Here is a 288,358-nt window from a genome sequence, read left to right on the forward strand (position 1 = left end):
CGTAAACTTTGGGCGGCGTAGTAATATTGCAGTTAGCACAATGTGAACGCCAAGCAGAGTTCATTTCCTGCTGCTGTATGTAAGGAGTTTGTACCTTCGCCCTGTAACTGAAGGGGTTTGCTGCAGGTGCTCTGCTTTCCTCCCGTATTCCAAAGATGTTCAAACTTCGAAGTTCAAAGCACATTTATTATCAATGTATGTATACCTTATACAACCTTGTAGACAGTCACAAAACAAGACACCCAAAAGAACTTATTTAAAAAAAAGACTAATCCCCTAATGTACAGAGAGAGAAAAAAAGTTGTGCAAACAGCAAAAGTAAGTAAATAGCATTTAGAAGGAAAGTGAGCCCTCAGACATGAAGCTTGGAGTAGCTGGAGCAGGCCCACAACCTCATCCTCGAAGAGCAGAGTAAACATCGCAGAACAGTGAGGAGAACCGGACTGACACACATTTCTGGTCCCGACATCCTGTCTCTCTAATCCAAATGTCAGGTTATACCTCATTTAAAGACCCAGGCCCTGTTGCATCAATATGCTCTGGGCCTGAACCCCACAGCCGCGATTTGGCTCATGCTCCACCTTTCCAAGTTAGCCCAGCGCATAGGTTGATCAAGCCTCACTCTCAGTTTAGGTAGACAGGCCCCAAATCTGTCTTCCCTGCTTTTCTTCACTCCGTTCACCCCAAATCCATCTCGAACATGCCTTGACCTCACTCTGACTTCGCCTCGCACCCACACACTTTGACCCTCAATTCAGCCTTGCCCTCGTTCAGCTCTTCATTGTTTGCGGTGATCATTTACTATAATTTTTTTACGGTTGTAGGGTTAGCGAGTTGCCGTATGCTGTGTTGGTGCCAGAAGCATGATAACATTTGAGGTCTGTTTTGATGCACATGTGACAATTAAAACAAATCTTTAATCTTTAAAGTATTTCTCGAGCCTTTGACCATTCCTTAGCATTGGTGTTTCAATACCAAGCTGTGGTGTAACCATTTAGGACACTCTCCACTGCACATCTATAGTTTGAAAAAATATTTGGAGGTTTGTCAAATATTTGTCAAAGTATTTGGAGATATGCCAAAACTAATCAAGCTTTTAAGAAAGTGACACACTGTTGTGCCATCTTTGTGATTACACCTATATGCACATATTCCTCAATAGCTGGCAAGTCAAAGTCTTGTGCTCATCAATGTGCAAAGTTATGTGGTGACATTTAAAAGAAGCTAAAAGCCAAATTTACTGTGCCACACTCGATGGCACACACAGATTATCTCCTCTGTAATTTTCAGCAGAAATCAATCACATATATATAGGACACAAATAGTGAGCGGGTATCAAGAATACTATCTATCAACTACTTCTTGGCTCAACTTATCTGAGCACTGGGAAGTGAAAAAACTGATCACAACGTTGAATTCACAGTATCAACCTAACTATTCAGTAGTTACATTGTTGGTATGCTTAGCAGCAAAAATCCATTATTTTTCTTACACTCATCAAAATGTTCTTCAGAACTCCAACAGTATGAACTAAGCATTGTCATCAATACATTAAGGAACCCAGATATATCATGTAACCCTTGTTTGACTTGCTGTAGCTGCTGAGACTCCTGCAGCAGAATAAATATATTGATCTGTTTTCTTGATTGTTGCTTCAGATCTTGACAGGGAAGGCAGGCTGTCAACAAATACTTTCAGCAGTTTGTTGAAAACATCCTGTGATAGAGGATATCAAATAAGCAGCGACCTTGGTTGCCATAGGCAATAATACATGGCTTTTGAAGGTCAGTAAATTGAATTCACTTTTTAATTCTACACATAAATGTGTCAAATGCCTGTATATTATTTGATTTATTTTTGGGTGCTAGTCCATTTCTACTCTTGGCCAATATAAGATTAAACAGAATATAGGATAGCCTGTTGCTTGCAGGATAGTGGAAATTGGCCATGCTCCACAACAACTATTCAAGTAAATATCAAAACCATGATTTTTAACAATGTCCAGGGTACACAAGCCAAGATAATACCACCAGGCCTTCCTCTCTTGAAGAACAGAATTTAATCTTTGGCTACCAAGAGCAAACAGACAATATTATCAACAGCTACAGCTGCACCCGATTTCCAGTGATGTGATGGAACTTATACCTTACTGTGGGTTTTCATGCCAAAAGTCAAGACTAAATTACAGTTCCAATATATTTCCCACCAAGTGACTAGCAAAGGAAAGAGCTTGTCTTCAAACCTTCATTTAGAGTTCACAAAGTACAGTCAATTTGTATATTGATTAGAATGATGTACCTGTTAGAGTTCTGAATTTCACTTCTGTAATTTGGTACCAAATTCCTAAAAGGCATACAATGCAAAAAGCCAAAAAGATTTTAAGTCAAACTTTAACTTACTTACTGTTTCACAAAAAAAGATGATATTCAAGCAGTCAGATTCATTCCAGTTCTCAGCCACACAATACCATCAAACTTATTTTCCTCTTGTTTCCTTGTTGTTATTCTCTCAGACTTGTCTATCCACTCAACATTTTGCCAGAAACACACACTAAGAGGTAATGTAGAGTAGGAAGTTTACCTAGCCACACATTTTTGGGATGTGCAAGGAAACTGGACCACCCAAGGAAACCGCTACCACCAGACAGCATTAACGATGCAGACCACCACCAGACGTGTGGATCAAACCCCACTACTGATCTCAGCCCTAAATGATTGATTTCTTAACCTGAGGCTTTCCTCTTCTTCACAAATCCTGCCTCAGCTGTTAAGTATTTCAAGCATTTCCAGTTTAACTTCTGAACTTCAATGAGAAAGCCAAATGCATCACTTTCCAAGATTCATATCATTGTAAAAAAAAATCTCATCAGAATAATCCCAGAACTCAACAAAGAATAATGTTCTTTTATTGTCACTGCCATCAGGAAGGAGGTACAGGATCTTCAGCTCTGGTTCAGAGACAGTTATTACCCCTCAAACCAGTGTGGATGACTTCAATTCTGAACTGATTCCACAACCAATAGACTCACTTTCAAGAACTCTGCAACTCATGTTTTCAGTATTATTTATTCACTTATTTCTTTGTTTTTTCTCAACTTCAGCTGGTCAAACCTGAGGTATGGGCATAGCCAAACACACTCATTTCTCAATTGCTCTAAAACTGGATCAGGCTAGTATTTGTAGTAAGGAATGGAGTCTTTTATGAGTTTGTATTTTTAAAGCAAGATCTTGGTGAATGATTTTGCCACTTGATTGTGTCTGTGTAAGTGATCAGATTGAGTTAAACTGCTAAAGGATCCTGTAATATGTTGGATTGCTTCTGGTTTCTCTTGGCATTTTCTACATTTATCATCTTGAATTTGTTGGACTTTTATTATGTATTTTGATAATGATGATATAATAATATTATTTATATTTGCACAGTTTGTCTTCTTTTGTACATTTGTTTTTTGTCAGTCTTTGTGTGTACTTTTTCATTGATTCTGTTGTACTTCTTGTTCTATTGTGAATGCTTGCAAGAAAATGAATCTCAGGCTACTGTACGATGACATACATGTACTTTGATAATAAATATACTTTGAACTTTTGAACTTGCGAAGAGGAGGTCTAAGAAGGTGAAACTAAGAAGGTTATTAAGGAGAGAAAGATTAACAATGGAAGGAAGCTAGCAAATAATATCAAAGAGGATACTAAAAGCTTTTTCAAGTATATAAAGAGTAAAAGACAGGTGAGAGTAGATATAGGACCGATAGAAAATGATGCTGGAGAAATTGTAATGGGAGATAAGGAGATGGTGGAGGAACTGAATGAGTATTTTGCATCAGTCTTCACTGAGGAAGACATCAGCAGTATACTGGACACTCAAGGGTGGCAGGGAAGAGAAGAGTACGCAGTCACAATTACAACAGAGAAAGTACTCAGGAGGCTGAATAGTCTAAAGGTAGATAAATCTCCTGGACCAGATGGAATGCACCCGCGTGTTCTGAAGGAAGTAGCTGTGGAGATTGTGGAGGCATTAGCAATGATCTTTCAAAAGTCGATAGATCCTGGCATGGTTCCGGAGGACTGGAAGATTGCAAATGTCACTCCACTATTTAAGAAGGGGGCAAGGAAGCAAAAAGGAAATTATAGACCTGTTAGCTTGACATCGGTGGTAGGGAAGTTGTTGGAGTCGATTGTGAAGGATGAGGTTACAGAGTACCTGGAGGCATATGACAAGATAGGCAGAACTCAGCATGGATTCCTTAAAGGAAAATCCTACCTGACAAGCCTATTACAATTTTTTGAGGAAATTACCAGTAGGCTAGACAACGGAGATGCAGTGGATGTTGTATATTTGGATTTTCAGAAGGCCTTTGACAAGATGCCACACATGAGGCTACTTAACAAGATAAGAGCCCATGGAATTATGGGAAAGTTACATACGTGGATAGAGCGTTGGCTGATTGGCAGGAAACAGAGCGTGGGAATAAAGGGATCCTATTCTGGTTGGCTGCCGGTTACCAGTAGTGTTCCACAGGGGTCCGTGTTGGGGCCGCTTCATTTTACATTGTACATCAACGATGTGGATTATGGAATAGATGGCTTTGTGGCTAAGTTTGCTGATGATACGAAAATAGGTGGAGGGGCTGGTAGTGCTGAGGAAACAGAGAGTCTGCAGAGAGACTTGGCTAGATTGGAAGAATGGGCACAGAAGTGGCAAATGAAATACAATGTTGGAAAGTGTATGGTTATGCACTTTGGCAGAAGAAGTAAACGAGCGGACTATTATTTAAATGGGGAGAGAATTTAAAGTTCTGAGATGCAACGGGACTTGGGAGTCCTTGTACAGGATACCCTTAAAGTTAACCTCCAGGTTGAGTCGGGTTGAAGAAGGCGAATGCAATGTTGGCATTCATTTCTAGAGGAAAAGAGTATAGGAGCAGGGATGTGATGTTGAGGCTCTATAAGGCACTGGTAAGACCTCACTTGGAGTACCGTGGGCAGTTTTGGTCTCCTTATTTAAGAAAGGATGTGCTGACATTGGAAAGGGTACAGAGAAGATTCACTAGAATGATTCCGGGAATGAGAGGGTTAACATATGAGGAACGTTTGTCCGCTCTTGGATTGTATTCCTTGGAGTTTAGAAGAATGAAGGGAGACCTCATAGAAACATTTTGAATGTTGACAGGCATGGACAGAGTGGATGTAGCAAAGTTGTTTCCCATGATGGGGGAGCCTAGTACGAGAGGGCATGACTTAAGGATTGAAGGGCGCCCATTCAGAACAGAGATGCGAAGAAATTTTTTTAGCCAGAGGGTGGTGAATCTATGGAATTTGTTGCCACGGGCGGCAGTGGAGGCCAAGTCAATAGATGTACTTAAGGCAGAAATTGATAAGTATCGGAGTAGCCAGGGCATCAAAGGTTATGGTGAGAAGGCGGGGTGTGGGACTAAATAGGAGAATGGATCAGCTGATGATAAAATGTCGGAGCAGACTCGATGGGCTGAATGGCCAACTTCTGCTCCTTTGTCTTATGGTCTTATGGTCTTAACTCATAATCTCCAACTTTCAAATCCCTTACTCACTCTTCCTTCAGTTAGTCCTGACGAAGGGTCTCGGCCTGAAACGTCGACTGCACCTCTTCCTAGAGATGCTGCCTGGCCTGCTGCGTTCACCAGCAACTTTGATGTGTGTTGCTTGAATTTCCAGCATCTGCAGAATTCCTGTTGTCTGCTACTTTGAATGTTTGCACTTACATGGTCGTGACTGAATCATTTCATCTCCATTCTCATATCTCTTTCTCGCATGTTGGCATTGAAAACAAACCCTTCCACCACTCCCTCCATTTTGTGTGATTTCAAGTCTTGTTAGAGAGGTTAAATTTTGAAATCACGACAAGGAAGAGATAACTTCTTTGAAGAGGAAAGGGAAGTATAGATTACCATTTGCGAGGAGTCACCAATGTATTTTTTTCTGAGGAAAAGTATCGGTGCCAATATTTCTCTTGCTAAGATAATGAGAATTGGTGAAAGAAATTAACAGAAAGATACTTCATAAAACAAAGGAAAAAGGTTCATATGAGGTGGGGCATCATTGCTGTGGTTTATTTCCACATAATTCTGCCTAGTTCTACCTTGAAAAAAGAGTTGTAATAACAGACAGCTAGTTACATTTTTACATTTCTTAAAGGGATAAGCATCAAACAATTTCTGGATGGTGGTACAGTGGCATCAACACCAGACTTTGAGGTAAATGATATCGGTTTTGAACCCAGCCAGTCCCTTTCATGCTTTCCATCTGTGCTAGGTTTAAGTGTCAAGCTAACAATTTAACCTCATAGAAAAACAGACAAATGCTAAGAAAACAGTAAAAAGTGGCACCCATTGCGCTGTAAGAAGCGAAAAGAAACAACAACAAATGTTTTAAAAAACAAGTCGATTTAGAAGGATAGGCTATAGGCAGGGGAAAGTGAATTGCTTACATCAGCTAACATGACAACTCTAAGTTGCTGGTGGTCAGACATTTATTATGAAATCAGCCAAGTTAGCACGGAGTTGGCTTAATTGACTTTGAACTTGATGAGACCATGGGGAGACATAAAGAAAAACTGGACAGAGATGCACATTGAGGGCTAGGTCAGCAGAAAGATCTTGCAAAGGGCAGCTCACATTTAGCAAAGTAATTCCAATTATACAGATCATCCAAAAATATACAGGTTTCCTGGTTTTGGCTGAAACAGATGTAGAGCTTATCAATCAAAATTTAAGAAAACCTTATAGTTAAGCTATCCTAGAGTTGATATCTGGGCTAATAGTTTAAAATCAACACCATAGTGAAATTACAAATTGGTAAGCTTCTAATAAACTTTATCTTTGGTAATGAACATGTAACTTGTAGCACTGAACTTCAGAAGCTCTAGGTAAGAATATTTGATTTCATCATTTGTTATTTAATCACTATCGGTGGAGAGGTGGAGATACGTCTCTACCAATGGACGTGTAAGGCACTCCTTCCCTTTACTAGCCTGCAGGTCACCCGTATGCAAGGTGTAGCACCTGCTTAACCCCTAATCAGGGTCACGTGAAGCCAAGGGAGCAGGTGGTGGATGGTCGTATGAGCAGCTGGTGCATATCACAAGTCCTGGGTTATGTGATCACTGATGCCAGACAATCTCTTAAGAGTAGTGATAATGGCTGGGGTCACCTGCCTTGCAAAGGCACGGTCCAGAAGAAGGCAAGGGCAAACCAGTTCTGTAGAAAAATTTGACAAAAATAATCATGGCCATGGAAAGACTATCATTGCCCATGTCATACAACATGGCACATATCAGAAGAACAAATTATTTGTCAGGTGTTTTGGGAGATTAAAAAAAAATGTAATTTGAGTAGCCACACCTGAGTACTCCTTCCAAATTTTGTGCTGTGAGATGTTTCTACACTATCTCACTAGGAAAGCAAGAGTAGAAAGAAGATTGAAAATGGCTTTCAAGTCAAAAGTCTCTTTTATTCATCAAATACTGATTAATTTTCATCTACACACCTGGTGCAAGTATTCTTGAACTTAACATCATTTGCTTTATTGTTTGAAATTTATTGTCCCAAATATCAACTTATAAATACTTTATCTGCTTTATAATTTTGCTGATTTCACAGTTTTCTCCATGGAGTTAGCATATTAGAAAAAAATGGGTTAAGTTTCCATTAGAATAGCAGCTGAAAATAGACTGTTTACATATTGAAGTATAAAGAATAATTTGTAAATCAGTTCCATCATATTTATAAGGCTATGGATTTCAAATAAACTTGTCCATGATTCACAATAAATAAAAGTAATTGATAAAAAATGCATTGCTGAGATGACCGAATCTGAATAGCTTCTGGTGTCAATAGATTGCAAAGACTCAGAAGTTCTTCAACTGGTGAAAGCATGTTACAAGGATGTTTCATGACCAAACCCATACTGATTGTTTATGAACTAACAAGGAGCTGTTATTCTCATGCGACTTTATTCCAAAGCATCATAATAGTTTTGAGTAAGAAATTTCAGAGCTTGCACATGCATTCAATTACAATCTGTATGGAAGCCCTTGTCTCTGTAGGGGAGGGATAAAGATTGTGGGGGGGAGGGGGAATAGACAGATGAGAATATTTGGGGAGAGGGAGAAGAGTAAGCAGAGGATTGAGATTCAAAGAGGGAAGTGGGTGATTAAGGGAAAGGTTACGGAAAAGAAGTAAAAGATATAAGGAGGAGAGCATTGAGCAATGAGCAAGAAGGTTATGGTGGGTGAAGCAAGTAATAGTGGGAATGAGGTTGGTGGAAAATATTGCGGGAGAATTTATGTTGGGAAAAGTTGGGACCCAGGGAAAAGACTGGTGGGGGCATCAGGAGAAGTGATTGAGAAATAGGGTGTATGTAAGAAAAGAGGGAAGAATTATTTTCGTGGGAGGACAGAGATGATTATTGAGTGGAAAGCAATCACAAGGTCAATGATCTTCATGCAGTAGTCCAGCTAGTATTGAGCCTATGATACTGTACAATTAATGAAAACACTTTCAAACTTGCTGCCTCCATTTACTTATGTCAGAGGATATGCCAGTCCAGCACATCTATAGTAGTGTGCTTCCCGGGATTCAGGACATATACAAGACAGGTGTGTAAAAAAGGCCCGCAGAATCATTGGGGACCCAGCCACAATCTACTTCAGCTGCTACCATCCGGGAAGTGGTACCAGAGCATAAAAGCCAGGACGAACAGGCTCCGAGACAGCTTCTTCCACCAGGCTATCAGACTGATGAACTCAGGCTGACTTGACTGTTCTATTTATTATAAATTATTATAAATTACTATGACTGCACATGGCACATTTAGATGGAGATGTAACATAAAGATTTTTACTCCTCATGTATGTGAAGGATGTAATAAATGAAGTCAATTCAATTCAATTCAGAAGTGAAGGGAAAGGAAGTTGGGAGTGATATGATGAATGAGGGAAGAGACTGAAACCAAAGAACAAATTGAAAATGCAGCCTGACTAAAGGTCAGAATAAAATGGAACAAAATAGAGTATCAATAGAGTTTGCAGAGAAACAAAATAACAACAGCATGTTAAAATATGCAGTCAATAAAGAAAGAAACATAATGAGAATGGATTAAAATAGAATGAAATCAGAAATAAAACAGATATGTAGGTTACAGACAAAGAAACAACAAATAATAATTTTATCTCACAACAAATGTGTGTTTATAACAAATATTAGTATACATTAATTTCTCTTAAGAATTTTCAGTGCTTTCTCTCGTACTGTAAATACATTAATAATGGAATAATAATTACATAATAATAATGGAATAATAGTAATAATAACAAGCAAATAATAATTGTGGAAAATGTCAGATTATTAATGACACACTTGTAGGTCTTAAACTAATGCTCCAGGTCAATATAAAGTTCCACATAATGACATGTAAAAATTAGAATTAATTAGGTATGGTACTTCTTGTGCTTTGATTCTCAAAATAAGATGTATAATCAAAAGGCATAGGAGTAGAATTAGGCCATTCAGCCTATTGAGTCTGCTCTGCTATTTAATAATGGATTATTTAATTTCTCACACAAACACATGTTCCTGCCTTCTCCCTGTAACCTTTGATGCCCTTATTAATCAAGAACCTCACAACCGCCATTTTAAATATGCACATGAATTAGCCTCTACAGTGATTTCTGGTAATAAGTTCACTGCTTTACCACACTCTGGTGAAAGAAATTCCTTCTCATCCCTCTTTTAAAGGAATGTCCTTCTATTCTGAGGGTAGTCCTAGGCTCTGCCATTCATGGAAACATCCTTTTCATGTACACTCTATATAAGCATTTCAATATTTGACAAGTTTCAATGAGGTCCCATCTCATTCTTCTAAACTCTAGAGAGTACAGACCCAGTGCCATAAAATGCTCATCATATGTTAACACTTTCATTCCTGGGATCATTTTTCTATGTGGATTCTTTGGATACCACTGTGCTGGAAGCAGTAGATTTCACTATTTAATCTGTGGATACTGCAGAAGTGATGGACATTATGAACTAATTGTATTGGGAGGATAGGCTTCCAGTATTCCTCAACCAAGGCAGAAATTCCTTTGAGCTCAAAATATTTAGTCTATCTTTGATAAATATAGTCAGTGCTGAAATTATTTAATTTTTAAATTTGACCTTTTTCTGCTTTTTTGGCTAAATGGGATAGTTTCAGATACTAAACAAATTTCATTTAAGACAGGCATCACTGACTCTTCTCCACAAAATATAACAGAATTGTTGTATTGTGAACAAAGTCATTGGAGAGACACTGAAGCTAGTGGATATAAAAGTATTTCATTCAACAAAGCTGCGCAGCAGGCATTAAATGGTCCAATGGTTCAATGGTTCAGTGGTTCCATTTAATATCAGAGAATGTACACAGACACAACCTGAAATTCTTACTCTTCCCTGACATCCCCAGGAAATGAATCCTAAAGCCGCCCCTCCTCCCTCCCACGCACAAACAGCAGCAAAGCATCAACCTTTCTCCCTCTGCCTTCTCCCACATGTTTCAGCAGGAAGCATCAGCTCCCAACTCCCACCAAGCAAACAATAGCAAAGTCCCCAAAGAGACCATGATCTACATCCATCAAAAACTACAATCCATAACCCAGCACTTCGACATATCGCAGGCTCTTCCCCTCTCGCTGTCACTAACAAGGGAGAGAGAGGTGTCTTGCTTTCCACAGCAAGAGGGGAGACCAACTACTTACTGTTTTGATGTTACGGTCTGGAGCGATGCTTTTACGAGCTCACCCAACTTGAGAACCAGTAGACTCAACCCTCACCCTTCAACAGCAAAACCAATCGCCTGAGTGTAGAGCATTCTGACAGCTGCACCCACTGCCTCGACGTACTGATCACCTGCAACTTTTCTGCTGGCGACACAGGTGAAAAACAGTCGTCCATTGGGGCACGCAAGACCACACTCCAAAGACGCATGTCTTCCAGGCCACTTCTGGTGATATCCAAAATGGCCGACCGGTGAGCTCCTGGAGCAGGAACTCACTGTCATGAAGAACCACAGTTTGAGCGCAGCTGTAAATCACAGACTCAGCCAGAACCCCAACCCCAGGGGAAAAGAAATCATTAAAGTGAAGAATTGAAGCTATTATGCAGATGAGCTTAATGAAGTTGCTTTCTGGCGCCCTCTAAGCTCCTACCCCCTTAGTTTCTCCCGATCCAATGCCACAAGACATTTTTATATGCTAAAGATCAAAAGTAACAACAGGGTAATTATACAGTTGCAATGTACGTATATACAATGCTTCCTTTGATCATTTTCAGACACCTCCTTCTTTGCACGCTCACTTCAGACACCCAAAATGAATGTTAATCAGCATTTTTCTTGTTTGCAATCAACTCTAGTCTACAGCTCCAGGAAGATTATTGTTCAGGGATGCATTTTAAATTCAATCTACGATCCACGTTCATGGCTGAAGATTGGTTGCTGGTGAAGTTGATATTTGCTATTTTGCCTGATTTCAGAATATGCCCTAACAAGAATCATAATTGGTAATCTTGACAACGTAAACAAATCTATTCCTGCACATATGTTGATTAACCCACTGAGTTCCTCCAATGGATTGTGTGATGCTTCAGTTTCCAGTATCTGCAGTCTTTCTTTTCTCTGTGTATCAGAATGTCTCTCTGCCTGCTAGTTAAAGAGAGTCTTTGCAGACAAAATAGTCAAGTAATTATTTGTTCATGTAATGCCATCCCCTATTAGTATATTCAAAGTGTAAACACGTCTCAGCCAATCACTGGTGGATATTTAAGCCAAGTCTACTTGAAGACTTTATAGTGATCAGATAAAATTAATTAAGTACGTGTTGAGGGATTCCATTAGCTGTTGACAATGAAGATAATACTCTGTTAAGTGATATAACAAGCTTACATAAGAAAGATTTTGTTTTACATTTTTGACCCTAAGATTATTGATGTGATGAAATAACTATGAAATTAACTTCCAGTGAAACATCAAAATCAGATATGTGAGTTAATGAATTGATATTGCTGCTCTGAATTCTGTCTCCAAAAATATTCTGCATCAATTATGTTACCTTGACTGATTTTCTATATATAATGTGTAGATAGGCATATGAAAGTACAAAACTATGCTTTACATTAAATTAACTTCAGCTCTGATCAGAAAGCAATTTCTTATTATAACAATATTGTAGAATTATACAATAGATTGAAAATCATTTGAATGGGCAGAGGAGAAAAATTGTTCCTCAGTGTGCATTCTTATCAGCCTTAAGTTGTCAGAGCATTCAGATATGGCCCAAGTGCAGAGAGAAAGATACTGTAGCAGGTCGTCAGTTCACTGACTTTAATGAGATCTGTTGCAGAATTTAAAGAAAAAGAAAACAATAAATGTAAGGCCAATAGGGCCATTAACTAAAACTCTCAAACTGAAAGTTAAATGCCAACACTGCGGCTGGAGCCTGTAACCAAATACTAAACGAATACCGCTCCTTTACAGAATCAGTCAAAATATTAGTCCTTTTTCCCAGACGAGGATGAGGATAATCCCGGAGCATAAATATTGCTGTGCTTTGGGTCTAGTCTTCACAAGAACAGAATGAAAAGAAGGGAGTTAAATGCCACCATAATGAAACAGCAATTAGCTGGAACGTGCATACTCAGGAGCACAATTACTAAAGCTGTTATGCAGCCCGTCTGCAGGGGCATGCAGCCACGCAAGCAGAGTCTGTTGTTGCTTTTGGTCTCTTAGCTCACAGTGGAGCATAGGCCATCGATGACCTCCTGCCCCCATTGCCCTTTGAAGTCGATGGAATGGTTAGAGTTCATCAAAACTTCTGCGATCCATTGCATCTACTGTACAGGGACTATTCAGCTTCAACAGACCCTGCTGGCCAGCCTTACCCATCTCCCCCCATCGCAATAGGGTTGGACTTTGAGAGGCAGCAGAGTCTGTGGCTGTGACATAAATAGCCCTCAAGAAGAATGCATTTGTCACACAAATGTTCAGTTTCATATCAAATATTATTCTTAATCATAAGAACTTAAGGGTGTCACTTAAAGAACAAAGAAATATAGCCTGTGGTATCTTTGTTTCCTGAACCTCTCATAAAAGGTAAAAGCATTTTTGGAAAGGTTGGTACTTGTCGATTGAAAAAAATCAAATCTTAAATATATCACAAGTAAGTGGATACAATGGTAGATAAAAGGTCCTGATAAAGGGTCCTAACCCGAACTGTAAACTGTCCATTTTTTCCCTTTGCTGCTGCTTGTCCCATTAAATTCTAAACAAGAAGAAATCTGCAGATGCAAAAAATCAAAGATCCTCTTCCTCCAGCCCCTTCTCTCTTTCACCAATCGACTCCCTTCTCCTGTTTTCACCAATCACCTACAACAGTGTACTTCTTCTCCCCTCCCAACCACCTTCTTACTCTGACTTCTCATCCATTTTTTCCTTTTCTGATGAAAAGTCTCGGCCCAAAAAATTGACTGTTTACTCTTTTCCATAGATGCTGCCTGGCCTATTGATTTCCTTCAGTATTTGGTGTGTATTCTGCTGATCTTTTTTTTTCAGCTTTTTGTGTGCTGGTCAAATTAGCAGTTGTGATTCTTCGATTCCAAAATAATATTACTGTTGAAAAATCTTCATCCTGAAGCATTAACTTCATCTTTGTTCCTCCTCTAATGCTGTCTGACGCAGACACCCAGTGGCCATTTTATTAGGTACCTCCTGTATCTAATAAAGTGGCCACTGAATGTATGTTCATGATCTGTTGCTGCTGAGGAACACCCTCATCAAGTTCAACATGTTGCGCATTCAGAGATGCTCTTCTGCACACTACCGTTGTAACGTATGGTTATTTCAGTTTAGTCACTTTCCTGTCTGTTGAATCTGTTTGGCCTTTCTCCTCTGACATTTCTTATTGCAAAGCACTTCCACCCACTGAACTGCTGCTGACTGGATTCTTTTTTTGCTTTTCACACCATTCCCTGCAAATTCTAGAGACTGTTGTGTTTAAAAGTTCCAGTGTATGAGCAGTTTCTGAGATGCTCAAACTATTCTGTTGAGCACCAACCATCATTCCACAGTCAAAGTCACTTTGATCACATTTCTTCCCTGTTATGATGTTTGGTCTGAACAACAACTGAACTTCGTGATGAAATCTGCTGCCACTTCACCGTTCAGTGCAATTCACCGCTGAGGAAACCAGTGATCCCCAGGTCTGCGAGTCCCAAGTTGGAGGTCTGTATGGGGGAGAGTGTCGAGAACTTGTGACCTCCCAGATCATTTGAGTCAGAAGTCCTTGTAAGTCTGGAAGTTGAAACCTGAAAGTCAAACCCTTGTTTGGTGAATCTTGGAGTTGAGGTTCGTATCAATCCCATGACCAGTGAGTCCTCAGGTCAATAACCAGAGGTCAGAGAAGATTAGATAGAATAGTGAAAGGTCAAAGTACAGAGTTCAGAGAACCTGGAGGTAGAAACCTGGAAGATTGAAGGCAGAAATTGGCAAGTCCAGGGGTATAAGCCCCAAATTCAAGTTAGTGTCCAGGCCATGGATGTGAGGTTAGAGATCTGATGTCTCTTAGTCTGAGTGTGTGGGGCCAAGGACTGGATGCCCACAAGTGGGGCTGTCATTAGGTTGGAGGCCTGTCTGTGTGCTTGAGGGAATGGCTGGGTGGGAAGCAGGCTTGCCTTGCTGTTGTTGTCTTGTTTTTCTCTGCTGTTGTAGTTGTTTGCTGTTCTGCTGAACATTGTGGGCATGCTATGTAGGTGCTGGAATGTGCAATGACACTTCAGGATGTGTTTGATCTTTGGATGTGTTTGATCTTTGGATGTGTTGATGTTAACAGAATTATGGAAGAAAATTGTGAATATAGGGCTGAAAGAGCTGTGTCTATTGCTAAAGCTTTTTGTCCTTGAGAACACCATGTGTGTTTTTTATTCCAATTAAAGTTCTAGTTTGCATAACTAAGATTTATAATTCTGGTCAAAATCCTTATTTAAAGTGATAACACAGCTGCACAAATGAGATGAATATGAACAGAAAAAAATCATTATGAAATAATTCCTTCATTCAGCTAAGCTCACACACACTTGCTATTAGATATAAAGATAAGTTTTTCCCTAGTAGTTCAGAGTTCCACTTGTGAACTCTCTATGAAATCATGCTAAAATAAACGATTCACCACTCAAATTCAGATATCGAGCTTTATTTTAAAAATTCTCCAACAAATTTGTGCAGTCGGCAGGATCCCTACAAGATGCAATTGAATGATGAATTAAGTGAGGGTTACAATGGCAACTTTAATTTAGTACGCACATTGCATGATCCACTCTGAGTCTCCTTGATTCTGGCCCATAATCAGGTAGGAAAGGTGGGACAAGCAAGATCAAGTAAGGAAGACTGCAGCATCGAGTAATTTTTTAAAAAATTCCCGACAAAAATGACACATTTCACTATATGTTTCGATGTACATGTGATAAATAAATCTGAAAACTGAAATTTGAAGTCTGATATCTGAATTCTGATCTTTCCACCTAACATTTCAGCAAAGAAGTCTGGAACTTGCTGAAGATCAGAGGCTGTCTCATTTGTCCTTCTTTGCTGCTGAACATTTCACTAAATCCATAGACAAATCTCAATTACAGTGAGATTGAAGCTCTAATGTACTATACGTCAGATATGGGCTTCACATCATGCCTTCATTGTTTCTGTCCTGTTCATGAGAAAACATTATTAAGACTTGTTCTTCTAAGGTTGATAACACAGTTCCCGGTGACATCTTAAACCTTACTGCATGTTGGAACTGAGAAAGGAAAGATCTCTAGAGCTGTTTAAACTGGAGCACCAGGTTTGTTTTGAAAAATACATTTCACATTAAGGTAACTTACCCAGTTCTGCAAATTACAGAACAAGAAATTCATCCTATATTTAGTACAATATATAGACTTAGGTATAGATTATGGTTTTCCAGAAGATTTATGCAAAAGCCGTCTAAAATCAGTAGGTCAAAGATTTTGTGCAATGTAACCTCTTTTTCCTTGAAGTGTGAAAAGAGAATCTATGAAGGCAGTTTAATATAAATCATAATCTTGGGGAAATCATATTGAAATCCGATGTTAAGACAGGAAAATGAGGGGGAAAGATAATGGAATGCCTACATGAGAAATATGTATCCTGTGGCATCACACAATTTTCAGTCTTATTCTTAAAGCAAAGATGTACTTGAACTAATTTAAGATTCTTGCAAACTGTCATTCCAATAGTCAATTTAACCAAGATAAGAATATTATATTTAAATATGTTTGACAATGTATGAACTATGTAACTTGAAATTATTTCTCAAAGAGAAGACTTGGTTAGAAATATGTTGTGTGAATTCTTAAAAAAATTTATAACTGTCAATTTGTGTTGAATACAAATATTAAGGCAGATGAAGGAAGAAGGAGCCTTTGATCAAAGTAGGGTTACCACAAATCAAGACAAAAGATAGGACATTGATTGAGTCATGCATTTTCCATATGTCGTGGAAATGAAAATTCAGATCTATTAGGTTAAGCACTGGGATAGTTCTAACGAGCAGAAATCACATGACTAATATTCAAAGACAAAGGTGAAGAATAATTAGAGCTATATATTGAGAGTTTTAAGATAAAGTAGTCAAATAGTAGTTTGTTTCACTGCTAACAAAACATTAATAATTCTAGATAAAAGACAAAATTATGTTAACAAAATGGCCTTATAGAATTTTTTTTTGCTTCAACCGTTGGCACCTGAAAGTTGTGTTAATAGCATCTTTTACAATCCGACTTATGGATGTAATGAGGGAGAAGAGTTAATTTAATTTAATTTCAGAAATGTTCAAACAAAAAGAAAATATTTTTACGGCAATGGCCTTGTAATCGTAGTAGACATGCAGCAGACAATTCATTAATTCAGGATAAGGTTAAAAGAGGAAATGGTTAATGTAGTGCAATTTTTTGGGTCAAGCAAACATCAACGTGGAAATAGAAATTAAAAATAATAACTTCCAAAGTGCAGTGTGGTTAGAAGCAGAAGCAAATAGCCTCTGAAATTTATGGTTTGCTGCACCATTTTCTGGCAAATTTCAAGCTGTTTATTGTGGGTTAAGTCTACATTTCCTTTTTCTTATAGAAGATATAGCAAAATAGCACAAGGCAGAGTGGGAATGAAGGAGGTCTTCTCTGATTTGCTGTTGTGACTAGTGGTGTTCCACCAGGAGTCGATGTTAGGACCTCTTCTTTTCACGTAATTTATCAATGATCAGGAAGATGGAAAGGCTGTGGATGTCATTTCCTTGGATTTTCAGAAGGCATTTGATAAGGTGACACACATGAGGCTGCTTAACAAGATAAAATCGCATGGCATTACAGGAAAGATACTGGCAGGGACAGAGGAATGACTAACAGGCAGGAGGCAGTGAGTGGGAATAAAGGAAGCCTTTTCTTGTTGGCGGTCAGTGACTAGTGGCGTTTCTTGAGGGTCAGTATTGGGATTGGTACTACTTGCATAGTTTTTCAATGATGGTTTTGTGGCAAAGTTTACGGATGATACCAAGATAGGTGGAGAACATGGTAGTACTGAGGAAGCAATATGATTGCAGCAGGACTTAGACAAATTGGAAGAATGAGCAAAAAAAAGGCAGAGGGAAATATATGATAATGCACTTTGGTAAAAAGGACAATAGTGTGGGCTATTAGCTAAATGGGGAGAAAGTTCAAAAATCAGAGTTTCAGAAAGACCTAGGAGTACTTGTGCAAGACTCCCAGAAGGTTAATTTACAGGTTGACTCTGTGGTAAAGAAGGAAAATGCAATGTTGGCATTTATTACAAGGCGAATAGAATATAAAAGCAAGAGGATAATGTTGAGGTTTTATAAGACACTGGTCAGGCAGCACTTGGAGTATTGTCAACAGCTTTGGGCCCCACATCTCAGAAAGGATCTGTCATTGGACAGGTTCTAGAGGAGATTCACAAGGATGATTCCGAGAATGAAGGGGTTAACATATGAGGAGCGTTTGGCAGTTTTAGGCCTGTACTCACTGGGATTTAGAGGAAAGGATGCACGGAGATTTCATTGAAACCTATCGAATGTTGAAAGGACCAGATAGGGTGAATGTGGAGAGGATGTTTCAGATGCAAGGGAAGTACCCAGAACTAAAGAGTACAGCCTCAAAATCAAGGGGTAGCCTTTTAGAATGAAGGTAAGGTGGAATTTTTTTAGCTAGAGAGTAGTGAATCTGTGGAATGCTCTGCCATGGACTGTGGTGGAGGCCAAGTCCAAGGGTATATTTAAGGTGGTAGCTATAGTTTTCTGATCGGTCAGGACATCCAAGGATATGGCGAGAAGGCAGTGTGTGGTGTTGAGTGGGATCTGGGATCAGCCACCTTACACCGAATGTATGAACATTTAAATACAGCACCTTCGGACCTGCATTCTTCACCCTTTTCAATTTTGCCTCTCTGGTATAATCTAACTCCTTGCTCTGTCTGCATTTGCACACAATCATTGGATTGTCCTTCCTTACGTTCATGCTACTTCCATCATCTATTTGTAATCCTGCTGGTTTACCTTTAGCTCTATCATATTGGTTTCCATCCCTCTGCCTTATCAGTTTAACCGCTTCCAACAGCTCTAGTATACCTGCCTGTAAGAACATTGACCCCCCCCACCCCGGATTCAAGTGCAAACCTTCCCTTTTGTACAGGTCACACCTGCCCCAGAAGAGGTGTCAATGATCCAGAAATCTGAATCCCTGCCTCTTGCTGCAATTCTTCAGCCATGCATTTATCCACCACCTCACATACTCAATATCTCGTGTCACAGGCAGCAATCCTGAAATTACTACCCTTGAGGTCCTGCTTTGTAATTTCCTTCCTAACTCACTGTATTTTGTTTTCAGCACCTCTTCTCTTTTTCTATGTACGTTGTTGTTTCCAATATGTACCACAACTTCTGGCTGCTCAACCTTCCTTTTCAGGATATTGTGGACGCGTTCAGGAACATCGCAGACTCAGTCACTAGGGAGGCAAAATATCATCTGTGTTTCTCTTTCACATCCACCTATCTGTCCCCCTGTTTATAGAGTCCCCTATTACTACTGCCATCCTCTTCAGTTTTCTACACTTCTGAGCCACAGGGCCAGACTCAGCGCCAGAGGCAGGGCCACTGTTGCTTCCCCAAGGTAGGTCTCCCCCACAAACAGTACTCAAAATGGAGTTCTTGGTGTTGAGGGGGTTGACCACAGGGATGCTCTCCACTATCTGATGTTCTACCTTCCATCTCCTGACAGTCACCCATTTATCTGTCTCCTGTAGCTTTGGGGTGATTACCTCCCTATAGCTCCTGTCCCTCAATTTTTCACTTTCCCTAAAGAGCTGAAGGTCATCGAGTTGCAGCTCCAGTTCCTTAACACGGTCTCTAAGGAGCTGCATCTTGATGCACCTGGTGCAGATGTGGCCATTGGGTTGGGGAAGGCTTGTAGTTTCCTGGAAATCTCACATCTGACACCCAGAACAGTCCACACAAGCAGCCATTAGACGACATGTCATTTTTTTCAAATGAGTATGACAAGTGACTACCTTGTTTACCCAGAGAACTAGAGGGAATATGGTAGGGGTGTTGGAGAGAGTGTTCAATGGAGAGCAGATGCAGGCACTAATCTTCCAAGCTGCAACATAATCTACACCGGTTTGATGCTCTATTATTATGGAATTAGAGCTAGATTTAGGCCTTCACGAGGAAATCTGCTGATGCTGGAATTTCAAGCAACACACATAAAAATTGCTGGTGAATGCAGCAGGCCAGGCAGCATCTATAAGAAGAGATACAGTCGACGTTTCGGACCGAGACCCTTTTTTCCTCTCTTTCCTTTTTCTTCCTCTGTCCCTCTCACTATAATCCTTGCCCATTCTTTGGGCTTCCCCCTCCCCCTTTCTTTCTCCCTAGGCCTCCCGTCCCATGATCCTCTCATATCTCCTTTGTCAATCAACCTTCCAGCTCTTAGCTCCATCGCTTCCCCCTCCTGTCTTCTCCTATTATTTCGGATCTCCCCCTCCCACTTTCAAATCTTTTACTATCTCTTCTTTCAGTTAGTCCTGACAAAGGGTCTCGGCCCAAAACGTCGACTGTACCTCTTCCTATAGATGCTGCCTGGTCTGCTGCATTCACCAGCAATTTTTATGTGTGTTGCTAGATTTAGGTCTTTAATGTTTTGTTCTAAAGTTATCATGTTTGTTTAAGGCTTCATTTTATTAATTGCTAGTTTTGTTTTTTTTCAGGCAGGATACTTATGTAAATTGCTCTAGCTATAGGAGAAGAAATGTATCCTATTACTCTGAAGAAACAGTTTATATAGAAGCTTCAGATTACAGGCTGACTGTCTCCCTGATACCTACCTTGAGATATACAGGTTTAAGAACCCACCTCTTGGTCTTTCACAAGTGTTTGAAGGTTGTATTCCACTAATGAAATTTTGCAGGGTCAGAACTATAATGGAGAACATTCTGATTGGTAATTTTGTTTTTGCAAAGCAGCAAATTTCACATCATATAAAGAAATGATTTTAAATCTAATTCTGATTTATCAACATCAATATCAATGTAAGCAAAAAACACATGAATCTCAATGATAGAGGCATCGGTTCAGTATTGGAAGTCAGAGGCATAAAATCAGGTAAAAAAAACATCATTTTTATCAGCAAACAGAAATTCTGCAGATGCTGGAAATTCAAGCAACACACATCAAAGTTGCTGGTGAACGCAGCAGGCCAGGCAGCATCTCTAGGAAGAGGTGCAGTCGACGTTTCAGGCCGAGACCCTTCGTCAGGACTAACTGAAGGAAGACTGAGTAAGGGGTTTGAAAGTTGGAGGGGGAGGGGGAGATCCAAAATGATAGGAGAAGACAGGAGGGGGAGGGATAGAGCCAAGAGCTGGACAGGTGATAGGCAAAAGGGGATACGAGAGGATCATGGGACAGGAGGTCCGGGAGAAAGACAAGGAGGGGGGGACCCAGAGGATGGGCAAGGGGTATATTCAGAGGGACAGAGGGAGAAAAAGGAGAGTGAGAGAAAGAATGTGTGCATAAAAATGAGTAACAGATGGGGTACGAGGGGGAGGTGGGACCTTAGCGGAAGTTAGAGAAGTCAATGTTCATGCCATCAGGTTGGAGGCTACCCAGACGGAATATAAGGTGTTGTTCCTCCAACCTGAGTGTGGCTTCATCTTTACAGTAGAGGAGGCCGTGGATAGACATGTCAGAATGGGAATGGGATGTGGAATTAAAATGTGTGGCCACTGGGAGATCCTGCTTTCTCTGGCGGACAGAGCGTAGATGTTCAGCAAAGCGGTCTCCCAGTCTGCGCTGGGTCTTGCCAATATATAAAAGGCCACATCGGGAGCACCGGACGCAGTATATCACCCCAGTCGACTCACAGGTGAAGTGTTGCCTCACCTGGAAGGACTGTTTGGGGCCCTGAATGGTGGTAAGGGAGGAAGTGTAAGGGCATGTGTAGCACTTGTTCTGCTTACACGGATAAGTGCCAGGAGGGAGATCAGTGGGGAGGGATGGGGGGGACGAATGGACGAGGGAGTTGCGTAGGGAGCGATCCCTGTGGAATTCAGAGAGAGGAGGGGAGGGAAAGATGTGCTTAGTGGTGGGATCCCATTGGAGGTGGCAGAAGTTACGGAGAATAATATGTTGGACTCGGAGGCTGGTGGGGTGGTAGGTGAGGACCAGGGGAACCCTATACCTAGTGGGGTGGCGAGAGGATGGAGTGAGAGCCGATGTACGTGAAATGAGGGAGATGCATTTAAGAGCAGAGTTGATAGTGGAGGAAGGGAAGCCCCTTTCTTTAAAAAAGGAAGACATCTCCCTCGTCCTAGAATGAAAATCCTCATCCTGAGAGCAGATGCGGTGAAGACGGAGGAATTGCAAGAAGGGGATGGCGTTTTTGCAAGAGGCAGGGTGAGAAGAGGAATAGTCCAGATAGCTGTGAGAGTCAGTAGGCTTATAGTAGACATCAGTGGATAAGCTGTCTCCAGAGACAGAGACAGAAAGATCTAGAAAGGGGAGGGAGGTGTCGGAAATGGACCAGGTAAACTTGAGGGCAGGGTGAAAGTTGGAGGCAAAGTTAATAAAGTCAGTGAGTTCTGCATGCGTGCAGGAAACAGCGCCAATGCAGTCGTCGATGTAGCGAAGGAAAAGTGAGGGACAGATACCAGGATAGGCACGGAACATAGATTGTTCTACAAACCCAACAAAAAGGCAGGCATAGCTAGGACGCATACGGGTGCCCATAGCTACACCTTAGTTTGGATGAAGTGGGAGGAGCCAAAGGAGAAATTATTAAGAGTAAGGACTAATTCTGCTAGACGGAGCAGAGTGGTGGTAGAAGGGAACTGATTAGGTCTGGAATCCAAAAAGAAGTGTAGGGCTTTGAGACCTTCCTGATGGGGGATGGAAGTATATAAGGACTGGACATCCATGGTGAAAATAAAGCGTTGGGGGCCAGGGAACTTAAAATCATCGAAAAGTTTAAGAGCGTGAGGAGTGTCATGAACATAGGTAGGAAGGGATTGAACAAGGGGTGATAAAACTGTGTCGAGGTATGCAGAAACAAGTTCAGTGGGGCAGGAGCAAGCTGAGACAATAGGTCGGCCAGGACAGGCAGGTTTGTGGATCTTGGGTAGGAGGTAGAAACGGGAAGTGCGGGGTGTGGGAACTATAAGGTTGGTAGCAGTGGGTGGGAGATCCCCTGAGCGGATAAAGTCGGTGATGGTGTGGGAGACAATGGCCTGGTGCTCCTTAGTGGGGTCACAATCGAGGGGTAAATAAGTGGAGGTATTGGCGAGTTGTCGCTGTGCCTCGGCAAGGTAGAGGTCAGTATGCCAGACTACAACAGCACCCCCCTTATCGGCGGGTTTAATAATAAGGTTAGGATTAGTGCGGAGGGAGTGGAGAGCAGAGCGTTCCGAAGGAGTGAGATTGGAATGGGGACAAGGTGCGGTGAAGTCGAGACGGTTGATGTCCCGTCGGCAATTAGCGATAAAGAGATCCTGAGCAGGCAGAAGACCAGAGCGGGGTGTCCATGAAGAAGAGGAGGGTTGAAGACGGGAGAAGGAGTCATCGGTGGGGGTGGAAGAGTCCTTGCCGAAGAAGTTGGCTCGGAGACGGAGACGGCGGAAGAAAAGTTCCGCATCATGGCGAACACGGAACTCGCTGAGGTGTGGGCAAAGGGGGACAAATATGAGGCACTTACTGAGAACAAAGCGTTCTGCCTCCGACAGTTGAAGACCTGGCTCGGATGAGAGCTGGGATCAGAGGGGGGAGGGGGGAGGCTGGGGGTGTCAGTGGAGAGGGGAGGGTTTGGGTGAGAGGAAGGTGGAGCCTCTGAGGGCCCAGGAGTTGACGGTGGGATCTGAGGAAGACAGAGCTGCGGAGTAGTGGTGGGGGAAGGGGAGACGGGAGTCACAACAGCAGCACATAAAGACCCGGCCTGGAGTTCAAGGCTGGAATCTTGAGAGCTGGGATCAGAGGGGGGAGGGAGGAGGCTGGGGGTGTCAATGGAGAGGGGAGGGTTGGGGTGAGAGGAAGATGGAGCCTCTGAGGACCCAGGAGCTGACGATGGGATCTGAAGGAGACGGGATTGCAGAGTGGTGGTGGGGGCAGGGGAGACGGGAGTCACAACAGCAGCACATAAAGACCTGGCCTGGAGTTCAAGGCTGGAGTCGCAGTTGGTGGTTGCGCAATCGCTGTGAAGGTGTCCATGGTCGTTGCTGGAGTCCGGGTTTTGTCATTTTTATCAGAACAGCTCAACATAGGGGTAGGTCCCAAAGTTTCAGGACTCGCACCACCAGGTTCAAGAACTACCCCTCAACCCTCAGGCTCTTGAATTAAAGGGGATAACTACACTCACTTACCCCATCATTGAAATGTCCTCACAACCCAATGATCTCACTCTTTATCTCACTATCTCATGTCTGCATTATTTATTGCTGTTTATTCATATTTGCATTTGTACAGTTTGTTGTCGTCTGCACACTGGTAGATCTTTCATTGATCCTGTTGTAGTTACTATTCCATAGATTTGCTGAGTATGCCCACAAGAAAATGAACCTCAGGGTTGTATATGGTGACATGTATGTACTTTGATGAAATTTATTTTGAATGTTGAACTTTGAACAAGTGATTGTGATTCATTCCATACATCATTATCCGGCTCTATTTGTATTTGGATTTCCAATCCTTAGTTGGACAGCAATGCTCTTGTCATTTTTAGCTCTGCTGAGCAGAGTCAAGTCTGCAGATGGAAGATCACCTGGGAATACCATTTGCAATAGGCTTGCTCTCTCAGGAAACAGATAATTGAAACTAGCTAACTGAATTCAGCGATCATATCAGCCACAAGGGACATCGTGCATCACAGAATGCTTGAATGTGCATTGAGCTATTCCGATATGTGAATACGAATACAATCCAATTGTAGTGGTTATTCTAACCAACCAATCCCACTACTGGCAGCATATACTTGTACGGCATGCCCTCCAATCACATCAGTAATGATGTTCCATGAGGTAAAGAAATGTGTTTGATCATTTATTAGCAACTCGTAAAACATATTATCTTGAAGAGATGAAACTTAAGCGTAGCAAAGCAGTCAACAAAAAATATGATATCTGTCAGCTCCTAGGACAAAGTGTGAATACTTAATTTATTCCCGTCACTTGTACCACATCCTGACTCACATGAACAGTTACCATATACACATAATAAATGCACAGCACAGAATACAATACGGATAGAAAACAGATGCACGGCTCCTTCACTAGTTCAGTTATTTTTCAATGGCTTACAGGTACTGAATGGAACAAAAGATTCTTGCTGGTCTTGAGATAGTATTTGCTTCCCAGTCTACAAAGCCCTAAACTCAAGAGAAGACTTGAAGTCCTATCCAATACAGATATCTACCTGTACATTCACTATAGTGAAGTTTAACTGTAAACATCTACTCTTCAAAGGCTAACTTACTTCTCTGTCTGGCCTCTGTGGCAAGGGTTAGCTGCCTATAAACATTGCATGGAAAGTGAGCCCACCCTCCCTATTGAGGAGGAGATACTTCAAGTGTGGCTGTAGAAAAGCACGGTAAACACTCTTTATCTTCATGTAACAGTGGTCCAGTGTGTTGTTTCCTCTGGTACTAGAAGTGATTTGCTGCTGATAATTATTTAATGACTTTGTCAAGCTGGCCTGGTTAAAATCCCCCAGAATGATGGTGAAGGCATGAGGGTGTACTGTTTTATGCATGTTGATCACATCGCTCAGAACACCTAAAGCCTGTTTGGTACTGGCCTGAAGTGGGAGGTACACCACTACCAAAGGCAAGTAAGGTGGACGGCACTTAATTGCAGGATAGTCCAGGTCACAAGATCACAAGATGAAGGATCAGAAGTAGGCCATTCGGCCCATTGAGTCTGCTCCGCAGCTCCCCCATGAGCTAAACTATTCACCTATCTATTTCCAATTTCCAGCTTTTTCCCCATATCCCTTGTCTAATTAGATACCTGTCACTCTCCTCCTTAAACACCCTCAATGATCGGGCCTCCACAGCTGTATGTGGCAACGAATTCCACAAATCCACGACCCTCTGGCTAAAAAAATTTCTCCTCATCTCTGTTTTAACTGGGTACACTCTAATTCTAAGACTATGGCCTCTTGTCCTGGACTCACCCACCAAGGGAAACAATCTTTCCACATCTACTCTGTCCAATCCTTTCAACATTTGAAACGTTTCTATGAGATCCCCTCTCATTCTTCTATACTCTTAATGAATACAATCCAAGAGCCGACAGACGCTCCTCATATGTTAGCCCCTGCATTCCAGGAATCATCCTCGTAAATCTTCTCTGAACTCTCTCCAACATCAGTACATCCTTTCTAAGATAGGGGGCCCAAAACTGCACACAGTATTCCAAATATTGTCTCAATAATGCCCCATAGAGCCTCATCAACACCTCCTTACTCTTATACACTATTCCTCTGGAATATACACTATTCCAGGTCTGTTGAGCAAAATTAGCATGTCACCGTCACATTAATATACCACAAGGAATTGATCATGAAGCATACAGCACCACCTCTGCTTTTGAGAGACTCAACAGTCCGATCTTGACGGCGTAGAGTGAACCTGTCAATCTGAATCGCGGTGTCCAGTATGAAGGGGGTTAACCAGGATTCCATGAAGCAGAGGGCACATGCTGTCCTCATGTCCCTCTGATAAAGCACCTTTGCTCTAAGTTCATAAATTTTATTTACCAGAGATTGTGTGTTTGCCTCAAGATAGTCAGTATTGGCAGTCAAAAACCCCGATTTTTAAAAATGCACTTGTTTGCTCATGTGACAGCCATATTTCTGATGAGGAGTCCTTCTAGCGAGGATTTTAAGGTCACAGAAGAGAGATTGCTCAATCACAATAAAACATCTTAATAAACTGTACAGACCATGGGTGTAATTGTGATTCTCAGCTGTAGCAGGCTGAAATGGAAATACTTAATCATATCCATTGAGCTGAGCCGCCACAGGTTTGCCCTTTTGAAAGCCTCCTGGAAGCTATAAGCCGCTTGGGTCCTGGAAACTGAATATCCATCACTGTCTTGTGATAACATCACATGAGACCACCAAAGAGTCACAGGATAAGAAGTGAACAAAGCATTTGGAGATTTTATGGGCAACTGTGACATTTGAGTAAGTCCAAATAAATTCTACAATATGAATCCAATTCTGTTTTGTGAATTTTGATATCATGTAATATTTTTAATTTCTTTCAAGAGTTATAACTTTGAAGAGCTCATATCATCCTTTTCTGATTCAGATTATTGATGATAAGGGGAGAAATGAAGAACGCATTGACTTAATCCCTTAAAAAATCAACAGTATACTCTTTTGTTTCTTTCAGATACGGATCTTTGTGATTTTCAGTCACATTTCCAACAGAATGTTCAAGAGCTGCATATTAACTCAGAGGAATATCTTGAGATAAGTGGAAGAGAGTCACTCAAGTACTTGCAGCTGACATTTTTCAATCTGTTTTGCAATAAGCTCAATTCTTCTGGATCTTAATGGAAGGTATGACAGTGGATTCTGCAACTATGTGCACATAGTTCTACAATGGAGGATGATGCTGGCACTGTTAATGCTGTGAAATTGGCCATAAAAAATATGAAGTGTCTGATGTAACAATGGCTGCTTGGCATCTGAAAGGGAGATTCATTATGCCTTCATGACTGAACGTAGTTTTATTACTTTGAAACCTTAACTCTTCAAAGATCTGCCTCATATCACCGTCCTGTCATTTCTTAAAATTTGGAACTGTCCCATTCTAATGGTCACCACCACAGTATGGATTTAACTTAAAACTCCAATCAATCCTTATGTCATGGTCCAGTCCATGAAGTCCATATTCTGGTTCACGGTCCGGTCCATCGATTCCTTATTCCAAGTTTTCCTGTTTTCCCTTGTTCCATTGGGTGCCTTAATTGAGGCACCTGATTCTCATTTTGGGCTGGCACAAAAATACCTCTCAAACCAAACTTTTCCTGCTGGACTGTTCCCTTCCTCTTCCTTCTGAATCCTTGCCTGCAATCTCGCCTGCCTCTTTGTCAGAATTCCCAGTCAAGTTAACAAGCGGGAGAGAGACTGTCGTGTCAAGATAAGGAACAATCTATCTTTGACTTTGGAGCTGTCTCTTTGTGTTCTCATGTTTAGTGTTCTGTGTCTAGAAGAGTCTTAGCCCTATGTCCTGTTCCCAAGGAGGGGTCCTGGCTCGGTGTTCCATGTATGAGTCCTGGCCCTATGTTCTGTTCCCAAGGATGGGTCCTGGCTCTGTGTTCTGTGTTCCTGTGTTCCAAGTTCCAGGCACTGTGTTCCAGTCCTATCCAAGTCAAGGCTTCGTGTTCTCGTCCCGTGCTGGATCGTCCCCATCCGAATACCCGGCAGTTTACCTCGGCAGTCATCCTGGCCCTGCATCCTAGAAAACACCTCGGTCTTGCATCCAAGAAAGGGTCCCGCCCCTGCAAAAGCATCCCGGCCCTGCATCCTAGAAAGGGTCCCAGCCCTGCACTCCAAAGAGGAGTCCCAGCCCCGTACCGAAGAGCCTAACCAAGCTGAGTCCAAGGGCTGGGCCAAACCTAGTCCAAGAGCCACGTCCTGTGCTGGTCTACTTCGCCTAGCCCAGGAGTACCTCGCCTAGCCTGCTGCTGGAGGTTCCCTCGTCCTGTGCTGGAGCTTCCCCTCGTCCTGTGCTGGAGTTCCCTTGTCCTGTCCAGGAGTACCTCGTCTATTCCAAGCCACGTCCAAGAACCTCGTCTATTCCAAGCCACGTCCAAGAACCTCGTCCTGTCTAAGTCAAGGATTTGTGTTCTCATCCTGTCCATGTGCCTCGTCCTCTGCAGGAGTTCCACATCCAGTCCTGTAGTCATGTCTTGTCCTCGCCTAGATCCAGGGTCCGAGCCTGAGTCAAGATCCAGATTTCGGGTCTCTGTCCATTCTCTGGCTGGGAGTCCTTGCCCATGCTCCTAGTTCCAAGTTTCTAGTCCTCATCCCGCTTTCCTAGTCTTAGTCCTGGCCCAGGCCCAGTGTCCTTGTCTCGTCCAGGGCCTATGTCCATGTCCAGCGTCATTTCTTCCTGAATCCCTTTGCTTTCTTGATAAACTTTGTCCTGTTCCTAATAATTCAATGTCTGTGTCTTGCATTTGGGTCCGCTCCCAACGCACCCCCTTATAACACCTTAAAATAAATATTATATTTAATTTTTCTAGTTGCCTAAATAAAATAATTTTGTTCTACTTTGTATAATTCATATGACTGTGTGAACTTTTCTTGCCTTTTACTAAAACTTACTCGGAGTCGCAGGTCTCAGATGTACATAGATAAATTATCAACACAAGTAACCTTTTGGAACTCTGTATGGAGACCTATAACTGGTCTGGAAATTAATGGACAAAGATGCAGTATATCATGTACCCATAATGTGTAAACCACCCGGATTCAGGTGGCAAGGGAGCAATACATGGTGAATTGTGAATTGTCAGAGGTTATTGGACAAAGGTGTTGTTTCACTATTTGGCTTAGAGCACCATGTATTTCAAGAAATTGCTGCATTTGCAATGTTGTTTGCAGAAAATGTTAGGTATTACATTTAAAGATCCTTTTGCTGTCAAGATACATGTTCTTCCAAATGTCAAAAGCCCAGAAGTTAAAATGGGAGTATCTCACACCTGGAAGTAATATAGTGTACATCAAGTTTTCTTTTAGATGCACTTCCAACAACACCAGAAGAGAAGAGGGTTGTAAATGCTGAAAGGATTCCACCAGGATCAGAATAGCACAGTGACTTCGTGCCTTTTCCTCAGATTCTGGAATATAATCAATGGTTCACACTGATAACAAGTGTTTTCATTAAATAAAGGAAATGTTTACAAAGGGGAGTAGTCATAATCAGGAAAATGAACACAACACTATTTCTTAAGTGCAGAGAGACCCAAACGTTGTGTTGTCTGCCTGGTGTCCAGGTTCAAAATATATAATGTATATGCCACAATATACTACCCTGAGATTTATTTTCTTGCAGTCATTCACAGTATATACAAAGAAGCACAATAGAATCAATGAAAAGCCGTAGACAACAATGACAGGCAAGCCAATGGGCTAAAGAGAACAAACTGTGCAAAAACAAAAAAAAGAATAAAAAGTAATAAAAAAATGAATAATAAATACCAAGAACATGAGTCGTAGAATCCTTAAAAGTAAGCTCATAGGCTGTGGGATCAGTTCAGTGTTCGGGTAAGTGAAATTATCACCTCTCGTTAAAGAGCCTTTTTGTTGAGGGGTAATAACTGTTGCTGAATATGGTGATGTGGGACTTCAGGCTCCTGTACTTCCTTCCTGCTTTCAGCAGCGAGAAGAGAGCATGGCCTGGATGGTGGGGGTGGGGGGGGGGGGTGCCTGATGATGGATGCTTCTTCCCTGTGGCAGCACTGCTTGTAAATGTGCTCAGTGATGGAGAAGGCTTTATCTGCGATGGACTGACCTGTATCCACACCTCCTGTCGTCTTTTGCATTCAAGCGTGTTGATGTTCCCTCATTAGGTTGTGATGCAAACAATTAGTATACTCTCTACCAGGTGCCTCCAAAGGTTTGTCAAAGCTTTAGACAACATGCCCAATCTGCACCAACTTCTAAGAAAGTCGAGGGACTACCATGCGTTTTTTGTAATTACACTTAACATGCTGAGCCCAGGACACATCCTCTGAAACGATTATGCTAAGGAATTTAAAGCTGCTGATCCACTACACCTCTAATCCCCTGATGAGGACTGGCTCATGGATCCCCAGTTTCCTCCTCCTCTGGTCAATAATCAGCTCTTTGGTTTTGCTGATTTTGAGTGAGAGGTTCTTGTTGTGGCACCATTCAGCCAGAATTTCAACCTCCCTTCTACATAATGATTTGTCACCACCTTTGATTCGACCAGAAATGCTGTCAGCAGACTTAAATATGATACTGGAGCTGTGCTTAGTCATAAATATAAAGTGAGTTCAGTGGGGGGGGCTAAGCACATATCCTTATGGTGTACCTGCACTGATGGCAATGACGGAGGCTTTACTGTTGTCAATCAGGATTAACTGGAGCCTGCATGTGAGGAAATCAAGGATCTCGTTGCACAAGGAGGAATTGAGGTTTAGGTCTTGGAGCTTATTGATTAGTTTTGAGGGGATGATAGTAGTGAAGACAGATCTGTAATCAATAAAGAGCATAAGCTTTTGCCTGAGATATTATGATGTCATAACTTTCCCCTTAATTGATCGCAATGCTTAAGGTTGGACTTAACAATAGGCAATTGATCGTGATTGTTAGTCCATAACAACAATGGTAGAAGCAGACCAAATGAAAAATAGGTGCAGGCAGTATATTCCTGAATATCTGAAGTATGGATTAGTACCAAGCAGCCAATGTGTCCGTTGTGGAAAAACCTTTTTTTTTTCAAATGAGGAAATGAAATCGTCCAGGCTTCTTGAACATTTGAAGAGAATGCTCTCTGATAAAGCAAACAAGATCTTACCTTATTTTCAGTCACTTTATGATAAAGTTCAGAATTAGGAAAACACTTCAAATTGAATTTTTTTGCTGTTGGACTCCAGCCTTATTATTTGCCAAGGGAGATCTCGCATGAAATTGTGGTTGTTGTGTACATCCCTCCCTCTGCCAACCCGACATCAGTGTGTAACATCATTTACATCGTGATAGCCAGATTACAAACCCAGCACCTGAGTGCCCTCATTACCATCTCGGGTGACTTCAACCGGGTTACTATGGCTAGAACACTGCCCAACTTCACGCAGTATGTGAGCTGTACAACCAGATGGGAGAGGACTCTGGATTTGATGTACGCTAGCGTTAAGGATGCATACAGCTCCTCTCCCCTCCCCCCACTGGGAAGGTCAGAATACAACCTGGTGCATCTAAAACCCTGCTACGTGACTCTGGTGAAGAGTAAACCTGCAACCTCGAGGACAGTGAGGAAATGGTCGGAGGAGGCTTATGAGGTGCTCCAGGGTTGCTTTGAGGTGACAGACTGGCAGGCACTCTGTGAGCCACATGGAGAGGATATTGATGGGCTCACAGAGTGCATCACTGATTACATTAACCTCTGTGTGGACTGCAATGTTCCAACAAGAACTGTCATTTGTTATTCAAATAACAAGCCATGGGTGACAAAGGATATTAAGGACATCCTGAATGCTAAAAAGAGGTCATTTAGAGATGGAAATAGGGAGGGGCTGAGAGCAATACAGAGGGACCTGAAAGCCAGGATCAGGGAGGCTAAAGACAGGTACAGGAGGAAGCTTGAGTGGAAACTCCAGCAGAACAACATGAGAGAGGTCTGGAGGGGGATGAGGACCATCACTGTGTTTCGGCAAACTAGAAACAGAGGAGCTGAAGGCAGAGTGGACAGGGCCAACGAACTTAACCTGTTCTTTAACAGATTTGACATTGTGACCGCTGCCCCTCCCCACATGAGCCATCTGTTGTCGGACCCCAACCAACACATATTCCACTCTCCCCTCCTACCCCTCCTCACAGTCCCCCACCCTGCTCTCATGACTATACCCCTCCCCCACACGAAACCACCATGGTGGGTTTCACAGCTGAACAGGTGAGAAGACAGCTGAAACGTCTCAACCCAAGCAAGGTTGCAGGACCAGATGGTGTCAGTACCAGGGTGCTCAAAGCCTGTGCCCCTCAGCTATGTGGAGTACTTCGCCATGTATTCAACATGAGCCTGAGGCTCCAGAGGGTTTCTGTACTGTGGAAGACGCCCTGCCTCGTCCCTGTGCTGAAGACGCCGCACCCCAGCAGCCTCAGTGACTACAGACCGGTGGCATTGACCTCCCACATCATGAAGACCCTGGAGAGACTTGTTCTGGAGCTGCTTCGGCCAATGGTCAGGCCACACTTAGATCCCCTCCAGTTCACCTACCAGCCCCGACTAGGAGTTGAGGATGCCATCGTCTACCTGCTGAACTGTGTCTACGCCCACCTGGACAAGCCAGCGAGCACTGTGAAGGTCATGTTTTTTGACTTCTCCAGTGCGTTCAACACCATCCACCCTGCTCTGCTGGGGGAGAAGCTGACAGCGATGCAGGTGGATGCTTCCCTGGTATCATGGATTCTTGATTAGCTGACTGGCAGACCACAGTACGTGTGCTTGCAACACTGTGTGTCCGACAGAGTGATCAGCAGCACTGGGGCTCCACAGGGGACTGTCTTGTCTCCCCTTCTCTTCACCATTTACACCTCGGACTTCAACTACTGCACAGAGTCTTGTCATCTTCAGAAGTTTTCGGATGACTCTACCATAGTTGGATGCATCAGCAAGGGAGATGAGGTTGAGTACAGGGCTACGGTAGGAAACTTTGTCACATGGTGTGAGCAGAATTATCTGCAGCTTAATGTGAAAAAGACTAAGGAGCTGGTGGTAGACCTGAGGAGAGCTAAGGTACCGGTGACCCCTGTTTCCATCCAGGGGGCCAGTGTGGACATGGTGGAGGATTACAAATACCTGAGGATACGAATTGACAATAAATGGGACTGGTCTAAGAACACTGAGGCTGTCTACAAGAAGAGTCAGAGCCACCTCTATTTCCTGAGGAGACTGAGGTCCTTTAACATCTGCTGGAAGATGCTGAGGATGTTCTACGAGTCTGTGGTGGCCAGTGCTATCATGTTTGCTGTTGTGTGCTGGGGCAGCAGGTTGAGGGTAGTAGAATGTCTCCCATCCACTACATAATGTACTGGGTGGGCACAGGAGTACATTCAGCCAGAGACTCATTCCACCGAGATGCAGCACAGAGTGTCATAGGAAGTCATTCCTGCCTGTGGCCATCAAACTTTACAACTCCTCCCTTGGAGGGTTAGACACCCTGAGCCGATAGGCTGGACCTGGACTTATTTCATAATTTACTGGCATAATTTACATATTACTATTTAACTATTTATGGTTCTATTACTATTTATTATTTATGATGCAACTGTGACGAAAACCAGTTTCCCCCGGGATCAATAAAGTATGACTATGACTATGACTATCACTATGACTAAATCATGTTTGCCAGCACTTCACAACAAAACAGAGATAGTTTGCATGTTTCATGCAACACTTCATTGCTCATTGCTAAATCTGGCCACCCCATGCAACTGGAGAAGATCTAGTTCTGCTAGCAGTGAGGAAAGTTCAGAGTTTGGATTTTTACAAGCCTCCAGACCAAATAATTAAACAGATTGTGCTCAGTGACAACTGTGTTCAAAGACAAAGAGAGGAAATGTCTGATAATGTGGAAGACACATTGTGCAATGTACACATGACAACAGAATTTGCTCTGCAGTTGGATGAGTCAAATTTGCCAAGAAATGAATCTCTGCTTCTTGGTTATGTTCACTTATAGAAGATGAAAGCATTGCTTGAGAGTTGTTATTTGGAAGGGGACTATAAATAGATGTGAAGGAACTGTTATGTATTTAATATTTTAGTAGTAATTGAGACTCCTCAATATGCTTCATAAGGGGTCTTTGCCTGAATCATTGACTGTTCATTTCCCTCCATAGATGCTACCTGACCTGAAGAGTTCTTCCAGCATTTTGTGTGTGTTACTCTGCATCTAGGACAAGATGCCTGTGCAAAGGAAAACAGTGATATTCCAATCTGGCTGAAATACGGCAAGTAATGAACTTTGAAAATAAGCCTTCAATCTCAAAGCAGTATGCTTATTATCAATAAATTGTGCCCTATCAATGGACAATAAAAATAATCCAAATTCTGTTGAAAAATATTGTAACATGTGAGTATTTGAGTTGTGCTCGCATTCCCATCAGCTTGTGACCACAACTCAAAAATACTTTGATGGTTTATTTCCTCCGTGGATGCTACCTGGCCTATAGAGTTCCTTTAGCATTTTGCATGTGATGATCAAAATTTCCAGCATCTGCAGAATCTCTTGTGCTTGACCTAAGTCTAGCTAGCAGGTGATATTTCTATTGACCCGACCTCTGCCACCAGCTTTTCTGTTTGGAACCCTATCTCTGTCCCTGAATGATCCATCTCATCCATTCATATTTGCAGAAAATTCATTCCAATCCAGAATTAGCATTCTTTGTCTAGCTCTTAATAGGTTCTTTATCATCACATTCTGCTATGTCATCAGGAACAAAAGGAATAAATTGCCTTGTCATTAACAAAAAGAATGTACCTCCTTTCAAAAAGGGCGGCTGTTCAAATTATACAAAGCACAGGAAAGGACAGGTAACCACCTAGATAAGGTATGAGCAGGAGTAAGTAAATACGTTTGCTTATTTTAATAGGTAAATTTCATTCATTCAATCAGACCACTAGCCTGAGGATAATAGGGGACATGGAAGTCCCACCATACACCATTAGAGACAGCCCACTCTTGTACCCTAGAACCCAAAAAGTGTGAACCACTATCAGATTAAATTTCAAGGGGATCACCATATGCAGAAACAAGATTTTCTAATCTCTGAAGGGTACCATCCTGATTAGCTTCAACAGCAGGGATTGTCATCAAAAGAGCAGAACAAGTGTCCACTGTAGTGAGGAGGTAGTGGAATCACTTTTATAAAGCAAAGGGACCAACATAATCTATTTGTCGAATCTGAACAGTAGCATGACCCATGATGATTGGAAGCCAAGTTTCATTTTAAAAGCTGTCCGTCCCTAATTTCTAAACTGAGCCCACAATTCTAGGGATAAGGAGACACATCCCAATCAAAAAGGGCAGGGCACTGAGCACGGGCAGCTTGTATGACCACTGCCCACAGGGAGTGTTCTGCTTCATCTGCTTGGCCAGCCCGCAAATTCAGCCAGGACCCATGGATCCATTGTTAACTACCCTAAATGAATTAGCTCATGCACATTAATAAACAGTCGGGAGGCTCCTAAATCCCATAATTAGTTGGGCAAGAATTTATCTGGCTGATGACATAGCCTTTGGGTTAAGTCCTGTAACTCAGTGGTAGTGTAATTATGGATTGTGGTCTCAGTGGTGATAGAGACAGCCGCTAGTGCTTAATTTTGTTCATCAGCTGTATGTTCCAGTTTAACTTTTATATGACAGAGGGAGCAAGCTCAATTACATTGTTTTCATTCCCATGTGAATCATCATACCAGATGTCCCCATCAGCCACAGCAGTCTGCTCAATCTCAGATTGCTTCGTGCACTCTGGTTCCTCTCGCACTATGTCACTTAAAACAGCACTCTGAGAACTCAAAGGGGCCAACTCATGCTGCAGTGTCTTGTGTTTCTCAAAATGTTCAGCTGCTTTGATACTCAATTGCCACAATGCAGTCATAAAAATCCACCTTATTGAGGCAGAGTATCCTGCTCAGAGGGAAAAGCTACAGTATCTTTGCAAAATTGGCTACAAAGCCATCAATTCCATCAACCATATTATTGACATACAACATGAAAAGAAGTGGTCCCAAACCAAACTCTGCAGAACACCACTAGTCACTGCCAGCCAACTAGAAAAAGCCTCCTTTATTCCCACTCTTTGCCTCATGCCTGCTAGCCGATCTCAGATCCATCCTACTATCCCCCCTGTAGTACAATGGTCCCTATCTCCTGATGGTCCTTCGCTCTCAGTATCTGAAGCTGACACACAAGCTGCCTTCAGGAGGGTGAATCTAAAGAAAGCACCTGGACCGAATGGGGTACCTGGCCATGTACTGAAGGTACCAACTGGCTGGCATGTTCACAGATATCTCTAACCTCTCACTTCTGCAGTATCTGGTATCCAACTGCTTCAAGCTAGCTTCAATTATACCGGTGCCCAAGAAATGCATGATAAGCTGCTTCAAAGACTATCACCCAATTTCACTTACATCCACAGTGATGCACTGTTTTGAGAGGCTGGTGATGAAACATATCAGCTCCTGCCCTAGAGGAAACTTGAATCTGCTCCAATTTGCCTCCCGGAACAATACTCCACAGCAGACACCATCTCATTGGCTCTTCACACCACCCTGGATATCTGGGGATACATCAGGATGTTTTTTATTGATTATAGCTCAGCATTTAATATCATCATTCCCTCAAAACTAATCAATAATCTCCAAGACCGTGGCCTTGATACATCCTTCTCAATTGGATCCTGGATTTCAACACTTCTAGACCCGAGTCTACAACATCTCTACAATCTCCTTCAGCACAGGTGCATTAGCTTCCTGCTCTGCTTGCTTTACACCTATGACTGCATGGTTAAGCACAGTTCCAACACCATATTAAAGCTTGCTGATGACACCACTATCATGGGCTGTATCAAAGGTGGTGATGAATCAGCCTACAGGAGGGAGATTGAAAACTTGGCTGAGTGGAGTCATAAGAATAACCTCTCACTCAATGCTAGCAAGTTAGCAAGGAACTGATTGTAGACTTCAGGAGAGGGAAACCAGTGGCCCATGAGCCAGTCCTCATCGGAGGATCAGAGATAGAGAGGGTTAGCAACTTTAAATTCCTGGGTGTTACTATTTCAGAGGATCTGTCCTAGACCCTGCATGTAAATGCAATTGCAAAAAAAGTCAACAGTGTTCTACTTCTTTAGCAGAGATTTGGCATGTTATCAAAACCTTTGATGTACTTCTATAGATGTGTAGTCGAGATGTGTAGATTGACTGGCTGCATTAAAGCCTGGTTTGGAAACACCAATGCCTTTGAATGGAAAATCTTACAAAAGGTAGTGCACTTGACCGAGTACACAACAGGTAGTGCCTTTCCAGCCGTTGAACACGTCTATATGAAGTACTGTCGTAGGAAAGCAGCATCCATCATCAGAATTCCTCACCACCCAGTCATGCTTTTTTCTTACTGCTGTAGCCAGGTAGAAGGTACAAAGGCCTAAGGAATCACAGCACCAGGTTCAAGAATAGTTACTACCCCTCAAGCATCAGGCTCCTCAACAAAAGGGTATAACTACACTCCATCCATTGCCCATCCATTAAGTTGTTTACACTACCAATGATCTCACTTTAAGGACTCTTTATCTAGTTATTTCAGTTGTCATTTATTACTATTTATTTATATTTGCATTTGCACAGTTTGTTGTCATCTGGTTGATCTTCTATTGGTCCTGTTACAGTAAATATTCTGCAGAATTGCTGAATATGCCTGCAGAAAAATAAATCTTAGGGTTGTATGTGGTGACATATATGTACTCTGAAAATAAATTTACTTTGAACTTTGAACATTTATCTTGTTTAGCAGCCTCATGTGTGGCATTTTGTCAAAGGCCTTCTGAAAATCCAAGTAAATAACATCCATTGGCTCTCCATTGTCTACCCTGCCTTTTATTTCTTCAAAAATTTCAACAGATTTGTCTGGCAAAATGTCCCCTCAAGGAAACTATAACCTTTGGTCTCCTCTTTAACATAATTAGCTAGCTTACCTTTACATTCCATTTTTCCCTTCCTTTTGACTTTTTAGTTGCCTTCTGTTGGTTTTTAAAAGATACCCAATCCTCTAACTTCACAATAATTTTTGTTCTATTGTATGTCATCACTTATGTTCTTATGGTATTGAACCATGCTGACTTCAGCCTACTTTATCATGTGCCTCTAAGTACCACAACATCTCATCCATCATAATATACTCCAACAACTTCCCAACTACTGAAATCAGGCTAATTTCATGTATTTTGCCTCCCTTCCTTATTATAAATTGGAGCTACATGTGCAATTTTCCAGCTATCTGGAGTGTATGCCTGCATACATTCTTCAAGATTTAACATTGTCAGTTGCTACACTGTTCCTTAGACTGGACAGTTCACTTAGATAAATAATCCATTCTGTGACGAATCTGTGGAACTGCATTTCTGTTATTCAATTCTGCATTCAGAGAATACTGAAGGATTATCCCTGTTCCTGTTCACAAGAAAGATAACAGTCAATAGTTTCATTTCTTGGCAGGTTGCGATGTCATTTTCAGGCTTCTGGCACATTCCTTAGGATCTCACTTGAGGAATATCTGGTATGATGTACAGTGCCTTGACAAAGTATTCAGCCCCCAACCCTTTGTTCACACAAATGAGTATTACAAGCAAGGATTTTGGTTAATTTAACTGAGAAACTTTATTTCTGAATTATATGATGCTTTTCATTCACAGTAGAGCCCAAAAAAACTGTTAAAATTGTTAAGCATGAAAAACTAAAAATTGGAAAACTGAAAATTCAGCTGTGCAAAAGTATTCATCCCCCTTTCCTCAGTTCTTCGTTGAACCACAAAGGATTTGTCAGCATTTTGGGTCAATATCCTCCATCAGGACCCAGTCCACATAGAAAAACATTTTTCTCTTCACTCTATCTATTCAATTGACAGGTTATCAGGCTGGAAGCCAAGCAGGCAGGACGATTTTATTTACTGCATCATGCATTGATTTCATGTGACTTATACTGCCTTGGGTTTCTTTGAGCACATCCATGCATTATCGCAATTGGGAGGGATCCCATCTGACTTTCAACATTTGGATTCAAGCTCAGCACCTAAATGTTTCATTACCCAACAGTTCTAACTCCGTGGATCAGTTTATTTCTGAGGTTATTGGAAAATAATCAGTGATTCAGTGATTCAAGGGCACTTCATGCAACAAGAGCAGCCAGCATTCTTGCTGTGCTTTGCTTCTTCACAGGTCAATTGTTCTGTCTAATTTTACCTTGAATCACTTGTAGCAACAGCAAAGAGATCTGTTGGCCATGTGGTGCAATTTTTATTTAACATTATATAAACCATACGTGTTGCAACCGGTCAAGAGGAAAGCAAGAAAAGCTGCAAACTAATGAAGAGGTGTTGGGAATGTTAGAGCATATTCTGGATTTAGAGTGTATAGCAAAACATTAACTTCAGGAGCAAAGTTCAGCTACCAATCTTCAGATCTGAATATGGGTTGTAGATTAAATTTAAAATGCAGCTCTGGGTAATGGGTTTCAAAGAGCTATGAACCACTGTTAACTGGAAGACTAGAGAATGCTGATTTAACATTTATTTGTGTGTCTGTCGGGTAGGAGTGAAGAAGAAGGTGTGAAACATATAAGTAATTCAAAGTAAGGTTTGTTTAAATATAGAATTGTCCTTTGATCTTTAGCATATAAAAAGCCATGTGATGTTGAGTTGAATGGGCCTCTTCCTCCAAAATGGTCTCAATATGATGCCTGATGTATCTTTTCTGACAAATTAAAGTCTACTCCATATCTACTAGCTACATCTCTCCAGTGAGTTTGTTGTGTTACAACAGGGAGTGCTGGGGGTTGGGTACAAGCAAGAAAATCTGCACAATTTAAACGGTTTTAAATAGGAAACAAACCAGAAAGCAGATGAAACAAGTGGATAGAAAGATTGGAAGTAATTATTAGAATGCAGTTAAATATATAAAAAGTGAGAACACACCAATTAAAAACACAGCTGTTTTTACAGCCACAAACTCAAGGTCATTAATTAACAAGGAAATTTATTGCAAGGAGCTCTGTACAGGTAGCGCTGCAGAATATATCAAGACTGGGAACAAATATGTAAAAGTTTTATCTACAAAAAATGAGGGGGGAATAAGAGATGGTATGCTGTATTTAATAGTAGTAATACAAGTATAATAAAGTTACCATTTATGTAGGTAGTGTTAAGGGATAATTGTTTAAACATTTAGTCATTAATTAGAAGTGTTAAATTCTGCAGGAAATGTACTGGAAGAGTACTGCTTGGAGGATGGCTCTGTGGGAGTATTTGAATTGAAATTGAAATTGTAATTGGAATTAACTTATTATTGACTCATGTACAAAGGAGCAATGAAAAGCCTATCCTGCCTAATGTTCATACAGATCAATTTGTTACATACTGTATTGAGGTAGCACAAGATAACACAGTAACAGAATGTAGAATAAAGTGTAACAGATCAGCAAATCTGCACATGATGAGGTTCAAGATCTATGTTCCCTCTAAACTGTGCGCGTGTGTGCGTGCACACGTTTTTCAACCAGCGCGCAAAGGAAATTAATGTGCCCACAAAAGGTTAATTACCTAAAATAATGTATAATTAATAATTATACTTATTGAAAATAATCTTTTAGCTAAATGTTTCTGTTAACTAGTTAGTCATTTTTTCAAATACCACAATGCACGTCACTAATTTACATCACCTCACCTTTCCTGTTCCGATTTGTACAGCTGCATCACGGCAGCAGCCATCTTTGGCAGATGGTGTTCATATCGTAAAGTTTACAAAGATCTGTTTCAAATCCTGTAGATGGCTTACTAAGTTTTTATTGAAAAAGATCAGTCAAATGAACCTGTGGCTAAATACTGTCACAAGAAATTGATAAACATCACATACAAAGTAGCTTCACAGGTTTTAAGTGATGTCTTTGATGAACTGGCTGCACTGTGCAAGATTCTGCAAAAGAGTGGCCTGACACCGATTGATTCACTTCATTTTACGTGAAGCAAAATTAACAAGATAAGAAAGCAGTATCTGGGAGTCAATGTTTCGTGGAGTGACAAAGTTAAAGTTTTATTAAGCCAACAATGTGAAAAAAACGTCACAGTAGAAACAAGTTCGCTGTTGACTTTTATAAATAGTCTTTGTGTTCATTTAGAAGAAAGGTTTCCTGAAGATGAGGTACAAGAATGGTCAGCTTTTGATTTCCCCGCAATTGCAGATTGTGACTTCACATTTGGCGATGGACAAGTTAATGCCTTATTTCTAAAGTATCATGATTTTCTAGCTGAAAATACTGTAATAGTTAGACAGTTTAATGATTTCAAATTTTCTGTGCAAGAAAAAATTAAATCCAAACTGATTTCAAACCTCACTCAAATGGTAGCATTTGTACTTCAAAATGAACAGTTTTGTGACCTTGCTGGATATTGAGGGAACCTTTCTTGAGTCTAGAGCGGACTGTGAGCGAGGTCTTAGCCTAATGAATCAACTCAAAAACAAGCTGAGAAACCGTTTAGGTGAATGTCATTTGGATATGTTAATGAGAATCAAAAGCTATCAAGTGGGTGGAAGTTCTATTGGTCTAGATAGAGCTTGCAAAGAATGGGTAGATGCCAAAGACAGGAGAGAGAAAAAAAATAACTGAGTGACTTAAATATGTATGTTATTTTGTTTTTATTCTGTGCAGTTTTATGTCAAATATTTTGTAAACCTACGTAAACTGTGCCATGTGTGCTTTCAGTGCGCACAAACTTTCATCACAGAAAAAAAATTTGCACAACATAAGATTTTTGCGCACACTGACTACTAAAAATTAGAGGGAACGTTGTTCAAGATCAAAATGAAGTCAAGAGTCCATCTTATCATTCTATGAAATCATTCAAAATAATCTTGTTACAACAGGGTAGAAGTCACCCTTAACTCTTGCGATAAATGCTTCAAGCTTATTTTTATCTTCCACCCAATGGGAAAGGAAGAGGTGTGAGAATATCATAATGGCCGGGGTCTTTGATAATCTTAGCTTCTGTAGTGAGGCAGCCAGAAACATAAACAAAATCCACAGATGGGAGGCTGTTATCCATGCTGTGCTCAGGTAAAGTATGGTCAGAATTCTCTGCAGTTTCTTATGACATGGGCAGAGCAGTTGACAAGCTGTAATCTATCCATGATAGGATGCTTTTTATGGTGCACCGATAAGAATTGATCAAGGTCAATGAGAACATGACAAATTTTTTAGCCTTCTGAGGAAGTAAAGATATTGGCAAGCTTTCCTGTCCATGGTGTCTACATTGTTAGACCAGTACGTGCTATTGGGGATGTTCATTCCTAGGGAGATGAAGCTGTCAACCGTCTCAACCTCAGCACCATTAATGTGGACAGGAGCATGTGCACCAGCTCCCACCTCACCCACCTCCGCAGCCCCACCTTTTTGGAAGTCAACAATCAGCACTTTTGTTTCCTTACATCAAGGGAAAGATTGTTGTCATGACATCATACTCTCTAAGCTCCCTATTTCCTTTTGGTAATCTGACTCATTAACATGACACTTAATGACAATGACTCTGGTATCATTATTTGTGATAATAAATTTGTGATATGGTAATATCGTCTGCAACCTTGTAGATGGGCTTAGTGCAGAATTTGGCCAGACTCTCATAAGTGTATAAGGAGTAGAGTAGGGGGCTGAGGATGTAACCTTGTGAATTAGTGTTGAGGATAGTCATGGTGGAGGTGTTGCTGCCTATCCCTACTGATTGCGGTCTGTTAGTCAGGATATCGGGTTGGTGGCTCCCAGGACTTGGAGTTTGGTGATGCGTTTGCATGGAATAATAGTGCTTGAAATAGAGCTGTAGTCAATCAATGATAGCCCAACCTAGGTATTTTTACTGGCCAGGTGCTCCAGTAATGAGTGCAGGACCAAAGAAATGGTATTCACTGTGTGTCCGACAGAGTGATCAGCAGCACTGGCGCTCCACAGGGGACTGTCTTGTTTCCCTTTCTCTTCACCATTTACACCTCGGACTTCAACTACTGCACAGAGTCTTGTCATCTTCAGACGTCTTCTGGTGATTCTGCCATAGTTGGATGCATCAGCAAGGGAGATGAGGCTGAGTACAGGGCTATGGTAAGAAACCTTGTCACATGGTGTGAGCAGAATTATCTGCAGCTTAATGTGAAAAAGACTAAGAAGCTGGTGTTAGACCTGAGGAGAGCTAAGGCACCGGTGACCCCTGTTTCCATCCAGGGGTTCATTGTGGACATGGTGGAGGATTACAAATACCTGGGGATATACGAATTGCCAATAAACTGGACTGGTCAAAGAACACTGAGGCTGTCTACAAGAAGGGTCAGAGCCATCTCTATTTCCTGAGGAGACTGAGGTCCTTTAACATCTGTCGGACGATGCTGAGGATGTTCTGTGAGTCTGTGGTGGCCAGTGTGATCATGTTTGCTGTTGTGTGCTGGGGCAGCAGGCTGAGGGTAGCAGACACCAACAGAATCAACAAACTCATTCATAAGGCCAGTGATGTTGTGGGGATGGAACTGGACTCTCTGACGGTGGTGTCTGAAAAGAGGATGCTGTCCAAGTTGCACGCCATCTTGGACAATTACTCCCACCCACTACATTATGTACTGGGTGGGCACAGGAGTACATTCAGCCAGAGACTCATTCCACCGAGATGCAGCACAGAGCATCATAGGAAGTCATTCCTGCCTGTGGCCATCAAACTTTACAACTCCTCCCTTGGAGGGTCAGACATCCTGAGCCAATAGGCTGGTCCTGGACTTATTTCCTGGCATAATTTACATATTACTATTTAATTATTTATGGTGCAACTGTAACGAAAACCAATTTCCCCCGGGATCGATAAAGTATGACTATGACTATGACTCTGACTATTCGCTGCAGACTTGTTTCAGCAGTAGGCAACTTACAGTAGGCTGAGGTTGTCTGGGGCGCTAGAGTTAACGTGTGCCATTACCAACCTGTGGAAGTACTGAGTGAAGTGCCACACTGTGCAGGAAGTGCACTATGAGAGTAAAACAATCTTCCAAATGGCTCAGAAGAGAGGAAGGATGGACCTCATATCCCACTATCACTGTTCGGCTTGCAGTAACTTACAGGAGGGCTGTGAGGATGCTGCCTGCAGTGTGGTTACAAAAAGAAGGCACAAGCACAGCAGGCAGTGAGTGAAAGGCATAGGCATAAATCAGCGCAATCTACCCCCAGAATTATTATGGATGCAACACTGAATTTACCATCCCTTAGTGAAGAATATTATATAAGTTAAGTCATTATTCCTTGGAATGTAGATTGAGGGGAGAAATAATAGAGCTATATAAAATTATGAGGGATATAGATAGGGTAAATGCAAGCAACATTGCGTGGGACTACAACAAGAGGTCACGGGTTAAGGATGAAAGGTGAAACATTTCAGGAGAACATGAGGGAAACTTGTTTCTCTCAGAGGGTCTTGAGAGGGTGGAATGAGACGCCAGTATAAGTGGTGCACGCCAGCTCAGTTTCAATGTTTAAGAGAAGTCTGAACAGGTGCATGGATGGCAGGGGTATGGAGGGCTATTGTCCCAGTACAGGTTGATGGGAGTAGGCAGTTTAAATAGCTCAGCATGGCCTAGATAGGCCGTATGGTCTGTTTCTGTGCTGTAATTGTCTATGACTCTAACATGAGAGCATTTCTCTTGCCCAGAATGCAAGTTTACATTGGAAGCATTTGTTCTTCAGTGTATCAAAGAAAATAAGAGAAGTAAATTGGAGGTACAGTATACCTTGATAATAATGATGTGCTCTTTATGGCTGAAAAACGGTCATAGTTGGGAGTTTAATATCAAAGGATATACTTTGTATCAAAAGGACAGGCAGAAAGGCATATGCAGTGGTGTGGCTCCATTAGTAAGAGGTGGAATCCATTAGTAAGAGGTGGAATTACATCTTAAGAAAGAGGTAACATAGGGTCAGAGAATGTCAAATCTCTGTGGGTGGAGTTAAGGAACTGCAAAAAACCATTATGCGAGTCATATATAGGCTTCCAAATAGTAGCCAAGATGTGGAGTTGAGATTGCAAAGGGAGCTAGAAAGGGCATGTAATAAAGGTAATGTCACAATTGTAATGGGGGACTTCAATATGCAAGGGGATTGGGAAAATCAGGTTGGTGTCAGATCGCAAAAGAAGGAATTTGATGAATGCCTGTTAGATGGCTTTTTAGAGCGGCTTGTGCTTGAGCCTACTCAGTGTAAGGCTATCTTAGACTGGGTGTTGAGTAATAATCCAGATTTTATTAGGGAGCTTAATGTAAAGGAACCTTTAGGAGGTAGTGATCATAATATAATTGAATTCATTCTGCAATTTGAGAGGGAGAAGCATAAGACACATGTATCAGTATCACAATGGAATAAAGAAAATTACAGAGGTATGAGAGAGGAGTTCAGTGTGTGGGAATTTGGATATTGGGAAGTTTATAAGAAGGGAAAGGACAAACCTTGAGGGGAGGCAAGCTAATAATATAAAGCAGGATACTAAAAGTTTTTTTCAATTATATAAAGAATAAAAGGGAGGTGAGAGTTAATATTGGACCACTGGAAAATGATGCTGGTGAGATAGTAATGGGGGACAAAGAAATGACATATGTATTTATTAAGTGCTTTGCTTCAGTCTTTAATGTGGAAGATCCTGGCTACATGCCAAAGGTCCGTGAGTGTTAGGGAGCAATAGTGAGTGCCATTGCTATTATAAAGGAAAAAGTGCAAAGCAAACTGAAAGCTCTTAAGGTGGATAAGTCACTTGGACCAGATGGACTGCTCATGATCTTTCAAGAATTACTTGATTCTGGCGTGGTCCCAGAGGACTGGAAATTGGAAATGTCACTTCACGCTTTAAGAAGGGAGGAAGACAAAACAGAGGAAATTATAGGCCAGATAACGAAACTTCAGTGGTTGGGAATGTGTGGAGTCCCTTATTAAGGACAAGGCTTCAGGGTACTTGGAGACTAATGACAAAATAAGTTAAGATCAGCATGATTTCTGTAAAGGGAAATCTGGCCTGACAAACCTAGTAGAAAAATAACAAATAGGGTGGACAAAGGAGAGCCAGTAGATGCTATTTACTTGCATTTTCAGAAGGCATTTGATAAGGCTGCTTAACAAGATAAGCTCCTATTGCGTTACAGGAAAGATACTGGCATGGATAGAGGAATGGCTGAAAGGGAGGAGGTAGCAAGATGGAATAAATGGGGTCTTTTCTAGTTGGCTGCAAGTGTCTAGTGGTTTTCCTCAGGGGTCAGTATTGGGAACGCTACTTTTCACATTGTTTGTCAATGATTTGGATAATGGAATTGCTGGCTTTTTGGCAAAGTTTGTGGATGATACAAAGATAGGTGGATGGGCAGGTAGTTCTGAGAAAGCAATTGGATTGCAGCAGATCTTAGACAAGTTGGAAGAATGGGCAAAAAAGTGGCATATGGGAAACGCTGGGAAATGTATGATGATGCATTTTGTTAAATGGGGCAATAGTGCAGACTATTATCTAAATGGGGAGAAAATTCAAACATCAGGGGTGAAGAGGGACTTAGAAGTCCTCGTGCAAGAATCATGTGTTGATTCAAAGGTTGAGTCTATGGTGAAGAAGGCAAATGTCATGTTTGCATTTATTTCAAAGGGAATAGAATATAAAATCAAGTAAATTGAAGCTTTATAAGACACAAATCAGGCCATACTTGGAGTATTCTCAACTGTCTTGGACCCCTTATCTCAAAAAGGATGTATTGTTATTGGGGAGTCACTAGGAGGTTCATGAGCATGATTCCAGGAATGAAGGGGTTATCGTATGAGGAGCAATTCGTAGCTTTGGGCCTGTACTCACTGCAATTTATAAGAAATCATGGGGATCCCATTGAAACATTCTGAATGTTGGAGGGACTAGAAAAGGAGGTACTTCCTCTGATGGGGTATCCAGAACTAAAGGGCACAGCCTCAAGATTGAGGGGCTATCTTTTAGAACAGAAGTAAGGAGGGATTTTTTTTTAGCCAAAGAGTGGTGAATATGTGGAATATTTTGCCACGGACTGTGGTGGAGGTCAAATCTATAGGTATATTTAAAGCAGAAGTTGATAGGTTCCTGATTGTTTTGGGCATCAACCGATTGATGAAAGGGCAGGTGTATGGAGTTGAATGGGATCTGGAATTGGCTATGATGAAATGGCAGAGTGAACTCAATGGGCTGAATGGCTTAATTTTGCTGCAATGTCTTATGGTCTCTTTCATATTAATGGATAAAAACTGAAAAAATAATACCAGTGAAACACAGCAGTTCAACAGCATCTGGAGGGAAAATGAATGGTGGATATTCAGGAGTTTCATCTGGACTGAAAGAGAGAGGACTGTTAGATAGTATCATGTGGTGAGGGAAGGGATGTGCTAGAGCCGGTAGGCAATAGATGGATCCAGATGAAATACGGTGATAGGCAGATAGAGGAGGAAAGAAATAGCAATGGATGCTGGGAGGTGATAGCTGGAGGTAAAAAAGAATGGCTGCATCATGGGCATGAGCTTCCTTAGTATCCAGGACACTTTCAAAGAGTGATGTCTCAGAAAGGCGGTGTCCATCACTAAGAGTTCAGGTCATGCCTTGTTCTCATTGTTATCATCAGGAAGGAGGTACGGAAGCCAGGAGGTACGGAAGCCTGAAGGCACACACTCAGTGATTCAGGAACAGCATCCTCCCCTCAGCCATCTGATTTTTGAATGGATATTGAACCCATGAATATTACTTCGCTACTTTTTAATTTCTATTTTGGCACTACTTATTTAATTTAACTATTTATATATATATATATATATATATATATACACACACACATATACATACTGTAATTCACAGGTGTTTTTCTATTTTTATGCATTGCATTGTACTGCTACCACAAAGACAATAAATTTTGTGACATATGCTGGTGACATTAAACCTGATTCTGACTCTGTTTCTGAGAATCTGATGTAGGAAAAAGGTGGACCACAGGACCAAACAAGTGACGTGCATTGAGGCGGACGAGAGTGGTGGGTTAAGGGAAACCAATGGGAGGTAGATGGGGTGGGTGGATGAGGGAAAGGAATGGATGATAGGTGTTTGGGGTTGGATAAGAAGAAGAGCAGTAAGGGACAGAGTGGTAGCAGGTTGCCAGAAACGTGATCCAGCAGCTGTTTTTTGGCTCCAGGTTGTAACATCTGGGGTCTCTAGTGTCAATGTGATAAAGGGTAGACTGCCGGAGTTTTAAAAAATCCATTTTAAGAGGATCAGAATATGAACTGGAGATATAAAATGGACAAAAATGTAGAAATGCTGAAGACCTGTAGGAAATAGAACTCATCAAAAACAGTGAGACAAGAAATATGTAAATATTATTGAAGTGCAGAGTTGAATAAAGACCACGGAAAATGGTAAGGTTAAAAGTGATGATTCAATACTACATGAACAATAAAGGGACTAAAATAGATTACCTCAGATTCTGAAGCTACAATGAATTGCAAAGCAGAACTATATTAAATTATTACAGAATATAAAGCAGCATAGGAAATATTCTACAGACACATCAATACAACAGAAGTCTGTGGGAGGAGGGGATGAGAAGAGAGTAATATGGTTTCAAAAGCATGGGTATAACTAGTGTAAAAAAGCTGAAACATTAAACTTATTACCATGGAAACAGATCATATAGAAATTACTATGAGAGGGATTAAGCAGAATTTATCTACACTTAAAACGTAAAGAGAAAAATTATCAAATAAGCGGATTAAACTCAGAGGATAAATAGCTCATTTGAAATGGATTTTTTTTTATTGTTTGTAGAGCTCTTGTGCTCAGCCACAGCTGCCATTGTGGAAGGGCTGAGGGAATTGTGACAGACGTCAAGGTGGCTGCAAGATGTACAGTAGATTGACAGCGTTCCAATCTGCTGAACACTATTTAGTGCTGAATTGTTGGCAGATAGCAATGACATTTGGCCAGGTGGGCTATCAGTATTGCAATTCTTCATCAGGGAAATTATCATTTCCAAAATGTGAACTATGAACTATAAAATAAAATTTATCAAATAACCACAAATAAGTAATGAAAACAACAAAAAAAACACAAACATTATTTGTTGAAAATAACGAAGTGCTCCCGAGACAAAATTTCATCTTTTGGTCTGAAAACAATTCTTGTACTTTCTTCCCATATGCTTCCAAGGAAAAGCACCTTGTTTTATATAATAAGACAACTCAGTTCTTTCAGAGGAGCACTTTTAACTGATATTTAACAATGAGCACAGAAAGCGGCTCAGACAGATGACCAAATCCAAAGAGCAATTTGGAAGAATATCCTGAAGGAAGGAACAGAGATAAAGGGGCATTATGAACTTCAGTAGCTTGAGCTAAAACATCTGAAGTTGTTTTTAAAGAAGTAATTAAAACTGAGAATGTTCTACTTCATACAATTGAAGACGTTATTGATAACAGTTACTGGAATGAAGATTGAGAGAAATCCAGGATGAATTTGGAAAAGTAAGATATCGAGAATCTATAATTGGATATTTTCAATCTATATTCTTGTGTGCAAAACAATTCATAGTCATAGTCATAGTCATAGTCATAGTGCAGAGGAAAAAATTAGACTTATTGCAAATTATACTTTCAGATCTTGCGTGCTTCTAATGCTACAGCATGGAGCCTGAACATGTGCAGTGGTGCCCAATGACATTCAATGGATTATTGGATGCATCTGTCCTGATTTTGAATCACAATTGTGGAACTTATAGAGGCAGGCCTTCACAAGACTTGAGAGACATGTTGGAGACGGTGAAAAGAAATTTTCCTCAGCCTACACTCATTTATGGAGTCTGATGTTAGGAATCCACGTCAGATACATCCTTCTTAAATAAAAAGCTTACAATGGCTTTTCCTTGCTCTCCCAGCCCAGCTTGTGATGCCTCACCTGCAATCTTCAGATCTTTCATGCAGATCCATCACAATGTCCTCTTAGTGTTCTGCCATGTGACCTCTTTATTATTGACCAAGACCAACTACTGACAACCCCTAACTTCACAACAACTGAACAGCCCCCCCCCCCCCCACCCCATCCACCTAAGGTCTTTGGTAGCAGAAGCCCATACCTACAATCTGACTGAAGTTCCTTACTGCCCTTCTGAAATCTTGCTCCTCAATACCTTGATTAATTTTAGTCCTGGCCACAGAGTTGACTGGACTTGACAATTCTGCCCAGCAAAATCATCTCTGCTTCTCATCCCACACTCTTTCCCAATCTTTGCGCCTCTTATTTCCATATCATTCCCACACACCACTGCGTATATTAGACTCAGATTTCCTGATTCTCCCTAATCTCATCTAACAGATACTTACCCTAAAATTTGTACATGTACACCCACTCATTAATGTGAATATCTAATCAACCAATCATGTAGCAGCAACTCAATGTATAAAAGCATACAGACATAGTCTAGATGTTCAGCTGTTGATCTAAATCCTTACCTGTCTGTGCTAATGAATTTTTGGGTCATCTATCATGTATAGATGGTTTAATGAATCAATTTAAGCATTTCTTATTTATAGAACCGAAATACCACCCAGACAACATCTTGGGTCAGGAACAAACTTAATTCATTGATGCTATATGGCAACAGCATTATTGCTTTATCTGTGTGCCATCCAGATGGATAGACAAAAATCTTTGTTCTGTTAGGTGCGGAAAAATCTAAATTATTCATTTTTGTAGTTATGTTTAGTTTGGCACGAATGACCGAAATACCTTTTTTAAAATGTGAAACAGCAGAACAGCACTTTCTTGTTATTGCTAGGTTAATGAAAGGTTTACACCCAAGATGTCAACAATTCTTTTTTGCAAAAGGATATCACTCAATTCATTGTGTTCTTCCGTTTGTGGTTCCAGATTGCAGCATCTGAAGTCTTTAATGTCTTTGTCAACAACAATTTGTATGTTGTTTCACATCACTCCTGAAATGTCAGTATCAAACAAGTGATTCTGTCTGCTGCAGAATATTATTCTTAATGAATTGTCATGGAAATTAGACCAGCATTATCATACAAAACATAATTATCTCTGGGTGGCCATTCTGCAGGAAGCTGCTGATGACAACCTCCTTGCAGGTGAAATTGCCTCCAACTTAATTGCAATGCAGAAGTCTGGGGCAATCTGCAATTAGCCTGTTTTGTTCTACATATCATAAAATGTGTTGACCTTGGAAGGGCGACAGCCCAGATCTACAATTAGTGGCCATTTTATTAGCTACACCTGTATACCTGCTTGTTAATGCAAATATCTGATCAGCCAAACATGTGGTAGCAACTCAATGCATAAAAGCATATAGAGGTAGTCAAAAGTTTCAGTCTTTGTTCAGACCAAACATTAGAAAGGGGAAGAAATGTGATCTAAGTGATTTTGCAGAATAATTATTGGTGCCAGACGGGGTGGTTTGAGTATCTCCTGGGATTTTCACACACAACTAAGATTTACAAAGGATGGTGCAATAAACAAAAAAAAAAAAATCCAGTGCGTGGCAGTTCTGTCAGAGAGAAAAAAAACTTATTAATGAGAGAGGTCAGAGGAGAATGGCTAAGCTGTGTCAAGCTGATAGGAAGAAAACAGTAACACAAAAAAAAACACGCATAGCACCAATGGTGTGCAGAAGAGCATCTCTGAATGCACAACATATCAAATCTTGAAGCTGATGGGCTGGAGCAGCAGAAGTCCACAAGCATACACTTTGTGGCCATGTTATTACGAAAAGGAGGTATCTAATAAAATGGCCACTGAGTATAGTTGTGATTATTCCAATGCACACCAGAACAGGTAACATAATCTTAGATGGTATTGTTAGAAGATAAGATAAACTTTTTACAGCTACACATGGCACTACCAAAAAATAATAATATTCTCCTTGGTGGAAAATTTGAAATATGAAACTAACCTTTTCAGCCCAAAATCCAAAGCTGTCTCCTCAAAAGAACACAGACATTTCAAGATAGTGGTCTGTTGATTTTCATTGGCTGAATGAATCAAGAGAAAAAGAACAAGGGTAAATTGATGGTTTGGCTTATTCACAGTCTAGATGACAGAACGACTTCAAAGAGTAGAATCACAAATCTTACCATTAGATCTCTCCAAAAAAAATAAGGATTAGTCATATAAAGCAAAGTGAATAAGAAAACAGATGACATAAATGATATGACATGAGCTGAACATTGTAATAAACTGGAGACTCTTGAAGTGCACATCAGAATCACAATCAGGTTTAATATTGCTGGCATATGTCATGAAATTTGTTGTTATGCATGAACAGTACATTGCAATATACAAGAGTAAAAACTATAAATTACAGTAATTACTCTCTTTTTAAATACGTTTTCAATACATTTAAATGTAATGAAAATAAAGGAAAGTAGTTGTTCCCAAATCATTGAACTTTATACAAAGTATAAAGGCATTTGTTAACAACACACGTCAAAGTTGCTGGTGAACGCAGCAGACCAGGCAGCATCTCTAGGAAGAGCTACAGTCGACGTTTCAGGCTGAGACTCTTCGTCAGGACTAACTGCCCTTCATGGACACCCCGCTCTGGTCTTCTGCCTGCTCTGGATCTCTTTATCACTAACTGCCAACGGGACATCAACCGTCTCCACTTCACCGCACCTTGTTCCCATTCCAACCTCACTCCTTTGGAACGCTCTGCTGTCCACTCCCTTCGCACTAATCCTAACCTGTTGTAGTCTGGCGTACTGACCTCTACCTTGCCGAGGCACAGCGACAACTCGCGGATACCACCTCTTATTTACCCCTCGATCGTGACCCCACTAAGGAGCACCAGGCCATTGTCTCTCCAATCATCACCGACTTTATCCGCTCAGGGGATCTCCCATCCACTGCTACAAACCTCATATTTCCCACACCTCGCACTTCCGGTTTCTACCTCCTACCCAAGATCCACGAACCCGCCTGTCCTGGCAGACCTATTGTCTCAGCTTGCTCCTGCCCCACCAAACTCGTTTCTGTTCTGTTAGTCCTGACGAAGGGTCTCGGCCTGAAACGTCGACTGTACCTCTTCCTAGAGATGCTGCCTGGCCTGCTGTGTTCAACAGCAACTTTGATGTGTGTTGCTTGAATTTCCAGCATCTGCAGAATTCCTGTTGTAAGGCATTTGTTAAGTTTAGATCCTATTGTTTGCAAAGCTTCAGGAATATTCATTTTCAACATTATCATTCATTATTAAATGGAATATTTTGCTCATTCACCATATACAGGATATATCATGCCTAATGGATAGGTCTGAATTTTCTCAGTCGTCTGGGAAGAAGTGCTCATTGTGGGAAGCTGAGAAGCCTATTAATACAGTTACTCCTATGCTATAACCTCTTGGTCTCAATCAGTTCAATGTACTTATTTTATTAAGAAATACAGGAGATTTGCTTTGCTCCCAGGAGTTTTCCAGTCCCAATGCAATTTAACGCTTTACTTTAATGTAGTGGCTTATCATTGATTTTGTGTCCTTGAAGCCCACATGACTAAACATTCTGATACCCAGTAGAATATCTGACTACCAAACGAATGAAATTTAGCTCCGCACCAAGAAAGCAAGGCAATGGAGTTATTTTTTATTGTTGTGGAACGTAGGCGTTACACAACAAATAAAAGGTTATTTGAACTCTATACATCTTGCTGAGTCCATCAGTTTTTGAAGTCAGAAAGCTGACTGAATGATAGATGATAGGGAGAGAGGAGCTTCACTTCTTTCATGCTTATTAAAAAACAATCTCCATGAAAAATGTTGAATTTCGACCTTTAGGGTAGGTCAACAAAAACTTGAAAAATTCTGTCTCTATATATCTGTATCAGTATTCATCATTTAAGAACATTGGTAAAACTTTTGGTTTTAGTGTTCTACATTGCTTTGTTGCAGCTTACTGATTGACTGTGCATTAAGAGCAACGATAGGAAACATTTTTCATCTTACTCCTTTACTTTTGATTGGCACTTCCACTAGGTCAGACATTCACATCCAATACCATCAAAACAAAACATTCATTATGAAGAAGTTAGCTTGTGGCAAATAGAAGGAAATCTTTTTCACTTTTTCTTAGAAAAATAGAGGGCTATGGGTAACCCGGGGTAATTTCTAAAGTAAGTACATATTCGGCACAGCTTTGTGGGCCGAAAAGCCTGTATTGTGCTGCAGGTTTTCTATGTTTCTACATTTTCACTCCGTTCTTAAAAGAAGCGGTAAGTTCTTTCAACTGTTTAATTTGTGCTGTAGTGTATAAAGATATAAACTTCACACAACGTTTAACCGTTGTTTCTCTCCGCCCCTTGTGGCGCATCAGCCAACAACCTTGTCATTTCTTTAGCATTTGTCTGTTTTTTTTATATAAGGCAGGGCTGCTAGTCTGATGCTCAATGCAGCACGGATGGAAAGCATGCAAGGAGCTGGCTAGTTTCAAACCCCAGACCTCTCGCCTAAGCATCCGATGTGGATGCCATTACACCACCGGCTGGATACACAACATGTAAAGCAAGCTGAAAATACGATTGTCACCACTGGTCAAAGCAAGGAAATTCACATTAAAGGAATCAATCACTATTAACACACATGGACAAACTACAGAGGTCTGGACAATGTGTAAGAGGTCAGAAATAGAGTCAGAAGTAGAAATAAAGAGGGAGTATTGGAAATACTCAATAGCAAGACACTTTACAGTGTTCTTAAGCAGAGGTCATAAGACTATAAGATATAGGAGCAGAAGTAAATCATTCTGCCCATGGAGTCTGCTCCACTATTCAACCATGGGCTGATCCAATTCTTCCAGTCATCCCCACTCCCCTGCTTTTACCCCATACCCTTTGATGTCCTGGCTAATCAGGAACCTATCTATCTCTGCCTTAAATACACCCAATGACTTGTCCTCCACAGCCGCCCGTGGCAACAAATTCCACAGATTTACCACCCTCTGACTAAAGTAATTTCTCCACACCTCAGTTCAAAGAGGATGTCCTTCAATCCTGAAGTCGAGCCCTCTTGTCCTGCAATCCCCGACCATGGGAAACAACTTTGCCATATTTAATCTGTTCAGGCCTTTTAACATTTAGGATGTTTCTATGAGATCCCCCCTCATTCTCCTGAACTCCAGGGAATACAGCCCAAGAGCTACCAGACAATCCTCATATGATAACCCTTTCATTCCTGAAATCATTCTCGTAAATCTTCCTGAACCCCCTCCAATGTCAACATATCCTTTCTAAAATAAGGAGCCAAAAACTGCACACAACACTCCAAGTGTGGCCTCACGAGTACCTTATAGAGCCTCAACATCACATCCCTGCTCTTATATTATATACCTCTAGAAATGAATGTCAACATTGCATTCATCTTCTTCACAACCAACTCAACCTGAAGGTTAACCTTTAGGGTTTCTTACACAAGGCTCCCAAGTCCCTTTGCATCTCTGCATTTTGAATTTTCTCTGCACCTAAATAATAGTCTGCCCATTTATTTCTTTCACCAAAGTGCATGACCATGCACTTTCCAGCATTGTATTTCATTTGTCACTTCTTTGCCCATTCCCCTAAACTATCTAAGTCTTTCTGCAGGCTCTCTGTTTCCTCAACACTACCTGCTCCTCCACCAATCTTTGTATCATCGGTAAATTTAGCCACAAATCAATTAATACTGTAGTCCAAATCATTGACATACATTGTAAAAAGCAGCAGTCCTAACACTGACGCCTGTGGAACTCCACTAGTAACCAGCAGCCAGCCAGAATAGGATCTCTTTATTTCCACTCTCTGTTTTCTGCCAACGCTCCACTTAGGCTAGTAACTTCCCTGTAACTCCATGGGCTCTTATCTTGTTAAGCAGCCTCATGTGCGGCACCTTGTCAAAGGTCTTCTGAAAATCCAAGTACACCACTTCCACTCACCTCCTTTGACTGCCCTGCTTGTAATTTCCTCAAAGAACTGCAGTAGTCAGGTAGGATTTTCAGGTAAGATTTTCCTTTCAGGAAACCATGCTAGCTTTGGCCTATCTTGCCATGTGCCTCCAAGTACTCCGTAATATCATCTCTAACAATCGATTCCAATAACTTCTCAACCACTGATGTCAGCCTACAGGTCTATAGTTTCCTTTCTGCTGCCTCCTACCCTTCTTAAAAGGCACAGTAGCATTTGCAAATTTCCAGTCTTCCAGTAAAATGCCAGAATCTATCGATTCTTGAAAGATCATCGTTAATGCCTCCACAATCTCTCCAGCTACTTCCTTCAGAACTCGAGGGTGCATTTAATCAGATCCAGGAGATTTATCCACCCTCAGACCATCAGGCTTCCTGAGCATGTTCTCAGTCGTAATTTTCACTGCACAAACTTCACTTCCTCAAGGCTCTTGAATGTCTGGTATACTGCAGACGTCTTCCACTGTGAAGAGTAATGCAAATACGCATTCCGTTCCTCTGCCATCTCTGCATCTCTCATTACAATACCTCCAGCATCATTTAGTATTAGTCCTACATCTACCCTCAACTCCCTTTTACCCTTTCTATATTTAAAAATGCTTTTAGTATCTTTTTAGATATTAGTTGCCAGCTTCATCTCATAATTCATCTTTTCCTTCTGAATGACCTTTTTAGTTTCCTTCTGCAAGTTTTTAAAAGCTCTATCTTCCCACTAGCTCTGGCTTCCTTGTATACTCTTTTGGGATCCAATTTCATTGCTCCTTGAAAGTGGCTACACAGGCTGATAGAAGGCCTTTGGAATGCTTGCTTTTATAAGTTGAAACATTATGTCAAAAGTTTATGTAGCAACTTTATAGAACTCTGGTTCAGCCACATCTGAAGCATTGCATATAGTTCTAGTCTCCCCAGTCTAGGAAGGATGTGGAGGCTTTGGAGAATTTGCAGAAGAATCTTACGAGGATGCTGCCTGGGTTAGAAGGTATGTGCTATCATGAGAGGTTGGACAAACCTGAGTTATTTTCTGTGGAGTGGCAGAAGCTGAGGGGAGACCTGATGGAGGTTTACAAATTTATGAGAGGTACAGATAGAGTAGACGGGGAGTCTCTTTTTCCCAGATTAGAAATGTCTAATACCAGAGGATATCGCATTGAAGGTGAGACAGGGTATGTTCAAAGGGGATGTGAGTGGTATTTTTTTTTACTCTGAGTGGTGGATTCCTGGAATGTGCTGTATGGTGGTAGAGGCAAATACATTAGAGGCTTTAAAGAGATGTTTATATAGGCACATGAATATGAGGAAGATGAAGGGATGTAGACATTGTGTAGGTAGGAGGGATTAATTTTTGGGGCTTTTTTGATTTACTTTTTAGCTGGTTCAGCACAGTATTGTGGGCCAAAGGGCCTGATTCTGTGCTGTACTGTTCCATGCCTATGTCTCGTAACACTTAGAGAGTAACTGTAAAAAGAAAAACATGGTTAAAAATTCAGGTCCAGGAAACCCAATTAGAATTGGAAAGCAAGAAAACATGGCTTTCAGTTGCGGAGAAGTGAAGAAGGGATAGGATATGCATTTCCTTCAGTCTAGTGTACTGTATTCACTATTCACTATTCAATAGGGGTCTCAATGCTGGGTCTCAAACTCGGATAGAACCATAGAACCATAGAAACTACAGCACAGAAACAGGCCCTTTGGCCCTTCTTGGCTGTGCCGAACCATTTTCTGCCTAGTCCCACGGACCATAACCCTCCATACACCTCCCATCCATGTATCTGTCCAATTTATTCTTAAATGTTAAAAAAGAACCCGCATTTACCACCTCGTCTGGCAGCTTATTCCATACTCCCACCACTCTCTGTGTGAAGAAACCCCCCCCTAATGTTCCCTTTAAACTATTCCCCCTCATCCTTAACCCATGTCCTCTGGTTTTTTTTCTCCCCTTGCCTCAGTGGAAAAAGCCTGCTTGCATTCACTCTATCCGTACCCATCATAATTTTATATACCTCTATCAAATCTCCCCTCATTCTTCTACACTCCAGGGAATAAAGTCCTAACCTATTCAACCTTTCTCTGTAACTGAGTTTCTCAAGTCCCGGCAACATCCTTGTAAACCTTCTCTGCACTCTTTCAACCTTATTTATATCCTTCCTGTACTTTGGTGACCAAAACTGAACACAATACTCCAGATTCGGCCTCACCAATGCCTTATACAACCTCATCATAACATTCCAGCTCTTATACTCAATACTTTGATTAATAAAGGCCAATGTACCAAAAGCTCTCTTTACGACCCTATCTACCTGTGACGACACTTTTAGGGAATTTTGTGTCTGTATTCCCAGATCCCTCTGTTCCACTGCACTCCTCAGTGCCTTACCATTAACCCTGTATGTTCTACGTTGGTTTGTCCTTCCAACGTGCAATACCTCACACTTGTCAGTATTAAACTCCATCTGCCATTTTTCAGCCCATTTTTCCAGCTGGTCCAAGTCCCTCTGCAGGCTCTGAAAACCTTCCTCACTGTCTACTACACCTCCAATCTTTGTATCATCAGCAAACTTGCTGATCCAATTTACCACATTATCATCCAGATCATTGATATAGATGACAAATAACAATGGACCCAGCACTGATCCCTGTGGCACACCACTAGTCACAGGCCTCCACTCAGAGAAGCAATTTTCTACCACCACTCTCTGGCTTCTTCCCTTGAGCCAATGTCCAATCCAATTTACCACCTCTCCATGTATACCTAGCGACTGAATTTTCCTAACTAACCTCCCATGCGGGACCTTGTCAAAGGCCTTACTGAAGTCCATGTAGACACTATCCACTGCCTTCCCTTCATCCACTTTCCTGGTAACCTCCTCGAAAAACAACAGATTGGTCAAACATGACCTACCACGCACAAAGCCATGTTGACTCTCCCTAATAAGCCCCTGTCTATCCAAATGTTTATAGATTCTGTCTCTTAGTACTCCCTCCAATAACTTACCTACTACTGACGTTAAACTCACCGGCCTATAATTTCCCAGATTACTTTTCGATCCTTTTTAAAACAACGGAACAACATGAGCCACTCTCCAATCCTCCGGCACTTCACCCGTAGACAGCGACATTTTAAATATTTCTGCCAGGGCCCCCGCAATTTCAACACTAGTCTCCTTCAAGGTCCGAGGGAACACCCTGTCAGGTCCCGGGGATTTATCCACTTTAATTTTCCTCAAGACAGCAAGCACCTCCTCCTTTTCAATCTGTAGTTTCCATGATCTCACTACTTGATTCCCTCAATTCCATAGATTTCATGCCAGCTTCCTTAGTAAATACAGACGCAAAAAACCTATTTAAGATCTCCCCCATTTTCTTTGGTTCCGCACAAAGCCGACCACTCTGATCTTCAAGAGGATCAATTTTATCCCTTACAATCCTTTTGCTCTTAATATACTTGTAAAAGCTCTTTGGATTATCCTTCACTTTGACTGCCAAGGCAACCTCATGTCTTCTTTTTGCCCTCCTGATTTCTTTCTTAAGTATATTCTTGCACTTCTTATACTCCTCAAGCACCTGATTTACCCCCTGTTTCCTATACATTTCATGCAACTCCCTCTTCTTCTTTATCAGAGTTGCAATATCCCTTGAGAACCAAGGTTCCTTATTCCTATTCAATTTGCCTTTAATCCTGACAGGAACATACAAACTCTGCACTCTTAAAATTTCCCCTTTGAAGGCTTCCCATCTACCAATCACATCTTTGCCAGAGAGCAACCTGCCCCAATCCATGCTTTTTAGATCCTTTCTCATTTCTTCAAATTTGGCCTTTGGATGGAGTGTTTAATTTGCAGAGCACCTATACTCAATCCGCAAGAGAGATCCTGAGCTTCTGATTATCTACTGTATTACTTCAGTTCTCCATCCTACTCCCACTCAGACCTATCTGTCTGTTGAATCCTGCACTGCTACATTGAGGCTGGACTGCTCCCTGGACTTCTGCAATTTGCTGTAGAAAGTTGATTTTCTAGTTTTCTCAAGCACCAGTATTTACAAACTGTAATCTTAAGCACAGCCATTAAGGCCTTTTGCCTTTGGTTTAATCTTGTCAAGTTAATTGTGAATGGCATGTGTTCCCTGTATTCTATGATTATTTAAAGGGGTCTCTAGTTAGCTCTTTAGCGGAGTCCTACTGTGTTATAGAGAATGATTTGTCTCACAGAATCGCTCAGACATCCCTCCAAGGTGTCTATTGGTATTCCTATGCCAAACCTTTTGTTTCCAGCTCTTCATGGGTATTCCGCCGTTCCTCCACTCCTGGGACAAGTCGTGAGCCTGTCATCCACTGCTCCTGGGTTGAGTTGCTGCCTGCGACTTAATGTGACAGAGAGAATCTGCCATTCCTCCACACTTGGGTCCAGTCCTGCAAGCACGCACTATGACAGAGGCTTAATGTACACCTAGAGAATGACTCATCATCTTCTCTTAAGGCATGTGTTACAACTGGGCTGGTCTCAATATCATATTGTCCAACTTTAGGCAACACACTCTTTCTTTATGTATTAGAGTTGGCTGTTTAAGGTATCTGTGATTTTGTCTCACACATTTCCTCTATCAGTACTGCTGAACATGCTGGCTATATCACATATGCTCCTGCTAGTCAGATGTAATATGGACTAAGAAGCACATTGACATGTTAACAAATTTGGAATCACTCTATCAGAAGTATTTGCTTTGTTCTACCAATTCCTTCTGTTCTGAAATATCTGTTCACATGCTTATAACAGTTTTTCAAAGGTGTAGCTATAATACAAGATAAAACAGTCTCCGTGAAGATGTTTTTTCCTTTAAAAAACATTCAATACAATACTCATTTTAAGGTTGTTATACTGAAATGTGGGGGGACTAATATCAAAATATTAAATTCATTTGTCATGGGTAGGACATAAAGTCAGGTGCACCTCAACAACCAAATGGAAATTAAATAGCTTAGAAATATATCAAAGTTCAATGCTCAAAGTAAATTTATTACCAAACTACATGTCACCATATACAACCCTGAGATTCATTTTCTTGCATTCATACTCAGTAAATTCAAGAAACACATAGAACCAATGAAAGACCTCACCCAACAGGATGGGCAATCAACTAGTGTGCAAAAGACAATAAACTGTGCAAATACAAAATTAAAAAAAACAATAAATATCAGGAAGATGACATGAAGACTGCCGAAAGTAGGTCCTTAGGTTGTAGAAACAGTTCAGTGATGGGGCAAATGAAATTATCCCCACTGATTCAAGGGCCTGATGGATGAGGGTTAATTATTGTTCCTGAACCTGGTGGTGTGGGACCTGAGACTTCTGTACGTTCTCCCTGATGGTAACAGCGTAACAGTGATAAGAGAGCATGGCTTGCGTGGTGGAGATCCTTGATAATGGATGCTTCCTCTTGTGATAGCACTCCAGAAATTAAGATCATGCAAATTAAGACCATTATTAATATAAATAATTTATTGCTCTGCATTTCATGTGTGAAGTGCTGATGCAGATTATCAGGCCGTTGATTCATTTGTGTCGTGGTCCCAGCCGTCCCTTCTTTTTATTCCTCATGTTCTCCTAGTTCCCTTTTCCCCGTGTTCCTCCTGCTCTCCTGTGTGTGTGTGTGTGTGTGTGTGTGTGTGTGTGTTGGCTTGGTGGGCATGGCATTCCTTTTGTTCTCCTGGGCTTCCTGATTGTGGCGCACCTGAATCTCATCTAACCTGCAACATAAATACCCCAGCTTTCCGCCCACTCATCGCCAGATCACTGCTTCAGCTCGTGTGGTAGTTCACGTCCTAGCCGCTTAGAATTGTGCTTCCACGCTGTTGTTTGCCGGTGTTAACTCTGTCTCACCATGTCAGTGTCCTGCGTTTGGACTCCCCCGTTCGTCTCCACAATTTGTTACTCTTGTCAAGTTTCTTGACAATTTTAAACTCAGATTTGCATCGTTTTGTGGCGTTTGATTTATATTTTCATTATGGATTAATTTACAAATATACTCCTAGTACACATCTGCAATAACTAAACAATTAGTAGGAGAACCACACAACCTATTTTTATAGCTAGATCAATTCCATCTCTCTTTGACGGAGAGAGGGTTTCTGTTTATGCATCAAATGTGTTCCTTCCTCCCATTTGCCATTATTTCCATGTGTCTTTTCAGATTTCACTCTCTTCGTGTTCACACATACACATCATGATACATGAGGCCATTCAGTCCATTGAGTCCATACCTGTCCTCGAAGGACAATCCCACCAGTTAAATTCCCTCTCGTCTTTATGCTCTCTGACCTGCAACTGATTCTTTCATTCTTCCTCCCCAGCTTCCCTGCTTTATTCTCTTGATCTTAACCTACTTACTAGGACCAGTGTGCCTTTGTGATGTGAACCAACAAAGCATTCCTGGAGCAATCCCACACAACCATAGGAGTAACAGAGGAAGTTCTCAAGGGAGAATCCAAGATCAGAGTTAAACATGTCTCCCTGGATGGTGAGATGGGAACACTGCTTTACCACAATAAATGCAGCTGTGTTGCAACATCAATGAAAGGAAGAAAAATAATGATTTGCATCTCACTTTGGACATTTTGTGAAAAAATAGGCTTGTATTCATGCACCACCTCACACAACTGAACAATGTCTCAAATGAATCACCATCCTAAAATAAAATGAACACACAGAGAAAGAGAATAGGATGTTGTAAGGTCTAAAATACATGTAGAAAATGAGTAAAAGAATCATAACCTACAATCTCAGCATATTTTCTTCATTAATATAACCTCTGAATACAAGCATCAATAAAGGAAAGATTTAATGTGTCTTCATGGAGCAAGGAAAATTAGTTGGGAAAATAAAATCAGAAGATTCACATTATCAAGATCTGTTTGCAACATTGTTCTCCTTAGTGATTTTATCACACATACCGGAAAGAAAAATGGAGAATATGTCCCATGATTTAAATTTGAAGCTTCATCTAGGTTAATTTATTACAGGTCATGACAATTGTAGAGTTCACAATTGTTAATGAGACAGTAGAATATTAAATTCATGTTGGTGGAAGAAAATACTGAGGAAAATGTAGCTGAGAACACAAGATTCGCCATACTGATTGTGGTGTTAAAATTCAATATGAAAGAAACAATTACAGCTCAGTTGCTGCAAGGATGTGCATCAGTTACTTTGTGAATATCTTAATATCTTGGAATAACTTCAATCAAACAATTAGACATCACTTGAGCAAATATATCCATTAATAAGCCTATTGAGTAATGAATTGAACCAGCTTAATACGCAGAATAATTGGAAATCAAAGCTAAATTCAGTCGTCTGTCGCGTTGTTGAAAATTGCATATAACTCAATTGCTCTTGAAATATCCAAGAAGTAAGAATTCTCATCCTTGATTCTAAGTCTCTCCTTGACTTCATATCTCTCATTTAACTCTAATTTCCTATAACTCCAAAATACGTGGTCTTCCATTTTTTTTTTGCGTTAATGAATTTATGAATTTAGTCACTCCACTCGTCGTGGCTCTGCCTTCGACTGCCAAACCCAGAGCTTCATAAAGCTTGTGTTAATTCTTATCTGACCTCTTCTCTTTTATCACTTTAAGATACTCAAAACCTAACTCCTTTACCCAAATGTTTGGTCATCTATTCTTATATCTCTCATGTAGTTCACCAACAAATTGTATTCAGCAGCACTCCTATGAAGAGCAATGGGCAGTTTATTAAAGATGACAGATGAATGCATTTTTTTGTTGGATTATAAGGCATTGGTAAAACTGAAAATCTATCAGTTTATTATGATTAATGAAGGCATAGCTTCCCCCATCAACCAATCACATCAATAGCTTATCAAAAAGAGAACCTAACAGATTGAGAAGGGGGTATCCATTGGTGATATGAAGTGCTATTCTTCACTGCCACGTTATTGGATGAGTTGGAAAAAAAAAACAACAGTAGCCTTAAAAGAGATGGTAGAAAATTGAAAAAAGGGGGAAGTGGAAGAATAACTCAACGCCAATATATTTTTTGACTTCATATGCTGATAGTTCACAGCTCAGCATGTGCAATTAATCGCTCCATTTAATGACTATATATTAACATTTTGAGATGGGACCTCATGCCATTCAGGGATATGAGTTTCTGTTCCCTTTCAAAGCCAGGGTATAGAATAGACAATTTCTGATATTTATACATGGATCACTTACTTCGACTGATTCCTTTAAGGCTAGGAACATGTGTTATCAAATGCAATAGACTTCATGAGGTGCAAAAAACTATACTTAATTTGGAGATCATCTTCCAAAGATCTGCAGGTAAATCACTTACTAAAATATAGAGGGACAAACAATGCCTTGAATTACAATTAACATTATGTTGATCAAGTACAACATTTACCAGTGCCTAGTTTATATTGAAATGTATTAGTTGATAAAACCAATAAAAATGTAAACAATAAATTGATAGTAAGCTAATGAAGAAAAGGGTTTGGACCTATTCCTATACTCAGAGGATTGTTAGAACATAAAGGAAATGAAAATAGACTTGTGACCATCGATTAACACAAAATCAATACTTTACATCATAGGTTTAGCCACCTGTATCCTACATCCAAAGAAAACATTTGTTACGCATCCTTTCATAGATATAACAGGCACAAGACAGAACTAATAGATTTTCCAATTTCCTTACTGAAAGTGGATCCTTATCACTCACAACCCTTGAGCAATTATAGTCAGTAGAAGTTGGAATACATTCTCCACAGCAATGGTTTTCAAATATGGGCCATGATATTAAAGTTGTGAGATGTTAACAAAAAGGTGTCACTGTCTCCACTTCTTGAAATTAATGAAACGAATTGGTGTACCAAGAGAAAAGTTGTCATTACCACTGGATCCTATGGGTTAAACAATTGGATAAATTAGGTGATCTGAAAACCGAGTTGAACGTGACTGTTTTACAACACACTGCATTGTAACCATTTCACCAGTTCCAACACCCATGAATCTATTGATCTCTCACTGATGCTCAACCAAAATACTTTCTCTCCCTTCGAGGCACTCCCATGAAATTGACAGTTGCTTGTTAGCACATCAGCACCTTAGCTGACCTTGAGGACAATATGACAGATTCAGACAGGAGGAGCCTGATGGACAGATGTACGTAGTTGGTGGTACACTACTTCCACCATTTAAACTTCGCTTCTTTGTGTTACTCATACTTGCTGCTTCTTTACTTTCGGTAGCTAAGGATTCCAAGAAGGAGGGATGTGATTAATTTAGAGAGGATGGAGAAAAGATTCATAGCAATATTATTTGGACTAAAGGGGTTGAGTTACAAGGAAAGATTGAGTTGCCTAGAGTGGAGAAGGCTTAGGATGAAGTGTATAAAATTATGAAGAGCATAAGATAAGGTAGTTGGTCACAGTTTATTTTTTCCATGGGTAAGGAAATCTAAGAACCCTCTGTTCCATCTGGATGGAATTCAATTTGCGGAAGCGCGGTGCCGAGGCTGCGGAGGCCCCACCTATACTTGGCCTCAGGCCACGGATGTCTCTATGTGTCAGGGCTGGGCTTCGGCTCCCTCTGGGCTGGGAAGTGGCCTCTCCAGTGTCCGGGTCTCCAAAAAGTAGTGGGACAGCACCATCAATGACTTCAGTGTTCACCGGGCCGACCCAGAAGAGCTGAAACAGCACTGCAAAGCTGGGGTATCTTCCTACATTATCCTCATTGACGAAGTTTTATTTGCTGTCATTTTAATTTTTAATTTTAAATTTTTAGTTTTTCGTATTTGTATCAAGTAAACCCGTGTAGCAGGGCCTTAAGTTGGCCTAAGGATGTGGTCGACCCTTCCCTTGCGATTCGCCCCAGGTCCAGCCGACCCAGCTGGTAGCACCTGGTAAGGGTCCCTTGCTCGGGGTTACGAGCGGTGGACAACGGCGGACCCAGGAGGAGACTGATGGGGAAGGCAGAAGAACTACGACCTTGGAGGACAATGGTTGCTTTGCAAGCAGATGATCTACCAAGAAGAGAGGTGGTGATCTCTTTAAACTCACTGAGCAGAAGGCAAAGGCAAACCACTGCTGCAACCTGCCAAGTACGATTTCCCAATATGTCAGTCTCGATAAAGGATCAAAATAACGACATTAATGGAGCCATGAATAACAGTAGTGGAGTCACGTCCAGCAACAGTAGGAATGAGGCTACTAGGGTCGTCATCAAGCGAAAACCTCATGTCAGGATAGCTACATGGAATATTAGATCTCTTCTCACACGAGGTAATCTAGAAAATGTGGTTATGGAATTGAAAAGACTGAAGATAAACATACTCGGACTATGTGAAATGAGATTGTCAGAGGAGGGATGATGGATACCAACTGATATATTCAGGAGGAAGTGACCGTAAGCACGGAGTTGGAATTTTGGTAGACAAAGAAACAGCGAGAACTATCAAAGGCAGTGTATCCATTAATGAAAGAGTGATGATGATTAAAATCTGGGTTAAAACATTTGACATTAACGTCATACAGGTCTATACGCCAACCACAGACTAAGACGATGATGAAGTCAATGTGGTCTACGGAGAAGTTGAAAAGCTAATGAAAAAGACTAAAAACAATGAAGTAACTGTGATTCTTGGTGATTTTAATGCCAAAGTTGGCCGCGCAAGAGACGTTTTGACTGTAGGACCCTTCGGGCTTGGGGAAAGAAATGACTGTGGAGAAAGACTGGTTGAATTTGTAAAAACTAACAAACTAATGATTGCAAACACCTGGTACAGTCTGCCAAAACGGAGACTGTACACGTAGACCAGTCCTGATGGTTCAGTAGAAAACCAAATTGACTATATTTTAGTATCCAATTGGTTCAGGAATGGAATGAAGCAGGTGAAAATGTACCCTGGTGCTGACTGTTATACAGATTACAACCTTGTGATATTGGACATGAGAAGATGAGAAAGGCTAAACCATCAAATGAAATAGACATTGATTTACTCATTATGGATGAAGTAAAAAGATTGAATATTTGGTCGAAACAGAGAATAGAATTTCAGTCTTAGATGATGAGGGTAGCAACATGGCAGTGGAGAACATCTGAGAAGAATTTAAATCAACAGTGATAGAAGTTGTGGAAAAGACTTTGGATTTTCGGAAAAAGAGCAAAAGACATAACCCTTGGTTCACCAATGAATTGAGAAAGTTACTAAAGAAAGAAGAAAGGTAAAACATCAGAATATTGAACGATATAAAGCCCTACACCGCTTGATTCAAAGAAAATACAAGGAAGCGAAAGAGAATTGGATGAATGAACAGTGCGAAGAAATTGAGCAGTATGAGCGAAGTTATGACTATAGAGGCCTTCACCAAAAGGTAAAGGATATGATGAAACTAAAGAGGACAGTGCCATCAACTGATTGTATTGAAGATGGTAGTGATAATCCATGCTATGAAAAAGAAGAGATCATGGACAGGTGGGTTGAGTACACCTCGGAATTATTTGAAGATAGCAGGGTTGAGGATTTACCAGAATTAAATCAAATGACTAATCAACCTAAAATATTGATGTCAGAGATGGAAAGTGCAATTTGGAGTTTAAAAGTCAGAAAGGCGTCCGGTGAAGATAAGATTTCCACTGAAATTCTAAAATCACTTGGTCCGAAGGGAAAAACGGACCTTTCAGTGATATTAAACAACAGTTACATGACAGGAAATCTTCCAGGGGACTTTCTCAAATCGGTATATATCACCTTACCAAAATAGCCAAGGACGATAAAATGTAACAAACACAGGACGATATGCATAATGTCTCATTGCGTCAATCTACTGTTGAAAATAGTGTTCAGCAGAATGAAAGGTACAATCAGTGATGAAATTGGAGAAACGCAGTCTGGTTTTCATAAAGGCTCAGGAAAAAGGGAAGGAATATTTGCGATGAGTAACATCATGGAGAGATGCATTGAGGCATAAAAGACCATTTACTTATGCTTTATTGACTATGAAAAGACTTTTGATAAAGTAAGACATGAGAAAGTAATAGAGGTGCTGAACAAGTACGATCTGGGATGGGAGAATGTGTAGATAATAAGGAACTTGTATTGGAAACATAAAGTGGTTGTCAGGGTAGAAAACGAGCTATCACCATGGGCATATATTAAACGAGGCGTAAGGCAAGGCTGCGTTGGATTGCCAGATTTGTTCAACCTCTGAGGAGAATGGATTTTTCGGGAATGCGACCATCAGGAGACAGGTATTCCAATCAGTGGCCGGAAGTTGAATAATTTCGGGTATGCGGATGACATCGCGTTGTTAGCTGACAGAGAATGCGAACTGCAAATTATGCTGAATAAAGTGAATAAGAAAAGCCTTGACTACAGACTTAAAATCAACCTTAAGAAAACAAAATTGATAGTGGTAAGCAAAACGAACTCTAAAGACTCATTCATGATGGTATCATGTTAAGTGAATGGACAAGACGTTGAACAGATGCGGAAGTTTGAATATATTGGCAGTTGTCTGACAGATGACGGGAGATGTAAAGTTGAGATCAGAAGGAGAATAGGTATGGCTAAGACCCAGTTCATGAAGCTAAAATATCTACTACGCAATCGGAAGGTAGACATCCAAAGTAGAACCCACTTCCTCGAGTGTTATGTATGGTCATTACTGAGGTATGGATCAGAAACATGGAACCTGAAGAAGGATGACATTAAACAAATTAATGCTTTTGCAATGTGGTGCTATTGACAAATGTTGAAGATCAACTGGGTAGAGAAAGTTTCAAATGAGAAGGTTTTGTCTGAAGTTGATAGATCACGGATATTGATGGAGAAGATTATGAAGTTAAAAGTGGACACGTTACGCGGAGGGATAACATCTTGTCGGACTTGCTATATGGAAAGATGGAGGGAAAGAAAGGAAAAGGAAGGCAAAAAACAACATGGCTGGATAACATCAAGGATTGGACCAAGCTGGAAAAGACTAGGGTTGTTCTGGACAAGTGTCGGGACAGAGCAGCGTGGAAGGAAATCGTGCGCCAACTGGGAATTCCAATGCGACCTAACAAGGATGATGAGGGAAATCTAAACCTGGAAAGCATCGGTTTAAGGTGAGAGTGGAAAGACCTAAATAGGATCTGAGGGGCTAGTTTTTCACAGAAATGATGAAAGACATGTGGACTGAATTTGCACATATGATTGAAACATTTCAACGTTTAGAAAACATATGGATAGATATATGGATGAGAAAGTTTTGGAGGGATATGTCCAAATAAAGAAAAATAAGACTAGTACATTTAGGCATCTTTGTTAGCATGAATGAGTTGGGCTGAGGGAACTGTTTTTATGTTGTACAACTCTATGAATGTCAATCAATCGATTAGTCAATGAGAACGGTCTATTTTTTAAGAAAGCTTTGACAAAATCCTTGAACTTTTATCCCTGCCTGAGTGGTAGACCTATGAAAAGTGTGTTTGCTTTCAGATGTTAGTGTCAGACATACGGACAATATGGCCTGCTCAACTGAATACAATTAAGCTCTCAGTGTCAGGGTATTAGCCAGATGCACATGAGAGTGCAGAGTCTAGAACTTGGAGCAGTAAATAATCTGCTGGAGGAACTCCGTAGGTCACGTAGCATGTGTGGAAGAAAAGTCATTGTCAACATTTCAGGTTGAAACTTTGCAGAAGGACACTGACACTTCTTTGCCTATCCTTTCAGTGGATGTAGAAGATTTGGTTAAGGCAACATTGGTGATTTCTTTTCCAGTACCTTGAGGTATCTGATTTTGGTAGCACAAGAATCACAGGCATATAGTGGCAACAAAGGTCACTGTTGCCTAGTAGATTATGAGATTTGCAACAGGTTTGAGGTCTTGACTTGAAAAATGCTTTTCCTTAGCTGTCTAAAGCTGTGTTGGTAACCGAAGACAACAGTGAATGTCATCATCTATGGTAACACATAACATACTGAAATGAAAAGAGGGAGGCACCAAAGCTCCTGACACTGATAATATTGAAATACTAGTTTCAGGCCTTCTAGTTGAAAAGGCTGAGATATATTTCCAGCTGAAAAAACAGGAAGTGTTTACTCTGAAAAAAAAACAATTGATTGTGAAAACTCCATGAAGAAGAGAAACTTATTTTAATAATTAATAATAGTAAATGTTTACAAAAACAAAGGAGACCAACCCTGACACCATGCGCCAGACAAAGAATAGCCGACTGTCTGGTGCAACACACTAAAAAAACCACAATCTGGTTGACTGAATTTAAGAGGAGAAAGTCTATCATCAATAAGGATTTGGCCATGATCCACCCATCTAATTTAATCTTTGTCGACGTCGAACGTCAACTCAGACTATGAGAGGCCTGCATCGGGCATTTTCATGTCTTATAAGGTGCAGATTGGAAGTCTGTGTGGGACGCCACTCCTCGCACAGATTAGGGCAATGTGTGATTAAGTGCCTTGCTCAAAGGCACAAACACGCTGCCACAGCTGAGGCTCAAATTAGCGACCTTGAGATAACTAGATGAATGCCTTAACCACTTGGTCACGTGCCCAACACGTGAATTTAATCTTCAATGCCTTTCAAAAATAGTCATTCAAAAGAAGCGGCATAGAAGATTGTAACATCTAAGCAGCTAGCTGCTGGTCTCCCTCTCTCTTTGTTGCAGGAGTGATCTCTCTTTCTCCATTTCTAGTGAGACAGAGCCTGTTTGACATATGGAAATGCTGGCATATGGATTGTAGTTTTTGGTGGACTCCTGATCAAGGTCTGTTTGGAGTTTTTTGCTACTGCTTGTATGGTGGGGTGGTCAGTGTTTCTGGGGGTGTAGTGGAGTGCAGGTGAGGGCCAAAGGAGCGAGAGGGTCAACACTTTTTTCTACTGCTTGTGTGTGGGGTCTTTGGGGTTCTGATATTACCATCATTCATCCTTTTTCTTTTCATGGTTGCCTGTGAAAAGTAAGAATTTCATAATGTATTCTGTATACATTCTCTGAAGTTAAATTGAAACACTTGAATCATTTGAATGCCTTCCAAAATGACTTGGCAAGCCAATTTGTATTTCAATATCTGGACTGCAGCTACAGATTTCAGAGCAATTAGGCATAGGCAATAAAAACTGGTCTTGTCAGTGATGTCCAGATCCCGGAAAAATTAATTAGTCAGGATCGTCATCATTAATTTCTTTAGATTGACCATATGAGCTTTTAGAGATGTGTGCTATAAGACAGGTGCTATCTCGTGAGGAAAGCAATTTGGTGAAGTAAGAATATGGATTTTGTCCAAACCTTCAACAACAGTCACATTTAGCAACTACCTACTGGCTAGTTGTTAATGTTGATATTGCATCTGGTGCAGGAGAAAATGGTCACATCCAACACTAGTTACTTAAAGCCTTGATAGATTGGGCATATAGAGGATGCTTTCTTTGATATGTAAGTCTAAGATCTGAGGGCACAGCCTCAGAATAAAGGAACAGTGCTCTAGACCTGAAATGAGGGATAATTTCTTCAGCAAGTGGATGATGAACTTCTGGAATTTGTTGCAAGAATGGGCTGTGTAAATCAAGTCATTGGGTGCATTCAAAGCAGAGAGTAATGGGTTCGTCATTGGTAAGGGGCTGAATGAATATGGGGAAAAGATGAAAGTGGGGTTGAAAAGAAAGTCAGATGTAGTTGAATCAGGAGCAAAGTCGATGTGCTTAATTGCCTAATTCTGCCCTGATATTTTATGGTCTTATAGTTAGACTGTACATAGAGTAATATGTGCATTCTGGTCGTCACAGACAGGAAGGATGTGGTAACAGTAACAAAGGTACAGAAAGGAATTATGAAGATACTGCCTGGAAGGACAACTATCATCAAGAGATTAGACAGGCTAGGTTTATTCACACTGGAATGTAGCAGGGCAAACTTTTAGAGGTTTACAATACTATGAAGGGTATGGAAAGGATAAGTCATCAGAATCTTTCTTCCAGAGCAGGGTAATCTAGAAACACAGGGCACAGGTTCAAGGTGAAAGAACAGAAATTCAAAGGAGACGTGATAGATAGGTTTTTCACTAAGAGATAAATATTTAGAACGAGAAGCTAAAGGAGGCAGATACAACAAAAACATTAAAAAAGGTATTCTGTCACCTTTCCTCTTCCTTTCCAGTCCTGAAGAAGGGTCTCAGCCCATAGAGTGGACTGTTTATTCATATCCATAGATGCTGCCTGAATTGCTGAGTTCCTCCAGCATTTTACATGTGTTGCTTTGGATTTCCAGCATCTGCAGACTTTCTCGTGTTTATGATTTGCACAGTTACTTAGATTGGAAAGAAGAATGGACATATGAACCTAATGCAAGCAAATGTTTTTTTTTGTAGACAGGTAACTACCTGCAGATGAGCTGAGTCATAAGAAACCATGTCTGGTTGGTACATCCATGTGATTCCATGACTGCAGGAAACTGTAATTATGCAGAGAATGGATGGGAAAGAACTTGGCCAGGTGGCCTAGAATACCCTTATTACAATTTCCTGAGAAGCAGTGTGTGGGAGATGCAAGTTTACGAAGAAGGCTGTCACCTGCTCCTCTACCAACAAAACTGCAACACCAAGTTCCATCTATTCTTGTTTGCAGCTATCAAAGCAAGTAAATCCATGAGCCTCTCCCTCTACCCATTCTTCAGGAGGGGATATCTGCCAATTAGATTATATGGATCTGAAAGGGGCGGCAGGAGCAATATGCATTTTGCTGATGACTGTGACATCATCTTGAAAATTAAACAAATTAACAGAAGTCTGTCATGCAGAATTAAAGCTGTTGGCTGTATTTAATAAATACGCTATCAGCTGTGTAGGAACTGAGCTAACAGAGATTTTCACCGAGAGAGAGGTCTATGGCAGTTCAGCTAAAGACTGATACTAGGGTTTGGATTATTTATATAAAGGAAAGCCTCTTTAGCAAGCACCTCAAATGTGGGAATTTTCCCCAAGGAAATTGATATGTGTTTCTATGTGAACAACAGATTTAATCACTTTTTCCTTTCAGCAGTCAATTACTCGTGCATTTAATATTTCAGAAATATTTGAGTAATATTGTATATGTATTATTTGATTAAATATTTTTGTTCATTTAAATAATTCATTATGGGTTATATGTAAAAAAATAAGTGAATTTCATTCGTCATGACGCTATCACGTAATATGTGAGCGCCCCGGTTGAAGTAAAAACAAAGGTTGTTATTATTACACCACTCAGCCAAATTTTCAATCTCCCTCCTGTATGCTGATTGATCACTCCCTTTGATGTGGCCCACAACAGTGGTGTTGTCAGCAAACACATATGTGGTGTTGGAGCTGTACTGTGCCATACAGTCATAGGCGTAAAGTGAGTAGAGCAGGGAGCTAAGTACACATCCCTGTCGTGCTCCTGTGCTGATGGAGATTGTGGAGGAGATGTCTTTGCCAACCTGAACTGATTGGGGTTGACAATTGAGGAAATCCAGGATCCAGTTGCACAGGGGGGTATTGAGGCTCAGGTCTTGGAGTTTACTGATTAGTTTTGAGGGGATGATGGTGTTAAGTGCCAAGCTGTAATTAATAAAGAAGTTAGGCATGCCTTATAAGCTCTCAGTGTTTTCTCTTCAGTTAATTTTATGGTTTGGAGTTACAAAACATAACAGAAATGAAATGCCATAGATGTATGTAAATAATTGGTTGTTCATTAACAAACCAGATGACAACAGAAATCTACTGAAAATTGCCTATAACTAATAAAACACACAACCAACAAAAATAGAAGTCCTTTTAGTTCCATCTCAAATTAAACTATAAATTCTGTTTAAATGATAATGATGCAGATAGAATGGTACTGTACAAGGAAATCACTCAACTTATCAACTTGTCCCAGCTTTTTGTCAAAACTTTCCTACATCCCAACATTTTCCCTTAAAATCCTATGAGTTAGTCCTTTCTGAGTTCAAATCTAGCTCCTGTTAAAAGGTGATAAACAATCTGATTCCATCACTCTTGCAGCTATTTTCTGTGTGCTTGTATTAACCTTCTGAATGAACAGGTGATTAAAAAGAAGAAATATAGATCAGATTAAGTTTTTGTCTCCTATTCCAGTTACTTATCTTAATCTATAAGCTCTGGTTTCTCCCCAAAGACACAAGGGATTCAGCACATGTTGGAAATCTTGAGCAACACACACAAATGCTGGAGGAACTCAACAGGTCAGGCAGCGTCTGTGGAGAGAAATAAACAGTCAACATTTTGCACTGAGATCCTTCATCAGAGCAGCCCTGAAGAAGGGTTTTAGCCCAAAACGTAGACTGTTTATTTCCTTCCACAATTGCTGCCTGACTGCTGATTTTCTTCAGCATTTTGTGTGTGTTGCTCAAGGTTTCTCCCACTTTCTTTAATTCTGAATATCTACTGGCTTCATTTACTGTCTTTGCATGAATACAATTAGAATGAGAATCAGAATCAGAGTGATATCACTAACTGATAACTGATATTATCATTTAGAGAAAACGTGAGCAATGTGAGTTATGTGTGAGAACTGAGATTCTTATCTTTATGCAACCTTTTCCTCAATGAAAGTCTGTGCTGGGTATTGAACGTGATGATGACTTTCATTATTGATGCCTGCCTTCCTTGACATCATCTATGAGAAGTAGTCCACGTTTTCCTGGGTCTCCCTCTGGATCATTATAGCCAGGATAACAGATTTGAGCTCTCTAGACTACCTAAAGTAGGTACCAATTGCACCAGCACAGAGTGTAAATTCCTATAAATTCACTGGAAAGGCAAGCAGACAAATATCAGAGTCCTCTTCCATGTCAACATTCCAGGTTGATCGCTTTCAGCCAGTTCTGTTGGGCCCATAACCTGATTCCAGGCTCCAGAAGCATTCATTCTATTCTAAGCTCTGACATGACAGAGATTACTGGAAACACAAGGAAAAGATTCAAAGTTTTGCCTTAAGTTTCCATTGAAAAATGCAAAGCATCATTAACCCATTAGAATTTCTGACCCATAGCCTGCTAAAGGCGGTGAAAGAGCAAGCGTCTGTCATGCATTTCTTCTGTCCATGCATTTTCTGTTCACACACAGATTTTGCAGCTTCAGGGCTGTGTGCAAGATATGGCTATAAACAGCACTGGGGCTCCATAGGGGACTGTATTGGCTCCCTTCCTGTTTATTCTGTATACCTCGGACTTTAGATACCACACTGAGTCATGTCACCTGCAGAAATTCTCTAATGACTCAGCAATAGTTGGGTGTATAAAGGGAGGACAGAAGGATGAATACAGGACCCTGATGGAGGACTTTATCAAATGGTGCAAAGTGAATCTGCAGCTCAGCATCAGTAAGACAAAGGAGATAGTGATGGGCTTTAGGAAAACTTAGCCTCCACTGCTCCCTGTTACTACTGATGGCAGGGACGTGGATGTGCTGAGGACCTACGAGTATTTGGGGGTGCACTTGGCTGACAGGCTTGAGTGGAGCACCATCACAGAGGCCCTGTACAAGAAGTATCAGAGTCACTTCTACTTCCTGAGGAGACTGAGGTCTTTTGGAGTATGCAGGCCTCTCCTTCACATGTTCTACCAGTCTGTTGTTTTGCCAATGCGATCTTCTATGCAGTGGTGTGCTGGGGTGATGCCAACAGGCTGGCTCTGTTACAGGAGTCAAAGTGGACACACAGGAGGCTGTGGTAGAACAAAGGACTCTACAGAAAATCCTGGCAATTCTGAATTATTTCTCACCCTCTGTATGCCACCTTGGCTGAACAGCGGACCACTTCAATAATAGACTACGCCAACTGCACTGCTCCAAAGAGCACTAAATGAGGTCATTCTTATCCTTGGCCATTAGGCTCTATAATGAGTCAACATATAGCTGGGGAAGTGATGACCCCTCCTATCAGACTATTGGATGTAACTTAAATTTTTTATTCTTTCTTACTTCTCTTCTAATATTTTTATATTTGCATATCTGTGCACTTGTAATGCTGCTGTGACATTGGAAGTTCCTTTGGGATCAATAAGGTATCTATCTTTTAGAAGAAAAAGAATGGAGAAGTGTTGCATAAAAAGTAAATGGAACTCCCCATCTCATGAAACACTTATGTATCCTCCTCATCAGGCATATCGTCACCCATCGATGGCAGAGCCTCAGATTCCTACATTGTCCTCATTGGTCACATCATTACTATAAACCACAATGGAAGCATGTCATCCTCAATTCTCAATTGTCACAAAATAATATTGGCACAGTGTCTGAGATATATGGCCTGAAGATTGACAGTGTGAAGTGCATATTTATTTAATCTAATGTTACTGGCATTATTATAATAGAACAAGCATTTGTATAAATATGTAAAGCAGCAGAAATAAAGGATGAAAGTGAAAAGGTCAGTATGAGGGTGCGTCAGTGAGTTCTGGTGTGGGGTGGGTGGCAGGGTATTCAGACAAGGTGTACAGGTGTGCTGGGTGACATTAGAGTGTTAAAGAAGTCTAACAGCCTGGGGGAAGATGCTATTACACAGTCTGACAGTTCTGGTTCCTAAGTTAGTAAACCCTCTGTCTAACGGAAGGAGGTCAAAGAGCTTGTGAAAGGATGGGAGGTTTTTTTGACAATGCTTGAGGCTCTGTGAATGCAGTGCTTCTTTCTTTCTTTCTTTTTAAATCTTTTTATTGAATAAGTATACAAAAAGGTAAGCCATATAGGCACTAATACACTGTTAGAATATAATAAAATTACAGGAAGTATCAATACATACAAAATGATACAAACAATGTAATTTAAACATAACATACTAAGGTAACATAATAGTATACTAATTTTTATATATATATATATCAATAAAGAAAAGGAAAAAAAACCCCAAAAAAACCACTGTGCAACTAACTAAAAGCAAAGCAAAGCAATGGGCTAACTTGGAACCAAGCAGAGTTAAAAAACTTAAAATCACGTCCTCAATCCCAACCTCCATTAAAACAGTAAAAAAAAACAAGAAGGGCCTATAAATATGGAGCAAAAAAAGAGGAGAAAAAAAATTACATTAAATGAAAATATTGAATAAAAGATCTCCAGGTCTGTTCAAATTTAAGTGAGGAATCATAAAGATTGCTTCTAATTTTCTCCAAATTCAAGCATAATATCGTCTGAGAAAACCAAAAAAAAGGTAGTTGGAGCATTAAGCTCTTTCCAATGTTGTAAGATACATCTTTTCGCCATTAAAGTAAGAAATGCAATCATTCTACGGGCTGAAGGAGAAAGATTACTGGAAATTTTAGGTAGTCCAAAGATAGCAGTAATAGGGTGAGGAGAGATAACTATATTCAATACCCTTATGAGAATAAAAGCGAGCTAATTTATCTTTGGACGTATGTGCTCTATGAACAACTTTAAATTGAATTAGGGAATGTTTAGCACAGATAGAGGAAGTATTGACTAATTGTAAAATCTGCCCCCAGTCATCCACGGAAATGATAGACCCCAATTCCTGTTCCCAATCTACCCTAATTTTATCAAATGGAGCTTTCCTAAGTTTCATAATAATATTATAAATCATAGCCGATGCACCTTTCTGACATGGATTAAGGTTAATTATAGTATCTAAAATGTATGTAGGAGGAAGCATTGGAAAAGAAGAAAGTATAGTACTTAGGAAATTTCTAACTTGTAGATATCTAAAAAAAATGTATTCTTGATAAATTATATTTATTAGATAATTGTTCAAAAGACATAAGGGAACCATCTAAAAATAAATCCAAAAACCGTGAAATACCCTTAGTCTTCCAAATTTGAAAAGCACGATCCATAAAAGAGGGAGGAAAAACATATGTTACCTAAGATAGGAATCGCTAGCCCAAATTGGTTAAGATCAAAAAATTTTCTGAATTGAAACCAAATACGTAAGGTATATTTAACTATCGGGTTAGATACCTGTTTGAGGCGTTTCAAATCAAAAGGAAGAGAGGAACCTAAAATAGAGCCAAGTGTATAGCCCTGAACAGATTGTAATTCCAATGCTACCCATTTAAGAATGGATAACAGTGCTTCTGATGTACAATAAGTATGTCCTAAATGGAAGGGGGAGAGTCCCCGATAATGGTTTCACCATTCCTTGTCATCTGTTGCATGGTCTTGCAATCTGATGTATTGCAGTTCCCACATCAGATGCTGATACGGCTGTCTGAATACTCTTGATGGTGCTCCTGTAGAATGTAGTGAGAATGGGTGGAAATGGGTAGGGAGCCTCGCCTGCCTCAGTTTCTTCAGGAAGTGGAGGCAATGCCATGCTCTCTTGATTAAAAAAGGTGATGTTGAGGGACCAGATAAGATTGTCAGTAATGCGCATGCTGAGAAACTTGATACCCTGACTTGGAGAAGCTGTTGATGTACAACAGGGAGAGGTAAACCAGCACCTTCCTGATATCCACAATCATCTCCTTAGTCTTGTCCGCATTGAGACTCAGGTTGTGTTTACACCAGTCAACAAGTTGCTCTACCTTCTCCCTGTATGCTGTTTCATCATTGTTGCTGATGAGGCCAACCACTGCAGTGTCGTCAGTAAAGTTAACAATGTGGGAAGAACTGGATTTGACAGTTCAATGTTTCACTACATTCTTACCTACGTACATTGAATTCCATCTGCCATATTATTTCCCAGTACTGATGAAAAATTTAGGATTTTTCTTTGGAGGTTTAGATAGAAGTTAATCCAGTTTCAAGTGCATTGTATCAGTAGCTTGGAGAGTATTTGCAAGGTTAGAGCATTGATAAAATTTTACAGAAGAAAGCTTCTCTTCAAAGGATAGGCTTAGTTATGCTTGAGTGTTACTTTTTTGATCCTCCTTTCAACATTTGCTTTTTTTTAAGCTCTTCAATTTCAAGCATGTTGTTGTCTTGTATTTTGCATATCTCAGCTGATGATCTAAAGCTTCAATCAGGTGCTTCCAGTATGTGAAACCCACAGGGATAAAGTATCACATAGTGATTTACTGCCTTCAGCTCTATGTCAGCTACATGGAACATAGAACACTACAGCATGGGAATACGCTCTTCAACCCATGATACAATACTGAACTAACTGAACTAGTAATTAAAAGCCAAACAAAACTAGCCCCCTTCCACCTGCACTGGTCCTTATCCTTCCATTCTCTGCATATCCATGTGCTATCAAGAGCCTCTTAAATGCTTCTATTATTATTGCTTCCTCCACCATCTCCAGCAGCTCGATCCAGGCACTCACGGCTCTCTGTGTAAAACACTTCCACCGTACGTCTCCTTTAAACTTGCGTCCTCTCATCTTAATGGCATGCCCGCTACACATAAGAAATATCGATTCCGGGAATGCACATCATAATCTTATAAACTTCTATCAGATTTCTCTTCCACCTCTACCAGTCCAGAGAAAACAGGATAACTTTGCCCTGCCTCTTCTCCAGCATATACAGAAAGCATCCCAGTAGGCATCTTCTGCACCTTTGTCAAAACTTCCACATCCTTCTTATATGGGGGAAACAAAATTCAATGCAATACTCCAAATGCAAACAAAGCAGAATCTTATAAAGTTGGATCTTACTTCCTGACAATTGAATTAAATGCCTTAGATAATAAAATTCAAGTTCAAATTTATTTCCATTTAACCATATACATATATAATGACTTTCCTCTGGACAAGGTGTGCATACACAACACATTAAATAATATTACCACAAACAACTTAACAATAATAAGGACTATTTATGACACAAGTTAAAAAGTAAACATTATACAGTACTGATGCTTCATTTGTGACAGCAGGTGGTGGTGGCAGGGAGTTCAGTGGTCTCACGGCCTGGGAGAAGCTGTTTCCCGTACTAACAGTCCTTGTCCTGATGCTATCTGATGATAAGGGCTTAAAGAGATTGTTGAACAGATGGAAGGGATCATTGACAATGCTAAAAGCCCTACATACACAGTGCTCCTGATAAATAACTTGGATGGGTGGAAGAGTATCTGATGATCCTCTCAATACATTGAAGGACTTGCAATTCCTGTACCAGATGGTGATGCAGCTGTACAGGATCTCCTGATGAGCTTCATCACATGCTGCTGTAAGGCAAGCATATGATACACCTTCTTTAATACCATTTATGTCCTTTTACTTTCAGGGAGCAATGAGCTTGGACTCCAAGATTCCCCTGTGCATCAACCCTGTCCTGCCATTCACTTCACTCACATATTTTATATATGTGACATATTTCACATATTCAACCATATATTTTGGAAGACTCTTTATGGTGCCATGGTGTGTTTAGTTAAACACCTAAAGTGTGATGGTAACAATGCATTGTGAAAGTCTATGACATTGCTTCACTAGCCCTGAATTAGTGGCTGTGCCTTGTTGAATTAATGTGAAATTTGTCACTGAAACATGCAAAGTAAATTTTAAGGTCTGAAGATGCTGAAAGTCCAAAACAACATACAAAAAATGCTAACAACAGGAATTCTGCAGATGCTGGAAATTCAAGCAACACACATAAAAGTTGCTGGTGAACGCAGCAGGCTAGGCAGCATCTCTAGGAAGAGGTACAGTCGACGTTTCAGGCGGAGACCCTTCGTCAGGACTAACTGAAGGAAGAGTGAGTAAGAGATTTGAAAGCTGGAGGGGGAGGGGGAGATTTAAAATGATAGGAGAAGACAGGAGGGGGAGGGATGGAGCCAAGAGCTGGACAGGTGATTGGCAAAAGGGGATACGAGAGGATAATGGGACAGGAGGTCTGGGAAGAAAGACAAGTGGGGGGGATCCCAGAGGATGGGCAAGGGGTATATTCAGAGGGACAGAGGGAGAAAAAGAAGAGTGAGAGAAAGAACTTGTGTATAAAAATAAGTAACAGATGGGGTACAAGGGGGAGGTGGGACACGAGCAGAAGTTAGAGAAGTCGATGTTCATGCCATCAGGTTGGAGGCTACCCAGATGGAATATAAGGTGTTGTTCCTCCATCCTGAGTGTGGCTTCATCTTTACAGTAGAGGAGGCCATGGATAGACATGTCAGAATGGGAATGGGATGTGGAATTAAAATGTGTGGCCACTGGGAGATCCTGCTTTCTCTGGCAGGCAGAGCGTAGATGTTCAGCAAAGCGGTCTCCCAGTCTGCATCGGGTCTCGCCAATATATAAAAGGCCACATCGGGAGCACCGGACGCAGTATATCACCCCAGCCGACTCACAGGTGAAGTGTCGCCTCACCTGGAAGGACTGTCTGGGGCCCTGAATGGTGGTAAGGGAGGAAGTGTAAGGGCATGTGTAGCACTTGTTCCGCTTACACGGCTAAGTGCCAGGAGGGAGATCAGTGGGGAGGGATGGGGGGGACAAATGGACAAGGGAGTCGCGTAGCGGAATTAGTCCTTACTCTTAATAATTTCTCCTTTGGCTCCTCCCACTTCCTCCAAACTAAAGGTGTAGCTATGGGCACCCGTATGGGTCCTAGCTATGCCTGCCTTTTTGTTGGCTTTGTGGAACAATCTATGTTCCGTGCCTATTCTGGTATCTGTCCACTACTTTTCCTTCGCTACATCGACGACTGCATTGGCACTGTATTACCTGCACACATGCAGAACTCGTTGACTTAATTAACTTTCCCTCCAACTTTCACCCTGCCCTCAAGTTTACCTGGTCCATTTCCGACACCTCTCTCCCCTTTCTAGATCTTTCTGTCTCTGTCTCTGGAGACAGCTTATCCACTTATGTCTACTATAAGCCTACTGACTCTCACAGCTATCTGGACTATTCCTCTTCTCACCCTGTCTCTTGCAAAAATGCTATCCCCTTCTTGCAATTCCTCCGTCTCCGCCACATCTGCTCTCAGGATGAGGCTTTTCATTCTAGGATGAGGGAGATGTCTTCCTTTTTTAAAGAAAGGGACTTCCCTTCCTCCACTATCAACACTGCTCTTAAACGCATCTCCCCCATTTCACGTACATCTGCTCTCACTCCATCCTCCCGCCACCCCACTAGGAATAGGGTTCCCCTGGTCCTCACCTACCACCCCACCAGCCTCCGAATGCAACATATTATTCTCCGTAACTTCCGCCACCTCCAACGGGATCCACCACTAAGCACATCTTCCCCCCCCCCCGCTTTCAGCAGGGATCGCTCGCTACGCGTCTCCCTTGTCCAGTCGTCCCCCCCATCCCTCCCCACTGATCTCCCTCCTGGCACTTATCCGTGTAAGCGGAACAAGTGCTACACATGCCCTTACACTTCCTCCCTTGCCACCATTTAGGGCCCCAAACAGTCCTTCCAGGTGAGGCGACACTTCACCTGTGATTCGGCTGGGGTGATATACTGCATCCGGTGCTCCCGATGTGGCCTTTTATATATTGGCGAGACCCGGCGCAGACTGGGAGACCGCTTTGCTGAACATCTACGCTCTTTCCGCCAGAGAAAGCAGGATCTCCCAGTGGCCACACATTTTAATTCCACATCCCATTCCCATTCTGACATGTCTATCCATGGCCTCCTCTACTGTAAAGATGAAGCCACACTCAGGATGGAGGAACAACACCTTATATTCCGTCTGGGTAGCCTCCAACCTGATGGCATGAACATCGACTTCTCTAACTTCTGCTAATGCCCCACCTCCCCCTCGTACCCCATCTGTTACTTATTTTTATACACACATTCTTTCTCTCACTCTCCTTTTTCTCCCACTGTCCCTCTGAATATACCCCTTGCCCATCCTCTGGGTCCCCCCCCCCCGTCTTTCTTCCCGGACCTCCTGTTCCATGATCCTCTCGTATCCCTTTTGCCTATCACCTGTTCAGCTCTTGGCTCCATCCCTCCCCCTCCTGTCTTCTCCTATCATTTTGGATCTCCCCCTCCCCCTCCAACTTTCAAATTTCTTACTCACTCTTCCTTCAGTTAGTCCTGACGAAGGGTCTCGGCCTGAAACGTCGACTGTACCTCTTCCTAGAGATGCTGCCTGGCCTGCTGCGTTCACCAGCAACTTTGATGTGTTATACAAAAAATGCTGGAGGAATTCAGCAGGCCAGGCAGCATCTGTGGAAACGAATATGCAGGCGATATTTCAGGCTGATACCATTCTTCAGGATCGAGAAGGAAGGGGGAAGAACATAGGACATAGAACATAGAAAACCTACAGCACAATACAAGCCCTTCGGCCCACAATGCTGTGCCAAACATGTACTTACTTTAGAAATTACCTAGGGTTACCTATAGCCCTCTATTTTTCCAAGCTCAATGTACCTATCCAGGAGTCTCTTAAAAGACCCCATCGTATCCGCCTCCACCACCGTAGCTCATTCCACGTACTCACCACTCTCTGGGTAAAAAACTTACCCCGACATCTCCCCTGTACCTACTTCCAAGCACCTTAACACTATGCCCTCTCATGCTAGCCATTTCAGCCCTGGGAAAAAGCCCTGATTATCCACACAATACCAGACCAAACAGGTAGGGGGAGAAGGATCCAAGGTGAAGCCAGGTGAGTGGGAAAGGTTAAGGGCTGGAGAAGAAGAAATTTGATCAGAGAGGTGCATCATAAGAGAAAAGGAAGGAGGAGGGGACACAGGGAGAAGTGATAGGCAGGTGAAAAGAGATGATAGGTCAGAATGGGGAATAGAGGAAGGGGGAGGGAGTTGGAATTTTTTTACCAGAAGGAGAAATCGATTTTGATGCCATCAGTTTGGAGGCTACTAAGATGGAATATAAAGTGTTGTTCCTCCACCTTGAAGGTGGCCTCATCTTGACACAAGAGGAGGCCATGGACCAACATGTTAGAATGGGAATGAAACATGCTAAGCAAATTGACTTGAAGGCAAAATCAAAAATATAATATGGCTGCCTGAATGAATCTGGAGTGAAACAAGGGGGAATGTTGGAGAGAGCAAAAGAGAAGTTTGTAATGGGATACCAAAGGAACTAATCCCTCCACAGTTCTCTGGACAGCTGTTCCACTTGCATTGATACTCGATCCCCTTCTCATGGCTCCTCAAATGCAACCAAAGAAACCATTGACAAGGGAGTCAAATGCCTTTCAGGCAAAGAAACAGGTTACACACATTTCTTCTAATTTGGTATTTGATGCTGACAATCTAGTCTCCTCTACACTTTCTACACTGGAGAAACCAAATGCAGATTGGAGACCAATTTGCCAAATCCCTTGATTCAGTCCATGAGCCTCCAATTGCTTATCATTTTAATTGTTCATCCATTCTCACTTTAACCTCTCTGTCTCCCACCTTCCACAACTTTCTCTGCCAACCCCTGCCCCACCCCTACCCCTATACCATTCCAGTTCAATCTTAAGAAATAAATTTCTTTTTATTCATTTTAGCACATTTCACACTTCAGGACTTCACAGTGAATTCAGTCGTTTTGGAAAGCCAGCTATTTTAATCTTATATCTCACATCTTCAGCATATGTTCTCTTTTCTCCTCTCTTAGTATATCTTTCTTATTCATCCCTCCTGCATTAGATAGTACCTTCTGTTACAGATGGCACCATTGGCATTTGCATCATTCAATCTCTTCTGGTCTCCAGCCGATCAGAGATCTTCCTTTTTATCCTCTCTCCCTTCGCAACTAAACTCGCTTCACTTCTAATTTTTCCACTGATGCAAAATGCTAACCCTGTTCCAACCCCCATAGGTGCTGTGTGACCTGTTGTGTATTAACAGTTTCTGTTCTGTTTCAGCTTTACAGTATCTGCTGTTGATTTCCTTCAACTAAATTTCAGCATTAGAACATTTTCATCAATACAGTAGGAAAGGAGATTTACCATGTCAGTATTATAGCCCAGACATTAGATTGCATTAGTATTAATTGTGCAAAATTGCATTTACTCTGATTAGCTTGCATTAGCACAATTATCTAGATGAAATCACCTTGATCACAATTTGGACTGGACATTTTTACAATCAATATCTACTAAAACTTCTGTCATTTTTCTGGCATCAAGCAAGTACTCAATGCTATCATTCATCATGTGTTGCCCACTTCCACCTATATCGACATATTGGAATTTAAAGCTCTGCACCGTCACCATTTTCAGTGGGATGAGGAAATCTCATACTAATGTGATGCTTTTTTTGTTATTTGGAAGAAAACTCAGCTAACATCTGAATGGCTTTGACTAATGGCAGCCAGTTCAAATACCTTGCAAGATCCATAGATTGAACTCAGACTGACAGGAATTTTTTCCTCCAGCATGTCGTTGCCTAGATATTCATGCAACAGGAGCCGCAGTGGTGATACCATTGCCAATTCTTCAGACTGGAGACCTTATCAAAGCCTTGGTTGGCCTATCTGTGTATTTTTGGAATCTCGGAAAGCCACACCCATAAGCAAATAAAACTACTCCCAATTTGTCTACAGGAACACCGCATCATATATAGACATAAACCTCTTTGATGAGCAACATATTTGCATATTCAGGTTTTCTAAAACCAAGGACTTTGAGGCATCTGATATTCCATGAGAATATACAAACTAGTGAGGCATTTTAGCCCAGATTGTCATACCGACCTTTAAACCTACTTCACAATCAATCGAAACTTTCCCTTCTGCATAGCCCATAATTCTCCATTTTTCTCTCATCATGTATCTATCGAAGTATCTCTTAACTGTCCCTATTGTATCATGTTCTACCACTAACCCTGGCAGTGTATTGCAGTACTTACCTCTCTCCATGTAAAAAAAGCGCTATCGCTGTCAACTCCCCAAAATTTCAGCTGTAGTCTTGTTCCTGGACTGCTCTCTTCATGCCAAGGTCATGTTGACTCTCAGTTTTATCACCAGAGGAACTTCCTAAGTGGCAGATCTCTGTAGCCTCTTCCAGTCAGTAGCTCACTCCTGGATCACAGGCATTATCCCACTACAGTAACTACCTGCAGCCGAGAGCCCTGTGCAAATGTATTAGTCATCAGAAATGAAAGGTTCCCCGCTTTGTGTCATGGTCTGTATCAGGGTCCCTTTAAATTTAGCTTGTTTATGTTACGATCCGGACCGTTGATTCCCTATTTTCCCGTGTCCCTCGACTTTAGTGATTAGATGCAATTAACACTCGGCTGAACCGGTAGTTTATAGTCTCTGGCTTTCAACCGTTCAGTGCCGGAGTGTCTGCAAGGTCTGCAAAGTCACGGCATGCCAATGTCATCTGGCCGGAGCAAGCCTTGTCTCCACCCGAAGCGAGTGCCGGAATTCGCCTTTCCTCACCGGAGAAATCCTGTCAAGTTACCTAGCCAAAGCAAGCCTGCAGAATTTCCTTACCGAGGTGAATCCGTCATTTAAACCGCCTGAGGGAATCAAGATCCGCTGTCAACTGTTCCCGGGCCGAGTCGAGAGCTCGCCAATACCCGGAGGCTCCAAGTCAAGTCCAGGCTCCGGTGGCATCCAAGCACCACATCCACGTCCTGGCCCCGGCGGCATTTCAAGTACCATGTCAAGTCCTGGCCCTGGCTGTGTTCAAGTACCATGTCAAGTCATGGCCCTGGCGGCTTCCAGTTCTGAGTCAAGTCCTGGCCCTGGCGGTCTGTGATTCTTGTCCTACCCCCTTGTCTCTAACCCTTCTCTGCCCCTCTCACCTCTAGCCCTCGTCTGCAGCCCCCGCCTGCACTTCGGTCTAGTTCCATCACCGGAGCTAGATAGGTACTGTCTGGTGTTCATTCGTGTTGGTCTTGTCGTATCTTGTCCTTGCCTCCGTGGGGTAAGTCAGGCCATCTTGCCGTTGCCCCGCGGAGGATCATGAGTCCTGGCCCAATGTCCTGTACTCAAGGAGGCGTCCCGGCTCTCTGTTCTGTGTGCAAGTCCCGGCCCTATGTCCTCTACCCAAAAAGGGGTCCCGGCTCTCTGCTCTGTGTGTGAGTCCCAGCCCTATGTCCTGTACCAAAGGAGGGGTCCTGAATCTGTGTTCTATGTATGTGTCCGTGGTTCCGAGTACCTGCTCACCCGAGACCAAGGCTCTGTTTTCCATGTTCCTCCTCTCCCTAGCCCATGTCATGTCCATGCCTGGTTCTGGGATCCAAGCCCAAGGCAAGACCCAGGTACTGGGTCCTTGCCCAGTCTTGGGCTCGGAGTCCATACCCTAGCCTCTTCATGTCTCCTCTAGTTCTGGGAGCCAATTCCGAGTCCAAGCCTAGACCCTTGGTCCCAGCCTAGTCGTAGTCCTGAGTCCTTATCCTGTTCGCTATTCCTGCTTCTGTCTTGCTCTCCTGGTATTGAACAATAAACTAAACCTAAGTAACCTCACAAGATGTATCTTGCATTTGGATCCACCCTTGCTCCCAATGCCCTGCCATTGTGACAGAACGCTCTCGCCAAACATGGACCCAGCAGACACAAACTGTTTTTCCAAACTCTTGTCAGCCTGAAAGTCAAGGTGTTGTTCTGTTTTGCCTGCCGGCCAAATGCCCTCCACCCACCCGGGTCATCGATAATACAGGCAAATCTGTTGGTCGCCTGGAGGGTCCCATTGGGAGGGGGGTACTGTCATGATCCGGATCGGGGTCCCTTTAAATTTACCTTGTTTATGTTATGATCCGATCTGTTGATTTCCTGTTTTCCCGTGTCCCTCGACTTTGGTGATTAGAGGGAATTAACACTCGGCTGAACCGGTAGTTTATAGTCTCTGGCTTTCAGCCATTCGGTGCGGGAGCGTCTGCAAGGTCTACAAAGTCATGGCGTGCCAATGTCATCTGGCCAGAGCAAGCCTTGTCTCCACCCAAAGCGAGTGCCAGTAATTCGCCTTTCCTCACCGGAGCAACCTTGTCAAGTTACCTCGCCAAAGTGAGCCTGCAAAGTTTCCTTATCGAGGTGGGTCCGTCATTTAAACTGCCTGAGGGAATCAAGAACCGCTGTCTACTGTTCCCCAGCCGAGTCGCGAGCTCGCCAATACCCGGAGGCTCCAAGTCAAGTCCTGGCTCCAGTGGCATCCAAGCACCACGTCCACGTCCTGGCCCTGGCGGAGTTGCAAGTACCATGTCAAGACCTGGCCCTGGCGGTGTTCAAGTACCATGTCCAGTCCTGGCCCTGGCGGCGGTCAAGTACCACGTTAAGTCCTGGCCCTGGCAGCGTTCAAGTACCATGTCAAGCCCTGGTCCTGCTGGCTTCCAGTTCTGAGTCAAGTCCTGGCCCTGGTGGTCTGTGATTCCTGTCCTACCCCCTTGTCTGAATCCCTTATCTGTCCCTCTCGCCTCTAGCCCTTGTCTGCAGCCCCTGCCTGCACTTCGGTCTAGTTCCATCACTGGAGCTAGATAGGGACTGTCTGGTGTTCATTCGTGTTGGTCTTGTTTTGTCTTGTCCTCACCTCTGTGGGGTAAGTCTGACCGTCTTGCCGTTGCCCCGCGGGGAGTCATGTCTTGTCCTGTCCTCGCCTCCGTGAGGTAAGTCAGGCCGTCTTGCCATTGCCCCGCGGAGGGTCAGGAGGCCCGGCCCTATGTCCTGTACCCAAGGAGGGGTCCCGGCTCTCTGTTCTATGTATATGTCCATGGTTCCATGTACCTGCTCTCCCGAGACCGAGGCTCTGTTTTTCCATGTTCCTCCTCTCCCTAGCCCATGTCATGTCCATGCCTGGTTCTGGGGTCCGAGCCCGAGGCAAGACCCAGGTACTGGGTCCTTGCCCAGTCTCGGGCTCGGAGTCCATACCCTAGCCTCTTCATGTCTCCTCTAGTTCTGGGAGCCGATTCCGAGTCCAAGCCCAGACCCTTGGTCCCAGCCTAATCGTAGTCCTGAGTCCTTATCCTGTTTGCTATTCCTTCTTCTGTCTTGCTCTCCTGGTATCGTACAATAAACTAAATCTAACTTCACAAGATGTGTCTTGCATTTGGGTCCACCCTTGCACCGAAAGCCCCCGCCACTGTGACACTTTGCCTGTAGAAAAAAAATCTTGCCCTTCAATGCCACATTGCAGAAATATATGACAAATATCAAGAGAGACTGTAGCAAGGATCTTGAGGCAGATTTCTGAGTGACGGCGATCCTGTGGAGAGATCTGAATTTGTTTGCTCCTTGAGGTCTGTTCTGCTCTCAATGTCAGAGTCTGGGTCACCTCCCTTTGAGGAACTTTGCCTCTGGATCCTCCCACATACATGCCACAAAGAACAGCATGCAATTCACTGATACAGATCAAGGGAAAACTCTTCCATCGAGTTTGTAACTCTTTATTAATAAATGTGACTTTTTCATTCACAGTAGGTGGGAACACATATCCCCAAGCAGGATTCCAAAATGTGCAAAATGCCATAGTTGTCATTGGTGCCAAGTATGTTGTAAAATGTGATAGCTTACCTTGTCTTGACTTGTGCTTTAAATGCCTGCGCTATACTTTCAGTAATATTAAGATGAGCATTTATAATCATTGTAACACTAATCATCAGCAGCAGATGCCTCAGGCCAATGACAACAACTTGTACCCACCAGCAGAAATAACACAGCTAGACATCTTGAGAGTTGTGGCCAGCTCAGGAGATTGGAAAATAAAATGCCAGATACCCAAAACAAGATCAGGTTATTGCAGAAAATGTCTGCAGTCATTAGAAGCTTCCTCTTAACAACAGGGTTTGTCAGCACTGGTGCAGCAGTCATACCTGAGGATATGTGACTGGGATGACTTACAAACCTTGATGGGAAGGATCAGCGTGAGCACTGGAGGAATTGAAGAGCTATTTGCAGAAGCAAGAGAAAAATAAGCAGCCTGGAAGGAACTAAATCACCTTTCTGTCCAGGTCGTTGTGTTAAGAGCTGATATGCTGAAATGGGGCTACAATGCAGAGGACTGGGGTGGCGATGATAAGTGAACCATGCAACATGTTTTGGTCTGCTCATTACTCAAGAATGTTTTGGGGATCCTGCAGATATCATCTTGCAAGTTTTACATTGTATTGGATGAGGGGGCTCAGGAAAACAAATGTCTGGACCTTGACTGTTTGTGATTAGGGCACATGGAGACCGAGAGTCAGATAGACTTCAGTTATTCCAGTTGGACAACACTGGGTGCTGCTGGGAAATAAGTAGGAAGATTGTTTGTCATGGAAGTACTGTTGTGGTTGGAGAAAGGGATGGCAGAGCAGCTTGGGTTTGGAGTTGTGGTAAAAAGTATGGTGAGGTCTCTGGAGATCAATTTCAAAGGGAGTTTCTTAGACATAGATATTCGGACTGAAGTGCTAATATTTTTGTTAAAAAATTAACACAGTTTTCTATTTAACCAGATTACAGAGTTAGCTTCCCCAAGATAAATTTAACTTTAACTGCAGTTATCTGGTTCTTATTTATAAATCTACACAGAGCAATTCAGTTGATGGCCCAGGGCCCCACCAGTCTTCTCCCAACATAGTGGCTAAAAATTGCATGTTCCAGTCTACTACTTTAGTGTTAAATGAAGTCATGTGGCACCCCAAAAACACTCACTCCCAGGCTTAAGTGAACCCCCTTGGGCTCTTGGAGGCTTAACAATTGTAATAGACTCAAAAGACCCAAACCAACTTGTGTGTTGAGGAGATGTGGTAACAAGCATACATGCACAACAAAGTAACTTAAGCCTAATTTATTAAAATAAACTAGAAAGCACAAATAAACCACGCAAGATAGTATGTAGTAAGTTACAAAGATTTCACGGCTCATGCTTCTTAGTGTCCACTTGATCCCATTCAAGGTGGTGCCTACTTACAATGTTCCCACTGTTGACATCTTATGGATAGGCCACAAAACTATTTATTTCACTTCTTCTATGTCTTTTGCATCTGTTTTTCATCTTAAGTGTGGTTCTAAACTGTTGAAGCCTGTGATTTGCAGTTTGGAGATTATTTGGGTGGTCCCAGCCTCTGAGAAGATTTCAGGAGGCAGAGGCAGCAGGCGCGAGCCTCTTGCCAAGGAGGCTGCGGGGGGCATGGACCGGCACTCAACTCCATTTTGCTAATCAAAGCTTTCTTTGTTCACCGATTAAAGCGACGAGTAAGATTGCAATACCGAGGCAAATGCAGAAGGTGAGTACCAGCTGCTGACCTTTTTATCACTGGTGGGATTGCTCTGCTATGGAGAGGGGATATTGCCTTGCAATCACTCTGCTACGGAGAGTAGAGACTGCCTTTTGATTGCTGATGCGATCACATTGCTGTGGGAGAGGCGAGCCTGTGTGGCCTGCCACTGTGTCCAGAAATTGTTATTGAGGTTTTCCGCATTTTGGATGTGGATATGGATATAGACTTGGACTATGGACTAAGGACTATTTTTCTAGTCTAACAGTTTTTTTTTATATATTCTGTGTTTTTTTTAAGCCTGAGATTTCCTGTTTTTTTTGTGCAAGAGAGGGAGATTGGGGGCTGATGATCATGTTGCCATTCATTTTTTCTTGGTTTCATTGCTATCTGCGGAACAACATCAGAGTTATATCATTTGATTATAAATGAACCTTTGGATTATTTTGAACCATTGATGCTGCCGTTGTCAGGGGACTTGATTGCTGCTGTTGTCGGGGGAAACTGAATTGCGACTCGTGAAGACACCCTGGGTCTAAGTCCTAGGCCCAATAACAATTTCTCAGTCGAGGTGAAGTTGCAGGAATTGAGGAAAAGGTGCCTAAATAAATAACGGTTCAATCCTCAAGCACTGAAAGAGATGCAGAGACAGATAAACTTGGTGGACTTTGTTCTCACGCCACTAACTCAGGATGGTTTATTTCATTCATGCAACTCATGCTCATCAACAAACATCCTCATTCTACTTGTGCCTTGAGGCCAAGGAAGACTCCAGCTGCTATCAGTAAAAATTAATAATCCTACAGTGTTTAACTTGTACAGACAATTTAACACCTTACATGCTGCGAGCTCACAAAGAGTTAAAGTGTCACTTGAATCTGTTCAGACATCCATCCAATATTTTACAAAATTTAATAAACCACAACACATTGAAATGTAAAACATTTCAGTGATTAGTTAATATAAACCTTCATCCATATAACCTCAAAATTAAGCTATTGAATTCAGCCAGGTAATGCAGTTGACTTAATAATAGTGTATTTGGTATTAATATGAATTCAAGTTAAGTGAAGTTTATTCTCATTTAGCTACATACATTTATGTAACCATATAATGTACATGGAAACAAGACAGCATTTCTTCGAACCAGGGTGCAAAGCATGTAACACACATAATACATAATAACTTATGAAGGTAAGGATAAAATCTATAGATGAATCACACATAAATAATGAACTAAAGTGCATTTATATTGAATATTGTAAGGTACAGAACAGATTAACCAGTGATACTTTGAATACAAAGCAGCCAGGAGTTCAGAAAACTAATGGCCTGGAGAAAGAAGCTGTTTCTCATCCTGACTGTTCTTGTTTTCTTGCATCATCGTCTCCTGTCTGATGGTAGAGAGTTAAGGAGGATGCTGGATGAATGGGTGGGATCCTTAATTATACTAAGGGACCTACATACCGAGCACTCCTGATAAATGTCCCTGATGGATGGTAGGGAGACCCTAGTGATCCTCTAAACTGTTCTCACAATCCTTTGTAGGGACTTCTAGTCAGATGCTCGACTGCTCCCAAACCAGATGGAGATGCAACCTGTCAAGACAATCTCAATAGTGTTCCTGTAAAACACAGTTAATTACAAAGTTTTCTCTCTACTGGAAGGTTATAAACACTTTGTCAATGCACTTGCTGTCAGATCTAATCTCATTCATTTAATAACTGCACCATAACTCATTATTTAGTTCAACAACTGATTACTGAAAAAATACTAAATGGATATGTTGTAAGTTTTAGCAATATATTTTTGTAATGCTCAGCTATATCGGCTCGTATTTATCTAGGGGAAACCCCATCTGCCGCCCAACCTTGTCTCCTGGTTACATTGGTTGCTGTGCAATGCCACCTGATACAGCTTCAAACATCAATCATCAGCCAGCACACAATGTACATTTTACAAATTACATTTTATAAATCTTACTAGGACTATGAGATTAATAGAGGTACAATACAAAAGGGAATGGAAAAGAAAAAGGTGCCAGACTTTTCAAAGTTCAATTTCTTGGTGCACTCAGTTGGATCTCAGGACCTTCCTTCTTCGCCCTGTGAACCATTCTGACCTCCTTGACTGGCAGCTCTGGACCACTGGAAATGATCCACCAGAGCACTCCCAGTACATCTGTCTTCCTCCCAGTCTCTCCTCCCGGTCTCTCCTCCCAGTCTCTCCTCCAACTCCCCGCCAAAGCTACCGTTTCCCAGCCATATGAGACAGCATATCTCTCCAAAAAAAGAATAACATGGACACCCATTGGTTCATTCGCTTTCTTATCAATAAGATAACCCAAACAAACTGCAGCGAACCTTCTCAGCATTTAACATAACGAAGAAGCCATTTTAATTAACATATGCAGTAACATAAAAGATTAACATAACAAAGAAACCATTTTGATTAACATACACAGTAACATACAAGAAGAAACCCCTTACATTTGGTTTTGATTTTTTGAAGTTATAAGATGATAAATCTACTTAACTTTAGTGTACAAGGAAAATTATTTGACACAAGAAATTTGATATGGTATTAACATGTTTTTCAATCAATAAATTCATCTACTTTTTTTCCTTTATTTTTCTTTCCTTTGAAAGATTGTTTCACTGTAACAGAAGTCCCAAATGCATTCTGGTGGCCATTCATTTCAACCATCTTACATCTGAAAGCAGCATGTATTGTCATCTGAACTTGTCAAATATGCTCAGGAATTTTTTGATTAGTGGCAAACAGATCAATACTCAAAGTTGGGATAAATCATTTAACTTAAAGGGTTTTAATGCAACTGTCCAGACAGAAATAATTTACAAACTAAAGCTACCGTCATGTCTCCAGAGAAATCTATCAAGCAAAAATCATCGTGAAAAAGGACGTGCTAGCTGCGTGCATCATTAAATAACAGCTGTCTCTTAATTATCTGCTTGGAATTCAAAAGTCCAATGCATTGACCTATGAGCAAAATACAATAATTAACTTGATTCATCATTGATGAGAAAAACAGATTGAAGATTAATGTAATTTTCATTAAATAATCTGTTCCTTGTAATCTTAGATTTCACATATCAATTTGCTGCTCTCATTCGTAAGGATAAAAGCTCTGTTCATCACAATATTTGGCCTGACATTAAGTGATCAATGACAAAAAAATCCTAGGTTATTTTATATCCATGGACAAAAACAAAATTAGAAACAGAGGGATTAGTCTCGTCTGATTTACTTTTGCTACAAACCTGATTAGCATTTTGACTGCAAAGACTATTGCAGATAGATCTATCAATATGGACTAGACTTCGGGATTTGGCAGAAAGGGAAAGGTTTGCTATCAGATGAGCTGACTATCTCCAGAAATGCAAATCATGCTGGACTTTTGATATTTGAGAAAGCCTTTGCAGTGAAAATCTTGACAGCAAAGATTTTCAGTAATTAAAAAAATCTCACATTTTCTGTGGAGAAGGCAGTTCTGCAAGAGTCTTATTTCATAGATTGTCAAGAGCTTGAAAGGTTCTACCCTGTAACATTTGATTTCTATGTGAGAATAACCCACATTAAAGAAGAGGACCAAAAGAGGGAAGGAGCATATAATTTTTCTAGTTAAACAGAAATGTTGTAAAGAATATAGAACATAGAAGATTACCGCATAGTGCAGGCCCTTTGGACCGCAGAGTTATGCTGAGATTTTAACCTACTCTAAGATCAATCTAACTCATCCTGCCCACATAGCTCTCCATTTTCTATCATGCATGTGCCTATCTAACAGTCTCTTAAATGGCCTTAATATACTGTATCTGCCTGTACTATCACCCCGGCAGCATGTTCTATTCACCCACCATTCTCTATGTGAGAAAAGACTTATCTCTAACATACCCCCCCATGCATTTTTCCAAACACCCTAAAATTATACCCCATCATATGAACCATAATGTTTTATTTAACTATTTTCTCAAAGGAGGGGGGAAGTAAGGAACAAAAGGAATAGCCGGAAGTAGAAAAAGATCTGGGATGTAGAGATTTAGGAAAGATAATTAGGTCATATGAGATGGGGCAAGCACTGATTTAGACATACTTCATCTAAGAAATGAAGCCATTGCTTTAAATCAGGAAATCTCTCAGAATACAGTGTGTAATGGAAACCTGACTACAATTTGGGCTTTGTATTTCAACAAGAGAACTCTTCACCATCTGATCATGGATGGTAAACTTTGAATATTAGTTGCAGACCTTGCCAATGACTCTCATATCCATTAATATATTGGAATATTTTGACTTAATTTTATAGAAAAATGGAGAAGGAAATGTAATCATAAATATTGATAAAAGACAAGGAGAAATGATTCTTTGATCATTAACACTGAATCATTAGTGAGCGTTACACACAAATGCTGGAGGTACTCAACAATTTAGGCAGCATCAATGGAGAGGAATAAAGTTGATGTTCCAGGCTGGGGCCCTTCATCAAGACTGGAAAGGAAAGAGACTGCCTCCAGAATAATAGGGTGATGGAGTGGAAGGAGTACAAGTTGGCAGGTGATAAGTGAGACTAGGTGAGGGAGAAGGTGGGTGAGATTGGGAGAAGTTGATGCTAGACATTAGGAGGTGATAGGTGGAAGTGATAAAGGGTGGAAGAAGAACAAATCTGATAGGACAGTGGACCACTGAAGCAAAGGAAGATGAGAAGTACCATAACAAGCTGGTGCACAGGTGAGGAGAAGAGAAGGAAACCGGTGTGGGGATTGGATAAGGAAGAGGGAGAGAGGTCCCCCTCACCTACCCATCACATCTCCCTGGTGTACCTCCTCTTTCCCTTTCCTGTTCACTTCATTACACAGAGAGTAGGGTGTGCATTTGCTTACGTTTGTGATGTTCTGGCTAACAACGACTACCTAGTTGGCATTTGAGTTTCCTAAGCACTTTTTAGTAAGAAATAAACAAGTTGATAAACAAATAAACAAGTTCTTGTTTGCTTCAGGCAGATTGTGCTCGTCAGCCATAAATGGTGGCTTATCTAGAAGAATGAAAACTGATCTCAAACCTCGGCTGCCTTGCGACTCTACCCACTCATGAGGAAAGCTTCAGGAGTAAACCTCAAAGGAAAAATCTAGAGCTGGAGTCCCTAAAGTAATCCTACATTGAGTTCGACACTGGCAATTTCTGTGATGCTGCCAAAATGTATCAATCTTTGCTGTTCCTCTAGGTGAGTCAGATGTGTGGAGAGAGGGATCTTGCTACATAGGCAATGCCTTGTTCTCCATATTGTACTGCCCTGGCTTGCATATTTAGACAGCTAGGATGCAATACCCATGGTTGACCCTAACCAATGGAGACCTTTTGTTAGTGCTGTTGCGTTGCCTATGAACTTTTATATACAATTAAATAGTAATTTTACGCAAACAATGACTCCTGCAACCTCCTCTTGGTGGATCCATGCTCTCTGATAATACCAGTTGCCATTTCTCCTATCTAATCCTATATCAATGAATGATAACAATAGATGTGTAATTGGAAATTGGGTATTGACCACATGAACATAATCTGCAGTTTTCTGCTGTGATAGATATTCACTCCTGGCCAGTAGGCTTCTTGGTTGTTGCTGATCTCAACTTTTGAAACACAGCATCTATCACTTGTAAAATCAAAATCAGGCACAAGTAAACTTCCAACTAAGAGAATGGTTAGTTTCTAGTCATAAAAGGAAGTCAGTCTTAAGTTCTTAAAATGTCAATGGAAAGCAGTAATCAGTTTAAAATTAAACACGTTATTACCTATAGAGTGCCTTTGCAGAGTCCCAGTTTAGAAACAAATGCTAGCTCACTGCAACTGGTTTATTCCTGCTGAGAGACGCGGTTTAAGACAATGGGTTATTTAATTTGGGTTGTTTCAAACAGACAAGCCTCTATTTCCTGAGGAGACTGAGGTCCTTTAACATCTGCGGGACGATGCTGAGAATGTTCCATGAGTCTGTGGTGACCAGTGCTATCATGTTTGCTGTTGTGTGCTGGGGCAGCAGGCTGAGGGTGGCAGACACCAACGGAATCAACAAACTCATTCGTAAGGCCAGTGATGTTGTGGGGATGGAACTGGACTCTCTCACGGTGGTGTCTGAAAAGAGGATGCTGTCTAAGTTGTATGCCACCTTGGTCAATGTCTCCCATCCACTACATAATGTATTGGGTGGGCACAGGAGTACATTCAGCCAGAGACTCATTCCACCGAGATGCAGCACAAAGCGTCATAGGAAGTCATTCCTGCCTGTGGCCATCAAACTTTACAACTCCTCCCTTGGAGGGTCAGACACCCTGAGCCAATAGGCTGGTCCTGGACTTATTTCATAACTTACTGGCATAATTTACATATTACTGTTTAACTATTTATGGTTCTATGACTATTTATTATTTATGGTGCAACTGTAACGAAAACCAATTTCCCCCGGGATCAATAAAGTATGACTATGACTATGACTATGACTATGACTATGACAAGCTGGCTCTTACACTACACAGTTATGAACTATGAGCATTAATTGAGGTATGTGCCTCCAAAGATGCTTTTAGACCATTCATGTTAAAAAGATATCTGAGGAAATATCATATGCATGTGAAGTCATGCAAGTGAGAGAGAAACAGTGTAAATCTAGAGAGCAGACTAGGCTAATTAAGACCACAGACCATAAGAAATAGGAGCAGAATTAGGCTATTTGGCCCATTGAGTCTGTTCTGTCATTTCATCATCACTGAAACTTTTTCCCTTTCCTCAGCCCCACTCCCCAGCCTTCTCCTAATAACCTTTGATGCCATGTCCAATCAAGAACCAATCAAGCACTGCCTTAAATACAGCTGCCAGTGGTAATAAGTTCCACAAATTCATCACTCTGGCTAAAGAAATTTCTTTGCATTTATGTTTTAAATGGACGCCCCTCTATCCTGAGGCTGTGCCCTCTTGTCCTAGACTCCTCCACCATGAGAAACATTCTTTCCACATCTGCTCTGTCTTAGGCCTTTCAACTTTCGAAAGGTTTCAATGAGATCTGCCCTCGTCCTTCTAAGTTCATGTGAGTACAGACCCAGAGCTATCAAACATTCCTCGTATGATAGCCATTCCATTCCTGGAATCATCCTTGTGAACTTCCTTTGAATCTTCTCCAATGCCAGCACATCATTTTTTTACATTTGTAGATGAGGAGCCCAAAACTATTCACAATACTCAAGGTGAGGCCTCACCAGTGCCTTATAAAACCTTAGGATCACAATCCTGCTCTTGTACTCTAGACCTCTTGAAATGAATGCTAACACTGCATTTGCCTTCCTCACTACCGACTCTACCTGCAAGTTGACCTTTAAGGTGTTCCGCACAAGGACTCTCAAGTCCATTTGCAATTCAGGCTTTTGGATTTTATTCCTGTTTAGAAAATAGTCTGCACATTTGTTTCTACTACCAAGGTGCATGAGCATGCATTTTTCAACATTATATTTTATTTGCCACTTTCTAATCCATTCTCCTCATCTGTCTAAGTCCTTTTGCAGCCTACCCGTTTCCACAACACTACTTGCTCCTCCACCAATCTGTGTATCGTCTGCAAACTTGGCAACAAAGTCATCTATTCCATTATCTAAATCTTTATATACAGCATAAAAATAAACTATCCCAAAACTGACCCCTGGTCACTGGCAGCCAACCAGAAAAGAATCCTTTCATTCCCACTCACCACCTCCTAGCAATCAGCTATACTCAAACCATGCCAGAAACTTCCCTGTAATACCATGAGCTCTTAACCTGATAAGCAGCCTCATGTGTGGCATGTTGTCAGAGGCCTTCTGAAAGTCTAAATATACAGCATCCACTGCATCCTCTTTATCTATCCTACTTGTAATCTCCTCAAAGGATTCCAACAGGTTTGTCAGGCAAGATTTTCACTTAAGGAAACCATTCTGACTTTGTCCTATCTTGTCCTATGTCACCAAGTACTCCATAACCTCATCATTACCAATTGACTCCAATATCTTCCCAACTTCTGAGGTCAGGCTAATTGGTCTATAATTTTCTTTCTGCTGCCTTCTTCCTTTTTCAAAAAGTGGAGTGACATTTGCAATTAGTACTATGCCAAAGTTCAATTATTTTTGCAAGATCATTACTAATGTCTTCACAACCACTACCACTTTCAGAACACTAAGGTGCAGCTCATCTGGCCAGGGTGACTTATGTGTGCTTCGATCTTTCAGCTTTTTGATCACCTTCTCCCTTGTAGTAGTAACTGCACTGACTTCTCTTCCCTCACACACTTCAACACACGGCACACTGCCAGTGTCTTCCATAGTGGAGTCAGTCAGTCGATGGATGCTGTCCCGAATCCAGGGCTGGTGGCTATGCACTTCCATCTTCTTCGATCTTGCGCTCTTTTTCTGGCCTCAGCATTACTCAACCCGGTCCATTGTCTCACATTATCATACCAAGTGGTTTGTTGTTTTCCTCTTTCCCTCTTTCCTTTTATCATCCCTTCCAATAACAATTTCTACAGTCCACCACCTCTTAACAAGTGCCCGGCATATTCCAGCTTCCTTTTCTGCACATTCTTCAGCAACTCCTTTTCTCCCCTCGCTCTCTTCAGCACTTCCATATTACTGACCTTCATCACCCATCTAATTTTCTGCATTCTCCTTCAAATGCCTCCAGTCGTTGTTGCGCTTCCTTGCATAAGGTCCATGATTCGACTCCATACAACAGACTGCTCCAGACGTAACATTTCCAAATTCTACAGCGCAGCCCAAAGTCCAACCTCTTGCCACACAGCACGTCACTCAGGCTCCAGAACGTTGACCTTGCAATCTCAATTCTTCGTCTAATTTCTGTATCACATTTCCCATCCTCTGTGACTATCTGTCCCAAGTACACAAACTTCTTGACTTGCTCTATGCCTACGCCATTAATTTTAATACTGATTTTGGGGATTTCTTTCTTCTGTGATATTACCATCACCTTTGTCTTTGCAGCATTTATTTTCATTCCAAATCGTTCACCTTCAGCATTTATCTTATCTACTATTCTGAGTAACTCATCCTCAGTCTTGGCTCGCAACACTGAATCATCTGCATACCTCAAGTTGTTCACCGTCACTCCACCAATTTGGACACCAGCTTCATCGTTCAACACCCTGAAAATTACCTCTGAGTAAATGTTAAATAATAAAGGGAAGATAATGCATCCCTGGCAAACCTCTTTTTGGATCTTAACTTCTAGTGACTTCCCACCACTAGTTTTTATTACTGCCTTCTGATGCCAGTACAGACCTGCAATCAGCCGAACATTTTTCCCATCCAGCCCCAATGAGTTCAGGCAATTGACCAACTGTTCATGATTGACCTGGTCAAAAGCTTTTTCATAATCCAGGAAGCACATGTAAATGTCTTTTTTTTTCTAGACCTTGTTCCACAATCATTCGCAAATTAAAAATCTCTTTATGGTTACCCTTACCCGGTATAAATCCACTCTGGCACTCATTAATTTCATTAAGAACAAATAAGAGCAGTATGTGCAGAAGCTAAAGAACAGTGGTTTATCAAACGGTGTGAAAAAATAGAGACCATGGACATGTTGCATCATTCAAGGGACATGCACAGGGAGATTGTAGAAGTGACCAACAGGAACAAGAAACAATCAAGGACTGGCATTACTCAAGACAAGGACAGGAACATACTCCTTGAGAATGACAAGGTGGAAAGTAGATGGATGGAATATATTAGGGAATTGTACTACGATGCTAGTAACGATCAAGTGAGTGAGAAGAACATGGATGGTCCAGAAATTTTGGTAGCGGAAGTAAGAGAAGCCATTGGAAAATTGAAAACTGGTAAAGCTTGTGGTGTAGATGGTATTACAGCCGAAATGTTGAAATGCCTTGGCGACTCGGAGGTTGAGGAGATCACGAGGCTTTGCAATACAATCTACTCAACAGGAAAGTGGCCAACAGATTTTGAGGTGTCAGAGTTTGTCATGATCCCAAAGAAAAGTAAGAGCACGAAATGCTCCGACTTTAGAACTATAAGTCTTATAAGTCATGCCTTCAAGATCTTGTTATTAATACTTCTAAGCAGAATAGTGGAGTAAGGAACGTCAATAAGTAATGTAGATAAAGCATGGGATCCATTCCTCTGGTTATGATTTCTGCAATGAACGATTTGTTTATCTGCATCTTTGTTATGTCTTATTTATTTATAGGAATTGTATCTGTGTTTTGAAAATCCTTTGAGATTAAGAAATCCTTTGTGCTTGAGACATGTTTCCTGCTTTGTGTCTTATAAATGGCTTATAATTTGGAAATATTTAACATAGAAATCCTCTGTGAGTTATAAATGTATTTTTAAGTGTTTGAATTTAAACGTGTAACACTGAAAATGTGATCTGCGAACTTGGCCGCAATGCCATCAATCCCATTATCCAAATCATTAACATATATTGTGAGTGAAGCGGTCCCAAAACAGACCTCTGCGGAACACTAGTCAATGGCAGCCAAACAGAATTGGCCCCTTTTGCTTCCACTCTCTGTCTCCTGGCAGTCAGCCCAATCTTCTATCCATGCCGCTATTTTTCTTATAATGCCATGGGCTCTTATCTTGTTACGCAGCCTCATGTGTGGCACCTTGTCAAAGGATATATGAAAATTCAAGTAAACAACATTTACTAACTCACCTTTGTCTATCCTGCCTGCTATTTCCTCAAAGAATTCCAAAAGATATGTTGGGCAACATTTCCCCTTAAGGTAACCATGCTGACTTTTTCCTATTTTATCATGTGCCTTCAAGTACCCCAAAATCTCATTATTACACCTTATATCCAACATCTTTCCAACCACTGAAGTCAGGCAAAGTAGCTTAAAATTTTGTTTCTACTGCCTTCCTCTCTTCATAAAGAGTGGAGTGACATTTGTAATTTCCCAGCACTCCAGAACCATTCCAGAATCAGTCATTCTTGAAAGATGATTACTAATGGCTTCCCAATCTCTTCAGCTACATCTTTCAGAAATTGTGGTGAAGTCTATTTGGTCCAGCTGACTTACGTATCTACCTTCAGACCTTTCAGCTTCCCAAGCACCTTCTCCTTAGTAACAACAGCAGCACTCATGTCAGTCCCCTGGCATCCTCGATTGTGGTCTTCTCCTCAGATGCAATGAAGCCAAATTGGAACAATATGGTTTAGCTAACCTTTCTACCAATCATGGTGTATTATGTCATGTTGAAAGTGTTTTACTGTAATTATAATACAGGTGATAAATGAATATTGCTAAATTAATTATTATTATTAAGAAGTAAAATGTATTACACTTTCCTAACCTCAGTCATTAATCAATATGTACATAAACAGAAGAAGTCATGCATTAACATTTTAAAATTAGCTATTGTAAGACTTCAGTGGAAAATCTTAACCATTTAAGAAAATTTTGAACAGCTTGCAAGAGGATTGAGAAAGCATGTGATAAGAACAAATGCGATAACAAGAAAGAATTTTGCAGAAATTTAAGAAAGAAATAGAGAAAACACCATAGCAGCTGGAAAGGCACTGTTTCTGTATCAGTCAGTGTGGGTCTTCAGGTTGCCGTGTCACCTCCCTGATAGAAGTAATGAGAAGAGGGCATGTCTTATATGGTGAGGGTCTTTAAATATGGAAGCCACATTCCTGAGGCAGTGACTCTTGACAGTGGGATGTGTATACCTGTAAAGGATCTGGCTGAGCCTACAACTCTTGACAGACTCTTGTGTACTGGGGATTTGTTATGAGGAAGCAGGTGCACAGGTTTGGTGAGTGAAACAGAAGACAATGATTATGAATAAGCATATTACCCATTTATTTGCAAACAGTGAAACATTCGACCAAACATCTAAGCCACCATTAGTTACACAAACTATGATACTAAATGCTCAGTAACACTTCAAACTCAACAGATAACTCATTAAGTCTCCTTACACAACTCCAAAATTAAATCAACACACATACAAAAATGCTGGTGGAATGCACCAGAATGGGCAGCATCTATAGGAAGAGGTACAGTCGACTTTTTGAGCCGGGACCCTTCGTCAAGACTAACTGAAAGAAGAGATAGTAAGAGATTTGAAAGTAGGAGGGGGAGCAGGAGATCCGAAATGACAGGAGAAGACAGGAGGGGGAGGGATAGAGCTAAGAGCTGGAAAGTTGATTGGCAAAAGGGATACCAGACTGGAGAAGGGAGAGGATCATGGGCTGGGAGGCCTAGGGAGAAAGAAAGGGGGAGGGGAGCCCAGAGGAGAATGGAGATCAGACAAGGAGACAAGGGACAGAGGGAGAGAAAAGAAAGAGAGGAAAAAAAGAGGAAACAAATAAATAAATAAACAAACAAACAAACAAACAAACAACTAAATAAATAAATAAATAGATAGATAGATAGATAGATAAATAAATAAAGGATAGCGTGTGAAGGGGAGGAGGGGCCTTAACGGAAGTTAGAGAAGTCACTGTTCATGCCATCAGGTTGGAGGCTACCCAGATGGAATAGAAGGTGTTGTTCCTCCAACCTGAATGTAGGTTCATCTTTACAGTAGAGGAGGCCGTGGATAGACATATCAGAATGGGAATGGGACGTGGAATTAAAATGTGTGGCCACTGGGAGATCCTGCTTTCTCTGGCAGACAGAGCATAGGTGTTCAGCAAAACGATCTCCCAGTCTGCGTCGGGTCTCGCCAATATATAGAAGGCCGCATCGGGAGCACCGGACGCAGTATATCACCCCAGCCGACTCACAGGTGAAGTGTCGCCTCACCTGGAAGGACTGTCTGAGGCCCTGAATGGTGGTGAGGGAGGAAGTGTAAGGGCATGTGTAGCACTTGCTCTGCTTACAAGGATAAGTGCTGGGAGGAAGATCAGTGGGAAGAGATGGGGGGAATGAATGGACAAGGGAGTTGCGTAGGGAGCGATCCCTGCGGAAAGCGGGGGGGGGAGGGAAAGATGTGCTTAGTGGTGGAGTCCTGTTGGAGGTGGTTAAAGTTACGGAGAATTATATGTTGGACCTGGAGGCTGATGGGGTGGTAGGTAAGGACAAGGGGAACCCTATTCCTAGTGGGGTGGCGGGAGGATGGAGTGAGAGCAGATGTACGTGAAATGGGGGAGATGCGTTTGACAGCAGAGTTGATAGTGGAGGAAGGGAAGCCCCTTTCTTTAAAAAAAGAGGACATCTCCCTCGTCCTGGAATGAAAAGCCTCATCCTGAGAGCAGATGCGGCGGAGACGGAGGAATTGTGAGAAGGGGATGGCATTTTTGCAAGAGACATGGTGAGAAGAGGAATAGTCCAGATAGCTGTGAGAGTCAGTAGGCTTATAGTAGACATCAGTGGATAAGCTGTCTCCAGAGACAGAGACAGAGAGAGCTAGAAAGGGGAGGGAGGTGTCGGAAATGGACCAGGTAAACTTGGGGGCAAGGTGAAAGTTGGAGGCAAAGTTAATAAAGTCAATGAGCTCAGCATGCGTGCAGGAAGCAGCGCGAATGCAGTCATTGATGTAGCGAAGGAAAAGAGGGGGACAGATACCAGTATGGGCTTGGAACCTGGGTTGTTCCACAAAGCCAACGAAAAGGCAGGCATAGCTAGGACCCATATGGGTGCCCATGGCTACACCTTTAGTTTGGAGGAAGTGGGAGGAGCCAAAGGAGAAATTGTTAAGAGTAAGGACTAATTCTGCTAGACGGAGCAGTGTATTGGTAGAGGGGAATTGGTTAGGTCTGGAATCCAAAAAGAAGTGGAGAGTTTTGAGACCTTCCTGGTGGAGAACAGAGGTATATAGGGACTGAACACCACCCCACTAGGAATAGGGTTTCCCTTGTCCTTACCTACCACTCCACCAGCCTCTGGGTCCAACATAGAATTCTCTGTAACTTCCGTCATCTCCAACGGGATCCCACCACCAAGCACATCTTTCTCTCCACCCGCCCCCCCCCACCGCTTTCAGCAGGGATTGCTCTCTACGTGACTCCCTTATCCATTCATCCCCCCGATCCCTTCCCAACGATCTCCCTCCTGGCACCTATCCTTGTAAGCGGAACAAGTGCTACACCTGCCCTTACACTTCCTCCCTCACCACCATTCAGGGCCTCAGACAGTCCTTCCAAGTGAGGCGACACTTCACCTGTGAGTCTGCTGGGGTGATATACTGCGAATGGTGTTCCTGATGCGGACTTCTATATATTGGCGAGGCCCGACGCAGGCTGGGAGACCATTTCGCTGAACACCTATGCTCTGTCTGCCAGAGAAAGCAGGATCTCCCAGTGGGCACACATTTTAATTCCACGTCCCACTCCCATTCTGAAATGTCTGTCCACGGCCTCCTCTACTGTCAAGAGAAAGCCACATTCAGGTTGGAGGAACAACACCTTGCATTCCGACTGGGTAGCCTCCAAGCTGACGGCATGAATATGACTTCTCTAAGTTCTATTAATGCCCCTCGTCCCCTTCACACCCTATCCCTTATTTATTTATTTAATATATATATTTTCCTCCTTTTTCCCTCGCTCTCTTTTTTTCTCTCTCTGTCCCTCTCACTATAACTCCTTGCTTGCTCTCCACCCTCCGAGCTCCCTGCTCCCCTTCTCTCTCTCCCCAGGCTTCCCATCCCATGATCTTCTCCTTTCTCCAGTCTGGTATCCCTTTTGCCAATCAACTTTCCAGCTCTTAGATCCACCCCTCCCCTCCTGTCATTTGGGATCTCTCTCTCCCCTTCCTATTTTCAAGTATCTTTCTATCTCTTCTTTCAGTTAGTCCTGACGAAGGGTCCTGGACCGAAAAGTCGACTGTATCTCTTCCTATAGATGCTGCCTGGCCTGCTGTGTTCCACCAGCACTTTTTGTGTGTGTTGCTTGAATTCCCAGCACCTGCAAATTTCTTTGTGTGAAAAACTAAATATTCAACACTTAGTTAAGAGTGAACGTGGGCCCTCCTCTACCTGCAGCATACTTTCCCAATGGCTCTTCAGTACTGGTCGTGACTTCAGTGTGAAGATGAGTGCCCAGACACAAAGAAAAACCCCTGAGGCTCCTTAAACCGGCCTCCGGTGCTGTGGCACAGAGGGTAACCAATGGGAAACAGCTGCTGCAGCCTTCCAACAGGCCAATTGATGAAGTGGATCTTGTCTGACAAGTAAACTAATTCTCCCTATTACAGGCTTCCTTACCAATTAATGATCTATCCAGTCAGAGTACTTCCCACCATACAACCACGTACATCTATCAAAACTGATAAGAGTCTTGCATCACAACTTTTGTTGCGACCCCACTCAACCAGCTGATCTAGGAAGGAGGAGGATGGAGGAGGAGGCTGATCTAACTCACTCCTGTATATTTTCTCAGCACCATCTGAGATTTCACCAACAGTGTGGGTTATCTTATCGATGGCAATTGAGCTGTCCTTAGCCACACTGTGCTTTGTGTACAGTAAGTAGAGCAGCAGGCCGGGCATACATTCTTGACATTCATCTGTGTTGATTGTCAGTGAGGAGAATGTGTTATCACCAATCTGTACTTCCTGAAAAGGAAGCTGATGATCCAGCTTAAGATGGTGGTACAGAGGCCCAAGTTCAGAAGTTTGGTGATTAACACTGAGGGGATGATGGCATTGAATGCTGAACTGTAAATGATAGACAGCAGCCTTACTGTTTACTGTTGGCTAAATGCTCCAAAGCAGAGTGCAAAGCCAATGAGATAGCATCTGGTATATAGACCTGCTATGGTAGTAGGTGAGTTGCTGTGGGTCCAAGTTCTTGCTCAGGCAGGAGTTAATTTGAGCCATAAACAAACTCTCATAGCAGATGGTAAATGTGAGTGCTACCAGTCAATTGTCGTTGAGGAAGATTACTCTCATGGTCCGGTCCGTGAAGTCCACATTCCGGTTCACGGTCCAGTCTGTGGGCTCAGGACTCCGGGTCTTCCAGCTGTCCCTCGTTTGATTGAATTAATCATAGGCACTTGATTTCCATCTTGGGGCTTGGAATATAAGTAGTGTTGGGGTTGAGTGTAGGCTGCTGGTTTGCCTTGTCAGTTCCCCTGGGAGCATCCTGCTGTTGGAAGACTAGTGAAACCATTTGTGATCTCTAGGCCTGGCTGAAGGACCACCACTTCATGAAGCCTAGTTGCCACTCGCTAGAGTTGTCTTTGCGGTATGGATTCGGCAGTTTCGTGGGCCAGCTGGGTGGCTGCCTGCCACTCCGAGCTAGGTAGGGATCCGGCTGTTTCCACAGCCAGCTGAGGTTGCTGCCCGAACTGAGACTCGGAGCGACCCTGAAGCAGAGATGGAATTGTCTGTTGTTCTGTGGTGTTTGTCTCTTCTTGTCCTTTCCTCTGTGGGGTAAGTCAGGCTGGTTTGCTGTTGCCCTGTGGAGGGATTTGTCTTGTCTTATCCTCGCCTCCATGGGGTAAGTCAGGCCGTTCTGTCATTGCCCTGTGGAGGGTCCTGTCTTGTCTTGTCCTCGCCTCTGTTGGGTAAGTCCGGCTGTTCTGCCATTACCTGACAGAGGGACCTGTCCCACCTTGGTGTGGGGATGAAGTTGAGTCCCGGCTTGTCGTAGGATAAGTCCCGGCTCTATGTCTTTGTTCTGTCCTGTCTCATGTTAGTGTCGTGTTAAAGATGACTCCTGGCTTGTTGAAGGATGAGTCCCGACTCTATGTTGATGTTCAGTTCCCAGTCTGTCTCTGAGCTCCAAGAACCCAAGCCTCAAAGATCCCGCAGCCAAGCTCCAAGACCCAAGACCCCAGCCTCAAGCCAAGCTCCAATCCACAAGACCAGCCTCAAGCCAAGCTCCAGGCCCCAAGACCCCAGCCTCAAACCAAGCTCCAAGACCCAAGAACTCAACTTCAAGCCAAGCTCCAAGACTCCAGCCTCAAGCCAAGCTGCAAGATCCAAGACCCCAGCCTCAAGCCAAGCTGCAAGATCCAAGACCCCAGCCTCAAGCCAAGCTCCAAGACCCAAGACCCCAGCCTCAAGCCAAGCTCCAAGACCCAAGACCACAGCCTCAAGCCAAGCTCCAAGACCCCAGCCTCAAGCCAAGCTCCAAGACCCAAGACCCCAGCCTCAAGCCAAGCTCCAAGACCCAAGATCACAGCCTCAAGCCAAGCTCCAAGACCCCAGCCTCAAGCCAAGCTCCAAGACCCAAGACCCCAGCCTCAAGCCAAGCTCCAATCCACAAGACCCCAGCCTCAAGCCAAGTTCCAGGCCCCAAGACCCCAGCCTCAAGCCAAGTTCCAGGCCCCAAGACCCCAGGCTAAGCTCCAGGCCACAAGACCCCAGCCTCAAGCCAAGCTCCAAGACCCCAGCCTCAAGCCAAGCTCAAGACCCAAGACCCAGCCTCAGGCCAAGCTCAAGACCCAAGACCCCAGCCTCAAGCCAAGCTCAAGACCCAGGACCCCAGCCTCAAGCCAAGCTCAAGACCCAAGACCCCAGCCTCAAGCCAAGCTCCAATCCACAAGACCCCAGCCTCAAGCAAAGCTCCAGGCCCCAAGACCCCAGCCTCAAGCCAAGCTCCAGGCCCCAAGACCCCAGCCTCAAGCCAAGCTCCAAGACCCAAGACCTCAGTTTCAAGCCAAGCTCCAAGACCCCAGCCTCAAGCCAAGCTCCAATCCACAAGACCCCAGCCTCAAGCCAAGTTCCAGGCCCCAAGACCCCAGCCTCAAGCCAAGCTCCAGGCCCCAAGACCCCAGCCTCAAGCCAAGCTCCAGGCCCCAAGACCCCAGCCTCAAGCCAAGCTCCAATCCACAAAACCCCAGCCTCAAGCCAAGTTCCAGGCCCCAAGACCCCAGCCTCAAGCCAAGCTCCAGGCCCCAAGACCCCAGCCTCAGGCCAAGCTCCAAAACCCAAGACCCCAGCCTCAAGCCAAGCTCCAGGCCCCAAGACCCAAGCCAAGCCCGAAGACCCCAGTCTCAAGCCAAGCTCAAGACCCAAGACCCAGCCTCAGGCCAAGCTCAAGACCCAAGACCCCAGCCTCAAGCCAAGCTCCAATCCACAAGACCCCAGCCTCAAGCCAAGCTCCAGGCCCCAAGACCCCAGCCTCAAGCCAAGCTCCAACACCCAAGACCTCAGCTTCAAGCCAAGCTCCAAGGCCCAGCCTCAAGCCAAGCTCCAAGATCCAAGACCCCAGCCTCAAGCCAAGCTCCAAGACCCCAGCCTCAAGCCAAGCTCCAGGCCCCAAGACCCCAGCCTCAGGCCAAGCTCCAGGCCCCAAGACCCCAGCCTCAAGCCAAGCTCCAGGCCCCAAGACCCCAGCCTCAAGCCAAGCTCCAATCCACAAGACCCCGGCCTCAAGCCAAGTTCCAGGCCCCAAGACCCCAGCCTCAAGCCAAGCTCCAGGCCCCAAGACCCCAGCCTCAGGCAAAGATCCAAGACCCAAGACCCCAGCCTCAAGCCAAGCTCCAGGCCCCAAGACCTCAGCCTCAAGCCAAGCTCAAGACCCAAGACCCCAGCCTCAGGCCAAGCTCAAGACCCAAGACCCCAGTCTCAAGCCAAGCTCAAGACCCAAGACCCCAGCCTCAAGCCAAGCTCAAGACCCAAGACCCCAGCCTCAGGCCAAGCTCAAGACCCAAGACCCCAGCCTCAAGCCAAGCTCAAGACCCAAGACCCCAGCCTCAAGCCAAGCTCCAATCCACAAGACCCCAGCCTCAAGCCAAGCTCCAGGCCCCAAGACCCCAGCCTCAAGCCAAGCTCCAACACCCAAGACCTCAGCTTCAAGCCAAGCGCCAAGACCCCAGCCTCAAGCCAAGCTCCAAGACCCAAGACCACAGCCTCAAGCCAAGCTCCAAGACCCCAGCCTCAAGCCAAGCTCCAAGACCCCAGCCTCAAGCCAAGCTCCAAGACCCAAGACCTCAGCTTCAAGCCAAGCTCCAAGACCCCAGCCTCAAGCCAAGCTCCAAGACCCAAGACCACAGCCTCAAGCCAAGCTCCAAGGCCCAGCCTCAAGCCAAGCTCCAAGATCCAAGACCCCAGCCTCAAGCCAAGCTCCAATCCACAAGACCCCAGCCTCAAGCCAAGTTCCAGGCCCCAAGACCCCAGCCTCAAGCCAAGCTCCAGGCCCCAAGACCCTAGCCTCAGGCCAAGCTCCAAGACCCCAGCCTCAAGCCAAGCTCCAGGCCCCAAGACCCCAGCCTCAAGCCAAGCTCCAAGACCCCAGCCTCAAGCCAAGCTCCAAGACCTCAGCATCAAGCCAAGCTCCAAGACCCAAGACCCCAGCCTCAAGCCAAGCTCCAAGACCCAAGACCCCAGCCTCAAGCCAAGCTCAAGACCCAAGACCCCAGCCTCAGGCCAAGCTCAAGACCCAAGACCCCAGCCTCAAGCCAAGCTCAAGACCCAAGACCCCAGCCTCAGGCCAAGCTCAAGACCCAAGACCCCAGCCTCAAGCCAAGCTCAAGACCCAAGACCCCAGCCTCAGGCCAAACTCAAGACTCAAGACCCCAGCATCAAGCCAAGCTCAGGCCTCTAGACCCCAGCCACGTCCTGTCCTGAAGCCATGTCATGTCCTTGCCTGGTTCTGGGGTCTGAGCCCAAGGCAAGACCCAGGATCTGGGTCCTTGTCCAGTCTCAGGCTCGGAGTCGAAGCCTTGTCTCATAGTCCTTGGTTTCTAGTCCTGGTCTCACTTCCCCTAGCCCAAGTCTGCATTCTTGTCCCTGCTCCTGGTCTGAATCCTGTCACGTCCCTACTCTAGTCAAGTCCTGTTCCTTGTACTTCAGGGTCTGTGTCTCGCATTTGTCCCAGCACCCCATTGTGAAAATTACCTTACTCTTCTTGGGCACCAGTATGATAGCTGCTCTTTTGAAGCAGTTGGGAGCTTCAGAGCACAGCAGTGAAAGGGTAGAGGTGTTCTTGAATACTTCAACCAGGTGGTCAGCACAGGTTTTCAGTCCTCAGCCAGGTAGATCTCCAGGGCCTCATGCATTGTAAGGGTTCACCTCTGGAAGGATCCATCTCTGAAACAGAGATCAAAGAGTCACCAGACGCTGTGGGGATTCACTCAGGTGTAGTGTTATTCTCCTTTTTAAAATAGTTCATTATTTAATCTTTGTGAGATTTGCCTACCATGGTTCCATATCTGTACGTGTGGTTTGAAGGCATGGTAGTTAATTTATTGATCTGATATTGAAAGGATACATTATTGATCCTGAGACTTGGATATAGCATGGCAGAAAAATATAGAAACAGAAACATAGAAACCCTACAGTACAATACAGTCCCTTTGGCCCACTATGCTGTGTCGAACTTGTACTTACTATAGGAATTGCCTAAAGTTACCCATAGCCTCCATAAGCTCTGTGTACCTATCCAAGAGTCTTTTAAAAGACCTTATTGTATCTGCCTCCACCACTGTCACTGGCAGCCCATTCCACTCACTCAGCACGCTCTGCAAAAAAAAAAAACTTAACCCTGACACCTCTTCTGTGACCTACTTCCAAGCCCCATCTCATGTTATCCATTTCAGTCCTGGGAAAAAGCCTCTGACTATCCACATGATCAATTCCTCTCATCATCTTATACACCTCTATCAGGTTTCATAGGTATATTTAATGTCAGAGAAATGTAAACAATATACAACCTGAAATGTTTTTTCTTCACAACCATCCACAAAAACAGAGGAGTGCCGTAAAGAATGAATGACAGTTAACTGTTAGAAATCCAAAGTACGCTCCCCCCAGCTCCCCTCCCTCCTGTGCGTAAGCGGCAGCAAGCAACAATCCTTCCTCCCCCTACTGGCAAAAGAAAGTATTGGCACCGGTAACCGAGCACTCAAGCATGCAGCAAAAGCAACAGCAAAGACACCAACTTACAGTACTGCAACGACTGCGTATTCACCTGGTATTCCACATACCACAGGTTCTCTCTCTCCCTAATAAGGGAGAAAGAGATGTCTCTGTTTCGCAGTGAGAGGGGAGACATAACAAACAACTCACGAGTTTACGATGTTAAAAGTCCGTTGTGTCGCTCTTTTCGAGCTCATAGATCTTCCATCTCCCATGACCAAACTCGATCTGCCCGTGTCCAGAGCCTCAAGATCCTAGGCCTCCAAAGGCCCTTGGTATGTCAGATAACGGCCAGTCATGAAACCCAAAAGTGGGTCCCAAAGAACCGAAGTCAGCATGTAACTCCAGGTCAGGGTCTTCAAAAAACGCCTGAAAGGGAAACATAGAGAAATTAAAGATGGAAATAAAGCTGAAAATAAATCAGCAATGAATGAATAGCAGAGCAGACTCTGTGGCTTGAATGGCCTAATTCTGCTCCTATGTCTTACAGTTCATTGTAATTATATTTAATACCTATCCAGTTTATGGCATTATGGTAATTATGTTTAAAATCTACCCATTCCAGAATCTAGTGGGATATGCTTAGGACAACTCAAGGCACAATATATGAGGGGTGATTGATAAGTTCATGGCCTACAGTAGAAGTAGTCAATTTCAGAAAACCTAGCACATTTATTTTTCAACATAGTCCCCTCCCACATTTACACACTTAGTCCAGCGGTCGTGGAGCATACGGATCTTGGAACCTCCAGAAAGTGTCCACAGCAGGGGTGATTGATAATTTTGTGGCCTAAGGTAGAAGGAGATGAGTTATACAGCTCTCGTTACATGCACATGCAGTTCAACTCTTTGAGTGATTATTCAGGAAGTTTGAAGTTAATAACTCATCAGTTAATAACTCATCAGTTAGTAACTCATCTGGGGTGATTGATAAGTTTGTGGCCTAAGGTAGAAGGAGCTGAGTTATTAACTTCAAACTCTTGACATAATTACTCAAAGCATTGCACTACATGTGCATGTAACGAGAGCTGTATAACTCATCTCCTTCTACCTTAGGCCACAGACTTATCAATCACCCCTCATAGCTTTTGGTGGTGATACACTCTTTTCAATTTGAAAATATGTCACCAGAACTTTCTTTCTCATGTATGGGTTTAGAAGGATGTTTGCGTTTTTGTTTTGGCCAAACATATGGAGGGCATAGATGACAATTTCTCCATCGGATATGTGCAGTGCTGTAGATAAAGGGATCAAAAGTACTGATTTGTGTTCAGAGGCCATGATCAGAACTTCTCAGTTGAGGGATGGGATGTCACCTACATGACATGGAAAATGGGGCAGCAGGACATCTGAGGGTTGGTAGCAAATCTTATGGTTGAAAAGTTTCAAAATATGGGAATGCTGGAAAATAGATTTAGTGTTATGAATAGATATAATGTTGTTTGAGGAAAGGATGGAGTAATTTCAGTATCCAGCATGCATTCGATTTTTATATTGTCCTGGTAGGAAGCATTGCATGGGAATGGTGCAAGTCCGTGGAAATCACGTCAGGATGACAAGAGTGACTTACAACCCAAAATAACCGGCTGCTCTTCTGAGTGATCCAAATGATCTGGAAATGAGTGTATTTGTTCCACTCACAAAAATGTCATTACTGAGTTGCCTCACACTGAACAAAATCTGTGTCATATAAACAAAGCTTCAGCTGACAATAAAGCAATGGATGGTTCATCTGTCAACAAAGTTTCTGTTGGGTTTTCTAAGATGAGTGGGTAAAAGTACTTGCATGAGCCCCTAAGCAGACATGCACAAATTTTATCTTTAAATGATCATATCAATTGTGAACATGATACTTCCATGGCAAGTGAATTACAGAGCTCAGTAAAGAGCAGTGCTTGAATGAAAAGGTCTTACCGAGCCGCAGTGTTGCTGAGCAATAAGTGTGCATCAAGCTGTCAGGCAACCCCTTAAAATGTGCAGTCTTCGGCTTTGTACCTTGGCGCTCAATAGAGCTGGATACTTTAATCTGGCCACATTGTTTACAATGTGAAATCTTCTTCTGCTTCTGTTTCCACCTTCTGCAATTACTTCACTCAGCTTGGCCAGCACATTGAACCATGCACAGTGAAGCATGATGTCCTCAGGAGAGAGTGCTCCAGGAGCGATGAGAAGGACTCATATTTCAACTTACTCTGTGTCATGATCGTGCAACTTCACCACCTGTCAAAGACAGGATCAGGCATTGAGCTAGTTTGTCACATTGTACATCCATGTTTGAAATGATAGACATTTTTTTTCCTCTGGAGTATCAGTCAGAATTTCTTTTCAGCTTCCATCCTTCAGATCCTAGGCAAAGCTGTTTTCCCATTAATTAAGAAATGACTCAGTTTCTGGACACTAACAAATCTCTGTTTTCTACTTGCGACTTACAGATGATTGAAGCCACAATACCACGCCTAGCCTTTTCTAAGTGTCCAGGCCCAATGCATTGCGAGAGGACAATCCAACAAAGAGAAAGTAACTGCAGATAGAACTACAAGAATCAGATATCAAGGGGCCCAGACTTTGAGATGAGACACCTTTGATTTAAATATTGTTTCGTTTTAAATTAGAACTATGGCTCTTTAACATCTGCTTATTTATTTTATTTATTTATTGAGTTACAGCATGGCACGTGGCCAAAAGGTTAAGGCATTGGACTAGCTACCTGAAGGTCGTGAGTTCGAGCCCCAGCCGAGGGAACGTGTTGTGTCCTTGAGCAAAGCACTTAGTCACACATTGCTCTGCAATGACACTGGTCCTAATGCCCTTCCCTTGGACAACATTGGTGTCGTGGAGAAGGGAGACTTGCAGCATGGGCAACTGCTGGTCTTCCAGACAACCTTGCCCAGGCCTGCACCCTGGAGAGTGAAGACTTTCCAGGCGCAGATCCATGGTCTCGCAAGACTAACGGATGCCTTTACTTTTACAGCATGGAATAGGCCCTTCCACCCTTCGAGCCATGCCGCCTAGCACCCCCCGACTTAACCGTAGCCTAATCATGGGAAAATTTACAATAATCAATTAACCTACCAATAGGTACATCTTTAGAATGGGGGAGGAAACTGGAGATCCAGGAGGAAAACCCAGCAGAGACAGGACGAACGCATAAACTCCTTACAGACTGCTGCGGGAATTGAACCCAGGTCACTAGTACTGCAAAGTGTTCCGCTAACAACTATGCTACCATGCCACTGAAAATTGAAATAATTAAATTTGTCTTTCTGCACAAAACCCAAATGATATATGCAATGAACTTAAATGTTATTCCCAGCTATCCACCGATGTAGGGCTCGTGCATCAAAGTTCATATCTTTTTTTTTCAGATAGATTCAGTGAATTGCTCCTCTAATTACTCCAAAAAAAAATGTTCAGACAAATCTTTAATATAAACAGTTGGCATCATTGCCATCATTTGAATTGTGAGGACACTGCAATAATAAAAAATGATGACGTACACAGGCAATTGTGTATTAACTATACTCCATTTCACCTGATTGTATAACTGTTATCACATTTTGTTACACAGTTGTCATAGTGATGCAAAGACTATCTTCATTTCTCACCATCCCAGCATATCTTGGTGCTTTTCAATCTCTTCAGTTCACAGTATCGCTCAGAGCAGAAATCATTTTGGCCTGGATGAGTATCACCAGGGTGTTTGCAGCAATAATTTCCTTCGCTCTCTGCACATCAGATAACATTCAAGGATTGCTGGTCACTCAATGCATTGAACCTATAAAGATATTCTAAATTTCTGCCTGGAAGCTTCAGACTATTCAAGTAAAATAAGAAGTACTGCAGCTTTAATTTAAATTTGTAAAATCTGTATCAGAAGTACCAAGCTCACGAATGGCAGTTCTGGACTTTTCCTGGGATCCATCCACATTCTGAATTTAGAAATAAGTAGAATAGTAAAAGAGCCTATTAATGATACTACTTAGAAATCTTTTTACAAAACATCTAAATTCAGGAATGGAAAATCAGGTCAACACACACCAGTCCTCATTGAGGAGTCAATGGTGGGAAAGAGTGAGCAGAATCAAATCCCTGGACATCACATCACAGAGGATTTATTCTAAGCCCAGCACAATGATGCAATCACAAACAAGGCACAGCAGCAGTTCTACTTCATTCAGAGTTTGACGAAAACCGGTATGTTACCAAACACTCTTGCAATTTTGTACAGATGTACAGTAGAAAGCACTCTGACTAGTTGCATCAGTGTCTAGTATGGAGCAGCAAATAGGATCAGAAGTTGCTACAAATAGCTCTAGTTTCAGCAAGTTGCATCAAGGGCATAACCATCTCCACTATCAAAGACTTCTTCAAATTGAAGCCTCAAGAAAGAAATACCCATCACACCATCTGATATACTGTATGCCCTCTTTGAGTTGTTACCATTGGAGAAGGGGTACAGGAGCATTTTTCAAGTAGCTCGTTCCGCTCTGCTAACCAGATTTCTGAACTGTCCGTAAACATTACCTCATTATTCATCTTTCGTACTAATTAATTTTGCAACTTACAGTAACTTCTTTAAGTATTTGTTGGTAGAAATAACCGTGATTCTGATTAATCCAATAAATTCCTCAATGCTTTTTGTTGTGAAGCTACATATAAAGATTATTTAAATTTGATGTTCACAGATTTCAAATTAATTTACCCTTTAGATTGTAAATGACTTCATAAAATTAATAGAAATTATTATTTTGTGTAAAAGATGCAAAAAAATAATGAATATTCTCATATTATCACATTATTAAGGCAATAGAGTGGCCCAAGTATTAAACCTGTGGTTGAAAATAATTTTAGAAATAAAGACCTTAAGACCTTAAACATATCTTAAAACCTTTTCTTAGTGCACTACCATGACACATAGACAACAAAATAATGCATAGGTGTTACCCAAGTGAAAACATACAGGTGTTATTCAGACATTGCAGGCATGACAAAAGGAATACCTAGTTAGGAAGTCAAATAGTGAAAGGGAATAACTTGCTCCGATGAAACCCTTGTCTCTAATACAAGGTAAACTATACACATGTCATTATATTTTTGGACTAACACTTTTCTTGACCATGCAACGTTGTCATAGAAAATCACTAACTGGAGCTCATGACAAAAGTCAGTTTGGCAAAAGAATAAATCAAGGAAAGTAGTGCACCCGTGGCTGACAAGGGAAATTAGGGATAGTGTCAATTCCAAAGAAGAGGCATACAAAATTAGCCAGAAAAAGTGGCTCACCTGAGGACTGGGAGAAATTCAGAGTCCAGCAGAGGAGGACAAAGGGCTTAATTAGGAAGGGGAAAAAAGATTATGAGAGAAAACTGGCAGGGAACATAAAAACTGACTGGAACAGCTTTCATAGATATGTGAAAAGAAAAAGATTGGTTAAGACAAATGTAGGTCCCCTACAGACAGAAACAGGTGAATTGATTATTGGGAGCAAGGACATGGCAGACCAATTGAATAACTACTTTGGTTCTATGTTCACTAAGGAGGACAGAAATAATTTTCCGGAAATAATAGGGGATAGAAGGTCCAGTGAGATGGAGGAAATGAGGGAAATACATATTAGTAGGGAAGTGGTGTTAGGTAAATTGAAGGGATTAAAGGCAGATAAATCCCCAGGGCCAGATGGTCTGCATTTCAGTGTGCTTAAGGAAGTAGCCCAGAAATAGTGGATGCATTAGTGATAATTTTTCAAAACTCTTTAGATTCTGGACTAATTCCTGAGGATTGGAGGGTGGCTAATGTAACCCCACTTTTTAAAAAAGGAGGGAGAGAGAAACCAGGGAATTATAGACCAGTTAGCCTAACATCGGTGGTGGGGAAAATGCTAGAGTCAATTATCAAAGATGTGATTACAGCACATTTGAAAAGCGGTGAAATCATCGGACAAAGTCAGCATTAGGTTTGTGAAAGGAAAATCATGTCTGACGAATTTCATAGAATTTTTTGAATATGTAACTAGTAGAGTGGATAGGGGAGAACCAGTGGATGAGGTATATTTGGATTTTCAAAAGGCTTTTGACAAGGTCCCACACAGGAGATTAGTGTGCAAACTTAAAGCACACGGTATTGGGGGTAAGGTATTGATGTGGATAGAGAATTAGTTGGCAGACAGGAAGCAAAGTGTGGGAATAAATGGGACCTTTTCAGAATGGCAGACAGTGACTAGTGGGGTACCGCAAGGCTCAGTGCTGGGACTCCAGTTGTTTACAATATATATTAATGCCTTAGATGAGGGAATTAAATGCAGCATCTCCAAGTTTGCAGATGACACGAAGCTGGGCAGCAATGTTAGCTGTGAGGAGGATGCTAAGAGGATGCAGGGTGACTTGGATAGGTTAGGTGAGTGGGCAAATTCATGGCAGATGCAATTTAATGTGGATAAATGTGAGGTTATCCACTTTGGTGGCAAAAACAGGAAAACAGATTATTATCTAAATGGTGCCCGATTAGGAAAAGGGGAGGTGCAACGCGACCTGGGTGTCATTATACACCAGTCATTGAAAGTGGACATGCAGGTACAGCAGGTGGTGAAAAAGGCGAATGGTATGCTGGCATTCATAGCAAGAGGATTCAAGTACAGGAGCAGGGAGGTACTACTGCAGTTGTACAAGGCCTTGGTGAGACCACACCTGGAGTATTGTGTGCAGTTTTGTTCCCGTAATCTGAGGAAAGACATTCTTCCCATAGAGGGAGTACAAAGGAGGTTCGCCAGATTGATTCCTGGGATGGCAGGACATTCATATGATGAAACACTGGATTGACTAGGCTTGTACTCTCTGGAATTTAGAAGATTGAGGGATCTGATTGAAACGTATAAAATTCTAAAGGGATTGGACAGGCTAGATGCAGGAAGATTGTTCCCGATGTTGGGGAAGTCCAGAATGTGGGGTCACAGTTTGAGGATAAAGGGGAAGCCTTTTAGGACCGAGATTAGGAAAAACTTCTTCACATAGAAAGTGGTGAATCTGTGGAATTCTCTGCCACAGGAAACAGTTGAGACCAGTTCATTGGCAATATTTAAGAGGGAGTTAGATATGGCCCTTGTGGCTAAAAGGATCGGGGGTATGAAGGGAAGGCTGGTACATGGTTCTGAGATGGATGATCTTCCATGATCATACTGAATGGCAGTGCAGGCTCGAAGGGCCAAAGGGCCTATTCCTGCACCTATTTTCTATGTTTCTATGTTTCTACGTTTCTATGATGCCCCAGTGATTTCTGGTTTTGTTTATTTCTCTGACTTCTGGGAGGGGATCAGAAATTTTGCAATGCAACACTATTATTTGTTGAAATAGGCAGATGTGTGCAAATAGGATCAAAAGGCTAAGCTCATAGAAATATTTCTAAGAGAAACATGGCTGGCTTGTCCAGACCCTATTTCCTCTTCTGTGGCTGTTCTCAATTCCCTGATCTTTCATACATATACTATATGTATTTCATCTTTAAAATCACAGTGATGCAGCCAGTGCAACAATATGGAGGAGCCAATTCAAGAGATTCACCATAAAAATCAGCTCATTTGCACTGCAAATTTAAATGAATATTATTCTAAGGGCATTAATTCCTATTTACTGCATCCCTCTTTGCCTCCCTTTGATTTAACTTTGTCAGTTCCAATTTTGAAAAGGGTAGTTTTCGTCAATATACTTGAAGATGAATGTTCTGCCCTGAGGAAAAAAATGTCAGTCCAAACTTTGAAGACAATCATCGTTAATAGCATAATAAGCAGCAGCTTTCATTTATTTCATCAGTTTTATTCTCTATATTATCTTATCCACATTCCCAATGTCCAGCTTACTTAGCCAATGCAACTAAATTGGGGCTTGGGATTTGTCTCAAAACTCAAAGTTTAATCAGAGTTACTGAATATAACATCTTTCTTTAATAAATTACATCCCCACCTTTGCAAAAGCAACCACAAAGTTCAAACTAAAATTTATTATCAAAGTACATATATGTCACCATATACAACCCTGAGATTTATGTTTTGTAGGCATACTCAATAAATCCACAGTGGAATGATAACCATAATAAGACCAATGAAAGACCACACCAACTAGGGTGTTCAACCAATGTACAAAAGACAACAAATTGCGCAAATGCAAAAATAAATTAATAATTAATAAATGAACAATAAGTAGTGAGAACATGAGATGAAGAGTCCTTGAAAGTGAATCCACTGGTTCTGAAGCTATCCTCTTTGATTCAAGAGCCATATGGTTGAGGCATAACAACTATTCCTGAACCTGGTGGTGTGGGTCCTGAAGTTCCTGTATCTTCTTCCTGATGGCAACAATGAGACGAGAGCATGGCCAGGATGGTGGGAGTCCCTGATGATTGATGCTGCTTTCCTGCAACAATGCTTTGTGTCGATGTACTCAATGTGGGGAGGGCTTTACTCGCGATGGAATGGGCCTTGTCCACTATATTTTGTAGGATTTTCCATTCGAGGGCATTGGTGTTTCCATACCAGGCTGTGATGCAGCCAGTCAATATAGTCTCCACTAAGCATCTATAGATGTTGGTCAAGGTGTTAGAATGCTAAATCTTTGAAAACTTCTAAGTAGAGCTGCTACCATGCATTTTTTCATAATTGCCTTTAGATGCTGGGCCCAGGACAGATCCTCTGAAATGGTAACACCTAGGAATTTAAAGATGCTGACCCTACCCACCTTTAAAACCCTGCTGGGGACAGGCTGGTGGACCTCTGGTTTCCTCCTCCTGAAGTCATCAAACTGCTTCTTGATCTTGCTGACATTGAGTAAGAGGTTGTTTCTGCAGCACCACTCGGCAAATTTCAATCTTCCTTCTAGATGCTGATTCATCACCACATTTTATTCAACCTTCATCAGTGGTTTTGTCAGCAAACTTGAATATGGCAATGGAGCTGTGCCTCACAGTCATAAGTGTAAAGTATCTGTGCTGATGGAGATAGTGGAGGAGATGCTGTTGCCAATCTAAACTGACTGGGGTCTGCAAGTGGAGAAATGGAGGATCCAATTGCACAAGGAATTATTGAGGCCAAGGTCTTGAAGCTTATTGATTAGTTTTGAGGGGAGGATGATATTGAAAGCCGAGTTGTGATATGTAAAGAGCATCCTGATGTATGCATCTTTGCTGTCCAGAATTTCCAGGGCTGAATGAAGAGCTGTGAACATGCTGCCCCAGTAAGAAAATTGGATTTCTTCTCAGCCAGGAAGATATTTCATCATCAGTCTCTTAAGACACTTCTTCACTGTAGATGTAAGAGCTATATTCCAAACATTGTAACAAACCAATTGTAACAAATGTGATTAAATTTAAATATTTTTTGTGAATTATAATCTTACCTCATTGGATGTTTCCTCCCTTTCCATCTGCTCTCTTTCCATATCATGGATAACCTTTAATTGGGTGCCATTAGTTCCTCATGATTTTTCAGTTAATCTCTGGCTGTGTGGATCTCACACTGTACATATTTATGTGCGCTTGTTTTAAAGATTTTAACATTTTATACACTGGTTTCATGATAGATTTCTTTTTTTTTTAGCTTTGATGAGTGTGAAGCAGTTTGGGGAAGCTTTGAATTCCAGCTTAAGTGCAACAAAATGTTGACTTGCTCTAATTCATTTTTTTGCAAAGGCACAAGGTCACCAATTCCCTCGCAAGTGTGCTGTATGATTTTGGAATAAGGCCTTTAATGTGACAGGCACTGCTAGACCATCTCAAAAAAAAACATTCACATGTCATTGTTTTACACGAGCCACTGAAGTAAAGGCATATCACAGCTTTTTACTCTCCTTAAGATGCTGTTTACGTTTATTTAGGGACTTGTTATCCTGTCTTTAAATGATAACTTTCCCCAAATAAAAATATTGTTTTTTTATATAAAATACTGGATAAATATATATATATATATTGAATTTGCATAAGCACATACTAAGTTATGATATTGGAGAACCGTCATGAAAGGAGTTACACTGTATATATATAATTTTTGAATTTGACTTTAAACTTGTAAATATACTGCCTGGAACTGAAACTGAAGTTAACTACAATACTGAAGAACAGGAATTATATTTGGTTTTCTAACTAACTAGAGATAAGTAAAAAGGAAAGTTTAGTCTGTAAACTTTTAAACAGAGAATAACACTAGATCTAATTAATTAGAGAGATTAGAGTAGTAAAGGAATCTCACTGATTCTAACTAAACAGGAATTTGGCTTTTGTTGATGTCTTAGATTTGGAAACTAAACAGAATATTGGAATTCTGAATTGTTCTTGCTCACGTAGATATTTTGTACACATTGTTTTTTTTCCCTTATAAGCAAACCTTATTTCCAGAAGTGTGTGGTTTCTACTCACTGCCTCCTTCTGATACCAGAATCTTCTGAGGGTCTACTAGTACCTGGTGTAATTTGATTTTCTCAAAGGGTGTGATGACTAGTCACACACCGTAAGACTGATGCTACACAGGTGTTACATCTGCAGATTCTTTAGTCTACATTTCAGTTCACCAAATCTGCCAGATGAAAAACACACCAGAAAATTACGCACACAGAAAGCAAGAACTGTTCTTTTCCCCAGTAATAGGATCAGATCCATGTGCAGAATGCATTCCGAGTTGTGTTTTACTTCAGCCTCACTACTCCGTGATAAAGGACACAGTCCTTTATACCAAATATATTTTAAGTTAAAATTCACAGGATTGGTAAATAACTGTACCATTGCCAAATAATTGCACCATTTAAAATGCTCTAACCATCCAAAAAATTTAAAACTACATAATTTGGCAAGATGCTTATAATAGAATGCTAATTCAATTTGATTTACAATGGGATGACATACTACCAAATGCATTGGTTACTTATAATTTACTGTATATCATTTGGTTTATTGTGATATACGCATTAAGGTGCATCATAGAACATCTAGGGAAATGAGAGATGGTGATATGTCAAATAGATTAATCATTGCGTTCTGTAAAGTTTTCATTGTGTCCAGATATAAAGTTGTTTACATCAACATTTCAATGGGTCAAAATTTCTTGAGAATGGCTCATCACCAGTGCTAAACACCCATACTCACTGCCTCATGGAGACTGACATTGGTTGGTAAATAGGTCTTTAGTGAATGGGCATTCTCTTGGAGATGCACTCAGAACAGTCTCTTTAAAATCAAAGTTCAAGTTTTTATATTCTTAATAACAGAGATAACATTAAGTGATTCAATAAAATTTCATGACTACAATTACTTTGTTTATTTTAGTGATTTGGATTAAAGAAATGACCTATTTGGATGACATATTTATAGTTGGATCATACTGTAAATGTTAAGACATCGCAAAACGTTCAACACCTTTGTGGATCAAAGAAATTCGAATAGATGTTGAGGACAGAGAACCCACACAATCAAAATTAATGTTCTGAGGGTTGCCTCTCTGAGTTTACAAATATTCCAATTATTGCCAATCAGGGCAAATATGCCAATGACTATAAATTTAAAAAAAAACTGCTGGAGGAAATCAGCAGGTTTGAGAGCCTATGGAGGGAAAGAAATTGTTAATATTTTGGGTTTAGACCCTGCATTAGAATCTCAACCTTAAATGTCGACAATTCCTTCCCTCCTCCCCACTTTCACAGATGCCCCTCGAAGTCCTAAACTCCTTTTACAGGTTGTTTAGTTTTGATCCAGATTACAGCATCTGATATCCCTTGTGCCACCAGGTTTAATGTGCTTAGTGCTAAAATAAGTCTGGTCTGGAACCCTCCTTAAATTGTTTCACAGTGATTCAATATAACTTAGCTGAAGCTGTCTGATTCCTAGTTTGATGTAGGCCATTCGACTTACCCCACACTCTTATCGTGCTCTGCCTTGCTGATGCTTATGACAATGTCTCATTGCCACGTTACTTTACAAAGCATACCTCCCGAGCAGTCTCCTGCTGTGAGCCAGAAGTTTGTGTTTACAATGTTATCTATTTAATTTCAAAACCGGTTACTCCTTCTATTTTACATTTAAAGACTTGTCTACATAATTTTTGAAAGATGTGTCCTTTCTAAAAATCCCTACAACACTCCACCCACACTACAGGTCCAAGCTTATCAGGCAGTTCCCCTCCCACTCCCTTCTTCTTCTATTCCCCACTCTGACCTTTTAGCTCTTCTCACCTGCCTTTCACTTCCCTCTGGATCCCCCTCCTCCTTCCTTTTCTCCCAATCTGCTCTGCGATCACATTCTGTCTTCTCCAGCCCTTTACTTTTCTCATCCATTTGGCTTCATCTATCACCTTCTAGCTGGACTCCATATCCGTCCCCACCTTTTTATTCTGGCAGTCCTCCCTTCCTTTCCAGTCCTGAAGAAGGGTCATGGCCAGAAACGTCAACTGCTTATTCGTTTCCATAAATGCCACCTGACCTGTTGAGTTCCTCCAATATTGTATGTGTTGCTTTGGATTTCCAGCATCGGCAGAAATGTTTGTGTTTATGATCTATTTTCTAAACCTGGTCATTCATTGAGTGGATCTGCTGGCACAATATTCTACAGTGAAGCTGTCCCTGATTGATCAGAAAGGACCAATAATAAATCCCCTCAGAAAATACTTTCACTGTTGATTAATTTGTCTTCAATGTTAATTCGTCTCTCAAACAGCTGATTGACTTTGTAAAAAAACGTCTCCAACATTCATAAACTTTGCAAAACTATTAAAAATAACAAGGTGTTTTAAGATTAAGAAAAAAATTAACACTTTGAACACAAAAACCAGAAAATGTTAAAAACCGGAAATTCAATTAAGCCACTTTTTAAAATAAATGTAATTACCTCACTCTTCAATTTTCCAGCACCAGTACTCCCAAAACTCTTCCTGCATCACCCCACACAGCCATTCTACTTGCATCTGGATTTAAATCTGATTGAATTCAGAAGAATGAATCCAACCTCACAGTCAGCACTAGAAGCTTGAAATGTTCCAATGATCTCAACAAGAACTGACAGTTGTTCAAATTCTTTGTTTCTAAGCACAGTTCAACGTATCAGTGAATGTATTAATTGAACCTATCTTAAATTTCTCAGAAATAACAAATTTGAAATCACAATATTGCTGCAATGTTTTTGTCATATTTCATAAGAGCTTGCCATTCTCTTAACTCCACATCAGGATATCTGTTATCCAAGTGATTATATTCATGTTGAAGGAATCAAGCAACACGAGCAATATTGATGTCAGAACTTACTAATGCAAGCAGATCTTTCAATTTGTCATTGTAATGAGCAGATCACCAGGTACTGCGACTGTAACTTGTTAATTTTGCTTTTGTATACTGCAGTGCATCAATTGTAAGCAAACAACTTTCCTGAAGGAGGTTTCAAAAAGATGCCAGATCTTCTAGAACATCATTAATGACTGTTAATGTTCTTCGATATTGTGGATTGGTTAAATTCTATAGGCAGTAATTGCTGATTGGATCATTACATTCATTAATTTGCGCTTTGCAATACTGGATCAAAACTTTGTAATTGTTCATTGAAGTGGTAACGGCAAAATGTCTTGACAGTTATCTTACTTCCACACAAATAGTGCATACAAGATTGCCAGTATCTTGATGTGTAAAATTATCACAATTTTTATTTTTGTTTTTGATGCAAAAGCAGTTGTTCAGTATCTATGAGTTGTGAAAGCTATTCGACCTTAAATTTTATACAAGCTTTATTCTTCAAAACATTTAACTCTTCTTCTTTCTTTTCATCATCCTTAGTAAACTAAAAATAATTATAATTATTTTTGAGAGTACCACTACAAATAACAATCATTATTTGAAAATTGTAACAAGATAAATTGAAAAAATATGATTTTAATAAAGTACCCACAGTCATGCAAACAGTTTTATAGAAACAAATTCTTACCTTGTTCTAACAAAGTTCAAAGTAAAAATTATTATCAGAGTACATACATGTCACCTCATACAATCCTGAGATTTCTTTTTCTGTGGACATACTTGGCAAATCTATAGAACAGTAACTGAAAAATGTAAACATCAGGAACTGTGAACTGTAAACAAACTGTGCAAATACAGATATAAATAAATAGCAATAAATAACGAGCATGAAATAACAATATAACAGAGTCCTTAAATGAGAGTAGCCATCCCCTTTTGTTAAAAAGCCTGATGGTTGAGGGGTAGTAACTGTTCTTGAACTTGGTAGTATGATTCCTGAGGCACCTGCACCTTCTATCTGATGGCAGCAGAGGGAAAAGAGCACATCCTGGGTGGTGAGGATCTTTCATGATGAATGCCGCTTTTCCAGGGCAAAGTTTCATGTAGATGTGCTCAATGGTTGAGAGGTTTTTACCCATGATGTACAGGGCAGAATCCATTACCTTTTGTTGGATTTTCCACTCAAAGGCATTGGTGTTCCCATACCAGGCTGTAATGCATCCAGTCAACACACTTTCCACCATACAACTATAGAAGTTTGCCAAGGACTTCGATTAAATACCAAACCTCTGCAGGTTCCTGAGGAAGTAGAGCCGCTGTTGTGCTTTATTCATAATAATATTATAAGATGGGTCCAGGACAGGTTCTCTGAGATAGTGACACCTCTGATCCTCCAATGATTGCTGGCTCGTGGACCTCCGATTTCTCTTTCTTGAAGTCTATAATCAGTTCCTTTTTCTTCTTGGAATTGAGTGAAAGGTTGTTGTTATTACACCACTCAGCTAAGTTTTCAATCTCCCTCCTGTATGCTGATTCATCACCCCCTTTGTTACAGCCCACAACAGTGGTGCAAATTTGTTTCTGGTGTTGGAGCTATACTTAACCACACAGTCATTTGGAGTAAAGCAAGTAGAGCAAGGGTTTAAGTACACATCCCTCTGGTACTCCTGTGCTGATAGAGATTCTGGAGGAGATGCTTTTTTGTCAATCTGAACTGACTGGGGTCTGCAAATATGGAAATCCAGGATCCAATTACACGAGTGAGTATTGTGGCCCAGGTCTTGGTGTTTACATTTTAGTTCTGAGAGGATGATGGTGTTAAATATAGAGCTGTAATTGATAAAGAGCATCCTGATGTATATATCATTTTTTTAATTTAAAAATTCTTATCTGATTATGAATTTTTTGAAAGATTACTTACCAAAAACTTCAGAATATAGAATTTTTCACATCAGACAAATACAAGCCTCAACTCACAACTCAGGTAAATGATGTCAGGTGATCAAAACAACTGATAGGCACAATGGCAAAATTAAATTGTTTTGTCTATTCAGTTTCGGCGTTCAGCAGGCCAACTGTTTAATAACAATGAGCTACAGACTTCCATTCTCTGTGTAATGTTCAGTTATATTGGCTCGTATCTGTCCAGGGGAAATCTCACCCAGCAGCTGCCTCAATGCTTCCCATGGAGTCGGTTGCTGCATCACTGCCGCCCGAATCCATCCCAAACATCAATCATCAGCCAGCACACCCAGTACGTTTTACCAAGTACACTTTATAGATATAACTAAGTCTATGACATTAATATAAATTTGATACAGAAAAGGAAGTACTGAAAAAAAAGGCGCCAAGACTTATCAAAGTCCAAGTTCTTCGTGCACAACCGTTGGCGCTCAATCAATTCCTGACGACCACCCAGATCCTGTCAACTCACGACTCGGGACCACCCGGAGTGATCGACTGGAGCCTTTCCACAAGTCCGCCGTCCCCTCCGTCTCCGTCTAACATTATATGTTAGAAATTTCCAGCTGTGTGGCAACAAAGGCTATGTCGGCGGGAGCAATCCAGTTACAACTTGGCCGCACACCCTCGAAACTTAGAACAGTGCTACAGCCACACATTACAATGACTGTTTGATCGCATGCTGATGATGCATTTTGATTACTTGGAATGATCACAAGCTGTTCTTGACTGCCAAGATGAACATGTTATACAGGATACCAAACATCACAAAGCTACAGTGAGAAATGAATTGTCGGACGATCAAGGGCAGTACACAAATAATCAGAGGAGATTAAAGAGCAGGAAAAGGAAGATGAAAAGTAAAGGAAATGATGGTACAAGGAAATAGGGTACTTACTAGTATCAGACATTCATTCTGTCAAATAATTTCTTCTTGCGTGTATATACTTCAGATAGTTAACAGCACCAGGGAATGCAAGTGCAATATCTTACTGGTATAACACTAAAGCACAGACAACTAATCATCTGTTCCCTTCATTGATTCCCATCTGCCTTCCTAGTCATCAACGAGCAACTAGAAGAACAACTTGACACCAATTACCATGGATGAGTGATTCAAGAAAGTGATGCAAAGCAATATATTTTATGAGATTGTGCTAGACATTGGATGCTTAATAACATCACATTTAGCCATAGATACATGCAAAACAAACAATTACTTGCTCTCAGAATGAAAAAAAAACTATCTTCTATTATGTAAGACGTTTGATAACAGTTATGCAATAATCAAATACCCCTAAAGATGATTTTGAAATAAATATTTTTTTAAAAAGTGTTCATCTATAAGAAAAGTGTACTTTTTTCAGTTTTCTGGGTATTTGCAATTTTGTTTGTCTTGGACGGTATATTATATGAGTGTCACATTCCCTGCTGACAATGAGTTCCTCCTATATATTAATCTCTAAACATATGTAACACTTAAACTTGGACCTTAGCTTGCAGGCAGAATTAGATGCGAGCTATTGTCAGAAGACAGATGAATATAAAATATGAAACAACTGTGCTTCAGTGTTGTACCAGTAAAATATTGTATAATTATCATAAGTATTTTTACTATTCATCATCTGTGTATCTTTCAGTATACAACTACTACTTGATAATAAAATGCGGAAGTCATAAGCTGCACTGGAAAATACAAGTTACATCTTCATGAAAGTAAGTTCAAGCAGAAGATTGAATCTATGTGAGTACGTTGCACCTATATCTACAATGCTATTTTCTAATTTCTAAACCTGGACAGTGTTTATAGAAAATGGATTTGTAATAAAGACAGATGAAAATAAGTTTACACAACAAGAAAGATTTTCTTTATTGTACTGCATTTCATTATACCCTTCAATTAACAAATAACATCAAAAGTATGTAATTTTTTAGTTTTCATTCTAAGTATTCATAGTATGCATATTACTAAAAAAAATATTTAAAGTGCCATACCAATTTCAAGCCATGTCTTCTGCATGCTGGTTGCCTGCCTTATTCTGTTATGGTTATTGAATTTACTGAGTATGCTTGCAAGGAAATGAATCTCAGGGTTATATATGATGACATATACATACATTAATAATAAATTTACATTGAAAAAATGTAATAAATTTACTGTAAAAAAATGTAATAAATTTACTGTAAAAAAAATTAGAGGAAACGTTGGGCTGTAGCACGGTCCTACTTAACCTGCACTTAAGATTCGTAGGTTGAGAGTATTTTAGTGTCAACAGTTATGTTTAACGTGTGGGTACTTTGCAAGCTGACATGCCTTGAGAAATAATGTCTATGAAGAGCTTTGACTGTTGTCGAATGAGACCATTTTGGCAGCTCCCTGGCAATCAATACTGCTCACATAAATCTATTACTGTAGTTCCACATCAGTTAAATATTGATGGAATAGAAATAATTCTCCTAGCTGATCTGTGGTTTAATGGATAGCTATACGTACATACTATATGAAGCAGTCTCAGGTGCAAACCAAAGTGAATTACTTATTCTGACTGGTGTCATCACAGGTAATTGTCAGTCTCAGCCACAAGCCCTTATAATCTACTTCATGCATTTATGCACAATGGGGAGATGCAGAAGCAAAGGAAAATTTGAGAGTTATAGAGATGTACAGCATGGGAACAAGTCATTCAGCCAATCTTATCTATGTCAATTCAGGGTGAATCCATTAATCACACGCTTACAAGGATGATTCAAATGCTTGTCTAGACATTTTATTTATTTATTTTCATTGAGATACAGTGTAGAGTCGGCCCTTCGGATCTCTCAAATCGTGCTGCCCAACAACCCCTGATTTATCCCTACCCTAAACACAGGACAATTTAAAATGACCCATTAACCTACTAACAGGTATGTCTTTGGACTGTGAGAGGAAACCAGAGCGTGCAGAGGAAACCCACACAGTCATGAGGTGAATGTACAAACTTCTTACAGACAGCAGAAGGAATTGAAACTCGGCCACTGGAACTGTAAAGCATTGTGCTAACCTCTACACTACCATTTCTTAAATGCTGCAGTGACTTTGCTTCATCCAGTCTCTGAGGCAGTATATTCCAGTTACCACCACTGTCAGAATGAAAAAGGTTCCTCTCAGGTCTCCTTTAGATCTCTTAATCCAAATTGCTGCAGTCTAATTTTAACTGCTTCTAATATGGGTAAATATTTCCCACAGTCTACCCCAACAATCACATCTATTCCCTGTACTTTTTCATATAATTCCATCAGTTATTTTCTTAACCTCCACTCCAGGGAAGAGTCAGCCATATCCAATCCATCTCTCTCTGCTGTGGCCACTCACTAACAAACTAGGGACAAATCGTCACAGCCAATTAACCTACTAACCCACTCATATCGCTCTGTCCTTTAATAGAAGTATGGTTTAACCTTTACAACAAATCCACTTTTCTCATCCCATTTCCAATTTAGTGCCCAAAACATTTAGTGCTCTTGGTTAGATTCTCTAGCTGCACCTAGAGGAAACACAATCAGTCGCAGGCAAGGCGTGCAAGTTATGCACTGAGACACCATTACAAGTGAGGGCTGAATACAAGTAATTCGAGCTGTGAAACTAAAGCTCTATTAGCTGTACCCCTGTGCCATCTACTGTGTCAATCCTGAGCTGTTTCCTTCTTCATTCCTGTCCTCAATGCATACAGTAGATGCTTCCCATATGCTGTTGTCATCCTGCCTGCACGAGCAGATTTCTCCACAATAGCACCCACTGGAGCCACAGCCTTAAAAAGGCAGCATGCAAAGATTCTCACCATAGATGCAAGAGGTACTTAGATGCTGGAAATCTAGAGCAACATGCATAGTGCTGGAAGAGAGCAGGTCAGGGAGCATCTATGAGTGGGAATAAATCGTCAACATTTCAGGGCGAGACTCTTTATCAGATTCCCACCACTATCTTCTCACAACTACCATCAGGTTGGAGGTACAGAAACATGAAGTCTCACACCACCAGGTTCAAGTACAGCAACTTCCCTTCAACCATTCGCTGCTTGAAGCAACCAACAAAACCCTAATCACTGCAGGTAAGCAATATTACAACTACTTTGACCACTTTGCACTACATTGAACTTTTTTTTGTTCTAATCATACTCTTCATACTCTTTCTTGTAAAAATTGAGAATTATATACTTTTCTTGTCATAAATTCAGCTTGTATGACACTATGCAATACACACAAAATACCAGAGCAACTCAGCAGGCTGGGCTGCATCTATGGAAAAGAGTAAATAGTTGACATTTCGGACCAATGCCCTTTTGAACAAAGGTCTCGATCCGAAACGTCAACAGCATCTGCAGATTTTCCTGTCTTGTATGATGCTGTGCCTGTAATGCTGCTGCAAGTAAGTTTTTCTTTGTACCTGTGCACATGACAATAAATTGGAGTTGAAAGCTTGTCACTGATCCTGATCCAAACCCAAGTTCCAGACACCAATGGTGCCACCAAAATCAAACTTAACGACTATATTATCAAAATGTAGAAACCAGGCTCTCACAACTAAACAGAAGCAAAACGCTGTTTTGAAATGAAAATAGGATTTACTGATGAGAGTTAATTGACTGGAAAACTTACATTTTTTGAAAAGGTGCTTTTATTTTAATTTTATTCCTTTTCCCAATAGGATGATAATAGGCAGCTGGAAATTTGAGCATTTACATGCATTCTTAATTGACTCCTATTCAAACCCAGGAATCGTCCAGCTCTTCGTAGCTTTGTTTCAATGGTGAGATTCAGGTAGGAAGCCTTGGGGAATCGTGCAGGTGTTGTAAATTTAAGCGGCAGTCCAAACCAAGGAACATCATAAATTGGAGAAGGAGTGGGGCAAGTGAACCCTCAAGCCTGTTCTGTCCTTTAATAGGAGTATGGCTCAACCTTTATATCAAATCCACTTTTCTCACCCTGTATCCCACTTAGTGCCTAAGATACTATTGCTCTTGGTTCAATTCTCTGGCTGAGTATCTTTTTAGCTTTCTTACTTACTGCAGCACAATGTGTCCATACCAGCAATCAACAAATCAATCTGAATCCCATTCCTCCATCTCCTTGTTTCCTGGAAGTCTTACAACAGATTGACTCTCACATGTCCATCAAATCCCCTTTTGGAGCTTATCTATACAAGGGGGGAAATTTACAATAGCTACTTAACCAGCAGCACATGTTTGTGAGATGGGAAGGAATCAGAGCATCTGTCATATTTACATTGAGAATGTGAAATCATTAAAGACAGTGCCAAAGGTCAGGATCAAACCCAGATCCTCAGTTTTCAGGTAGCAGTGCTATTCACTACACCATCATTGTTTCCGTTGGGAAGGAGGTACCTGAAGGCACACATTGGGCAATTCAGGAACATCTCTGCCATCCAATTTCTAAATGGACATTGAATCCATGAACACTATCTCACTACTTTTATATTTCTGTTTTATTTTGCACTACTCGTTTTAACTTAACTATTTAATAAGCAGATATATACTTACTGTCATTCAATTTTTTTCTCTGTATTTATTTATCATTCTACTGCTGCCATAAAGTTAACAAATTTCACAACGTACACCAGTGATATTAAACCTGACCCTGATTCTGAATCTGATCAAGTCCAAAGTTCAATGTTCAAAGCAGTAGCACATATACAGTCTGTCATCACGTTTTATATTGAGATTCATTTTATTGCAGGCATTCACACACAAATAGAAATAAAATACAGTACATTCAAATACAATAGAGTCAGTGAGAAACTACGAGAAAAGACTGACAAAGAACCAATGGGAAAACTAGGAAAAACTGTGCAAATACAAACAAAATAAATAAATTAAAGAAATAATATTGAAAACATAAGTTGTAGAGCTCTTGAAAGTGAGTCCATGGGTTATGGAATCAACTTGTTCATCGCCAGGGAACAAATTCTAAATATTCGTAACTAAAGGGTGTCAGCATGAGGTTGCATGGTTGTATCATAAGCAATTTGAAGAGGGTTGGCTTTGTGGAACAATCTATGTTCCAAACCTATTCTGGTATCTGTCCCCCACTTTTCCTTCATTACATCGACGACTACATTGGTGCTGCTTCCTGCACGCATGCTGAGCTCGTTGACTTCATTAACTTTGCCTCCAACTTTCACCCTGACCTCAAGTTTACCTGGTCCATTTCCGACACCTCCCTCCCCTTTCTAGATCTTTCTGTCTCTATCTCTGGAGACAGCATATCTACTGATGTCTACTATAAGCCTACTGACTCTCACAGCTATTTGAACTATTCTTCTTCTCACCATGTCTCTTGCAAAAATGCCATCCCCTTCTCGCAATTCCTCTGTCTCCGCCGCATCTGCTCTCAGGATGAGGCTTTTCATTCCAGGACGAAGGAGATGTTCTCCTTTTTTAAAGAAAGGGGCTTCCCTTCCTCCACTATCAACTCTGCTCTCAAACACATCTCCCCCATTTCACGCACATCCGCTCTCCTCCATCTTCCCACCACCCCACTAGGAATAGGATTCCCCTTGTCCTCAGCTACCACCCACCAACCTCCAGGTCCAACATATAATTCTCTGTAACTTCCACCACCTCCAACGGGATCCCATGACTAAACACATCTTTTCCTCCCCCGCCCTCTGCTTTCAGCAGGGATCGCTCCCTACATGACTCCCTTGTCCATTCATCTCCCCCATCCCTCCCCACCGATCTCCCTCCTGGCACTTATCCTTGTAAGTGGAACAAGAGCTACACATGCCCTTACACTTCCTCCATCACTACCATTCAGGGCCTCAGACAGTCCTTCCAGGTGAGGCGACACTTCACCTGTGAGTCGGCTGGGGTGATACACTTCGTCCGGTGCTCCCGATGCAGCCTTTTATATATTGGTGAGACCCGACACGGACTGGGAGATTGTTTCGCTGAACACCTATGCTCTGTCCGCCAGAGAAAGCAGGATCTCCCAGTGGCAACACATTTTATTTTCACGTCCCATTCCCATTCTGATATGCCTATCCACGGCCTCCTCTACTGTAAAAATGAAGCCACATTCAGGTTGGAGGAACAACACCTTATATTCCATCTGGGTAGCCTCCAACCTGATGGCATGAACATTGCCTTCTCAAACTTGCGCTAATGCCCCACCTCCCCCTCGTACCCCATCTGTTATTTATTTATATACACACACTCTGCTTCTCTCTCTCCCTTTTCTCCCTCTGTCCCTCTCACTATACCCCTTACCCATCCTCTGGGCTTCCCCCCTCCCCCTTTCTTTCTCCCTAGGCCTCCTGTCCCATGATCCTCTCATACCCCTTTTGCCAATCAACTGTCCAGCTCTTGGCGCCATCCCTCCCCCTCCTGTCTTCTCCTGTCATTTTGGATCTCCCCCCTCCCCCTCCCACTTTCAAATCTCTTACTAGATCCTCTTTCAGTTAGTCCTGACGAAGGGTCTCGGCCCTAAACGTCAACTGTATCTCTTCCTAGAGATGCTGCCTGGCCTGCTGCGTTCACCAGCAACTTTTATGTGTGTTGCTTGAAATTCCAGCATCTGCAGATTTCCTCGTGTGAGGGTTACAGCTTGCCTAATTTGAATTCAGACATTGGCAATTTAGAACCAGCTTCAGAATCTTCTCTCATCTCCAACCCTCCTCATCTTCTTGGACACTCATCTCTGGTTCGTTTCTCTCTAATTGCTAATGAGACACTCTTCTCTCTTCTTCGAACCTTACCTCCTCTGAACCCACCACCCTCTACTCTCCCTGCACCAATCCTAACATCACCATCAAACCTGCAGACAGAGGGAATGCTGTTGTTGTGGGGCAGACTGAACTCTGCTTTGTTAAAGCCAGATGACAACTCTTAGACACCATCTTTTATTTGCTCCTTGAAAGGACCCCACTCAGGATCATCAGGACATTGCCACCAAAAACATGACCAAACTCATCAACAATAGAAATATCCCAGCCACTGCCACCAACCTCGTACAGTAGTTCCTTTACCTCACATTGTTTATTTCTACCTCCTGCCCCAGATCCAAAAAACGGACTGTCTGGATAGGGCTATTGGCTCTCCCTGCTCCTGCCCCACTGACCATGCATCCTCTTACCTTAACTCCATTTTGTCTCCCTTGGTTCAGTCCCTTCCCACAGACATCCGTGACATTTCACATGCTCTCGATCTCCTCAACAGCTTTGAATCCCTTGATCACCTCAATTTCACCATTAGTGTCCAGTTCTATCCACTATCCAGAAGGTTTTAAAGCTCTCTGATTCTTTCCCGGTAACAGATCCAAACAGTTCGCTGTTATGTTTTGTAACTCCAGAAATTAAGCAAAAAAAAACACAGGAGCTGGGAAATATTTTATAAAGGAGCAGCACCATCAAACTACCAGGCTATAACCCACCTGTCAACAACATGGAAGCTACTATCAAGCATCAGAGCCACCATGCTGAAGGAACATGTGTGTAAATTCTTGAGCCACTTTCAGAGGCGGGGTGCGGGGGTTGATAAGAGAACCAGAGACTCAAAGTGCCAACTACTGGTAGACAAAGCAGTCATTTGAGACTCCAGAACCAGGCAAACCAACCTAAGCACAGCCAGGATCAACTACACAAATTCATCTGACTCAATGTCCTGGAATGCCTGTCTCTGGACAAGGTCAACAAGACACTGAGGACCTTCAACGAGAACTCAATGAGTCATTGGAGAACAATGTTAGAAGTTAACTCAAAGCACAAGTGACCATGAGATGTGGAATATAGCAGAGTGATGCACTATCCCCATTCCTGTTCTGCATTGGCTTGAACACCCTCAGCCAGATCACCTCAAAGAGTGGATATGGATACATGTTCAAGGGTGGAGTGACCATCAGCCACCTCCTGAACATGGATGACATCAAGCTGTATACCAGAAATGAAAGAAATTTTGATTCACTAATCCACCTGAGAAGGGTGTACAGCAGAGACAACAGGATGTCTTTTGTACTGGAAAAGTGCAGCTGGATGGTAGAGAAAAGAGGCAAACACATTAAGACTTAAGGAATTCAGTTATCTGAAGGCCACATACCAGGTGTACAGGATAGGTACAAATACTTGGGGATCTTGCAGGCACATGGAAGCCACGATGATGACACAAGGAAGGCTACAACATCCAAGTACCTCCAAAGAGTGAGGAAGGTCATAAAAAGCCAGCTGAATGGGAAGACTAAGATCAGAGTCATCAACACATTTGCCCTACCAGTCCTCAGATAGCAAGCTGTAATAGTGTGCTGGCCAAAGAATGAACTGGAAGCTGATGACATCAAGACCCAGAAGCTACTAACTATCCATTCAAAGACCAACGTCGAGCTACTGAACACAAGCCACAATAAAGGAGGATATGGACTTGGAAGTGTCAAGGCTACAGTCTAGGAAGAAATGTGAAACATCCATGAGTATGTCAGGAAGATGGCCCCTAACAACAAGCTGCTAGGAGAATACCTCAGACAGCAGGCAGGGGATATGCAAATGGTTGTGGGTGTAGCAGAACCAGAGGATCAGAGGCCATGACAGGACAAGCTACTGCATTGGATTTACCATCACTAGATATCAGAGGTGGCTAACATGTGAAAGTCCTACCAATGGTGGGAAATGGCAGGGCTGAGGGTCAGCACAGAGGTGCTGTTCATGGCTGCACCAGAACGGGTACTGAGCACAAGAGCAATAGAAGCAAGGGTCTATCACAGCAGACAAGACCCAAGATGCAGACTGTGCAAGGAATCCACTGAAACCATCCAGTACATCGGAGCAGGGTGCAAGATGCAGGCAGGGACAGCATACACTGAACGGCACAATTAAGTTGCAGGAATTGCATACAGGAACATCTGGGCAAAGTATGGATTGAACACTCTCAAGTCCAAATGGGAAACACCTGAGAAGATAGTGGAGAATGACAGAGCTAATGTGGGCCTCCAATACAGACTGATAAGTATTTACTAGCCAACCAACCAAATATAGTAATACTCGACAAGGAACAGAAGAAAGCAATAGTAATAGATGTGGCAATCCTAAATGACAGTAACATCAAGAAGAAAGAATATGAGAAGCTGGAGAAAAACCAGGGCTTGAAAGAGCAGATAGAAAGAATGTAGAAGGTTAAAGGCAGAGTAATCCCAGTGATAATAGGAGGACTTGGAGCTTGACACCTAGACCGGGAGAGTGGCTCCAATAAATTCCAGGAATAACATCTGAGATCTCAATCTAGAAGTGCGCACTACTAGGAACAGCAAGGATACTGTGCTGAACCTGCAAGCTCCCAGGCTTCTGGTAGAGGACCTGAGATTGAAGGAAGAATACATATACACACCACACTTAAGGGATGAGAAAAAAATTATATATATGTATTATATTACAGAATATATTATATGATAGAAACATAATATAGACATCCACAGCCTAGTAAATCTTAAATTGTACTTTCCAGGCCTAAAGATTTCATCAGTGTGCAGGTTTTCTTTCTCTTGTAGGAAAATATATTTCCTAACAAGTGGGGGGAGGTGTGACTGCTTGGCAGATGAGATTTGTGGCCGTGAAACAGTCTAAGCTTCTGGAGCCTCCTCTGCGGTGGTTATAGGATTTGACTCTGGGACTGTAGGGAGTGGATTTGACTCTGGGACTGTAGGGAGTGGATTTGACAGCTCTGGATACATTTCTTCTCCTACAATTAACTCTGCTCTCCTCAATTGATCAATGAGTCATCTCCAGACGGCGTCAGATGCAATCTCCACTGTATAGTGTTCAGTTCTGACTTTACTCTTTCCATTTTGATCACCTCTGCAGTCCTTCACCAGGATTGCTTTCCAAGAGTGACATATTGACCCTCCTTGTTCGAGGAGCCCTCAGTTTCTCTCAGCTGTTTGTTCTGCATACTCCTTCTGAGACTGGGTTTTAGGAGGTACACGTGTGTGCGCAAGGAATGACCTAGGAACAACATGGTGAGCTGTTGGTTGTCAAGTGTGCTACATTGCAATAAGAAAGGAGGGAATTGGTGAGCTTTTGGTTCAGTGTAGTGCAGTGTGCTCTGTTGAAGTTGCTCACAGTGTGTTCTTTAGAATCTGGACAAACCTTCCTACCAAGCCATTTGCAGCTGGGTGGTGTGGTGCAGATGTAATTTCTCTTATTCCATTCATTTTCAGAAATGACTGAAACTGTTCTTCAACAAACTGTGGTCCATTGTCAATGACTAAATCTTCTGGAATTTTCTCAACAGATCAACAGTATGTGACAAGGCTGTACTGTAGGCTATTGGGACCACTTCTGGCCACTTAGTAGCTGTATCTACATCAACCAAGAAATTTGTACCCATGAGTTGTCTGGCGGAATCCACATGAATCTTCTGCCATGGTAATGCAGGCTATTCCTAGAGCTGCTCTTGGAAGCTTCTAGACCTTTGGCATCCCAAATCATGCATGACAAGCTGCCCAATCTACTGATCTATCGCAGCCATCAGACAAAGCTCTGAGCCAACCCCTAGATTACTGTCATGAAGCTCCTCCAACACTTAAGTTCTCAGCTTGGATAGTACAACAACTCTCAATCCCCACTTAAAGCAAACCCTATCAAGGGCAAATTCATCCCAGTGCCAGTAAAAATGGAGGTACAGGAATTTCTGCAGCACATTCCAGCCATTCTGGGTTGCTATGGGGACCTGAGACAGTATGGGATCTTTTCTGCTTTCCCTTTGGATTATCTGTGCCATAATATGGAGACTTCCAATTTGCATTGGGGAGAATATTTCAACAGGAATGTTTTCCTTTGTAAATTTTTCACGCATATCAATTTCCAAGGGTAAACAGGACAAACCATTAGCATTTCCAGGATATGCGGTCTTCTTGAATTCTATCTTACAATTGTGTCCTCCAAGAAATAGAGGCCATCTCTGCATTTGAGCTGCTGCTATTAGTGGAACTCCCTTCTGTGGATTGAAAATGGACACTAGTAGTTGATGATCAATAATGAGGGTAAACTTTCTGCCAGATAAGTACATACATCTTCCTTTGTCTATGGATCTGGTCCTCACCCTCAACAATTTCTCTCCTGGCTCCTTACACTTTCTCCACGTTCAAGGTGTTACCACGGGGTCCCACATGGGTCCCAACTGTAAATGTATTTTCGATGGCTATGTGGAACAGACCATGCTCCAATCCTTCCCTGATATTATTCCATATCTGTTTTTGTGTTATATTGACAACTGCATTGGTGCTGGTTCATGCACTGATGCTGAGCTCATCCATTTTATCAACTTTGCCTCTAACTTCCATTCTGCCCTTAAATTCACTTGGTGCATTTCTAATTCCTCTCTCTGCTCTCTCAAGCTCTGTTACTTCATCTCTGGAGACAAATTGTCTACCAATATCTTTTGTATACCCAGCAATTCCCACAGCTATCTGGATTATATGTCATGGTCTGGTCTGTGAAATCCACATTCCGGTTCATGATCCGGCCCATGTTCCTTATTCCAGGTTCTCCGGTTTTCCCCAGTTTCTGTTGAGGCAGCTGATTCTCGTTTGGACTGGCTTCATAAATAGCTTCAGGATTAATCCTCTGGTGGCTGGATCGTTCCTGTCCATACCCCCTGTCTGTATCCCTTCCCTTCCCCTTCCTTCTGTTTCCTTGTCTTGACCTGCCCTGCCTTGCCTTGTCTGAAGCCTTGCCCCACCTTGCCCTGCTTTGCCTTGTCTGAAGCCTTGCCTCATCTGAAGCCTTGCGTCGTCTGCAGCCTTGCTTATCTGTAGCCTTGGCCCGCCTTGCCTTGTCATGTTCTCACCTCGGGGAGCCCAAGCGTCGTCGTGTCCTCTCCTCGAGGAACCCAAGCCTCGTCATGTCCTTGCCTCGAGGAACCTAAGCCTCGTCATTTCCAGTGTCCTTTCTTCCCCTCTTCCCTTGCTTTCTTGAATAACCTAGTCCTGTTCCTTGTACTTCAGTGTCTGTTTCTTGCATTTGTGTCCGCTCCAAGTGCCTCCATTATGACACTATACCTCTTTCCACCCTGTCTCTGGTAAAAATGCCATTCCCTTATTTCTATTTCTTTGGCTCCACCACATCTGTTCCTTGGATGAGTCTTTCTTTCAAAGACATGAGAGATGTCCTCCTTCCTCAAATGACAGGATTTCCCTTCCTCCACCATTGATCTGTCCTCTTCTCAGTCATATCTTCTCAGTTTCCTGGACCTCCACACTCATCCCATCTTCCTGCCACCTTAACAGGGATAGTGTTCCTCTGGTTCTCTCTCACCATCCCATAAGCTTCTGCATCCAATGCATCATTCTGTGCAATTTCTGCAATCTTCAACAGAACCCTACCACCAAACACATCTTTTGCTCCCCCCAATTCTTCATTTTCTGCAGAATTCACTCCCTCCATGACTCCCTTGTCTATTTGTCCCTCCTCACTAATCTGCCTTCTGGAACTCATCCCTACAAGTAGCCCTCACTTCCATTTAGGGCTCTAAACCATCTTTTCAGGTAAGGTAACATTTCATTAGTAAACATTATGACGTTCTGGGTTGGGGGCATAGTTGACAGCCCACCCCTGCATTTCTAATGACCAGTACTGTTTATTGTTCTTGTGTTAAAATGGTTTTGTAGAATTATGGTGGGAAGTTCCAGTTCATTTATTGTTACATTTTAGCTTGGGTTATACAGTCATTTGTTTGTGTGCTTGTGGGTCACCCTAACTGTAACCGGGGCGTGTGATGGTCACCTCCCCCATTCTGTACGAGACTGGTTGGGTTCACTCTCCGGGTCATGGTGCCTGGTCTGTTTGTACCTATCACAGATAAAATGGTTGTTGAGTTAAAGAGCTTCATCATCTGTCATTATGGACCAAATGCTCACCACAATATGTTTGGGTCGTCTACTGTATACAGTGCTTCTAATGCAGCTTCCTCTACATTGATGAGACCCAACATAGATTAGGGGACCACTTTGACAAGCACCTCTGCCTCATCTGCGAAAAGCAGAACTTCCACTGGTTAACCATTTTAATTCCTATCCTCATTTCTCTTCTGGCCTAACTTCCCCACGGCCTCCCCTTTTGCCACGATGAGGCCATTCTCAGGGTGGAGAAGCAGCACCTCATATTCCATCTGAGAAGACTCCAACCTGATGGCATGAATGTCTATTTGGACCATAAGGCCATTAGACTTAGGAGCAGAATTAGGCCATTTGGCCCATCAAGTCTGCTCTGCCATTCAATCATGGCTGATCCTTCTTTCTCCTCCTCATCCACACTCCCCAATCTTCTCCCTGTAACCTTTGATGCTGTGTACAATCAAAAACCTATCAAGCTCTGTCTTAAATACACCCAATGACCCCATCTCCACAGATGCCTGTGATGATAAGTTCCATAAATTCACCACTCTCTGGCTAAAGATATTTCTCTGCACCTCTGTTTTAAATGGACTTTCCTGAGGTTGTGCCTTCTTGTCCTAGATGCCTCCACCATGGGAATCATCCTTTCTGCATCTATTCTGTCTAGGCCATTCAACATTCAAAAGGTTTCAATGCAATCCCCCCTCATCCCAGTGTCTAAGTTTCTCCTTCTAGTAATTTTTTTCCCTTCTCCCTTCTCTCTTCTTCTATTCCACACTCTGGATTCTAATCTGATCTTTTCACATGCCTATTATTTCCCCCTGGTGCCCCTCCTCTTCCTCTTTCTGCATTGTCCACTTTCCTGTCCCATCAGATTCTTTCTTCTCCAGTGCTTTACCTTTTCCACCTATCAGCTCCCAGATACTTACTTCATCACCCTTCCCCCACCCACCTGGCTTTACCGATCACCTTCTAAGTTCTGCTCCTTCCTTTCCCGCCACCTTTTTATCCTGGCATCTTTCCAGTACTGATGAAGGGTCTCAACCCAAAACATCGACTTTTTATCCATTTTCATAAATGCTGCCTGTCCTTCTGAGTTCCTTCAGCATTTTGAGTGTGTTGATCAGAACACAATTACTCCTTTTTAACATTAAATCTGCACATAAATCAATATTAACCTTTCCTTCTCTATTTGTTCCTTGTCTTCTCCAAAGCTTGAAATCTGTTTTGTTCATGCATATTGTAAATGCATCGACATGAGAAACCTCAGGAAGAGTCTCATTGTTCTTGAAACTAAGAGCGGGATTATAACTCTCGATTATGAGTGGATTGGGTTGGCTAAATTAGGCTGTGGTTGAGAAGCCTTTAGTAAACTATTAAAAGATTATATTAAATATTATACAGGTTACTCTGGAAACCTATAATGCTGGGTTTCCCAAACTCATCAGAATTATTATAAGCCTGTCTATCTGAACGCTGAGCTATGCTAGAACATCGTTAGCAATATGAAACATCATTTATTGGATGGCAGATCCCTACCAAAGGAGGTGTAAAGTGCTCCTTCCCACTGCTAATTTCAGGACACCCTTTGACCCTTGGGCAAAGTGTAGCATTTGTTTAGCACCACTTCCCACCCCACCCCCACCAATCAGGGTCACATGGAGCCATGAGAGTAGTTGGTAGATGGTTGCATGAGCAACTGCAGCAGATCAGAAGTTCTGATTATGTGACCACTGACACCAGTTAGACATTCTCTGAAGAGTATTGATAATGGCTGGGGTCGACCGTCTTGTTAAAACACTGCCCAGGAGAAGGCAATGGCGAACCAGTGTAAATGTTCCATAATGTGTTCATGAAATGTTCCAAATGGGTTCAGGGTTTTAATTGCAGATATTTCCATTACATTCAGGTGACTACGTTGCTTGTCCTTCAAGGTCTGTATATATATAAAATGACAATATGTCTGTGTCATACCCTAGCACGATTTGGGGAATATAATAATAGCTACCATTATATTTGAGATTCATGTGTCTCAATGGAGCCAAGCAAAATGATATGTGATCAACAGCAGCTTCTATATTGCATACCTAACATAACCAACAAATGCTAAGGTTGTTTACGCTTGTAGCTCTGTTCTTGATTAAACAGTTTGGTAATGTAATCCAATTACCCCTGCGTTATTGAACGTGGGCACTCTCCTGTTTTTGAACAATGCCTGCAAAAGCCAGTAACAGATGAAACATTTTTTGAAAATGAACTAGGTTTGCAAAAGAAAAATACTTTTTTATTTATCTCCAAAACAATATTAATATGGGTATTGAAATGCTGGATAACATGCTATATTCAAAGATCTTTACAGATAGTAATCCCACAATAACCAACAAGAACAACTATATAATCTGTTTGCCCAAGGTAGCTGGTGACTAATGTACCATGTAGCCTACATTATAATAAGGGTCTACTTTATGTTTTGGTAAAACATCGTTGCATTTCCGCCATAGACGGGCCGTTGATGTATACAGTGGAGGTGGGAGAGAACGTATGGAGACGTCATGTGGACTAAATCCTGGATGCTCAGGTGAAAAACACAACAGCACCTTGCCCGGACTCCCCTGACATAGAAACAAACACTCCTGATGTGAGCACATCAGCCTCATCTACAGATAAGCCTGTCATTAGTGCTGATGACCCACCTGATGTACCTATGGAGACTTATTCCTCAAAGCAAACGTTTCAGGACAGTCGTTACCCGGAGAGGCAGAGAAGACCTCCCCAGCGACTTGAGTTATAAATAGGTCTTAGACCAAAAGTAAAAAGTGAAAAAAAGAAGGCTTGTTATAATTTGATATTATTAAGTTACCTTGTTATAACTTGTAAACAAATGGTAGGCATTTGTGTGTTAAGGGAAAACATATTTGTTTAGCATTGTGCTCCAGTAAATAAATTTTAAAAAAACAGTTGATACACTATTAAAATAAAAAGGGAGGAGTGTACCGCATAGCCTACATTATAATAAGGGACTACTTTATGTTTTAGTAACACGTCGTTGCATGTGCTATTAGGCGTGTATGGATCTGTATGTGCGTGTGTCAAAGTTCGAACTCTACCAGTAAAGAACCATGAAACTTAGTTCCTGTCTCCAGTGTTTTTACTAATAACTTAGTTGTGTAAACAGGCCACATACACAACAACTAAGAAATAAAATCATCCATTTCTATGAGTCAGCTTGGTGGACTAGTACTAGCTTAAAGTAAAACACCCGATTAAACTTCAGCAAGCAACATGCATGATGAATTAACCCAATGAATCTGACATTAATTAATGAATTAATTATTTAGATACAGATATGGAAAACATAGTGGAGTATGAAGATAAAAAAATAATTGCCTAGACTTCTCATTATAGTTAACTGTGTCTAAGTGTTCTGTTTTAACATGAAAGAAATATCTCTTTATTCAGAGACTGAGTGAAACAGCAGCTAGTCCAACTAGAGTCTTAAAAGTCTAGCACAGTCCTAATTATAAATATTTTGTTTAAGATATGTATCAGTGGTTGATAATCTCAGTGAGACATAATGAATTGGTGTTTCTTTCAGGGTGGATCCAGGCCTCTGAAAACCAAAATAACACGAAGTGTAGCAGGTTTGAAATTCAGAAAAAAAATATAGTTTGATACACATAACAATTATCATGACCTCAATTTTGCCTTGCCTTTTATATTGGAAATATAGCTGAATTTTTTTTTTGTACCGTATTCTGGTCAACTTCCAAGATATAGAAAAGATTCAGCTAGCTGGAGACAACTGAAAAATATATATTACTCCCTCTTTATTATTTAAGAGATAGAATTCTCCCATTTGGAATAAAATAAAAGCGACACTCAGGATTTTATATTTCTTTGACATTGAAAATGAGCCAAAATTCTTGACAATGGTATGAACAGTGTAAATTTCACAAAAACAAATTTCAGAAGAAAATAGGACAGATGTGGTGAAAAAAAAGCAGGCTTTAAATAGTGACTTCAGATCTGAAAGAAAAAAATAGAGAAGAAAGGAGATATAAGGAATAAGTTCTAGCACTTGTATCTTCCACAGCTTAAGACACAATTGCCTATGTTAGGTAACTAAAATCCAATGTCAATCAACAAAGAAAGAGTACAGAGAAAATTTACGAGGATGTTGTCGGGTCTGGAGGACCTGAGTTATAAGGAAAGATTGAACAGGTTAGGACTTTATGACTTGAAACGGAGAAGATTGAGAGCAGATTTGACAGAGGTACACTAAAACTATAAGGGATATAGATAGGATAAGTGCAACAGGCTTTTTTTCCACTGAGGTTGGGTGGGACTACAAGCAGAGGTCATGGGTTAAGGATAAAAATTTAAGGAGAATACGATACAAAACTGCTTCACTCAGAGGGTCTTGAGAGTGTGGAATGAGCTGCCAATGTAAATGGTGCATTCCTGCTGAATTTCAACATCTAAGAGAAGTTTGGATAGGTACATGGATGGTAGTGCCATGGTTCTGGTGCAGGTTGATGGGAATAGATAGTTTAAATGGCTTGGCACGGACTAGATGTATTCTGTGCTGCACTTTTCTATGACTCTATAACAGGCCCAAGGCTGAATGGTAAAAGTGTATTAAACACTGAAAATAGAATTTTATATCAATAAGGGTTATGGAGTATGGAAAATGGAAGTAAGTGTGTGACTTGGGGGTCCGTGGACCCCTTGCTTAAAGATATTGGTGTATGGCATTAAAAAAAGGTTGGGAATCCCTGGCCTGGAGGAAGCCAGGTCAAGTAGCGTTTATGTCATATGCAAAAGTTTGTTGAGGTATAGGTACACAAAAAAAAACTTCCTCACAGCATTATCACAGACTCTTAGGTTCAGACAAAACACATAAATTGTGAATAACAGCCAATGATGAAAAGCAATGAAGACTGAAAATTAAGACATTAGTTCAGAAAATAATAAGATAGGTCTGGGACCGCACATTCCTAAAGAGGGTATTACCTAAGAAAATTGACCAATCAAAACAAGGCCAATTAAAACTAACCAATCATAAATAGGCAATTCAGATCCAGCCAGTCAGCATGAGCATTAAGCCCTGCCCATGCACTGCTCACTCGAGAGGGTAAATAAGGAGGTGTCTTTAGTGGGTCTGATAATTTAACTAATGTGCCTGAAGAAGATGGTTGAGTTTACTGTTGAAATGTTGCAATAGGTATCTGTAAGTATGTAACTGTTAATGCCAAAGGATAGTACAGATAGATCCACTGACTTCCTCAAAAAATTCCAACAGATTTGTCAGGCAAGCTTTTAATTTAAGGAAACCATGTTGCCTTTTACCTATCTTATCATATTCCTCCAACTAACAATTGATTCTAACATCTTCTTAATCACTGAGGTCTGGCCACCTGGATATTAATTTCCTTTCTTCTGCCTCATTCCTTCATTGTTGTGTTATTTGCTTAAAATTTTTTTCCTTATTTATTGGCTCATGAACTGTCTGTCAATAAAAACAGTTGCCCTTCATTTGCTCTTTATCAACTTAATGGATAAATGTTCTTTCCTGCTCATGTTTTACACCATGACTCTGAAGATTATATTCCAAAATATATAATGTTAAAAGGTTCTTGTCAGATCAAGATCCTGAGTTTCATTTATTTTCAGCTAAACCTAAGGCGTGACACTAACTGGTGTAATACAATCTGCTAGTTAAATCTGTTTCCTCCAAGAGGTCCACAGCCTTGTTCTCATTTGGAGTCTTGCGCACCTCAATGACCCAGCTATGTTGGCTGGAGATAGGGCCTTGTGGTTTGACTCTGGGTAAGGTCACCATGCCAAGCAGGTCAAAGGGTAGAGGCCAGGCTAAGAGTGGTCCCCTGATCCTCAGTTCAGTGGATCAACTCAGGGCTAACAGCCCTATTTGGTCAAAAAATAATGTTATGGGAACAGCAATGAAAAATCCTCTACCTTTGTGGGACAGTATGGACAGACTGAGATGGAAGACCTTAATTTCTGCCCTAAACACCAATGGTGTAGCAGGCAGTAAGTAAGTAAATCCATGTTGATCTATATTATAGGTAGCATAACAATGGTGAGAGGAAATCTTAACAGATATGCCTACAGTATATTAATTGTACTTTGCAAACAGATAGCTATGCAGTTTCAATCTTTCTAAGTAATTTATCAATGGTTTATATTCAGTGATGTCAGGTATAATTTTGTTTTTCTCATTATCTTCATATCTGTTACTCTTCCTTCTATCAACATGCATATTTTATTATTTATTTTGTCCAAATTGTGACTTCTCATTGGATTTATCAATCTTGTTATATGCACTTTAAACAGCTGCACCACGTGTGCTGTGTGAAAGGACATCTTTTTTCTTTTGCATGATCCATCACACTGTTCTTTCATCGCTTTCTAATGAGGATGCAGTCTTTCCACAGAACAATAGCAATGTACTTTCAGCTTTCATCTGCTTTATAATCATGTTGTTGTTTCTTTTGGACACAGTTTATTCATTTATTCTGAGGTAATAATCCTAGAATAAGGTGAAATTGTCATGGTCCGGATCGGGGTCTCTTTAAATTTAGCTCGTTTATGTTACGATCTGGACCGTTGATTCCCTGTTTTCCTGTGTCCCTCGACTTTGATGATTAGAGGCAATTAACACTCGGCTGAACCTGTAGTTTATAGTCTCCGGCTTTCAGCCGTTTGGTGCAGGAGTGTCTGCAAGGTCTGCAAAGTCATGGCATGTCAATGTTATCTGGCCGGAGCAAGCCTAGTCTCTGCCGAAGCGAATGCCGGTAATTCGCCTTTCCCCACCGGAGCAACCCTGTCCAATTACCTCGCCAAAGTGAGCCTGCAAAGTTTCCTCACCGAGGTGGGTCCGTCAGTTAACCTGCCGGAGGGAATCAAGAACCGCTGTCTACTGCTCCTGGGCCGAGTCGAGAGCTCGCCACTACCCGAAGGCTCCAAATCAAGTTCTGCCTCCGGCGGCATTCAAGTACCAAGTCAAGTCCTGGCCCTGGCAGCATTCAAGCACCATGTCGAGTCCTGGCCCTTGCGGCATTCTAGCACCAAGTCAAGTCCTGGCCCTGGTGACATTCAAGCACCAAATCAAGTCCTGTCCCTGGCAGCTTCCCAGTTCTGAGTCAAGTCCTGGCCCTGGCGATCTGTGATTCCTGTCCTACCCCCTTGTCTGAATCCCTTCTCTGCCCCTCTCGCCTCTAGCAATGGTCTGCAGCCCCTGCCTGCACTTCGGTCTAGTTCCATTGCCGGAGCTAGATATTTCTGTCTGGTGTTCATTCGTGTTGGTCTTGTCTTGTCTTGTCCTTGCCTCCGTGGGGTAAGTCAGGCTGTCTTGCCGTTGCTCCGCGGGGGGTCATGTTTTGTCTTGTCTGGTTGTCGCCTCCATGGGGGGTAAGTCTGGCTGTCTTGCCGTTGCCCCATGGGGGGTCATGTCTTGTCTTGTCTTATCCTCGCCTCCGTGGGTAGGTCAGGCTGTCTTGCCGTTGCCCCGCGGGGAGTCATGTTCCCTCTTGTCTTGTCCTCGCCTCCATGGGGTAAGTCAGTCCATCTTGCCATTGCCCTGCGGAGGGTCATGAGTCCCAGCCCTATGTCCTGTACCCAAGGAGGAGTCCCGGCTCTCTGTTCTTTGTGTGAGTCCCGGTCCTATGTCCTGTACCCAAGGAGGGGTCCCGACTCTGTGTTCTGTGTATGTGTCCATGGTTCCATGTACCTGCTCCCCAGGACCGAGGCTCTGTGTTCCCATGTTCCTCTTCTCCCCAGCCCATGTCATGTCCTTGCCTGGTTCTGGGGTCCGAGCCCGAGGCAAGACCCAGGTACTGGGTCCTTGCCCAATCTCTGGCTCGGAGTCCATACCCTAGCCTCTTCATGTCTCCTCTAGTTCTGGAAGCTGATTCTGAGTCCTAGCCCAGACCCTTGGTCCCAGCCTAGTCATAGTCCTCAGTCCTTGTCCAGTTCACTACTCCTGCTCTTGCCTAGCTCTCCTGATATCAAACAATAAACTAAATTTAATTAACCTCACAAGATGTGTCTTACATTTGGGTCCACCCTTGCTCCCTATGCCCCTGCCATTGTGACAGAAATAGGCAATTAACCTCAGAACTTGAGTAGCTGCAGAACAAAATAAGGTCATACCGCTCAAATAGCTCGGCCAACCAAATGAATTTGTGTTATCAAGTGCCCTCCATCTGTTATTCTTTCGGTGGCTAACCTTGAAAATTTCAACACCATTCATCAAGATCTCGACCTAGTTTTAAGCACCCTTGTGGTTTCAAAATCTATTACTTACAAAGGATAATATTAACATTTAATTGGAGGATATACATCTTTAAGTTGTTCAGCTGTCTTGATAACAAGAAATTTCATTTGGTACTGCAGTGACTCGCCAAGGTTACTTTGGCATATCATTCTTCTCCTGAAAGCACTATCACTTAGAAAGACAGGAGTATCAATGTCAAGGGAACATTGGTATCTTTGAATTTTCCTTTTGAGCTTGTTTTGCCCTGAATCAGATGTATAATGATTCAGGAATTATGAAATAGAATAGGATCATTGAATGAGATCATTCATTCCTTCAAATCAGGGCAGCCCCCACCAGATCAATCTCGTTGGCCCCATTCACCTGCTTTACAGCATTGTGCTAGCCACTAGGCTACTGATTTTTGGTATATAATATCACGAGGGAATACGTAGAATGAACATAGTTTTTTTTCCCACAGAACCGAAATGAGGCAAGTTTTTAATTTGAGTATGGTACATATAGGAATAAGCTGCCAGGGTAAAGGTTTGAGGCAGATACAATTACAACCTATAAAAGAAATTTGGGCGGCATCATGGATAGGAAATGATGTGGGCCAGTATTGGCAAATGGATCTAGCTTTGTTGGGCATCTTGGGAGGCATAGACCATTTGGGCTGAACTTCTGTGCTCATTGACTCTGACTCCAAAATGGTGCCAGGGCAAATCAATTCAGTGAAGATAACAATTGTGTAAAAATGTCTAAGCAGAATGCACACATGATCCATGACAAGGATAACATTATTGGACTGAATCAGACTCGTGGCTGGTAATTAGTTATCTGTGTGAATTTCCCTGACCTTTCCCTCACGCCCCATTATTCTCTGAATTTAGATCTGCATTCCAAGTGTCTGAGTAAAGTCAGGAAATCAGGGTGAAATATTTATGTTGAAAATTCAGCAGCACATGTTTATTTCATCAGGTTCTTGACTTTTAATTGTGCACCAGCAAACTACTAGATTAATGAAGACCTCCTAATTCATGCACAGCTGAATAACAAGCAGTTATAAGGGCCTCATGTTTTAAGCATCTAATGAATTTGCAGTTTAACCCTTGTAAGATTTCTGGAAATACTTCAGAACTATTTGCATAAACAGAATCCTTCAAGTATCTGTTTAACTTCTCTATTTAATGGCCATTGTCCTTTATATAGATTGAACTTCCTGTTCCACACTTTTGTATTAATCCTTTATGAAAGGGTTTCTGATCTACTGAGCCCTCACTTCTATGGTGGTTGTCCATTGTATCTGAAGATGTGCGGGAGAGGTTTTAAAGTGGAAAAAAACCATTGCAGTGGGGCAGTTTCACTCTCTTAACCTCAGACGTCCAGGTGCAGTGGCATGAACAGGCGTCACAAACTGAGGACTTTGTGGTAAACCATATACATGTTGTAACTGGGTTAACTGCTGACTGCCCCTGTGGCTCCTCCCACAGATTTATGTATAAAGGTGTTTCGCCTTGCCCCTCCCCCTCAGTCCAGGGGCGGACGCTCACCATGGAGGTCGTATTGTACAGCAAATAAAAGCCTTGCAGTATTTTACCAAACCTCAGTCTTTTGGAGTTATTGAAGGTGCTTCAGACTTCCTTGGTTGAGGTGGATAATCACAATGCCTTCTGTGCCTTGTCATACCTTTCACTCTCTGTGGAGCTTTGCTGTATCACCTTCCTAGGTATTGGATCTCACTGTTTGATCTTGTCTGCCCAGTGCAAACATGATTACTTTATTACAATCTACCTCTTATGAACCACAAGGCTAGTTACTTTCTGTGCTTGGATATCATTTAAGAACCCATAACTTTACTGCATGAAGTTCACATTCTTGTACTTCAAAGGAAAATAGACCAGATTTGTTTTACTTTACATGCCATTGCTTTGTCTTTTGATTTTGAAAGATAAATTCACTTTACTTCCAAGTGGGTATGTGCTCCAATGGGATGTTTCCCAGTTAGTGCAATAATTAACATACTTGTTCATTCTATAATAGTCATGCAGATATTAGTTACAACATTATTTAAGAATTGCCCTCCGTCTGCCTGCACATATGCTTAATGTCTAATTACACTGAGCAACAAATTCTTTTAAGTGTTTCTTCCACAGATTTTTTTTTATTTATGATAGACCCTTTGAAGCTGAACATAAATATAATTTCATACTACTTGTATCACGTAGGAATTTGTAGAAACAAGAAATTAACCTTTATTAAATATAATGTGTTTAATTGCATAATGGTGCTGATGCTTTGCAATAGTTCAACTAAGCTAAAAATGCTTTGATTTTCAGTCGTGCTGTGTCTGAAACTTCTAACTTGGGTGTCCAATGAGCATTGATGGATTGGTTGCCCTAATACAGTTTCACCATGACCACAAGGTCCTGCTGAAACCTTTCATTATGCTTGTCAGTGACAGCACCAAGATTCGCAGAGAAGTCTAAAAGGGAATGCCGAAAATGAATCTTTAGTGACATGCTGCATTTCATGGAAGCATGTTGTCAAACAGCAGCACATGGTTTGGTGCTCTGTAGCTGCCAAGAAAAATTTCGACGACATCCTTGAATGCTTTCCATGCGACTTTCTCTGGTCCCACTAGCAGATGAGTTGCCTGCCGTTGATGAACTGTTTGATTTGTGGACCAACAAAAATGCCTTCCTAAATCTTGGCATCAGTTATTCCACCTTGAATTATGAATTGAAATAACAAATGTAGGGGATTTAAAAATAAATGTTATGTGATAGGGAAATCTCATGGTGATTTTCATGGTCAGCAGCCTAAAATCCATAAGATACACCCAGAAGTATACAGGAAGAAAAAATCTTGCCGTCCAATGTTATTAGCAAAATAATTCAAAAAGATTCATTCTGACAAGATATGCGGATACATTCATCACATTTGAGAATACGTGGACAGATTCAAGCCAATAAACGAGTGAATGGAATGGTATTAGCTTAACTAGTACTTTATTGACTAGCATGATATGATGGGCCAAATGGCTTTTATCTGTTTTGGCAATTTTGAAATTCCTTAAATATAGGACAGTTGTAAAATCCTCTTTTGTTTGCTACTGTCCTTAAGCAGATTGGACTATATATGAACCAGGCCCACGGGAGCATAGTGGATTGTTAACTCTCCTCTGAAATGGCAACAAAGCATTCAGCTCACGAACATCTTGGGATGGTCCAGTCATTTTTGTCTTATCTGTGTCACCCAGTGCCTGTTAGCGAATAGTAGATGCAAAAACAGTTACTGTTGTAAAGGTCAATGAAGGCTGGTTGTCCAAAGTTTTCAATAAAATATTTATTTTTTGTGGTCCAGAGTAGAGCTTTCTCTGTGCCTGTAATCATATTATTGATTTGGAATTGGTTAGTGATAGATTTCTGAGTAATAATGAATTGAATTGCACCTGTCTTTAGCTAAAAGCTTAACACAGAAGTGTGCAAGTTAGATTCTAATGCAGAAGGCTTTCTGCTCCATAGGTCAGGCAGCATCTAGGAAGAGAAACTAACAGTCAATGACTTGGGCCAAGACCCTTCAAATGGGCCCTGCCTAAAACATCAACTAATTCCAGCCCTTAGGTGCTGCCTGACCTGCTGTAATCCTCCAGCATTTTACATGATGTGCTCATGCTACTCTGGATTTCCAACATCGGCAGAATTTCTTTTTTGTGGCTTGCTTCTCTGCTGGTTTTGCTATTGAGTGCAGGGGCGAATCACACATGTGCTGATGTGAGTCTGATGAGCTTTGGATTTGACTTCAAGGCTTTAAATCACCAATGGTAAATTTGATTCTATCCCTAAACTGATTCCATTCCTTAAAACACCAACTCTGAATAAAATGGTACCTACATTTATATTTTTTCAATGATTTTAATTAAATACTAGGCTTTTAAAATGTTTCATTTGTATAGGAGCCATCTATTTTCTGTCTGTATTGTATTTTACCGCATGTTTATTATGGTAATCTGTCATGTGGGTTAGGGTGTGGTAGAAGCAAATGGGTATAGTCACGTATTTACACTTAGTTGTTTAGTTTTTTCTAGTTGAGAGTGGGTAAGCCACAGAGATTTTGACTGCTAAATTTGTTTGTTGTGCTATTTTAGTTTGACCACTTAGTTACACTATTTGGGACAGTGTTGGAGCACTAATTAGATCACTAACTTTGCTTAAACACATTAGTTCCACTGCTAACTTTGTTACTTCGCTAATTTGAACGCTATATTGCAAAACTAGCTTTGTTAGTTTTTGCTGCAAGATTGTTCCTCTTTGCTTTCATAATAAAGAATCAAACATACCTTTTTTGACCTTGGAACTTTGTTATTTGGAAGCATGTCATACAGTTTTGATCTCCTGGTTTAGTCTCTCAGTGGTTCTGATTTGTATTAAAGTAACTGTTACATTTTAGCAACACACATCAAAGTTGCTGGTGAACGCAGCAGGCCAGGCAGCATCTCTAGGAAGAGGTACAGTCGACGTTTTGGGCCGAGACCCTTCATCAGGACTAACTGAAAGAAGAACTAGTAAGAGATTTGAAAGTGGGAGGGGGAGGGGGAGATCCAAAATGATAGGAGAAGACAGGAGAGGGAAGGATGGAGCCAAGAGCTGGACAGGTGATTGGCAAAAGGGATATGAGAGGATCATGGGACAGGAGGCCTGGGGAGGAAGAAAAGGAGGGGGGGGGGAACCAGAGGATAGGCAAGGGGTATAGTGAGAGGGACAGAGGGAGAAAAAGGAGAGAGAGAAAAAGAATGTGTGTGCATAAATAAATAACGGATGGGATACGAGGGGGAGCTGGGGCATTAACGGAAGTTTGAGAAGTCAATGTTCATGCCAGCGGGTTGGAGGCTATCCAGACGGAATATAAGGTGCTGTTCCTCCAACCTGAGTGTGGCCTCATCTTTACAGTAGAGGAGGCCATGGATAGACATATCAGAATGTTACATTTTAACTTTGTTTTTTTAGACCTTGTATTTGGGCCTCTTTAATTTGTTATTCAGTCTTTGATATGCAGAGATTTTTAGTCTGTTCTGAGGTATTTAAGAGCCATGAGAAGTCAAAAGGCCACCAGGGCAGTCCATGAGGTGGGTGAAGTGAAGCTACTTCTGAATTGCATTGTTTTCACCCTGCTCCACTATTTTAGGGATCAAGGATCAGCTTGGTTGACATTCTGTACTGAAAACACACAAATACTAGTAGCTGATACAGCAGTTTGTGGCTTTGTGCAGGAAACCAAATCCAATATGATCTGGCCCAAAGTTTTAATTTAATGAATGCTGATTCAAAACTATTGCCTCTTCTGAGGTGGAACATTCATGGAATCCATTCTATATCCACTAACAGTTGTGCAAGTTGTCATCATGCAGAATGTGACACAATACCCTGCAAGCTGTAGCAATACTTGTCTTTAGGAAAAGTAAATGAATATATTTTCTGATAATGAGTTGTAGTCAGAAGAGGAGGAACTGACACAATGCTCCTTGCATGCCAAAAGCTGACCTGAAAATTAAAGTTTAAAGGTAAACTGAAACAATCCAAAATTGTCTCTGATAATGTAGGTCATCACTTCAATTTTCTCAGTAATGCAATAACATTTGAGGGAAATTAACTCTTTTCAGGAGCACTTCTGAGAAGATTTGAAATGTGATCTGTGACTGATTGTGACAATATTCTAATTTTTCTTTATTATGTGCCTTTCACAGTTACACCTCATATTATCTGGAACCCTAGTGGCAGTGAATAGTAACCTTGTGCCTTGCTCATCAAATAGCCTTTTCAGAAAGAGTGAGGTGTCTAAGAAATGATGTGGAAGGTTGGGCCTTCCCCTGACAAAATAGGTTTCTGTGAGCATACCTTTTTAAGCCCATTTTTCTTCAAATTTCCTTCAAACTTCCAGACAAGCTTATGTTTCAACTGCTTAGAGAGAAAGATGAGTTTGAGAGATAGAAGCATGGGAGAGAGTTGGGAGAGAAAGCCATGTATTGGAGAGGAGATGCTGCAAAAGACATGGTTTGCGAATACATCTTGCTTAACTGAAGGCTGGGACTTGAATTGATTCACTGGCCACTCTTCTGCTGTTGGGTCAGCTTAGCACTTTCACCCACATCTTTCCAACTTCAATGTTCTCTTCTCATACACTTCTCTCTGATTCTGTGTGTGTGTGTGTCTCTCTCTCTCTCTCTCACACACACCTCCCTCATTTCTTTCTCCTCTCTCATATTTTTTGATCTTTAAAATATTTTTCATACAATTATTTTGTTCTCTAATCTCGTAATGTCTGAGCACATTTTGAGTCAAATCATATTCCTTAAATTTGGAAACATTCAAACAGTTTGACAGTTCCCGTGTATAACTTAGTTTAAAAAAGTGAGTTCCAGAAAATTGTTTCATTTACAGCCAAACTTAGTGAATGGAATATATAGTAAGCTCCAATCTGAAGGAAAAATTGAAAAAAGCTGTTACAAAACAAAAGCTTTATTTGTGCCTTTCTGAATTTCAGAAAGTCTGCATTTTTTTTCTTGCCAACAAGTTGTTTTGAAGTGCAAATCACTGTGGCAATGAAGGTATAAACCAATCTGTGCATGGCAGGCTGCAATAAATGGCAATGTGGCAATAAAGTGGTAATCCATTATACATTGCTTGAAGATAAATGAATTCCAATCTTCTACATAATGTAGTGGGTTCACTGGCATCCACATCAATCGGCAAAGGAGCACTCACTTTGGTGTCCTATTTGAGTTATGGGAGTACGTACTTCCTCACTACTGCTATTATGTTCAATTCTATACTCAAGTACGACAGCAAGTCTTGAATTAACTAACTGTTTTAGGGATTAAGGCACTGCCACAAGAGCCATGGGTGGGTCTCAAAGGAATTCAATTCCATAGTGGTTTGTACGGGTTTAAGTGATAGCATTAGGTGAAGTAAACAATCTCATGATAAGGCAACAATTGTAAATAATAAACACTCTTGCTTCCAAAATGGAGGATTACTGCATGTGTGTTTGTAAATTTTTGAGAAATAAGTTGTCTGTAAGGAGTATGCTCCTTCCCTCCATGACCATGTGGGTTTCCTCCGGGTGCTTTGGTTTCCTCCCACAATGCAGAGATGTACTAGTTGGTAGGTTGATTGGTTATTGTAAATTGTCCTGTGATTAGGCTAGGATTAGATTTGGGGATTGCAGGGATTGTAGCTCGAAGGGCCAGAATGATCTATTCTGTACTGTATTTCAATAAATAAATAATAGATGTGTCTTACTAAAGCAATGAAAGAACAATGACTGGCAGGCAGAAGCAATAAGGTGAATGGGAAGATATTCATTATAAAGAATATGGAGCAGTAAGCACAAGAAGTGCCCTTTCACCCACAGTGTTGTGTTGGTTATCAGCCATTTCTGACAATGGCATTTGTGTGAGCGGCTCATCGAGTAAAGAGCTACGTGGAGAAAAACCTGTGCCATAGGAGTTTTATAGTGAAAGTTGTTGTACTGGGGCAGTTCCACTCTTTGCAGCTTCAAATTTTGGTCCAATGTGACAAAAAAATTGTCGTAACTGGAGACTTCCTTGGCTGCAGTGGTTAGCCATGATGCCTTCTGTACCTTGTCATGTCCTTTGCTCTTCACAAGGCATTGCAGAAGCACCACCTTGGCCATTGGATCTTGTAGTTGATCTCATCTGCCCCAGTCCGCAGGCACTGGCTTCGCATGCTGGCGTAGGCGTATCCCTATCTCACTGGGGTTGGAGATTCCCGGATAACCTCACCTGGTTCAGCCTGTCTGTCAAAGCGATGTACTGGGGTCACACGCAAACAGCTGCTTGCAGCCACAGGTGAGAGCTGGGAGGCAGGTGAGGACCAAAGGACTATAAAGTGTCCCTGGACAGAGCACAAGCCCACCATCAGAGGTGCTGCTCACCCCTGGACACCCCTCACAATATTGAGCTGACCTTTTAACATACTCCACAATCAATTTAACCCTTCCCTCCTTCGTTGCTCATGAACCCTCCATCTACCTAAATGAGTCAGACCTTATCGAACCCCAACAGTGTGTTTTATACACTTGCCAGTCTGTTTAAAAATAAAACTACTTCTGACACCTCCCCTAAACTTTCCTCCACCTTCCTTGAAAGAATATTCTCCGGTATTAGCCTTCATTGTCCTGGAGAGAAGGTCCTGGCTATGCATTCTAACCACACTTTTTATAAATATATACTTGATAGAACTTCAGATGCTTGTTGCAAAGTGAAGATCTGATGTAAGAAGATTGAGGCAGAAACTGCGGAGACAACGTTGAGGGCAAGATAAATTTTCAAATTCAGTAGGATATCTAAATGGTCCAGAACCAGTGCTGATAGGCTGAGGAGTGGATAGCACAATTTGGTTCATACAGAGGCAGAGAAAGAATGAACAAAAATAGCTTCAATTATACAAATTATGCAGCAAACATGAGTGGCAGTTGGAGCAATGCCCAGCTTTGGAAGGAGAGCAACAAATGGAAAAATCTGGCTCACATTTTTTATATACTGGTTGCAGTGGTAGCAATCAGGGGAGTGTGAGCAAAATGATAAGGTCGGATCACGATGTTAGACAAGCTGACTGCAGTTTCTGTGAGATGTCTGAGACAGTGTGACGTGATCAAAGCTATGGCATTGAACACAGGCAGAAGGGCATGGAGCATGTGAACAGTAGACAAGGCTGGATGATTGACTTAGATCTTAGTTTCGGTGGAGATTGGAGAAAGTGGTCCCAGTGTAGCAAGTAATCTGTAAGGAAGCTTGAGGAGACAAAACAAGCACTAACAATACACAACAGTAATAGTATAATGCTGCAGGGCAATTGCAATCTGGAAATGACTAATCCAGAGAACAGCAATAGTATAAAGCAGAGTTTGTTGTACTTGAAGAGAGATGTATGTAAATCCCAAGTAGCTGGGCTGAGGAAGCCTTTTGGGAGCAGCAGAGGATGTGTTTCAGTAATAGTTAACACAAGCTGCTGTAACAGATAATAGATTTGTCTTTGGAGGATGGACTGATGCTGAAGCAGGGATAAAACTTGACAAAAAATGGCCTTATTGATCAAACACAAGGGAGAAATAGTTGAAATGGAATATGAAGGAGATGATGTTCACACTGAAAGATGTATTCTTCATAAGCTTATTTATTCTTGAGAGTGACTCAAATAATACCCTGTAGTGAAAGACTTCAGATCTTAAGTAAAAGACTTTATGAGAAAATATGACGTGCACAGATTTGCGAGAAGTTTTCACCATCCAGAATAATCTCATAGATTTAGTGCTTCGTTAAATCATAAGATACAGTATAGGAGCAGAATTAGGCTATTCAGCCTGTCAAATCTGTTCCACCATTCGATTCTGCCAGATTTATTTTCCTTCCATCCCCATTCTCTTGTCTTCTTCCTCATAACCTCTGATGCCCTTACTAATTAAGTACATGTCAACTTCCACTTTAAATATACCAAATCATTTGGTACACAGCTGTCTGTAGCAATGAATTCCACAGATCATCCACTCTCTGACTAAAAATATTCCTCCTTGTATCTGTTCTAAAGGGATGTCCTTCTAATCTGGTGATGCACAATCTGATTCGACACTTTCCCACTACTGGAACAAATTTCTGCAAGTCTACTCTATCTAGTCCTTTCGCTATTTGGTTGGTTTCAATTAAATCTCCCCGCATTCTGTTAAACTCCAGTGAGTACAGACCCAGAACTATCAAACACCCCTCATATGTAAACCTTTTAATTTCTGGGATCATTCTTGTAAGCCTGCTCTGGACAATCCAGTGACTGCTTATCTATTAGATATAGGGCTCAAACCTGTTCACAGTACTCAGTGTGGTCTGACCAATGCCTTATCAAGCCTCAGCATTACGTCCTTGCTTTTGTATTCTGGTTGTCTTGAAATTAATGCTAATTTTGCATTTGCCTTCCTTACTACTGACATAATTGGATATGTACATATGTTGCTCTATTTCAAAGATGAATTTTGTGCTAAGGTAGTTTAAACTTCATCAAAAATGATGCCTGCAACTTCGTGTTTATATAAACACAAGATGTGTGAATGGTTGTTACGTTGATTGTTATTTGATCTTAAATTTAAGAGATGTTTCATTATCAAGTTCCATCTCATGGTGAGATGATCGTAAGCATTTAGCATTTTGGTGACAACAGTTTTTACCATAAGGACGAAGCCACAAGGCAGATTTAGAACTCCTACAACACACAGATTGTGTTTATGAGTACTTTAGAGAAAGAACAATACTGAGAATGGGCTGAGCCACGATGGGGCTCATAAGTGACTCCCTGTTCATTTGTGGACATGGCATAATTTCTAGTTTAATGCATTGATTTCCTTTTCAAGGTGATTGGGGTTCTGTTGAAGTCCCGGACCTAGATCCACACTCAAACTTCAGTCCTTTGTGCCAGTGGGATTTGCTCTCGGGGCTCATTGACCTGTCATTTCTTGATATTCCAAGGATGCAGCCGAGAAGACGCGTACACCTTTGGGGTTCCCTCCCGTGGACGAATAGATTCTATGTTGGTGCTACCCACTGAAGTGTTGTGCGAGAAAACATAACATCAAGAACAGCGAATCAGCTGTTGGGGTCTCTGTACTTGGTGAATCGTATGCACTCTTTCTCTCATTGGTGGGAAACAGTTCGTTGCCGATTCGAGTAGGATAATTTGGGGGGCGTGGTAGACTTTAGCACTGTAAATAGTGAGTTGTTAGACTTTGGTCTCCCTTCTTGCTGTGAAAGGGGTCACCTTTATGTCCCTTTATTAGGGAAGGTGAGCCTGTGGTATGTCAAATTGTTGGGTGAATGATTAGTTTTTATTGTACTGCAGTTCATGGTCGGTCTTGGGGGCTTCGCTTGGTGGGTGGAGAGTGCTGATGTTTTTCTTTGAAGTGGGGGAGAGAAAATGTCATTGCTTTGCTGTTTCTGGAGGGGGGAGTAGGGGGGCTTTGGGGTTCTAACGTTTTTACTGTTACTCATTCTTTGAGGCACTCTTCTGTTTTCGTGGATGTTTGTGAATGACAAAAATTTCAGTTTGTATATTGTGTGTATTCTGATATTAAATGGATCTACTAAACTAATTGAACTTCTGGTAACCAGCTTAAAGTAACGATGAGCATAATATAATAGTATTGTTTCAGCAGGAACAAATTTAAGCAGTACTAGGGGGTAGCAAAACAGGTGTGCTTGCCTTCAAACTGCTTACAAATCTAACTTGCAGACTGTAATCACATTTGAAATTAGCTGTCTGCAGTAGCTATTAGAATATCAATTTGAACTATCTAGTCTCACTAAAGGTGTTTGCTGATCTTTTCACTTAAAATATCCTTCCATTGTCAATTACTAATGGTAATAGATTTTGAGTTGTGTGTGTCAGTTATGTACTGTGTTGTGCACCTTGGTCTGGAGGAACGTTGTTTTTGGTGGTATACTTGAATTTGAACTTGGCTATAAAGGTACAAGTGCATGAAACCATTTTGCTCACACCCACAGTCATGAAGTAAATTATGCATTGTGATTATTGTAAAAACATTTAATTACCTGCCTGTGAGTCGACTGGGGTGATATACTACGTCCAGTGCTCCCGATGTGGCCTTTTATATATTGGCAAGACCCTACGCAGACTGGGAGACCGCTTTGCTGAACATCTATGCTCTGTCCGCCAGAGAAAGCAGGATCTCCCAGTGGCCACACATTTTAATTCCACATCCCATTCCCATTCTGACATGTCTATCCACGGCCTCCCCTACTGTAAAGATGAAGCCACACACAGGTTGGAGGAACAACACCTTATATTCCGTCTGGGTAGCCTCCAACCTGATGGCATGAACATCGACTTCTCTAACTTCTACTAAGGCCCCACTTCCCCCTCGTACCCCATCTGTTACTTATTTTTATGCACACATTCTTTCTCTCACTCTCCTTTTTCTCCCTCTGTCCCTCTGACTATACCTCTTGCCCATCCTCTGGGTCCCCCCTCCCCCACCGTCTTTCTTCCCGGACCTCCTGACCCATGATCCTCTCGTGTCCCCTTTTGCCTATCACCTGTCCAGTTCTTGGCTCCATCCTTCCCCCTCCTGTCTTCTCCTATCATTTTGGATCTCCCCCTCCCCCTCCAACTTTCAAATCCCTTACTCACTCTTCCTTCAGTTAGTCCTGACGAAGGGTCTTGGCCTAAAACGTTGACTGCACCTCTTCCTAGAGATGCTGCCTAGCCTGCTGCGTTCACCAGCAACTTTGATGTGTGTTGCTTTAATTACCTGTTACTGTCTTTCTATCCAACAAGTTCAAGAACTCAGTGTGTTTTAGAAGATTATTCTGGCAGATTATGCTGAAGTCTGCGTCCACATTTCTGGACTATATGGCTGTTTTAATGTCTCAACAATTGGTTTGAAAATAAATGTAGGAGTTAATTAATTGAAAATAGATTATCATCTGAAATATGACTGACTTTTTTTCTCTGTCACTGCTGGTTTATTGCAAAGACCAATTGCCTCTGATTGAATGGATGGGCCTATTCTATCAGACTTCAAATATTTACTTGCCTTCAAATAACAGTCTGACTCTGCTCTCTAATGAATGTTACAGACTGCAGTCAGATGGCTTCAATAAGAATACATAAATTGTAGTGATACAACACTAAAGTTGGCCAGCCTTCCTGTTCTAAGATGCCTTGGTGAACTCAGTCCATGCTGAACTTTTTCAAACAGGCTGTAAGATGAAAGAAAACCTGGGAGAATTTGTTTGCACAGGCTTCTCATCTGGACCCCTGCTAGGTGGCTATGGCACCAAGAGTTAGAAGTCATTGCATAAATAACAGGATGGCTCCAATGTGGTTTGATCTGTTCTCAGCAGGAGTTTGCAACTGAACATCAGGGGCAAAAGCTCATTAACAATCTTTTAGAATGCAGATAAACTTAAACTTTTCCCATATCAAAGCATCTTTGTTGTGTTCATGATTGGATATTAAATACACATGTATCATACCTTTTATGGACCTGTAATAGGGAAGAGAATGAAGATCTGTAATGATAGTTAAATTATGAAGTAATGAGTGCTCTGGGAAAACTTCAGCAACTTGCAGGAAGCTGCAGCTAGAATTCTGACTGAACTCTGGAGCAAATTCTGTCTGAAATCATCCAGAAGATTGAGCAATGTTCAGAGTTAAGACATACACGCAGGGGCTACGTTATTAGATACACCTGTGTACTTGGTCATTAATGCAAATACTGTATCGAAAAAGCCAATCTTGAGGCAGCAACTCAATGCATAAAAGTGTGCAGAAATGGTCAAGAAAATTGGTTGTTGTTCAGGCCAAACATCAGAATGGGGAAGAAATGTAATCTAAGTGATTTTGACTGTGGAATGATTGTTGATGCAGAATGGGATAATTTGAGTATCTCCGAAGCTGCTAATCTGCTGGTAATTTCATGCACAACATTCTCTAGAGTTTGCAGAGAACAGTGCAAAAAAAACAAATAAAGATCTAGTGAGCAGCAGTTCTGTGAGCAAAAAAAATGCCTTGTTAATGAGAGGTCAGAGGAAAATGGTCAGTCTGGCTCAACCTGACAGTAAAATGACAGCAACTCAAATAACCACACATTATGACAGTGGTGTGCAGAGGAGCATCTCAGAACTTGCAACACATCAAACCATGAAATGAATGAGCAACAGCTGAAGAATGCCATAAATATATACTTGGGGGTCATTGCATTAGTAGAGAAACATAGAAAAAATAAGTGCAGGAGTAGGCCATTCAGCCCTTCGAGCCAGCACCGCCATTTATTATGATCATGGCTGATCATCCAACTCAGAACCCCGCCCCAGCCTTCCCTGCATACCCCCTGACCCCCGTAGCCACAAGGGCCATATCTAACTCCCTCTTAAATATAGCCAATGAACTGGCCTCAACTGTTTCCTGTGGCAGAGAATTCCACAGATTCACCACTCTCTTGTGTGAAGAAGTTTTTCCTAATCTTGGTCCTAAAAGGCTTCCCCTCTATCCTCAAACTGTGGCCCCTCATTCTGGACTTCCCCAACATCCGGAACAATCTTCCTGCATCTAGCCTGTCCAATCCCTTTAGGATCTTATACGTTTCAATCAGATCTCCCCTCAATCTTCTAAATTCCAATGAGTAATTATAAACAGAACTCAACACCTATGCAGAGTTGGAGGAAGGTGTAGGTGAGCATACTATGTCATAGTTTATGTTGTAGGAGGCTCATAATATGGAGGTCAATGATTTGCACCATTTTTCCTTGTACCTTTAGTTATTCATATGGCATTGTAAATTACAATATTTGTAATGCTTTGTTAATATAATATTTGTGGTGTTTATTCTTGCTAAAGAATTCTGGGTTGCGTTACCTGTGGGTCTTGACTAATTTTATTTTACCCAGCTAGGTTCAGGTCAAAAACAAAGGATTGTTGTAAGAGAAGACCCACCACAAGACAATTGGAGCAATAAACATCTTCGGTTTGGAATCCTCATCCAATTCAGACTAAAACAACATTGACTGGCCATTTCCCTCCATAGATGCTGCCTGACCTGTAGACTTCCTCCAGCATCTTGTATTTCATTCCTGATCCAACATTAGTAGCCTTTTCAGTCTGCAGGCAATTGAGTGCTGTTTTATTGGTAAAGATACAAGATGAAGCTTAAGTGTGTGAAATGCTTTGAGAGGTTGTTCATGAATAGACTGAACTCCTGCCTCAGCAAGGACCTGGACCCATTGCAATTTGCCTATCGCCACATTAGGTCAATGGCACATGCAATCTCAATGGCTCTCCACGCGGCTTTGGAACACCTGGATAACACAAACACCTATGTCAGGATGCTGTTCATCGACTATAGCTCAGCATTTAATACCATAATTCCCACAATCCTGATTGAAAAGCTGCAGAACCTGGGCCTTTGTACCTCCCTCTGCAATTGGATCCTCTACTTCCTAACCAGAAGACCAAAATCTGTGCGGATTGGTGATAACATATCCTCCTCGCTGATGATCAACACCGGCACACTTCAAGTATGTGCTTAGCCCACTGCTCTGCTCTCTATATACACATGACTGTGTGGCTAGGCATAGCTCAAATACCATCTATAAATTTGCTGAAGATATAGCCATTATTGGTAGAATCTCAGGTGGTGACGAGAGGGCGTACAGGAGTGAGATATGCCAACTAGTGGAATGGTGCCGCAGCAAGAACCTGGCACTCAACGTCAGTAAGACAAAAGAGCTGATTATGGACTTCAGGAGGGGTAAGACGAAGGAACACATACCAATCCTCATAGGGGGATCAGAAGTGGAGAGAGTGAGCAGCTTCATGTTCCTGGGTGTCAAGATCTCTGAGGATCTAACCTGGTCCCAACATATTGATGTAGTCATAAAGAAGGCAAAACAGTGGCTATACTTCATTAGGAGTTTGAAGAGATTTGGCATGTCAATAAATACACTGAAACTTTTATAGTCGTACCATGCAGAGCTGCATCACTGTCTGCTATTGGGGGGTGGGGGGAATACTGCACAGGACTGAAAGAAACTGCAGAGAGTTGTAAATTTAGTCGGCCCCATCTTGAATAATAACCTCCAAAGTACCCAGGACATCTTCAAGGAGCGGTGTCTCAGAAAGGCAGCGTCCATTATTAAGGACCTCCAGCACCCAGGGCATGCCCTTTACTCACTGTTACCATCAGGTAGGGGGTACAGAAGCCAAAAGTCGCACTCAGCAATTCAGGAATAGCTTGTTCCCCTCTGCCATCTGATTCCTAAATGGACATTGAATCATTGGACACTACCTCACTTTTTAAAATATACAGTATTTCTGTTTTAGCACTTTTTAAGATCTATTCAATATACATAATTGATTTACATTATTTTTTAAATTCATTTTTCTTCTCTGTACTAGATTATGTATTGCATTGAACTGCTACTGCTAAGTTAACAAGTTTGGCTTCATATGCTGGTGATAATAAATCTGATTCTGATCATGACCAACTTTAAAAGAAGTAGACAGATTTGTAATTAAAGGGTGGCCTCCTTGCTGTCTGCTACACAGAAAGCTACCACCAGAATGCCTTTCAGCCTCTTCAGCCCATTGGATGAAGATCTGTTCACTGTATCACATTGTAGATTCCAGCAAATGGAAGCACAGTGGACAAGTTCTACTCTGCATAGCAACCCCAAGAGAAATTCAGATATGGCATCAGTCAAAAGTCTTTTACATTCACTAAACCTTTTTACATTTTTAAATGGGAAGGGCAATGCAGCTACCTCTTTAGATATCTCACAAACCTACACTAGGTATAATTAATTTACCAAGTCTGACTGGCATAGGATTGAAATAGAAAACCTCAACAAGACCATTTGAGCTCCTATGACAGAGCAATCTGGCAGATGTAGCATTTCTCACTCAGTCTACTTCTTTAATTTAGGCAGCCTGTTAAACCTGATTTATACTTCTGCGTCAACTGGACGCCATAACCTACGCAAGTGGCCTACGTGCATTGTGAGCATTCATACTTGTGCGTTGGTGTGCCTGCATCACTCTGCAATTCGGGCACATCGCGCATGTGCACACACCTGCCCGTGCAAGGCTTCATGGTCATGGTAGTCTTTCTCAGGGTAAACAAGTTTAAAGCGAGCATCGTTTTTCGTAAAAGCGAAATGTGTCCTCCATAATTTAGGAGGTCTGTAAAGCATTATGGAAAGCATTGCAGCCAAAGTTCCTTCCCTGCCCTTCAGTTGACCAATGGGAAGCTATTGCAGCATAGGAGGAAATACGATGCTCCCAGGCAGAACAATCACTGTTGTTGCGTTCTGCATTGCCGCGATGTGGAGTTACATTTTGGGAGAGGTGTGTGTCAGGCTCTGGCATAGGGATCCGCGTCGGCTCTGCGTAGGGTTTGCAGCGATGCAGTACTTATGGCGTCGAGTTGACGCAGAAGTGTAAATCAGGCTTTAGGAGTGAAGATGGCTTGTTTTCACTACCATCCTGCGGTTGTGTAACAATGAGACCAATGTGGGATCCTGAAATTCTCCACAAGTACAGCAAGAAATAAGTGAGTGGATAATTTGAGAAGAGGTGGACTCTCTCTGCAATTTTGAGTAGTTATCAGGGCTCAGTGTTTAGTGCCATCCTCAATGCTCTTTTTCCACTCTAAGCAACCATTGGACTTGGATTTCAGAGAATCAGAAGGGATGAGAGTGAAAAGGCCATATGCTGACTTTATTTTTTTTTAAATAGGAGCAAATAACATCACTGCTGAAAATCAAAAACGTGATTTTCAGGAACTTTAGTCACAAATTCACAACTTGTTCTCTCTACTCAGAAAGAGGAGAGCCTGAGAGGAAATGTCAGTGATGTTGGAATCATGGGTTCAAGTTCTTGGGTGTCAAGATCTGAGGATCTAACCTGGTCCCAACATATCAATGTAGTTATAAAGAAGGCAAGACAGTGACTATACTTCATTAGGAGTTTGAAGAGATTTGACATATCAACAGATACACTCAAAAGCTTCTATAGTTGTACCGTGAAGAGCATTCTGACAGGCTGCATCACTGTCTGGTGTGGAGGGGCTACTGCACAGGACCGAAAGAAGCTGCAGAGGGTTGTAAATTTAGTCGGCTCCATCTTGGGTACTAGCCTAAAAAGTACCGAAAACATCTTTAGGGATTGGTGTCTCAGAAAAGCAACGTCCATTATTAAGGACATCCAGCACCCAGGGCATGCCTTTTTCTCACTGTTACCATCAGGTAGGAGGTACAGAAGCCTAAAGTCGCACTCAGCAATTCAGGAATAGCTTGTTCCCCTCTGCTATCTGATTCCTAAATGGACATTGAATCATTGGACACTACCTCACATTTTTAAATATACAGTATTTCTGTTTATGCACGTTTTTTAATCTATTCAATATACGTAAACTGTAATTGATTTACTTATTTGTTTATTATTATAATTTTTATTTTATTTACTTTTTTTCTCTCTGCAAGATTATGTATTGCATTGAACTGCTGCTAAGTTAACAAAATTCCTTCCTTCTCCACATGATGCACGAGGGAGGACATCCTAAGTTTGATAGTATTGTTGTAAAGTAAGATATTTTGAATTCAGTGGATCTGTATGCCTATTTCCATGGGAAAATTTCTGATTGCATTATTGTAAAGTATGGCTGTATTTACAGGCATTTGAGACAAACTGATTTAAGTGATATCTCCGAGAGAACATGGGCAAAAAGAATCCTACATGAGATGTGTCACATCCAAATACCATTAAACACACTTTGTCACTTTTTCAGTCTGTGGTGTGTTTTGGAAGGGCAGTGTCAGAAAATAAAATTCCTTTAAAATCTCAGATATGCCTCATGCCCTGAAGTAATAAGAAAACCAAAGTAAGACGTCGAGGAAAAATGCAGACAGAGACATATCAAGGGTAGTCAAGGTGTAAGATGTTGTAAATTTGAGTAGATACGTGAACTTTAAAATGAGTCAAGCTCTGTCTGAACATGGACACAGGAGATTCTGCAGATGCTAGGTATCTTGAGCAACACACACAAAATGTTGAATGAACTTATGTCAGGCAGCATGTATGGAAGGAAATAAACAGCCTGCTCAGGATGTCTAGAAAATCACCTTTTTTTGGCTTTAAGAACACAGTATTTAAAAAAAACATTGTAATTTTAATCTAAAGTGACCAGTTGGCAAAAGGATTAGTGATTAGCCAAGCTGGTGTAGAACAATTGAAAGTATTAAACTAAATTATTACTATGATTACCAGACAAGAGGTTTGCACGTTCTATTTGACTATATGGGACTCACTTGGGTTTTCCTGTTTCCACCCATATGCTAATAAGATGCAGAGAGGTTAACTGATTATTGAAAAGTGCCTGTAATGCTGTGGGTGGCAGGACAAACAGAGTTGGTGGAGAATAACTTACAGAGGAATAGGACTGACTGACATGCTCCAAGAGATAACATCGATGGGCTCAATGCTTTCCTCAGTGGTCATAAAATAAAATAAAAAGGAAGTATAGGAATCAGAATAAAGCATATTTTTTTATCGTGCTCCTTTGTCCCTGATGTCGTTGATTTTTCAGGATTTAATGTTCCTTATTGTTTTCACAAGGCTCTACTATTCATGCTGTGGTTCAGGCATTCTTCCTCTCTGTTCATTTATAATAAGGCATTCAGCACCTTAACTAAAGAGTAGTACGACTTCCTCCATGGTTCATGGTGAGAAGAGAAGTCTTTGTCCTTTGTACATTTACTTAAGATGACAGAATAGAGAGAAAATAATGATTTTTTAAGTATGTAAATGTGATTGCCGAGAGAAAACCTGTCAGTGCAGTAAAAGGCCATGTTTGTCAAAACTGTGAAAATTACGTGAAGTGTCACACCATGTCTAATGAAAGATGACAGAACTGTGAACTTGAGTGATGGATATGTTTAAGATAATTTTTTGGGGAAAAGAGGTGTTGTGGATGTCCTGGCTTGGCTGGGACCTCAGTCAGGAACTCAAAGAGCACAGAAACAAGACTTTCAGCCGACCAAATCCACGCTAGCTATCAAACACCCATTTACACTAATCCTATAGAAATCCCTCTCCACTTCCATCAGCTCCTCCCAGATTCTACCACTCACCCTCCTATCACCTCATGTTTTCAGGGTGATGGAGGAAGCTGAAGAACCCACCAGAATGCCACCCAGTCACTGGTAGAAAATGCAGTTTGCACTGTTGGTAACAACTGTAGGGATTGAAGGCTGTACACAGCTTCATCTGGAATTTTCCTGCACCCTTAACCTTCTCAATATCCGGCTAATTGCAGAATGTTGTTGGATCTGGAGATGTTATTGTTCAGAAGGTTCTTCAGAAGTCAAGAATGAGGTACAAATCTTATGATTATAGCTGTTTATTAGATATTCATCGTGCCTTGCCTTGCACCCTTAACTCCTGCTGGAGTCGTCGGGGCACTGTCATGATAAGCTTTGCACCAGTCAGTTCCATCTGTCGCGGTTGTGTGCCAGAGTCTAGGTCACCGCAAATGTTTTTCCTGTCCATTCTTTAATGTTGTCCATCCATCTTTTCCTCTGTCTACCTCTCCTTCTTTTCCCCTCCACAGTTCCTTGTAGAATGGTTTTGCAAGGCCACTGGATCTTGTAACGTGGCCATACCATCTCAGCTTTCTTTTCTTCACTGTTGTGAGAAAGTCTTCATGGGGGCCAATATGGTGCTGGATGGTCTTGCGGACCTGCTCGTTTGTGATGTGGTCCAAGTACGAGATGCCCAAGATGTTGTGATAGTATCTCATTTCCAATGCCTGTATCTTCCTCTGTAGTTCTGCTGTGAGGGGTCCATGTCTCACATATGTAGAGGAAGATGGAGAATACCAATGCAAGCAGGAGTCTGATCTTGTACTTCATGGTGATGTTGCTGTCCCTCCATATTATCTTGAGTTTGGATAGTGCAGTCATTGTCTGTGCGGTTCTTGCGAGGACTTCTGGTCTTGATCCTTCACTGATGATTGCCCCCAGGTATTTGAACTGCTGCACTGCCTCAAGTTTCTGACCATGGACTGAGATGTCTGTTGTGATGGCACCGTTGGCATTTGCCATGAGCTTGGTTTTCTCAGCACTTATTTCCATTCCAAACTTTGTGGAGGCTCTGTCAAGATGGCTTGCCAGGATGGCCAGTTTGTCCTCTTTTCCTGCAAGTCTATCAATGTCGTCAGCAAATCTAAGGTTTATGATGTTCTTCCCTCTGCTGACTGTGCCCACATGATCTTCAAGGGCAACACTCCTGACGGACTCCTACAGAGGTATGGAACCACTCCCCAATGGTGCCCCGAGCGAGCACTGCACTGGTTGCCTTGACGTAAAGCTGATGGATTGTATGAATCAGCTTCTGCCCCATGCTGAATTTCTTCATGGTGGCCCATAAGGCATCATGCTAGACTCTGTCAAGCGCCTTCTTGAAGTCTATGAAGACGAGGTAGAACTCTCTCTGGTGCTGAAGGTGTTTCTCACAGAGAATTGAAAAACTGCTCAGTGGTGCTTCTGCCCTTACGGAAGCCTGCTTGTTCCTCAGCAATGATGTCTTCTGCCTGAGGTCTCAGTCTGTTCAAGATGATTCTGAGCATTACCTTGCTTACATGGCTGATCAAACTGATGGTACGGTAATTCTGGCAAAGTTGGAGTTTGCCTTTCTTGGGGAGAACAATGATCAGCGACTGAGTCCAAGGTGTCGGCCATTCACCTGTCTGCCAGATCTTATTGCAGATAGTGGTAAACATGTCTATCTTGACCTCTCCTCCATGCTTCAGCAGGGATGTTGTCAACTCCTGCTGACTTCCTGCACTTCAGTGATCGTATTGCGGCTTCAACTTCACACATGATTGGATAGTCATTCTCAATGGAAGATTCCTGCATATCTAAACAATGTGAATATTCATAATAGGCCATATCAAACAGTGTCAGCTTGAAACAATGAGCAACCTGAAGTAAAAACAAATAAGGCAAGTAACAAAGAACTGGAGACCTTGCATTCTCTTTTTATCCTGCAAACTACTTTAAACTGATGAGATAAAGGAGTCTTCTCCAATGGAAGCAATCTGTGAATAACAAGGTGAATCTTGACTTATGCAGCAATAACAAATCAGCTTGACAGCAAAAGAAATTTGAAAAACTACTAAAAATTTACAGCAACACCCATTAAAGTTGCTGGTGAACGCAGCAGGCCAGGCAGCATCTCTAGGAAGAGGTACAGTCGATGTTTCGGGCCGAGACCCTTTGTCAGGACTAACTGAAGGAAGAGCTAGTAAAAAAATTGAAAGTGGGAGGGGGAGATTCAAAATGATAGAAGACAGGAGGGAGAGGGATGGAGCCAAGAGATGGACAAGTGATTGGCAAAAGGGATATGAGAGGATCCTGGGACAGGAGGCCCAGGGAGAAGGAAAAGGTGGAGGGGGGAAAAACCCAGAGAATGGGCAAGGAGTATAGTCAGAGGGACAGAGAGAGAAAAAGGAGAGAGAGAGAAAGAATGTGTGTATATAAATAAATAACAGATGGGGTACGAGGAGGAGGTGGGGCATTAGCAGAAGTTAGAGAAGTCAATGTTCATGTCACCAGGTTGGAGGCTACCCAGATGGAATATAAGGTGTTGTTCTTCCAACCTGAGTGTGGCTTCATCTTTATAGTAGAGGAGGCCGTGGATAGACATATCAGAATGGGAATGGGATGTGGAATTAAAATGTGTGGCCACTGGGAGATCCTGCTTTCTCTGGCGGACAGAGCATAGATTTTCAGCAAAATGATCTCCCAGTCTGCGTCAGGTCTTGCCAATATATAGAAGGCCACATCGGGAGCACCAGACGCAGTATATCACCCCAGCCGACTCACAGGTGAAGTGTCGCCTCACCTGGAAGGACTGTCTGGGGCCCTGAATGGTGGTAGGGGAGGAAGTGTAAGGGCATGTGTAGCAATTGTTCCACTTACAAGGATAAGTGCCAGGAAGGCTATCAGTGGGGAGGGATTGGGGGGACGAATGGACAAGGGAGTCGCGTAAGGAGCGATCCCTGTGGAAAGCAGTGGTGGGGGAGGAAAAGATGTGCTTGGTGGTGGGATCCCCCTGGAGGTGGCGGAAGTTACTGAGAATAATATAATATGTTGGATCCGGAGGCTGGTGGGGTGGTAGGAGAGGACCAGGGGAAACCTATTCCTAGTGGGGTGGCGGGAGGATGGAGTGAGAGCAGATGTACGTGAAATGGGGGAGATGTGTTTGAGAGCAGAGTTGATGGTGGAGGAAGGGAAGCCCCCTTCTTTAAAAAAGGAGGACATCTCTCTCGTCCTGGAATGAAAAGCCTCATCCTGAGAACAGATGCGGCGGAGACGGAAGAATTGCGAGAAGGGGATGGCATTTTTGCAAGAGACAGGGTGAGAAGAGGAATAGTCCAGATAGCTGTGAGAGTCAGTAGGCTTATAGTAGACATCAGTAGATAAGCTGTCTCCAGAGATATAGAGAGAAAGATCTAGAAAGGGGAGGGAGGTGTTGGGAATAGACCAGGTAAACTTGAGGGCAGCGTGAAAGTTGGAGGCAAAGTTAATGAAGTCAACGAGCTCAGCATGTGTGCAGGAAGCAGCGCCAATGCAGTCGTCGATGTAGTGAAGGAAAAGTGGGGGACAGATACCAGAATCGGTTTGGAACATAGTTTGTTCCACAAAGCCAACAAAAAGGCAGGCATAGCTAGGACCCATACGGGTGCCCATAGCTACACCTTTAGTTTGGAGGAAGTGGGAGGAGCCAAAGGAGAAATTATTAAGAGTAAGGACTTATTCCGCTAGATGGAGCAGAGTGGTGGTAGAGGGGAACTGATTAGGTCTGGAATCCAAAAAGAAGCGGAGAGCTTTGAGACCTTCCTGATGGGGGATGGAAGTATATAGGGACTGGGCATCCATGGTGAAAATAAAGCAGTGGGGGCCAGGGAACTTAAAATCATCGAAAAGTTTAAGAGCGTGAGAAGTGTCACGAACATAGGTAGGCAGGGATTGAACAGTGGGGGATAAAACCATGTCGAGGTATGCAGAAACGAGTTCAGTGGGGCAGGAGCAAGCTGAGACAATAGGTCTGCCAGGACAGGCAGGTTTGTGGATCTTGGGTAGGAGGTAGAAATGGGAAGTGCGGGGTGTGGGAACTATAAGGTTGGTAGCAGTGGATGGGAGATCCCCTGAGCGGATAAAGTCGCTGATGGTGTGGGAGACAATGGCCTGGTGCTCCTTAGTGGGGTCACGATCGAGGGGTAAATAAGAGGAGGTATCTGCGAATTGTCGCTGTGCCTTGGCAAGGTAGAGGTCAGTACGCCAGACTACAACAGCACCCCCCCACCCCATCGCCGGGTTTAATGTTAAGGTTAGGATTAGTGCGGAGGGAGTGAAGAGCAGAGCGTTTGGAAGGAGTAAGGTTGGAATGGGAACCTCGTGCGGTGAAGTCGAGACGGTTGATGTCCCATCGGCAGTTAGCAATAAGATCCAGAGCAGGCAGAAGACCAGAGCGGGTGTCCATGAAGAGGAGGAGGGTTGAAGGTGGGTGAAGGGGTCATCGGTAGGGGTGGAAGAGTCCTTGCTGAAGAAGTAGGGATGGAGACGGCGGAAGAAGAGTTTCGCGTCATGGCGAACACGGAACACGGAAAATTTACAGACAAGTGAATATACAAACATGTAAGCAAGGGTAACAAAAGTTAAAATGTAAGAAAAATAACATTTAAAATAACAATTTATACCCTAACCCAACAGGATTGAACCCAGGTTACTGTGCCATCCAGTACTTAGTGAAGAAGGTATTGAATGATTTCTGTAGTGTTATAAAGCCAACTTCATGGTGTTGTTGGGTACAGTGTTCTGAATTTTGGATTCAATAGAAAATGATGACCAACAGTAGAGCTTGTATTTTACAGGAAATACTAAACACTCCTTACTAATATGGAATTTCCATTCAAGCACAAGATGGATATTGCTGCAACCTCTTCAAATCCTGCTCTGTAAATGAAATGGTTTATTGTTACATATACCAAGACCAAGACCACATTCAAGCACCACACTCTGACACCAGAATTTGGGTCAGGTAGATCCATTTTAAGTAATCACTTACCCACCTTTAACTACGGCCTATTAGAATGACATCAATCCACTCTCCAATGCTCACAAGTTTCTACCGAACACTCCATATGATTGTAAGCGTTTAACTCCTGTATTCAATTCCTCTTTCAATAAAGGCTTTGTTCTTGGTAATTTGCCAATGTTATGGAATTAGCTCTTCTGCATAATGAACTACTATCAAAAGCTCTCATCAGAAAACCTTAATCATAGGGTACCTTGGCAGCCATATCTAGCAGCATGCTGAAAAAGATTAAATTCTAAGTTAACTATTTTGTCAATTAGGAGAAGGGGAACAAACAGTATTTTGTTTGGATTTCCAAATAATAATGGGTCCCTATATTCTCTTCTGAAATGATGGAACATTTTTAGAAAAACAAGTTACAATGGTACTGAGATTTTGGATTGTGTTTTTAATTAATTGAGTATAGGTTTCTGAAGAAAGTAATTCCAAAGCTTGCAAAGACAAATCCACAAATATAATAAACGGGTGCAATTCAATTAACAAAGAACACAATGAGATTTTTTTCTCATGCAATTTTTATTTTAAAATTGATGAAATAACAAGGGAATGTATGACAAAATACTGTAGTAGACTCTCCTATGTACAGTGGAATTATGTAGTATAAACAAGTAACAATGTGCTAAATTGAAATGATGAAAGTACATGATCATATCTTTGTTATTCTTCCTTGCTAATAGCTAATCACTTTTGTCTGTATTTGCTAATTCTAACTCCTCAATTGTAGCTCGAATCCCATTTTCCGTAATCCTATGAGATATAGGAGTAGGATTAGGCCATTTGGCCCATTGTGTCTCCTCCACCATTTCATCATGGCTGATCCATTTTTTTCTCTCAACCCCAATTTCCTGCCTTCAACTTCCAATGCCTTCCTGCCCTGTCCAATCAAGAATATATCTATCTCTGCACTAAGTATACCGTATAAAAAGACTTGGGCTCCACAGCTGCCTTTGGCAATGAATTCCACAGATTTACCACTATCTGGCTAAAGAAATTCTTTCCCGTCTTCATCCTAAAAGGACACCCCATCTATTCTGAGTCTGTTCCTTCTGGTCTTAGACACTCCTATCATAGAAAACATCCTCTTCACATCCACTCTATCAAGGCCTTTCACCATTCGACAGGTATCAGTTAGGTCACCCCTCATTCTATTCTGGTGAATGCGAGCCCAGAGCCATCAAACACTCTTCATGTAACAAGCGGTTTTATCTTAGAATCATTTCCGTGAAACTCATTCAAACCCTCTGCGTTTCAGCACATCCTTTCTAAGATAAGTGGCTCAAAACTACACAAAATGCTCCAGGTGAGGCCTCGGCAGTCCCAACATTACATCGTTGCTTTTATATTCTAGTCCTCTTGAAATGAACGCTAACATCGCATTTACCTTCCTCACCCCAGACTCGACATGCAAATTAACCTTTAGAGAATCCTGCACAAGGGTACCAAATCCCTCAATGGCTCAGATTTTTGTATTTTCTCTCCAATTAAAAAACAGTCGACTCTTCATTTCTTCTACCAAAGTGCATGACTATACACTTCCTGATACTGTTCCAGTATCATCTATAAACTTTGCAACAAAGCTATCAATTTCACTATCCAAATCATTGACATATAACTTAAAAAGAATCGGTCCCAACACAGATCACTGTAGAACATCACTAGTCACCGACAGCCAACCAGAAAATGCTCCCTTTATCCCCACTCTTTGCTTCTTGCCAATCAGCCACTGCTTTATCCATGCTAGAATATTTCTTGTAATACCATAGACTCATAGCTTGTTAAGCAGCCCCATGTGTGGAAATTTTTCAAAGGTTACCTGAAAATCCAAGTACACAACATCTACTGATTTTCCTTTGTCTGCCCTGCTTGTTATTATTTCAAAGAATTCCAACTGATTTGTCAGGAGATATGTTCCATTGGGGAAACCATGCTGAGTATGGCAAATTTTATCATGTGCCTCCAAGTACCCTGAAACCACATGCTTCAGAATCGACCCCAAAATATTCCCAACCGCTTGAGGTCAGACAAACTGGCCTATAATTTCCTTTCTTCTGCCTCTCTCCCTCCTTGAAAACTGGAGTGACATTTGCGATTTTCCAGTCTTCCAGAATGGGAGGAGAAGATGGCGGCACGACAGAGCACGCGCAGCTCTCTGGTGAAATGATATCGTATTTGTAAGTAGGATGCCGAGCACAATTCTGATTTGATGGAGACAGATGTGAGAAGCACAAAGGAACATCTGGAGAAACTTCTGAAATGCCCGGTTAGCTGCCGCTGTTACTTTGCTAGCGTTCTTTTACCTTAAGCTCTTTAATCAATTCTGTTTCACTACATAATACCCAGTCCAGAATAACTGATACCCTAGTGGGCTCAGCCACAAGCTGCTCTAAAAAGCCATCTCATAGGCAATCTAGAAAATCCCCTCTCGCAATTCAGCACCAACCTGATTTTCCTAGTCTACCTGCATATTGAAATCCCCAAAGACTAGTGTAATATTGTTCTTTCAGCAACTGTTTTTTTTTTATCTCCCATTGTAACTTGTAGACCACATGCTTACTACTGCTTTAGGATTTTGTATATAACTCCCATCAGGGTCTTTTTACCCTTGCAGTTCCTTAGTTATATCCACAATGTTGCAACACCTTCTGACCCCATGTCATCTCTCTCTAATGATTTGATTTCATTTTCTACCCACAGGTCCACGGCACCCTTTCTGTTTTCCTGCCTGTCCTTATGATACAATGTGTATCCTTGGACATTAAGCTCCCTGCTATGATCTTCTTTTCAGCCATGATTCAGTGATGCCTACAACATCTTACTTGCCAATCTGTAACTGGGCTCCAAATTCATCGACTTTATTCTGAATGATGCACACATTCAAATATAACATCTTCAGTCCTGTATTCACTGTTTTCAATTTTGTTCATCTTTTTACATTGAAACTCATCCTGTTGGCAGTAATTTTGCCCTATCATCAGCCTCTCCTTGCTCGGAGTCTCACTACACATTACATTTGTTCGCAAACCAGCTACCTTATCTTCAACACTATCACTCTGGTTCCCATTCACCTGCCAAATTATTTTAAACCCACCTGAACAACTCTAGCCAAGCTGTCTGCAAGGATATTGGTCCCCCTTGAGTTCAGGTGTAACCCATCCCTTTTATACAGGTCATACCTTCCTTAGAAGAGATCCCAATGATCCATAAATCTGAACCCCTGCCTCTGCACCAGTTCCTCAGCCATGCATTCACCGGCCAAATCATCCAAGTCTTGCCCTCACTGGCATCTGGCACAGGCAGCAATCTGGAGATTACTACCCTGGAAGTCCTGTTTCTCTGTTTTCTACCTAGTTTCCTAAAATCCTCTTCAGGACCTACTCCCTTTGCCTACCTTGGTGCCAATATGTACCAAGACCTCCGGATGCTCACCCTCATTCCTGAGAATGCCATGGACATGGTCCAAGACATCCCTGAGCCTGACATTAGGGAGGCAACAAACCATCCAGGTGTTTCTATTGTGCCCACAGAACCTCGTCTCTGTTGCTCTGACAGTGGATTCTCCAATCAACTCTGCAGTCCTCTTCACCTCTCTGTTCTTCTGAGCCATAGCACTGTACTCATTGCCACCGTGGCTCCCTCCAGTAGGTTGCCCCCCTCATTAGTATGTAAAGTTGTATACATATGGTTGAGGGGAATGGCCACAGGTGTACTCTGCACTGGCTGTGCATTTCCCTCCTCCTCCTGTTGGTCACCCAGTTACCGGTCTCCACCAACCTCAGGGTAACTACCTCCCTTCAGCTTCTATTTATTACCTCCTTATCATCCTCTGTAAGTCGAAGGTCATCAAGCTGCAGCTCCAGTTTCTAAGTGCACTGTTTGGAGCATCTGGTGCAGATGTACATGTCAGGGAAACTGGAGGTCTCCCAGACTTCCCACATCCCACACACAGTGCACCACCCCCCAGAGCCATTCTCACTAAACTACAAAGCCCTAAGAGATGAGCAATGAACTAATAAAAACAGAGCCAAGGACACTCTAAAGACTGGTACACTCAAAACGCAGGTCCACTCTGCCTTTACTTAATTTATTCTTTTTGGCCATTTCTGATTAATCCCTCTTGCTGATTGGTTGCTCCTCAATTCAGAGAAACTGCCACAAAACTGTCTTTAATACCTCAATCACCATCCCGATTTAAAGAGTAGCTCTTTTTTTACAGCCCTGACATGGATTATCCAAAGATTTCCTTTAATCTCTTACTTAATTTTATTCCTTCTATCAAATACATTCTGTCTACTTCTAAATTTGGCATCATTCCTATCTTAATAACATCTTATGGGAAACATTTTCATTATTTAATAACCTTTGGAAATTAGTATTTCACACCCTCATTTCATAATTCTATTGATGATCCAGAGTATCTGCTCTTGCATTAACAATTAAACAACTGGGGAAATAATCTTTTGTCTATTATTATCAGAGCTATCCAGTATCAAATTACTATCAAAAATCTTTAAAACTTTGAATGGGAGAAACTGAAATACAAGCAATTGCTTGTATTTCAGCGTCTTCCATTCGTCCCAGAGGACAATACCCCATGAACATTCCACCATTTGTGTAAAATAATGATCTGCTGAACAATTCGCATTACCTTCTCTTTTAATTAACTTGTCTGCAGTTAAGTATTTACTCTCTCTGATGCCAGATGTTTAGTTTTCATGGCCAGGTTTCATCTATATCCTTTAAAGTTTAAGGGCAGGATCTTTGAGCATGTCAACTGCACACCTATTTTTCAGCACATCTGGAACAGTGGTTATTCTCAGGCTTCCCTACCAATCACACTCAGAATACAAATAATACAGAGTACAAATAATAATCCTTGCCTTACTACTTACAACATCAGCAATCACCCTTACTCCATGTCCTTCAACAATAGGCAGACAGATCATTATCCCAGCTGGCATTAGGACTGAGGCAATCTATTTAGCTGATTTATTAATTTATGCCTGTAATCCTAAATCATAATTCTGCCATAGCATATTTAATCTCCCAAATTTGGCTGTTAGTTAGCAGTAGCAAGGATGTAATCTTAGACCCTTCCTCCTTCCTACTTGTATACAATGTCAGGGCATATTCATCAAAACAGATAATGTGTGCTTCTCTCTGTATACTAATGGTGCACAGATATTAAACACTGGGATGACTGGAGATTTCTAGGGTTGATCTGGACTTCTGTTACTAAGGATATCAAAGAATATGAAACAAAAACAGACATTAAGAAAACAGCAACACACTCAAAATGCTAGAGGCATTCAGCAGGTCAGCGGCATCTATGGAAGGAAATAAACAGTCGACAGTTTGGCCCAAGACCCTGCTTCAGGACGGGAAAGCAAAGGTACAGAAAGCAGAATAAGGGGATAAATAGGAAGGTATGGGGAAAGACAGGAGTGCAAACTGATAGGTGAGAACAGATGAGAGGGAAAATGCAAGGGCTGAGGAGAGGAGATGAAGAAAGAAGCTGAGGAGGGATGGGAGGAAGAGATTATAGTCTGAAGAAGGACAAATATGACTGAAGATGACAGTGGACCATGGAATAAAGAGAGGGAGAAGGGAAGCCAAAAGGAGGCAATGAATAGATCATGGGGGTGGGGAAGATGTAGAGAAGGGGCGCGAGGGCTATCACAATGGAGGAGGACACAAAAGGGTGGGTGGGGGGTGGTTGGAAACAGAGGAATTTGTTGCAAAAGTTACCCGGCCATTGTCTAATTGAATGACAGACTTGGTTTGAGAGGCTGAATGGCCAATGTATTTCAGTGTTTCTATGTTTCCTATTTTTCTATGTGATCTACATTTTATCTGCAATATGATGGTAAACTATCAAACTTACAGTAATTGTTCTACATTTCCTCTTCAATTTTTGAAGAGCAGTAACCTTGAATTTAGGTCCCCTAGTACTGATTCTATCACAACTCCACTCTCTGCCTCAGACTGTTCCTTGTACTGGTAACCTATTTCACTGGAAACTAAACATTCCACCTTTTCTCCTCCTGCGAGCTTAGGTAATTTCCTCCACATCTGTAATATTACTTGTCCTGATGCAACATTGTGCATTCTCAAATGCTACTAACTGATCCTTTTTTAAAACTTCTTTAGTCTCACCTTCTCCAAGATCATGTCTTCTGTGCAGAACAGGCATGAGGAACTGCTAGATAAGCTGGTTTTACAATGTGACAAGGTGTCATTGACCACACTCACATCACTTGAAGGGAGTTGGCTGCAGAGTGTCAATTTTTTCTCCTCCCTGTGTGTAAAGTTGGACAGCAGCCAACTACAGATTTTTATGATGATAACTGTCCACTGTTAACAAACAAATTGTGATTTAGTTTCTTTAGTTCCTTTTAATCCTTCAACTTTAGGTCACCAAACCAGGCCAAAGATTTGTGCCCAGAGTACAACACTACTTTCTAACAATCCAACTCATGACACCGATATGAAATGCATGCACAAGGTGAGAGTGTGCATACAAGAACCACATTGCAATCTTCAATTCCACTAAAACAAAAGGCACTTATCTTAAACTCTGCATCAACTCCCTATACCTCCGGTTATATGTTTGGAGTATACATTAGTGAGCCTCCACATCTGTTGTAGCCTGTACCTTACTGGTAAGACTGTCGGAGATGAACCATGCAGGCAGTGATTTCGGCCCATGTTCTGTATTTCTATAGTTCCTTGTGACTTAAAAGGTGACCATTCAGGTTATAGAGTCCATGCTGACTCTCAGTGAAATCCCATCAGTTCCATTCTCCCATTTATTTTCCTGCAACCTACTTCTTACACCTGCCAATTAACATCTGATTCTCCTATGACCCAACTAAACTGGGGACTATTTACAGTACAGTATTGTTTATTAACAGACAAGCAGCATGGGAGGAAATGGGACCATTTAAAGATACCCACAAGGTCTCAGGAAGAATGTGAAAACTGTATACAACTAGAGCCACACGAGTTTGTTCTTTTTAATCATAATTTTCCATACTTTAACAGTTCCTACCTTACCTTCCCTCCGCTGTCAGTTGTCACAGCAACTCAACATAAAGTCAGCTGACCTCTGCATCACCTCTGATGTCTTCCACCATTGCTAGATAACCTTGTGCAAGCCTTTGGTGACTGTCCTCTGTGCGTTTTTACTTATCCTCATGCTCCTTAATATTTCCCCCGCAGTGAATATGGCTTGCTTATGGGAGACTGCTACCTTCCAGTTGAGGACACAGGATATAGCTTTGGAAGACAATCCTGTTGTGCTGCTCACAATCTATAAAGCTCGGATTCAAGCAGTATGTTCTCAATGGCAGTATTAACAGTCAGGAACAGCTGACTGAGGTGAGTTTGTGAACAGTAATGTTCTGAAGGGGAGAGGGAACCCATTGTTTTCCACATCTTGCTCATTCCCACTCCATTCTGTCTTACGTAGGAATCATTCCCTCTGTGACTCCCTGGTCCATTCATCCCTTCAAACCCGCCACATCCTGACCCCTAGGAGTTTGCTCTGCAACCATAGGATGTGAAAAGGCTTGTTGTTACACCCCCCCACCCCTCACCACCGGAACAGGACATAAACATCTCTTCCAGGTGAGGCAAAGATTCACATGCACTTCCTACAACCTTGCCTACTAGATTTGGCGCATCTGATGTGGCCATTGGTGAGACTAGACATTCACTTTGCAAATAATTTACAGACACCTGCCCTCAGTTCACAGTGATTACCCCAAGCTCCCAATTGCATGCCATTTCAATTCCCTTTCTCATTTCCGCAATTGGACTAAATAAACAGCACAATTTCAGCATTATCCGTAAGAAATTCTGTGTGTTCTTCCCGTGAGCATATGGGTTTCCTCTGTGTGCTCGAGTTTCATCCAAATGTCCAAAGACCTACCAGTTAATAGGTTAATTGGTCATTGTAAATTGTGCTGTCATTAGACTGGGGTTAAATAGGTGGGTCACTGGATGCTGTGGTTTTTTAGGCTGGTTCTGCGCTGTATCTCTACAGATTTCATGTTTTGTTTGGGCAGTTGAACCCAATGTCATGAACATTGAATTTCCCCCTGTCAGCTAGCATTTCCTTCCTATGTTATCCCCTTCTCCCTCCTTCCAGTCTACCTCTAGTCTTTGCATTTAATCCCATCTCCCATATGCTTCCCTCGTGTCCTCATCACCCATTTTATTCCCCTTCCCTTTCTGGTTCTGTTCACCCGCTGTCCACACATTTTACCCTCTGGATTCCCCTCAATCATTTGGTTCCTTCTGCCCTACACTTTTTCCAGAATGACTCACATTATCACCTTCCTTACTTATGAAGTTCCAGCACTGGTAGCCTTTTGTATTTATGCCTCCCACCTTCTAGCTGCTGTCGCCATCTTCACCCTCCCCTCCCCTCCCCTCCCCCCCCACTCCCCCACCTGGATCCATCTGTTCCTCTTCTTCTTGTCTGCTTCCACCTATCAACCGGTTGCCTCTGTCTCCTAACTCCACTTCGCTACTTTGTCTGCCTGTCTCCATTTGCCCACCTGCCTTCACCTATTCTCATTTCATCTCTGGCCTCTGTCTCAACTGCTCACTGGTTCCTCTTTTTATTGGCTAGCTTTCATCTGCACACTCAGTCTTGATTGCAGGGTTTCATTTTACCAACCCTTCTTTCAATGTCTAAGTGTACTGCCCAAGATTATTTGGACCCACTCTCTCCCACGTTCAGCCATTATTGATGGGATCAGAACATTGAATTTTTTTTTTCACTCTTGCACTCTCCTTAGAACCATAGAACCATAGAACATTACAGCACAGAAACAGGCCTTTTGGCTGTTGGCTGTGCCGAACCATTTTTCTGCCTAGTCCCACTGAACATATCCCTCCATACACCTCTCATCCATGTACCTGTCCAAGTTTTTCTTAAATGTTAAAAGTGAGCCTGCATTTACCACTTCATCTGATGGCTCATTCCCACTCCCACCGTCCTCTGTGTGAAGAAGCCCACCCCTAATGTTCCCTTTAAACTTTTCCCCCTTCACCCTTAACCCATATCCTCTGGTTTTTCTCTCCCCTAGCCTCAGTGGAAAAGCCTGCTTGCATTCAGTCTTTCTATACCCATCATAATTTTATATACCTCTATCAAATCTCTATCAAATTCTTCTACGCTCCAGGGAATAAAGTCCTAATCTATTCAACCTTTCTCTGTAACTCAGTTTCTCAAGTCCCGGCAACATCCTCGTAAACCTTCTCTGCACTCTTTCAACCTTATTAATATCCTTCCTGTAATTTGGTGACCGAGACTGTACACAATACTCCAAATTCCGCTTATACATACTCCAAATGCCTTATACAGCCTCACCATAACATTCCAATTCTTATACTCAATACTTTGATTTATAAAGTCCAATGTACCAAAAGCTCTCTTTTTGAGGGTTATAAATCTATTTCAATTAGTGCTAGGTTCTCATGCTGAGATTCATGTTCTCCTTCCTGAATTTTGAAGCCACAACTGAGCATCACTTTAGCAAATGCATTTACACATCACCCAATTCCTATCCCAAATTCCTTATTTCATTCCACAGACTCAGAGTAGTGGAGAAGGATTTTCCATTTTTCCTACACCAGGATCATTCAGCTTTTAAATCTTTATGAATGCTGATTCTATAAATCACTCATAGGACCAGAGACAAGGAGAGAAGAAGTGGGACTAATCACCACCTCTTTAAAGAGCAAGCACAGATCTCAAAGCCTAGGCAACCTAAGACTATACTGTGGACTTCTATCATCTTGTGATTTTATGTTTCTTTGACATATCTCTTTCATTTGGCTATTGGTGAATTCATTCTGTCCATATGTATGAGGGTCATGTCCTAGAATCCACTGACAGAAAAAAAATCTGTCCAAGAGTATCAATAGAGATCAACAAAAGGGAACTGCAGATGCTGAAAACCTAAAATAAAGGCATAACATGTTGGAAATACTCAGCAGAATGGCCTATGTCCTTGAGAAGAAAAGGCCATGTGTCAGAAGTAGGGAGAGAAAGATCTGTTGCCTTAGAAATAAACTAAACCAAATGAATAAAATAAGAGAAGCTGGTGTTACATGCTCAAGGAGATCTGTGTTTTTTTTTTGTGAGAATGATGTAATGGTCTTTTGGAGGTCACCTGATGTGATTTTCCCGCCGATGTGAGGTCACGTGATGACATGTGCACCATGGGTATATAAAGGTCGACCCCAGATGACGCAGTTAGTTTTTTAGTTTATAGATTTCCAGGTAAAACGTGCTGTGTCTCCGTTTCTATTGTGTGTTTGTTTTTGTGACACAGTTTCATTTTTAAAATGAAGTGTTGCATTCTGTTGCAAGATACAATATTATTGGACTGGAAATTTTTGCTAGATGTGCTGATTTACCCTATTCCAGCAGTAGTAGGGGTAGTGAAGATTTTATCGAAGTACAGGACTCAAAGGATTGAAAGGAGTCGGCATCGTTTGACAGTTTAACAAAGGATCGACCTTATTGAGTCTTCGTTGAAGGAGTAGCGACCTGCATCGAGATAACTCTTGCCAAAAGAGAAAAGAGTTCACGCAAAGGTTTGCTCTCCCTAGAATTTAAGGTCAGTTGTTTTAAACTGTTTATTTACTGCATCGTGAATCCTTTGGACAGAACCAGCAGGAAAGTCACGTCTACAAAGAAATCCTTCTCCAGAGAAGTCTCTCCCAATTGAACGTATAAATCTGTTGGATTTTCGAATTTACCATTTTAAGAACTATATTGGACTTTATCGCTTTAAGAACTGTTTTCACATTTAACGCTTTAAGCACCAGTGCCGAGTGATGATTTGGCGAACGGCTGCATAACAGTTAACTTCCGGTTAAAGTTTTCATTTGTTTTTTTCTCCTTATCGTTTATCCGTGTTTAATAAGTGTTTGGTTGTTTTTATATAACCGGTCTCGATTGATATTCATTGTTGCCAGTTACGTAACACTGGTCCCTTATTGACGTAGAGTCTTTAAATAATGTGATTTAACATCTTCAGATTCCACCATGAAAAGAATAATTGAAACTCTGGGAACTTATTCCTATTGGTAGGAAATTATGACGAGATATTTCATTTAATTTATAATGCTTCAAAAGTTTTTTTACATTTTTTTTGCCTTTCTCTCTCTCTCTCTCTCTCTCTCTCTCTCTCTCTCTCCCCATCAATCCAATATATTTTTCTATTCTGTTGTTTTTTTTATACTTGGTTCATTTTTAATTCATCCAGTTCCCTTCTCTATTGTTCTGCTGTTTATTCCTTTCCCTTAAATTCTAAATGTAAAGGACACCCTATCCTTCATCTCAATCCCAGATGTCATTATCCTCACAATGTCATTATCAGCTCAACCTTCCACCATTTTGTGAACACAAATGATCTTCAGAATCAGAGGGTGAGGAAAAATGATGCAAAAAGGCAGCCTTTACACAAAACTGTCCCCTCCTATAAATTCTGAACCGTTTCATTATTTGCTCTCTTGAAATTTTTGCCATTTCAGAAATTTTCATTTCAGGTTGCCTTTATCAAAGGTAAGGGTTCTCTGCTAAGTTCTTAGTGACGGAAGGCTGGACGGGTCTGGTTGAGGGTGATGCCATCCTCAGGAATACTCTGCAGTTGGGAAGATCACTTTGGTGTATCTAATTCAATAATTCAAATCTTTTTTTGAATAGAACTTTTTCATTAAATCAACCTGACAAGCAGCGTCTTCGTGAAGAGTGCAGTGTGTGTAAGTAGTGAACTACAAGAGGGAGTGGCTGAGGCACATAAAATAACATTTAAAACCCACTATGACAAGCACGTGTTTAGAACATAGAAAACCTGCAGCACAATACATGCCCTCCAGCCCACAATGCTGTGCTGAACATGTACTTAATGTTCAATTTAGTAAAGGTTTCAAAGAATATGGACCAAACACTAGCAAGTGGGATTGGCTTAAATGGGGAATTTTGGTCAGCATGGCTAAACTGGGCCAAAGGACCTGATTCTCTATGAAACTACCTTGTGGTGTCCCTCTTTGAGGTGGAAAATGCTGAAGAAATCTTCATGAGACAGGATCTGTCTTATTCGCCACTGACCAGTTACAGAGAGAAGTCAAACTTGGGCTTAGGCCTCTCAGTTACGCAAGTTAAAAGTTGCTTGAAATATGGCTTCATCCAAATGCAGGCCCATTGTTTTTCTTTCCTCTCATTCTCAGTGCCCAGCTTGCTAATCTCTGCATTTCATCTACTTCAACAGCATAATTCACAAGACAGAAAAAAGGTGATTTCTTACTTCTCAAGGTCTAGATAGAATTAAAAGGAAAAGCTGAAGGTCAGATGTTGGGAAGTCACTGAAATTTAAAATGTATAGCAGAGAGCCAATGCAGGTTATTATCCAGTCATCCCGCATGTAACGTTGTTCCTTGCAAATGAAGCTTCAACATCGTAGGCCTGGACCTTTTTACAGTATCTCTCCATTATGTATTGGAAATGAGGGACTGCTTGCTCCTGACATTCATAATGACCTAAGAAAAGAAGCAATCTTATCATCATAAAACCAAGCAATTGTCATTTTGGGAGCTGCTTAAAAAATCTGTGCTTCAAAATTCAAATTAATGGATGAATACTTTTAAGTACAGATATATATATGATCCAAGTAAGTCCAATACTTTGTACGCAATTTTACAATATGTAATCGGCAGGGTATGGGTCCCAGAAAACCACGTCAAAGTGGACTGATGGACAGAAAAGTAGATGCCAAGGCCTGTTAAAAAAAAGAGTAAAATAATCGATGCAACGGGGTGAATAGTTTGAAATGTATTTATTTAAATGCTAGGGTATTATGGGTAAAGCTGATGAACTTGGAGCACAGTTATGCAGGTACATTAAGGAAAGGTGTAAAAACTATAACATTGTTGTCATGGGGGATTTCAGCTTCCTCAATATAAAATGGAATCTTCTGAGTGCAAGAGATTTAGATGGGGCAGAATTTGTTAGGTAAATCAATACGTAGATAGTCTATCAGAAAAATTTTGGTCAAGGCCCCAGCAATCTCTTCTGCCTCTCTTAACAACCTGAGGTACATCCCATCAGGCCTTTGGAACTTATTCACCTTAATGCTCTTTATGAGACCTAATACTACCTCCTCCTTTACCTTGAAATGCCCTAGCATATTAATACACTCAGCACTGATCGCCCTGTCCTCTATGTCCTTCTTCTTGGTAAATACTGATGTAAAGTATTTATTAAAGATCTCACACTCAGTACATCCTCCATATCCAAACAAATGTTCCCATTTACCCTTGAGTGGTTTTTCACTCTCCCTCGTTATCCTCTTTCTCTTGCTGTATGTATAGAATGCCTTGGGAAGGACTTTGCATGGCCCCTCCTGGCTTTCCTAATTCCCTTCTTGACGTTGGTAGGGTGGTTAAGAAGGTATATGGCATGTTTGTCAACTTGAAACTTTGATTTCAAAAGCAAGGAAGTTATGTTGCTGCTTTATAAAATTCTGCTAAGGCCACATCAGAAGTATCGCACACATCGACCCACTTAGGAAGCATGCAAAGAGAGAGGCTGCAGAAGAAGTTTATCAGGATGTTGCCTGGATTCGAGGGCATGGGCTATAATGAGAGCTTGGACAAGCTTGGGTTGTTTTCTCTGAGTGGCAGAGGTTGAGCAGAGATCTGATAGAGGTTTATACGATTGTGCGAGGCATTGAGTAGACAGGCAATATCATTTTCCAGAGACTGAAATGTCTAATACTAGCAGGCATGCATAAAAGGCGAGAGGGGGTAATTTCAAATGAGATGTAAGGGGCAATTTTTTTTAATACAGAGAGTGTTGAGTACCTAGAATGCCCTGCTTGGGGTGGTGGTAGAGGCAGACATGTTAGAGATGTTTAAGAGACATTTAGATAGACACATGAATTTTAGGAACATGAAAGGATATAAACATTGTGTAGGCAGAAAAGTTTAGCTTAATTAGTCATTTCATTACTAATTTAATCCTTTCAGCACAACGTCTTGGGCTGAAGGGCCTGTTCCTGCACTATACTGTTCTATGTTCTATGTTTTATGTTTGAATTGCTGCAATAGCAAGGCAGAATAAAAGTATGTCAAAAGTTCAAATAAATTTATTATCAAAGTACATATATTTCACCATATACAACCTGAGATTCATTTTCTTGTGTGCATACTGAATGAATCCAATAACCATAATGGAATCAATAAAAGACCATACCAGCAGAGTAGACATAGTGTGCAAAAGTCAACAAATCGTGCAAAGACTCAAAAACAGAAAAATAATAATCTTAAAATCAAAAATAATATTAAATATATAAATAAGCAATACATATAGAGAACATGAGATGATGTGTCCTTGAAAGTGAGTCCACAGGTTGTGGACTCACTTTCAAGGACACATCATCTCATGTTCTTCATGTTCTCTATATTTATTGCTTATATATGGCCTGCTGCGTTCACCAGCAACTTTTATGTGTGTTGCTTGAATTTCCAGCATCTGCAGAATTCCTGTAGTTTCCATAGGTTGTGGAAACAGTTTTGTGATGGGGCAAGTGAAGATAAGTGAAATTTCTCATCTGGTTCAAGAGTTTGCTGGCTGAGGGATAATGGTTGTTTCTGAACCTGGTAGTGTGAGTTCTGAGGTAGCAGTGAGAAGAAAGCATGACCTGTGTGTTGAGGATCCCTGATAATGGATGCTGTTTTCCTGCGACAACACTCCATGTAGATGTGCTCAATGGTGGGGAGGGCTTTACCTGTGATGATCTGTGCTGTGTCCATTACCTTTTGTGAGATTTTCTGTTCAAGGACATTGGTATTTCCATACCAGGCTGTGGTGTAGTCAGTCAATATACTCTCCACCACACATTTATAGAAGTTTGTCAAAGTTTTAGATGTAATGCCGAATCGTTGCAAACTTTTAAGGAAGTAGAGGTGCTGTCATGCTTGATTCGTAATTGCGCTTATGTTATGGGCTCAGGAGAGATAACGCCAAGGAATTTGAAGTTGCTGACCCTCTCCGCCTCTGATTCCCTGCAGTGAGGAATGGCTCATGGATCTTCATTTCCCTCCGAAGTCAATAATCAGCTCCTTGGTTTTGAAATGAATTGAATTGACTTTAACTCTTACATCCTTCACATACATGAGTAAAAATCTTTATGTTATGTCTCCATTAAAAAGTGCAATGTGCAATCTTAGTAGTTTATAAGAATTTATAATAAATAGAACTGTCAATGTAACACAGAAATACACTCAGATCAGCGTGAGTTAATCAGTTTTATGGCCTGGTGGAAGAAGTTGTCCTGGAGCCTGTTGGTCCTGGCTTTTATGTTGCAGTACCCTTTTCTGGATAGTAGCAGCTAGATTAGATTGCGGTTGGGGTGACTCGGGTCCCCAGTGATCCTTCCGGCCCTTTTTAAACACCTGTCTTTGGAAATGTCCTGAATCATGGGAAGTTCACAACAACAGATGCACTGGGCTGTCCACACCACTCTCTGCAGAATCCTGTGATTAAGGGAGGTACAGTTCCCATACCAGGCAGTGATGCAGCCAGTCAGGATGCTCTCTATTGTGGCCCTGTAGAAAGTTCTTAGGATCTGGGGGCCCACATCAAACTTCTTCAACCGTCTGAGGTGAATGAGGTGCTGTTGTGCCTTTTTCACCACACAGTTGGTGTGTACAGACCACATGAGGTCTTCGGTGATGTGGATGCCGAGGAACTTAAAGCTGTTTACCCTCTTAACCTCAGTTCCATTGATGTCAATGGAGATTGGCCCATCTCCATTCCTCCTGTGATCCACAACCAGCTTCTTCGTTTTTGTGACATTGAGGGAGAGGTTGTTTTCTTAACACCGCTGTGTCAGAGAGATGGCTTCTTTCCTGTAGGCCACCTCGTTATTGTTTCAGATTAGGCCGATGAACGTAGTGTCATTGGCAAATTTAATTAGCAGATTGGAACTGTAGGTGGCAATACAGTCATGGGTATACAGGGAGTAAAGGAGGGGACTTAGCACACAGCTCTGTGGAGCTCCTGTGTTGAGAATCTGAGGGGTGGAGGTGAGGGATCCCATTCTTACCACCTGCTGACGATCTGACAGGAAGTCCAGGATCCAGCTGAACAAGGCAGGGTCAAGACTGAGGTCTCTGAGCTTCCTGTCGAGCCTGGGTGGAATTATGGTGTTGAATGCTGAACTTAGTCCAAGAACAGCATTCCCACATAAGCATCCTTCTTCTCCGAATGTGTAAGGATGGTATGAAGAGCAGTGACTATTGCAACGTCTGTCAATCGGTTGTGTCTGTAGGCATATTGTCGGGGTCCAGTTTGGGTGGTAGCAAGCTGCAGATGTAACCCTTGTCCAGCCTCTCAAAGCATTTGCTTATTATTGAGGTGAGTGCAACGGGATGCCAGTCATGTTAGCTTGGTCTGTTTATGTACAGTGACAATGGTAGATGTTTTGAAGAAGGAGGGCACTCTACACTGGGAGAGGGAGAGATTAAAAATGTCTGTAAACACATCTGCCAGTTGTGCTGCGCACATCCTGAGTACTCACCCTGTGATGCCCTCCAGTCCCGCAGCCTTGCGACTGTCCACTCGTTGGAAACATCTGCATACCTCAGCCTCAGAGATGACCAGGTCTGAACAGGCAGATGATCAGAGCTGACATTGAGTAAGAGTTTACTGTTGTGGCACCACTCAGCCAGATTTTCAATCTCCCTCCTGTATGCTGATAACTTTTAAGTAGAAAATTGTTCTACATTTGTGCCATTCCTTTGTTCTGATATTGTATCTCATCTATTGAAGAGAAACCAGATAATATACCAACACAAACATTTGAATAATATATGGATTTAAGCAGGTAATATTGTAAAATTATTTACTGCATAAGGAACAAATGAGAAATGGTAAATGTGAAGTTTAGAATAATCTTCTTTGAAAACTCTCTTTTGGATATTTTTCAACTAACATTGGATCACATTAAAGATAAATCTAAATATTGTCACATTTCCATCAAGATTATTCTAAATCAATACAGTCCATATAGAAGATAATCTCTCTTGTTGAAGAACATGTAATAAGAATTCTACTGCAAGCTAGTTATCAGAGTGGGATTTTTGATTCCATTGTGCAATAATTGTATGAAGAAATATTGTGATACAAATGGAAGCAAATCAATTAATGCCAAATAAACTTTAAAAACAAATCAATAGTGGAAGCTTTCATAACTGTAAATCTTTGAGTCATAACCTGTTACAATGGCAGAATTGATAGCTAACTACTTTAATTGGACCTTTCACATACATAGGTGATGAGGCATTAAATTTTACACTGTAGATTTCTGAAACTATAAATAATATCTGCTGATTAATCTTAATGCTATATTTCTTTCTTAATATACATTTTATAATAATGGGAATTCCTGGCAAGGTAGTGGAATGCTCTTCTTGTGGGATGTGTGGTGTGTGGCCAAGTGGTTAGGGCGTTGGAGTAGTGATCTGAAGGTCGTGGGTTTGAGCCTCGGCCGGGGTAGCATGTGTGTCCTTGAGCAAGACACCTAACCACACAATGCTCCAGTCTACAATGGATACCGGCAAAAATGCTGGGGGTTAACCTCACGATAGACTGGCGTCTCATACTCTCAGTCACTTCACACTATGGAAAGCGGCATAGGCAGCTGCCTGATGGGCCACAAGGCTCGTGACAGACTTTTAATCTTCTTGCGGGATGTGGGAAATCAGGGAGATCACCAGCATCCCTGAAGACTACACCTGCTTCGAACTGACCATGTTAGGATTTGGAGCTGGAACTGAATGAACTCTGGATCATTCGGGAGACTGAGAGGTTGATAGACAAGATAGAGGGAGATAGATGCACCAAAGGTGAAGGACACAGGTAACAGAGTTGCTGTCAGACTGAAGAAAGGGGATTGTCAGCAAGTTCGGAGTAACTCTGTGGCCATTTCCTTCAGCGACAGGTATACTGCTTTGGGTACAGTTGGGGGGATGACCTAACAGAGGAAAGCCACAGTGGTCAAGTCTCTGGTATCGAATCTAGCTCTGTAGCTCAGAAGGAAAGGGAGAGAAGAGATGAACTGAATTGAATTGACTTTATTATTTACATCCTTCAAATACATGAGTAAAAATCTTTACATTATGTGTTCAAATGTGCAATGTGCAGTTATAGTAATTTATAATAAATACAAGTCCCAACAAGATAGTCAATATAGCATAGAGATCGATCTCAGAGCCAGGGTGCTGAATCAGAGGGACATTAGGACCATGTGTGTTCTTTGTTTCACGGAAATCTGTTTAACCCATCATGTGCCAGATGCAGTGAATCAGATCGATGGGTTTTCTATACACCGTCAGGATAGATCTATAGAGTCTCTCAAAAGCAGAGGTGGAGGAGTATGCCTCATGATCAGTTCTTCTTGGTGCACAAACATATCAGGGCTGTCCCAATTCTGCTCACTAGACCTGGAATATCTAACAGTCAAGTGTCGTCCTTTTTACCTACCACAGGAGTTCTCTGGGGTCATTTTGGCAGCAGTTTACATTCCACCTCAGGCCAATGTCAAGCAGGCTTTAGATGATCTGAGCAATGGGATCAACACGCATGAAACAGCGCACCCTAATGCCTTCTCCATCATTGTGGGAGACATAACAAGGCCAGTCCGGAAAAGGTCAACAAATCACTTGCAATACCAGAGGAAACAACTCACTGGGCCATTGCTACACCACCATCAAGAATGCTTGTCGTGCTATTCCACGTCCACACTTTGGGAAGTCTGATCACCTGGCTGTACTTCTACTCCCTGAGTATAGGCAGAGACTGAAGACTACAACACCAGCAGTGAGGACCAAGAATGTATGGACAAGCGAAGCACTGGAGCACCTACAGGACTGCTTTGAATCGATGGATTGGACTCTACTGATGGATTCATCTTCGAACTTGGATGAGTATGCTGCAGTTGTTACTGGCTTCATTAAAACCTGTGTGGATGAGACTTACTGTACATTCTAAACCCAAAAGCCGTGGATGAACCAGGAGGTACGTTGTCTGCTGAAGGCCAGATCTGTGGCATTCAAGTCTGGAGACACAGGCTGGTACCAGAAAACTAGGTATGATTTGCTGAGGGCTATTTGAAAGGTGAAGAGACAATGTTGAACGAGGTTGGAGGTGACATCAGATGCATGGCAACTCTGGCAGGGTCTGCAAGACATTACTTCCTAAAAGTGAAACCGTGCTTCACTACCAGATGAACTCAACGCCTTCTATGCATGCTTTGTAAGGGAGAACACAATGACAGCTGTGAAAATCCCTGCTGCACCTGATGACCCTGTGATCTCCATCTCAGAGGATGATGTTAGGCTGTCTTTAAACAGAGTGAATCCTTGAAAGGCTGAAGGTCCCGATGGAGTATCTGGTAAGGCTCTGAAAACTTGTGCCAACCAACTAGTGGAAGTATTCAAGGACATTTTCCACTTCTCACTTTTATAGGCGGAAGTTTGTACTTGCTTCAAAAAGGCAAAAGTTATACCAGTGCCTAAGAAGAAGAATGTGGGCCGCCTTAATGACTATCGCCCGGTAGCACTCACATCGACAGTCATGAAATGCTTTGAGAGTTGGTCATGACTAGACTGAACTCTTGCCTCAGTAGGGACATGGACCTATTGCAATTTGCCTATCGCCACAATAGGTTGTTGTTAAAAAAAACAACTACTTCTACTTATAATGATGCTGAATGAGGCACAGAGAGATCTGTATTTACTGACAAGTACCTTTATTGTTCAAACTAACAAGTACGTGAATTCATACACTAAGTACCTTATGTGCACACCCACTAGGTATCTCTGACTTTCCTGAATAGTCAAAGAATATTCACCTGGAATAGTCAAAGAATTGTCACCTGGGCAAAAAAGACACGTACGTTTGAATGCTGTTCATAGACTTCAGTTCAGCATTCAACACAATCTTTCCTCAGAAACTGATTGGAAAGCTGAGCTTACTGGGCCTGAACACCTCCCTCTGCAACTGGATCCTAGACTTCCTGACTGGGAGACCTCAGTCAGACCAGATCGGAAGCAGTATCTCCAACACCATCACACTGAGCACGGGGGCCCCCCCAGGGCTGTGTGCTCAGTCCACTGCTGTTCACTCTGCTGACCCACGACTGTGCTGCAATACACAGCTCAAACCACATCATCAAGTTCGCCAATGATACGACCGTGATGGGTCTCATCAGTAAGAATGATGAGTTAGCATACAGAGAGGAGGTGCAGCGGCTAACAGACTGGTGCAGAGCCAACAACCTGTCTCTGAATGTGAACCAAACAAAAGAGATGGTTGTTGACTTCAGGAGGACACAGAAAGACCACTCTCCACTGAAAATCGATGACTCCTCCGTAGAGATTGTTAAGAGCACCAAATTTCTTGGTGTTCACCTGGTGGGGAATCTCACCTGGTCCCTCAACACCAGCTCCATAGCAAAGAAAGCCCAGCAGCATCTCTGTTTTCTGCAAAGGCTGAGAGAAGTCCATCTCCCACCCCCCAATCCTCACCACACTCAACAGAGGTTGTATTGAGAGCATCCTGAGCAGCTGCCTCATTGCCTGGTTTGAAAATTGCACTATCTCGGATAGCAAGACCCTGCAGCGGATAGTGAGGTCAGCTGAGAAGATCATCGAGGTCTCTCTTCTCGCCATTACAGACGTTTAGACCACACGCTGCATCCGTAAAGCAAACAGCATTATGAAGGACCCCACGCATCCCCCATACAAACTCTTCTCCCTCCTGCCATCTGGCAAAAGGCACTGAAGTATTCGGGATTTCACGACCAGACTATGTAACAGTTTCTTCCCCCAGGCTATCAGACTCCTCAATACCCAGAGCCTGGACTGGCACCAACCTACTGCCCTCTACTGTGCCTATTGTCTTGTTTATTATTTATTGTAGTGCCTGCACTGTTTTGTGCACTTTATGCAGTCCTGGGTAGGTCTATAGTCCAGTGTAGTTTTGTATTGTTTTACGTAGTTCAGTGTAGTTTTTGTATTGTTCATGTAGCACCATGGTCCTGAAAAACGTTTCTTGTTTTTACTGTGTACTGTACCAGCAGTTATGGTTGAAATGACAATAAAAAGTGACTTGACTTGACCTGACTTAACTTGAATAGCAAAGGTATTGCCCGGGCAAAGGAGTTTACGCTGGCCAGGCGTTCCTCGTTGTCCAAACTCACTCGCCACGTGTTTCACACAGGGTTGCTTACGCTTGTATCTGCAATGGTTATTCTTTGAAGTTACAGCTACCAGCACACACAAAGCATCCACTTTTATATCCATTCCTTATCAATCCAAATGTTGCATTCCAGTGTCATTTGCCACAGGCCATGTGTCTGTCCTTTATCACCTTTTTATTTGCTCTGCTCCAAGCCAGCATCAATTTATTGCCCTCTTCCCTTCAAGTGACAGTCGATAATCTATAGCTCTTTGTTCTCAATCAGCAATGAGCTCGAACCACTTAAGGCAGGCATCAACCCCAACATTCACAAACCTGCATGTTATAGCCAACCAAAGAACATCTCACAAATACCCTCTTATTTGGAAATGATCTCCAGTCCGACAGATTACCTGAAGAATCATTGTGTCGTCTTTAAAACATTGTTCAAGCCCAGCATGTCAAGCTCACAAAATGGAGATTAGAGTGTCTTCACAAAATGGCCACCTCCAGCCCCAAGCACGCAACAAGAATAAAGACTGCTTCCACTTTCCTTTATTTGTTTGAGTTCACTGATTTGTAGATTGTCATTCTTCCTGGCCAACGTCTCCCTCCTGTTGATCCAACGATATATATATATTAGGATCACTATCCTCCTCTATTCTGTTGACCATCCATTAGATTGCCAGGGATCCCCTGCAGGTGTGCTGCACTTACATTATAACATTTACTTACTAAATTCATACAATTTTTATATTGGCCATCGTTTTTTTCAGTACTGCAAAATCATTACCCTCTATCTTTTGCATAATTTCAGCCTTCCATCTTCTGAGTTGATACACATTAAATAATACAATCATCAGTGTGCAAAATATTAATATTACAGCAGCATATGAGATTATCCTCACCCCTGGATGTATTTGAACATTTAATCCCCAATTCCAAAATTTACCCCAAAGTCTGAGTCACTCAGTATTTCATTTGCCTTCTCAGCATGTGTCTTAATAACTTTTGTATGTTCAGTCCACTGATGAATTATCTCCTTTGCCTCTTCCACCACTCATGCCCAGTCTGCAGTCAAATGAGGAATCGGTGGCAACTCAGTTACAACATAGTCCCACAAATATTGATCCGTATCAGTTCGTTGGATTGCAAGACTTTCCTCCACTGCTGGTTGAGGCAAATTTTGTCCTTCAATAGTCAAATTTAAAGTCACATCCCCAATTGCAACATTGTGACGTTCCAAAGGACACTCTTTCCATCCCTTGGTATAACCCTTGGCTGATGTTGCTATATAATACGTCCCACCAGTGCATACTGCAGAAAAGGATCATTATTCACAGGCAAAATAGACAATGAACAATTCTCATAAGTATTGAAACCACAATCCACAAGTTGTTGTCTAGTCATCTCTTCTGGACAAGCCCAGTCATTTCCCCCGATGCCATTTTGATAAATCTATCCCTTTCCGATACCGTTCATAGCAATAGCATGTTTTGGTGGGTTGCTTAAGGATATCCAAGTATTCTCATGATATTTATCTACATTGTGAACCCTTTTCAAGGAGTAGGCTAAATTATTTCCATGATGGGGAACGTGGAATACTGCACCCACATAAAACCTCCCTTTACCATCATCACAAGTACCCAGTACTCTATTGGTTAGTGTAAGACTTCTAATATGACATAAGGGAACCTCTTCTCCAACCCATTCTATCAATTGCTCATCTAATATCCAATTTGGTACTTGATGTGCATCAAATTGTAATAAATTCGTACCAATCATGGCGAGCAACCAACTAGTATATATAGCATAGATCTCTGCTTTATGTGTTCCTTTAGATAGGAGATCTATGCAGTCAATTATCAAATTTGTTGTATCCTGAATTGGTTTCAGAAATTTAAGTGAATCCAGCATTACCTGTGATGCACTCTGACCAATTTGACTAGTTTGCATCTGATCCTGATAATTTTCCCCAGTAATATCCCGCATTTTTAACTGAAGAGGCTGTATCTGATTTTCCAATTCTGCAATATCTAAAGTATTGACCGTTGCTACCCCTGATGCGTAACCTTCTACCATTAATTCCAATAGTCCTCTCTTCTTTCTATTTTTGATTGACCTAAATTCACTCCTGCTTAGTTGTCTCCCAAGAAGGTGAGTAAATAATTGTTTTGTTGTAGATGAGCAGCATTCAGACACCATTATTTCAGTTTGATTAAAAATTACCTGCACATGTTGGTACACTGGTACCAAAGTGACAAACTCCCCTGTATCTTCTAACACTAATCCTACCCTATTTGTATTGCGTTGAGTCTCACTACATTTAGGCTCTGGTGTACAAGGGGTTATTGATAGGTTCATGGCCTAAGGTAGAAGGAGTCAATTTTAGAAGACCTAGTACATTTATTTTTCAACATAGTCCCCTCCTACATTTACACACTTAGTCCAGTGGTTGTGGAGCATACGGATCCCTTCTTCATAGAAGTTGGCATCTTGGACCTCCAGTAAGTGGTCCACAGCAGGAGTGATTGATAAGTTCGTGGCCTAGGGTAGAAGGAGATGAGTTGTTAACTTCAAACTTTCTGCATTATCACTCAGAGTTGACCTACATATGCATGTAATGAGAGCTGTATAACTCATCTCCTTCTACCTTAGGCGATACCTTGACCCTGTCTTACCCTCCCTTGTTCAATCCCTTCCTACCTATGTTCGTGACACTTCTCACGCTTTGAATTTTTTCGATGATTTTAAGTTCCCTGGCCCCACAGCTTTATTTTCACCATTGATGCCCAGTCCCTATATACTTCCATCCCCCACCAGGAAGGTCTCAAAGCTCTCTGCTTCTTTTGGGATTCTAGATATAACCAGTTACCCTCTATCACCACCCTGCTCCATCCAGTGGAAATAGTCCTTACTCTTAACAATTTCTCCTTTGGCTCCTCCCATTTCCTCCAAACTAAAGGTGTAGCCATGGGCACCCATATGAGTCCCAGCTACCCTGCCTTTTTGTTAGCTTTCTGGAACAATCCATGTTCCAAGCTTATACTAGTATCTGTCCCCCACTTTTCCTTTGCTACATCGGCGACTTCATTGGTGCTGCTTCCTGCACGCATGCTGAGCTCGTTGACTTCATTAAATTTGCCTCCAACTTTCGTCCTGCCCTCAAGTTTACTTGGTCCATTTCTGACACCTCCCTTCCCTTTCTTGATCTTTCTGTCTCTATATCTGGAGACAGCTTATCTACTGATGTCTACTATAAGCCTATGAACTCTCACCGCTACCTGGACTATTACTCTTCTCACCCTGTCTCTTGAAAAAATGCCATCCCCTTCTTGCAATTCCTCTGTCGCCACTGCATCTGCTCTCAGGATGAGGCTTTTCATTCCAGGACGAGGGAGATGTCCTCCTTTTTTAAAGAAAGGGGCTTCCCTTCCTCCACCATCAATTCTGTTCTCAAATGCATCTCTCCAATTTCACGCACATCTACTCTCACCCCATCCTCCTGCCACCCCACTAGGAACAGGGTTCCCCTTGTCCTCACCTACCACCCCACCAGCCTCCGGGTCCAACATATAATTCTCCGTAACTTCCGCCACCTCCAACGGGATCTCACCATTAAGCACATGTTTCCCTCCTCCCCCCTCTGCTTTCTGCAGGGATCACTCCCTACGCGACTCCCTTGTCCATTCGTCCCCCCCACCGCATCCCTTCCCACTGATCTCCCTCCCGGCACTTATCCTTGTAAGCGAATCAAGTACTACACATGCCCTTACAGTTTCTCCCTCACCACCATTCAGGGCCCCAGACAGTCCTTCCAGGTGAGGCAACACTTCACCTGTGAGTCAGCTGACGTGATATACTGCATCCGGTACTCCCGATGAGGCCTTCTAAATATTGGTGAGACTCAACGCAGGCTGGGAGACCGTTTTGCTGAACACCTACGCTCTGCCCGCCAGAGAAAGCAGGATCTCCCAGTGGCCACACATTTTAATTCCACATCCCATTCTCATTCTGATATATCTATCCACGGCCTCCTCTACTGTAAAGATGAAGCCACATTCAGGTTGGAGGAACGACACCTTATATTCCGTCTGGGTAGCCTCCAACCTGATGGCATGAACATTGACTTCTCCAACTTCTGTTAATGCCCCACCTCCCCTTCATACCCCATCTGTTATTTATTTATTTATTTATCTATCTATTTATTTATTTATTTATTTATTTATTATTAATTTTTTTCTCTCTTTCTCCTTTTTCTCCCTCTGTCCCTCTCACTATACTCCTTGCCCATCCTCTGGGCTTCCCCCTCCCCCTTTCTTTCTCCCTGGGCTTCCTGTCCCATGATCCTCTCATATCCCTTTTGCCAATCACCTGTCCAGCTCTTAGCTCCATCCCTCCCCCTCCTGTCTTCTCCTATCATTTCGGATCTCCCCCTCCCCCTCCCACTTTCAAATCTCTTACTAGCTCTTCTTTCAGTTAGTCCTGACGAAGGGTCTCGGCCCGAAACGTCGACTGTACCTCTTCTTATAGATGCCGCCTGGCCTGCTGCGTTCACCAGCAATTTTTATGTGTGTTGTTTGAGAAACGCTTGATGTGGCCACCCCAATCAATTTATCTCTTGTGTAGCTCACTACCCCACTCAATACTGACATGAGAGTGATCCCACAGAACTGTAATCTTACTGTGGCCATCATCACCAGAAGGTTGCTCAATAATTGGGGCCTGAAAACTAATACGTAATTATCCCCTCTGGGTTACTAAACAATGTTACTTCTAATTTTTTTTTTACATAGGAATTGTACCCTTGTACCCTCTGGAATATTTAATGTTTTATCCAAGCACATCAAACCATCTACCCCAGCATAATACAAATTTGAGTCTTCCATTTCTTCCACATGTACCCGTAATACCCGTGTCCGTTGAGAAAAATTGCTTTTGATCACCGAATAGTCTTCATTTAATGAAGTTGCTGTTGACAAGTTCATCCGCAGTGATGTTTCTGAAGCACAACCAATCATGGCCCCAGTCATGGTCAATTCCATCACCATAAAATACATTATTCTCTCCATGTTGAATTAAATCTGTAAACACACAAAGGGTAATATCTGCTCTTATTTCCAGTCCCGATCTTAAATTACTTTAAGTCCATATTTTCTATATGGTTTTCCAACCCATGCAATCTATGCTCCCAAATGCCTTTGGACTCAAGTCGTCCGTCTTTTCTCACCCAATTTTGTTTCAGGATAGGGGAGGCAGGAACCAATGTTTTTCTTCTGGGCTGTAAAATGTCTGCCTCTATCCAACTCTATACTCTGAGGTAATCTCCAATGTGTAAAAACCCATTTCCAATAAGATTTTTGCAGTGGCTCTGACCGTGTTAATCTTAGTTGGGAAAGCTTCCACCCATTTGGTGAAAGTATCTACTACTACAAGAATATATTTGTACCCTCCTGTGGTGTGTGGCAAGGGTCCAAAATAATCTATCTGAATTTAGTCCAAGGCCCTTCCACTGGTCTGGTATGTCGGAGGGCTCCTTTCTTTACATTTCTGTCAGGATTATATTGTGCACAAATCAAACAATTCTTGACATAGTTTTCCAAATCGTCCTTCATCTTAGGCCACCAACGCGCCTCCTTTATCTTTTCCAGGGTGCTTTCATCTCCCTGGTGTCTTCATATATCATGGTATCAATGGACCATCTGATTTCTTCCTCCCTCTGGGACCACAAACTTTCCTTCATATAGGACTACCCCATCCTTAACATGAACACCCTTGTGTTCTTCATACACTTCTGACCCTACTCCTTCTATTATTTTTTAAAATTCTTTATCTTTTTTCATCTCAACGGTTAAATCCATAACCTTATCCTGTTGTTCCTTCTGCCTTCCCGTCTCCCCAATCTGTGGCTGCCATTCCTGCCCACTTAAAGCACCTTGCTTCGCTAACTCATCAGCCTTCCTATTCCCCTCAGGATGACTTAGAATGAGCTTTCACCTTTACAACTCCATATTCTTTCCCCTTTGCTTCTTCAAATATGTATTGCAACAGAGCTGCAGATGGGAGGGGCTTTCGGTCAGCTGACACAAACGCTGTTGCTTCCCACAGAGGCAAATGTTCTGTAAGGCTGTTACAAACATGCATACTATCGGAATGTATGACTGATCCAGGTGGAAAACATTCTGGGTGGCTAACCACATATGCTACAGCTGCCAATTCTGCTGCCTGCCCATTCATGGTTTTGGGTAACTTTAAAGCTATACTACACCCTTCCTGGCCATGTTCATCCTCTACATATATGCCGCACCCCGTTCTCTTCTCACCATCCTGCCCTGATGAGGAACCATCAACAAAGATTTTAAAATGAGGTTTTCCCTTCTCTTTTGTGTCTTTGGTCTCAGGCATTACTTTGTCTGATTTGCCTCTATCCCTTCCTTTTTGTTTTGATACAAATGGTCCCTTAGGATCATTTGCTATCATAACCTGACACTCATGTTCACCAGGTTGTCAGCTAACATAGTGGTGGTACTTACTCGTTTTACAGTTATATTTCTCCCTTGTAACAGCAATGTCCATCTAGCAATTCTGTTCTGGCTTACCGAACCATCTTTAACCCTTCCATATAACAGTAATTGTATGGGGGTGTCTTCTGTCAATATTGTAAGTGGATTAAGTCCCACTATGTAGGTGAAGTGTTGTACCACCCAGAAAACTGCTAACAAGTGTTTTTCACATACGGTATACCCCTGTTCTACTGGTGAGAGCATGCGTGATGCATGCGCTACTGGTCTTAACTTCCCATGTGTCTCCTGTAACAGCACTGCTGAGAGGGTGGTATCGGTTGTAGCCACCTCCAATGAGAATGGCTCATTGGGATTTGGGGTCTTTAAAGCAGGCACAGTGGCCAACGCTTGCTTCAGGCCTGTAATGGCTTGGGTGTGTTCTGATTTCCATCCCCACGTCACATTCTTTTTCAGTAGCTCCATTAACGGAGCTGCCTCAGTGGAAAATCCATCAATGTGATTTCTACAGTATCCTAGCAGCCCCAGAAAGGACATCAGCCCTTTCACATTTTGGGGAATAGGTAGTTTCATAACCGGCTCTACTCTTCGTTTATCAATTTCTTTTTTCCCCGGTGTCAAGGTCATTCCCAAATAACTAACTTCTTGTTTCGTCACCCGTGCCTTTTTAGGGTTTACCTTTAGCTCCAATGCACGTAATAATTGCAGCAGTTCTGTCAATAGCTGATAATGTTCCTGCTTGGTTTCAGTCTGCAGGAATAGATCATCGATGTATCGGACCAAGCATTTAGGCTTTGAGAACCGTTTGAACCCATCCCCTAAATACTGGTGAAATATAGATGGGGAATTATGGAACCCCTGTGGCAGGGCAGTCCATGTATATTGCTGTCCCTGAAAGGTAAATGCAAACTTGGATTAACACTCTCTTTCTAGTGGGATAGACATTATTTATGTCTAAAACTGTAAACCATTGCGCTCTTTCATTCTGTTTGACTACTGTTTCTGGGTTAGTTGCTGCAGTTGAGGCTGTTTAAGGGATTACTTTATTCAGCTCTTGATAGTCTATTGTCAGTCTCCAACTACCTCTGCTTTCCTCACCGGCCATATGGTAAGTTATTAGTTGAGTCTACTGGCTTCAGTACCCCTTGTTGTACCAATTCTGTATTATCTTACCCACATCTTCCTCAGTTTTTTTTGGAAACCCATATTGCTTCTGTGGTGTGTGGTCTGGACCTTGTAGGCACACACTGCCAGCCATCTTTCCGCAGTAATGCTTGTAACGTGCAATGCCCCTGAGTTCTGTGCAATGATTTGCTGTACCATGTGCTCATTGCTCATTTCCTCTGGTTTTATCCACATTTCACCCATGGTGCATATTCTACCCTAATATTCACCTACTGGAATCTGTCTGTGGCATATGTCATTCATGCCAGTTGGCATTCGCCAAATCATTCAGTTAACTGGATCAAAACAAAGCCCCGCTTTGGCCACGTAATCACTCCCCTGTATACGTTCCTGCTCCCGGGGTAATTCAGCTAGCACTATGGAATGTTCTTATGCTATATCTCCAATTGTAACTTCCAAAGGTGCACTCACATGTCCCACTTGTGAATGTCCTGTAAGTCCACTTAATCTAATTTTACCTTGTATTTCCCAGTTGGCATTAGTTACGTTAGTGGTGTTGACGGTGGTTCAGGATCCTCCAGTGTCCCATAAGAAGGTAACAGGGGGGCCTCTGACCCTACCGCTCACTAGAGCTCTTCCGGTTTCATCCCACCTTGTGTCTCACACACACATGTTGGTGAGGCCTGACACCATCATTGAAGGTCAGGGTACATTGTTTTGTGGGCTTGTTCTATCTGGCCCCTCCAAGGTCAGACCTCCTTGGTCTACTCTCCCACTTCTCAGGTTTGGACATTCTCTCTTGATGTGTCCCTCTTGACCACAGGTATAGCATTTAAATACTCCACCTCCAAGTCTGTCCTCGACATTGTTTCATTTCCTCTGGTTTTCCTGGTCACTTGATAGTGTGGTGGGGAGACATTTGGGGTGGTCCCCTACCCTCATTTCTCCAGGCAGTTGCCTTACCTCCAACAGGCAGCACTTTCCAATTAGCAGGTTTATTTGGCCTTTCTGTCTCCATTTCCCATGCTCTACTCATTTTTCTCAGTATCCATGCCTCATTATGTGTCGGGTCAGTGGGATCAAACATTTTTAATACCTTTTTAGATTCATCAGTAGAGTGAGGCACCAATGTCCTTAACCATCTATTTGAGAGCTCTGGTCCTAAATGGTCTTGATCTAATGCTGTTCCATATACTCCTTGGAACACCGTCCATAAACGGGACGCAGTCGCAGTGGGATGTTCACCTCTCCTCTGGTAACATTTGGCTGGCGCCTCCACCGGGACCCCTCTGTTAAGACCCATAACAGTCAATATCACTGTCTTTAATTCCTCATTTGTGCCCCCACCTTGTTGTTGTATATCTGGCAAAGCCAAGTGTATATTTGGATGTAAAGACATTATAATCAATTTCCTTTCTTCGGTGTCATCTAGGGCATGTATTATTGTCTGATGATTAGTTGCTTGAAACAGTTCCGAACCCACAAATCCCAATATCCTTGGCAATGTCTCTGAGTTGCTGTACTCCAAACGGAGTACTGGGTAGCCTCCAACCTGAATATTGACTTTTCTAACTTCTGTTAATGCCCCACCTCCCCTTCGTACCCCGTCCCTTATATTTTTTTTCTCTCTCTCTCTCTCTTTTTTCTCCCTCTGTCCCTCTCACTATACCCCTTGCCCATCCTCTGGGCTTCCCCCCACCCTTTTCTTTCTCCCTGGGCCTCCTGACCCATGATCCTCTCATATCCCTTTTGCCAATCAACCGTCCAGCTCTTGGCTCCATCCCTCCCCCTCCTGTCTTCTCCTGTCATTTGGGATCTCCTCTTCCCCCTCCAACTTTCAAATCTCTTACTATCTCTTCTTTCAGTTAGTCCTGACGAAGGAGTCCCAGCCCGAAACGTCGACTGTACCTCTTCCTATAGATGCTGCCTGGCCTGCTGCGTTCACCAGCATTTTTTATGTGTGTTGCTTGACATTCCAGCATCTGCAGATTTCCTCGTGTTTGTAGTGTATGTTATATTCTGGTTTTGATTTCCTGCCCCAGCTCCTCCCTCTCTATTAGTAACTAGGGGGGGCTTGTGGTGCCGTTGGCAGCAACGATTCCTTAGCATTGTATACGGGCGGGGGATCCTAAGGGATCATTATCACAACCATATCTAGTTGCATCATCTGCTAAACTGTTCCAATCTATGTCTGCATATTCACTCTCCTCCCCTCCTTCAGATGCCAAAGCACATATTATTCCTCTCTGTGCAGCAAGTTGGTCCTGCAGCTTTTGTATCTGCTTTAAACACTTTGTATGATCACTAGTATTACTTCTCTTTTCAGAAACTGATTTCTGTATCACGTTTATAGCTGCTTTTAAATCACTGCACTGTTTCTTTAATTCCTCTGCCTGGCTCTTGGCTAAATTAGCTTCTTCTTCCCGTTTACTTTGTTCTTTAACTAATTTCTTGCATTTCAGCTGAAATTGATTCATATGCACCAAATCCATACTTCTTTGTTCCTGTAAATCTATAAATTTTCCCTTGAGGGTTTCTAACTGCTTTCGGAGCATTCTGTTTTCATCTTCTAACATCTTTCTGATTCTTTTGTTTTGGTCTTCTAACATATCTCACTCAGCGTCGGCTTTTTGTCAATATCCTATTAACTCCTCAATGAGGCAGGCGACTGCTACTGGCTTCAGTAGTCGCTTAAATTCCTTATCCGACAATTTCTCTTCGGCAATTCTGAAAAAAACACTTCACCACCTTCACTGCTGGTGCGTCCAGCATACTCCCCTTATTGCCACCATTTCCCCAACACACACTTCTGGAGGAATCCCCTCCAATCAAAACAATCCAAGTCCTTCAGACTTGCAGATTTCCCTAAATTCTTCATCCTGTGTCAGTACTAACTAGCTACCCAGCCCCCTGAATCTCTGTTTCTCACTCACGTGGTCTGGCACGAGTCTCTTGCTGACTCAACAAGAGATTTAATCTTGAGCCCACAACAAGGACGCCAATTCCATTGTGAAAAAAAATACTACTTCTACTTATAACGATGCTTAGTGAAGCACAGAGAGATCTGTATTTACTGAAAAGTACCTTTATTATTCAAACTAACAAGTACGTTAATTTATACACTAAGTACATTGTGTGCCCACCCACTAAGTATTCCTGACTCTCCTGAATAGTCAAAGAATAGCAAAGGTATTACCCGGGCAAAGGAGTTTACGCTGGCCAGGTGTCCTCGTGATCCCAATGCACTCACCACGTGTTTCACACCGGGTTGCCTACACTTGTATCTGCGATGGTTATTCTTCAAAGTTACCGCTACCAGCACACACAAAGCATCCACTTTTATATCCATTTCTTATCAGTTCAAATATCGCATTCCAGTGTCATTGGCTACAGGCCATGTGTCTGTCCTTTATCACCTTGTTATTTGCTCTGCTCCAAGCCAGCATCAATTTATTGCCCTCTTCCCATCAAGTGACAGTCAACAATTTATGGCTCTTTGTTCTCAATCAGCAATGAGCTTGATTCACTTCAGGCAGGCATCAGCCCCAACGTTTACAAACCTGCATGTTATAGCCAACCAAAGAACATCTCACAAATAACTTCTTATTTGGAAATGATCTCCAGTCCAGCAGGTTACCTGAAGAATCATTGTGTCTTATTTAAAACAGTGATCAAGCCCAGCATGTCAAACTCACAAAATGGAGATTAGAGTGTCTTCACAAAATGGCAGCCTCCAGCCCCAAGCATTCAACAAAAACAAAGGCTGCTTCCACCGTCCTTGTTTCATTTGAATTCACTGATTTGTAGATTGTCATTATTTCTGGCCAACAAGGTCAATGGCAGATGCAATCTCAATGGCTCTCCACATGGCTTTAGGCCATCTGGACAACACAAACACTTACGTCAAGAAGCTGTTTATCGACTGTAGCTCAGCATTTAATACTATCGTTCCCACAATACTGATTGAGAAGTTGGGCCTCTGTACCTCCCTATATAATTGGATCATTGACCACAATCTGTGCAGATTGGTGATAACATCTCCTCCTCGCTGACAATCAGCACTGGTGCGCCTCAGGGATGCGTGCTTAGCCCACTGCTCTACACGGAAGGACTGAGTTCGAGCAGTTGCTCTCCTTGGTGCTGATGGACGATGTTTTCAAAGTTCTGAGCTTTATGTGAATATTGATATGGTCTGTAGTTTACACTGGTCTCCTTGGATTTTCTGTGTTTTCTTTCTTGTTGCCGATTGGTGGGTTGGGAGTTTGATGTCCATGTAGACAATATGTCAGTTTTTGTATGAGGGAGGGGTTGTGGATTTGGGGTCTGATGTTCTTTTTGGTGATTTTCCATGTGGGGGATCTGTTAGTTTTTTTTTGTGAGAAAGAGGGTGTTGTGGGTTTGATGTTATTGTCACAGGTTTTTATCCTTACGGACGACCTCTTAGTTCTTGTGTGAGGGTGGGGTTGGGAGGCTCTGGGGCTTGTGAGTTTTTTCTTTCTTTTTCTTTTATTGTGTCGGGGGAGGGGTGGTTGATGTCTTTTCTTTCAATAACTTATGGAAGCTTATCCCCAAACCGCCCCCCCCCCCCGCTATAACAACCTTCAGGAAACATAGCCATTGTACAGTACTATAAAATTAAGAAAATCTTCCAAATTATGTTGAACATAAGAAACTGTTGACAACAAATTCTCTTGCCTCACCAAGGAGTGCTGGTTTACAACCTTCCCCAATCTTTGAGTATTGATGGTTTAACAAGAACTCGGAGTACTCTGAAATCTCATTCAAAAATAAAACCCGGAAGGCATGTATAAGGATGTTTTAGTGTGTATATATTACCTGATCAGCCCAGAAATGCTATTTTGTTTGCAGGGATTGTTCAAGTTTCAGGATTCAATATTGTTTAATGTCATTTCCTGTACACAAGTATAAGGAGAACAAGATATTTGTTGCTCCGAATCTGATGCGGCACATAAAAATACAAAAACCAAAAAACTATAATCATAATCATAAAAAAAACAATAAATATAAAAGCTTAAGATAGCTTTTATACATGCATTGACTGTATGTCCATACAATTTAGGCTGTATATAAGGTGGCTGCTGGGAAATAATAAAGTAGTTGTGCAGTTTATGGGTAGAGGTGTTTCTCCCTTAGATAAATATTTCAAAAAGTAATGAATATTTTTTTTTATTTTATTTGTTGGTGTAGTGTTTACATTCTTCCAATGTATATCATTCAGCATTTACTTCACATTCTGTAAAATATTTAAAATGTTATATGTCAAAGGATACACCTGATCTTGAAGGTGGGGATCCAATATCCTTGCAAATGTGATTAATAAGCTTATCAAAGTTTGTGGAGTGAAGGTAGAATGGGGTTGAGATGGAAATCAAATTAGCCATGACCAAATGATGGAGCTGACTTGATGGCCTAAATGTCCTAAGGTATTATGGGCTTATGTTGAACAATTAAAGAACCAGAATAGACAGTTTCAAACATAACCACAGAACTTTTTTTCTTCCTTGTATTTGGCCCTGGAGAGATAAACTTACTTTTCCTGGACATAGTGTCATGTGTGACGCCAAGCAGAGCTACCGGACAGATGATGCTAATGAGAGCGATAAAGGAAGACAATGAAGAGACATTCAAAATGCTAATAAGAGAGAAGAGAGAGATTAACGAGAAAGAAACACAATTCAGATATTGACAGACCGTTTGCTTTGAACCTGAACTGTTTGAAGTTTGATGGACAGGTGATACCCCAGCAGGGGGATAAAAAGAGCAGGTTTGCTAAGACACGACATGCCACGAGACACTGGAAAGAGCAGTGTGCCCCCACAAGTTGGTGTAAGTTTGGAGGACCGGTTCGCGGGAATCGATCAGAAGCTCACAGGATGTAAAGGTACGATTGGTGGGAACCTGGGGTGTGTGTCTTCCCTTGCCTGCGTGCCGGGTTCACCACGGAAGAACGATCGTATCCGGAACGGAGGGGTCACAGTCGGTGACCACAGCGGGATCAGAAGGCATCGAAAGGCCTGCCCAAAACCAACTGCATCTCTCACTCTCTCTCTCTCTCTCTCTCTCTCTCCAGCAGTACAACAACAGCGATTACTTCGAACGACACTAAACTGAACCGAACTCTGCTTCACTTAAGACTGATCATTTTACCCCTAGGCTGCGATAGAGCTTGGTTGATTCCTATTACCCTATTTCTGTGTATATGTGTGTATTATCATTGCTAACCTGTTACATTTATATACTTACAATTAGTGTACTGTGTTACTTATTTCTTTAATAAAACTTTATTAGTTCCTAGTAATCATAGACTCCAACGAGCGTTCCATTTCTGCTGCTTTGGCAACCCAGTTATGGGGTACGTAACATAAGTAGGGATCTCGTCCGGGATTTTGAATGCCAAAATTGGGACTGGGTAAATTGATTGGGTTAAAACTCCTGAAAGAAAAAGAAAGAGCAAACAACAGAAATGGAAATTGAGGAATTTCTAAAGGCGCCAACCTTGGAGGCATTAGAGGATGCCAGGAAATCAGAATTGGCGACTGTTGCCAAATGGTTGAATATTTTAAGGGGAAGCCGACAATGAGGAGAGCGGAGATGCACAGAGCTATCGTTGAGCATTACGTATCTAAAGATGTGTTTTCCCCACAGGGAGCTGGAGGTGGTGTCTGTGAGCAAACCTGGTGGAGAAGCAGTGCAGCTGCAGATGGAAAAATTAAAGCTTGAACATGAGTTCCGAATGAAGCATTTAGAACGAGAAGAGAGAGTAAAGCAGCTAGAGTGAGAAGAGAGAGAAAGGCAGTTAGAACGGGAAGAGAGAATAAGGCAGTTAGAATGGGAAGATAGAGAGAAGGAAAGGGAGTTTGAGCTGGAGAAGGTAAGGATGGCACTAGAGAGGGGCCAAATACCGAACCAAGGTGGAGGGTTCAGGGCGACCCAGGAGGTTAGGTTGGTTCCCCCATTTGAGGAGGCCGATGTTGATCAGTACTTTCTACATTTTGAAAAAGTCGTGGCAAGTCAGGACTGGCCGAGGGATAAGTGGGCTGTTTTGCTTCAGAGCGTACTTAAAGGGAAGGCTCAACAAGCTTACTCGACATTGTCCACAGAAGATGCTCAGAGGTATGATGTTGTGAAAGAGGCTATACTCAGGATTTATGAGTTGGTCCCGGAGGCATACCAGCAAAGGTTCTGGAATGTGAGGAAGCAGTGGGGCCACACATATTTAGAGTTTGCCTGTGAGATGCAGATGTATTGTGAGTGTTGGTGCACCTCGAAAGGAGTCACTGGGAATTATGACAGACTGCTACAGCTAATACTGACTGAGCAATTTAAAGGTTGTGTCCCTAAAGGTATGAGGCCCTATCTAGATGAGAAAGAGGCAGAAACCTTAGCCATAACTGCTAATTTAGCGGATGAGCACGAGTTAACACACAAAGCAAAGTTTATCCCGAGTAAGAGCTACCAGAAGGGTAGTCGAGAGGGTGGAGAAAGTCCACCGGAAAAGCCAGAAAGTAAATCGGGGACTAGTGAGAAGGATAAGGAAGATGGGAAGCAATTTGGTAGGAAGTCTCCTGGGGTCACATGCTATAATTGTGGGAATGCCGGTCCATTGCGTCCAGGTGTTTTGCCCCAAAGAAGGAGACGGGGAAAGGAAAAACGACAACTCCGACTGGCTGTATTGAGCCAGCAAACAAACCGCTAGGGGAGAAGAGGTCTGATAGAGTTCAGGAAGGGCGCAAGAAGTTTATTTCAACCGGATTGGTGTCGGTGAAGGAGAGGTCAACCCCAGTTCCAGTACAGATCTGGAGAGACACTGGAGCTTGTCAGTCATTGATCTTAAGGAGGGTGTTAGACTTTAGTGCAGAGACCGAGACTGAGGAGGTCAGTGTGATAAAAGGCATTGGGAAAGGGACTGAGGCTGTACCTTTGCACGAGATATACCTGAAAAGTGACTTGGTCTCCGGACCGGTTGCGATAGAGGTGAGGCCCGAATTACCGATGGAACACGTGGAGGTCTTACTCGGTAACAACCTTGCAGGTGGAGATGTGTACCCAGCAGTAAAGCTGACGAGCAAGCCTGCCAGGACTGAGGACCCGCCCATGGACTCACAGGCTTATCCCGTTTGCGCAGTGACTTGGTGCATGTCCAGAAAGGCTGCCGAAGCGAATGTGGATTTAGCTGAGACGTTTTTGCCAGCCTTGTACCAGGAGGGGTTAGAAAGTGAGAAGAAGGAGCATAGTGGAGCGGAAGGAAGTGAGGAAGTTGAGGTAGATCTATCATTAGCGAGGAAGGAATTTATACAGGCACAGGAACAAGACGAGGAGCTGATGGTTTTGACGGAGATAGCTCTCTCCGAAGCAGAAATAAAAAGGGAACCAGTGGGATATTATGTGAAGAAAGAAGTACTGATGAGGAAGTGGAGAACAAGTACCCTGCCCGCAGATGAGGAGTGGGGGGTGGTACACCAGGTGGTAGTGCCGAAAATTTATACGGGCGAGATTTTTAACCTGGCCCACAAGATACCCCTCAGTGGACATTTTGGGATGAGGAAAACAGTCGATAGAATTATGAGAGTTTTATTAGCTGAACATGAGGAAGGATATTATTGAGTATTGTAGACGTAAGCCGACATAGTTAATGCATATTAATATGTTAAAAGCTTACTACGATCAGAAAGCAGATCTAATCGGTATTATCACAAAAATAAATGAGGCTGGGATGCCAAATGATAAGGGGAAAATTCATCTTGAAAAGATAAACATGGTGCCGACCAGATTGGAGAACTAACTCTATTGTTTTGGCCAATTTTGCTGATAAGGTCTCTCACTTAACCCCTGAACAGAGCGAGCCGCTAATAAAGCTAATTAACCAGCATGCAGATGTATGTCCAGATGTCCCGAGGCGATGCAAGGGGACGGTACTTGATGTTGTCGTTACTTAAGATCAGCCTATTAAGCAACACCCCTATAGGATGAACTTGGAGAAGGGCAAGCTAGTGGTGAAAGAAATTGAACACATGCTAGCCACAGGTATTATTAGGCCATCCAAATCGGAATGGGCTTCTCCCTGTGTGGTTGTCCCGAAACCCGATGGGAGCATATGATTCTGTACAGATTACGGAAAGGTGAACACCATAACAAAACTGATGCTTACTCCATCCCAAGGGTAGACAATTGCATCGATAAAGTGGGGAGAGCTAATTACATCACAAAGATCGATTTGCTGAAAGAGTGCTGGTGCGTTCCTTTAAAAACCTCAGCATTTGTCACTCCATCCGGGTTATACGAGTATAATGTTTTACCTTTTGGCATGAAGACCACCCTAGCGACCTTCCAAAAGATGATTATTTCAGTGATAAAAAGGTTAAAGAACGCAGAAGCGTACATTGACGATTTAGTGGTCTGGAGTGACACGTGGGAGGAGCACATTGTGGCAGTAGAGGAACTGTTTAAATTGCTGTCTGAAGCCAACCTGACAGTGAACCTCGCGAAAAGTGTTTGGCCATGCTAAGGTCACTTATCTGGGATTTGTGGTAGGACAGGGGCAGCTGGCACCGATGCAGGCTAAGGTGCGGGCTATCTCTGAAGTTCCCATCCCGACGGACAAGAGAGCCCTGAGAAGGTTCTTGGGGATGGTGGGGTACTATCAGAAGTTTTACAAAAACTTTGCAGATATTACCCTCCCTCTTACTAAGCTCTTGCCGAAGAATGCGAAGTTTGTGTGGAATGACTTTTGTCAACAAGCCTTTGGGAGGCTGAAGGCGATTCTGTGTCACCACCCTGTATTGAATGCGCCTGACTTTTCAAAACCCTCCTCCCTAGCAACAGATGCTAGCGACGAAGCGGCAGGGGCGGTGCTGTTGCAGACAGAAAAAGAGGAAATTGAACACCCAGTGGCTTATTTTTCTAAGAAGTTTAATGTCCATCAGAGAAATTATTCCACTGTGGAGAAGGAATTACTGGCAATCATACTGGCATTACAACATTTTGAGGCTTATATTTGTCCGGCATGGAAACCACTGATAATTTACACTGATCACGATCCATTAGTGTTTCTGGCCACAATGAAGTATAAAAACAAACGCTTGTTAAGTTGGAGCCTGGTATTACAGGAATTTGATATTAAGATAAAACATAAAAAAGGAACTGACGATTGATTGTTGGTTGTCTCTCAAGGTGTTAAAACTTAAATTTCTCTGTATTAGCTGAATAGCTGATGACTACCTGTATATTAGTGTGTATCTTATAACGTGCATTCATGCACATAATTTTGACCCCGGTAAAAATCCTTTTAAGGGCGGGGATGTCATGTGTGACGCCAAGCAGAGCTACCAGACGGATAATGCTAATGAGGGAGATAATGGAAGACAATGGAGAAACATTCAAAATGCTAATAAGAGAGAAGAGAGAGATTAACGAGATAGAAACACAATTCAGATATTGACAGACCATTTGCTTTGAACCTGAACTGTTTGAAGTTTGATGGACAGGTGATACCCCAGCAGGGGGATAAAAAGAGCAGGTTTGCTAAGGCACGACACGCCACAAGACCCTGGAAAGAGCAGTGTGCCCCCACAAGTTGGTGTGAGTTTGGAGGACCGGTTCGCGGGAATCGATCAGAGGCTCACAGGGTGTAAAGGTACGAATAGTGGGAACCTAGGGTGTGTGTCTGCCCTTGCCTGGGTACCGGGTTCATCATGGAAGAACGATCGTATCCGGAACGGAGGGGTCACAGTCGGTGACCACAGTGGGATCAGAAGACATCAAACGTCTGCCCGAAACCAACTGCATCTCTCTCTCTCCCTCTCTGTCTCTCTCTCTCTCTCTCTCTCTCCCTCTCTCTCTCCAATGGTACAACAACAGCAATTACTTCGAACGGCACTAAACTGAACTGAACCCTGCTTCACTTAAGACTGATCCTTTTACCCTTGGACTGCGATAGAGCTTGGTTGATTCCTATTATCTTATTTCTGTGTATATGTGTGTATTATCATTGCTAACCTGTTACATTTATATCCTTGCGATTAGTGTACTGTATCACTTATTTCTTTAATAAAACTTTATTAGTTCCTGGTAATCACAGACTCCAACGAGCATTCCATTTCTGCTGGTTTGGCAACCCAGTTACGGGGTAAGTAACAATAATACAAACTAAGGCTGTTTGGTAGCTATGTTTAAGTGTTCTTGCCATTTCATTCCCTTTCTGTTTTTTCCCAAACTTGACCTTTCCAAAACTTTTCCTACTCTGATTGACAAGTGGCAGCCTAGATCTTGTTTTGGAGAATTTGATTTGGAGAACAGGAATTGGAGATTACAATAACCTTTCTTTTAATTTGTTCACATGTCAAGTTGAAAATTAATTTTCCTGTAATGCTCAAGTTAGTCTTTATATTATTTGTGATAAGCAGCATTTGTGTAGTTCTATGCAATCCCATTCAATATTGATCAACAAAACAGCATTTTTTTCCAATATGCATTTTCAGTAATAGGAGAATACAATTGCTATATAAATTTCAAATTTATACACCTTTGAATAATTCTCTGTGATTAGGCATTTAAAAATGTTAAATTATAATGGACTCAGCAAGTAGCCTTGTAATTCAATTAGTAGTATTGTGGCTGGTTTGACATCTAATAAGTTACGCATGAATCATAAGTACACTGGGAACAAGATTTTTGTAAGCTCTGGCTATAAACAGAATATTGAAAAAAGGATTGTCCCCAAGCAGTTGAATTGTTTGTAGAATAATTAAAGGGATAAGGTGACAATCCCATGATCCTAGTTAGGAGTTATTTAGAGACTCAAAGAAATGTTACTGTCTTACCTCTGCTGCATTCCCTTGGATCCCAGTCAAGGAGGGCAACTTTATTCTTTCCATGTAGTGTAGAAGTACAGTGCTTCTTTCAAACACTTTATAGACAGACACTAGAAGATTTCAAACATGTGCAATGATCTCAAAGGCACATTTGAATGCACTCAATGTTTCTGGTATTATAGGAGAATTTGGGAGTGCTTGATATTTACATTGCAGCCTGATTTTTGGACATGAATATTACTGGAAGGAATTTTTGTAGAGAAAAACAGAAATATCTTTTATCTGATTCTCCAGAGATGATGTATGTAGCATGCATAGTAGATTTTGTACAGCGCTGAATGAATGTTTTTCAGGTCAATGACAACTTAACTCTTGCTGAAACCTGCAGCATATGAAATCTGTTAATATCTGTAGAATGTTTATAGATGCCTGTACTATTTATTAACTCATGATTAATGTTTATTTGTGAACCTTAATGTACTTTGAAAGCCAAAGCAATGTGTGCCTGAACATGTCCAGATATGAGTGTATGAAATAACAATGAGCAACCATTAAAATGCAAACTTCTGTCTGGATGGGGGCTTATCTCTTACATTCGCAAACTTTAATGTACTTTGTAAGCCCACAAAACATTGCATCTGGATATGAAGGAATGAGAACAGAAGATCAAAATGTTATTGTGTTTCTCAATGAATGCATTTGTGAAACTCGTGGATCTATATTCACCTGTTTTTCAAGATTTCCTTCGGACTTCATCTGGGGCCGGAAATTCGTGATCAGTGCCTAGGACTCAGGGGTGGTTTCAAGAGTAAATGACATATATAGGAGTTCTCTTGACCTCAATGATCAAGTGGCGACTAAGAATTGTGAGTCCTGAAACTTTTCTGACTTGTAGAAATAGTTGTGACTTGCTTTGTAGTATGTTGTGGTTTATTGATGTGGATTTTTTTCTGATAATAAATTGGGCTCAAGTTATTTTGTCTGGTGCTTGCTACACTTATTACCACATCTTCCGAACACTTGAATTGTTGGGGCTGATTAATCTAGTCCATTACAGTGTACCAGCAGAACTTGACAAGGTAATGCCATCTCTGTCAAAGGATTCTAAATATTTTCTGTGAGATGGAGTTGCAGAGCAAATGTTATCATCAAGTAGTTCCTCAGTGATTTTCTCAGAAAGCTCTGTGGTTGATGTAGAGGCCTTTACCTCCATCCCACACCAACACATTCAATATGAATGCTGTCATTTCTATCAAACAAAATGTTAAAATAGCTACTTAACATTTAAAGAAATAAGAACAGAAGATGCCGCTGCTGGAGTTCTAAGAGTTTGGCAGTGAGCTTCATGATAAGTCTACAATGTCAGATGCAGATCTGAGAAGTATAGATTATTGCAGGGAGCTCGCAAGTTATATTATGAGGACACGCAGTCCTCTTTTATTGTCATTTAGTAATGCATGCATTAAGAAATGATACAATATTCCTCCGGTGTGATATCACAGAAACACAGGACAGACCAAGACTGTAAAACTGACAAAAACCACATAATTATAACATATAGTTACAACAGTGCAACAATACCATAACTTGATGAAGGACAGTCCATGGCACAGTAAAAAAAGTTCAAAGTCTCTTGGAAGTCCCACATCTCACGCAGACGGGAGAAGGAAGAAAACTCTCCCTGCCATGCCTGACCACAGTCCGACTCTGAGTCATCCGAAAACTTCGAGCTCTGATCAGCCCTCCGACACCAAGTACCGAGCACCATCTCTATCCGAACGCTTTGACTCAGCCTCGGTCACCAGCAGCAGGCAAAGCCGGGCACTTTAGTCCCTTCACTATGGAGATTCTCAATTGCACAGTAGAAGCGGCAGCGAACCAGGCATTTCAGAAGTTTTCTCCAGATGTTCCTCTGTGCTTCTCACGTCTACCTCCATCGAATCAGAATTGTGCATGGCATCCTACTTATAAATACAATATCATTTCACCGGAGAGCTGCACTTGGATGGTATTTGTGACTGAACTACAAGGTCATCAACTTATTCTGTAAACTGTAAGCATTCAAAAATAACACAATCAGTCATGTATTCATCACACTTTTCGATTTTGCACCCATGTTACAGATTGGCATGGATGACGCCGTGGGCATCACAAAATCACGGCTGAAAGAAAATTATAGCTGGGAGCTTAACATCAAAGGATACCATTAAATCAAAAGGACAGGCAGGTAGGCAGTGTGGGGGGGGAAGGGTGACTCTGTTTGTAAAAAATAAAATCAAATCATTAGAAAGAGGTGACATAGGATTGGAAGGTTTAGAATCTTGTGGGTAGAATTAAGAAACTGTAAGGGTAAAAATACCCTGATGGGAGTTATATACAGATATCTGAACAGTAGCAAAGATGTGGCCTTCAAATTACAATGGAAGATAGAAATTGCATGTCAAGTGTGCAATGTTGCGATAGTCATGGGGGATTTCAATATTCAGGTAGAAACATAGAAACATAGAAAATAGGTGCAGGAGTAGGTTATTCGGCCCTTTGAGCCTGCACCGCCATTCAGTATGATCATGGCTGATCATTCAACTCAGAACCCCGCACCAGCCTTCCCTCCATACCCCCTGATCCCTTTAGCCACAAGGGCCATATCTAACTCCCTCTTAATTATAGCCAATGAACTGGCCTCAACTATCTCCTGTGGCAGAGAATTCCACAGATTCACCACTCTCTGTGTGAAGAAGTTTTTCCTAATCTCAGTCCTAAAAGGTTTCCCCTTTATCCTCAAACTGTGACCCCTCGTTCTGGACTTTCCCAACATCGGGAACAATCTTTCCTGCATCTAGCCTGTTCAATCCCTTTAGGATTTTATACGTTTCAATCAGATCCCCCCTCCCCCCAATCTTCTGAATTTCAACGAGTATAAGCCTAGTTCATCCAGTCTTTCATCATATGAAAGTCCTGCCATCCTAGCAATAAATCTGGTGAACCTTCTTTGTACTCCCTCTATGGCAAGGATGTCTTTCCTCAGATTAGGGGACCAAAACTGCACACAATACTCCAGGTGTGGTCTCACCAAGGCCTTGTACAACTGCAGTAGTACCTCCCTGCTCCTGTACTCAAATCCTCTTGCTATAAATGCCAGCATACCATTCACCTTTTTCACCGTCTGCTGTACCTGCATGCCCACTTTCAATGACTGGTGTATAATGACACCCAGGTCTCATTGCACCTCTCCTTTTCCTAATTGGCCACCATTCAGATAATAATCTGTTTTCCTGTTTTTGCCACCAAAGTGGATAACCTCACATTTATCCACATTAAATTGCATCTGCCATGAATTTGCCCACTCACCTAACCTATCTAAGTCACCCTGCATCCTCTTAGCATCCTCCTCACAGCTAACACTGCCGCCCAGCTTCGTGTCATCCGCAAACTTGGAGATGCTGCATTTAATTCCCTCATCCAAGTCATTAATATATATTGTAAACAACTGGGGTCCCAGCACTGAGCCTTGCGGTACCCCACTAGTCACTGCCTGCCATTCTGAAAAGGTCCCGTTTATTCCCACTCTTTGCTTCCTGTCTGCCAACCAATTCTCTATCCACATCAATACCTTACCCCCAATACCGTGTGCTTTAAGTTTGCACACTAATCTCCTGTGTGGGACCTTGTCAAAAGCCTTTTGAAAATCCAAATATACCACATCCACTGGTTCTCCCCTATCCACTCTACTAGTTACATCCTCAAAAAATTCTATGAGATTCGTCAGACATGATTTTCCTTTCACAAATCCATGCTGACTTTGTCCGATGATTTCACCGCTTTCCAAATGTGCTGTTATCACATCTTTGATAACTGACTCTAGCAGTTTCCCCACCACCGATGTTAGGATAACCGGTCTATAATTCCCTGGTTTCTCTCTCCCTCCTTTTTTAAAAAGTGGGGTTACATTAGCCACCCTCCAATCCTCAGGAACTAGATAGGAACTAAGTAGATTGGGAAAATCAGGTTGGTGCTGGATCCTAAGAAGGGGAATTTATGGAATACCTACAAGATGTTTTTTTTAGAGCAGCTTGTGGTTGAGCCTATTAAAGGATCTGCAAAACTTGATAGGGTGATGTGCAATGAATCAATATTCATTAAGAGCTGAAGGTAAAGGAATCCTCAGGGGTCAGTAATCATAATTTGATAGAAACAGGATAAAATCTGCAGGTGCTGGAAATCAAAGTAATGTGCACAAAATGCTGGAGCTCAGCAGGCCAGGCAGCATCTATGGAAAAGAGTAAACAGTTGACATTTCAGGCTGTGACCATTCATCAGGACCATGATGAAAGATCTTGATCTGAAAAGCAGAATGTTTACTCTTTTCCATAGATGCTGCCTGGCCTGCTGAGTTCCTCCAGCATTCTGTGAGTAATATGATGAGATTCAACCTGTAATTTGAGAAGGAAAATCTAAAGTCAGTATTACAATGTAAAGGAAATTATTGAGGTATGGGTAACGATCTGGCCAAAATTGATTGCAAGGGAACACTAACACAGATGACAGCAAAGGCTGGAGTTTCTGGGAGCAATTCAAAAAGTGCAGGATAGGCACATCCCAAAGAGGAAGAAGTATTCTAAAAGCATGATGACACACCCGTGGCTGACAAAAGAAGTCAAAGCAACATAAAAGCCAAAGACAAGGCATATAATAGAACAAAAAATAGTGGGAAGTTAGAGGATTGGGAAACTTTTAAAAATCAACTGAAGGCAACTAAAAAAGTTGTTAAGAAGGTAAAGATGGAATACAAAAGTAAGCTATCCAACAGTATAAAAGAGGATACCAAAGTTTTCTTCAGATACATAGAGTGTAAAAGAGAAGGGAGATTGAATATTGTACTACTGGAAAATGATGCTGGAGAGGGAGTAATAGGGGATAAGGAAATGGCAGATGAACTCAATAAGTATTTTGCATCAACCATCACTGTGAAAGACACTACCAGTACTCTAGAAGTTTGAGAATGTCAGGGAGCAGAAATGAAAGAATTTGCTATTACTAGGGAGAAGGAGCTCCGGAAACTGAAAGGTCTGAAGGTAGATAAGTCACCTGGACCAGATCGTCTACACCCCGGAGTTCTGAAAGAGGTATCTGAAGGTCTATTGATCTTTCCCAAATGTCCACGTGACTATTGTTTCATCTACATGCAGAGATGTATCACTTTAAATTCCACCTGAATATTCTCCAAATTGAAGTCATGAACAATTGCAGGAAATGCTCTCCTCTCTCCCTCTCACACACCCCCCCCCACTCTTTTTCTTTTCTCTCTTTTCCTGATCAAACTATCCCCCAACAGAATCAGAATAAGAATCAAAATCTGCTATATTATCACTGATATACGTCACAATTTTTTTTTGTTTTGTAGCAGCAGTACAATGCAAGACATAAAAATTACTTTGACTTTCATCAAACAAATAAATTGATAAATATTGCCAGAGTGGAACAGTGAGGTAGTGCTCATGGTTTCATTGACCATTCAGAAATATGTGGCAGGGGGAAATAAGTTATTTCTAAAACATAGCATCTGTGCCTTCAGACTTTTGTGCATCTTCCCTGTTGGTGATAATGAGAAGAGTGCATGGCATGGTGGTGGGGGACTTTAACGTTGGTTGCTACCTTTTTGCGTTATTGCCTTTTGAAGATGTCCTTGATGATGGGGAGGCTCTTACCTATGATGGAACTCAGCAAGCCTACAACCCACACCACCTCTTTCCATCCTGCATGTTAAAGCCTCCACGCCAGCTGGAGATATAAGCAGTCAGAAAGCTCTCCACTGGACATATGTAGAGTCTTTGGTTTCCTACCAAATCACCTCAGTCTTCGAATGAAGTAGAGCTTTTTTGTGATTGTATAAATTTGTTGGGCCCAGGATAAATTCCCTGAAATGCTAATGCCCAAGAACTTGAAGCTGCTCACCCTTTCAATGCTGAGTCCTCAAAGAGAACTGGACTTCCCATTCCTGAAGTCCACTTTACCCTTCACCATCTGCCTATCACCCACACACTCATAGCTCTGTTTTTCCTTCCTACTTTCCTTCATTTATTCCTACTCCACCTTCCTCTGCTATCAGATTCTTCTTAAGCAATATGTTACTTCTTCCAATCACCTCCCAAGTTTGGACACAATTCCCACTCTCTTCCACTCTTCCACCCCCCACCCCCCACCTACCTATTATCCTCCTGACCGGTATCTATCCATCGCCTGCCAATTGTTGATTCTCCCCTTTCCTCTACCTTTTTATGCCACCCTCTTTCATTCCCTTCTAGATAAAGGGCCTAGACCAGAAATACCACTTGTCCGTTTTCCTCTGTCGATGCTGCATAACACTTTGGGACCCTACAGGGTCTTTGTGACTTTCAGATTCACATTCAGAATGATTTATTGAACACATGTATATGATAAATGGTGCACTGATCATGAGCTGGAGTGCTACAACAGAGGAGGGGGCACATAGTTTAACCTCCAGGTTGAGTTGATGGTGAAGAAGGCGAATGCAATATTGGCATTCATTTCTAGAGGTATAGGATATAAGAGCAGGATTGTGATGCTGAGGCTCTATAAGGCACTCGCGCGACAACATTTGAAGTATTGTGTGCAGTTTTAGGCTCCTTATTTTAGAAAGGAAAAACTGACATTGGAGAGGATTCAGAGAAAATTCACGAGAATGATTCCAGGAATGAAAGGGTTACCGTATGAGGAATGTCTGGCAACTCTTGGGCTGTATTCCCTGGAGTTCAGGAGTATGATCTCATAGAAACATTCAGAATATTAAAAAGGCCTGAACAGACTAGATATGGCAAAGTTATTTCCCATGGTAGGGGAGTCTAGGACAAGAGGGCACAACTTCAGGATTGAAGGATGTCCATTTAGAACAGAGCTGCGGAGAAATTACTTTAGTCAGAGGGTGGTAAATCTATGGAATTTGTTGCCACGAGTGGCTGTGGAAACCGAGTCATTGGGTGTATTTAAGGCAGAGATAGACAGGTTCTTGATTAGCCAGAGTATTAAAGGGTATGGGGAGAAAGCAGGGGAGTGGGGATGACTGGAAGAATTAGATCAGCCCATGATTGAATGGCATAGCAGAATCGATGGGCCGGATGGCCTACTTCTGCTTCTATATCTTATGGTCTTATGATCTTATATCAAAATATACAGTAAAATGCACCATTTGTGCTAACAACCAACACAACTGAGGATGCACTGGGGGCAGCCTGCAAGTGTCAGCACTCTTTCTGCCACTCCTTCTGAGCATGCCCACCAGGCACAGCAGAATAACAGAACAGCAAAGCAAAACGACAATTGGAAAACTAGCCCCTTTCCCACCTACTCACCTACAGTCAGGCCTCCAGTACCAAGGCAGGTTGCCTCTGGGGCTCTGACCTCCAGTCCTTGGCTCCATACTCTCAGACTTTCAGACTTCCAACTTCCAACCACCAGTGCCTGGCTGAAACCTGCAGACCTCTGACCACAGGACACGCTGACCCATGGCTTTGACCTTCAAGCTTCAACCTCCGAGCCTGGCAATCCCAGGACTACACTCACCGGCTTCGACTCCTATGCATTGCTGCCCTCTGGGTAACAACACTTGGACTCACCGATCACTGGAATTTGACCACTGGCCCTAGACCTCCAGACTTGCATGGACCTCCGACCTCAACACTTACCTTCTTGGGTGTCACCAGCCCTCGTTCTCGGGACCCACCGACATCAGGGTATTTGTCCTCAGTGCCTGCCAACCCAACAACTAATCATAGAGATCACTGACTCGAGGGCCTGAAGGTAGATAAGTCCCCTGGTCCTGATGGGATGCATCCAAGGGTGCTGAAGGAATTGGCGGAGGTTATAGTATGCGTGTTGGTAATCATTTATCAAAACTCTCTAGACTCTGGGCAGGTCCCGGTGGATTGGAAGACAGCAAATGTAACATCGCATTTTAAAAAAGGATGTAGGCAAAAGACGGGCAACTATAGGCCAGTTAACTTAACATCTGTAGTCGGGAAAATGCTTGAATCTGTCATTAAGGAAGAAATAGCGAAACATTTAGAAAGGAGCGGTTCCATGAGACAGATGCAGCATGGATTAAGAAAGGGCAGGTCCTGTTTGACAAACTTACTGGAGTTCTTTGAGGACATAATGAGTGCAATGGATAATGGGGAACAGGTGGATGTCGTATACTTGGATTTCCAGAAGGCGTTCTATAAGGTGCCGCACAAGAGACTTATAAATAAGGTACCTATGCATGGAGGAAGTGTCTTGGCATGTTGGCAGTCACTGATGAGTGAGGTGCTGCAGAGGTCAGTACTGGTCAGTCAGATAGAAGTGGGAAAGTTGTTTCCATTGGTAGATGAGACTAGAACTAGGGGACATTGCCTCAAGATTCAGGGGAGAAGATTTAGGATGGAGATGAGGAGAAACTGGCTTTCCCAGAGAGTGGTGAATCTGTGGAGTTCTCTGCCCAGGGAAGCAGTTGAGGCTTCCTCACTAAATATATTTAAGAATCAATTAGATAGGTTTTTACATAGTAAGGGAATTAAGGATTATACATTTCATGTTTTGTTTGCTTATTTTAATATTTAAAGCATGAACTACTTCAGCATTACTGGGAGCAGTTTTGGGCTCCTTATCTAAGAAAGGCTGTGCTGCCATTGGAATGTCTAGAGGAGGTTCATGAGAATGATTCAGAGAATGAAAGGGTTAATATATGAGGTGTTTGAAGACTTTGGCCTGTACTCAATGAATTTCAGAGAGAACCTTATTGAAACCTTTGGAATATTGAAAGGCTTAGTTAGAACGGACGCGGAGAGGATGTTTCCTATAGTGGGGGAATCTAGAACCAGACTGCTCAGCTTCAGTATACAAGGACACCCCTTTAGAACAGAGATGAGGATGGATTTCTTTAGCTAGAGGGTGGTGAACCTATGGAATTCATTGCCACAGATGGCTGTAAAGGCCAAATCATTGGCTATAGTTAAAACAGAAGCTGATAGCTTGTTGAATAGTAATGACAACAAACTTTACAGAAAGACAGCAGGAGAATGGGGATGAGGGATAATAAATCAGCCACGATGGTGCAGCAGACTCGGTGGGCTGAATGGCCTGATTTTGCCCCTACATCTTATGGTCTTTAAGGTTAAATTGTTCGTTCTGCTTTACAACGTCTTTTCCATTTTTGTTTTCATATAACATGCAAAATTGTCAAGTGTATTGAAGTAGTTGTGCACATTGTACTTGGGCAGACAATGTTAATGTTGATGGATGTGCAGCATTTGAAGAGCAACGTTGCTGTTTTATCCGGTACAACATCACATTCATTAATGCTGTCATTTTACCAGTGACATTTGATTTTTTTTTAAAGAGTTCCTGTGCAGACTTGTTTTCACTATCAATCCAAGGGAGAAACAAAACCCCTTCTGTAAACAAAGCAGGAATATTCCCTTTATTCACTATTCTTCCCCAGGAAATGTTAATAAGAGGTGACTACCTACATTTTATTTTCTGCCATAATTCATTTCAAAACATCATAGAAACAGAAATTGCACTGGCTCAGCTGTAGGCATGAGCAGGAGAAATGCTATCTCTCTGTTCATTTTAATGAGTAAATTCATGTGGCACTCACACAATGCTGGAGGAACTCAGCAGGCCAGGCAGCACCTATAGAAAAGAGTAAACAGTTGAAGTTTCAGGCCGAGACCCATCATCAGGAACTGAAAGGAAGAGGAGAAGTTGGAGTAAGATGGTGGGGGGGCGGGGAAGTGTTACCAGGTTCGGATATGGCCCAAGTGCAGAGTGAGAGACACTGAAGCAGGTCGATAGTTCACGGACTATAATACAAACAGTGTTAAAGGGAAAATAAAGCATTAAATGCTAGGCCAAACAAGGCCGTTAACTAAAACTCTCAAAAGGAAAACGAAGCCTACACTGCAGCTGAAGAGAACACCTAAACATTGAACAAATACTGCTAGTCTTCAGACTTGAGAGTCCAATACCTCAGGGAAGGTCGAATGCAAAGCAGCAGCGAAGCGTTGCTATGCTCTGTCCAAGTCTCGATAAGCACTACGACACAAGTATGGAGTTAAATACTACCACAATTAAATAATAATTACCTGCACGTGCAAATTCACAAGCGCAGCTGCCGTATCTACTGTGCTGCCGAATCCATGGTTGTGACAGGGCCCCCCTTTCTAGGCGCAGCCCCTGAGGCGCCACAGACCTGTATCTACTGGAAGACCCAGATCAGCGACTTGTCCAAAATGTCCTTCGCCGGGATCCAAGTACATTCTTTTGGGCCATACCCTTCCCAGTCCACAAGGTACTGGACCTTACCACATACCCAGCGAGATGCCAGGAGGCGCCGCACAGTATAGACAAGGGAACCATCTACCAGGCGGGAAGGTGTGGTGACTGGGGCCAGGGGAGAGGTAGTAACCGGCTTGAGCTGGGAAACATGGAATACCGCATGGATCTTCAGTGATGCTGGTAGACGCAAACTATAGGACAGCTTATTGACAGCCTTTTCCACTACCTACGTAGCGTGGTGCCTTTTTCTGGTTCTCGACTTTAAGGGGAAGATCTTTTGATGTCAACCAGACCTCCACTCCTGGCTTGAATGGCCTCGCCTGTCGACGGAGCCGATCAGCCTGCTGGGAATGCTGTTTCTGGGCGCACAATGGAGAAGCCCTGGCTCGTTCTTTAGTCAATAGCCGTATCTACTATGCTGCCGAATCCGTGGTTGTGACAAGGAGGGAATGAAGAACCCCCCCACCTTGCCATTTCCCATTGTTGTTTCCCTTTCTCACCTTATCTCCTTATCTATCCATCACTTCTCCTTGGTGCTCCTCCCACTTCCTTTTTACCATGGTGTTCTGTCCTCTCCTATCAGATACTTCCTTTCTCCAGCCCTTCATCTCTTTCACTACTCTACCACCCAGCTCTTTACTTCACCTTCTTCTGCTCTCCTGGTTCATCTATCACCTACCACATTGTACTTCTTCCTCCCCTCCCCCCCCCCTTCTTATCCTGACCTCTCCTCTTCCTTTCCAGTCCTGATGAACAGTCTTGGCCCATCGACTGTTTACTCTTTTCCATAGATGCGGCCTGATCTGCTGAATTCTTCCAGCATTTTGAGGGTGTTGCTTTGGATTTCCAGTACTTATATACTTTCTCATGTTTGTGGAACTTGATGTATCACATGCACGTTGAAATGTCAAAACACAGTGAAATGCATAATTCACATCAACAATGAACAGTTGAAAGATGTGCTGACTTGGTATAATTCATTTACTGTGTTGTATTTTTCATGCAATTGATTTTCATTCCCTAAAACCCTAAAGAATTTGTAATTGACCAGTAGCCGATACAAGGGTTAATCCATTTAGAAGGTCCAGACTATACGAAGCAATATGATAAAAAGAAATGGCAGCCAACCTACTTGAACCAAAATGTGGTAATTCTTATAAGATGAGGGTCCATTGCGAGATGCTGTGATTGTGCTTTCATCAATTCTGTCTCGTGATTAGATAACAAGAAAGCAGATTTGCACGCAGAATTAAATGATCCAAAAAAGTGTTGCTATGCAAAGTCAGAATGATACTGTAATGATAATACCAAGATAAGGTAAAACTACTGCAGTTTTTTGTTTTATTTTTAATTTAAATAATTTCTTAACTGCAAGATTTGTAGGCAGAATTTAAAATTAAGTTGGAAGAAGCCAGGAAACTGAACATATTCTGATTTGAAAGCTATCTAATTAACAGCTGCATTTTCCCTCGAGTACAATTTGCTGGAATCACACAAAAACGTGAAAATGCATTTTTCTGCATCTATTGCTTGATATTTTACTCTGACAGGACCAATTTATTTCCAATAACGTGTTATATATCAAGTGTTTGAATGCGGTGGATGACCTTTTCATATGCAAGAGATTAAAAAGAGGATCTTTATCTTGAGCTTGCTAAAGTATGTATTTCTATTTATTATTTAAATATATGCTAGAGTTTTGTATTAAAAGCGTACTTCTACATCAGCTATCCCAACTGTCGGGGGAAAATTCATCTCCTGCCACCAGTGTTAAATGGTTGAAATAGCAGCTGCAGGTTGAACTTCTGTTAACTCCTCCAGACCTGGATTTTATAAACGGAATATTACGTTGCAATATTGCATGTTAGGTACTATTAACTGGGGATAGATTTCCACATCAGCTACTTCCAGCCAGTGGGAACTTAATCAATTTCAGTTCTTCTTCTCTTTGCCTTTGCCTTTCACTAGGATAGTGTAAAGTTGAAACTGGACAATAGCCTTTGGATAATGTGGCAGTAGAATTCCTCTTTGGTTATGATGCCAAGTAGGAAGAATGCAAGGATCAGCTTCCCAAGACAATCCCTTAATTTTTATTTCCTACCAATTTATTCTGTACAGAAAGCAAAGTGCACACTTAGCGTTAATATCAGAAAATGTTTGTACCTACATTAATGCATGGTGCATGTATTAATGAAGGGAAAACACAGGAATCTTTCCATTAGCCACAGGAGCACAATTAGGCAATTTGGCCCAGTGAGTTGGCTTCACCATTCCATCAGGGCTGATCTATTATACCTCTTAAACCCATTCCTCTACCTTCTCTCCATAACCTATGACGCCCTGACTAATCAAGAAACTATCAACCTCAGCTTTAAACATACTCAGTGACGCGGACTCCACAATTCACATAGATTCACCACTGTCTAGCTAAAGAAATTCCTCCTTAACTCTGCTGTAAAGGGATGTCCTTCTATTGCGAGACTATGCACTCTCGTCCTTGAATCCCCCACACCCACTCTATCTTGGCCTTTTAATACTTGATATGCTTCAATGAGATCTCCTCCATTCTTCTAAATCCTATTGAGTACTGGCCCATAGTTATCAAATATTCCTCACATGTTAACCTTTTTAATCCTGGAATAATTCTTGTGAAGCTCCTCCGAACCCTCTCCAATGCTAGCACGTATTTTCTTAGAAACATTGCCAAAAACTGCTCACAATACGAAGTGTAGTTTGAACAATGTCTTATAAAGCCTCAGCCTAGTGTCCTTGCTTTTTACATTCTAGTCCCCTCAAAATAAATGCCAATATTGTATTTGCTTTCCTTACCACTGATTCAGTCTGCAGGTTAGCCTTTATGGAATCCTGCACGAGGACTACCAAGTTCCTTTGCTCCTATGATTTCTGAATTTTCTCCCCATTTAGAAAATAGTCTATGCCCTTATTCTGTCTACCAAAGTAAGTGACCATAGGCATTCTGAAACTATATTCCATCTACTACATCTCTGCCCATTTTCCTAAATTGTTCAAGTCCTTCTGTAAGCTCCCTGCTTCCTCAACACCAACTGCTCCAACAATAATCTTCGTATTGTGCACAAATTCCATCATCCAAATCATGTCATATTAGATGAAAAGCAGCAGTCCCAATACTGAGCTGTGTGGAGCAACAATTGTCACTGGTAGCCAACAAGAATAGTCTTCGTTTGAACTCTTTGCCTCCTGCGAATCAGCCAGTCTCCTATCCAGGTTATTATCTTTCCTGTAATACCACATGTTCTCAGCTTGTTTAGTAGCCTCATGAGCAGCACCTTGTCAAAGGCATTCTGAAAATCCAAGTACACAACATCAACCTACTCTTCTTTGTCTATTCTGCCTCTTATATCCTCAAAGAGTTCCAATGGATTTCTCAGGCAAGATTTCCCTTTAAAGAAACCACACTGCATTTGCCTATTTTATTATGTGCCTCTAATACTCCAGAACCTCATCCTTAATAATGGAGCTCAACATCTTTCCAACCTCCGAAGTCAGGTTCCATGGCTTATATTGTCCTGTCTTTTGCCTTCCTCCTTCCTTAAGGTGCGGAGTGACATGTGCAATTTTGCAGTCATCCGGAACCATTCCAGAATCTAGTGATTCCTGGAAGATCACTACTGATGCCTCCACAATCCATTCAGCTACACCATTCAGAACACTGGTGTGTAGTCCATCTCATCCACATGACTAATCTACCTTCAAACCTTTCAGCCTCCCAAGCATCTTCTCCAGAGTACTAGAAAATACACTCAGGATTAAATTTCATGTTTTACCTACAGAGCCATCTCACCTATTCTGCCTGCCTGTCCCAACAATACAATATGTGTCCTTGAATGTTAAGCTCTCAACAATGATCTTCTTTCAGCCATGACTCAGTGATGCCCATTTTGTTGTACCTGCCAAACTCTAACTACGCTACAAGATTATCTACCTTATGCTGTATACTGCATGCTTTCAAATACAACACCTTCAGTCCTGATTTTGCCCCAATGTTACACTTCAACTCATCTCACTGATTGCAATCTTACGCTATCATCTGCCTTTCCTTCCTCACTGCCTCACTACACACTACATCTACTTGTATACCAACTGCCCCATCCTCAGGCCTATCACTCTGGTTCCCAAAACACTGCCACTACTCTTTAGAGAGTACTACCCTTAAGGTCCTGTTTTCCAGTTTTCTAGCTAACTCCCTATGTTCTCTCTTCAGGTTCTCATCCCTTCTCCTATCTATGGCATTGGTACTGAGATGTAATACACCATGACTTCTAGTTGTTCACCCTCTCTCTTTACATGACAGTGGACTTGATCCAAGACATCCCTGACCCTTTCACCTGGAAGACAACATACCATCCAGGTGTCTTTTTCATATCCACAGAAGCTCTTGTCTGCTCATCTAACTATAGAATTTCCCACACTACTGTATTCCTCTTCTCTCCCTTCCCTTCTCAGCCACCGAGCCAGACTCAGTGACAGAGACTTGGTTCCTGATAGGTCATCCCACTGCACCACCCGCCCAACAGTATCGAAGGTGGTGTACTTATTATTCAGGGGTATGTCCACTGGGCTACTCTGCACTGGAGGCCTATTCTCTTTCCCTCTCCTGTGAGTCACCCAGCTAAATGCCTCTTGAAGCTTAGGGGTGACTACCTCCCTGTAGCTCCTCTCGATCACCTCCACATTCTTCCGAGGTCATCCAGCTGCAGCTCCATTTCCTTAACACGGTCTCTAAGGAGCTGCAGCTCACTGCACCTCATACAGATGTAATTATCAGAGAGACTGGAGGTCTCCCAGAGTTCCCACATGAAGAACATACCACTGACACTGGATCCACACATTGGCTATGTAATAATAGACAAAGAAAGAGAAAAAGCTTACTAGATATTTACTTAGAACCTTACATAAGCATTTGGTTTCTGCAAAGGGGATACTAAAGGGCTCTTCTAGATTACTACCTGATCCATAATAGTTTTATAAGTTTACGGGGGTGCAATTAAGTTTACAAGAAGCTGTAGTGATCTTATAGGGGTCATATTTCACACATTTAACCACAGCATCTGACTGTATCCTTTCACCTTCTTCAGTATTATGCTCTTGAACTGGCTGCTTGATAATGAGACATAATTAAGCTCTGCCTCCTGTGCTGCCAACAATCTCTCCACATTAAAATCAGAAATAAGATGGAAAAAACAAATCTCAGTCCATCAGTCTTCTCCCTTCTCCCTTAAGGTGCTCCATAAAACCTATTAAGCTTTTGCTATGATATTGGCTCCAACGTTTCATGATGCTCTTCTGTAATTCCTTGGCTTCAAATTCCCAAACATCGACATCTCAGAGGATCTACGCAGAGCCCAACATATAGATGAAATTATGAAGAAGGGAAGGCAGTGGTTATACTTACTTCGGAGTCTGTGGAGATTTAGTTGTCACCGAAGCCGCTAGCAGATCTCTACAGATACATGGGAGAGAGCATTCAGAATCAGAATCAGGTTTATTATCACCAGCATGTGTTGTGAAATTTATTAACTTAGCAGCAGCAGTTCATGCAATACATGATAATATAGAAAGAAAAAAATAAACTAATAAATATATAACAGTAGATTTAAAAGATTTTAAAGTACAAAAACAGAAATAATATATGTATATTTCAAAAACTGAGGTAATGTTCATAGGTTCAATGTCCATTCTGGAATCATATGGCAGAAGGAATGAAGCTGTTTCTGAATCACTGATTGTGTGTCTTTAGGTTTCTGTACCTCCTTCCTGACGGTAACAATGAGAAGAGGGTGTGTCCTGGGTGATGGGGGTCCTTAATGATGGATGTCACCTTTCTGAGGCACCGCTCCTTGAAGATGCTAGTACCCAAGATAGAATTGACTAATTTTACAATTTTCTGTAGATTCATTCAGTCCTGTGCATTAGCAACCAGCCCCCTCCACCTCCAGACCAGTGATGCAGCTTGTCAGAATGCTCTCCCTGGTACATCTTTAGAAGTTTTTGAGTGCTTTAGTTGACAAACCAAATCTCTTCAAATTCCTCATGAAATACAGTCACACTTTTGCCTTCTTTCTAGCTGCATCGATATGTTGGGACCAGGTTAGATCCTCAGAGATCCTGGCAACCAGCAACTTGAAATTGCCCATTCTCTCCACCTCCAATTCCTCTTTGAGGATTGGTTAGTGTTCCCTTGTCTTACCCTTCCTGATGTCCACAATCAGCTCTGACTGGAATGAAGGCTCTTATACAGAGAAATGAAAAAAAGGCTGTGAAGGCTTGTCGACACAGCCAGCTCCATCACAGGCACAAGCGTGCTTGTCACTGAGGACATCTTCAAAAGGCACTGCCTCAATAATAACATCGATCATCAACATCTGCTACATGCATTCTTCTCATTATTATCATCAGGGTTAGGTACAAGAGCCTGAAGACAGCTTCTTCTCCTGAACCCGCATTTTTCTGAATAGAAACCATAGAAAAACTACCGCACAGAAGCAGGCCTTTTGGCCCTCCTTGGCTGTGCCAAACTATTTTCTGCCTAGTCCCACTGACATGCACATGGACCATATATAGAAACCACAGAAAAAACTAATGGTGCATAAACACTACTTCACTATCCACCTTTGCAATATTTATTTATTTGTTGCAGCCTATGGTAATTTTTATGTCTTGTACTGCACTGCTGTTACAACACACCCAATTTAACAACATTTGTCAGGGTTCTGTGCTGAACCCATTGCTGTACAATCCACTCACACATGACTGCATGGCCAAACGCCCAAGCGTTTGCCGTTGACATGACAGTGGTGGGACTCATCACCAGCAGCGATGAGACGGCCTACACAGAAGGTGGAAGAGCTCAAGACCTGGTGCCAGGCAAATAACCTCTTCCTAAATGTCAGTGAGACAAAGGAGATAGCTATTGACTTCAGGAGAACTCACACCACTCACACCCCTCTTTACATCGGTGGCACAGCAGTGGAAACTGTGAGCAGCTTCAAGCTCCTGGGAGTGCACATCACACACAACTTGTCATGATCCCAGACCGCATCCTACATAGCCAAGAAAGCACACCAACACCTTTACCTTCTGAGAAGGATGATAAGAGTTGGATTTTTGTACATTCATACTGACATCATTCTACAAATGTGCAGTCGAGAGCATCTTACATCACTGCCTGGTATGGAAACTGCACTGCAGCGGACAGGAAGCCTCTATAATGGTGGTCAAAACTGTCCAAATCATCACTGGCACCAGCCCGCCTGCCATCAAAGACATTAAACAGAAAGGTGCCAGACAAGGGCCAGTAACATAATGAAGGGTCTACATGATCTGCTCGTGGACTGTTGTCCCACTGGTATCAGGGAGGAGGCTATGTGGCATCTGTGCCAGGGCCACAAGACTCAAAAAGTTACTTATCCCATGCAGTAAGGCTGATTAATACCTACACCCACTTACTCCACCATTACTTTATTACTTCCCATCAGTCACCTTATGTACAGGCTAGTGTTACTTTGTAGACATACAGTACAATCAATCTATGCATATAAGTTATTTGTACCTTTTGTGTTTTTTTGTGCTGCATTGAATCTGGAGTAATAATTATTTTGTTTTCCTTACACTTGTTTACAGGAAATGACACTAAATGATCTAACTTATTTGATAATAAACCTGGATAGATAATTTTTTGATCTCAAATGAAATTATAGTGTCACAGTTGCATTACAAGTGCACAAATATACAAATATTAGAAGAGAAGTAAGTAAGAATAAAATAAAAGTTATCTCAAACAACTTAACAGTAGCTAATGGCTGAGGGTAAACATGACCTCATATAGTGCTCTTTGGAGCAGCACAGTTGTCTTAATCTATTACTAAAAATGCTCTTCTGTTCAGCCAAGGTGGTACGCAGAGGGTGCAAAACATTGTCCAGAATTGCCAAGAATTTCTGTAGGGTCCTTTGCTCTACCACAGCCTCCAGTGTGCCCACTGACTCCTATAACAGAGCCAGCCTTTCTAGTAAGTTTATTGAGCCTGTTGGCATCACCCATCGCCCCAGCACACCCCCACATAGAAGATTGTACTAGACTAGCAAAAACAAACTGGTAGACCATGTGAAGGTGAGGTCTGCATACTCCAAAGGACCTCAGTCTCCTCAGGAAGTTCAGGCGACTCAGGGCCTTCTTGTACGCAGCCTCTGTTGTTGGTGTTCCATTCGAGCTAATCATCCAGGTGCACCCGTCTCTGCTTCTGATTCTACTTCCTCTGCATTGAAGGTACTAAGTCAAAATTATTTACATCTGTTGAAGTGCAGCTTCTATAACTAATTGTTTTCTTTAACAACTTTAAACTCTACAATTTGCAAGTAATAGGGTGACTCCTGGCAGATGTAGCTAAATATGTCATTATGATAGTGGATGAATCGAAGTTCAAATATATTTATGAAATGTGTATATATGTAATGTATATGTTACCATATACTACCTTGAGATCCTTTTGCTTACAGACATTCACAATAGAACAAAGAAATATCATAGATCCAATGAAAGACAATAAACAAAGACTGACAAATGACCATAAGATATAGGTCTGCTTCGCCACTTCATGGCTGATCCAATTTTTCTCTCAGCTCCAATCTCCTCCCTTCTCCTTTGTGCCCTGACCAGTCATGAATCTATCAAACTCTGCCTTAAATACACATAAAGGTTTGGCCTCCACAGCTGCCTGTGGCAAAGAATTCCATAGACTCACCACTCTCTAGCTAAAGAAATTCCTCCTCATCTCCATTCTAAAAGGACACCCCTCTATTCTGAGGCTGTGTCTTTAGTCTTAGACTCTCCCAACATCGCAAACATCTCCCCACATCCACTCTATCAAGGCCTTACACCATTTGATAGATTTCAATGAGGTCACCCCTTATTCCCCTGAATTCTAGTGAATACAGGCCCAGAACCATCATGCCTTATACTTTATAGTTGCCAAACAATTGCTACTAGAACATACAATCAACACAGCGATATTTGATTCTGCGCTTCCCGCACCCTGGATTACAAATCGAAAGTAAATATTAAAAATTTAAATTATAAATCATAAACAGAAAATAGAAAAATGGAAAGTAAGGTAGTGCGAAAAAAACGAGAGGCAGGTCTGGATATTTGGAGGGTACGGCCCAGATCCAGGTCAGGAACCGTTCAGCAGTCTTATCACAGTTGGAAAGAAGCTGTTCCCAAATCTGTCCATACGAGTCTTCAAGCTCCTGAGCCTTCTCCTGGAGGGAAGAGGGACGAAAAGTGTGTTGGCTGGGTGGGTTGTGTCCTTGATTATCTTGGCAGCACTGCTCTGATCTGTGCTCTTCTTATTACAAACTATCCAATCCTGGAATCATTTTTATGAACCTCCTTTGAATCCTCTCTAGTTTCAGCACATCCTTTCTAAAATAAGCGGCCTAAACCTGCTCATAGGACTCCAAGTGACGCCTCACCGGTGTATTACATCCTTGCTTGTTTAAAGTGCAGAAGAAGACAAATTGCAAATACAAAAAGGTGAGTAAATAAGTAAATAATACTGAGTTCATGAGTTGTAGAGTCCTTGAAAGTGAGTTCATTAGTTGTCAAATCAGTTTAATGTTGAGGTGAGTACAGTTATCCACATTCACTCAGGAGTCTGATGGTTGAAGAAAAATAGCTGTTCCTGAACCTGGTGCTGTGGGACCTAAGGCTATTGCACCTCCTTCCCAATGGCAACAGCAAGAAGAGAGCATGGCCTGGCTGGTGGGTGTTCTTAACAATGGATGCTGCTTTCTTGTGTCAGCGCCCCTTATAAGCGTGCTCAAAGGTGGGGAGGGTTTTGTTTCTGATGGACTGGGCTGTTTCTAACACTTCCTGTAGTCAGGGAGATTGTGGCAGGTGGGTTGTATCTTCGTACCCACCACTTGATTTCACCATTATGTTCCAGTGTATTATATTTACAAAGTAGGACACAGGATTTATCATGTCCCTTGATCTCCTTACACTATCAATTTTTCCAAATATTATGTTTTTTTTAAACTAATCCTTACATTTCAGGATCCCTTTCTACATGATCCCAGTTCCTAGAAACTATCATCATGTTCCCAGTTCAGCTTTTCCCTGTAGGTCTGAAAGCTTATAACCTTTTTCTTATTCCACAGGATCCGAAAGAATCTTCTGTATAGCCTAGACTGCCAGGTTTTCCTAGATATCATTTATTGTTAGCTTTTTTTAGTAGTACTGAGAGGGAAAGAAATTTTGATTCATAGGAAATCTATTATTCACACATAGTACGGACAAATCACTGGATAATGAACAATTCTATTGTTACAGATGTAAGTTGGTCGATTTTGTTCCGAAGTCAGGAAATGCACAAAAATCACTCAATATGGTTGCCAGACCTCCACAGTGCTGTAATGAATGGCACCAGAAGCACATAAGAATAATTTCAAAGAACCATTACTAAATAAATAAAAACAAATAAAAACAAAGCTCCTTGATTCAAAATTTACTTGGTAACTCCATGGAAAGGCATGAAAACCTGAAAGCAGAAGTGTGCTTTCCTTCCCAGTTTTTTTATTATTTGACAAGTTTACATGATCCTGGAATCAATTTAAATCTTCAGTTGTATATGACAAACATCTTTGGCAGCTTCTGCTGCCACTGCGCTTCAAAAATAAAATGAGGCTCGTTGTAATAGATACCTGCTGGAATTTTTCTCTTATTACAACTTCCACTTAAAATAATTCTAAATATTTCTGTAAATATAGCTGCAATCACACATCTCAGTTGAATGGGTGAATTTGGATGAAACAGAATGAGTGATTGTGCTTAAAGCTCTCAAAGGGTGCTTAGATCTTCATTGTTAGCTCTCCTTTAATGTTGTAACATTCCCTGGCCAATGTACACAGAACTAGAGACAGCAGATTATGGTAAGAGCCAGAATTTTGATAAATAATGAACAATTCTGCTCATATTTTCCCATAACTATTGCACAGCATATTTGCAAGAAGTTCAGTTTTATGTTCCCCCATTTTTACTCGAATTCAAGCTTTAAAGGATCTTCAGAAAAGGACAAGACTTGTCAGTTGCCTAAAGTCAGTTTTCAGCAGCAAAATACCATATTTGCTTGATAGGCAGGTTGATTTTACATCAGTCCAGCAAAAAAAGAAAAGAACAAGCTCCTGCACCTGATGTCTAGTTATGGAGATGAAATATGAGCAAAATGACAATGTCTGAGATGAACTATTTTATGTAGTCAATTTTCACTTCAGAAAAGTCTACTTTTAAAAATGCCAGATGTGAAGCATGGAATGTATTGCTATAATATTTGTCTTAGTGTACTATTCATCATGAAAAAAAAGAAAATCAAGTTGTAATGGCTGTGTTGATCATACCCAATAGAACAGAACTCATTGAAGTGTCTAGGAAATGTGGTATTGAGCTTCAAAGCACAAGAAAGTAACTTAACCCTAATTTATTATCATAAAATAGAAAACTCAAATAAGCTGCACTAAATGCAACATAATAAGTCACAAAGATTTCAGGGCTCACGATTCTTAGTCTCCACTTGATTGTTGCTGTTGTCAGTGGACTTGATTCCAGCTTTTGTTGGGGAGCTCCAAATTCCAACTCATGAAATCACTTTGTGTTCGCTCTAGGCGCCTATCAGTTGTGATCCTTCCATCCAAGTGAAGTCACAAGAACAAAGTGAAAGGTGCCTCAGTAATAGAAGTTCAATCCACAAGCATAGCAAGACACACTGAGACAAGCTCTTTGGTCTTTTGTTCTCTTGCCGCTAACAGCATGGTTTAAAAAGGAGTTCCGCAAGCATTGAAGGACATACTGAAACGGATAAACTCTTTGATCTTTTGCTGTCATGTGACTGGTGCCTGAGGGCAGGAAAAAATCCAGCTGCTATTAGCAAACGTTAGACATTAACAAACTGACGGTGTTTAACTTGTACTGACACCTTACAAGCTGCAAGCTCACAAAGAGTTAAAATATCACTTGGAACTGCTCAGACTTCCATTTAATATTTTTGCAAGATCTAAGACACAACACACAAATATAGGAACATTATACTCAAGTAGAACACACAAGAAAATGGAAGAAGTAGTAGGATACCTGACCCTTTAAGCCTGTCCTGCTATTCAACATGGTCAACTAGCTGCAACTTCTCTTCTGTTCCAATTCCTTATCTTTTGTAACAACATATTTTGACCCTTTCTTTATATACCTCTAATGATCTAGCTTCCACAATCTTGGGATTCACTAATCCCTCCTCAGAGGAGTTCCTCAGCATATTTTTTTTTAATTTATTCAATTACAGGATGTGGGTGTCACCAGCTAAGCCAGCATTAATTCCCCATCCCTAGTTTCCATTGAGAAGGTGGTGATGAGTTACCTTCTTGAACCACTGCAGTCCCTGAGGTGTAGGTACACCCACTGTGCTGTTAGGGAGGGAATTCAATGATTTTGACCCAGTGACAGCAAAGAAATGGCGATATATTTCCAAGTCAGGATGGTGAGTGATTTGGAGGGCAATTTCCAAGTTCTGGTGCTCCCAGGTACCTGCAGTTCTCATCCTTCTAGATGAGAATAGTCGTGGGTCTGGAAGGTGCTGCCTTAGGAACTTAGGTGTGTTATTGCAGTTTATCTTGTAGATAGTACACACTGTTTGTCGATGATGGAGGGATTGGATGCTTGTGGATAGGGTACCAATTAAGTTGGCTGCCTTATACTGGATGGTGTCAAGCTTCTTGAGCATTGATGGAACTGCATTCATCCAGGCGAGTGGCGAGTATTCCATTACACTCTTGACCTGAGGCTTGTAGATGGTGGCAGGCTTTGGGGAGTCAGAGGGTGAGTTACACACTGCAGGATTCCTGGCCTTTGACCTGCTCAGGTAGCCACTGTGTTTATATGGCTAGACCAGTTCAGTTTCCTGTCAATGGTAAACCCCAGGATGTTGATAGTAGGGGGATTCAGTGATGCTGATGCAATTGAATGGCAAGGGACGATGGTTAGAGCCTCCCTTGTTGGAGGTGGTCATTGCCTGGCACTTGCGTGGCTCCAATATTACTTGCCACTTGTCAACCCAAGCCTTGATATTGTCCAGGTCCTGCTGCATTTATGTATGAAATGCTTCACTATCTGAGAAGTACAGAACATTGTGCAGTCACCTGTGAACATCCCCACTTTTGACTTTATGATGGAAGGAAGGTCATTGATGAAGTAGCTGAAGATGGTTGGTCCTAGGACACTTCCCTGAGAAAATCCTGCAGTGATGTCTTGAGAGGGAGATGACTGACTTCCAAACACCTCAACCATCTTCCTTTCAACCAGCAGAGGGTTTTCCCCTTATTCCCATTGACTCAATTTTAACTAGGGCACCTGGATGCCGTTCTCAGTCAAATGCTGCCTTGATGTCGAGGGCTATCACTCTCACCTCACCTCTGATGTTTAGCTCTTTGGTCCATGTTTGGATCAAGGAGGTGATGAGGTCAGGAGCTGAGTGGCCTTGACGGAATCCAAACTGGACTCTGTGAGCAGGTTATTGCCGAGTAGGTGCTGCATGATAGCACTATTGATGACCCCTTCCAATTGCTGATGATAGAGAGTAGGCTGACTGCGTGGTAATTGGCTGAGTTGGACTTGTCCTGTTTCTTGTGTACAGAACATACCTAGGCAATTCTTCACATTGCCAGGTAGATGCTGATGGTAGCTGTATTGGAAGAACTTGGCTAGTGGCGCACAAGTTCTGGAGCATAAGTCTTCAGGACTATTGCTGAGATTTTGTCTGGACTCATAGCCTTCGCAGTATCCAATGCTTTCAGCCGTTTCTTGATATCACATGGAGTGAATTGGATTGACTGCATTCTGGGATGCTGGAGATTTCTGGAGGAAGCCGAGCTGGATCATCTACTTGTCACTTCTGTCTGAAGGTTGTTGCAAATGCCTCAGCCTTATCTTTTGCACAGGTGTGCTAGGCTCCTCTATCATTGAGGATGGAAATATTTGTAGAGTCTCCTCATCCAGTGAGTTGTTTGATTGTCTACTGCCATTCATGGCTGGATGTGGCAGTACTACAGAGCTCAGATCTGATCTGTTGGTTGTGGGATCACTCAGCTCTGTCTATTACTTGCTGCTTTTGCTGTTTAGTCCTGTATTGTGGCTTCACCGGGCGACACCTCATATTGGGATATGCCTGGTGCTCTTGGCATTCCCTCCTGCACTTTTCATTGAACCAGGGTTGATCCCCTGGCCTGATGGTAATGTTAGAGTGGGGGATACAGATTGTAGTTGAATATAATTCTGCCACTGCTGAGGGCCCACAGCGCCTCATAGATGCCCTGTCTTGGGCTGCTAGATCTGTTCAGCCTATCCCATTTTGTACATGATAGTGCCACAAAATGGATGGAGGGTTTCTTCAATATGGAGACAGGACTTAGTCTCCACAGATACTATGTGGTGGTCATTTCTACCAATACTGTCATGAACAGATGTTTCCGCGGCAGGCAGGTTGGTGAGAATGAGGTCAAGAGTGTTTTTCCATCTTGTTGGTTCCCTCAGCACCTACTGTAGCCCCAGTCTGGTAGTTATGGCCAGTAGGACTCGACCAGCTCAGTCTCTGGGTGGTACGACAGAGCCATTCTTGGTAATGGACATTGAAGTTCCCCACCCAGAATACATTCTGTGCCCTTGCCATCCTCAGTGCCTCCTCCAAGGGCTACTCAACCTGGAGAAGTTCTGATTCTTCAGCTGAGGGAGGACGGTACGTAGTAATCAGCGGGAGGTTTCCTTGCCCACATTTAACCTGGTGCCATGAGACTTCATGGGGTCCAGTATCGATTTCCCAGTAAATGAGGCATCATGCCAGGGTGGGGATCATGGGGGGGGGGGGGGGGTTGCTGAATTTCTTGTACTACTTAAGGTCTACCATCTATTTTAAGCTTAATGACTTGCACAAAGTCTGGCATTCACAATTCCAATGTGTGTGATATGTTGTATAATTTTTACCCCATTATGTTCTCATCAATTCCAATTTGTTCCACAAGTATCAAAATCAAGATGACAGATCTTTTATTTGAGAACAGTAGTGAGATTAATTCATCTGTACTGAAAGTGCAAGGCTTGAGATATTATGGAAACATAAATTACACTGTTTAATTTGAAGTAATAAATTAACATTTATCAATTTTTTTCCTACCATCCAGCATCAGTTGTGTGAGGCAACAATGGAAGACTGGCTTGCGTGCCAGAGTCGGGGGAACATTTTGTGTCTGCCTTTATTTTATAGATGGTCTTTTCTCTTCATACATTATCAATTCATGTTGTCAATTTTTGAACTCTTATGGATAGTTTGGTAAATTATAATTTGAAAAATAGAAAATATTAATCAAAAAAGTAATTCAGAAGTAGACCAGAAAGAGATGACTCTCAAATTCAAATGCAATCACTTAATATTTTTCAAAAAAATTTGGAAGACATGGTAATACTAACGTTCTTCAACACTATATCAAAAGTTTCCATTTATTTTTCAAAATAAATTCAAAAAATCTGCATTCAGCATAATTTTTTAGAAATCTGCATGTTATAGCCTTAGAAAGATAATAACATCCTGGAATGAAGGTTTTTCGATATTAACTGTACATTGGCCATCATATGTGCAATGTTACTTTTGCTGACAAGCAGCAAATTAACTCATTACTAAAACCAACTTAAGATACCAAATCAAACATTTTTGGAATTCCTGAAATCTTCCACCTTAGTAGGCATAAGTGAGGCATGATAAGAACGCTAGTTGGTTCTGATTAATGCTAATAAATGCTGATGAACTGTGTATGGACTAGTTCATAAATTATATGGTGTACGTACCTCACTCATATAATTTTTGAAATCTAAAGCCAATTTGTGCAAAAAATTAACAATGAAGAACAAAAACCTGCAGATCCTGGATATTTGAAATAAAAACAGAAAGGGAGAGAGAAGAACTAAACTGAGAATGTTTAGTAAGTTAGACTGACTCTGTGGAGACAGAAGTAAAGTTGATGTTTCATATCAAATACCCTTCAACAAAAGTGGAAAAGTGAAAACTTGTGTGTTTTAAATTGCTGAGGGCATAGGGAGAACAAATGTGAATGTGTGGAAACAGTGAGGATACATGTGACACAGTTGTTTTCATCAAAAGGAGGGAAGTAATTTGAGTAGGTGGATAAAGGAAGTTAAGGGAGAGAGCGAGAGAAAGTGAGAGAATGCTGTGATTATAAATTGAAGAAAATTCTAGTTTCTCAAAACCTGAAATTAAAAAAGAAGAATATACATTTTTTATCAGCTCAGATAGCGTCAGCATAGAGAAGCATACAAAATTAGTGCTACAGGTATTTTATCTTACATCAGGGACAATTAAGTTCTGATACAAAGAGAAAAATGTAGTTTTATGACATTGTTGAACTCAATATTGCGCGTTGAGAACTTCAGTGTGCCGGTCTGAGGATGAGATGCTCTTCTGTGAGTTTACCTTGTGCTTTTTTGGATCTAAGGCAGAGAGGTCAGTGTTGGAAGGGGAAAGGGGGATCAAAGTGACAAGCACCTGGCAGCTTCAGGGTCATAATATTTTTTGTGCATCCTCTCTGCAATTTGTAATCATCTTACTATCTCAATTTCCCAAATCTGATGAAAAGTCTTAATCTGAAAAGTTAACTCTGCTTCTCTCTCCGTAGAAGTTGCTTGAACTATCCAGTACGCTCGACAATTTCCTGTTCTTATATAAAATCAACATTCATATTACAAAATATAATATGTTCATAGCTTATGATAGATAACAATCTTAATAACAATTTAAATAAAGTACATAATTGCCCATTTGTAGTTTACAACTGCAACTTTGAGAACTTTGGCTTAGGGGTAAGTCAAGAAGCTAAAATGGAGCAGAGTATTGATTGACATGTGGTACAAATATGGGATATTAGATCTTTCCAATGCTGTAAATTATCTGCTGGAAAGCTGCTAACTATACCAACATTAACAGAGCCAGGCAGCTGTGGATTTTGATGCCACATATAAGGCCATACAGTCAGAAGCTGACCAAACTTTAAGATCCCAAAATGTTAAGTGGGTACCACAGTAAAGAGAGAAACAGAAAGAGACAGATTCTTATGGAAACCATGGCAATATAACACAAACACAATGTACACCATTTCTCAACAGTATCCAAGGAGATAATTATTATACTCTATTAACAACATTATAGCATTTATCGTTGTAACACATCTGTTGATAAGAACTTGGTACCTAAATATGTTACTGTGTTATCTTCATTACTGTGGAAAGACTTTCGAATGTCCTGAAGGCTCTGCTAGAATGCAAATCCTTTCTTTCTTCTGCTAAACTTATCATTAGTTATAGGGAGAACTCCTGCAAAAAAATGAACCTGTCATGTAAATATAGCTGCTAGATTTGCGAAATGCATAAATTATCTTTCCTCCTGCAAATTCAGCAGTGTTTTTGCATTTCTAACACAATTGACGACAATGTAATTGGAAAATATTTCAAATCACCATGAAGGTATTATTTTCTCCAGCTATGCTGTATCTATTGTTAAAAATAGGTGTCTCAGATGAGCAACAATATCAAGCTTCCTGCAAAGAACTACCTCTTCAATCAGAGATGAGATACAAGGGAAAAAAAGGTTACATAATTACTGGACTTTTCACCTGAATACTGCACAGGGTTCCTTGCTAAGCACGCTGCATAACACAAAATGAATGTATTCTGACACTTTCAGAAACTAATTAGCTATCTAAATGCCTTTTGGGGACCAACAACCAGTTCTATATTGACTATGGTAGCTGTTAATCAACAGTGCCACCCTTGTATAAGGTCCCTTCATTACAGCATATTGCCGAAATATTGTACTGTATAGTAGTCTGTAAATTATGGAACGTTCCTAATTTTAGAACAGGTCGCAGACTGGTCTGAAGATGGACAAATGTTTCATCTTTTAATTATGCAGCATGCTTAGGGATTACTGTAGCATTTCAGAAATGTGCCAACATATTTACTTATTAAAACATCAGTAATTCTGTTATTGAGTTTACAATTACAAATCAAGCAAATAATTTAACCTACAATAACCCTCAATGCAAACGACAGGAATTCTGCAGATGCTGGAAATTCAAGCAACACGCATAAAAGCTGCTGGTGAACGCAGCAGGCCAGGCAGCATCTCTAGGAAGAGGTGCAGTTGACGTTTCAGGCCGAGACCCATCGTCGGGACGGTCCTGACGAAGGGTCTCTGCCTGAAACGTCGACTGCACCCCTTCCTAGAGATGCTGCATAACCCTCAATGTCCCATTTTAGTGCAACTACTTCCAGAAGGTATAGAATATGCTTGTTTTATAATCATGGTTGTCTTCCTAGTTTTGGTAAATCTGAGTTAAAGTGAGAGAGAGAGGGGGAGAGAGATGAAAAAAACAGAGGGTGTATTATGAAGGTAGGGTTCATAATCTAATATTGAATAAAGTAGAATGTGAAAACCAAAAACAAAAGAGATTCTGGTAAGGAAAAAGAAGGAAGCATATTATCAGACAGCTGGGCACAAATAAATCCCTACAATAATATAATAACTTTAAGCCCATGCTTAAGAGGGAAATCAGGTAGGCAAAATGAGGGTACAAGATGGATTTGGCAGGCAGGTTTAAAAATAATCCTAAGAGGTTCTTTAGTTACACTAACAGTAAAAGGATGACTAAGGAGAGACTAGGTCCTCTTAAACACCATTAGGGCTGCCTCTGAATGGAGCCACAAGAGATGGCTGAGGATGGCTAAAGAACACACATCAGTCCTCACAGAGGATTTGGATGTGAAAAGAGTGAGCAATTTCAAGTTTCTTTGTGTCAATATCACTTATATCAATGCAGCTATAAAGAAGGCACAGCAATGGCTATATTTCATTCGGAGTATGAGAAATTTGGAATGTCACCAAAGATACTCTCTAATTTCTACAGACGTACCATGGAGAGTATTCTCATTGGCTGCATCACCATCTGGCACGGGGGTGGGGTGAGGTGGGGCACTACTGCACAGGATCAAAATAAGCTGCAGAGAGATCTAAACTTAGCTCCATTATGGGCACCAGCCTCTGTAATATCCAGGACGTCTTCAAGGAGCGATGCCTCAAAAAGTTAGTGTGCGTGTGTGTATATATATGTATTGCATTGTACTGCTGCCTCAAAGACAACAAATTTCATGAGATATGCAGTGATATCAAACCTGATTCTGATGTTGTCTACATGGACTTTAATAAGGCCTTTGACAGGGTCTTATACGGTAGGTGGGTCCGGAAGGTAAGGTCACATGTGATTCATGGTTAACTTGCAAATTGAATTCAGAATTGACTCAGTGATAGGAAGCAAGAGTGATGATTGAAGATCAGTCCTCTGACCAGAGGCCTGTGACTAGTGGGGCGCCCCAGAGGTCTGTGGTGTGACCTCTGTTATACCTGTGAATGATTTGGATTTGAATGTGCATAGCACAATTATAATTTTTGCTAATGATATTAAATTAATGGGTCATTGATGGCAAAACAGTTTACAATGAATTGCAAAGAGATCTTGATCAGTTAGGGAGATAGGCTGAAGAACTGCAAGTGGAATTCACCTTGGATAAATGTAAGGTGATGCATTTTGGACAGTCAAACCAGAGGAGGACTAATTGAGTGAACAGGCAGACAATGACAAGTGTGGAATGGAGGGAGCAGGTAGTACAGGTGAACATTTCACTAAAAGCAGCAGTGCAATTAGACAGGGTGGTGAGAAAGGTGTTTAGCATGATGGCTCTCAATAGTTAGGAAATCAAGTTTAGAAACAGGGATGTTATATTGCAGTTACAGTACGGAAGCAATTGCTGAGGCCTCACTTGAAGTATTGTGTTTTGATCACCACATTATAGGAGAGGCATTGTCAAGCAGGAGGGGGTCAAAAAAGGTTTAGAGGCTGCTGTCTGGACCAGAGCACCTAAGTTATAGGGTGAGGTTGGCCATTCTGGATCTTTATAAGGTGAGAGGAACCTGAAGAAAAACTTCTTCATGTAGAGGGCTCGGTGCGTATTTAGAATGAGCTTCCAGAAGAAGTGTTTGAGCTGGGTGCAATAGCAATCTGTAACAGACACTTGTACGGGTTCATGATGGGAAAGGTTCAGAGATATATGGACCCAATTTGGGCAAATGAGACCAACTCATTTGGGAATCTTGGATAGCATAGATGAGTTGTACCGAAGGGCCATTTTCCATGCTGTTTTTCTATATAACTGTTACTCTAGCAAAATTAAATTCCATTTGGATGAAAAGAATGGTAGGGCTGTAGGGACAAAGTTAGCTGAAATTTGCCAGACACATTTTTTCAATTATTTTCTATAGAAAACACTTTACTCTTTGTTGAACGCAAGTAGGCAGCATACAGTGTAGTGGTTAGCACAGTACTTTACAGTACAGGCGACCCTGGTTCAATTCCCACCTCTGCCTGTAATGAATTTGTACGTTCTCCCTGTGACCGCAAGCGTTTCATCCGGGTGCTCCGGTTTCCTCTCACGGTCCAAAAACCTACCATTTACTAGGTGAATTGGTCACTGTAAATTGTCCCAGGATTAGCTTAGGGTTAAATCGGGGGATTGTTGAGCACCATGCCTCGAACGGCCAGGATGGGCTATTCCGTGTTGTATCACAATACATAAATAAATAAATAAACAAATGACAGGCTATGTGAATGTTGTTCTTTGCCCAGTTTCACAGCACAAAATACAGGAATGATGTAATGGGCTACTCACAGCTCATTCAGCTTGAATAACTGTATGAAAAATTCATTGGTATGCTGATTACTATTTTCAGTTTAACTGACACGTCCTGAAGGACTTCGATCAGCAGAAACCAGTAACAATCAGGCTGAAGTAAGCTACTGTAACACAACACACCATTCATCTATTCATGAGACCCTCTTCTAATTATGGCTAAATTGGTATTTTAAAATTGTCGCACAGTGCTCAATTTAAATTGCAATTTATAAACTAAGATCATCCTCAAGACTAAATTGGCATCTTGAAATTGCTTTGACTGCCTAAAATTACAGGTTATAACTTTATTTCAGTCATTAGGGCTTTTAACGTGGAAGTGAACATTCTCCTCAGACTAAAGCTTGTTACTATTGCTCTCACAATGATTTTGATCTGCTAACATTAAAAGAATACCAATAATTGTGCAAGTGAGGAAGTAGATACATTTCAAAGGGGAGTTTCAGAAATCTGTTCCTACAACTTCCCTACTGTATATTATTTAAGATAGCTATGGCTTTCCAAGTAGTACATGATAGATTGAAACTATTGTGACTGAAGTTTGGAAGGTAAGTAGAGCAGCAGTACTAGTAAATGCATTTCACAGTACTGATCATAGATTAATCCCTAGGCATAATGTGTATGGGTTCCATTTTCCTCCATAGATCCTGACCTCAGAAGTTCAGATTTTGATGCCCATCCTGTACAGAAGAAACAATTGACTTATTATGAATAATATGATTTGGTTGAAACAATAAATTAGTATTAACCTTGCATTCAATGTCAGTAAGACCAAAGAATTGAATGCGGACTTCAGAAAGGATAAGATGAGGGAACACACACCAATCCTCATAGACGGACCAAAAGTGGAAAGGGTGAGCAATTTCAGGTTCCTGGGTTTCAACATCTCTGAGGATCTATCCTGGGCCCAACATATCGATGCAGTTACAAAGAAGGCACAGCAGTGGCTATATTTCATTAGGAGGCTGAAGAGATTTGGTATGTCACCAAAGACACTTGCAAATTTTGACAGATGTACCATGCAGAGCATTCCAGCTGGTATGGAGGTGGGGGGGGGGCACTGTACAGGGTCAAAGTAGGCTACAGGAGCTGCAAACTCAGTCAGTTCGATCACGAGCACCAGCCTCCCCATCATCAAGGAAATCTTCAAGAAGTGATGCCTCAAAAAGCTGGCATCCATTATTAAGGACCCCCATCATTCAGGACATACCCCCTTCTCATTACAACCATCAGGAGCACGAGGGCACACATTCAACGATTCACAAATTGCTTCTTCCCCTCTGCAATCAGATTTCTGAATGGACATTGAATCCATGAACAGCATGAGCACTACCTCACCAAGTAAGACTGGGAAAAATAGCCTGATACGACTTGAAGAATAACAGTCGAATTTTACCCACAACTCTAGACAATGCATGTATCTGATACAGATTATTGGCTCATTAATGATTCCTTATTTCAGGGCGTTTGTTCGTGTAATGTGACAGCCTTACAGGAATGACTACTCAGCAGAAACATGTTATTGACTGTAGGGTACTTTTGTCTTTCCTCCTTCCTTCTTTTTTTCCTTCCATTCTTCCCTCATCTTTTTATATTCTTTCCTTTCTTTCCTCATTCCCTACTGTCACCCTTCATTTTTTAAAATTTACAGCAACTTTCTTTCTTTCTTCCTTCAGCCATGATTAAATTGCAGTGCAGAGCTGATGGGCCAAGTGGCCTAATTCTGCTCCTAATTCTTAATGTCTTATAGACCTTCCTTGTTTCCTCTGTCCTCTGTTCCCTGCTCCCTGTTTTCCTTCCTTCATTTCTTTCCTTCTGTCCTTCACATTGGTAGATGTCACACTGACAAGCTGTACTGTTGGATTACACAAATTGTTTGATCTTGGATGCTGTGGAGCTTCTGCATACCTTTATCTGAACACAGTTAGTTGGGAGTAGCCAAAGAATGATTTAAAGATGAATTGATCATTATTACAGTATATCATCTCTGTCCTACTTTTATGGCTACTGTATTAATATAGCCTGTTCAATTCACGTTATGAACAATGATATTTCTCAGAGAAGATTTTTTAATTTTGGTGTCTTTTAACATAAGGAGAAACTTGAAGTGATCTTCAGCCAGACTGTGCTAAAGCATATATTTAGCAAGGGTTTTTGATTAGACTTTCTCTCCAAACATTAACCGAAATAAAATTTTTGTTCACACCATTGGAGGTGATGAAATCACAATGAAGGAATCTATCTGGGATCTGAGCATACAGGGCATCCAACAGGTTATTTCTTTACCATGAAGTTTAAGGAGTGGGTAATAAATATATGTGTGATTGAATAGGGGATAAGCAAAGATGGGTTGGGGGGAGGTGGGATACTGAATTCAAAATAGAAGGGAAGAACGACTTGATTAGAACATAGAACATAGAACATAGAATAGTACAGCACAGTACAGGCCCTTCAGCCCACAATGTTGTGCCGACCCTCAAATCCTGCCTTCCATATAAGCCCCCATCTTAAATTCCTCCATATACCTGTCTAGTAGTCTCTTAAACTTCACTAGTGTATCTGCCTCCACTACTGACTCAGGCAGTGCATTCCACGCACCAACCACTCTCTGAGTAAAAAACCTTCCTCTAATATCCCCCTTGAACTTCCCACCCCTTACCTTAAAGCCATGTCCTCTTGTATTGAGCAGTGGTGCCCTGGAGAAGAGGCGCTGGCTATCCACTCTATCTATTCCTCTTATTATCTTGTACACCTCTATCATGTCTCCTCTCATCCTCCTTCTCTCCAAAGAGTAAAGCCCTAGCTCCCTAGCCCTAGCCCTGGGTGCAAGAGAAAAAATAAATAAGTGGTAAAATATAAAATGTAACATTAAAAAATCTCTTAAGCATTTAAAACCCAAAACAAAAAATTTCACATTTGCAATTATGAATGCTCAGTGCTGAAGCAATAGTTTGGCAGAAAATAACAATTATTATGTTGTTACAATGGTACCAAATATCTAATTTGAAACAGCTGTGGTAGATACATTTCTAAATTATCTCACAAATGGAACAATATGTCTTGAGTTCAAGTCAAGGAGAAAATCAAGAGATCAGCTGTGTGAGTGTGTTCCACACTCCCATGTTGCAGCTCACAAACATAGTAGTCAGGGATCACCAACATGTACGCTACAGTTAGCGGGAGTTCTCAACAAAATCACAAGCTGACCATCTGCTCAACCTGACCCATGACTTTAGAATGATCAGACAAGTTAGTTGTGATCTTGGCCTTAAGGTCCTTTGCAATAGCTACCTCTAACTTTGTACATAGTTTCTATTGGTTTCTAACTCAAAAAAAAATCAACAGGGTGGTGCACTAATTTAATGGTGTGGTAGACTTTGACACATCTCTAACATCATTTGTCCAGTGAATAAACTATTGCCAGTTCAACATAACCATTAAACCATTAAAATCTCCTGAAAAGATCATACGATAAATTGGTTATGAAAATACAAGGCAGGAACTAGTCTGAAGAAGTTAATATTAAATAAATAACCTAATTCAAAATTATTTTTGTTTCCTTGTGTGCAGGAGAAGAGGATTTGGATAACTCCCTTGGCCTTACAGGCCATTAAATTATTGTGTTCTATCTCACTTTGCGCCTATCTCTGATCCGAAGGTAAATCAAATCCTATTTTGATGGGGTCATATTACATAATTCCAGTTGCTGCACTATAGGAATGATGTTGAGGATTTGGAGAGGGCACAGAAGAGGTTTTCCAGGATGCTGCCTCATTTGAAGGGCATGTGCTATCATGAGGAGCTGGATAAACTTGGGCTGATTTCTCTGGAGCACCAGAAGCTATGGGGAGATCTGATACAAGTTTATAAAATGATGAGTAGACAGACAGTATCTGTTTCCCAGGGTTGAAATGTCTAATACCAGGGGGCATGAAGGTGAGAGGGGGTAGGTTCAAAGGGAATGTGAGGGATAAGTTTTTTATTCAGAGTATAGTGGATACCTGGAATGGTGGTAGAGGCAAATACATCAAAGGCTTTTAAGAGACATTTGGATAAGCACATAAATGTAAGGAAGATGGAGGGATAAGGAGGGATTAGTTTGGGTGATTTTGATTTGCTTTTTAGCTGGTTTGGCCCAGGATTGTGGGCTAAATGGTCTGTTCCTGTGCTGTATTGTTCTATTGCTATCATTTGCAGTCTACAATGATATTCACATTGCAAGAAGCTGTTTAGGTCATTCAATGGACATCAAAGCTGCCAGTCTATTTTAAATAAAGCCCAAGCCAGATTTTTCTTGTGACTAACACGTCCTGGTGCAGGAACTCTATCCTGGCGGTTCATGGCAAACAATATTTTTCTTCAGTTCTTGCCATGTGGGTGGAGTTAAAATGGTGCCAAGTGGCTGCCCCTTCAAGATCATCTGCAGAAACAGATAAAACTCCTCTCTTTAAGGTCTCTCTCTTTTTCCTTTTCAAGGTGGTTGGGGTTCTATTGAGACCTGATCTGCAATGGCACTCAAACTGTGTTTTTTTGCGGTAGATAAATTCCCATTCCTGCAGCTCAGCGGCTGGCCATTTCCTGACATTCTCCAGGCACTGCTTGGCAGATGGCATCTCTGGGCTGCAGCCCTGTGGACGACTGATTCTAGGCTGGTGTAGCCAACTGAGACGCCATGGGCAAAGGAACATCAGGACTTCTCTGTGGTGAATGTGAGGACAGAGGTCTCTGTAGTCGAAAGGTAGGACACTCTCTCTCTTTTTATTGAGTTAGAGAATCTCAGAATAAAAAAGTGATGTGGCAGACTGTAATACTATAAAAGTCTCCCCATTCACTGTGTAAATGGGTGACATCTCTCTGTCCCTTATTAGTGAGGGAGAGAGCCTATGGCATGTCGAACTGTCGGATAAAAAGTAGTTTTTGTAGACTGGAGATCATGGTCTCTCTTTGGGTGCTTTGCTGTTGCTTAGTGGGCGGTGAGTGCTTATGCGTTTTGCTGAAATGGGCAGGGACAGCAGGATGTAGATGCATTGATGTTTGATGCTTGTGCGGGGGGAAGGGGAGAGGGGTGTTTGGGGTTCTAATGATTATCTGTCATTCATACTATTCATCGATGTCTGTGAAAACAAGTATTTCATGTTGTACACTGTGTGCATTCTCTGATAATAAACAAAACCATTTGAACCATGTTTTATTGGACATTAGACTACATGACACTCACTAACTTAATTTAAATTTCAACATTTGTAATGAGGCTGATCAGCTTTAATATTTTTTGCTCAAAGAAACCTGCTCAGTTTTGCCTCTAATCAACAAAACAGTTACATTTTAGCATGTGTGATTACGACATAAATAGTTACTACTAAAATATGCATAATTTGTAAGACATATGTCGTAGATTTCTCTTTGAAGATGCAGATTGATAGTCATTTACATGAGCAAGGTATCAGGTCCCTAGTATTTTCTTCAGCTGCACATTCATTCACACCTGACTTAATGCCCAGATAGATCTTCTAACTATAATTTTGCCAGCAAATCAATTCAGTTAACCATGCCTTATCAAAACCTTTTGAGGCCAAAATCAGAGGGGGGGGGGGGCATAATAGCCTTAATTTGAGCACTTACGTATGCTTTTTAAAAACATAATTAAATACTAATAGCATATTTAAACAAAGGCTTACTTTGTTCTAACCCCAATGTTATTACATGCAACAGCAGGGAGTAGCAACAACAGCCACCGGAACTGTTATAATGTTGTGTCTTGGAATAAGATATGAGACAGCAAAGGAACATCCTCTAATAACATAACCTGGCACTGCAATGGTAATGTTGCTGGGAGTGCAATATCCATACTTCAGCTGAGTAGAAATTAATGACTGGTTTTGAAATTTTGACTAATTGCAAGACCAGGTTAACCCTGTAGAGGACTAGTGTGGGCATAATGAACATCAGAAATGTAATCTTTTCGATATAAATCTATATTGAAATACTACAGGATCTTGTCTTTTTTTAACTTTTTCTTCTTCTTTTCTCCTTCCCATTATTTTCTTTCCTTTTTTCCTTATTATTCCACCTTCCTTTCATTCCCAATTTTCTTTACTTTTTTGTCAGTAACACTGAGCATGACTACTGCCTTGTTTAATGCACAGACTTGTTATCTTTTGAAAACTTATAGTTTTCTTTTTTTGAGATCTTTTTATGGGCTGTCGATAAATGCCCATTAGCAAGGGTTAGTCCATAATTCTTCTTAAGAAAGGCGTTGTGAGCTACATTCTTGAACTGCCGTAATCCTCCCATTGAAAGTTCTCCCACTGTCCTGTCAGAGTCATAGGGTCATAGAAAAGAACAGCACAGAAAGAGGCACTTCAGCCCATCTAGTCCATGCCAAGGTCATTTAAATTCTCTACTCCCATCGACCTGCTCCAGGGCCATAGCCGTCCATGCACCTACTATCCATGTATCTGTCCAAGCTTCACTTAAACGTTGAGACCCAGCGTGCATGCACCACTTGTGCTGGCAGCTCATTTTTCAAACTCACAACCATCTGAGTGAAGAAGTTTCCCCTCATGTTCCCTATAAACTTTTCACCTTTTACCTCTAACCCATGGCCTCTACTTGTCATCCCACCTAACCAAGTGGAAAAAAGCCTGCTTCAATTTACCCTATATATATATATACCCCTCATAATTTTAAACTCCTCTATCAAATCTCCTCTCAATCTTCCTAACCTATAAAGTCCTAACGTATTCAAACATTTTTTTATAAATCAGGTCATCCAGACCCGTAACATCCTTGTAAATTTTCTCTGTACTCTTTTAACCGTATTTACATCTTTTCTGTAGGTAGGTGACCAAAACTGCACCCAATACTCCAGGCATCCAGGATCTAGGACCCAGGATCCAGACCCAATGATTTTGAAGCCATACAAATACAAGAGCAGTGAAATGTAAAGAGTAGCAACAATTGCCACTGGGACAGTTACAATGTTGTGTCTTGGCTAGCTAACCAGCTAACAAGAACTAGCAGAAGTCTTAATGGACATTTTTAATATTTCTCTGAAACAGTTCCTGCAGGCGTCAAGGCAACCACCATCATCTGGTGCCCAAGAGAGTGGTGACAACTGGCGTAAACAATTACCACCCAGTAGCACAGACTTCAACAATCATGAAGTGATTTGAGTGACTGGTTATAGATCATAGATCATATATAATACCACCTTACAGCTATATCGTACCCTTTCCTGTTCGCCTACCTATTATACTAATCTATTGATTTTGCCATAGCCTTGGCCCTCCATTCCATTCGGACCCATGCAGAACCCTCATATGCCAGGATGCTGTTCATTGACCTCAGCTTGGCAACTAACATGACCATCCCTCAGAGGCTGGTGGATTAACTGTCCTCATTGGGACTCAACACTGTAATTGGATCTTTGATTTCTTGAAGGAAAGACTCCAGTCAGTCTGTGTGGACAGCAACATCTCAAGTTCCATCACGCTGAGTACTGGTGCCCCCTAGGGTTGTGTGCTCAGCCTGCTGCTGATCATATTGCTGACTCGTGACTGCACTGCCAGATTCAGCTCAAAGAACATCGTCAAGTTTGCTGATGGTACAACAGCAGTTGGCCTCATCAGTATCAACGATGACTCAACACACATGGAGGAGGTAGAGAGGCTTGTCTAATGGTGTAAGAACAACAAACTGAGTCTCAATGTGGACAAGGCAAAAGAGATGATTGTGGAATTCAGGAAGTCATAGTTGACCCACTATCCATTGCACATCAATGGCTCTGGCATGGAGAAAGTGACGAGCAAAAGAATTCCTTTGCGTGCACATGCTGCTATTCCGTCGACTCAGGCCTTGGGGGCCGGCGTCGGGCACAATGACAGACTCTCCACTTTGCCCTCTCCCTCATCGGTGTGTTCAGTTCATCTACATTAGCCATGCTGCTGTCTTCTAGGAGCACGTTGACCACAGTCTTGGGAGGGTGCCCAGGGTTCATCCTCCCGTGCTTGGGCTCCCATATGATGACTAGGCTGGCAGGTAGCTTGGGGTGGCGTAGACAGTACCCCGCTAGTTGCAGTCTTCTCGCCTCGATTCTAGTGGAGAGCATTGGTAGGTTATTATAGAGCTCAATGTTTGTCATGCGCTGTTGCCAACTCACATCAAGAGCCATCCGGAGCACTCAAGTATAGCAATCATCTAGAGACTTTCGCATCGTCTTGGTGAGTGTCCACGTCTCACATCCGTACGTGAGAATGGACTCTATAACTGCTATGAAAATCCTCTTTTTAAGCCCGCTTGTCAGGTTCGACTTCCAGATTTCCTTCATGTTGTTTATAGCCCTCCACGCCAGCGCCTTCCATATCTTTATGTCCTTCTCCGAACTCATCATTCTTGACCTGAGGTACTTGTAGTCAAAGACTTTCTTAATGGTATCATTCTCTATGGTCTTGAGAGTACCTTTGTCGCAGTTAAACGCCATGTACTCTGTCTTTTTAGTGCTTAGGTGAAGTCTAACTTTATTGCACTCAATTTCCACTTTTGTCAGTAGCTGCTGTGCTTCCTCCATCTGATCAGAGAGCAGGACTGTGTCATCTGCAAAATCGAGATCAGTGAGTGTAACTGGTCTGACCCTTTTGGTCAAGCTACTAAAGATCATGACAAGCTTGGTTTTACCATAAAACCAGGGCAAACCGAAAGGGTGTGCACATAACTAACATTCTAACCTGGTCCCACAATACCTCCTCTCTAGTCGTAACATACAGCAGCATCTATAGTTCCTGAAGAGACTGAGGCATGTATGATTCCTTACCACATTCTCACAACTTTCTACAGGAACACCATTCAGAATGTCTTGTCGGTCTGAATCATTGTACGCACAGAAGCTGCAATGTTTCAGACTGCAAGATCCTACAGTGGACAGTAAAAATTGCCAAGAGGATTATTGGGCTCTCCCTTCCCTGCATTTGTGACATTTACCAAGAGCATTTCTGACGACGGGCCCAAAGTATTACTGAGGATCCCCACCACTCATCCCACAATCCCTTTGATCCACTACCATCAGGAAGGAGGTACAGGAGCATCAGGACTAAGTCTGCTATTGACTTCTCTAACTTCAGCTAATATCCCACCTCCCCCTCATACCCCATCCGTTATTTATATACACACATTCTTTCTCTCACTCTCCTTTTTCTCCCTCTGTCCCTCTGACTATACCCCTTGCCCATCCTCTGGGTTTCCCCCCCCCCCCTTTTCCTTCTCCCTGGGCCTCCTGTCCCATGATCCTCTCATATCCCTTTTGCCAATCACCTGACCAGCTCTTGGCTCCATCCCTCCCCCTCCTGTCTTCTCCTATCATTTTGGATCTCCCCCTCCCCCTCCCACTTTCAAATCTCTTACTAGCTCTTCCTTCAGTTAGTCCTGATGAAGGGTCTTGGCCTGAAACGTCGACTGTACCTTTTCCTAGAGATGCTGCCTGGCCTGCTGCGTTCACCAGCAACTTTGATGTGTGTTGCTTGAATTTCCAGCATCTGCAGAATTCCTCGTGTTTGAGTCAATAAGACAATTTGGTTTAAAAGTCTGAGTATTTTGTTTGAACCTTAACCTGTGTATTTCTGATGGTGATCAAATATTGTGCTTGATTGTTATTTTATTTTCCCTTTCAGTGACTGATTTTCCTGTATTTACATTCAACTAATATGTTTTCGCCTGTATGATACCCATTGAGCTGTCTGCATTATTCCTTATACTGCTAAATTGAGTAACCCTAAGATTTCATAATCATAAGGGCCTTTGCATTTGAGTGATCTCTCTCTTTCCCTCAATGCCATTAGCAGATGGTGGCAGTGCAAGGTTTAATCAACTAGGATTGTAGATTTGGGCAATAATTCAGGTTTATGGTGTGTTCTAGTTCTGGTCACTCTTCTGGTCACTCTTTTTGTTAATACTTTAGGGAGATTTTTTAATCAGGGTGATTTGCGGATAATGAACACTGAACAGAACAGAACTGAAATATGCCTTTTGATTTTGTGTTTTATGTTCCTTGTTTTTGCTCATTTTTTTCATTTTGCCATCTGTGTGATTTTTTTTGCGGATGCCACGGGAGGAGGCTTTGATATTGATGTTATTCTTTGAACGTGCTGATTTCATAAGTTTTTTTGTTTCATGATTCTCTGTGGGAAGACGAATCTCTTAACTGCATACAGTACTTTGAGTCTTTGACAATTTGATATTTAAAATAGGAAGTGTGGAGTTTGTAAGTATGACATCAGATTATTGTAAAATTATAAAAGGGCATTTTGGAATGTTGAAATAAATTTGAAACTTTTTGAGCAATCTCTGACAAACCTTTTTAAAAGCCTGTGCTATCTCTGTATTCTGTGTGACATTTGTACCAGTATGCATCACTGACAGTTACTTATATCATTTACTGCTTATCAAGCAAGTGTGTGTTGAACTGCACCTGCTAACAGATGCCAACTGAGCACTTGAGAACAAGTGCAGGCAACCATGAAATAAACCAAGACAACTTCACTTAATTGTAAATTACAAGCAATGTTTCCAACCTCTGAACATCTGTTTCATCCTGAAAGTGTAGTGAGAATTAAATTACCTTAAAGAACAGAATACTATAGGAGATAGGAGCAGGGCTAGGCCGTTTGGCCTGCCATGCCTATTCTACCATTCAAAATTATGGCTGACTTTTTACATCCAGTTCAGCTTTCTGGCTAATCACTGTGTTCATTGATTCTATTATTGACAATTTATGATTTTCAAGGCAAGTATAGCAAAGTGCATGCATTGTGTTCTACAAACGTTTGTACTTCTGAAATGATATTCGAACAGTTTCACTGAAGCTGTGTTTTAGAAATAAACTGTTTAATCAAACGTTATTGAGCTATTATATCAAGCCCTTTGTGATATAATGATATAAGGATGAATATATAGGCTATGAACCCCTGATAGCTCTTGTGTCATTCTAAAATAGAGGAGGAAATGCAAGTCTACTTAGATACTCCATGGCTACTTGATGTCATTCCAAACTAGGATTGGCAGGATAGGTCACCTTTCAGGATAAAAGATGTTTGGTTCAGGGGAAGAAAGTGGATGAATTCAGAAATTGAATGCCACTCTCCATTTGCTCAGAAGCTGCAAATGGATCAATAGAATCCATAGTTCAAACATTACAGTCTAAAAGAAGCATCAGGCTATATTGAATATCAAAGGATCATGACTTATATTTAAAAATCCATCAGCTTAAATCAGGTCGTATAATTCAACAACAAATGTTCAGATTTCTGGCATCTCCAGTCAATCTGCACTTACACTGAAGTGTTGTATTGGGTACATCTGTTCTAACTTCACTGGTTTTGAGCAAGAGTTTACCAAAGGCAGATTATTTCACTTTTGAGTCCATATTCTTTAATTCAGTAAAATTGTCATACCAGAGAAAAGGAAATCAGCAGATTAATCACATTTCAGGATTGAAACTTTCTGGACAAGGTCTTTCTGCAGTATCTCAGATATGTAAAGCTCCATGTTCTTCCATCCCTGGGATTAGTCATTTATAAATCACACATAACTAAATCTCCTGTTATGGGCTAAAGCCACAGAATGTTAGTAATGCACGTGAGATAACTCCAAGTAAGAGCATTTTAATGTGGACATCTATATTTTCACAGTTTATCCCAAAACAAGGCCTCTGCTTAAGATTAACATTTTAGTTTGATTGTTATTGCAACCAATTTTCAGTGGACACATCAAATTTATACTTAAAGGTTGGATATAAATTCAGTCAATTCTTGAAAAATAATGACCTGGCTGTCTAATTTTGAATTATTACAATCAAGATTGCACATTTATTTTCAAAGTTCTACTAGTTTATCCTCATGCATGAATACATGCCAAATTCTATGGTGATTTAAGACATATTAATGATACTAATGAGCACCTTACTATGATTTGTAATTTTGACTATCAAGTGCTGGAAATATTAAGAGTCTCTCAATAATTCTTAATCTGTATGAGAAGTAATTCATCCAAAAGATTAATAACTATAGCTGTATTCCTACTCAATATTTAAACTATCTGGAATTTCTACATTCATATTCTGTAAGTCTTGTGCCTCTGTGAGCTGATACATTAAAAGCTATAATTATGAATTGGAGAACTGATATATATTTTCTAATTTTCAACTTATTTTAATATCATTGATGTTCTATGAGGTAATAAACCAATAATTTGCAATTATGAAGTGTATTACTGATATACTTTGCATTTTGGCCATTGATCTTTTTAAGCAGTTTAGGATAATCATCATATTAGATATTCAGTAGAGTCGATCTTCTATAGTACAGAACAGAAATTCAGCTGAATTCTCTTGCTTCAATGATGAGTTCAACATACTTTAAAAAATAAGTTTTTGCATACAATGCTTCTTTGGCACTATTGCCTGTGAAATTATTTGGAAGCATCTATTAACTGACAATCACCCTGAGAACAATCATATTTTATATATACCACATTTGAATTCATTCCTACATGGTGTGACTTATTGTCCCTACCTTTGTGTCCAGATGTAACATTCTACAGAAGCAATCAAGAAGTCAATGCATTTGGTTGATTTGATTTCACTTTATTTGCCAGTGATACACGGGTGAATCCAAGCCACCTACCCGCTCTATTGCTGCAAATCAACACCCTCTTGACTTCTAAACATCATACAGCTCTCTAATAATTCTCCAAATGCTTTTGTCATCTTAGTCCCAACACCTGATGAGTGTTCTCCTAGCTCCCCAATCACAAATCTTAAAGATCTAATTCAACTGCAAACCCAGAAAATCTAATCAAGCCCAGACCTCATCCCTTGAGGAACTAAAGCTTCTTCAACACTCTTCAGTACCATTCTACAATCCCCCTGATCACTTAACACAATTGCCCACTGCCTCATCCTACAAACAATCATAAAGCTCTTGCTCTATTTGCTTAGGGTGTCCTCCAATCATCACTCAACACCCTCCTCATTCCCCACAACAACAAACGTCACCACCACAGACTCTACCTTGATGTCCATCTTCATAGGTTATGATTGGTTCTGGGAGCATCAGGGTTTCCTGTCAAATGGCCCATTTTCAGATGCAAAATTATGCATTACTTTTTGTGTCATACAACAATTATGAGGGAATCATTTATTTCCTTCAGGGAAGAACATGTGCAGTCTGGTCTATATATCTTTGATACTTTTGTGTTTTCACAGTTCCCAGGGAATTTAAGGATGAGCAATGAATGCTGGTAGAGCCACTGATGTCACCAGATTTCTGTAAATTTCTAGAGACTTACGTTGGAGAGCATTCTATGGTTACATCACAGCCTGGTATGGTGGCTCCAATGTACAAGAAGGCAGGTGCTGAGAAGGGTTGTAGATTCAACCAGTTTCATCACAGACACAATGCTCTCAGCATCTTCAAGAAACAGTTCCTCAGGACTGTGGCATCTGGGACTTGCCCTCTTCTCATTACTATCATCAGGGAGGCAATACAAGAGAGAGAAGGCCTACACTCGACAATTCAGGGACAGCTTCACAAGACCACAAGACAAAGGAGCAGAAGTAGGCCATTCGGCCCATCGAGTCTGCTCCACACCTCCCCCATGAGCTAAACTATTCACCCATCTAGTTCCAATTTGAGAGCTTTTTCCCCATATCCCTTGATACCCTGACTAATTAGATAACTGTCAATCTCCTCCTTAAACACCCTCAATGATCGGGCTTCCATAGCTGTATGTGGCAACGAATTCCACAAATCCACGACCCTCTGGCTAAAAAAATTTCTCTTCATCTCTGTTTTAACTGGGTACCCTCTAATTCTAAGACTATGGCCTCTTGTCCTGGACTCACCCACCAAGGGAAACAACCTTTCCACATCTACTCTGTCCAACCATTTCAACATTCGAAATGTTTCTATGAGATCCCCTCTCATTCTTCTATACTCTAATGAATACAATCCAAGAGCTGACAAACGCTCCTCATATGTTAGCCCCTGCATTCCAGGAATCATCCTCGTAAATCTTCTCTGAACTCTCTCCAACATCAGTACATCCTTTCTAAGATAGGGGGCCCAAAACTGCATACAGTATTCCAAATGAGGTCTCACTAATGTCCTGTAGAGCCTCATCAACACCTCCTTACTCTTATACACTATTCCTCTTGAAATGAATGCCAACATAGTATTCGCTTTCCTTACTGCCGAAACAACTGGGTGGTTAACCTTTAAGGTTTCCTGCACGAGGACCCCCAAGTCCCTTTGCACTTCCGATTTTTAAATTTTCTTCCCATCTAAATAATAATCTGCCTGATTATTCCTTCTTCCGAAATGTACAACCGTACATTTGTCAACGTTGTATCGCATCTGCCATTTCTTTGTCCACTCTCCTAAACTGACTAAGTCTCTCTGCAACCTTTCCGTTCCTTCAACATTTCCTGCTCCTCCACCTATCTTGGTGTCATCCGCAAACTTAGCCACAAAACCGTTTAATCCATAATCCAAATCATCGATATACATCGTAAAAAGAAGCGGCCCCAACACCGACCCCTGCAGAACACCACTAGTAATCAGCAACCAATCAGAATAGGATCCCTTTATTCCCACCCTTTGCTTTCTGCCTATCAGCCAATTCTCCACCCATTTCAATATCTTTCCTATAATTCCATGGGCTCTCATCTTATTAAGCAGCCTCATATGCGGCACCTTATCGAAGGCCTTTTGAAAATCCAAATACACAACATCCACAGCCTCTCCCTTGTCAATCTTATTCGAGATTACCTCAAAAAATTCCAATAGGTTGGTGAGACAGGATCTTCCCTTCATGAAACCATGCTGGCTTCGGCCTATCCTGTCATGCACCTCGAGGTATTTCATAACCTCGTCCTTGAGGATTGACTCCAATATCTTTCCAACTACCGATGTCAGACTAATAGGTCTGTAATTTTCTTTTTGCTGCCTCCTTCCTTTCTTAAATAACGGAACTACATTTGCAACCTTCCAGTCCTCCGGAACTATGCCAGAGTCTTTTGATTCCTGGAAGATCATTTCCAATGCTTCCACAATCTCCAAAGCCATCTCCTTCAGAACCCTTGGGTGCACCTCATCCGGACCGGGAGACTTATCTATCCTTAGTCCACTTAGCTTCCCAAGCACTTTCTCTCTAGTAGTCTTGACTGTACCTAATTCTATTCCCTGATACCTCTGGCTATCAGGTATATTCCTCATGTCTTCCACTGTGAAGACTGATGCAAAATACTCATTCAGTTCCTCCACCATCTCTTTGTTATCCATTATAATTTCTCCAGCATCATTTTCAATCGGTCCCGTATCTACCCTTGTCACTCTTTTACTCTTCATATATTTAAAAAAACTCTTAGTATACTTCTTTATGTTAATCGCCAACTTCCTTTCATAATTCATCTTTTCTTTCCTAATGACTTTCTTAGTTTCCATCTGTACCAGTCCTCATTTTCCCACTAATTTTTGCTTCCTTGTAGGCTGTTTCTTTTGCTTTTATTTTTGCCTTAACCTCTCTCGTTAGCCACATTTGTGCCATTTTTCTATTCATGATTTTCTTTTTTCTTGTAATATATCTTTCCTGCATTTTCCTTATTTCTTGTAGGAATTTCATCCAATTCTGCTCTGCCGTCCCTCCATTTAGCTTACTTTTCCAATCAACTTGGGCCAGTTCCTCTCTCTCCCCTCTTCTTCCTCTCTGTCTTCAAATTTTTGAATGGTCCATGAATCCAGGAACACAACTGCATTATTTCTTTATTTTTGCACTCTTTATTTATTTTGCAGTTTATGGTGTTTTTATACCGTACTGCTGCTGCACAATAATAAACTTCACATCCTATAAGAAAGTGTTAATAAAACAGGTTGTGGATCCGATGTCCATGTTGCATGAATGACATAAAAACAAATTATACTTAGCATGTCGAACTGTAGGTCAAATATATTTCTATGCATGTATTTTATGTCAGTCGTTGAAGTGCCTGTGATGAACGTGACACTAGAAGTACATTAGTGTCCTATCAATGCATCTGCATCATGATTGCAATGGGGAATCAATAATTTTTACTGGTAGTGTACTCAGCCCGTGCAATGCTCGTAGATTTCTCCCCAGTATAGCATTGTACAAGACTCCAGGGTAAATCTGAAGGCAAGTAATTGCTGAGTGCCTATCGGAAGTGATCCTTTGAGATGTTGAAAGAATAACTGATTTATCCGGTGATGCAATTACTATAAAACTATTGTGTTTGTAACTCTGAAGCATAAAAATAATCAAAATAAATACATAGATCCAGAAGAAAAACTCATTTTTACTCTAAAGCGAGGTGCTTACATATGACATGGTGGTGTGATGACATATGCAACTCACATATTTTCACATACAGGTCGTGATCAATTTCTTGAACAACAAATCTTCTCGATCCAAACAGTATCTTTACAATATTATGCAAACATTCCCTGCTTAGCTATAACTCCTATTCAATATAGAATGCACCTCAACTAATATACATATGTTAGTGAGAGTGGATATCTGACAACTGGAAAACAATGCTGGAGAGGTAGTAATGGGGGACAACAAAATGGCATACAAGCTGAATAAGTACTGCGCATCAGTCTTCACTGTAGAGGACACGAGCAGTATGGTGGAAATTCAAGGTATCAGAGGTCATGAAGTGTGCAAAGTTACCATAACTAGAGAGAAGTTTCTTGGGAAACTGAAAGGTCTGAAGGTAGATAAGTCACCTGGACCAGATGGTGTACACCCCAGAGTTCTGAAGGGGGTGGCTGAAGAGATCTTGGAGGTATTAGTAATGATCATCCAAGAATCACTAGATTAAGTTCCAAAAGACTAGAAAATTGCAAATGACACTCCACTCTTCAAGAAGGGAGAGGCAGAAGGAAAAGAACAGTTAGTCTGACTTCAGTGCTTTGGAATATGTTGCAAACAATTATTAAGGATGAGTTCTCAGGATACTTGGAAGCACATTATAAAATAGTCCATAGTCAGCTGGTTTTCTCAAGGGAAATTCTTGTCTAACAAATCCATTGGAATACCTTGAAGAAATAACAAACAGGATAGACGAAGGAAGATTGGTTGATGTTGTGTACTTCAGCTTCTAGAATTCCTTTGACAAGATGACACGCATGAGGCTGCTTAGGAAGCTGTGAGCCCATGGTATTACAGGAAATATTCTAGCATGGATAAAACAGTGGCTGACCGGCAGGAGGCAAAGTCTGTTAAGGGAGCCTGTTCTGGCTGGCTACTGGAAACTACTGATATTCCACAGGGGTGTGTTTTGGGACCGATTCTTTTTAAGTTATAAGTCAATGATTTGGATGATGGAATTGATAGCTTGGTTGAAAGTTTACAGAGGATATGGAAATAGGTGGAGGGGCATGCAGTTTTAAGGAAGTAGACAGGCTACGGAAGAACTTAGGTTAAGAGAATGAGCAAAGAAATGACAGATGGAATACAATGTTGAGAAGTGTATGGTCATGAATTTTAGTAGAAGAAATGCAAGGGTTGATTTTTTTCTAAATGGAGAAAAAATACAAAAAAACTAGTGTGTGAAAGGACTTGGGGGTCCTTGTGCAGGATTCCCTAAAGGTTAATTTGCACGTTGAATCTGTGGTAAGAAAGGCAAATGCAATTTTACCATTCATTTCAGGAGGCCTAGAATATAAATGCAAGGATTTAATGTTGAAACTTTATAAATCACTGGTGAGGCCTCACTTGGAGTATTATGAACAAGTTTGGGCCCCTGTGCTGATGTGCTAAAACTGGAGAGGGTTCGAACGAGGTTAAATAAAATTATTCCAGGATTCAATGGCGTTTGATGTCTCTGAGCTTGTACTCAGAATTCAGAAGAATGAGGGGGAACCTATCAAATGGTCTAAGGCCTTGATGGAATGGATGTGGAGGGGATGTTTGCTATGGTGAGGGTGTCTAAGACCAGAGGACGCAGCTTCAGAATAGAGGGCTGTCCATTTAGAACAGGGATGAGGAGGGATTTTTTTAGCCGGAGAGTGGAGAATCTGTGAAATTCTTTATCACAGGTAGCTGTGAAGGCCAAATTTTTACGTATATTTAAGGGGGAGGTTGATAGATTCTTGATTGGTCAGGGCACGAAGAGCTACCGTGAGAGGGCAGGAGACTGGGGCTGAGAGGAAAATTTGATCAACCATGATGAAATGGCAGAGCAGATATAATGGGCCAAATGACATAATTCTGCTCCTGTATCTTATGGTGTTATATATGTAAATATACAGTACACTATATAATATAGCTACCATATAAACATCCACAGCATAGTAAATTGTCCCATTTAGTACTCTGCCTGACAGATGAGACTTCTGACTGAAAAACAAACTCAGGTTCTGGGGCGTCCTTCATGCTGGTTGTAGGAGCTGACTCTGGGACTGCAGGAAGTGGTTCTAACAGCTCTGGACATCTTTCTTCTGGACGTGTTGGCATACTGAACAGTGCTACGGCAAGCTTCACTGGATGATGCGGATCGTAATATGTGATTACAGAGTCTGACATCGACATTTCCTTCAGCTTTTGGAAAGACGCCTCACACCGCTGTGTGCATTGCCATTTCTTCCTAATCAGTAGTAATGAGTTCAAGGGGTAGAGCACAGTAGCCAGGTTGGTCAGGAACCTGTTATAGAAATTTACAAATCTTATAAATGACTGCAACTGTGACACGTCCTTTGGACTTGGGACATCCACCACTGCTTGAATTTTCTCAGCACACTTGTGTAATTCCTGTGCATCCGTACCAAATGGTTAACAAAAAAAAATTATGATGCTTGTGGGGGTGGGGGGGTGGGGGGGGGAACAAGGTTGACAGCTCGCCCCTGTGTTTCTAATGACCAGTACTGTTTATTGTTCTTTTGTTAAAATGCTCTTGTGGGATTTTGGTGGGAAGTTCCAGTTCATTTATTGTTACATTTTAGCTTGGGTGATACAGTTATTCCTTGTGTATTTGTGGGTCACCCTAACTGTAACTGGGGTGTTTGATGGTCACCTCCCCTGTCTGTATGAGACTGGTTGGATTCAATCTCTGTCTTATGACACCCAGCCTGTTTGGTGTTTTCACAATAAAAACTGTTGCTGAGCATAAACAACTTCGTCATCTGTCATTATGGACCAAATGTTCGACACAATATCAAAAGTACATACAGTAATAAAAGACGAACAAATTCAAGATGATAAATACAAAAAATGACAAGAGAAACCAGGAGTAATCCAACATATTGCAGGATCCTGCAGCAGTTTAATTCAATCTGATTACTTATCAATCAAGAGGCAAACATCATTCACCAAAATCTTGCTTTAAAATATATGCTCATAAAAGACATTATACCTTACTATAAATACAAGCCTGATCCAGTTTTGAAGTCAGAATCCAACAGATTACAATATATAACAACCGATCCACTATTAGAGATAGGAGAATCCATAATAACTGTCTGGATATAATATTACAGGATAAAAAAGGAAGAACAACTTAATAGATATAGCCATCCCAAACACACATAACTTACAGAAATCAATAAATGAAAAACATACAAAATATGTAGAATTAAAAGAGGAAATTGAAAAGCTTTGGAACATGAACAGGTATATATTTTCCTGTCAGTGATTATCTGCAACTGGTCTCATTTCAAAGTCATTACATAATGGTGTTAAACAATTAGGTGTACACAGCAATATCTACTGTATGTCTCCAGACAGCCACTGTGCTAAGCACCACTAGAATAGTCCGAAGTTCCTAGCAATTGAGAAATAGATGTGCTTGGCTATGCCTGTACCTTAGGTTTTACCAGCTCGAACTGAGAAACAATAAGAATAGCAATAATACCTTACTTGCAGAGCACTTTTCATACAAACAATGCAGTTCAATGTATTTTATAATGAGATCAAGTGGGTTAGGGTAATAGGAAATTATTGATCAAACTATAAGTACTTGGCATTTATTTTAACAAAGGGACTTACACAAATTTAGCAAAATTAAGTACAATATATAATAATATTAGTCCATCAGAGGGTGAAAAGACAGTGATGCATTTAGATAATTTGATTTAACTTTCTTTGTCAGTGATGCATGGATGTGACACGGCAGAACAGGCTGAATTGTCATGAATAATATTCCTGTAAAATTTCTGTGAAAGACTGTGACATGTCAGTAAACAAGCACAATCATAGTATCCAATCGCAGTGCCAATGAAAGGTTAACCAAAGCCTGGAGCTTCAATTCATAAATCCCTCCAAGGACGTGATTCTTCCCTAGATGGAGAACAATCTATATTTTCTTACAGAAATTATTGAAATGCAGTATGTCTGCTGCTGGGACAGAAAGCAGAGCAAAAGAACAGCAAAGAGATTGTACATACTAACATAAATTCAAAAGCAGCAAGGTTTCTGCAAGTGTTGGAAAACAAAGGAGTAGACAGCATTCTCTCAATTATCTGAAATAGCAATGTAATTGTATTACACGCTGTCAGAGCCCTGTTGGCAGCTGATGGAGTAACATTGTTTCAGATTGCTCCTACCCTGTTTACTTAATTGTCTCCTACCAGTCTTTTTTTTTGAAACCTTATTATAATACTTTAATACTGTTTTACTATGGCTGGGAAAAGAACAAAAACTTTCGCAAAAGGAAGAGAAACAGAAGATAAATCCCCAGTCACTTTGGATTCAATCAATGACTTCCTTAAAAGGCAAAAATTGGAATTTTCTGAGGAATTTCAATGACTTAACGGTAAATTGGGTACAATTCAACAAACTTTATCTGAGCATGAGAACCGAATTCAGGAAAATATTACAAAGCTTGTGACATTTGAAGAGGACGTTGACGATACAATTAAACTCTGCAAAGAGTTATCTTTATCCAATGATAAAATGATGAAAAGGATCATCAGTCTCAAAAATAGTAAAACAACTTGTGAATTCTGGGTCTTGTAGATTCAATTGAAGGCACTGGCCCTACAAAGTTTTTTGCAAACTTTCTGAAACAGCTATTCCCTGCTTTATTCACTTCTGAGCCAAAGCTCGATTGCCGTTGTCGGCAAGACCCAGGCCGGTCATTCTAAGCTTTCATGAATTTCGTATTAAGGACCTTTTAATTGTCCATACCCGCCGACAAGGAATAATCGATTTCCAAAGATACAAGGTTAGATTTGTGGAGGATTATTCGCCTGAGGTTATGGCTGATTGCATGAAGTATAAAGAAGTTACGTCGGAATTTTACGATAAAGGGTATAAACCATCCCTTTGGTTTCTCGCCCGTCTAGGTATTGTTTTGAAGAACAGATTGCGAAACAGAATAAAGTCGGTTGAAGAAGCGAAAGAGTTTCTGAAGGATGAAGGCTAAAACTGTTTTATCTCTTATTTGATCAATTTTTTCTTCTGTTAATATGAATTTGAAATAAGGTTTCATTAAGCTTACGTTTTGGCTGTTCATATATTGTCTTTTGTTATTTTTTTGGTACTTTTTTATTATATCCCTTTTTGAGGCTTTATTTTAATATAGCTTTCTTTGAATTTATTTAAACTGGTCCTTTCATATTTTTGAATACTGAGATATTTTTCCTTTTATGTTGTGTCTTGGTAGGGACATAATGACCTTGTAGGACTGGAGTTTTTTGTCAACAGGATTTTTTGGGGAGTGAACTTAGTTCTTAGCTTGCTGACTGCCTATTGGTCAGCTTTCTCGCTTTGGGTGGGGGAGGGGGTAGGGCCTATTTTTCTCTGGGAGCTGTGTTGGGTTGAACATATGATTGCTTGTTTGAATACCTTACTTTACGGTTTGCTTTCTAGTTTTAATAACTTATGGCCAGATCTTGATTAATATTTAAAATGGTTTGAAATATTAACTTATTTAGTTTGAATGTGAAAGGGCTGAATCACCCCATCAAAAGGAACAAAGTGTTTGCTTATATTAAAAAATTTAAAACACCCATTATTTTCTTACAAGAAATACACATACGCAGCTGTGATAACTTATGTTATTTTTACTCGGAGGAAGGCTATACAATTTCATTCTTCATTTAATGAAAAATCACATGGAGTTTTGATTTTTGTAGATATTACAGTTTCCTTTGTTCAGCATAAAGTTGTTTTGGACCCTAATAGTTGATTTGTTATTGTATCTGGGAATTTAGACAGTAAATTGATTGTTTTTGCTAAGGTATATGCCCCCAAAATTGACGATTCAGGATTTTTTGAAAGTCTATTTTCATTTTTGCCAGATTTGTGTACTTACTCTCTTGCGATGGAAGGTGATTTTAATTGCTGGTTAGATCCAGTATTAGATCATGCATCTATCAAACCAGCCATATTTAATAAATGAGCTTTGTTTATCCAATCCTTTCTAACTAAATATGGTATAGTTGATGCTTGGCGTTTTCTTCATCCAACGGACAGAGAGTATTCTTTTTTCTCTCATGTTTTTCATTCTTATAACCAGGATTGATTTTTTTTTATTGGTAGTCAAATGATTCCATTAGTTTGATCGATCGAATATAAAGAGATTGTTATTTCTGACCACTCTGCTATACTTCTATCTTGAAATTTCCCTGGTCCTATCCCTATGAGTAGATTTTGGTGATTTAATTTAACTCTGTTATCCAATGAGGACTTTTAAAAATTTATGGAGATTCAAATTACTCTTTTTTTTGAAGAAAATACGTTGGAAGAGACGTCTAGTCTTATTATATGGGATACTTTTAAAGCATACGTCCGGGGTCAAGTTATCTCTTATACTGTAAAGATCATTATAAAAGGTAACAAAAAGAGAAATGAACTAGCCAATCAGTTAAAACAACTGGACCGTAAATATGCTTCGGTACCTGATCCTGATACATATAAGAGACGTAATTAAACTAAAACTAAATATGATCTTCTTTTAACGTATCCAATTGAAAACCAACTTTTAAAAGATGGAAGTCAATTTTATATTCACGAAGATAAAACTGGTAAGCTACTGGCTAATCAATTGAAGACATTTATAGCCAAGTGACAAATTAAAGAAATACATAAAATTAATGGGGACATGCCAACTGACCACCTTGAAATTAATGACACTTTTAGGGAATTTTATTCTAAATTGTATAGTTCTGATTCTGTTAATGAGAATATTGCAACGAATAATTTTTAGATCAATTAAATATTCCTAATCTTTCGTTATATGATCGTAAGCAATTGGATCAACCCACTTCCCAGGAAGAAATTGCTCAGGCTATTTGAGAATTGCATTCTGGGAAATCCCCAGGACCCGATGGATTCTCTGGAGGGAATAAGGCTTTTTCCTCCTTGCTTATACCACACTTATGTTCTACTCTTACAGATTCCTTTAAGGTAGGGAGATTACCGTAGTCTTTTTACGAAGCTTCCATTTCGCTTATTTTCAAAAAGAGTAAGAATCCTACTGAATGCTCTTCGTATAGACCTATCTCTTTACTTATTTTTGGTAATAAAATTTTATCTAAAGTAGGCTCATAGACTTGAAAATATTATATCTTCAATAGTTTTGGATGTTCAGACAAGATATATTAAAAATTGATATTCCCATTTTAATATACGGCATTTGTTAGATGGTATGTACTCTCCTTCTAAGGAAATATCGGAATGTGTGATATCTTTGGATACGGAGAAGGTTTTTGACAGAGTTGAATGGAACTATCTATTTACATCCTGAGAAAAATTTAATTTTGGACCTAATTTTATTCATTGGATTAAATTACTTTATCTATCTCCCTCCGCTCAGGTTCTTACTAATTTTCAGAATTCTAAACCATTTAAACTCCAACATTGAACGAGACAAGATTGCCCTTTGAGCCCTTTGTTTTTTGATTTGGTATTTGAACCCTTAGCAATTGCTTTTCAAGAGTCTAAAGAGATCATTGGTATTTTAAGGAGAGGTTCTATTCATAAAGTGTCACTCTATGCTGATGACTTATTGCTTTTTATATCTAATGTTACAACCTCCTTACCATTTGTGTTCCGTTTACTGACTAATTTTAGTCAGTTTTCAGGATATAAATTAAATTTACAGAAGAGTGAACTGTTTCCTTTAAACAATTTAATACCAACTGATATTAACCTACCTTTTAAAATTTTAAGAAAACAATTTACGTATTTAGGAGTAACAATTACTAAGAATTATAAAGATTTATTTAAGGAAAATTTTTTAAGTTTATTGAATTATGTTAAAAACACTTTCTAATTGGTCACCTCTCTCTTTATCACTGATTGGCAGAATCAATTCTATGAAAATGAATATCTTACCTAAATTTATATACCTTTTTCAAGCTGTGCCTGTTTCTATTCCTAAATCTTTGTTTGACTCTTTGGATTCAATTCTTTCTTCCTATATATGGAAGAATAAAAAACCTTGTAAAAATAAAGTTCACCTTCAAAAAACCAAACAGAACAGAGGATTTGCCTTACCCAATTTTAGGTTACATTATTGAGCAGTTAATATACAAAATATTACATTCTGGATATATTATATTAACTATGAGAATTGCCCTACATATGTTTCTTTGGAAGTCAACTCTGATATAAAATTTTCCATTATTTCTTTGCCTGGATCTTCGCTTCCTTTATCTTTAAATAGACTAATTGACATTGTGGTGGTTAAACATATATTGAGGATTTGGTTACAGTTTAGAAAATATTTTGGTTTATTGAGATTCTCCTTCTGAAGTCCCATATTTTCTAATTTTTTTTTTAAACCATCTTTAACTGACTTATCTTTTAAAGAATGGGATAGATTGGGTATTAAACGATTTCAGGATTTGTTTGATGGAGGGAATCTCTCTTCTTTTGTGCAACTTTCAGCGAAATTTAACCTTTCCAACACTCACTTTTTTCAATACTTACAGATTAGAGATGTTTTAAGATCTCAATTACATACATTTCCTATAAGTCCAGATAAGAATATAATAGATATAATTTTTAACCTGAAACCCTTTGATAACGGTTCAATATCTTACATTTATGGTCTACTGTTGGGATTGAAAAAGGCCTCTTTAGATAAAATTAAAGGAGATTGGGAAAAGGATTTACAGATTTTCATATCTGAAGAGAACTGAAAGATTATTTTAAAATTGATTAATTCTTCATCATTATGTGCTCATCATTCTTTATTACAATTCAAAGTGGTACATAGAGTTCATAACTCTAAAGACAAGCTCTCCCGTTTCTACGCAGATATTTCCCCTTACTGTGATAGATGTACTAATGGAGTGGCCATACTAATTCATATGTTTTGGACATGTCCGAGCCTTGAAAAATTCTGGAAAGATGTATTTCAAACTTTTTCTGCATGTTTCAGTGTCAGCTTTAAGCCCAATCCTTTGACTGCCTTGTTTGGTATTGTTGAGGATAGTACTAGAAAATTGAAGCCATCTAATTTGCGGGTATTGGCCTTTATGTCTCTTATAGCCAGGAGGCCGATCTTGCTCAAGTGGAAAGAGGCCACCCAGCCCACTCATGTTCAATGGCTACCTGATGTTATGTTGTGCCTTGATCTACAGAAGATTTATTGTTCGATTTCTGATTCTAAACATGATTTTCTAATGTTATAGGGACCCTTTCTGAATTATTTTCACAAACTTTGAACTGTTATTAAAGTATGGATCTGAGCCATTATTATTATAATATCATATGGTAAGGTATTTTTATTTTTTCTTCTTTTTTTTTACCAACCAGCTCATCTTTGTGGTGGGAGTAGATCTTTTTTCAAATAAAATACAATTATTTTATTTTATTTCATTTCATAATTCAGTCTTTTTTTCTACATGATTGATTTGGAACATGGGATACTGTGATCATGTTACTGTGATTTAAATGTAATGTAATTTGTATTATTTACTTGTATCCTTATGAATTTTGTATTTGTAGTCATGTAATTTATATAATATCAATAAAAATATTGAAAGTATTACCTGCTGCCAATGCCAAACCAAATTTCCTCAGAGTTCATACATTAAATGTAGACAACCTGTGTAATTAACATAGTGTGGGAAAGGAGGAAACTCTGCATTTTTTCTAATCATTAATCACAGCAAGAAGTGTTCACCACACCATTTCTTATGATAATACAACATAGGTAGAAATATGTCCTTTGTTTTCCATGATAAATGCTCAGGTCTGTAACTGGTGTGCCTTCTGCCAGACAAGTTTGCAAATGCAATTACCGTTTCTCTCTGTTACCTTGAAAATAAAGGTCCAGATTTCTGAAAAGAAAGTGAATAAGCCTACAAATTACATAATCCATCTTGCATGCAGAAAGTTATAATCAAAATTATCTATTCAATGCCAGAAGAAATTAGTTCCTCCTTCATCCAATTAACTTATCCATTTTGTCGACTATTTTGATATCCTTAACATAAATCTTGCAATCAAGCTTTGAGGCAGGGAAATTCTACATCTGTATAGTTTCAGGAAGCCATGTAATTCTTATCCTATTAAAACAATGCAAAAGTCCTAGTCTTATGAAGTTTCTGTCATTGCAAGTTGGTATAGATTCAAGATTCAAAGACTCAAAGCAGAGTTATTATCAAAGTATCTATGCACTATACAACCCTGAGATTCGTCTTCCCACGGACAGCAACAAAACAAAGAAAACGATGGATCCCACATCTTCTTCCTTTTTGGGCTACAGAATCAGGACTCTGCAGTACATCATGACAAACTTTCATTACTCTCAATCTCCGGCCTCTATCATTCTACCCAGGATGTTGCCTGGATTGGGGAGCATGCCTTATGAGAATAGGTTGAGTGAACTCGGCCTTTTCTCCTTGGAGCGACGGAGGATGAGAGGTAACGTGATAGAGGTGTATAAGATGATGAGAGGCATTGATTGTGTGGATAGTCAGAGGCTTTTTCCCAGGGCTGAAATGGTTGCCACAAGAGGACACAGATTTAAGGTGCTGGGGAGTAGGTACAGAGGAGATGTCAGGGGTAAGTGTTTTACTCAGAGAGTGGTGAGTGCGTGGAATGGGCTGCTGGCAACAATGGTGGAGGTGGATACGATAGGATCTTTTAAGAGACTTTTAGATAGGCATATGGAGCTTAGTAAAATAGAGGGTTATAGGTAAGCCTAGTAATTTCTAAGGTTGGGACATGTTCAGCACAACTCTGTGGGTCAAAGAGCCTGTGTTGTGCTGTAGGTTTTCTATGTTTCTATGAATTCAGTCATTAATCACTTGTTTGTATGTTTCCCATTGACACAGCAGTTTATTTAGTGCTGTAGCCCTTGAAAAAGTAGACTGGATTAACCTCATTTCTTTAAATTAGAACTTCCAATCAACCAATTCACATACAAGAGCTTAATACATTTGCTATATACCACTATCAGCATTATTTTGGTGCAGCTCTTAATGATTAGTAGTAAAAGACAGAGAGAATCTTCACTGAAAACAATTTCTGTTAAAAGTTCTGTTACAGAAGACTTAATTCTTAATGAACTTGTTGTTCCTGTGAAGTTTGACACCAATGTACCAACAATCAGTTGGTTATACATTTTAGTGTACATCCTTACAGAAGGGGAGCACAGTGGTTAAATTTGCGGAGAGGCTGTGACCCACACTCAATATTGAACCTGAGTGCTATCTGTGTGCAGTTTGCACATTCTCCCTTTGGCCAGCATATTTCCTTTGGCTACTCTGGTTTCCTCCCATGCATGTATTTATGCATATAATTAAGTAATTAGTACAAAAAACAGAGCAAAAATAAAGAGTATAATTGGCCCCTGTAAGTTACCCTGAGTGTGTAGATGTGTGGAGAACAAAATAGTATCACTGTAAGATTAGTGTAAATGGGAGATTGATGATTGCCAGGGCCTATTTCCACGTTGTATTGCTCTTGGACTGTAAGCTGTTTTGATCCTATTGGTAAAGGGCACCTGGTTTAAAAAAAAAACAGATTTCCTGCTCTCCTCCACAGCTGCATCCACAGAAAACAAATTCTCTGTGGATGAATTTTAGTTTCAAACCCACACCAAACCTTCTTGCCGGACAGATGTAGCCTTTGCCACAGGGGGGTCATAGAATGATCAAGAGACTGAATCAAGCTAAAAAAAAATCATCACCAATGCTGAAAGTCTGAAATAAAAGCAGAAAATGCTGGAAACACTCTGTGCTCAAGCAGCAAATGAGAGAAACAGAGGTAATGTTTTAGGTGGCATCTTCGTATATCCCCTTCATTCATCCCTCCCGATTAGTTGGTCCTCATCCAATCAAGTTTCCGCTGTGCATCATGTTAACAAATTTCAACAAGGATGAAGGTTTCACTCTGAGCAAGAACTGGAATTCAATTGGAAACCTGATTGGATGAGGGCTAACTGATCAGGAGGGATGAACGACAGGGGTATATATACTGTATATATACCATTGAATTAGACATGCCCAGGCATCATCCCTGCTGAAGATGGCAGAGTTTGTCATTGAAATGTCGGTTAAAAATGATACCTGTACCCAGATGGAAGCCCGAGAAGAGTTTATTCATCAAATACTCTAGGAAAGCTCTAGAAACTTTTTCCATCACTAATACTGTTCCTGCCACTGCTCAACAATGGAATTCCCTTTAAACAATAATCTGCCTAACCTCTGTGCCTCCCTACATATTTTCAAAGCTGCTTCCTCACGATTAGGAACTCCAGTCTCTCATCTCCTCTTTTGGTGATCTTTCCATCATGAACTGAAATTCCTTTCTATCCTCTTCATCCATCACCTGTCCTCTTGGATTCTGTTAGAGAATCAATAATCAACAGTGTGAAAGATTGATGTAATAATCATTAATCAATGGAACCATGACATCTCCCCTTCAAATGTACATTTATTTGTGTACAAGGACTTTGCTATAAATTACAAACTGTGGATCATGTTATGGGTACTTAAGTTTATATTCTCATTTAATTCTGGGGTAGGAGGACCCGTCTAGAAATTCATTTGTGCAAGTATGATTAAAAAGCAGAGTTGAAAATCATGTTAGCATGGCATAAAGTAATTTTATGTATAGTTCCATTTTGTATGGTTATTATCATGGGAGATCTTTTGTGCTTTTTCAGTTTCAAACCAGCCAAAAAAAAACGTCAAAGGTAATGCAGTGACTTTTTTTCTTAAGTAGGTTTATCTTTAAAACATCAAATGTTCTGCATTCACAGAAAACCAGCTTTCACTCATGGTTAGTCAGAAACATCAAGTGGTGATACAGTCAATTTCCTCTACCTTGCACAGCAGCCATTCAGCAAACTGAAAATAGAAGGCTGTAAATAGAATCATTACTGTTCTCAGTCTGAACTAAACATTTCGAAAATATAAGCTTCATGAGTCTCACCAATTACATGAATGTATCACCTCATTTTACACCCTTCTTTGATTTTTTAATCAAGCGTTTGCTGCATTGAGATTTAGTCTGAGAGACACAATGTGTCATGAGATTCCCAGGAAGTTCTTCCTATTTGAAAGCCCTTGTAGATACTCTTCAAATATGCTACAGGAGAGTACTTGCAGTCAGAACAGTTCAATACGACAACAATACAAATCGGAGGATAGTTCAATGAGGTTATAAGGGCACATCTCTTTTGATTCACTGGAGTATTTTGTTTGTTGTTGCAAGTGTTCATCATTTCTTTGGATCAAGACAGTCTCAGTAGTCTTATCTTCCATTTGAACTTACAAAGACCTTTCTAACGATGCAATATGATTTGCATTTCAATATATTCAATTGCAGACCTAACTTCAAGGATATGAATCAATTCTCAGGTTATAGTGTTCTGCAAAAGAAGCACCACTGTTGTTGGTCAAATCAAAGCTGGTGATGAATCAACAAAGAGGAATGAGATTGAAAACCTGTTTGAATGGTGCACAACAACATCTCACTCAGGGTCAAGAGTTGATTGTTGACTGGACGAGGAAGAAAGTGGAGGTCTATGAGTCAGTGTTCACGAGGGAAATCTGAGGTGGAGAAGGTCAGTAACTTTAAATTCCTTGGAGTTATCATATCAGAAGATCTGTCCTGGGACCAGAGTCCCATCACAAAAAACACATGCAGCACCTCTACTTTCTTAGAAGTTTGTGTAGGTTCAGCACTTCACCAAAAACTTTGGCAAACTTTTATGAATGCATAGTGGAGAGTATACTAGCTAATTACACCATGGCTTTGCATAGAAACACCAATGCTCAGGAATGGAAAGTCTACAGAAAGTTGAGGATGTAGCCCAGTCCATCACAGGCAAAACCATCCTCACCATTGAGTACCTTTACATGGAACACTGTCACAAAAAAACAGCGTCTATCATCGAGGACCCCCACCATCCAGGACATAGTACAGGAGCTTTATGTCCCACACCACCTAGTTCAGGAACAGTTATTATCCTACACTCAGCAGGCTTCTGAACCCGTGTGGATAATTTCACCCAACTCAACTCTAAACTGAACATTCAGACTCATTTTCAAGGACTCTATGGTTTATGTTCTCAGTATTATTTAAATCTTATTTGCAGATTTTTTTTTCTTTTGCACATTGGTTGTTTGTCAGTCTTTGTTTATGTATAGTTTTTTCATAAATTCTATTGTATTTCTTTATTTTCCTGTAAATGCATGCAAGAAAATGAATCTCAAGGTAATATATGGTGACATGTATGTACTTTGATAATAAACTTACTTTTATTTTGACTCTGATCATCTTATTATTGTGCAAAAATGAAGTCTTCAAGCAGAGATATCTATTCCACCCTTCTGTGATACTTCAAACACAATGACTTCTTCAGGACAGACAGCTATTAAGCATGAGGCATGGCAAGATATTCAATGTCCTTATATTTCCAAAAGTGTTTTTTCAATCTTTATCTTCAGGCTCTGTCTATGAGATTGCACTTGTCATTGCTTCGCTCTCTGTATTACCAATGCTATCTCTATAGTTAGTTAATATCATAATCCTTTAACTCCAACATTTTGATGCTAAAATATAAGCATCAAAAATAAAAGACTGGAATAAAGAACAGAATGAAAGAAGAATTCAAGGTATCAAGTGGCATCCGTGGAGGCAAAAGGTGTAAGTTGATATTTCAAGTTAAGACCCTGCATAAGGATTGATTCCTGCTTAATTCTTGGGTGGAATGTTCTGCCTCCACAGATGCTGCATGACATTATGAGTTCTTCCAGCGTACATATCCCAGTGTCTGTAATCTTTTTTTTTGTCTTCAGAAGCAGAAGCCTACCCCAGACAGTATTGACTGGCAACTGGATATTAATTTATTATTGTGTTGCGATACAGTGAAAAGTTTTGCTTTGCATGACAGCCCTATAGATCATTTCAAAACATCAGTCATCAGACACTACTAGGGAAAGGCAACAATAGAATGTTAGAGTTACAGAGAACAGTTGTTGTACAGGTAGATATTAAGATGCATTGGCACAACAGGGTAGCTTGTGAGGTCAACATACTTTATTGTTCAAGAGATCGATACACTAGCTTTATGACATAATATTTTTCTGAGACTGTACCCCAGATTATGCCATAGCACCCAGATCTACATCAGATGGCATCCTCCACTAACTGATTTGAAGAATGGATCAGCTTCACACAAAGAAATTTTATTCTCTGGCACCAGGTGACCTCAAGCAAATAATGTCAGATTGGGAAGATACACCGATACACCTTGTCTATTCTTGTGAGGTTATGGCACTTCAATAGTACAGCCAATCTGCGAGTGCAAATGATGTCAAGGTGACACTTACTCAAGGGAAAGTCGGGGTGAGTTTGAGGCACATTCGAGGCAAATTCTGGGTGAGTAGAGTAGAGGAAAGACAGATTCAAGGCTCATCCACCTAAACCAAAAACAGGTTTGATTGGTCTAAGCACCAGACTGATTTGAAATGATCGGGTACAGGCCAAAACATGGCAGCGGGGTCTAGGCCCAGGCTGCATCGATGCGACAGGTCACGGTTCCTAGTGCGAGAAATGATTAGATGTTTGAATGATTTAAATGCCTGGGCAGATGAATTGAAAAGGCAGAGGTGAGAGTCGAGCCAGTGAAGTCCGGAAGGTAAACAATTTGGCATCTAACTCTATAACATCTCTGAATAAGGGACAAAGTTTTTATTGTGGTAGAGAACAAAATTATGATAATAAGTCAGGATGCAGAAAGTCAGTTTGTTTTAATTGTGGCACTAAGGGATATTTGTTAGAATTTGCTTGAAACAAGAACAGATCCAGCAAATTTTAGCATTCAGCATTCGACACATAAACTGGGAGAAGAAAGTGGTGATATAGATACTGTAGCTGGTGTTAAATCACACACTAAATCAGCTGGCTAGTGAAGTTTTCCAGAAAGAAAGTGAGTGCCAATAAAAATTGAGGGACTGATTGTGCAATATTGTAGATAAGTAGAGTGAAAGCCAAGGGACATTCATCTCCTTTTATTTCTACACAGGGAGCAGCATCTAGGTGTTGGGAGCTCATATATTTAGAGTGAGATATGTTGAAAGTGAAGCACATCTTCTTCTGATTATTCCAAGGTAAGAATCAAATTTGATTGGATCTTGCTAAAGATAAAATTAGAATGGGAAACAATCTAAAGCAGGAAGGAACAATCTGTATCAACTCTCTTTATCAAGTCAGTAGATTATAGTATTTGAAGAAGAACAGCAGTTGGTATTGTTGAGTTGGTTGAATATTCTGATTAGTTTGCATTGATTGTTTCTAAAGTGAAGAATAAAGGCATCATAGGGATCTGTGGAGATGTTAAGATAACACTCATCACCATAACAAAGGTAGACAAACACCTGTTATCTTTACGATAATCTGTGCAGTGAAGAGGAGGGCAAAAATTCATGGTTCAAAGGATCAAAGAAATTTTTTGTAAACGTACATATATGTTGCCTCATATTATCTTGAGGTTCATTTTATTTTAGGCATTTACAGGAAACAGCAACACAACAGAATTTATGAAAATACCATTCTTGAACAAATATTGACAAAAAACAAATGTGCAAAAGAAGACAAATGTATGCAAATAGAAACAAGTAATACGGAGAACGTGGTTTATAAGGAGTTGTTGAAAGTGAGTCTGCAAGTCTTACAAAATCACAAACTGAGCTAGAAGTTTCAAAATGTACTCAAAGGTAAATTCTCATCTTGAAATATCATAATTGTTTTGTAATTACTGGCATCCGTTAGTCTCACAAGACCATGGATCTGCGCCTGGAAGGTCTTGCTTCTCTTCTCCAGGGCGCAAGCCTGGGCAAGGTTGTATGGAAGACCAGCAATTGCCTATGCAGCAAGTCTCCCCTCTCCATGACACCGATGTTGTCCAAGGAAAGGGCAAGGGCCGATACAGCTTGGCACCAGTGTCATCGCAGGAGCTGCCAGAATGAGGTTGAAGACAATGTCGGTATGCCTTAGGGACTCCAGCTCCGGATTTATCCTCACGGTTTATTCCCGAAGCCTTTCCCATGAGTGCGTATGTCCGCAAGGCAGTGGAGGTTTGAAATCAGAGTTTTCCCTCTCTTAAATGGACTGCCTTCCTAGGCTGATGAGCTCCATTTACCTGAAGCACTGGTTTTAAGGCACCGGGACCCGCCTTCACCCCTTCTCCTGTCAGTAGAAACAGTTCCGCTGGGCTTAGGTGCTAAGCCACATGAGAAGGCCAGGAGTTGGACTTGTTTGTCAGAGCCTATTTGAGGTGCATGCAGTGAGGAGCACTTTTAGGTAGTTGGAGCTTGTAACTAGTATTTCAGTAATAATTGAGTAATATTCTAAATATATTGTTTGATTAAGTATTCTTTGTTTTTTAATTAATTCATTATGGGTTATTGAAGGCCTACTTGAGATTTATCAACTATTACAGAGATTTTCTGTCTTTTTTTAAGCAAAGTCTTAGGACTCTATTCAGATTGCTGAATGACAAATCAACGAAGAATTGGACCAAAGAAAATAACTAATCAGAGGGTTGAAACAGTAACTGTAGAAATCACAATGGATCCTTCTTCACTCTTATCTGCCATTATTCTCTCCACTGCCTTGGTGCAGATTTGCCACACTGTGGGGATGAAAGACTATATGTTTTTACATTGTTTCCCTTTCAAAGCATACTCATTTCTGGACAAGTAATATTTAGCTGTCATCTGCAGAATAGCAGAGTTACATGACTGGAAGTTTAAGACTCTGATGGGCCACAGTTCCATGCAGGATATTTTTGTTTAACTCCTGAAGTCATCAGTCAAAATGAAGACACAAGCATGAATGCTTTTAATGCAAAGACCATGTTCTAGAGTGCAAGACTGAACTATACTGTCAAAGAGAGAATGTGTTGAACTAGCTACCAGTTGATGGACCTCCATGTGAGACACCAACACTATTGGAGAATATAACACTACTGGATTCTTTCTTGTCACAATATAACTGCTTGCTACTTTGCTGACCTTATCTACCACTGAATATTCAAATGTAGCTTACATGATGGGAAGATGACACATGGTTACAGTACATCTAAATAGATCGATATCCCTTGAGAACAAAGATTAGAAGGATTTTTTTTTAGCTGGGGGTAGTGAATCCATGGAATTCATTGCCACAGTTGGATATGAAGGTCAAGTCATTGGGTATATTTAAAGCAGAGGTTGATAGGTTATTGATTCGCAAGTATATCAAATGTTTCAAGGATCAGTTAGGAGAATGGGGTTGTGAGAGATAATAAATCAGCCATAATAAAAGAGCAGAGCAGACTCAATGGACAAATGGCTTAATTCTGCTCCTATGTTTTATGGTGTTAATTCAGAGCAAGCAAATTGTCAGAGATTTTGCCTTGCTGGTGGGAATAAATAAAGCACTTGGAGGATCCTGGATGTGGTTCAAGAGCATCATAAGAATGTGTTCTTCTCAGTCCCTGGTCCTAAAGGAACATTCACGGATACAGACTGATTCTGAGATAAAATGCTTGCAGTTGTAGTAATGTCATGCTCTCATGGATATATTTACATCTCAATCAACAGTTTCCTGCGTGAGAATGGTCTTTAGTATTCATGGATTCCAGATTTACTCAAGATAGACAAGGCAAACAACTCTGCTAGTGGTAAATCCTTCAGAAGGAATAGTGTTAAGAATGCTCAATGAGCTCCATACCAACCAGGCGCAAATGGTTTGATAAAAAGGACAGCTCAAACTGTCAAGTGAGGACTGAAAAAGATGAAAGATATAAAATTGAGAAAAGAACGCATGCTTAAAATGTTGCTGCCATAATTCAACCACAGGAGAATCACCTGGTCTGTTCCTGATGGAGAGATCAAGCAAAGCACATTTAGATTTTGTGACGCCACTGCTTAGGCTTTTTGTCTGTTTACAGCAGGAGAAAAATAAAGAGCAATGAGGCAAAAGATTGTGATCACCATTTCAAAGTAGGTGAGGCTTTGCTACTGTAACTAATGTAGAGAAGGAGGACACATCTCAAACAAAATGTGTTAACTAATGATCATGTTCAGACTTAACTATATTGTTCAGTGAGCAAGGAATCTACCAGATTGATTGATCCATAAATGTTGATGTAAGAACTTATAATAACTTTAAATGTGGTTATAAGAACTTGGTTACACGGTACTTAACTGACTGTGTTCTGTGTTTATGCATGTTTATCCAAAGTTAGATTACTCGTATAATGTATACCCAAAAGTTGAGTGCACATCCAAATATTATTGCAACTTAATTTAAATATTGCAATAAAGCTGCCATCTGCTTCATCCTTCATCCAAAAGGTTTCTGCCTAGATTGAGTTCTATGCCAGAAGTATGCACTGTATGAAAATTTGTGAAGAATCCAAAGAGATGGATCTCCAAAACATTTTTCAATCAAGATGCCCTTTTGATAAAACTCAGGTGTTAACAACTGAAAGGTTTAACCATCACAATATTTTTCAGTATAAAGTTTTCTGACATTTTGTTGAATATTTTTCCACTGTCAACTCACTGCTTCTGCATCAGTGGTTGATTTTTACACCCAAGTGATGGTGGCACATTACAGTTAGAATAAAGGTGATAAAATTTGATTGAAGGAGAAGGATCTGATCACTGCTTTCTTGTCTTTCTTCCAGAAAAATATTGATTTACTTAATTAATTCAATCAATATCATTTAAAAACGTTCAGATACATTGTATTTCCTCAGGCAAGATCTAATTAGCAGGATAGTGATGTAGCTACCTCCGCCTACATCAGAAAGATATAATGCTCGATTCATTACAACTAAAGTGACAACAGTTCTTGTACTCTGCTGTCAGTTTAGTATTAAGCAAGGGTGCAACACCAGGGCAACAGGTATCAGTTGCCTGAGTACCATTGCACCTAATACTGTATATCCAGACAGATTTTTCACAAGTTGCATTATATCCCACATTGCTGAAGGTTTTAACATGCATAAAATCAATTCAATAATTGTGCTACCATTTTGGAGCACAACATTCCTGCTGATACTATCTCTGTGACCTGCCAGGGTAAACAAACATTAAGCTGCTTGAGGACATCAGCAGCGTTCACAGGTATCATCAATCACCTATTTGTAGCTTAGGTACAAGCTGATTTCTTCAGGATGTTGATCTAATTCCACAATTACTTGGCACTTTGCATAGAGTTTCAAACTGCAAATGCCTATAGGGAAGGCCATGCAAGGTGCAGAAGGATGTCAGTTGTTTTTTTATGGGTTCTTTTTTTGCAAGCAATTTGCTCTTGAAATAAGTGCAACAGGGATTTGGATTTGATGGGAAGTGATGCAATTGCCTATTTAAAATCACCTAGCAGAACGAAAGTGTACCTTTGCAAATGTATCGCTCTTTTCTGCCATGCTAAGGGAGAATGAACAGAAGAACTACAAAGTTACACAAGTTACTGAGTGGATAAGGCAATGTGTGCAAAGTGATTCATCAGGAAGGACAGTGTGTGAAGAATCTGTATTTCAATAGAAAATCTGCCAGCTGACACAGCTACAGACTGTGTTGCAAGTTGCTGTCAGGGTAGCCAGAAAAGTGAATTTTTGCTCATCAGGGTCCTTCCAGGCCGAAGCTGGAGATAACAGCAGAGTCTAACAGTTTGCCAAGAGAAATCATTGATACTATTGATTTTAAAAGACCTGACCCTTGCTAGAAAAGTGCAGGCACACAGCAAACCTTTTCTTTCAGCTTCCTCTGCAGTCCAATGACAATACGCACAAAGCCGTGCAGTTGGTGCCTTTCAAATCCACTCTGCACTGGCACTTTAAGAGGCTTCACTCCCCCAGTGGACACCTGTTGTGTGACCACAGGCGAGTCTGACACCAAGTGTTTATTACAGTTAATAATCGCCATATTTCTCTATACCCTGCCCATATGAAACTCCATGCTGACAAAAAAAGTTATGGAATAACTTCAGCTCTAAAAATTCCTTTTTGTTATATCATTTGTGCTGAAATGTGGGGAAACTTCCCCACTTCAAAAGCATCCAAGGAAAGCAGTTAGACAAATGAAAAGGTAATTAGTTTTAGTGATGATAAATATGGGCCAGGGCTCTGAGAGTATTGCCTAACTTTTCAGTAAGGTAGCGCCATTGGGAACTGTCACGTTCCGGCTGAGAATACAAACAGAAGTGCCTGTTAATGTCTTTTCTGACTAAGCTGTACCCTTGACAATGCAACACTCCAATAAATGCTGCATTTAAAATGTCCTTGAATTCAAAGCATCAGAGTCAGAACTGAGAATACCTCAGCAAGGTATGACTGAAATGCTGTGATAAAGGGTCATGAAACTCTTGGCTGCACTTTAGTGTTCAGTCTGTTTGCTGTTCTATTCTACATAGAAGTTCCTTCAGTTTAAATGTTTCAGAAAGTTAATCCATTTTGCATGGATTATTTTTCAGCAGTTGCTTCCTTGTATAGAGCAACTTGATGGAATCAGAGGATGAAATTACTCACATTTTTGAGTAAGATATCACTGAAAATACTTAGTAATAGATATGCTGTCTCAGGTGGTAGCTCCAGCACACGAAGTTCATTGCTGTTATCAGGAAGAGATTGGCAATATAACTTTATTTGCGAATTAGCACATTTTTGTTAGATTATGATAAACAACTGGCAAAATGTGCATTTCAGCAATGAAGCAACCTTGAGATATATTTTGTAGCAGGCACTTACAGCAAAATAAAGAAATGAAAAATAAATTCTGAAAGAAGTAAAAGCAAAGACCCACAAACAACCATATTAGATTATATAAGTGTATTTAGGGGGTGATCATCAATTTAAAGTTAAAAGAATAATCATTTAGTTAGTGACGCTTGATATTTTAAGGAAGATTGCTTCAGTCTTTGATGAACCATCTATATGAAAGATGTCATCCTACCAGTACTGAATTTCTCCTTCTGCATTACAATTGAATTCCTCTCAGTTATATGCTGAATTCTTTGGTGAATCTGGCCTCTAAAAGGAACACAGCTGTACCAGTATCTGCCTGCTCACCTTGACTTGTATGCTTCTATGTCCAGAAGTTAGAGAATAATTAATAACATTTGAGAAACAGATGTAAGAGACTGCCAATGCTGAGATCTGAGCAAAAAATTCTGATGTGGCATTTCAAACCAAACTTTCGACAAGTCCTTTCCACCCCACTGATGCTGAATGACCTAGTAGCTCCTCCATCATGTTGCTTGTGATATGAGAGACGTCAAGGATCCAGTTGCAGAGGGAGGTACAGACACCCAGGTTCTGTAGCTTTTCGATCAGGATTGTAGGAATGATGATGTACAATGCTGAGCTATAGTCAATAATGCCAAGGCTGCGTGGAGAGCCTTTGAGATTGCATCTGCTGTAGACCAATTGTGGTGATAGGCAAATTGCAGTGGCTCCATATCCTTCCTGAGATAGGTGTTGAATCTGTTAATACATTGGGGAGCTACCCAGCCATCTTTTCTTTCCCTTTGTTCTTTGGAAAATACGTTAAAGATTTCCACGCTCAAATTAACTGTGTTTATTCAAAATTTTGTAGTTTCTTCTGAAGGTTCTGAAGGATAAAAATGTAACCAAGGACTTATGTTTTGGCTTAACTGTCTTTTTAGTTGGTGTTTTTTTTAATTTGCTTCTATGGAATTGATTTTAGAGAGGAATCCAGATCGCACACTGGACATGTGGAATCCAGGTTAAGATGCTGGAAATCAGTGAATCTCTAATCAGGATATGATCTGTCCACATTACAGGGGGATTGCGGGTATGGGGAAATTGCTCACTGGTGGATAGTTACAGTAATTTGATATTTTGGAAGATTGCAAGATTTGGGGGGGCAAACCTAAAAGTTGTTGTTTTTGCAAACAAAACTGCTTTGTGTTTAAATACCCAATGATTAAGTAGGACGGATTCTGCATATGCTTGTGTGTCTCCATACGTTGCAGAATGATAAAGTGGTTGAAGCTGATGGAAGTGGGGATGATGATACCTGCTGTGTGAGATCCAACAACATATTCTTGCAAATGGTGTATAAATATGCAAATTGCACAAATATTTTGGATTGCTGGTTATGTATGAAGATTACAACTCAAGTTGTGGAAGAGGTACCACTAGTACCAATTCCGTTTGATTGAAAGGAACAGGTCTGTTGAGGAACTTCTTTGGCTTCTCTGGCTCTCGTATTCTGATTTGGGGGAAGTGTGAGGAGGGTAGCCCATTCAAACCAACCTCGTTCCATGGTATGCAAACAGTCCTGAAGAACTTGAGCTTTCGTAACACCCTGTGGAGTAAGTGCCCAAAGGGCTTGTATTTTCCTGCTTATGATTTATCTAATCCGAAGGTCACAACTCTGAAAATTATTTCCCCAAACAACAAGAAAGGTAAAAGGAAGGTTGATGTTGGTGATACGATGAGCACAGGTCCAATCAGTCAGTGGGATATAGTGAGTGCGAGCAAGAATTACATCCTGGTGTTAGAGCATATTCTGGACTAAGGGTGTACAGCAAAATGTTAACTTCAGCACCTGAAGCCACCAATCTTCAGATCTGAATATGGACGTAGTTTAAATTTAAAATGCAGCTCTGGACAATGGGTTCCTAATCACCATGAAGCACAGTTAATTAGAAAACCATACTAAACTTTAGGTTTTATTATTGGGCAGTTAATATACGTAATCTTACATTTTGGTTATATTACATTAAACATGAGGATTGTCCGATGTGGGTTCCTTTAGAAGCTAACTCTGTGTTATATCGTGGATGAAATCACTGGAGAGATGGAGTGACTGGTGGATACAAAGCAGCTTCTTTATTCGACACAACAGGCAGGCATCATATGAACGGAGGCGCTTTCTGCAGAAAGGTCTGTTAGCTCAACGCGGGCTCGATATTTATATGCTAAACACAAAGGCAATCACTACTTAAAAAGTTACAGACAATGCTTCCTTTTGAGGCTACATACAAAATATCACACCATCTTTCCTTCCGACACCAACATGTCTGGGTTGGTATCCACAGCCTTTAGGATTTACTTGGCATTTTACGTACTAATATAGAAGACAATTAATATTTATAATGTATAGATAATACTGTCTTTGAAACTACAGCATTTGGTCAAACTACGGCACCAGAAGCATCTGGTATTCACACCTTTTTAGGAAGCCCATTGTGGTGGATTCAATCCACAGTACTTTGTCAAATAGAAGTCTGGTGGCCAGTCATTTAAGTGTAAACAAATCATCTACCCAAAAAAACCCATTCTAACACTCTGTTAATAAATTTTCCATTATTTCTTTTCTTGGATCCTCACTTCCTTTATCCCTGAGTAAGTTAACTGACAATTTGGGAGTTAACCATGCTATGAGAATTTGGGTACAATTCCGAAAATACTTTGGCTTATTGGGATATTCTCTTTCAAGTCCCATTTTTTCGATGTGGCTTTTAAAAAATGGGATAGATTAGGTATTAAATGTTTCTGGACTTGTTTGTGGAGGGAAGTCTCCTTTTGCTTGGGCAACTGTCAGCTAAATATAGCTTACCCAAAACCCACTTTTTTCAATACCTACAAATCAGAGACTTTTTACGGTCTCAAATATGTACATTTCCTAAAAATCCTGATAAGAACCTACTAGATGTAATTTTTAATTTGAAACCTTTTTTATAATGGATCTATATCTAATATTTATAATATGTTGCTGGGAATGAGAAGTGTTTCTTTAGATAAAATTAAAAATCTTTGGGAACAAGACTTACAGACTTCAATTTCTGAGGAAACTTGGAATGAAATTTTTAAATTGTTTAACACTTCATCGTTATGCGCTCACCGCTCTCTCCTACAATTTACAGTGGTCAATAGGGCCCACATGACCAAGGATAAGTTGTCTTGCTTTTATTTGGATATACCTCCTTATTGTGATAAATGTAATAATGGAGAAGCTTCACTCATTCATATGTTTTGGATATGCCCAAGTCTTGAAAAATATTGGAAAGTATTTCAAACCTTCTCAGTACTTTTTAAAGTAAATTTTAAGCCTAATCCTTTGACCACTTTATTTGGTATTGTTGGAGGAAAGGATATTATTTTGGTGAAATCTAATTTTCACATTTTGGCTTTCATTTCTCTTAAGCTCTTGCTTAAATGGAAAGATGCGGTCCTGCCCATTCAAATTCAATGGCTGCGTGATGTCATGTCATGATTAAATGTAGAAAAGATTCGGTGTTCAATTTCTGAATCTAATCAAGACTTTCAAACATTGTGGAGACCTTTTCTGAACTATTTTCAAAACCTTTGATTTGCAGTTAAAGCACAGATGATGACTAATAATATACTTTTTTTTCTTTTTTCTTTCTTACTAACCAGCTTCGGTCTTGGTTGTGGGTTAGATTTTTTTTCCATATGATAAATTCACTACATTTCAATATTATGAATTAATCAATTTGTATGAATATAGAGTAAGGAGTTTGTATGTGCGATTCAGTATAATATATTTGATATATCTTTTTCTTGAACTCTGTATTCTCCTATGTAGAAAATTAATAAAAATATTGAAAAGAAAACCAGGCAATGCTGATTTAATATCTAATTGGGTGTCTGGAAGGTGGGTGTAAAGAAGGAGCTGTGAAAGTTATACAAAACTCAAAGGGAAGCATTGTCGATACATTGTAACTTTAGAACTGTCCTTTGATCTTTATCATACAATCACGTAATATTGGGTTAGGCAGGCCTCTTCCTCTGAAAGGACTAGCACATTGTATACTTTTGGCAACATTTTTCTGCCATTTATTTGAAGTTATTTCTGTTTAGAATCACTTGAGTGTTTTA

This window comes from Mobula birostris, chromosome 5, assembly GCF_030028105.1.
Source record: "Mobula birostris isolate sMobBir1 chromosome 5, sMobBir1.hap1, whole genome shotgun sequence".
Classification (NCBI taxonomy): Eukaryota; Metazoa; Chordata; class Chondrichthyes; order Myliobatiformes; family Myliobatidae; genus Mobula; species Mobula birostris.